The sequence below is a fragment of the Genypterus blacodes genome, unplaced genomic scaffold (genome assembly GCF_046128005.1).
Source record: "Genypterus blacodes isolate CSIRO-AG114 ecotype Tasmania unplaced genomic scaffold, CSIRO-AGI_Gbla_v1 ptg000070l_1, whole genome shotgun sequence".
Classification (NCBI taxonomy): Eukaryota; Metazoa; Chordata; class Actinopteri; order Ophidiiformes; family Ophidiidae; genus Genypterus; species Genypterus blacodes.
In genome coordinates, this window is record NW_027466880.1 from 5,842,862 (window position 1) to 6,131,219 (window position 288,358).

The window sequence follows — 288,358 nt, forward strand, 5'->3', positions numbered from 1 at the left end:
TGAAATTTTAGCTCTCTATCTCCTTCCTTGTCACAGACATGGGCTTTTCAAGTTTTCTCTAGTTACAAGAATTGATGACCCGCGGGTCAACATTTTTAGAAAATTTTCAATATTCCCCAATTTGTCCCAAATTTACACAAATTGATGGCATTTCTGTCTGGATGCTGCGTCTGAAACTTTAGCTCTCTATCTCCTTCCTTGTCACAGATATGGGCTTTTCAAGTTTTCTCCAGTTTCAAAAATTGATGACCCGGGTCAATTTTTTTTGAAAATTTTCAATATTCCCCAATTTGTCCCAAATTTACAAAAATTGATGGCATTTCTGTCTGGATGCTGCGTCTGAAATTGTAGCTCTCTATCTCCTTCCTTGTCACAGATATGGGCTTTTAAAGTTTTCTCCAGTTTCAAAAATTGATGACCCGGGTCAACATTTTTAGAAAATTTTCAATATTCCCCAATTTGCCCCAAATTTACACATATTGATGGCATTTCTGCCTGGATGCTGCGTCTGAAATTTTAGCTCTCTATCTCCTTCCTTGTCACAGACATGGGCTTTTCAAGTTTTCTCTAGTTACAAGAATTGATGACCCGCGGGTCAACATTTTTAGAAAATTTTCAATATTCCCCAATTTGTCCCAAATTTACACACATTGATGGCATTTCTGCCTGGATGCTGCGTCTGAAATTGTAGCTCTCTATCTCCTTCCTTGTCACAGATATGGGCTTTTAAAGTTTTCTCCAGTTTCAAAAATTGATGACCCGGGTCAACATTTTTAGAAAATTTTCAATATTCCCCAATTTGCCCCAAATTTACACACATTGATGGCATTTCTGCCTGGATGCTGCGTCTGAAATTGTAGCTCTCTATCTCCTTCCTTGTCACAGATATGGGCTTTTCAAGTTTTCTCCAGTTTCAAAAATTGATGACCCGGGTCAACATTTTTAGAAAATTTTCAATATTCCCCAATTTGCCCCAAATTTACACACATTGATGGCATTTCTGCCTGGATGCTGCGTCTGAAATTTTAGCTCTCTATCTCCTTCCTTGTCACAGACATGGGCTTTTCAAGTTTTCTCTAGTTACAAGAATCGATGCCCCGCGGGTCAACATTTTTAGAAAATTTTCAATATTCCCCAATTAGCCCCAAATTTACACACATTGATGGCATTTCTGCCTGGATGCTGCGCCTGAAATTGTAGCTCTCTATCTCCTTCCTTGTCACAGATATGGGCTTTTCAGGTTTTCTCTCGTTTCAAGAATCGATGACCCGCGGGTCAACATTTTTAGAAAATTTTCAATATTCCCCAATTTGTCCCAAATTTACAGAAATTGATGGCATTTCTGTCTGGATGCTGCGTCTGAAACTTTAGCTCTCTATCTCCTTCCTTGTCACAGATATGGGCTTTTCAAGTTTTCTCCAGTTTCAAAAATTGATGACCCGGTCTCAACATTTTAAGAAAATTTTCAATATTCCCCAATTTGCCCCAAATTTACACAAATTGATGGCATTTCTGCCTGGATGCTGCGCCTGAAATTGTAGCTCTCTATCTCCTTCCTTGTCACAGATATGGGCTTTTCAAGTTTTCTCTAGTTTCAAGAATCGATGACCCGCGGGTCAACATTTTTAGAAAATTTTCTATTTTCCCCAATTTGTCCCAAATTTACACAAATTGATGGCATTTCTGTCTGGATGCTGCGTCTGAAATTGTAGCTCTCTATCTCCTTCCTTGTCACAGATATGGGCTTTTCAAGTTTTCTCCAGTTTCAAAAATTGATGACCCGGGTCAACATTTTTAGAAAATTTTCAATATTCCCCAATTTGCCCCAATTTACACACATTGATGGCATTTCTGCCTGGATGCTGCGCCTGAAATTGTAGCTCTCTATCTCCTTCCTTGTCACAGATATGGGCTTTTCAGGTTTTCTCTCGTTTCAAGAATCGATGACCCGCGGGTCAACATTTTTAGAAAATTTTCAATATTCCCCAATTTGTCCCAAATTTACAGAAATTGATGGCATTTCTGTCTGGATGCTGCGTCTGAAACTTTAGCTCTCTATCTCCTTCCTTGTCACAGATATGGGCTTTTCAAGTTTTCTCCAGTTTCAAAAATTGATGACCCGGTCTCAACATTTTAAGAAAATTTTCAATATTCCCCAATTTGCCCCAAATTTACACAAATTGATGGCATTTCTGCCTGGATGCTGCGCCTGAAATTGTAGCTCTCTATCTCCTTCCTTGTCACAGATATGGGCTTTTCAAGTTTTCTATGGTTTCAAGAATCGATGACCCGCGGGTCAACATTTTTAGAAAATTTTCTATTTTCCCCAATTTGTCCCAAATTTACACAAATTGATGGCATTTCTGTCTGGATGCTGCGTCTGAAATTGTAGCTCTCTATCTCCTTCCTTGTCACAGATATGGGCTTTTCAAGTTTTCTCCAGTTTCAAAAATTGATGACCCGGGTCAACATTTTTAGAAAATTTTCAATATTCCCCAATTTGCCCCAATTTACACACATTGATCGCATTTCTGCCTGGATGCTGCGTCTGAAATTGTAGCTCTCTATCTCCTTCCTTGTCACAGATATGGGCTTTTAAAGTTTTCTCCAGTTTCAAAAATTGATGACCCGGGTCAACATTTTTAGAAAATTTTCAATATTCCCCAATTTGCCCCAAATTTACACACATTGATGGCATTTCTGCCTGGATGCTGCGTCTGAAATTTTAGCTCTCTATCTCCTTCCTTGTCACAGACATGGGCTTTTCAAGTTTTCTCTAGTTACAAGAATCGATGACTCGCGGGTCAACATTTTTAGAAAATTTTCAATATTCCCCAATTTGTTCCAAATTTACACAAATTGATGGCATTTCTGTCTGGATGCTGCGTCTGAAACTTTAGCTCTCTATCTCCTTCCTTGTCACAGATATGGGCTTTTCATGTTTTCTCCAGTTTCAAAAATTGATGACCCGGTCTCAACATTTTTAGAAAATTTTCAATATTCCCCAATTTGCCCCAAATTTACACACATTGATGGCATTTCTGCCTGGATGCTGCGTCTGAAATTGTAGCTCTCTATCTCCTTCCTTGTCACAGATATGGGCTTTTAAAGTTTTCTCCAGTTTCAAAAATTGATGACCCGGGTCAACATTTTTAGAAAATTTTCAATATTCCCCAATTTGCCCCAAATTTACACACATTGATGGCATTTCTGCCTGGATGCTGCGTCTGAAACTTTAGCTCTCTATCTCCTTCCTTGTCACAGACATGGGCTTTTCAAGTTTTCTCTAGTTACAAGAATCGATGACCCGCGGGTCAACATTTTTAGAAAATTTTCAATATTCCCCAATTTGTCCCAAATTTACACAAATTGATGGCATTTCTGTCTGGATGCTGCGTCTGAAACTTTAGCTCTCTATCTCCTTCCTTGTCACAGATATGGGCTTTTCATGTTTTCTCCAGTTTCAAAAATTGATGACCTGGTCTCAACATTTTTAGAAAATTTTCAATATTCCCCAATTTGCCCCAAATTTACACACATTGATGGCATTTCTGCCTGGATGCTGCGTCTGAAATTTGAGCTCTCTATCTCCTTCCTTGTCACAGAAATGGGCTTTTCAAGTTTTCTCTAGTTTCAAGAATCGATGACCCGCGGGTCAACATTTTTAGAAAATTTTCAATATTTCCCAATTTGTCCCAAATTTACACAAATTGATGGCATTTCTGTCTGGATGCTGCGTCTAAAACTTTAGCTCTCTATCTCCTTCCTTGTCACAGATATGGGCTTTTCAAGTTTTCTCCAGTTTCAAAAATTGATGACCCGGTCTCAACATTTTTAGAAAATTTTCAATATTCCCCAATTTGCCCTAAATTTACACACATTGATGGCATTTCTGCCTGGATGCTGCGCCTGAAATTGTAGCTCTCTATCTCCTTCCTTGTCACTGATATGGGCTTTTCAAGTTTTCTCTAGTTTCAAGAATCGATGACCCGCGGGTCAACATTTTTAGAAAATTTTCAATATTCCCCAATTTGTCCCAAATTTACACAAATTGATGGCATTTCGGTCTGGATGCTGCGTCTGAAATTGTAGCTCTCTATCTCCTTCCTTGTCACAGATATGGGCTTTTCAAGTTTTCTCCAGTTTCAAAAATTGATGACCCGGGTCAACATTTTTAGAAAATTTTCAATATTCCCCAATTTGCCCCAAATTTACACACATTGATGGCATTTCTGCCTGGATGCTGCGTCTGAAATTTTAGCTCTCTATCTCCTTCCTTGTCACAGACATGGGCTTTTCAAGTTTTCTCTAGTTACAAGAATTGATGACCCGCGGGTCAACATTTTTAGAAAATTTTCAATATTCCCCAATTTGTCCCAAATTTACACACATTGATGGCATTTCTGCCTGGATGCTGCGCCTGAAATTGTAGCTCTCTATCTCCTTCCTTGTCACTGATATGGGCTTTTCAAGTTTTCTCCAGTTTCAAAAATTGATGACCCGGGTCAACATTTTTAGAAAATTTTCAATATTCCCCAATTTGCCCCAAATTTACACACATTGATGGCATTTCTGCGTGGATGCTGCGTCTGAAATTTTAGCTCTCTATCTCCTTCCTTGTCACAGATATGGGCTTTTCAAGTTTTCTCTAGTTTCAAGAATCGATGACCCGCGGTCAACATTTTTAGAAAATTTTCAATATTCCCCAATTTGCCCCAAATTTACACACAGTGATGGCATTTCTGCCTGGATGCTGCGTCTGAAATTTTAGCTCTCTATCTCCTTCCTTGTCCCAGATATGGGCTTTTAAAGTTTTCTCCAGTTTCAAAAATTGATGACCCGGGTCAACATTTTTAGAAAATTTACAATATTCCCCAATTTGCCCCAAATTTACACACATTGATGGCATTTCTGCCTGGATGCTGCGTCTGAAATTGTAGCTCTCTATCTCCTTCCTAGTCACAGATATGGGCTTTTCAAGTTTTCTCTAGTTTCAAGAATCGATGACCCGCGGGTCAACATTTTTAGAAAATTTTCAATATTCCCCAATTTGTCCCAAATTTACACAAATTGATGGCATTTCTATCTGGATGCTGCGTCTGAAATTGTAGCTCTCTATCTCTTTCCTTGTCACAGATATGGGCTTTTCAAGTTTACTCCAGTTTAAAAAATCGATGACCCGGGTGTCAACTTTTTTCCAAAATTTTCAATATTCCCCAGTTTGCCCCAAATTTACACACATTGATGGCATTTCTGCCTGGATGCTGCGTCTGAAATTTTAGCTCTCTATCTCCTTCCTTGTCACAGATATGGGCTTTTAAAGTTTTCTCCAGTTTCAAAAATCGATGACCCGGGGGTCAACTTTTTTCCCAAATTTTCAATATTCCCCAATTTGCCCCAAATTTACACATATTGATGGCATTTCTGCCTGGATGCTGCGTCTGAAATTGTAGCTCTCTATCTCCTTCCTTGTCACAGATATGGGCTTTTCAAGTTTTCTCTAGTTTCAAGAATCGATGACCCGCGGGTCAACATTTTTAGAAAGTTTTCAATATTCCCCAATTTGCCCCAAATTTACACACAGTGATGGCATTTCTGCCTGGATGTTGCGTCTGAAATTTTAGCTCTATATCTCCTTCCTTGTCACAGATATGGCCTTTTCAAGTTTTCTCTAGTTTCCAGAATCGATGACCCGCGGGTCAACTTTTTTCCAAAATTTTCAATATTCCCCAATTTGCCCCAAATTTACACACATTGATGGCATTTCTGCCTGGATGCTGCGTCTGAAATTTTAGCTCTCTATCTCCTTCCTTGTCACAGATATGGGCTTTTCAAGTTTTCTCCAGTTTCAAAAATTGATGACCCGTGTCAACATTTTTAGAAAATTTTCAATATTCCCCAATTTGTCCGAAATTTACACACATTGATGGCATTTCTGCCTGGATGCTGCGTCTGAAATTTTAGCTCTCTATCTCCTTCCTTGTCACAGATATGGGCTTTTCAGGTTTTCTCCAGTTTCAAAAATCAATGACACGGGGGTCAACTTTTTTCCAAAATGTTCAATATTCCCCAATTTGCCCCAAATTTACACACACACACTGAAATTTTAGCTCTCTATCTCCTTCCTTGTCACAGATATGGGCTTTTCAAGTTTTCTCCAGTTTCAAAAATCGATGACCAGGGTCAACCTTTTTAGAAAATGTTCAATATTCCCCAATTTGCCCCAAATTTACACACATTGATGGCATTTCTGCCTGGATGCTGCGTCTGAAATTGTAGCTCTCTATCTCCTTTCTTGTCACAGATATGGGCTTTTCAAGTTTTCTCTAGTTTCAAGAATCGATGACCCGCGGGTCAACATTTTTAGAAAATTTTCAATATTCCCCAATTTGTCCTAAATTTACACAAATTGATGGCATTTCTGTCTGGATGCTGCGTCTGAAATTGTAGCTCTCTATCTCCTTCCTTGTCACAGATATGGGCTTTTCAAGTTTTCTCCAGTTTCAAAAATCGATGACCCGGGTCAAGATTTTTAGAAAATTTTCAATATTCCCCAATTTGTCCCAAATTTACACAAATTGATGGCATTTCTGTCTGGAAGCTGCGTCTGAAATTTTAGCTCTCTATCTCCTTCCTTGTCACAGTTATGGGCTTTTAAAGTTTTCTCCAGTTTCAAAAATTGATGACCCGGGCCAACATTTTTAGAAAATTTACAATATTCCCCAATTTGCCCCAAATTTACACACATTGATGGCATTTCTGCCTGGATGCTGCGTCTGAAATTGAAGCTCTCTATCTCCTTCCTAGTCACAGATATGGGCTTTTCAAGTTTTCTCTAGTTTCAAGAATCGATGACCCGCGGGTCAACATTTTAAGAAAATTTTCAATATTCCCCAATTTGTCCCAAATTTACACAAATTGATGGCATTTCTGTCTGGATGCTGCGTCTGAAATTTTAGCTCTCTATCTCCTTCCTTGTCACAGATATGGGCTTTTCAAGTTTTCTCCAGTTTCAAAAATTGATGACCCGGGTCAACAGTTTTAGAAAATTTTCAATATTCCCCAATTTGCCCCAAATTTACACACATTGATGGCATTTCTGCCTGGATGCTGCGTCTGAAATTGAAGCTCTCTATCTCCTTCCTAGTCACAGATATGGGCTTTTCAAGTTTTCTCTAGTTTCAAGAATCGATGACCCGCGGGTCACTATTTTTAGAAAATTTTCAATATTCCCCAATTTGTCCCAAATTTACACAAATTGATGGCATTTCTGTCTGGATGCTGCGTCTGAAATTTTAGCTCTCTATCTCCTTCCTTGTCACAGATATGGGCTTTTCAAGTTTTCTCCAGTTTCAAAAATTGATGACCCGGGTCAACAGTTTTAGAAAATTTTCAATATTCCCCAATTTGCCCCAAATTTACACACATTGATGGCATTTCTGCCTGGATGCTGCGTCTGAAATTTTAGCTCTCTATCTCCTTCCTTGTCACAGATATGGGCTTTTCAAGTTTTCTCCAGTTTCAAAAATTGATGACCCGGGTCAACAGTTTTAGAAAATTTTCAATATTCCCCAATTTGCCCCAAATTTACACACATTGATGGCATTTCTATCTGGATGCTGCGTCTGAAATTGTAGCTCTCTATCTCTTTCCTTGTCACAGATATGGGCTTTTAAAGTTTACTCCAGTTTAAAAAATCGATGACCCGGGGGTCAACTTTTTTCCAAAATTTTCAATATTCCCCAGTTTGCCCCAAATTTACACACATTGATGGCATTTCTGCCTGGATGCTGCGTCTGAAATTTTAGCTCTCTATCTCCTTCCTTGTCACAGATATGGGCTTTTAAAGTTTTCTCCAGTTTCAAAAATCGATGACCCGGGGGTCAACTTTTTTCCCAAATTTTCAATATTCCCCAATTTGCCCCAAATTTACACATATTGATGGCATTTCTGCCTGGATGCTGCGTCTGAAATTTTAGCTCTCTATCTCCTTCCTTGTCACAGATATGGGCTTTTCAAGTTTTCTCTAGTTTCAAGAATCGATGACCCGCGGGTCAACATTTTTAGAAAATTTTCAATATTCCCCAATTTGCCCCAAATTTACACACATTGATGGCATTTCTGCCTGGATGCTGCGTCTGAAATTGTAGCTCTCTATCTCCTTCCTTGTCACAGATATGGGCTTTTCAAGTTTTCTCCAGTTTAAAAAATCGATGACACGGGGGTCAACTTTTTTACAAAATTTTCAATATTCCCCAATTTGCCCCAAATTTACACACATTGATGGCATTTCTGCCTGGATGCTGCGTCTGAAATTGTAGCTCTCTATCTCCTTCCTTGTCACAGATATGGGCTTTTCAAGTTTTCTCCAGTTTCAAAAATTGATGCCCCGGGTCAACAGTTTTAGAAAATTTTCAATATTCCCCAATTTGCCCCAAATTTACACACATTGATGGCATTTCTATCTGGATGCTGCGTCTGAAATTGTAGCTCTCTATCTCTTTCCTTGTCACAGATATGGGCTTTTAAAGTTTACTCCAGTTTAAAAAATCGATGACCCGGGGGTCAACTTTTTTCCAAAATTTTCAATATTCCCCAATTTGCCCCAAATTTACACAAATTGATGGCATTTCTGTCTGGATGCTGTGTCTGAAATTTTAGCTCTCTATCTCCTTCCTTGTCACAGATATGGGCTTTTCAAGTTTTCTCCAGTTTCAAAAATTGATGACCCGGGTCAACAGTTTTAGAAAATTTTCAATATTCCCCAATTTGCCCCAAATTTACACACATTGATGGCATTTCTATCTGGATGCTGCGTCTGAAATTGTAGCTCTCTATCTCTTTCCTTGTCACAGATATGGGCTTTTAAAGTTTTCTCCAGTTTCAAAAATCGATGACCCGGGGGTCAACTTTTTTCCCACATTTTCAATATTCCCCAATTTGCCCCAAATTTACACATATTGATGGCATTTCTGCCTGGATGCTGCGTCTGAAATTGTAGCTCTCTATCTCCTTCCTTGTCACAGATATGGGCTTTTCAAGTTTTCTCTAGTTTCAAGAATCGATGACCCGCGGGTCAACATTTTTAGAAAATTTTCAATATTCCCCAATTTGCCCCAAATTTACACACAGTGATGGCATTTCTGCCTGGATGCTGCGTCTGAAATTTTAGCTCTCTATCTCCTTCCTTGTCACAGATATGGGCTTTTAAAGTTTTCTCCAGTTTCAAAAATCGATGACCCGGGGTTCAACTTTTTTCCAAAATTTTCAATATCCCCCAATTTGCCCAAAATTTACACACATTGATAGCATTTCTGTCTGGATGCTGCGTCTGAAATTGAAGCTCTCTATCTCCTTCCTTGTCACAGATATGGGCTTTTCAAGTTTTCTCCAGTTTCAAAAATCGATGACCAGGGTCAACCTTTTTACAAAATTTTCAATATTCCCCAATTTGCCCCAAATTTACACATATTGATGGCATTTCTGTCTGGATGCTGCGTCTGAAATTTTAGCTCTCTATCTCCTTCCTTGTCACAGATATGGGCTTTTCAAGTTTTCTCTAGTTTCAAGAATCGATGACCCGCGTGTCAACATTTTTAGAAAATTTTCAATATTCCCCAATTTGTCCTAAATTTACACAAATTGATGGCATTTCTGTCTGGATGCTGCGTCTGAAATTTTAGCTCTCTATCTCCTTCCTTGTCACAGATATGGGCTTTTCAAGTTTTCTCCAGTTTCAAAAATTGATGACCCGGGTCAACAGTTTTAGAAAATTTTCAATATTCCCCAATTTGCCCCAAATTTACACACATTGATGGCATTTCTATCTGGATGCTGCGTCTGAAATTGTAGCTCTCTATCTCTTTCCTTGTCACAGATATGGGCTTTTAAAGTTTACTCCAGTTTAAAAAATCGATGACCCGGGGGTCAACTTTTTTCCAAAATTTTCAATATTCCCCAGTTTGCCCCAAATTTACACACATTGATGGCATTTCTGCCTGGATGCTGCGTCTGAAATTTTAGCTCTCTATCTCCTTCCTTGTCACAGATATGGGCTTTTAAAGTTTTCTCCAGTTTCAAAAATCGATGACCCGGGGGTCAACTTTTTTCCAAAATTTTCAATATCCCCCAATTTGTCCTAAATTTACACAAATTGATGGCATTTCTGTCTGGATGCTGCGTCTGAAATTGTAGCTCTCTATCTCCTTCCTTGTCACAGATATGGGCTTTTCAAGTTTTCTCCAGTTTCAAAAATTGATGACCCGGGTCAACAGTTTTAGAAAATTTTCAATATTCCCCAATTTGCCCCAAATTTACACACATTGATGGCATTTCTATCTGGATGCTGCGTCTGAAATTGTAGCTCTCTATCTCTTTCCTTGTCACAGATATGGGCTTTTAAAGTTTACTCCAGTTTAAAAAATCGATGACCCGGGGGTCAACTTTTTTCCAAAATTTTCAATATTCCCCAGTTTGCCCCAAATTTACACACATTGATGGCATTTCTGCCTGGATGCTGTGTCTGAAATTTTAGCTCTCTATCTCCTTCCTTGTCACAGATATGGGCTTTTAAAGTTTTCTCCAGTTTCAAAAATCGATGACCCGGGGGTCAACTTTTTTCCAAAATTTTCAATATCCCCCAATTTGCCCAAAATTTACACATATTGATGGCATTTCTGCCTGGATGCTGCGTCTGAAATTGTAGCTCTCTATCTCCTTCCTTGTCACAGATATGGGCTTTTCAAGTTTTCTCTAGTTTCAAAAATCGATGACCCGGGTCAAGATTTTTAGAAAATTTTCAATATTCCCCAATTTGTCCCAAATTTACACAAATTGATGGCATTTCTGTCTGGATGCTGCGTCTGAAATTTTAGCTCTCTATCTCCTTCCTAGTCACAGATATGGGCTTTTCAAGTTTTCTCTAGTTTCAAGAATCGATGACCCGCGGGTCAACATTTTTAGAAAATTTTCAATATTCCCCAATTTGTCCCAAATTTACACAAATTGATGGCATTTCTGTCTGGATGCTGCGTCTGAAATTTTAGCTCTCTATCTCCTTCCTAGTCACAGATATGGGCTTTTCAAGTTTTCTCTAGTTTCAAGAATCGATGACCCGCGGGTCAACATTTTTAGAAAATTTTCAATATTCCCCAATTTGCCCCAAATTTACACACATTGATGGCATTTCTATCTGGATGCTGCGTCTGAAATTGTAGCTCTCTATCTCTTTCCTTGTCACAGATATGGGCTTTTAAAGTTTACTCCAGTTTAAAAAATCGATGACCCGGGGGTCAACTTTTTTCCCAAATTTTCAGTATTCCCCAATTTGCCCAAAATTTACACACATTGATGGCATTTCTGCCTGGATGCTGCGTCTGAAATTTTAGCTCTCTATCTCCTTCCTTGTCACAGATATGGGCTTTTAAAGTTTTCTCCAGTTTCAAAAATTGATGACCCGGGTCAACATTTTTAGAAAATTTACAATATTCCCCAATTTGCCCCAAATTTACACACATTGATGGCATTTCTGCCTGGATGCTGCGTCTGAAATTTTAGCTCTCTATCTCCTTCCTTGTCACAGATATGGGCTTTTCAAGTTTTCTCCAGTTTCAAAAATTGATGACCCGGGTCAACATTTTTAGAAAATTTCAATATTCCCCAATTTGTCCAAAATTTACACACATTGATGGCATTTCTGCCTGGATGCTGCGTCTGAAATTGTAGCTCTCTATCTCCTTCCTTGTCACAGATATGGGCTTTTCAAGTTTTCTCCAGTTTAAAAAATCGATGACACGGGGGTCAACTTTTTTACAAAATTTTCAATATTCCCCAATTTGCCCCAAATTTACACACATTGATGGCATTTCTGCCTGGATGCTGCGCCTGAAATTTTAGCTCTCTATCTCTTTCCTTGTCACAGATATGGGCTTTTCAAGTTTTCTCTAGTTTCCAGAATCGATGACCCGCGGGTCAACTTTTTTCCAAAATTTTCAATATTCCCCAATTTGCCCCAAATTTACACACATTGATGGCATTTCTGCCTGGATGCTGCGTCTGAAATTTTAGCTCTCTATCTCCTTCCTTGTCACAGATATGGGCTTTTCAGGTTTTCTCCAGTTTCAAAAATCGATGACCCGGGGCTCAACTTTTTTCCAAAATTTTCAATATTCCCCAATTTGCCCCAAATTTACACACACACACTGAAATTTTAGCTCTCTATCTCCTTCCTTGTCACAGATATGGGCTTTTCAAGTTTTCTCCAGTTTCAAAAATCGATGACCAGGGTCAACCTTTTTACAAAATTTTCAATATTCCCCAATTTGCCCCAAATTTACACATATTGATGGCATTTCTGCATGGATGCTGCGTCTGAAATTGTAGCTCTCTATCTCCTTCCTTGTCACAGATATGGGCTTTTCAAGTTTTCTCTAGTTTCAAGAATCGGTGACCCGCGGGTCAACATTTTTAGAAAATTTTCAATATTCCCCAATTTGTCCTAAATTTACACAAATTGATGGCATTTCTGTCTGGATGCTGCGTCTGAAATTTTAGCTCTCTATCTCCTTCCTTGTCACAGTTATGGGCTTTTAAAGTTTTCTCCAGTTTCAAAAATTGATGACCCGGGTCAACATTTTTAGAAAATTTACAATATTCCCCAATTTGCCCCAAATTTACACACATTGATGGCATTTCTGCCTGGATGCTGCGTCTGAAATTGAAGCTCTCTATCTTCTTCCTAGTCACAGATATGGGCTTTTCAAGTTTTCTCTAGTTTCAAGAATCGATGACCCGCGGGTCAACATTTTTAGAAAATTTTCAATATTCCCCAATTTGCCCCAAATTTACACACAGTGATGGCATTTCTGCCTAGATGCTGCGTCTGAAATTTTAGCTCTCTATCTCATTCCTTGTCACAGATATGGGCTTTTAAAGTTTTCTACAGTTTCAAAAATCGATGACCTGGGGGTCAACTTTTTTCCCAAATTTTCAATATTCCCCAATTTGCCCCAAATTTACACACATTGATGGCATTTCTGTCTGGATGCTGCGTCTGAAATTGTAGCCCTCTATCTCCTTCCCTGTCACAGATATTGGCTTTTCAAGTTTTCTCCAGTTTCAAAAATTGATGACCCGGGTCAACAGTTTTAGAAAATTTTCAATATTCCCCAATTTGCCCCAAATTTACACACATTGATGGCATTTCTGCCTGGATGCTGTGTCTGAAATTTTAGCTCTCTATCTCCTTCCTTGTCACAGATATGGGCTTTTCAAGTTTTCTCCAGTTTCAAAAATTGATGACCCGGGTCAACAGTTTTAGAAAATTTTCAATATTCCCCAATTTGCCCCAAATTTACACACATTGATGGCATTTCTATCTGGATGCTGCGTCTGAAATTGTAGCTCTCTATCTCTTTCCTTGTCACAGATATGGGCTTTTAAAGTTTACTCCAGTTTAAAAAATCGATGACCCGGGGTCAACTTTTTTCCAAAATTTTCAATATTCCCCAGTTTGCCCCAAATTTACACACATTGATGGCATTTCTGCCTGGATGCTGCGTCTGAAATTTTAGCTCTCTATCTCCTTCCTTGTCACAGATATGGGCTTTTAAAGTTTTCTCCAGTTTCAAAAATCGATGACCCGGGGTCAACTTTTTTCCCAAATTTTCAATATTCCCCAATTTGCCCCAAATTTACACATATTGATGGCATTTCTGCCTGGATGCTGCGTCTGAAATTTTAGCTCTCTATCTCCTTCCTTGTCACAGATATGGGCTTTTAAAGTTTTCTCCAGTTTCAAAAATTGATTACCCGGGTCAACATTTTTAGAAAATTTTCAATATTCCCAATTTGCCCCAAATTTACACACATTGATGGCATTTCTGCCTGGATGCTGCGTCTGAAATTTTAGCTCTCTATCTCCTTCCTTGTCACAGATATGGGCTTTTCAAGTTTTCTCCGGTTTCAAGAATCGATGACCCGCGGGTCAACATTTTTAGAAAATCTTCAATATTCCCCAATTTGCCCCAAAATTACACACATTGATGGCATTTCTGCCTGGATGCTCCGTCTGAAATTTTAGCTCTCTATCTCCTTCCTTGTCACAGATATGGGCTTTTCAAGTTTTCTCCAGTTTCAAAAATCGCTGAGCCGGGGGTCAACTTTTTTCCAAAATTTTCAATATTCCCCCATTTGCCCCAAATTTACACAAATTGATGGCATTTCTGCCTGGTTGCTGCGTCTGAAATTTTAGCTCTCTATCTCCTTCCTTGTCACAGATATGGGCTTTTCAAGTTTTCTCCAGTTTCAAAAATCGATGACCCGGGTCAAGATTTTTAGAAAATGTTCAATATTCCCCAATTTGCTCCAAATTCACGCAAATTGATGGCATTTCTGCCTGGATGCTGCGGCTGAAATTTTAGCTCTCTATCTCCTTCCTTGTCACAGATATGGGCTTTTCAAGTTTCCTCCAGTTTCAAAAATCGCTGAGCCTGGGGTCAACTTTTTTCAAAAATTTTCAATATCCCCAATTTGCCCCAAATTTACACACACACACTGAAATTTTAGCTCTCTATCTCCTTCCTTGTCACAGATATGGGCTTTTCAAGTTTTCTCCAGTTTCAAAAATCGATGACCAGGGTCAACCTTTTTACAAAATTTTCAATATTCCCCAATTTTCCCCAAATTTACACATATTGATGGCATTTCTGCCTGGATGCTGCGTCTGAAATTGTAGCTCTCTATCTCCTTCCTTGTCACAGATATGGGCTTTTCAAGTTTTCTCTAGTTTCAAGAATTGGTGACCCGCGGGTCAACATTTTTAGAAAATTTTCAATATTCCCCAATTTGTCCTAAATTTACACAAATTGATGGCATTTCTGTCTGGATGCTGCGTCTGAAATTGTAGCTCTCTATCTCCTTCCTTGTCACAGATATGGGCTTTTCAAGTTTTCTCCAGTTTCAAAAATCGATGACCCGGGTCAAGATTTTTAGAAAATTTTCAATATTCCCCAATTTGTCCCAAATTTACACAAATTGATGGCATTTCTGTCTGGATGCTGCGTCTGAAATTTTAGCTCTCTATCTCCTTCCTTGTCACAGATATGGGCTTTTAAAGTTTTCTCCAGTTTCAAAAATTGATGACCCGGGTCAACATTTTTAGAAAATTTTCAATATTCCCCAATTTGCCCCAAATTTACACACATTGATGGCATTTCTGTCTGGATGCTGCGTCTGAAATTGAAGCTCTCTATCTCCTTCCTTGTCACAGATATGGGCTTTTCAAGTTTTCTCCAGTTTCAAAAATTGATGACCCGGGTCAACATTTTTAGAAAATTTTCAATATTCCCCAATTTGCCCCAAATTTACACACAGTGATGGCATTTCTGCCTGGATGCTGCGTCTGAAATTTTAGCTCTATATCTCCTTCCTTGTCACAGATATGGGCTTTTCAAGTTTTCTCCAGTTTCAAAAATTGATGACCCGGGTCAACATTTTTAGAAAATTTTCAATATTCCCCAATTTGCCCCAAATTTACACACAGTGATGGCATTTCTGCCTGGATGCTGCATCTGAAATTTTAGCTCTATATCTCCTTCCTTGTCACAGATATGGGCTTTTCAAGTTTTCTCCAGTTTCAAGAATTGATGACCCGGGTCAACATTTTTAGAAAATTTTCAATATTCCCCAATTTGCCCCAAATTTACACACATTGATGGCATTTCTGCCTGGATGCTGCGTCTGAAATTGTAGCTCTCTATCTCCTTCCTTGTCACAGATATGGGCTTTTCAAGTTTTCTCCAGTTTCAAAAATTGATGACCCTGGTCAACATTTTTAGAAAATTTTCAATATTCCCCAATTTGCCCCAAATTCACATACATTGATGGCATTTCTGCCTGGATGCTGCGTCTGAAATTGTAGCTCTCTATCTCCTTCCTTGTCACAGATATGGGCTTTTCAAGTTTTCTCCAGTTTCAAAAATTGATGAAACGGGTCAACATTTTTAGAAAATTTTCAATATTCCCCAATTTGCCCCAAATTTACACACATTGATGGCATTTCTGCCTGGATGCTGCGTCTGAAATTGTAGCTCTCTATCTCCTTCCTTGTCACAGATATGGGCTTTTCAAGTTTTCTCCGGTTTCAAAAATTGATGAACCAGGTCAACATTTTTAGAAAATTTTCAATATTCCCCAATTTGCCCCAGATTTACACACATTGATGGCATTTCTGCCTGGATGCTGCGTCTGAAATTTTAGCTCTCTATCTCCTTCCTTGTCACAGATATGGGCTTTTCAAGTTTTCTCTAGTTTCAAGAATCGATGACCCGGGTCAACATTTTTAGAAAATCTTCAATATTCCCCAATTTGCCCCAAATTTACACACATTGATGGCATTTCTGCCTGGATGCTCCGTCTGAAATTTTAGCTCTCTATCTCCTTCCTTGTCACAGATATGGGCTTTTCAAGTTTTCTCCAGTTTCAAAAATCGCTGAGCCGGGGGTCAACTTTTTTCCAAAATTTTCAATATTCCCCCATTTTCCCCAAATTTACACAAATTGATGGCATTTCTGCCTGGTTGCTGCGTCTGAAATTTTAGCTCTCTATCTCCTTCCTTGTCACAGATATGGGCTTTTCAAGTTTTCTCCAGTTTCAAAAATCGATGACCCGGGTCAAGATTTTTAGAAAATTTTCAATATTCCCCAATTTGCTCCAAATTCACGCAAATTGATGGCATTTCTGCCTGGATGCTGCGGCTGAAATTTTAGCTCTCTATCTCCTTCCTTGTCACAGATATGGGCTTTTCAAGTTTCCTCCAGTTTCAAAAATCGCTGAGCCTGGGGTCAACTTTTTTCAAAAATTTTCAATATTCCCCAATTTGCCCCAAATTCACACACATTGATGGCACTTCTGCCTGGATGCTGCGTCTGAAATGCTGCGTCTGAAATTTAAGCTCTCTATCTCCTTCCTTGTCACAGATATGGGCTTTTCAAGTGTTCTCTAGTTGCAAAAATCGATCACCGGGGGTCAACTTTTTTCCAAAATTTTCAATATTCCCCAATTTGCCCCAAATTTACACACATTGATGGCATTTCTGCCTGGATGCTGCGTCTGAAATTTTAGCTCTCTATCTCCTTCCTTGTCACAGATATGGGCTTTTCAAGTTTTCTCCAGTTTCAAAAATTGATGACCCGGGTCAACAGTTTTAGAAAATTTTCAATATTCCCCAATTTGCCCCAAATTTACACACATTGATGGCATTTCTATCTGGATGCTGCGTCTGAAATTGTAGCTCTCTATCTCTTTCCTTGTCACAGATATGGGCTTTTAAAGTTTACTCCAGTTTAAAAAATCGATGACCCGGGGTCAACTTTTTTCCAAAATTTTCAATATTCCCCAGTTTGCCCCAAATTTACACACATTGATGGCATTTCTGCCTGGATGCTGCGTCTGAAATTTTAGCTCTCTATCTCCTTCCTTGTCACAGATATGGGCTTTTAAAGTTTTCTCCAGTTTCAAAAATTGATTACCCGGGTCAACATTTTTAGAAAATTTTCAATATTCCCAATTTGCCCCAAATTTACACACATTGATGGCATTTCTGCCTGGATGCTGCGTCTGAAATTTTAGCTCTCTATCTCCTTCCTTGTCACAGATATGGGCTTTTCAAGTTTTCTCCGGTTTCAAAAATTGATGAACCAGGTCAACATTTTTAGAAAATTTTCAATATTCCCCAATTTGCCCCAGATTTACACACATTGATGGCATTTCTGCCTGGATGCTGCGTCTGAAATTTTAGCTCTCTATCTCCTTCCTTGTCACAGATATGGGCTTTTCAAGTTTTCTCTAGTTTCAAGAATTGATGACCCGCGGGTCAACTTTTTTAGAAAATCTTCAATATTCCCCAATTTGCCCCAAATTTACACACATTGATGGCATTTCTGCCTGGATGCTCCGTCTGAAATTTTAGCTCTCTATCTCCTTCCTTGTCACAGATATGGGCTTTTCAAGTTTTCTCCAGTTTCAAAAATCGCTGAGCCGGGGGTCAACTTTTTTCCAAAATTTTCAATATTCCCCCATTTGCCCCAAATTTACACAAATTGATGGCATTTCTGCCTGGTTGCTGCGTCTGAAATTTTAGCTCTCTATCTCCTTCCTTGTCACAGATATGGGCTTTTCAAGTTTTCTCCAGTTTCAAAAATCGATGACCCGGGTCAAGATTTTTAGAAAATGTTCAATATTCCCCAATTTGCTCCAAATTCACGCAAATTGATGGCATTTCTGCCTGGATGCTGCGGCTGAAATTTTAGCTCTCTATCTCCTTCCTTGTCACAGATATGGGCTTTTCAAGTTTCCTCCAGTTTCAAAAATCGCTGAGCCTGGGGTCAACTTTTTTCAAAAATTTTCAATATTCCCCAATTTGCCCCAAATTTACACACACACACTGAAATTTTAGCTCTCTATCTCCTTTCTTGTCACAGATATGGGCTTTTCAAGTTTTCTCCAGTTTCAAAAATCGATGACCAGGGTCAACCTTTTTACAAAATTTTCAATATTCCCCAATTTTCCCCAAATTTACACATATTGATGGCATTTCTGCCTGGATGCTGCGTCTGAAATTGTAGCTCTCTATCTCCTTCCTTGTCACAGATATGGGCTTTTCAAGTTTTCTCTAGTTTCAAGAATCGGTGACCCGCGGGTCAACATTTTTAGAAAATTTTCAATATTCCCCAATTTGTCCTAAATTTACACAAATTGATGGCATTTCTGTCTGGATGCTGCGTCTGAAATTGTAGCTCTCTATCTCCTTCCTTGTCACAGATATGGGCTTTTCAAGTTTTCTCCAGTTTCAAAAATCGATGACCCGGGTCAAGATTTTTAGAAAATTTTCAATATTCCCCAATTTGTCCCAAATTTACACAAATTGATGGCATTTCTGTCTGGATGCTGCGTCTGAAATTTTAGCTCTCTATCTCCTTCCTTGTCACAGATATGGGCTTTTAAAGTTTTCTCCAGTTTCAAAAATTGATGACCCGGGTCAACATTTTTAGAAAATTTTCAATATTCCCCAATTTGCCCCAAATTTACACACATTGATGGCATTTCTGTCTGGATGCTGCGTCTGAAATTGAAGCTCTCTATCTCCTTCCTTGTCACAGATATGGGCTTTTCAAGTTTTCTCCAGTTTCAAAAATTGATGACCCGGGTCAACATTTTTAGAAAATTTTCAATATTCCCCAATTTGCCCCAAATTTACACACAGTGATGGCATTTCTGCCTGGATGCTGCGTCTGAAATTTTAGCTCTATATCTCCTTCCTTGTCACAGATATGGGCTTTTCAAGTTTTCTCCAGTTTCAAAAATTGATGACCCGGGTCAACATATTTAGAAAATTTTCAATATTCCCCAATTTGCCCCAAATTTACACACAGTGATGGCATTTCTGCCTGGATGCTGCATCTGAAATTTTAGCTCTATATCTCCTTCCTTGTCACAGATATGGGCTTTTCAAGTTTTCTCCAGTTTCAAGAATTGATGACCCGGGTCAACATTTTTAGAAAATTTTCAATATTCCCCAATTTGCCCCAAATTTACACACATTGATGGCATTTCTGCCTGGATGCTGCGTCTGAAATTGTAGCTCTCTATCTCCTTCCTTGTCACAGATATGGGCTTTTCAAGTTTTCTCCAGTTTCAAAAATTGATGACCCTGGTCAACATTTTTAGAAAATTTTCAATATTCCCCAATTTGCCCCAAATTCACATACATTGATGGCATTTCTGCCTGGATGCTGCGTCTGAAATTGTAGCTCTCTATCTCCTTCCTTGTCACAGATATGGGCTTTTCAAGTTTTCTCCAGTTTCAAAAATTGATGAAACGGGTCAACATTTTTAGAAAATTTTCAATATTCCCCAATTTGCCCCAAATTTACACACATTGATGGCATTTCTGCCTGGATGCTGCGTCTGAAATTGTAGCTCTCTATCTCCTTCCTTGTCACAGATATGGGCTTTTCAAGTTTTCTCTAGTTTCAAGAATCGATGACCCGCGGGTCAACATTTTTAGAAAATCTTCAATATTCCCCAATTTGCCCCAAATTTACACACATTGATGGCATTTCTGCCTGGATGCTCCGTCTGAAATTTTAGCTCTCTATCTCCTTCCTTGTCACAGATATGGGCTTTTCAAGTTTTCTCCAGTTTCAAAAATCGCTGAGCCGGGGGTCAACTTTTTTCCAAAATTTTCAATATTCCCCCATTTTCCCCAAATTTACACAAATTGATGGCATTTCTGCCTGGTTGCTGCGTCTGAAATTTTAGCTCTCTATCTCCTTCCTTGTCACAGATATGGGCTTTTCAAGTTTTCTCCAGTTTCAAAAATCGATGACCCGGGTCAAGATTTTTAGAAAATTTTCAATATTCCCCAATTTGCTCCAAATTCACGCAAATTGATGGCATTTCTGCCTGGATGCTGCGGCTGAAATTTTAGCTCTCTATCTCCTTCCTTGTCACAGATATGGGCTTTTCAAGTTTCCTCCAGTTTCAAAAATCGCTGAGCCTGGGGTCAACTTTTTTCAAAAATTTTCAATATTCCCCAATTTGCCCCAAATTCACACACATTGATGGCACTTCTGCCTGGATGCTGCGTCTGAAATGCTGCGTCTGAAATTTAAGCTCTCTATCTCCTTCCTTGTCACAGATATGGGCTTTTCAAGTGTTCTCTAGTTGCAAAAATCGATCACCGGGGGTCAACTTTTTTCCAAAATTTTCAATATTCCCCAATTTGCCCCAAATTTACACACATTGATGGCATTTCTGCCTGGATGCTGCGTCTGAAATTTAAGCTCTCTATCTCCTTCCTTGTCACAGATATGGGCTTTTCAAGTTTTCTCTAGTTTCAAGAATGGATGACCCACGGGTCAACATTTTTGGAAATTTTCAATATTCCCCAATTTGTCCCAAATTTACACAAATTGATGGCATTTCTGCCTGGATGCTGCGTCTGAAATTTTAGCTCTCTATCTCCTTCCTTGTCACAGATATGGGCTTTTCAAGTTTTCTCCAGTTTCAAAAATCGCTGAGAAGGGGGTCAACTTTTTTCCAAAATTTTCAATATTCCCCAATTTGCCCCAAATTTACACACACACACTGAAATTTTAGCTCTCTATCTCCTTCCTTGTCACAGATATGGGCTTTTCAAGTTTTCTCCAGTTTCAAAAATCGATGACCAGGGTCAACCTTTTTACAAAATTTTCAATATTCCCCAATTTTCCCCAAATTTACACATATTGATGGCATTTCTGCCTGGATGCTGCGTCTGAAATTGTAGCTCTCTATCTCCTTCCTTGTCACAGATATGGGCTTTTCAAGTTTTCTCTAGTTTCAAGAATCGGTGACCCGCGGGTCAACATTTTTAGAAAATTTTCAATATTCCCCAATTTGTCCCAAATTTACACAAATTGATGGCATTTCTGTCTGGATGCTGCGTCTGAAATTTTAGCTCTCTATCTCCTTCCTTGTCACAGATATGGGCTTTTCAAGTTTTCTCCAGTTTCAAAAATCGATGACCCGGGTCAAGATTTTTAGAAAATTTTCAATATTCCCCAATTTGTCCCAAATTTACACAAATTGATGGCATTTCTGTCTGGATGCTGCGTCTGAAATTTTAGCTCTCTATCTCCTTCCTTGTCACAGATATGGGCTTTTAAAGTTTTCTCCAGTTTCAAAAATTGATGACCCGGGTCAACATTTTTAGAAAATTTTCAATATTCCCCAATTTGCCCCAAATTTACACACATTGATGGCATTTCTGTCTGGATGCTGCGTCTGAAATTGAAGCTCTCTATCTCCTTCCTTGTCACAGATATGGGCTTTTCAAGTTTTCTCCAGTTTCAAAAATTGATGAAACGGGTCAACATTTTTAGAAAATTTTCAATATTCCCCAATTTGCCCCAAATTTACACACATTGATGGCATTTCTGCCTGGATGCTGCGTCTGAAATTGTAGCTCTCTATCTCCTTCCTTGTCACAGATATGGGCTTTTCAAGTTTTCTCCGGTTTCAAAAATTGATGAACCAGGTCAACATTTTTAGAAAATTTTCAATATTCCCCAATTTGCCCCAGATTTACACACATTGATGGCATTTCTGCCTGGATGCTGCGTCTGAAATTTTAGCTCTCTATCTCCTTCCTTGTCACAGATATGGGCTTTTCAAGTTTTCTCTAGTTTCAAGAATCGATGACCCGCGGGTCAACATTTTTAGAAAATCTTCAATATTCCCCAATTTGCCCCAAAATTACACACATTGATGGCATTTCTGCCTGGATGCTCCGTCTGAAATTTTAGCTCTCTATCTCCTTCCTTGTCACAGATATGGGCTTTTCAAGTTTTCTCCAGTTTCAAAAATCGCTGAGCCGGGGGTCAACTTTTTTCCAAAATTTTCAATATTCCCCCATTTTCCTCAAATTTACACAAATTGATGGCATTTCTGCCTGGTTGCTGCGTCTGAAATTTTAGCTCTCTATCTCCTTCCTTGTCACAGATATGGGCTTTTCAAGTTTTCTCCAGTTTCAAAAATCGATGACCCGGGTCAAGATTTTTAGAAAATTTTCAATATTCCCCAATTTGCTCCAAATTCACGCAAATTGATGGCATTTCTGCCTGGATGCTGCGGCTGAAATTTTAGCTCTCTATCTCCTTCCTTGTCACAGATATGGGCTTTTCAAGTTTCCTCCAGTTTCAAAAATCGCTGAGCCTGGGGTCAACTTTTTTCAAAAATTTTCAATATTCCCCAATTTGCCCCAAATTCACACACATTGATGGCACTTCTGCCTGGATGCTGCGTCTGAAATGCTGCGTCTGAAATTTAAGCTCTCTATCTCCTTCCTTGTCACAGATATGGGCTTTTCAAGTGTTCTCTAGTTGCAAAAATCGATCACCGGGGGTCAACTTTTTTCCAAAATCTTCAATATTCCCCAATTTGCCCCAAATTTACACACATTGATGGCATTTCTGCCTGGATGCTCCGTCTGAAATTTTAGCTCTCTATCTCCTTCCTTGTCACAGATATGGGCTTTTCAAGTTTTCTCCAGTTTCAAAAATCGCTGAGCCGGGGGTCAACTTTTTTCCAAAATTTTCAATATTCCCCCATTTTCCCCAAATTTACACAAATTGATGGCATTTCTGCCTGGTTGCTGCGTCTGAAATTTTAGCTCTCTATCTCCTTCCTTGTCACAGATATGGGCTTTTCAAGTTTTCTCCAGTTTCAAAAATCGATGACCCGGGTCAACATTTTTAGAAAATTTACAATATTCCCCAATTTGCCCCAAATTTACACACATTGATGGCATTTCTGCCTGGATGCTGCGTCTGAAATTGAAGCTCTCTATCTCCTTCCTAGTCACAGATATGGGCTTTTCAAGTTTTCTCTAGTTTCAAGAATCGATGACCCGCGGGTCAACATTTTTAGAAAATTGTCAATATTCCCCAATTTGTCCCAAATTTACACAAATTGATGGCATTTCTGTCTGGATGCTGCGTCTGAAATTTTAGCTCTCTATCTCCTTCCTTGTCACAGATATGGGCTTTTCAAGTTTTCTCCAGTTTCAAAAATCGCTGAGAAGGGGGTCAACTTTTTTCCAAAATTTTCAATATTCCCCAATTTGCCCCAAATTTACACACACACACTGAAATTTTAGCTCTCTATCTCCTTCCTTGTCACAGATATGGGCTTTTCAAGTTTTCTCCAGTTTCAAAAATCGATGACCAGGGTCAACCTTTTTACAAAATTTTCAATATTCCCCAATTTTCCCCAAATTTACACATATTGATGGCATTTCTGCCTGGATGCTGCGTCTGAAATTGTAGCTCTCTATCTCCTTCCTTGTCACAGATATGGGCTTTTCAAGTTTTCTCCAGTTTCAAAAATCGATGACCCGGGTCAAGATTTTTAGAAAATTTTCAATATTCCCCAATTTGTCCCAAATTTACACAAATTGATGGCATTTCTGTCTGGATGCTGCGTCTGAAATTTTAGCTCTCTATCTCCTTCCTTGTCACAGATATGGGCTTTTAAAGTTTTCTCCAGTTTCAAAAATTGATGACCCGGGTCAACATTTTTAGAAAATTTTCAATATTCCCCAATTTGCCCCAAATTTACACACATTGATGGCATTTCTGTCTGGATGCTGCGTCTGAAATTGAAGCTCTCTATCTCCTTCCTTGTCACAGATATGGGCTTTTCAAGTTTTCTCCAGTTTCAAAAATTGATGACCCGGGTCAACATTTTTAGAAAATTTTCAATATTCCCCAATTTGCCCCAAATTTACACACAGTGATGGCATTTCTGCCTGGATGCTGCGTCTGAAATTTTAGCTCTATATCTCCTTCCTTGTCACAGATATGGGCTTTTCAAGTTTTCTCCAGTTTCAAAAATTGATGACCCGGGTCAACATTTTTAGAAAATTTTCAATATTCCCCAATTTGCCCCAAATTTACACACAGTGATGGCATTTCTGCCTGGATGCTGCGTCTGAAATTTTAGCTCTATATCTCCTTCCTTGTCACAGATATGGGCTTTTCAAGTTTTCTCCAGTATCAGGAATTGATGACCCGGGTCAACATTTTTAGAAAATTTTCAATATTCCCCAATTTGCCCCAAATTTACACACATTGATGGCATTTCTGCCTGGATGCTGCGTCTGAAATTGTAGCTCTCTATCTCCTTCCTTGTCACAGATATGGGCTTTTCAAGTTTTCTCCAGTTTAAAAAATCGATGACACGGGGGTCAACTTTTTTACAAAATTTTCAATATTCCCCAATTTGCCCCAAATTTACACACATTGATGGCATTTCTGCCTGGATGCTGCGCCTGAAATTTTAGCTCTCTATCTCCTTCCTTGTCACAGATATGGGCTTTTCAAGTTTTCTCTAGTTTCAAGAATGGATGACCCACGGGTCAACATTTTTGGAAATTTTCAATATTCCCCAATTTGTCCCAAATTTACACAAATTGATGGCATTTCTGCCTGGATGCTGCGTCTGAAATTTTAGCTCTCTATCTCCTTCCTTGTCACAGATATGGGCTTTTCAAGTTTTCTCCAGTTTCAAAAATCGATTAACCAGGTCAACATTTTCAAAAAAATTTCAATATTCCCCAATTTGCCCCAAATTTACACACATTGATGGCATTTCTGCCTGGATGCTGCGTCTGAAATTTAAGCTCTCTATCTCCTTCCTTGTCACAGATATGGCCTTTTCAAGTTTTCTCCAGTTTCAAAAATCGATGACCCGGGTCAACATTTTTAGAAAATTTTCAATATTCCCCAATTTGCCCCAGATTTACACACATTGATGGCATTTCTGCCTAGATGCTGCGTCTGAAATTTTAGCTCTCTATCTCCTTCCTTGTCACAGATATGGGCATTTCAAGTTTTCTGTAGTTTCAAGAATCGATGACCCGCAGGTTAACATTTTTAGAAAATTTTCAATATTCCCCAATTTGTCCCAATTTTACACACATTGATTGCATTTCTGCCTGGATGCTGCGTCTGAAATTGTAGCTCTCTATCTCCTTCCTTGTCACAGATATGGGCTTTTCAAGTTTTCTCTAGTTTCAAGAATCGGTGACCCGCGGGTCAACATTTTTAGAAAATTTTCAATATTCCCCAATTTGTCCTAAATTTACACAAATTGATGGCATTTCTGTCTGGATGCTGCGTCTGAAATTGTAGCTCTCTATCTCCTTCCTTGTCACAGATATGGGCTTTTCAAGTTTTCTCCAGTTTCAAAAATCGATGACCCGGGTCAAGATTTTTTGAAAATTTTCAATATTCCCCAATTTGTCCCAAATTTACACAAATTGATGGCATTTCTGTCTGGATGCTGCGTCTGAAATTTTAGCTCTCTATCTCCTTCCTTGTCACAGTTATGGGCTTTTAAAGTTTTCTCCAGTTTCAAAAATTGATGACCCGGGTCAACATTTTTAGAAAATTTTCAATATTCCCCAATTTGCCCCAAATTTACACACATTGATGGCATTTCTGTCTGGATGCTGCGTCTGAAATTTTAGCTCTCTATCTCCTTCCTTGTCACAGTTATGGGCTTTTAAAGTTTTCTCCAGTTTCAAAAATCGATGACCCGGTCAAGATTTTTAGAAAATTTTCAATATTCCCCAATTTGCTCCAAATTCACGCAAATTGATGGCATTTCTGCCTGGATGCTGCGGCTAAAATTTTAGCTCTCTATCTCCTTCCTTGTCACAGATATGGGCTTTTCAAGTTTCCTCCAGTTTCAAAAATCGCTGAGCCTGGGGTCAACTTTTTTCAAAAATTTTCAATATTCCCCAATTTGCCCCAAATTCACACACATTGATGGCACTTCTGCCTGGATGCTGCGTCTGAAATGCTGCGTCTGAAATTTAAGCTCTCTATCTCCTTCCTTGTCACAGATATGGGCTTTTCAAGTTTTCTCCAGTTTCAAAAATTGATGACCCGGGTCAACATTTTTAGAAAATTTTCAATATTCCCCAATTTGCCCCAAATTTACACACATTGATGGCATTTCTGCCTGGATGCTGCGTCTGAAATTGTAGCTCTCTATCTCCTTCCTTGTCACAGATATGGGCTTTTCAAGTTTTCTCCAGTTTCAAAAATTGATGAAACGGGTCAACATTTTTAGAAAATTTTCAATATTCCCCAATTTGCCCCAAATTTACACACATTGATGGCATTTCTGCCTGGATGCTGCGTCTGAAAGTGTAGCTCTCTATCTCCTTCCTTGTCACAGATATGGGCTTTTCAAGTTTTGTCCGGTTTCAAAAATTGATGAACCAGGTCAACATTTTTAGAAAATTTTCAATATTCCCCAATTTGCCCCAGATTTACACACATTGATGGCATTTCTGCCTGGATGCTGCGTCTGAAATTTTAGCTCTCTATCTCCTTCCTTGTCACAGATATGGGCTTTTCAAGTTTTCTCTAGTTTCAAGAATCGATGACCCGCGGGTCAACATTTTTTAGAAAATCTTCAATATTCCCCAATTTGCCCCAAATTTACACACATTGATGGCATTTCTGCCTGGATGCTCCGTCTGAAATTTTAGCTCTCTATCTCCTTCCTTGTCACAGATATGGGCTTTTCAAGTTTTCTCCAGTTTCAAAAATCGCTGAGCCGGGGGTCAACTTTTTTCCAAAATTTTCAATATTCCCCCATTTGCCCCAAATTTACACAAATTGATGGCATTTCTGCCTGGTTGCTGCGTCTGAAATTTTAGCTCTCTATCTCCTTCCTTGTCACAGATATGGGCTTTTCAAGTTTTCTCCAGTTTCAAAAATCGATGACCCGGGTCAAGATTTTTAGAAAATTTTCAATATTCCCCAATTTGCTCCAAATTCACGCAAATTGATGGCATTTCTGCCTGGATGCTGCGGCTAAAATTTTAGCTCTCTATCTCCTTCCTTGTCACAGATATGGGCTTTTCAAGTTTTCTCTAGTTGCAAGATCGATCACCAGGGGTCAACCTTTTTACAAAATTTTCAATATTCCCCAATTTGCCCCAAATTTACACACATTGATGGCATTTCTGCCTGGATGCTGCGTCTGAAATTTAAGCTCTCTATCTCCTTCCTTGTCACAGATATGGGCTTTTCAAGTTTTCTCTAGTTTCAAGAATGGATGACCCACGGGTCAACATTTTTGGAAATTTTCAATATTCCCCAATTTGTCCCAAATTTACACAAATTGATGGCATTTCTGCCTGGATGCTGCGTCTGAAATTTTAGCTCTCTATCTCCTTCCTTGTCACAGATATGGGCTTTTCAAGTTTTCTCCAGTTTCAAAAATCGATTAACCAGGTCAACATTTTTAAAAAATTTTCAATATTCCCCAATTTGCCCCAAATTTACACACATTGATGGCATTTCTGCCTGGATGCTGCGTCTGAAATTTAAGCTCTCTATCTCCTTCCTTGTCACAGATATGGCCTTTTCAAGTTTTCTCCAGTTTCAAAAATCGATGACCCGGGTCAACATTTTTAGAAAATTTTCAATATTCCCCAATTTGTCCCAATTTTCCACACATTGATGGCATTTCTGCCTGGATGCTGCGTCTGAAATTTTAGCTCTCTATCTCCTTCCTTGTCACAGATATGGGCTTTTCAAGTTTTCTCCAGTTTCAAAAATCGCTGACCTGGGGGTCAACTTTTTCCCAAAATTTTCAATATTCCCCAATTTGCCCCAAATTCACACACATTGATGGCATTTCTGCCTGGATGCTGCGTCTGAAATTTAAGCTCTCTATCTCCTTCCTTGTCACAGATATGGGCTTTTCAAGTTTTCTCTAGTTTCAAGAATCGATGACCCGCGGGTCAACATTTTTTGAAAATTTTCAATATTCCCCAATTTGCCCCAAATTTACACACACACACTGAAATTGTAGCTCTCTATCTCCTTCCTTGTCACAGATATGGGCTTTTCAAGTTTTCTCCAGTTTCAAAAATCGATGACCTGGGGGTCAACTTTTACCCAAAATTTTCAATATTCCCCAATTTGCCCCAAATTCACACACATTGATGGCATTTCTGCCTGGATGCTGCGTCTGAAATTTAAGCTCTCTATCTCCTTCCTTGTCACAGATATGGGCTTTTCAAGTTTTCTCCAGTTTCAAAAATTGATGACCCGGGTCAACATTTTTACAAAATTTTCAATATTTCCCAATTTGCCCCAAATTTACACACATTGATGGCATTTCTGCCTGGATGCTGCGTCTGAAATTTTAGCTCTCTATCTCCTTCCTTGTCACAGATATGGGCTTTTCAAGTTTTCTCCAGTTTCAAAAATTGATGACCCTGTAGTCAACTTTTTTAGAAAATTTTCAATATTCCCCAATTTGCCCCAAATTCACACACATTGATGGCATTTCTGCCTGGATGCTGTGTCTGAAATTTAAGCTCTCTATCTCCTTCCTTGTTACAGATATGGGCTTTTCAAGTTTTCTCCAGTTTTAAAAATCGATGACCCGGGGGTCAACATTTTTAGAAAATTTTCAATATTCCCATAATTTGCCCCAAATTTACACACATTGATGGCATTTCTGCCTGGATGCTGCGTCTGAAATTTAAGCTCTCTATCTCCTTCCTTGTCACAGATATGGGCTTTTCAAGTATTCTCTAGTTTCAAGAATCGATGAATTGCGGGTCAACATTTTTTGAAAATTTTCAATATTCCCCAATTTGTCCCAAATTTACACAAATTGATGGCATTTCTGCCTGGATGCTGCGTCTGAAATTTTAGCTCTCTATCTCCTTCCTTGTCACAGATATGGGCTTTTAAAGTTTTCTCTAGTTTCAAAAATCGATCACCGGGGGTCAACTTTTTTCCGAAATTTTCAATATTCCCCAATTTGCCCCAAATTTACACACATTGACGACATTTCTGCATGGATGCTGCGTCTGAAATTTTAGCTCTCTATCTCCTTCCTTGTCACAGATATGGGCTTTTCAAGTTTTCTCCAGTTTCAAAAATCGCTGAGCCGGGGGTCAACTTTTTTCCAAAATTTTCAATATTCCCCCATTTGCCCCAAATTTACACAAATTGATGGCATTTCTGCCTGGTTGCTGCGTCTGAAATTTTAGCTCTCTATCTCCTTCCTTGTCACAGATATGGGCTTTTCAAGTTTTCTCCAGTTTCAAAAATCGATGACCCGGGTCAAGATTTTTAGAAAATTTTCAATATTCCCCAATTTGCTCCAAATTCACGCAAATTGATGGCATTTCTGCCTGGATGCTGCGGCTAAAATTTTAGCTCTCTATCTCCTTCCTTGTCACAGATATGGGCTTTTCAAGTTTCCTCCAGTTTCAAAAATCGCTGAGCCTGGGGTCAACTTTTTTCAAAAATTTTCAATTTTCCCCAATTTGCCCCAAATTCACACACATTGATGGCACTTCTGCCTGGATGCTGCGTCTGAAATGCTGCGTCTGAAATTTAAGCTCTCTATCTCCTTCCTTGTCACAGATATGGGCTTTTCAAGTTTTCTCTAGTTGCAAAAATCGATCACCGGGGGTCAACCTTTTTACAAAATTTTCAATATTCCCCAATTTGCCCCAAATTTACACACATTGATGGCATTTCTGCCTGGATGCTGCGTCTGAAATTTAAGCTCTCTATCTCCTTCCTTGTCACAGATATGGGCTTTTCAAGTTTTCTCTAGTTTCAAGAATGGATGACCCACGGGTCAACATTTTTGGAAATTTTCAATATTCCCCAATTTGTCCCAAATTTACACAAATTGATGGCATTTCTGCCTGGATGCTGCGTCTGAAATTTTAGCTCTCTATCTCCTTCCTTGTCACAGATATGGGCTTTTCAAGTTTTCTCTAGTTTCAAGAATCGATGACCCGCAGGTTAACATTTTTAGAAAATTTTCAATATTCCCCAATTTGTCCCAATTTTCCACACATTGATGGCATTTCTGCCTGGATGCTGCGTCTGAAATTTTAGCTCTCTATCTCCTTCCTTGTCACAGATATGGGCTTTTCAAGTTTTCTCCAGTTTCAAAAATCGCTGAGAAGGGGGTCAACTTTTTTCCAAAATTTTCAATATTCCCCAATTTGCCCCAAATTTACACACATTGATGGCATTTCTGCCTGGATGCTGCGTCTGAAATTGTAGCTCTCTATCTCCTTCCTTGTCACAGATATGGGCTTTTAAAGTTTTCTCCAGTTTCAAAAATCGATGACCCTGTAGTCAAGTTTTTTAGAAAATTTTCAATATTCCCCAATTTGCCCCAAATTCACACACATTGATGGCATTTCTGCCTGGATGCTGCGTCTGAAATTGTAGCTCTCTATCTCCTTCCTTGTCACAGATATGGGCTTTTAAAGTTTTCTCTAGTTTCAAAAATCGATCACCGGGGGTCAACTTTTTTCCAAAATTTTCAATATTCCCCAATTTGCCCCAAATTTACACACATTGATGGCATTTCTGCCTGGATGCTGCGTCTGAAATTTTAGCTCTCTATCTCCTTCCTTGTCACAGATATGGGCTTTTCAAGTTTTCTCTAGTTTCAAGAATCGATGACCCGCCGGTCAACATTTTTAGAAAATTTTCAATATTCCCCAATTTGTCCCAAATTTACACAAATTGATGGCATTTCTGTCTGGATGCTGCGTCTGAAATTTTAGCTCTCTATCTCCTTCCTTGTCACAGATATGGGCTTTTCAAGTTTTCTCCAGTTTCAAAAATTGATGACCCGGGTCAACATTTTAGAAAATTTTCAATATTCCCCAATTTCTCCCAAATTTACACACATTGATGGCATTTCTGCCTGGATGCTGCGTCTGAAATTTTAGCTCTCTATCTCCTTCCTTGTCACAGATATGGGCTTTTCAAGTTTTCTCCAGTTTCAAAAATTGATGACCCTGTAGTCAACTTTTTTAGAAAATTTTCAATATTCCCCAATTTGCCCCAAATTCACACACATTGATGGCATTTCTGCCTGGATGCTGTGTCTGAAATTTAAGCTCTCTATCTCCTTCCTTGTTACAGATATGGGCTTTTCAAGTTTTCTCCAGTTTTAAAAATCGATGACCCGGGGGTCAACATTTTTAGAAAATTTTCAATATTCCCATAATTTGCCCCAAATTTACACACATTGATGGCATTTCTGCCTGGATGCTGCGTCTGAAATTGTAGCTCTCTATCTCCTTCCTTGTCACATATATTGGCTTTTAAAGTTTTCTCCAGTTTCAAAAATCGATGACCCGGGGGTCAACTTTTTTCCAAAATTTTCAATATTCCCCAATTTGCCCCAAATTTACACACATTGATGGCATTTCTGCATGGATGCTGCGTCTGAAATTGTAGCTCTCTATCTCCTTCCTTGTCACAGATATGGGCTTTTCAAGTATTCTCTAGTTTCAAGAATCGATGAATTGCGGGTCAACATTTTTTGAAAATTTTCAATATTCCCCAATTTGTCCCAAATTTACACAAATTGATGGCATTTCTGCCTGGATGCTGCGTCTGAAATTTTAGCTCTCTATCTCCTTCCTTGTCACAGATATGGGCTTTTAAAGTTTTCTCTAGTTTCAAAAATCGATCACCGGGGGTCAACTTTTTTCCGAAATTTTCAATATTCCCCAATTTGCCCCAAATTTACACACATTGACGACATTTCTGCATGGATGCTGCGTCTGAAATTGTAGCTCTCTCTCTCCTTCCTTGTCACAGATATGGGCTTTTCAAGTATTCTCTAGTTTCAAGAATCGATGAATTGCGGGTCAACATTTTTTGAAAATTTTCAATATTCCCCAATTTGTCCCAAATTTACACAAATTGATGGCATTTCTGCCTGGATGCTGCGTCTGAAATTTTAGCTCTCTATCTCCTTCCTTGTCACAGATATGGGCTTTTAAAGTTTTCTCTAGTTTCAAAAATCGATCACCGGGGGTCAACTTTTTTCCGAAATTTTCAATATTCCCCAATTTGCCCCAAATTTACACACATTGACGACATTTCTGCATGGATGCTGCGTCTGAAATTTTAGCTCTCTATCTCCTTCCTTGTCACAGATATGGGCTTTTCAAGTTTTCTCCAGTTTCAAAAATCGATGACCCTGTAGTCAAGTTTTTTAGAAAATTTTCAATATTCCCCAATTTGCCCCAAATTCACACACATTGATGGCATTTCTGCCTGGATGCTGCGTCTGAAATTGTAGCTCTCTATCTCCTTCCTTGTCACAGATATGGGCTTTTAAAGTTTTCTCTAGTTTCAAAAATCGATCACCGGGGGTCAACTTTTTTCCAAAATTTTCAATATTCCCCAATTTGCCCCAAATTTACACACATTGATGGCATTTCTGCCTGGATGCTGCGTCTGAAATTTTAGCTCTCTATCTCCTTCCTTGTCACAGATATGGGCTTTTCAAGTTTTCTCCAGTTTCAAAAATTGATGACCCTGGTCAACATTTTTAGAAAATTTTCAATATTCCCCAATTTGCCCCAAATTCACATACATTGATGGCATTTCTGCCTGGATGCTGCGTCTGAAATTGTAGCTCTCTATCTCCTTCCTTGTCACAGATATGGGCTTTTCAAGTTTTCTCCAGTTTCAAAAATTGATGAAACTGGTCAACATTTTTAGAAAATTTTCAATATTCCCCAATTTGCCCCAAATTTACACACATTGATGGCATTTCTGCCTGGATGCTGCGTCTGAAATTTTAGCTCTCTATCTCCTTCCTTGTCACAGATATGGGCTTTTCAAGTTTTCTCCAGTTTCAAAAATCGCTGAGAAGGGGGTCAACTTTTTTCCAAAATTTTCAATATTCCCCAATTTGCCCCAAATTTACACACACACACTGAAATTTTAGCTCTCTATCTCCTTCCTTGTCACAGATATGGGCTTTTCAAGTTTTCTCTAGTTTCAAGAATCGATGACCCGCAGGTTAACATTTTTAGAAAATTTTCAATATTCCCCAATTTGTCCCAATTTTACACACATTGATGGCATTTCTGCCTGGATGCTGCGTCTGAAATTTTAGCTCTCTATCTCCTTCCTTGTCACAGATATGGGCTTTTCAAGTTTTCTCCAGTTTCAAAAATCGCTGAGAAGGGGGTCAACTTTTTCCAAAATTTTCAATATTCCCCAATTTGCCCCAAATTTACACACACACACTGAAATTTTAGCTCTCTATCTCCTTCCTTGTCACAGATATGGGCTTTTCAAGTTTTCTCCAGTTTCAAAAATCGATGACCAGGGTCAACCTTTTTACAAAATTTTCAATATTCCCCAATTTGCCCCAAATTTACACATATTGATGGCATTTCTGCCTGGATGCTGCGTCTGAAATTGTAGCCCTCTATCTCCTTCCTTGTCACAGATATGGGCTTTTCAAGTTTTCTCTAGTTTCAAGAATCGGTGACCCGCGGGTCAACATTTTTAGAAAATTTTCAATATTCCCCAATTTGCCCCAAATTCACATACATTGATGGCATTTCTGCCTGGATGCTGCGTCTGAAAGTGTAGCTCTCTATCTCCTTCCTTGTCACAGATATGGGCTTTTCAAGTTTTCTCCGGTTTCAAAAATCGATGACCCGCGGGTCAACATTTGTAGAAAATCTTCAATATTCCCCAATTTGCCCCAAATTTACACACATTGATGGCATTTCTGCCTGGATGCTCCGTCTGAAATTTTAGCTCTCTATCTCCTTCCTTGTCACAGATATGGGCTTTTCAAGTTTCCTCCAGTTTCAAAAATCGCTGAGCCTGGGGTCAACTTTTTTCAAAAATTTTCAATATTCCCCAATTTGCCCCAAATTCACACACATTGATGGCACTTCTGCCTGGATGCTGCGTCTGAAATGCTGCGTCTGAAATTTAAGCTCTCTATCTCCTTCCTTGTCACAGATATGGGCTTTTCAAGTTTTCTCTAGTTGCAAAAATCGATCACCGGGGGTCAACCTTTTTACAAAATTTTCAATATTCCCCAATTTGCCCCAAATTTACACACATTGATGGCATTTCTGCCTGGATGCTGCGTCTGAAATTTAAGCTCTCTATCTCCTTCCTTGTCACAGATATGGGCTTTTCAAGTTTTCTCTAGTTTCAAGAATGGATGACCCACGGGTCAACATTTTGGGAAATTTTCAATATTCCCCAATTTGTCCCAAATTTACACAAATTGATGGCATTTCTGCCTGGATGCTGTGTCTGAAATTTTAGCTCTCTATCTCCTTCCTTGTCACAGATATGGGCTTTTCAAGTTTTCTCCAGTTTCAGAAATCGATTAACCAGGTCAACATTTTTAAAAAATTTTCAATATTCCCCAATTTGCCCCAAATTTACACACATTGATGGCATTTCTGCCTGGATGCTGCGTCTGAAATTTAAGCTCTCTATCTCCTTCCTTGTCACAGATATGGCCTTTTCAAGTTTTCTCCAGTTTCAAAAATCGATGACCCGGGTCAACATTTTTAGAAAATTTTCAATATTCCCCAATTTGCCCCAGATTTACACAAATTGATGGCATTTCTGCCTGGATGCTGCGTCTGAAATTTTAGCTCTCTATCTCCTTCCTTGTCACAGATATGGGCTTTTCAAGTTTTCTCCAGTTTCAAAAATCGCTGAGAAGGGGGTCAACTTTTTTCCAAAATTTTCAATATTCCCCAATTTGCCCCAAATTTACACACACACACTGAAATTTTAGCTCTCTATCTCCTTCCTTGTCACAGATATGGGCTTTTCAAGTTTTCTCTAGTTTCAAGAATCGATGACCCGCAGGTTAACATTTTTAGAAAATTTTCAATATTCCCCAATTTGTCCCAATTTTACACACATTGATGGCATTTCTGCCTGGATGCTGCGTCTGAAATTTTAGCTCTCTATCTCCTTCCTTGTCACAGATATGGGCTTTTCAAGTTTTCTCCAGTTTCAAAAATCGCTGAGAAGGGGGTCAACTTTTTCCAAAATTTTCAATATTCCCCAATTTGCCCCAAATTTACACACACACACTGAAATTTTAGCTCTCTATCTCCTTCCTTGTCACAGATATGGGCTTTTCAAGTTTTCTCCAGTTTCAAAAATCGATGACCAGGGTCAACCTTTTTACAAAATTTTCAATATTCCCCAATTTGCCCCAAATTTACACATATTGATGGCATTTCTGCCTGGATGCTGCGTCTGAAATTGTAGCCCTCTATCTCCTTCCTTGTCACAGATATGGGCTTTTCAAGTTTTCTCTAGTTTCAAGAATCGGTGACCCGCGGGTCAACATTTTTAGAAAATTTTCAATATTCCCCAATTTGCCCCAAATTCACATACATTGATGGCATTTCTGCCTGGATGCTGCGTCTGAAAGTGTAGCTCTCTATCTCCTTCCTTGTCACAGATATGGGCTTTTCAAGTTTTCTCCGGTTTCAAAAATCGATGACCCGCGGGTCAACATTTGTAGAAAATCTTCAATATTCCCCAATTTGCCCCAAATTTACACACATTGATGGCATTTCTGCCTGGATGCTCCGTCTGAAATTTTAGCTCTCTATCTCCTTCCTTGTCACAGATATGGGCTTTTCAAGTTTCCTCCAGTTTCAAAAATCGCTGAGCCTGGGGTCAACTTTTTTCAAAAATTTTCAATATTCCCCAATTTGCCCCAAATTCACACACATTGATGGCACTTCTGCCTGGATGCTGCGTCTGAAATGCTGCGTCTGAAATTTAAGCTCTCTATCTCCTTCCTTGTCACAGATATGGGCTTTTCAAGTTTTCTCTAGTTGCAAAAATCGATCACCGGGGGTCAACCTTTTTACAAAATTTTCAATATTCCCCAATTTGCCCCAAATTTACACACATTGATGGCATTTCTGCCTGGATGCTGCGTCTGAAATTTAAGCTCTCTATCTCCTTCCTTGTCACAGATATGGGCTTTTCAAGTTTTCTCTAGTTTCAAGAATGGATGACCCACGGGTCAACATTTTGGGAAATTTTCAATATTCCCCAATTTGTCCCAAATTTACACAAATTGATGGCATTTCTGCCTGGATGCTGTGTCTGAAATTTTAGCTCTCTATCTCCTTCCTTGTCACAGATATGGGCTTTTCAAGTTTTCTCCAGTTTCAGAAATCGATTAACCAGGTCAACATTTTTAAAAAATTTTCAATATTCCCCAATTTGCCCCAAATTTACACACATTGATGGCATTTCTGCCTGGATGCTGCGTCTGAAATTTAAGCTCTCTATCTCCTTCCTTGTCACAGATATGGCCTTTTCAAGTTTTCTCCAGTTTCAAAAATCGATGACCCGGGTCAACATTTTTAGAAAATTTTCAATATTCCCCAATTTGCCCCAGATTTACACAAATTGATGGCATTTCTGCCTGGATGCTGCGTCTGAAATTTTAGCTCTCTATCTCCTTCCTTGTCACAGATATGGGCTTTTCAAGTTTTCTCTAGTTTCAAGAATCGATGACCCGCAGGTTAACATTTTTAGAAAATTTTCAATATTCCCCAATTTGTCCCAATTTTACACACATTGATGGCATTTCTGCCAGGATGCTGCGTCTGAAATTTTAGCTCTCTATCTCCTTCCTTGTCACAGATATGGGCTTTTCAAGTTTTCTCCAGTTTCAAAAATCGCTGAGAAGGGGGTCAACTTTTTTCCAAAATTTTCAATATTCCCCAATTTGCCCCAAATTTACACACACACACTGAAATTTTAGCTCTCTATCTCCTTCCTTGTCACAGATATGGGCTTTTCAAGTTTTCTCCAGTTTCAAAAATCGATGACCAGGGTCAACCTTTTTACAAAATTTTCAATATTCCCCAATTTGCCCCAAATTTACACATATTGATGGCATTTCTGCCTGGATGCTGCGTCTGAAATTGTAGCTCTCTATCTCCTTCCTTGTCACAGATATGGGCTTTTCAAGTTTTCTCCAGTTTCAAAAATCGATAACCCGGGTCAAGATTTTTAGAAAATTTTCAATATTCCCCAATTTGTCCCAAATTTACACAAATTGATGGCATTTCTGTCTGGATGCTGCGTCTGAAATTTTAGCTCTCTATCTCCTTCCTTGTCACAGTTATGGGCTTTTAAAGTTTTCTCCAGTTTCAAAAATTGATGACCCGGGTCAACATTTTTAGAAAATTTACAATATTCCCCAATTTGCCCCAAATTTACACACATTGATGGCATTTCTGCCTGGATGCTGCGTCTGAAATTGTAGCTCTCTATCTCCTTCCTTGTCACAGATATGGGCTTTTCAAGTTTTCTCTAGTTTCAAGAATCGATGACCCGCGGGTCAACATTTTTTGAAAATTTTCAATATTCCCGAATTTGTCCCAAATTTACACAAATTGATGGCATTTCTGCCTGGATGCTGCGTCTGAAATTTTAGCTCTCTATCTCCTTCCTTGTCACAGATATGGGCTTTTAAAGTTTTCTCCAGTTTCAAAAATCGATTACCCGGGGGTCAACTTTTTTCCAAAATTTTCAATATTCCCCAATTTGTCCCAAATTTACACACATTGATGGCATTTCTGCCTGGATGCTGCGTCGGAAATTTTAGCTCTCTATCTCCTTCCTTGTCACAGATATGGGCTTTTCAAGTTTTCTCCAGTTTCAAAAATCGATGACCCTGTAGTCAAGTTTTTTAGAAAATTTTCAATATTCCCCAATTTGCCCCAAATTCACACACATTGATGGCATTTCTGCCTGGATGCTGCGTCTGAAATTGTAGCTCTCTATCTCCTTCCTTGTCACAGATATGGGCTTTTAAAGTTTTCTCTAGTTTCAAAAATCGATCACCGGGGGTCAACTTTTTTCCAAAATTTTCAATATTCCCCAATTTGCCCCAAATTTACACACATTGATGGCATTTCTGCCTGGATGCTGCGTCTGAAATTTTAGCTCTCTATCTCCTTCCTTGTCACAGATATGGGCTTTTCAAGTTTTCTCTAGTTTCAAGAATCGATGACCCGGGTCAACATTTTTAGAAAATTTTCAATATTCCCCAATTTGTCCCAAATTTACACAAATTGATGGCATTTCTGTCTGGATGCTGCGTCTGAAATTTTAGCTCTCTATCTCCTTCCTTGTCACAGATATGGGCTTTTCAAGTTTTCTCCAGTTTCAAAAATCGATGACCCGGGTCAACATTTTAGAAAATTTTCAATATTCCCCAATTTGTCCCAAATTTACACACATTGATGGCATTTCTGCCTGGATGCTCGTCTGAAATTTTAGCTCTCTATCTCCTTCCTTGTCACTGATATGGGCTTTTAAAGTTTTCTCCAGTTTCAAAAATCGATGACCTGGGGGTCAACTTTTTTCAAAAATTTTCAATATTCCCCAATTTGCCCCAAATTCACACACATTGATGGCACTTCTGCCTGGATGCTGCGTCTGAAATGCTGCGTCTGAAATTTAAGCTCTCTATCTCCTTCCTTGTCACAGATATGGGCTTTTCAAGTTTTCTCTAGTTGCAAAAATCGATCACCGGGGGTCAACCTTTTTACAAAATTTTCAATATTCCCCAATTTGCCCCAAATTTACACACATTGATGGCATTTCTGCCTGGATGCTGCGTCTGAAATTTAAGCTCTCTATCTCCTTCCTTGTCACAGATATGGGCTTTTCAAGTTTTCTCTAGTTTCAAGAATGGATGACCCACGGGTCAACATTTTTGGAAATTTTCAATATTCCCCAATTTGTCCCAAATTTACACAAATTGATGGCATTTCTGCCTGGATGCTGCGTCTGAAATTTTAGCTCTCTATCTCCTTCCTTGTCACAGATATGGGCTTTTCAAGTTTTCTCTAGTTTCAAGAATCGATGACCCGCAGGTTAACATTTTTAGAAAATTTTCAATATTCCCCAATTTGTCCCAATTTTACACACATTGATGGCATTTCTGCCTGGATGCTGCGTCTGAAATTTTAGCTCTCTATCTCCTTCCTTGTCACAGATATGGGCTTTTCAAGTTTTCTCCAGTTTCAAAAATCGCTGAGAAGGGGGTCAACTTTTTTCCAAAATTTTCAATATTCCCCAATTTGCCCCAAATTTACACACACACACTGAAATTTTAGCTCTCTATCTCCTTCCTTGTCACAGATATGGGCTTTTCAAGTTTTCTCCAGTTTCAAAAATCGATGACCAGGGTCAACCTTTTTACAAAATTTTCAATATTCCCCAATTTGCCCCAAATTTACACACATTGATGGCATTTCTGCCTGGATGCTGCGTCTGAAATTGTAGCCCTCTATCTCCTTCCTTGTCACAGATATGGGCTTTTCAAGTTTTCTCTAGTTTCAAGAATCGGTGACCCGCGGGTCAACATTTTTAGAAAATTTTCAATATTCCCCAATTTGCCCCAAATTCACATACATTGATGGCATTTCTGCCTGGATGCTGCGTCTGAAAGTGTAGCTCTCTATCTCCTTCCTTGTCACAGATATGGGCTTTTCAAGTTTTCTCCGGTTTCAAAAATTGATGAACCAGGTCAACATTTTTAGAAAATTTTCAATATTCCCCAATTTGCCCCAGATTTACACACATTGATGGCATTTCTGCCTGGATGCTGCGTCTGAAATTTTAGCTCTCTATCTCCTTCCTTGTCACAGATATGGGCTTTTCAAGTTTTCTCTAGTTTCAAGAATCGATGACCCGCGGGTCAACATTTTTAGAAAATCTTCAATATTCCCCAATTTGCCCCAAATTTACACACATTGATGGCATTTCTGCCTGGATGCTCCGTCTGAAATTTTAGCTCTCTATCTCCTTCCTTGTCACAGATATGGGCTTTTCAAGTTTTCTCCAGTTTCAAAAATTGATGACCCTGGTCAACATTTTTAGAAAATTTTCAATATTCCCCAATTTGCCCCAAATTCACATACATTGATGGCATTTCTGCCTGGATGCTGCGTCTGAAATTGTAGCTCTCTATCTCCTTCCTTGTCACAGATATGGGCTTTTCAAGTTTTCTCCAGTTTCAAAAATTGATGAAACGGGTCAACATTTTTAGAAAATTTTCAATATTCCCCAATTTGCCCCAAATTTACACACATTGATGGCATTTCTGCCTGGATGCTGCGTCTGAAATGCTGCGTCTGAAATTTAAGCTCTCTATCTCCTTCCTTGTCACAGATATGGGCTTTTCAAGTTTTCTCTAGTTGCAAAAATCGATCACCGGGGGTCAACCTTTTTACAAAATTTTCAATATTCCCCAATTTGCCCCAAATTTACACACATTGATGGCATTTCTGCCTGGATGCTGCGTCTGAAATTTAAGCTCTCTATCTCCTTCCTTGTCACAGATATGGGCTTTTCAAGTTTTCTCTAGTTTCAAGAATGGATGACCCACGGGTCAACATTTTGGGAAATTTTCAATATTCCCCAATTTGTCCCAAATTTACACAAATTGATGGCATTTCTGCCTGGATGCTGTGTCTGAAATTTTAGCTCTCTATCTCCTTCCTTGTCACAGATATGGGCTTTTCAAGTTTTCTCCAGTTTCAGAAATCGATTAACCAGGTCAACATTTTTAAAAAATTTTCAATATTCCCCAATTTGCCCCAAATTTACACACATTGATGGCATTTCTGCCTGGATGCTGCGTCTGAAATTTAAGCTCTCTATCTCCTTCCTTGTCACAGATATGGCCTTTTCAAGTTTTCTCCAGTTTCAAAAATCGATGACCCGGGTCAACATTTTTAGAAAATTTTCAATATTCCCCAATTTGCCCCAGATTTACACAAATTGATGGCATTTCTGCCTGGATGCTGCGTCTGAAATTTTAGCTCTCTATCTCCTTCCTTGTCACAGATATTGGCTTTTCAAGTTTTCTCTAGTTTCAAGAATCGATGACCCGCAGGTTAACATTTTTAGAAAATTTTCAATATTCCCCAATTTGTCCCAATTTTACACACATTGATGGCATTTCTGCCAGGATGCTGCGTCTGAAATTTTAGCTCTCTATCTCCTTCCTTGTCACAGATATGGGCTTTTCAAGTTTTCTCCAGTTTCAAAAATCGCTGAGAAGGGGGTCAACTTTTTTCCAAAATTTTCAATATTCCCCAATTTGCCCCAAATTTACACACACACACTGAAATTTTAGCTCTCTATCTCCTTCCTTGTCACAGATATGGGCTTTTCAAGTTTTCTCCAGTTTCAAAAATCGATGACCAGGGTCAACCTTTTTACAAAATTTTCAATATTCCCCAATTTGCCCCAAATTTACACATATTGATGGCATTTCTGCCTGGATGCTGCGTCTGAAATTGTAGCTCTCTATCTCCTTCCTTGTCACAGATATGGGCTTTTCAAGTTTTCTCCAGTTTCAAAAATCGATAACCCGGGTCAAGATTTTTAGAAAATTTTCAATATTCCCCAATTTGTCCCAAATTTACACAAATTGATGGCATTTCTGTCTGGATGCTGCGTCTGAAATTTTAGCTCTCTATCTCCTTCCTTGTCACAGTTATGGGCTTTTAAAGTTTTCTCCAGTTTCAAAAATTGATGACCCGGGTCAACATTTTTAGAAAATTTACAATATTCCCCAATTTGCCCCAAATTTACACACATTGATGGCATTTCTGCCTGGATGCTGCGTCTGAAATTGTAGCTCTCTATCTCCTTCCTTGTCACAGATATGGGCTTTTCAAGTTTTCTCTAGTTTCAAGAATCGATGACCCGCGGGTCAACATTTTTTGAAAATTTTCAATATTCCCCAATTTGTCCCAAATTTACACAAATTGATGGCATTTCTGCCTGGATGCTGCGTCTGAAATTTTAGCTCTCTATCTCCTTCCTTGTCACAGATATGGGCTTTTAAAGTTTTCTCCAGTTTCAAAAATCGATTACCCGGGGGTCAACTTTTTTCCAAAATTTTCAATATTCCCCGATTTGCCCCAAATTTAGACACATTGATGGCATTTCTGCCTGGATGCTGCGTCGGAAATTTTAGCTCTCTATCTCCTTCCTTGTCACAGATATGGGCTTTTCAAGTTTTCTCCAGTTTCAAAAATCGATGACCCTGTAGTCAAGGTTTTTAGAAAATTTTCAATATTCCCCAATTTGCCCCAAATTCACACACATTGATGGCATTTCTGCCTGGATGCTGCGTCTGAAATTGTAGCTCTCTATCTCCTTCCTTGTCACAGATATGGGCTTTTAAAGTTTTCTCTAGTTTCAAAAATCGATCACCGGGGGTCAACTTTTTTCCAAAATTTTCAATATTCCCCAATTTGCCCCAAATTTACACACATTGATGGCATTTCTGCCTGGATGCTGCGTCTGAAATTTTAGCTCTCTATCTCCTTCCTTGTCACAGATATGGGCTTTTCAAGTTTTCTCTAGTTTCAAGAATCGATGACCCGGGTCAACATTTTTAGAAAATTTTCAATATTCCCCAATTTTTCCCAAATTTACACAAATTGATGGCATTTCTGTCTGGATGCTGCGTCTGAAATTTTAGCTCTCTATCTCCTTCCTTGTCACAGATATGGGCTTTTCAAGTTTTCTCCAGTTTCAAAAATTGATGACCCGGGTCAACATTTTAGAAAATTTTCAATATTCCCCAATTTGTCCCAAATTTACACACATTGATGGCATTTCTGCCTGGATGCTCGTCTGAAATTTTAGCTCTCTATCTCCTTCCTTGTCACAGATATGGGCTTTTCAAGTTTTCTCCAGTTTCAAAAATTGATGACCCTGTAGTCAACTTTTTTAGAAAATTTTCAATATTCCCCAATTTGCCCCAAATTCACACACATTGATGGCATTTCTGCCTGGATGCTGTGTCTGAAATTTAAGCTCTCTATCTCCTTCCTTGTTACAGATATGGGCTTTTCAAGTTTTCTCCAGTTTTAAAAATCGATGACCCGGGGGTCAACATTTTTACAAAATTTTCAATATTCCCCAATTTGCCCCAAATTTACACACATTGATGGCATTTCTGCCTGGATGCTGCGTCTGAAATTGTAGCTCTCTATCTCCTTCCTTGTCACAGATATGGGCTTTTCAAGTTTTCTCTAGTTTCAAGAATCGATGAATTGCGGGTCAACATTTTTTGAAAATTTTCAATATTCCCCAATTTGTCCCAAATTTACACAAATTGATGGCATTTCTGCCTGGATGCTGCGTCTGAAATTGTAGCTCTCTATCTCCTTCCTTGTCACAGATATGGGCTTTTCAAGTTTTCTCTAGTTTCAAGAATCGATGAATTGCGGGTCAACATTTTTTGAAAATTTTCAATATTCCCCAATTTGTCCCAAATTTACACAAATTGATGGCATTTCTGCCTGGATGCTGCGTCTGAAATTTTAGCCCTCTATCTCCTTCCTTGTCACAGATATGGGCTTTTAAAGTTTTCTCTAGTTTCAAAAATCGATCACCGGGGGTCAACTTTTTTCCGAAATTTTCAATATTCCCCAATTTGCCCCAAATTTACACACATTGACGACATTTCTGCATGGATGCTGCGTCTGAAATTGTAGCTCTCTATCTCCTTCCTTGTCACAGATATGGGCTTTTCAAGTTTTCTCCAGTTTCAAAAATTGATGACCCGGGTCAACATTTTTACAAAATTTTCAATATTCCCCAATTTGCCCCAAATTTACACAGATTGATGGCATTTCTGCCTGGATGCTGCGTCTGAAATTGGAGCTCTCTATCTCCTTCCTTGTCACAGATATGGGCTTTTCAAGTTTTCTCTAGTTTCAAGAATCGATGACCCGCGGGTCAACATTTTTAGAAAATTTTCAATATTCCCCAATTTGTCCCAAATTTACACAAATTGATGGCATTTCTGTCTGGATGCTGCGTCTGAAATTTTAGCTCTCTATCTCCTTCCTTGTCACAGATATGGGCTTTTCAAGTTTTCTCCAGTTTCAAAAATTGATGACCCGGGTCAACAATTTTAGAAAATTTTCAACATTCCCCAATTTGTCCCAAATTTACACAAATTGGTGGCATTTCTGTCTGGATGCTGCGTCTGAAATTTTAGCTCTCTATCTCCTTCCTTGTCACAGATATGGGCTTTTCAAGTTTTCTCCAATTTCAAAAATTGATGACCCTGGTTAACATTTTTAGAAAATTTTCAATATTCCCCAATTTGCCCCAAATTTACACACATTGATGGCATTTCTGCCTGGATGCTGCGTCTGAAATTGTAGCTCTCTATCTCCTTCCTTGTCACAGATATGGGCTTTTCAAGTTTTCTCCAGTTTCAAAAATCGATTACCCGGGGGTCAACTTTTTTCCAAAATTTTCAATATTCCCCAATTTGTCCCAAATTTACACAAATTGATGGCATTTCTGCCTGGATGCTGCGTCTGAAATTTTAGCTCTCTATCTCCTTCCTTGTCACAGATATGGGCTTTTCAAGTTTTCTCTAGTTTCAAGAATCGATGACCCGCCGGTCAACATTTTTCGAAAATTTTCAATATTCCCCAATTTGTCCCAAATTTACACAAATTGGTGGCATTTCTGTCTGGATGCTGCGTCTGAAATTTTAGCTCTCTATCTCCTTCCTTGTCACAGATATGGGCTTTTCAAGTTTTCTCCAATTTCAAAAATTGATGACCCTGGTTAACATTTTTAGAAAATTTTCAATATTCCCCAATTTGCCCCAAATTTACACACATTGATGGCATTTCTGCCTGGATGCTGCGTCTGAAATTGGAGCTCTCTATCTCCTTCCTTGTCACAGATATGGGCTTTTCAAGTTTTCTCTAGTTTCAAGAATCGATGACCCGCGGGTCAACATTTTTAGAAAATTTTCAATATTCCCCAATTTGTCCCAAATTTACACAAATAGATGGCATTTCTGTCTTGATGCTGCGTCTGAAATTTTAGCTCTCTATCTCCTTCCTTGTCACAGATATGGGCTTTTCAAGTTTTCTCCAGTTTCAAAAATCGATGACCCGGGGGTCAACTTTTTTCCAAAATTTTCAATATTCCCCAATTTGCCCCAAATTTACACACATTGATGGCATTTCTGCCTGGATGCTGCGTCTGAAATTGTAGTTCTCTATCTCCTTCCTTGTCACAGATATGGGCTTTTAAAGTTTTCTCCAGTTTCAAAAATCGATGACCCAGGGGTCAACTTTTTTCCAAAATTTTCAATATTCCCCAATTTGCCCCAAATTTACACACATTGATGGCATTTCTGCCTGGATCCTGCGTCTGAAATTGTAGCTCTCTATCTCCTTCCTTGTCACAGATATGGGCTTTTCAAGTTTTCTCCAGTTTCAAAAATTGATGACCCGGGTCAACATTTTTAGAAAATTTTCAATATTCCCCAATTTGCCCCAAGTTTACACACATTGATGGCATTTCTGCCTGGATGCTGCGCACTTTCATCATCATCATCATCATCATCATCATCATCATCATCGTCACACAGTGGCTGGTGTACTTCACTTCTCATGTGCATTCAATCTTCTCATATTATGCCCATGTGCAATACTCATTTTCTGAATGTATGCTTTCATATAAGATAAGATAAGATACAACTTTATTCTCCTGAGGGAAATTGGGTGTTGACAGAGGTAGTGAAACATGAGGGAGGAGGACCAGGTGAGGCCTGCTGCTCAGAGGGACAAAATGTTTACGGCACCGGGTATTCCCAGGCGGTCTCCCATCCAAGTACTAACCTGGCCCGACGCTGCTTAGCTTCCGAGATCAGACGAGATCAGGCGTGTTCAGAGTGGTATGGCCGTAAACGAGGAGAGCAGCCACACAGAGGCACTTTATAGGTGAGACAGACCAGGTTCAAGTCACCTTGTACACATGACTACACTCACGTTCATGTATATCACAATTTACATGATGCCTTCATCAGAAACACACATTTCTGGATAATGAAGTCTTACCTTAATGAAACTGATAATCATCACATAGAACATACAGAGGGACCACTTACATCACTGACGCATACTTTCATCATCATCATCATCATCATCCTCATCATCATCATTGTCAGACAGTGGCTCGTGTTCTTCACTTCTCATGTGCATTCAATCATCTCATATTGTGCCCATGTGCAATACTCATTTTCTGAATGTATGCTTTCATATAAGATAAGATAAGATACAACTTTATTCTCCCGAGGGACATTGGGTGTTGACAGAGGGAGTGAAACATGAGGGAGGAGGACCAGGTGAGGCCTGCTGCTCAGAGGGCCAAAATGCTTACGGCACCGGGTATTCCCAGGCGGTCTCCCATCCAAGTACTAACCTGGCCCGACGCTGCTTAGCTTCCGAGATCAGACGAGATCAGGCGTGTTCAGAGTGGTATGGCCGTAAACGAGGAGAGCAGCCACACAGAGGCTCTTTATAGGTGAGACAGACCCAGTTCAAGTCACCGTGTACGCATGACTACACTCAAGTTCATGTATATCACAATTTACATGATGCCTTCATCAGAAACACACATTTCTGGATAATGAAGTCTTACCTAATGAAACTGATAATCATCACATAGAACATACAGAGGGACTACTTACATCTCTGATGCTCACTTTCATCCTCATCATCATCATTGTCACACAGTGGCTCGTGTTCTTCACTTCTCATGTGCATTCAATCTTCTCATATTATGACCATGTGCAATACTCATTTTCTGAATGTATGCTTTCATATAAGATAAGATAAGATACAACTTTATTCTCCCGAGGGAAATTGCGTGTTTACAGAGGGAGTGAAACATGAGGAAGGAGGACCAGGTGAGGCCTGCTGCTCAGAGGGCCAAAATGCTAACGGCACCGGGTATTCCCAGGCGGTCTCCCATCCAAGTACTAACCTGGCCGGACGCTGCTTAGCTTCTGAGATCAGAAGAGATCGGGCGTGTTCAGAGTGGTATGGCCGTAAACGAGGAGAGCAGCCACACAGAGGCTCTTTATAGGTGAGACAGACCCAGTTCACGTCACCGTGTACACATGACTACACTCAAGTTCATGTATATCACAATTTACATGATGCCTTCATCAGAAGAACACTTACATTTCAGATAAGATAAGATACAACTTTATTCTCCAGAGGGAAATTGCGTATTGACAGAGGGAGTGAAACATGAGGGAGGAGGACCAGGTGAGGCCTGCTGCTCAGAGAGGCCAAAATGCTTACGGCACCGGGTATTCCCAGGCGGTCTCCCATCCAAGTACTAACCTGGCCGGACGCTGATTAGCTTCCGAGATCAGACGAGATCGGGCGTGTTCAGAGTGGTATGGCCGTAAACGAGGAGAGCAGCCACACAGAGGCTCTTTATAGGTGAGACAGACCCAGTTCATGTCACCGTGTACACATGACTACACTCAAGTTCATGTATATCACAATTTACATGATGCCTTCATCAGAAACACACATTTCTGGATAATGAAGTCTTACCTAATGAAACTGATAATCATCACATAGAATATACAGAGGGACCACTTACATCTCTGATGCTCACTTTCATCATCATCATCATCATCATCATCATCATCATCGTCACACAGTGGCTCGTGTACTTCACTCCTCATGTGCATTCAATCATCTCATATTATGCCCATGTGCAATACACATTTTCTGAATGTATGCTTTCATATAAGATAAGATAAGATACAACTTTATTCTCCCGAGGGAACTTGCATGTTCACAGAGTGAGTGAAACATGAGGGAGGAGGACCAGGTGAGGCCTGCTGCTCACAGGGCCAAAATGCTTACGGCACCGGGTATTCCTAGGCGGTCTCCCATCCAAGTACTAACCTGGCCCGACGCTGCTTAGCTTCTGAGATCAGACGAGATCGGGCGTGTTTTTTTTTTTCTCTTTTATTATCAAAAAATAATTATTTTTACAAATACATTTTACACAAGTAAATACAAGTCATTTCAAATCAATTCAAATTATTTCCAACAATCCATAACACCATTCATCACATTTTTTTTTTTTCTTTTTTTTTTTTTTCCTTCACCCATCACCCCTCACCCTTGACCTATTGACATTTGCACCCCACCCTGATTTCCACACACAAATAGACAGTTATCTTCCAGCACCTTTTGTTTGAAATTCTTGTCCCCACCATCCCACAGCAGACTCACATTCCTTTTCATAAAGTTACAGAAAAATCTCCAGATGTTCACTTTTTTGTCCTCGAAATGTGAATAGTTTCTCCGAAGTCTGATGACATGTTTGGCATAACTCAGAATGTAATTGATAAGCCATTTGTTCACCCCTGCTTTCCTTTCCTTATACCCAAATAGAAAAAACCTCTCCCATTTTTCCTTTTCCGTGATTGTGACTCTACATTTTTGAAAGCATTGGTCCAGTTTCTCAAAAAACACTTTTAACTCCTTACATTCAAAAATAAAGTGCCTAAATGTCTCCACTTCCACCTCACATATATCACAAACCTTGCTGTTGAGTCTATTTATCTGGTTTAGCACCAAATTGACAAATATTCTATTGTGTCTGAGCCTGAAATTTGTATCAAAGCACTCTGATGAAATGAACTTCACATTTAGATCTGACCAAATGTGCTCCCTCTTAAGCCCATGGAACTGCCTTAGCCATACTTCCTCAGCTGCCGCTTTCTTCTTTTCCTTTCCCAAAAACACTCTATATAGTATCTTGGAGTTAACTGATCGTATGTCATGCTCTTTCCCTCCTTGGATGAGGGAGAAACTGACCAACTCCAGAGCCTTCTCTGCCCTCCTCCCCTTCACCAGCGCCACCCAGCTACGAGGTAACCCCTCTAAAATTCTCTGGCATAGTCTTTTGATCTCTATTGGTCTCACTTTCCCTAATCTTCCCCTGACCTCCTGGATTACTTCCTCCTGCAGAAATCCACCACCTCTTTGGATAAAGTGCTTCACCTGATTTAAACCTAGTTCCTCCAAGTACCTCCCTGAAAATACCTTCCCCTGACACCTTATTGCCGGATTTCTGAAAACTGGTTGGTGTAACACCTGCTCCGCAGTCTCACATCTAAACTTTAAATCCCCCAGTAAAATATTCCACGCTTCAAGTATTTCCCCTGTAAATGCATTAACCTGTGCTCCTTCCCTTTGCTCCGTTTCCCTACATAGATTAAACACTCCTCTATTATCCCACCCCTGTAGGCAAGAGTCGAGGCACTTCTGCCACGCGTAAATCTTTGCGTTTCCCATAAATTTCCCTAACAGTCGAATCCGTGCACTAAGCTTTTTACTTTTCAGGTCCACCAATTTCAAACCGCCCTCCTTCTGCCCATTGATGAGCACCTTCCTGGCTATCAAATGCTGTTTTTTATTCCAGATGAAAGCACTCATCATGTCATTCAGCTTTCCTATTACCCTGTCCGGCATTTCACAGACTCTTAGCGCATACTGACACTTGGACAGGAGGAGGGCGTTAGTTACTATCACTTTACCCCTTAGATTCAATTTCCTCCCGGACCAGAAATCCAATCGCATTTTGATTTTTCCCTCTATTTCACCCCACGTTTGTTTTGTTGCTGCATCTCGATTCTTACCTACGTATACACCCAAAACCTTCACCATTTCATTTCTCTTTACAAAATTCCATTTATTTACACAATCGAAACCATCACCAAAGCCCATTAGCTCGGTTTTTTCCCCATTGATTTTGGCCCCAGATGCCCTCTCATAGCACTCTACATGCTGCAGCACCCTGTCTACACTCTTCTCATCCCTAACCGTAATACTTATGTCATCTGCGTACTGGTAGATTTTCGTGTCCGTTTTATCTTCCATTTCAATCCCCAAAATCCCTGGGTCCCTCCTAATGAGGGCAGACAAGGGTTCTGCCGCTATGGAGTATAACATAGCTGAAAGCGGGCATCCTTGCCTGATTGACCTCTCCAGAGCGAAGCTCTCAGTTAACCTCCCGTTTATTTTCACCCTACTGATGGCATTCCTATATATTAACCTAATCCATTTAGTGAAACCTTCCCCGAAACCCATCTTTTCCAGTGTTTTAAACAAAAAATCATGATCCACCCTATCAAACGCCTTCTCTAAATCAACCCCTATGTACAGCCCTCCCTTCTGATTCATTTTGTCAAAGATGTCCTGGATCGATAAGATGATGTCACTAATGTCTCTCCCTACCACACCATAACACTGACAGGGATTCACCACTGTGCCTATCACCTCCTTCAATCTGTTTGCCAGGATTTTAGCCAGTATTTTATAATCTGTATTTAGCAGACTAATTGGCCTATAATTCCCCAAATCACCTTTGTCACCCTTATTCTTATACACCACTCGGATTAGCCCCGTGAAGAAGTCCCCAGATGCTTTCCCCTCCCGCTCCATGCATTGAAAGATTCTCAGGAGAATTGGCTTCATCACCTGTTTAAAGGTGATGTAAAATTCCCCCGATAACCCATCCAGCCCTGGACTTTTGTTCTTATTCAAACCATTTATTGCTCTTTCCAATTCTTCCTCTGTTATGTTTTTATCACAGTCTGCTCTGTCATCTTCCCCTAATTTTTTTTCTATCCCTTCAAAAACACTGTGGTCTGTAGAGTTTACCTCCATCTTTGAAAAAAGTGTTTTAAAATGTTTATGAGCCACCTCCAGCATTTCCTCTGTCTTCTCCATTGTCTTACCCTCTTAATTTTTCAGGTTTTGCAGATGAGCTTTCTTTTGCTGTCTTTTTTCAAGCCCTAAAAAGAAACTTGTATTCTTTTCCCCTTCTAAAATATCCTTCATCCTCGATCTGATAGCTGCCCCTCTGCTCCGTTTCTTCTCAAGCTCATCTAATTGTTTTCTCAGCATGAGATATTTTAGATTGTTGAAGTTTTCCTCTGCAATCGACCTTTCCAGCTCTTTATTAATCTGGTCTCTTAAACTATACTCAGTCCTTCTTTCCTTCTCCATTTTATTTTTACAATAGTTTATTGTCACTTTTTTGATGTGCAATTTCACCTCCTCCCACCACTCCCCCATATTTATACAACCCTCACCCTGCAGTTCTCTTTTTCTTTCTTTCAGTAGATTTTCAACTTTCTCCCTATATTTTCCATCCAGCAAAACACTGTTATTTAAACACCATAACCCTCCACCTTTGTGCTCTTTCTCCCCCAGCTCCACCCATAACCTTGCATGATCGCTAAACCCTGTGAACTCATACCAGCATTTTGAAATCTTTTTTTCCAGCCCAGATGCTAATAGACATAAGTCAATCCTGGACTGTTTAAGTTTCCCCAGAACCGTCTGTCGTCTGGAAAAGCCCCTTTCTCCCATATTGCGCACCCTCCACAGATCTACCAGGTTGAAATAGTCAAAAAGCTCATTTAGCGATTTCCTACTTATATCACTTTTGTATGTATTGTTGCTTGATATATCCAATCTCGTAAGTGCACAGTTAAAATCCCCCACTACACAAATGTTCCCTCCCAAATGCGGTTTTAGTTGATCAAAGAAAATTCCACGCTTGTTGTCCTCATTCGGTGCATAAATATTCAAAAGTTTGTAAAGCACATTCCTGTAAATAAATTCAATACCGATCACCCTTCCCTCATCATCTGTTGAGAATATTTGCTCTGAGCACAGTACATGCACCTGGTGGGGCAGCACTGAGACACAAGCCAGAGCAACCCCGGGGTTTTCCTCTCACTTGTTTCATTTGTACCTTGCTGCAAATAAACATTTTACTTGGATCTGAAGACTGGTTTCCTCAACTGCTTTTAGACTATAGCTGAAGACAAGTTTTTTACTAGCCAGAACCTTTGAAGACTGATTAGAAGTGAACTATTGACGTACTATTGCCACGTCATTTGGCGAGCTAATAGCCAGGAGGGACGGTGCGGCCGAGGGACCAGTGGGGTCGTCAGAGGAGGTGGGACCAACCCAAGGGCCCAAAATCCACCAGAAAGGTGAGAAACAATTCCTTTTTCCAAATTTATTGGGTGGCGTCCCTGGCCTTTGTCTGATCCCACGGTCACAAGGTATTGTCACCTCTCCCAAAAAGACCTAGATTTAGAATTAATGAGATAAGTATTGACTAACAAATAAGAGTTGAAAACTGTCGTCAGATCCAAGATTAAGAATGACTGATTCTGACACGATGGGATGATGGATAAATGTCAAAGAGTGATATTTAATTGTTTGATCTGTATGTGGCTTTGTTTGTCATTGGTCTGTTGGGCTGGTATGATCTATGCGTTCGTGAAATATGCAGAGAAACTCTCAAAAGAATCAGTAAGAAGGAGTATGAATATGAGTGTGAATGGAATTTAAGCATTTATTGTTGTGAAGTTATTTAAGGGAAAAATCTATACCACAGGGATGGTATGAGATAAGAGTAAAAGTACCGCTGGAAGACGTCTGTCGCCGTGCCCTCTCAGGGGCGACTCCAAGCAGGGAAAAAGCAATGTCGCTGTGCCCTTTCAGGGACGACCAAAGCTAGATAAAAGAATAAGTTATTTAATGTAGAAGTACCGCTTGAAGACGTCTGTCGCCGTGCCCTCTCTGGGGCGACACAAGCAGGGAAAGAAGAAATCTGAAGAAAGTCGCCGTGCCCTCTCCGGGGCGACTCAGATGTAGAAGAGTACCGGGCAGGGAGCCCAGGGAAGTAACTGGCAGGAAGCCAGAAGAAGTACCGGGCAGAGAGCCCAGGGAAATAACTGGCAGAGAGCCAGGGGTAGTAACTGGCAGGAAGCCAGAGCATTTTGTTTTAAAAGGCCTTGTGTATATATGTGTAAATAGAGGATAAGGAAGGAGTAGTGGAGAAAGAAAAAGTGGATAGAACTATAAACAGTATACGCTACATTTGTGCATGCATATTATTTTTAATGTATATAGAAGTGGAAATGAAGTTTGAATAAGTTGCTGTGTTTGGAATTGTGAATAATGTCGCTGTGTTCTGATTTTAGAAGGTCAGCTTAGATAGCAATCTTGCATACGGGGTGCAAGTAGTTTAATATTTAGAAGAGTGTATGAGTAACCAATCTAGAAATTGATCCATTTAGCAAAAGTTACTCCGCGTATAGGTTTAAAATAAGGGCTGCGAGCCTGTCTCCGTGGTGGGCATTCGTTTTAACATATGAAGATTTAATTCAACACCTAAGGAAGAGTAATCGTCTCACGAAGACACCCCCTCACCCCGCTTTACAGTATTTGAGTGCTCTGTGGGACACTGAAGTTGTGTGTGTAGGCACCAACGAACACCACAGGGAAAGGTGGAGAGACGGAGAGTGGTGGGAAAAAGGAGTAGATCCCACCCAACTGCTAAACAGTGAATCACACACAGAAAACGTGGGAGCTATAACATGTGTAAGTGGGATTGATTGTATATCAGTGGACGCAACACACAGAGAAGGTTCCCCATTTCCAGAATATAGGGGATTTGTTGAGTGGCAAAAGATAATATTGGGACAGGACATTTTGTATGATAACCGACCAAAATACCCCGGACTCAGAGTAGAGAGAGTAGAGTGGGCAGATCATCATAGAAGGTGGTGTAGGGATACATACAAATACCCAGAGGTGAGTTGGTGAGCAAAGTGAAGTCGGAATTGGCTGGAGCTGGAGGATAGTTGGCACGAGGGAGTGCGTTTAAGATAAAGTAAACAGACCAAGGGCAAGGTCATGGGGGTCAAGCTGAGTAAACAATCTGAAGAATTGACACCCGCTGAGCTTATCATGCTGCGTCATCCCACACAAAAAAGGAAAATTCAAAAGTGTATGGGCAGATGGAACAGGATCACAGCAGGCCATAATAAGTGGCCCGTACAGGGAACCTTTGATCTAAAAAATTGTGACAATGTGGAAGAGGAGCTAAGACGTAAAGATAAAAGAAACGACCAAAAACATCAGAAGGAGAGACTGAAGAACGCGGAACAGAAGGATATTCTGCAGTACTTTAAAATGGAGGGTACACATAGACAGATGTTAATGCAGGAAGCATCAGCCCCTCCTCCCCCGTATGGAAAAGAACATGGAGGACAGTACCCACTAATGACTGGCGGAGTAGATGGTAAAGTAACAGGAACTTTAGTGGTAACAATGAAATCAGGAAAACAATCAGGTGGAAAAAGAAAGGTCCCCAAGGAAAAAAGGGAACTAAGGTATGATGAAGAAACAGAAGAGCAAGACAACAGGTCACTGAACTCAGACTCTAGTGATTCCGGGTCCAGTGAGGTGTTGAGATCAAGCAACCTGAGGGCAGGCATACACTCCAGTAAAGAGCCAGATCCAGAGCCAATACCGCGTGGCATGAGTCATGCTGCATCTGAGATGCTGCTGCCACTCGAAAGAGAGAGTTCAATAGGAGGAGCACACTCAAGAGGAGCCAGGGTCAGAGAGCCAGGAACATACCTGACACCCCAAGAGATACACCATAGGACCATTAGAAGGAGTAGTCTGCCAGAAGAGATGGCCTATAGGCAAATCCAGGAAGCAGGAGACAGACAACAAGAACAATTAGAAAAGACCAGAAGGGACCTGTTAATAGAATGGAGCCGTAGGGAACAGCAGAGGGTCAGAGAGGCTGCAAGCCTGACGAAGGAGGCGGAAAGATGCAGGACAGGACAAGAAAGGGTGGAACAAGACACGCGCCAGGTACAAAGGGAACAGTCACCCTACAGAGCCTGGGGGTCACCAGACATGAGATGTGCAGGGGAGTCGGCAAAAGAGACGGAAAGATTACGGAGAATGTTGGACGAGGTGGAGAGAGAAGTAGTGAATGAAATCCACAGAACACGTGAGTTAAACGAATCATTGCGGCAGGAAGAGCTCAACAAGGAACGTGAGCTCAACGAAGCACGTCGTATAGACGGATGGGATGATTGTAATAACAGAGAGGAATGCGAAATAGCGGAACACCAGTTTACAGTGGATGTAGAGTTAACGGAAGAAGCCACTGGTACAGGGGAAATGGACCTGAGGAGCGGGAAAATACCCTATGCGCGCAATCGGACCACAAGGAAAAGACCCTATGCACACAAAAGGCCCAAGAAAGCAACACTTTGTCCACTCAGGGGGGCAAACAAGAAAGCACCTGCAGCAGAATGCCAATCAGAGGATGAAACAGATGATGACGGGAGCCATGAACGTGTCATGGGTCCACTGCTGGTAAAAGGACCAGGTAACACAGAGAGGTATGTGCCATGGGGATTTATGGACATCACAGGATTAATAAACCGTCTTCCTGTACTAACAGAAGGAGCTGATAGATGGATAGCAGCATTTGAAGACAACACGGGCGGGATAAAACTGGCTGCCGGAGACATCAAAGCACTACTGATGAAGATCACGGGTCAACATGTGTCGGGAGAGATCTTTGTAGAAGCAGGGGTGGTAGGACTGACAAAGAGCCACAATTATGACCACACCCCTTTTAACGCTATTCGGGGACAGGTATGGAAAACCTTGAGAGACAAATATCCTTCTAAAATGGATCCTTCAAAATTAGAAAAGGAAAGCTTGAAGGATGAAGACAGCCCTCTACAGTTCCTGCATCAGTTCCAACGGAAATGGAAGACAGAGACAGGCAGTGAATGGAATGTAAATGAATCATCAAAAGCTCTGTTTAAGTTGTATGTAAAGAATGCCATGCCAAAGGAGATACAACATAAGCTGAATGGAGTTGTTGGACTGATGAAATTGGACTGGCCTGTGTTCACTGAACACCTCGTACACTACGTGGATGTCTACAGAAATGAGAAACGGGCTACTGAGGAGCAGAACAGAATGCTGGCTGGTAAGCTAACCCAGCTGCAGATAGGAGAACTGACGAAACAAAAGAAGGACCGTGAAAAGGTGAAAAACCAGGCGCCAGTGACGGTGGCTGCTCCTGAATTCAAGCCAGAGGGGACTACAGAAAAACAAACGGAAGTACAAGTGACACAAGCTCCAGTGTACACAACTACACTGGCCCCTGCCCAAGGACAGCAAATGATCCCCACTAACCCAGCAGGTTATCCTACAGGACAACAGCCTGTCCACACACCCATGCAGCAGGCCCCTCCAATTCATGTGCACCTTAATTCGGGAGGACAAGGCAACTATCCGCCGCCCGGAAGAGGGAGGCCAATGCAGAATATAGGACCACCCCAGCGTGGAAGATGGAGAGGACCTCCGCCAACACGATATCAACGAGGACCTGACCAGACGTTGCACGACCAACAGCAGACACAATACTCCCAAAATGGTCCACCAACACCGGTAGGTCGACAACAGCTACAGTGCTGGGGATGTGGAGTGACAGGACACGTACAGAGAGACTGTCCTACCAACCCATGGCCGGGAGCATCAAATCAGGGCCTGTGGATGGGACCTGCAGCTCAGTGGCAATAGGGGAGCCCAGAGGAACAAGAGGGGGAAGTGATAACGCCTGTACTCACGCAACAGCCACAAAGTGAACCTACCATAGACGTTATAATACAAAATCGGCAGCATAAATTTATGGTAGACACAGGTGCCACATACTCATGCATAGGCAGAGATGGAGCCGGACTTCCCCTTTCGGCATCGAAAATACGAACAGTTGGTTTCTCTGGGAAAACACAAATAATACCCCTGACTGAACCGGTTCCAATGAAAATAGGAGACAAAGTAGTATGTGCACCTATGCTATATTCAGCAGACACACCAATCAATTTACTAGGGCGTGATATACTGTGCCAGTTAAATGCCACAATAATGTGTTCACCTAATGGCATATACTTTGATGTCCCGAATAAAGTCAGCCCTCACACAAGCCCCATGATGTCCCAAGTGGCAACGACAGACTTTTCACAAAATACAGGCCAAAGGAAAGAAGCACGAGTGTTTTGGATCAGGCTAACCTCACCAGATGCGTTTCTGATACATGCATGGGAAACATGGAAGCCGCTGATAATCCATCAGTTTGAGAAGGCACGAGAGCCAAGTCTTCCTCTACATTGTACGATGCTGTATGACGGAGATCAAGACCACGATGACTATGAGACGTGCTGGTTTGAAGCAATGAATAACCATACGACAGTCCTCCAGTATGATGCCATCATTGTGGGACCCCAAGGAGCAGCTGCTGCGGTGATAGGCACGGAGGAGGTAAAAGAATGGTTCCAAGTACCGGAATCATCGCCACACATCACTTTGCTAATAGCAGAAAACTTTGAGTCACACGATTTAGGACCAATGATGAAGAAGGCACAACAGGTACAGGAATGGACACCTACAGACTGTAAAGCAATTTGCATTTCCTCTGACGGGCAGTTCCTCAAGATCAGCATAACAAAAGCAGACGAGGCCATAGCGGAAGAAGTGCAGTTACCCAGACATGATAGGAAACAGATGATGGTTGCAAAGGAGCATGAAGCTTTGTTGGAGCAAGTTCCGCCACAAGTATGGTCAGCACACAAGACAGATGTAGGTCTCGTAAAATCAGCGGAGCCCCTATATGTTCACATAAAACCAGAAGTTAGGTTACCGTGGCAAAAACAGTATCCTTTAAAACAAGAAGCTGTTGCAGGGATAAGGCCCATCATCTCAGGACTGGTAGAAGCAGGAGTTTTAGTGAAAACTAATAGTGCATGCAACACACCTATTTTTCCAATACGAAAGCCAAATGGAAATGACTATAGATTGGTGCATGATTTAAGGGCAGTTAATGCTGTTGTTGCAGAAGAAATACCTGTTGTTCCAGACCCACATACGTTACTGTCTAACATACCTCCAGGAACAAAGTGGTACACAGTGATTGATTTGTGCTCTGCCTTCTTCAGTGTTCCAGTTCATCCGCAGTCGCAGTTCCTATTTGCGTTTACCTATGAGGGGGAACAGTATACTTATACACGTCTCCCTCAGGGTTTTGTTCACTCCCCGTCAATATTTAACCGAGTTTTAGCGAATGATCTCAGCCATCTGGACATACAGTCTACCACCTTAATGTATGTGGATGACATTTTGATATGCTCTAGCAGCAAAGAACAGTGTGAAAAAGATTCACTCACAGTCCTAACAGTTTTAGCTGAAGGAGGACACAAAGTGAGCAAAAGTAAACTACAGTTTTGTCAAACATCTGTAGAATATTTGGGCAGACAGTTGAGTGAGGAAGGAAGGCACATTGCCCTTTCCCAGCTGATGGCCATAAGTCAAGCCCCTAAGCCTCAAACAGTAGGCCAGATGTTATCTTTCCTGGGAATGACAGGATATAGCAGACCATGGATATGTGACTATGCCATTAAAACAGCTCCATTAAGAGCTTTGATACGAGCAGCTGGACAAACCCCACAGTCAGCGCAGCTCCAATGGACTGAGGAAGCAGAAGGAGCGTTTCAACTCCTTAAAAAAGATATGCAGACTGCCCCAGTTTTAGCCAATCTCGACTATCGCAAGCCGTTTCACCTGTACGTAGCTGAAAGACAGGGACATGCATGTGCGGTATTGATGCAGGTGTCTCCTACCGGTAAGCAACCAATAGCGTACTATAGCACCAAATTAGATAGGGTAGAGGAAGGGCTGCCACCCTGCTACCAGGGATTAGCGGCGGCTGCATTTGCCTACAAAAAGGCGTCAGTGTTAACCATGGGACACCCTGTAATACTATATACGTCTCACCAACTGCATGCAATGCTTACTGGCCCACGTTTCGTAATAACCCAGGCTAGGCGAACAGGCTATGAGGTCCTGTTGTCAGGGTCAGAGCTAACAATACAGCGATGCACCACGATAAATCCAGCAACACGAATGGTTTTGCCTACTGAAGGGGAGCCTCATGACTGCCTTAAAGAAACAGATAGTTTTATGCAAGTACGCGACAACCTGTACAACCAGCCGATTCCGTCGGACATAGTTTTGTTTGTAGATGGATCTTGTGTACGAGGAGACACAGGAACAAAAGCTGGCTATGGCATAGTTCAGCTCAATTTGGACGACACATTTACCCAAATACAATCAGTGAGCCTCGACCAACCGTGTTCTGCACAATTGGCAGAGATTAAAGCTTTAACAGCAGCATGCAAACTGGCTTCGGGCAGACGTGCCACCATTTATACAGACAGTGCCTATGGATATGGCGTATGCCATATTAATGCCAGCATTTGGAAACAACGAGGATTTATTCGTGCAGATGGCACGCCGGTGGCGCATGGGCAAGCAGTGATAGAATTGATACAGGCCATGCAGCTTCCTACCCAATTGGCTATAGTCAAATGTGCAGCACATCAGCTGAATGATTCACCGGTGGCTAGAGGCAATAATCATGCAGATGCTGCAGCAAAAGCGGCAACGGGACAGGCCACTCAGGGTTCCATACTGTTTGAACAGGATTGTGCCCCTATAACCAACATGGCTTCATTGATACAGGCGCAAAACAGAGTTTCTGAAGCAGAACAAAGGTTATGGCTCCAAAGGGGGGCCATACGAACGGCCACTCCACACAATGGGTTATGGAGGAGTAGCCATGGGCATTTTGTGTTGCCTTTATCGTTATTGGTAATTGCAATCAAGACAGTACATGAACCTGACCACTGTTCCAGAGTTCAAGTGTTGAGAAAGTTGCAGGCTGTATGGTGGTCACCATACATGGCTGCAATGGTTGACAGAGAACTGTCCATATGCCAACATTGTCCAAAGTACAATGTTAGAAAAATGTTTACTCATCCATTGGCACATATTCCAGTGCCTGAAGGTCCGTTTAAACACCTGATGATGGATTTTGTGGACATGATTGACAGGGTACAGGGAAAAAGATACCTATTGGTGGTTGTGTGTCGATTTAGTAGGTGGGTTGAAGCTTGTGCGACAGCTAGAAATGACCATAAAGTAGTAGCTAAGTTTTTGTGCATGGAGGTCTTCCCCAGGTTTGGAATACCAGACACTATCTCATCAGATAGTGGACCACATTTTATCTCGCGGGTAATCAAAGAGATGTTCAATAGATTGGGCATCAAACAGAAATTTGGCTGTGTCTACCATCCGCAATCACAAGGCTCGGTGGAACGAGCAAATGGAGTTTTGAAAACTAAAATTGCTAAGATTGCTGCCGATAGCAACCATAAGCTCACGTGGGTGGATGCTTTACCAATTGCTTTAATGGCCATGCGCTCCCAAACTAACCGACTAACACATCTGACTCCCCATGAAATGCTTACAGGTCGCCCGATGCCCCTTCCACAACACAGAGGGCCGACGGAGGGGCCCCCATTGCAGCAGCTGGAACGAGAGCTGGGCGATTATCTGAAAGCTTTGTCTCAAATTCACAGGCTTGTGTTTCAACAGGTGAAAGAGGCCAACAGCAAAGACGACACACACATCCCAGTAGATGTCCGTGACATCCAGATGGGAGACCAAGTGTATATACGGGTTTTTAGACGTCAGTGGAACGAGCCTCGTAGAGACGGGCCTTTTAAAGTGGTGCTCACCACGCCCACTGCTTTGAAAGTTGAAGGTAAGCCATTTTGGTTCCATCGCAACCACTGCACCCGCCATCGACCGCCTGACCCGCCTGGTCACTTTCCTGACCAACTAGGCACCACTGACTCACGGCAGCATGCTGAAGGGGACGCGCAACGCGGCCCCCAGACCACGCCCGCTAACACTAGCCCTGCCCATAGTAGCTCAAGTGACTCAAGCTCCTCTCACGCACAGCGACGGTCGGCCAGACTGCGGGCTCACCGTGAACAAAGTAGTTCGAGCGGTTCTACTAGTAGCTCTGGCTCGACTGATGGACAGGTGTCGCCTGATCCTGCAGCAAGGGAAGTGCCTACAGGCAGCGGTGAAAGAGCAGTTGAGGACCATGCTGTGTCACGTACTGATGACGCTCCTGATGTGCAAGCAGGGCCATCAGGAATTCAGACGTCTGCCGGGTCGCCGCTATCCGCCTCACCCGCAGGGGAGGTGGACCCACCGACTCCAGACTACCCGCCAACGCCGGGCCACGATTGGTCTGATTCAAATTAGTTGGTTTGCCCTTATAGTGCTAACCTTGGGAGGGTTAGCAAGGGGGGAAGTTATATTAACCAACACACACCAATCAAACACTCAGCACCCACTAGATGGATGTGCCATGGCCATGATTACGTTAGCAACTAACAAGGGCATAGTGGATAAAGGGGTAGTCACACCAACAGTGTATATAAAAGCGGACATTTATGAACATGTGTTGGCAATAGCCTATGCCACAGCCGAACCAGTAGGGAAGGAATGGCTGGGTTATCCGCTCAACGCAGAATGCCGGGGAGAAGGGATGGTGATCATTCAGGTAAAATGCACAAACATCGCATGCCAACATCAGGAAACAGGACAGGAAATGACAATAGGGGAAGCAAGAGATAAAATACAATTAGCAAACAAACGACACAAGAGGGATCTGGAAAAACTACGATCTACACAATGGAGTAGTAACATGTTTCAGACATGGCTTAGATTCTCAGCTGAGGAAATGGCTGCAGCCAAGAAAGAGAAACGGGAATGCATCGCCTGCTATAATGCGAAAAAGAATTCCACAGTTCAAAATACTGCCAGGAAGCGCAATAGGAAGCTGCCCATATTTTAACGAGGGCAGGTGTTTCGCTCAGTGTGCAATGCATATGGCAGGGAAAACAAAGGGATGGAGCAAAGATGATGAAATTTGCCCACACCGGCTCCAATATACAGGATATGATGTTACCACGGTAATTCCCCCAGTAGTTCACAAACCAGATGGATTGATTTTTCCTTTCTGCATAGTAAGAGGGAGAGAATTAGAAAACGTCGTTAATACAACAACAAGGGCAATGACAGATGCAGCAGGACTAATACAATGCGGCATGGAAACATGGTATCCGATAATAGAGACAGGGAACACCACAACTACCACCAAGTCATGTACCACCAGGCCAAAAGCCCGCATTCAATGCAAGCAGGTGATACCCAATGGAGGTCGTGTAACTTACGAACAGAACTCCTCCTACATGGCTCAATACCGCCTGGCAGATTTTGGACAGGGTACAGAGCCACTAGGGGATATCTTCTGGATATGTGAGCACAATACTACACTATTGTCTAAATTACCACCCAATTGGACAGGTATGTGTGCACCATTAATGTTAACAGGTCAGCTATCTCTAATAACGCAACAAGACACTCTGGACCACCCCAGAAATAGGAGAGATACCGAGGACTTCAATGACAAAACCTATATGGACAGCAGTCAGGAGCACGGCTGGGACTGGAAAAGTACGGATGAAGTATACATTAGTTGGGACCAAGTCCCATACGGGATCCCTGAAGAACACACTGCTATAGGAACGGAATGGGTAAAAAGTGGACGAGCAGTAGGATCAGTTCCATTTGTAGGACCCATCAACAATGCCCAGTACATAGCACGGAATAGCCGATGGGTGAATTACCTATGGTATAATCAACAGAGATTTATCAACTTCACCATAGTAGGGATAGGTCTGATAAGAGAACAACTGCATGTTACATCCATTATGACCCTACAGAACAGATTTATCCTGGAAGCAAGAATGGCTGCAGACCAAGGCGTTTGTGATGTTATCGGAGAAGAATGTTGTACCCTGATCCCGTTACATACAGGACCAAAAGGCAATTTGACGCGGGTCCTGTCAGAAATGAAACGCATGCGACATGAACACGTTAAAAATTCTAATTGGAATACACAGTTGAAAGGCTTCTGGGATTGGCTGGGAAAATTGGGATGGCTGAAATGGCTAAAGACAATTGGAATAGCGCTAGGAGGAATAGTGCTGGTAGTACTAGTTGTAATTGGGTGTGTTATACCATTGCTGCGCGTCCTAATCCTCCGCATGATCACAGGAGTAACGGGACAATTTCCAGTTATCCAGATACAGGTAGACGCCGATCAGGTAGAACACATACACATGACAGGGTATGAGCCCACTGAACTGATGACAGGGGGTGTGCCCGATGAAAAATGCTACGCTTAAAGTGAATCACCATCCACTCTCCCAAACGGTATGTAGAAAAGTAGATAAAGTAGTTTTAGAAATATAGCAGTGTATAATTATATAAGCTGTACATAGTAATTGTAAATATTTTCATCACAGACGGTGCCCCAAAAATGGCGGAAGCATTCTATGCCAGCCAGCAGGCACCTCCAGATATGGACCCAGGGCAGAGTCACAGCCCAACTGGACCAAACAACACACCTATATATACAGAAACACCACACCCAGAGATAGATAGATATAGTTCACTTAGGCAACCAGGCCAAGACGGAGTGAGTCCGTGGCAGGAGGAGCAGCATGATTTTCCCATCCAGGTGCTGGAGAACCCCAGGAGAGTCCAGTACCTGATGCCCCCACCAGTGACACCATCGATGGGACCTCCTCCGAATCCATGGTCATCGCCCATCATGGAACCGGAACAACGCTTCAGCCCAGAAAGCCCTGAGGACCCAGACGATCAAAGCCTCTCACCAAGTCCAGGACAATCGAGCAGAGGCATCCCGCTGATACCCACTCAGAATCTACGCACCGCAAGGGTAACGCCCGAGGTCCGACAACATCCTGCCGCACCTCCACCTCCCGACGCCACCCCTCAACTTCCCAACTTCATGCCTCAACTACCAGATTTCACGATTGACGATCTCAGACACATAACTAGGTTTGTGCCACGCCCACTTAGCCTGCTTTCCACTCCGGGTGACCTCCGGGAGGACATTTTGAGTATGAGTAAAGATGTGTTCACCCAGCTGCAAGCAGGCCTGTCTGACAGAGCACGAAGGTTATTATGCGCCACCAGAAGGGCTCTATACGCTCGTCGAAAGAGTCAGCGGGTGAGACAACTAGAAGCTGATAATCTGCGTCTGAGGCAGGTCGAACGGCAGAGTCATGTATTACAAGAACAGGCGAACCATCTGCAAGACGAGAATGACCTGATGCAGTATACAGTATCACAACTACGCCGTGCCAATGCTTTACTGATCCACTTCTGTCAAGGGCGGCTGCGAGGTCAGACAGCAGCTCTCAGTGGACTGGAAGCCCAAATGAGGGGAAACACGATGGGAGGTGTTCCACCGCCGGCACGGGAGCAGGGCCAAGATTGGAGACGTGGACGAACATAAAGCCAATGGCAGATCAAGACATATTGAATGAAGCTGTACAGGCCGTTTTTGGCAATGACCAATTAGAGGAAGAAGACATGGTACTAGAAGACGATAATATACCCCACGAAGTAATGTACATAAACAGATGGGAGCAATGGAAAATGCTACGTGACCAAAATGTTTTAGCTGGAAGAACTGTAGGAGGATGGGACTATGGTGATTTTTTGACTCCCAAAATCCAGTTCATAAACGAGCATACAGACATTGAATCCCTGGCCCCTGGACCCAAGGTAATTAACACCCTGGTAGGAACAGTGTCAACCCTTATCGATGTAAAGACTGAATGGCATGCGCCATGGATGACAGCATCAGATCCCGTCACGCCACATCTATCCTGGGAAACGTTACCCAGCATCGAGCAAAAGCAAAAAGATGTCAGGGCAAGGCACCTACACGAACTGTTTCAACAGATATTAGAGCAGGGTGACATGCAGTATTGGGATGAAGGGTTTGGAGTGTTAACCGGATATGAGCGAAGGCAGCCTATCACAGCGGTTCATCCACAATTGTTTGTACAGAAGTTGACATACCATGTATTTGTGATATATTACTTGTTTTTGTGGAAACACCTGTATCCAGACCAGAGCAGAAGCCCTTTTACGGTGTACCCAGGGTCTAACGACACCAGATATCTGCTGGCTGCCTACAGCAAGAAAGTTGTGACAAACATTCTGGACGGAGGTCACAGAATCATTTGGTCTGACACAACACACAAAATGCGTCAGTGGCTGCATTTAATATCCCTCAAAGATAAAAGGGTGACAGACGTCATCCGGCCACATGGCCTCATGCGTCGTCTCTGTGCCAACGGAGAAGGGCTAGCGCCGTACAATGGGGAGTTCATCCGGAGAGCGGTGGAGTTCTATGATGCCGTAGAGGCAGAAAAGGCGGCGGAGTAGATAGAAACTTACAGTCAATGGCGAAGGTAAAGATAAATGTATGATCAAGACTGTAATAATAATAATAAAACTTTAAAAGGACTCAGTCCTACTGATAGTTGCCAGGGTTGTTTTACCTTGTGTATCAAAGGCATTATCTTCTTACAGGATGTGTTTAAGCTACAACTCAGGCATGAAAGTAATAGGAGATTGACCTGTGGTGAGAAGGGAGTAGGGACAGGCTGGGAGGAACCCCATATTATGGCTGCCCCAAGGCAGATATATTTTTTGTACTATGTTAAAACAAAAAGAAAATCCTTCTATAAACAAATCCTAAAGAGGCAGTGCTCCTCACAAGTCGCACCGAAAGGATTACTCCTTTCCGAACGCCCCACAGAGTCAACTGGTCAACAGTGGACATGGGATGATGCTTTTGGAATGGGTAAAGCTCCATATATACCTGCATATATATATATATATATATCGGTAGCAGTAGGTCACTAATCATAGAGCGCATGAGCACTTATGTTACCCAGATATATCATTGTGTTATTTTGTCATATGTTGCTCACATATACCATTGCGGTTACTTATGTCACTTCTGTTTATTTTTTTTATGACTGGTTTGTTTTTGTTATGAGAAATGTGTACAATGACTGCTGGCTGGCCACCTGGAGAGGGTTTTACCTTGGCCAGATGTAATGGGAGGATGTTTCCCTCTCCATGTCGCTAGATTCAGCTGGAGGGCCAGACAAGGACGATCACTGCGTAGCCTCACATGGATTTAGTCCAGGAGAATAAGGGATGACAGTCGGTTGTGTTTTGCAGCTGAGTTGTCATCTGCTGCAGTGAACCTCATTGTCAGGAATTAGAAGAATCGGAAGGTGTTTGTTTTCTTTATTATTCACATTGTATGTATTTTAGACTAGTCACTGTCACATTGCATGTATTTTAAGGTTTATCACCATCACTTTGCATGATTGCAGAAGGTATTTCCCATTTATCATTCATTGGGTGGTCCTTTCAGGACCAAAGGGGGGAATGTTGAGAATATTTGCTCTGAGCACAGTACATGCACCTGGTGGGGCAGCACTGAGACACAAGCCAGAGCAACCCCGGGGTTTTCCTCTCACTTGTTTCATTTGTACCTTGCTGCAAATAAACATTTTACTTGGATCTGAAGACTGGTTTCCTCAACTGCTTTTAGACTATAGCTGAAGACAAGTTTTTTACTAGCCAGAACCTTTGAAGACTGATTAGAAGTGAACTATTGACGTACTATTGCCACGTCACATCCTTCACTATTTCCTTAACATTTTTGATCTTATCTCCTTTAGCAAAAATAGCGACTCCGGCTCGTCCATTTACACCGTTGTTTGCCCACACTTTTCCAGCCCATGTATCCCTCAGATAGCTTCTCCACTCCCTTGTCCACTTAGTCTCTTGTACACAGAGGATGTCAAAAGTATCCACCCTTAAAACATCTCGCATCTTGTTAATACATCTTAAGCCGTTTGTGTTTTGCGATAGTATTTTTAACATTGTAAATACATAGAGATAAATCAGGCCCATCATCTTTATGCTACAGTTCACGTCTTACTTTTTCCTCTTTTTGATCCCCTTGTCTTCAGCATCCATTGCAGTCTTCTCTTCCCCAGCTCCTGGCTGTTTCCGAGGTCCATATCAGACTCCGAGTTCCCCGACTCTTGAGACCCCGTCAAGCATATCTCTGAGTCTGATTCTGGGGGCCGCTGAAGTTGAACAATTTTCACCTTCCTCTCCTTTCTCTCCGATGTATTCACACTCTGCCCCTCTGCTGCGTCTCCATGTCCCGGCACCTCAGCTGTCGATCCTCTCACCTCCATTCCTTGCTCTCCGTCCGACTCCAGTATGTCTCTTCCTTTCTCCGCTTGCCCCTCCGCACGATCCTTCTCGGTCTCCTCCCTCTCAGAGATATTCTCTCTCGATTCTTCCTGCTCCTCACGTTGCTTTCCTCCCGTCCCTGGAGCATGATCAACGTCCTCACAAACACATCTGCTGCTCTCCTTTTTGCAGCTCTGGCATTTGTTCCCTCTGCCCATGCACTCCCTTGCATAGTGCCCCTGCTCTCCACATTTTCTACAAAGGAAATCTGGACAGTCCCTCAGGATATGACCAGTCTGTATGCACTGTCTGCACACTTTCACCTGTTTGTCGTGCAAAACTCTGAAGAACTCTGCTCCAAAAGCCGTCTCAAACTTGGTCGAATATGGAAGTGATTGGACCGTCTCCGTGAATTTAACTTTCACGTATCTTGTTGATTTTCCCACAAGTGTCTTGTATTGCCTGGATCAGCTCCATTGCGGTCACTTTATCTTCTCCAATCAGCTCCAGGGCGAGCGTTAAATTTTGCTGAAACTCTTCAGCTTTATCCTTAATAATCCGTATCTCTTCCTCTCTGATGATTTCTCTCTCCTGCCCTCTTCCTCCTTCCGCATTTTCGGCTACGTCAGGAGCTGTCACCGCACGTGTGTCCTCCATTTCTCCCGTCATATTCTGACCGTCCACGGTCCTGTACGCCCGGTAGTCTTTCACCATCGGCTCGCTTGCCTCGGCCGTCCGGTCCGGGCCCGGTGCAGCGACTCTGGCTCCCTTTCCTCTGGTTCTCACCATACTTGGAGCACAGTATAAACTATTTTCCATCAGGAAAACACAAACCAAACAAACAAATAACTTAAAGTGTCCCCCAGACAGTCAAAACTGCTGGGGGTGGCTCCAAAAACCGAGCTATCAAAGAAACGGAAAATCTGGGCTTAAAGAAACGCCACAGTTCAAACTCAAAATCAAAATTGCCGCACAGGATCAGTCAAAATACACGCACGCCTGGAGCTCACACACACCTCCTCTTACTTCCGTGTTCAGAGTGGTATGGCCGTAAACAAGAAGAGCAGCCACACAGAGGCTCTTTATAGGTGAGACAGACCCAGTTCAAGTCACCGTGTACACATGACTACACTCAAGTTCATGTATATCACAATTTACATGATGCCTTCATCAGAAGAACACTAACATTTCAAATAAGATAAGACACAACTTTATTCTCCCGAGGGAAATTGCATGTTGACAGAGGGAGTGAAACATGAGGGAGGAGGACCAGGTGAGGCCTGCTGCTCAGAGGGCCAAAATGCTTACGGCACCGGGTATTCCCAGGCGGTCTCCCATCCAAGTACTAACCTGGCCGGACGCTGATTAGCTTCCGAGATCAGACGAGATCGGGCGTGTTCAGAGTGGTATGGCCGTAAACGAGGAGAGCAGCCACACAGAGGCTCTTTATAGGTGAGACAGACCCAGTTCAAGTCACCGTGTACACATGACTACACTCAAGTTCATGTATATCACAATTTACATGATGCCTTCATCAGAAACACACGTTTCTGGATAATGAAGTCTTACCTAATGAAACTGATAATCATCACATAGAACATTAAGAGGGACAACTAACATCTCTGACGCTCACTTTCATCATCATCATCATCATCATCATCATCATCATCATCATCATCATCATCGTCACACAGTGGCTCGTGTACTTCACTTCTCATGTGCATTCAATCTTCTCATATTATGCCCATGTGCAATACTCATGTTCTGAATGTATGCTTTCATATAAGATAAGATAAGATACAACTTTATTCTCCCGAGGGAACTTGCGTGTTCACAGAGGGAGTGAAACATGAGGGAGGAGGACCAGGTGAGGCCTGCTGCTCAGAGGGCCAAAATGCTTACGGCACCGGGTATTCCCAGGCGGTCGCCCATCCAAGTACTAACCTGGCCCGACGCTGCTTAGCTTCCAAGATCAGACGAGATCAGGCGTGTTCAGAGTGGTATGGCCGTAAACGAGGAGAGCAGCCACACAGAGGCTCTTTATAGGTGAGACAGACCCAGTTCAAGTCACCGTGTACACATGACTACACTCAAGTTCATGTATATCACAATTTACATGATGCCTTCATCAGAAACACACATTTCTGGATAATGAAGTCTTACCTAATGAAACTGATAATCATCACATAGAACATAAAGAGGGACCACTAACATCTCTGACGCTCACTTTCATCATCATCATCATCATCATCATCATCATCATTGTCACACAGTGGCTCGTGTACTTCACTTCTCATGTGCATTCAATCTTCTCATATTATGACCATGTGCAATACTCATTTTCTGAATGTATGCTTTCATATAAGATAAGATAAGATACAACTTTATTCTCCCGAGGGAACTTGCGTATTAGCAGAGGGAGTGAAACATGAGAGAAGAGGACCAGGTGAGGCCTGCTGCTCAGAGGGCCAAAATGCTTACGGCACCGGGTATTCCCAGGCGGTCTCCCATCCAAGTACTAACCTGGCCCGACACTGCTTAGCTTCAGAGATCAGACGAGATCGGGCGTGTTCAGAGTGGTATGGCCGTAAACGAGGAGAGCAGCCACACAGAGGCTCTTTATAGGTGAGACAGACCCAGTTCAAGTCACCGTGTACACATGACTACACTCAAGTTCATGTATATCACAATTTACATGATGCCTTCATCAGAAACACACATTTCTGGATAATGAAGTCTTACCTAATGAAACTGATAATCATTACATAGAACATACAGAGGGACCACTTACATCTCTGACGCTCACTTTCATCATCATCATCATCATCATCATCATCATCATCATCATCGTCACACAGTGGCTCGTGTACTTCACTTCTCATGTGCATTCAATCTTCTCATATTATGCCCATGGGCAATACTCATTTTCTGAATGTTTTCTTTCATATAAGATAAGATAGGATACAACTTTATTCTCCTGAGGGAAATTGCGTGTTCACAGAGGGAGTGAAACATGAGGGAGGAGGACCAGGTGAGGCCTGCTGCTCAGAGGGCCAAAATGCTTACTGCACCGGGTATTCCCAGGCGGTCTCCCATCCAAGTACTAACCTGGTCCAACGCTGCTTAGCTTCTGAGATCAGACGAGATCGGGCGTGTTCAGAGTGGTATGGCCGTAAAATAGGTGAGCAGCCACACAGAGGCTCTTTATAGGTGAGACAGACCCAGTTCAAGTCACCGTGTACACATGACTACACTCAAGTTCATGTATATCACAATTTACATGATGCCTTCATCAGAAACACACATTTCTGGATAATGAAGTCTTACCTAATGAAACTGATAATCATTACATAGAACATACAGAGGGACCACTTACATCTCTGACGCTCACTTTCATCATCATCATCATCATCATCATCATCATCATCATCATCGTCACACAGTGGCTCGTGTACTTCACTTCTCATGTGCATTCAATCTTCTCATATTATGCCCATGGGCAATACTCATTTTCTGAATGTTTTCTTTCATATAAGATAAGATAGGATACAACTTTATTCTCCTGAGGGAAATTGCGTGTTCACAGAGGGAGTGAAACATGAGGGAGGAGGACCAGGTGAGGCCTGCTGCTCAGAGGGCCAAAATGCTTACTGCACCGGGTATTCCCAGGCGGTCTCCCATCCAAGTACCAACTTGGCCCGACGCTGCTTAGCTTCCGAGATCAGACAAGATCGGGCGTGTTCAGAGTGGTATGGCCGTAAACGAAGAGAGCAGCCACACAGAGGCTCTTCATAGGTGAGACGGACCCAGTTCAAGTCACCGTGTACACATGACTACACTCAAGTTCATGTATATCACAATTTACATGATGCCTTCATCAGAAACACACATTTCTGGATAATGAAGTCTTACCTAATGAAACTGATAATCATCATATAGAACATAAAGAGGGACCACTAACATCTCTGACGCTCACTTTCATCATCATCATCATCGTCATCATCATCATCGTCACGCAGTGGCTCGTGTACTTCACTTCTCATGTGCATTCAATCTTCTCATATTATGACCATGTGCAATACTCATTTTCTGAATGTATGCTTTCATATAAGATAAGATAAAATACAACTTTATTCTCCCGAGGGAAATTGCGTGTTTACAGAGGGAGTGAAACATGAGGGAGGAGGACCCGGTGAGGCCTGCTGCTCAGAGGGCCAAAATGCTTACGGCACCGGGTATTCCCAGGCGGTCTCCCATCCAAGTACAAACCTGGTCCAACGCTGCTTAGCTTCTGAGATCAGACGAGATCGGGCGTGTTCAGAGTGGTATGGCCGTAAAATAGGAGAGCAGCCACACAGAGGCTCTTTATAGGTGAGACAGACCAAGTTCAAGTCACCGTGTACACATGACTACACTCAAGTTCGTGTATATCACAATTTACATGATGCCTTCATCAGAAGAACACTAACATTTCAGATAAGATAAGATACAACTTTATTCTCCCGAGGGAAATTGCGTGTTGACAGAGGGAGTGAAACATGAGGGAGGAGGATTAGGTGAGGCCTGCTGCTCAGAGGGCCAAAATGCTTACGGTGACGTGGCAATAGTACGTCAATAGTTCACTTCTAATCAGTCTTCAAGGTTCTGGCTAGTAAAAAACTTGTCTTCAGCTATAGTCTAAAAGCAGTTGAGGAAACCAGTCTTCAGATCCAAGTAAAATGTTTATTTGCAGCAAGGTACAAATGAAACAAGTGAGAGGAAAACCCCGGGGTTGCTCTGGCTTGTGTCTCCTTGTCTTCTCCTTATATACTATTCTGGACCTGGGTTTTCCACGCCCCAGGCCCTTCCCCTTTATCCTAAATTTATAGGTACTTGCCACTATTATGATTACTCGTTTGATCTTAATCGTGTAAAGCAGTCTTGCAAACCCTAAAAACAGCCTTCCTTCCCCTTGGCCCTGATTCGCTTTTCTTGGGACTCTTCCTATTGGTTGGTCTGGGGCTGAGTTTGCTAGTAATCTTCCCATCGCAGTGTTACTGTGTGCCTACTGGGGTGTGACAGCACAACCTCGAGCTATCCGTCAGCACCCATTCATTCTCACACAACAGGTGCAGCAGGCGTCTACATGACATCAGGCCGGGTGTTCTCAACACATGTAGTTACAACTTCACCCTCTCAGTGCTACCCCACCAGGTGCATGCACTGTGCTCAGAGCAATTATTCTCAACATTCCCCCCTTTGGTCCTGAAAGGACCACCCAATGAATGATAAATGGGAAATACCTTCTGCAATCATGCAAAGTGATGGTGATAAACCTTAAAATACATGCAATGTGACAGTGACTAGTCTAAAATACATACAATGTGAATAATAAAGAAATCAAACACCCTCTGATTCTTCTAATTCCTGACAATGAGGTTCACTGCAGCAGATGACAACTCAGCTGCAAAACACAACCGACTGTCATCCCTTATCCTCCTGGACTAAATCCATGTGAGACTACGCAGTGATCCTCCTTGTCTGGCCTTCCAGCTGAATCTAGCGACATGGAGAGGGAAACATCCTCCCATTACATCTGGCCAAGGTAAAACCCTCTCCAGGTGGCCAGCTAGCAGTCATTGTACACATTTCTCATAACAAAAACAAACCAGTCATAAAGAAATAAACAGAAGTAACATAAGTAACCGCAATGGTATATGTGAGCAACATATGACAAAATAACACAATGATATATCTGGGTAACATAAGTGCTCATGCGCTCTATGATTAGTGACCTACTGCTACCGATATATATATATATATATGCAGGTATATATGGAGCTTTACCCATTCCAAAAAGCATCATCCCATATCCACTGTTGACCAGTTGACTCTGTGGGGCGTTCGGAAAGGAGTAATCCTTTCGGTGCGACTTGTGAGGAGCACTGCCTCTTTAGGATTTGTTTATAGAAGGATTTTCTTTTTGTTTTAACATAGTACAAAAAATATATCTGCCTTGGGGCAGCCATAATATGGGGTTCCTCCCAGCCTGCTCCTACTCCCCTCTCACCACAGGTCAATCTCCTATTACTTTCATGCCTGGGTTGTAGCTTAAACACATCCTGTAAGAGGATAATGCCTTTGATTAACAAAGTAAAACAACTCTGGCGACTATCAGTAGGACTGAGTCCTTTTAAAGTCTTAGTATTATAACAATCTTGATCATACATTCATCTCCATCTCCGCCATTGACTGTAAGTTTCTATCTACTCCGCCGCCTTTTCTGCCTCTACGGCATCATAGAACTCCACCGCTCTCCGGATGAACTCCCCATTGTACGGCGCTAGCCCTTCTCCGTTGGCACAGAGCCGACGCATGGGGCCATGTGGCCTAATGACCTCTGTCACCCTTTTATCTTTGAGGGATATTAAATGCAGCCACTGACGCATTTCGTGTGTTGTGTCAGACCAAATGATTCTGTGACCTCCGTCCAGAATGTTTGTCACAACTTTCTTGCTGTAGGCAGCCAGCAGATATCGGGTGTCGTTAGACCCTGGGTACACCGTAAAGGGCTTCTGCTCTGATCTGGATACAGGTGTTTCCACAAAAACAAGTAATATATCACAAATACATGGTATGTCAACTTCTGTACAAACAATTGTGGATGAACCGCTGTGATAGGCTGCCTTCGCTCATATCCGGTTAACACTCCAAACCCTTCATCCCAATACTGCATGTCACCCTGCTCCAATATCTGTTGAAACAGTTCGTGCAGGTGCCTTGCCCTGACATCTTTTTGTTTTTGCTCGATGCTGGGTAACGTTTCCCAGGATAGATGTGGCGTGACGGGATCTGATGCTGTTATCCATGGCGCATGCCATTCAGTCTTTACATCAGTAAGGGTTGACACTGTTCCTACCAGGGTGTTAATTACCTTGGGTCCAGGGGCCAGGGATGCAATGTCTGTATGCTCGTTTATGAACTGGATTTTGGGAGTCAAAAAATCACCATAGTCCCATCCTCCTACAGTTCTTCCAGCTAAAACATTTTGGTCACGTAGCATTTTCCATTGCTCCCATCTGCTTATGTACATTACTTCGTAGGGTATATTATCGTCTTCTATTACCATGTCTTCTTCTTCTAATTGGTCATTGCCAAAAACGGCCTGTACAGCTTCATTCAGTATGTCTTAATCTGCCATTGGCTTTATGTTCGTCCACGTCTCCAATCTTGGCCCTGCTCCCGTGCCGGTGGTGGAACACCTCCCATTGTGTTTCCCCTCATTTGGACTTCCAGTCCACTGAGAGCTGCTGTCTGACCTCGCAGCCGCCCTTGACAGAAATGGATCAGTAAAGCATTGGCACGGCGCAGTTGTGATACTGTATACTGCATCAGGTCATTCTCGTCTTGCAGATGGTTCGCTTGTTCTTGTAATACATGGCTCTGCCTCTCTATCTGCCTTAGACGCAGATTGTCAGCTTCTAGTTGTCTAACCCGCTGACTTTTCCGACGAGCGTATAGAGCCCTTCTGGTGGCGCACAATAATCTTCGTGCTCTGTCAGACAGGCCTGCTTGCAGCTGGGTGAACACATCTTTACTCATACTCAAAATGTCCTCCCGGAGGTCACCTGGAGTGGTAAGCAGGCTGAGCGGGCGTGACACAAACCTAGTTATGTGTCTGAGATCGTCAATCGTGAAATCCGGTAGTTGAGGCGTGAAGTTGGGAAGTTGAGGGGTGGCGTCGGGAGATGGAGGTGCGGCAGGATGTTGTCGGACCTCAGGCGTTACCCTTGCGGTGCGTAGATTCTGAGTGGGTATCAGCGGGATGCCTCTGCTCGATTGTCCTGGACTTGGTGAGAGGCCTTGATCGTCTGGGTCCTCAGGGCTCTCTGGGCTGAAGCGTTGTTCCGGTTCCATGATGGGCGATGACCATGGATTCGGAGGAGGTCCCATCGATGGTGTCACTGGCGGGGGCATCAGGTACTGGACTCTCCTGGGGTTCTCCAGCACCTGGATGGGAAAATCATGCTGCTCCTCCTGCCACGGACTCACTCCGTCTTTGCCTGGTTGCCTAAGTGAACTATATCTATCTATCTCTGGGTGTGGTGTTCCTGTATATATTGGTGTGTTGTTTGGTCCATTTGGCCTGTGGCTCTGCCCTGGGTCCATATCTGGAGGTGCCTGCTGGCTGGCATAGAATGCCTCCGCCATTTTTGGGGCACCGTCTGTGATGAAAATATTTACAATTACTATGTACAGTTTATATAATTATACACTGCTATATTTCTAAAACTACTTTTATCTACTTTTCTACATACCGTTTGGGAGAGTGGATGGTGATTCACTGTAAGCGTAGCATTTTTCATCGGGCACACCCCCTGCCATCAGTTCAGTGGGCTCATACCCTGTCATGTGTATGTGTTCTACCTGATCGGCGTCTACCTGTATCTGGATTACTGGAAATTGTCCCGTTACTCCTTTAATCATGCGGAGGATTAGGACGCGCAGCAATGGTATAACACACCCAATTATAACTAGTACTATCAGCACTATTCCTCCTAATGCTATTCCAATTGTCTTTAGCCATTTCAGCCATCCCAATTTTCCCAGCCAATCCCAGAAACCTTTCAACTGTGTATTCCAATTAGAATTTTTAACGTGTTCATGTCGCATGCGTTTCATTTCTGACAGGACCCGCGTCAAATTGCCTTTTGGTCCTGTATGTAACGGGATCAGGGTACAACATTCTTCTCCGATAACATCACAAACGCCTTGGTCTGCAGCCATTCTTGCTTCCAGGATAAATCTGTTCTGTAGGGTCATAATGGATGTAGCATGCAGTTGTTCTCTTATCAGACCTATCCCTACTATAGTGAAGTTGATAAATCTCTGTTGATTATACCATAGGTAATTCACCCATCGGCTATTCCGTGCTATGTACTGGGCATTGTTGATGGGTCCTACAAATGGAACTGATCCTACTGCTCGTCCACTTTTTACCCATTCTGTTCCTATAGCAGTGTGTTCTTCAGGGATCCCGTATGGGACTTGGTCCCAACTAATGTACACTTCATCTGTATTTTTCCAATCCCAGCCATGCTCCTGACTGTCGTCCATATAGGTTTTGCCATTGGAGTTCTCGGTATCTCTCCTATTTCTGGGGTGGTCCAGAGTGTCTTGTTGCGTTATTAGAGATAGCTGACCTGTTAACATTAATGGTGCACACATACCTGTCCAATTGGGTGGTAATTTAGACAATAGTGTAGTATTGTGCTCACATATCCAGAAGATATCTCCTAGTGGCTCTGTACCCTGTCCAAAATCTGCCAGGCGGTATTGAGCCATGTAGGAGGAGTTCTGTTCGTAAGTTACACGACCTCCATTGGGTATCACCTGCTTGCATTGAATGCGGGCTTTTGGCCTGGTGGTACATGACTTGGTGGTAGTTGTGGTGTTCCCTGTCTCTATTATTGGATACCATGTTTCCATGCCGCATTGTATCAGTCCTGCTGCATCTGTCATTGCCCCTGTTTTTGCATTAGCGACGTTTTCTAGTTCTCTCCCTCTTACTATGCAGAAAGGAAAAATCAATCCATCTGGTTTGTGAACTACTGGGGGAATTACCGTGGTAACATCATATCCTGTATATTGGAGCCGGTGTGGGCAAATTTCATCATCTTTGCTCCATCCCTTTGTTTTCCCTGCCATATGCATTGCACACTGAGCGAAACACCTGCCCTCGTTAAAATATGGGCAGCTTCCTATTGCGCTTCCCGGCAGTATTTTGAACTGTGGAATTCTTTTCGCATTATAGCAGGCAATGCATTCCCGTTTCTCTTTCTTGGCTGCAGCCATTTCCTCCGCTGAGAATCTAAGCCATGTCTGAAACATGTTACTACTCCATTGTGTAGATCGTAGTTTTTCCAGATCCCTCTTGTGTCGTTTGTTTGCTAATTGTATTTTATCTCTTGCTTCCCCTATTGTCATTTCCTGTCCTGTTCCCTGATGTTGGCATGCGATGTTTGTGCATTTTACCTGAATGATCACCATCCCTTCTCCCCGGCATTCTGCGTTGAGCGGATAACCCAGCCATTCCTTCCCTACTGGTTCGGCTGTGGCATAGGCTATTGCCAACACATGTTCATAGATGTCCGCTTTTATATACACTGTTGGTGTGACTACCCCTTTATCCACTATGCCCTTGTTAGTTGCTAACGTAATCATGGCCATGGCACATCCATCTAGTGGGTGCTGAGTGTTTGATTGGTGTGTGTTGGTTAATATAACTTCCCCCCTTGCTAACCCTCCCAAGGTTAGCACTATAAGGGCAAACCAACTAATCTGAATCAGACCAATCGTGGCCCGGCGTTGGCGGGTAGTCTGGAGTCGGTGGGCCCACCTCCCCTGTGGGTGAGGCGGGTGGCGGCGACCCGGCAGACGTCTGAATTCCTGATGGCCCTGCTTGCACATCAGGAGCGTCATCAGTACGTGACACAGCATGGTCCTCAACTGCTCTTTCACCGCTGCCTGTAGGCACTTCCCCTGTTGCAGGATCAGGCGACACCTGTCCATCAGTCGAGCCAGAACTACTAGTAGAACCGCTCGAACTACTTTGTTGACGGTGAGCCCGTAGTCTGGCCGACCGTCGCTGTGCGTGAGAGGAGCTTGAGTCTCTTGAGCTACTATGGGCAGGGCTAGTGTTAGCGGGCGTGGTCTGGGGGCCGCGTTGCGCGTCCCCTTCAGCATGCTGCCGTGAGTCAGTGGTGCCTAGTTGGTCAGGAAAGTGACCAGGCGGGTCAGGCGGTCGATGGCGGGTGCAGTGGTTGCGATGGAACCAAAATGGCTTACCTTCAACTTTCAAAGCAGTGGGCGTAGTGAGCACCACTTTAAAAGGCCCGTCTCTACGAGGCTCGTTCCACTGACGTCTAAAAACCCGTATATACACTTGGTCTCCCACCTGGATGTCACGGACATCTACTGGGATGTGTGTGTCGTCTTTGCTGTTGGCCTCTTTCACCTGTTGAAACACAAGCCTGTGAATTTGAGACAAAGCTCTTAGATAATCGCCCAGCTCTCGTTCCAGCTGCTGCAATGGAGGCCCCTCCGTCGGCCCTCTGTGTTGTGGAAGGGGCATCGGGCGACCTGTAAGCATTTCATGGGGAGTTAGATGTGTTAGTCGGTTAGTTTGGGAGCGCATGGCCATTAAAGCAATTGGTAAAGCATCCACCCACGTGAGCTTATGGTTGCTATCGGCAGCAATCTTAGCGATTTTAGTTTTCAAAACCCCATTTGCTCGTTCCACCGAGCCTTGTGATTGCGGATGGTAGACACAGCCAAATTTCTGTTTGATGCCCAATCTACTGAACATCTCTTTGATTACCCGTGAGATAAAATGTGGTCCACTATCTGATGAGATAGTGTCTGGTATTCCAAACCTGGGGAAAACCTCCATACACAAAAACTTAGCTACTACTCTATGGTCATTTCTAGCTGTCGCACAAGCTTCAACCCACCTACTAAACCGACACACAACCACCAATAGGTATCTTTTTCCCTGTACCCTGTCAATCATGTCCACAAAATCCATCATCAGGTGCTTAAACGGACCTTCAGGCACTGGAATATGTGCCAATGGATGAGTAAACATTTTTCTAACATTATACTTTGGACAATGTTGGCATATGGATAGTTCTCTGTCAACCATCGCAGCCATGTATGGTGACCACCATACAGCCTGCAACTTTCTCAACACTTGAACTCTGGAACAGTGGTCAGGTTCATGTACTGTCTTGATTGCAATTACCAATAACGATAAAGGCAACACAAAATGCCCATGGCTACTCCTCCATAACCCATTGTGTGGAGTGGCCGTTCGTATGGCCCCCCTTTGGAGCCATAACCTTTGTTCTGCTTCAGAAACCCTGTTCTGCGCCTGTATCAATGAAGCCATGTTGGTTATGGGGGCACAATCCTGTTCAAACAGTATGGGCCCCTGAGTGGCCTGTCCCGTTGCCGCTTTTGCTGCAGCATCTGCATGATTATTACCTCTAGCCACTGATGAATCATTCAGCTGATGTGCTGCACATTTGACTATAGCCAATTGGGTGGGAAGCTGCATGGCCTGTATTAATTCTATCACTGCTTGCCCATGCGCCACCGGCGTGCCATCTGCACGAATAAATCCTCGTTGTTTCCAAATGCTGGCATTAATATGGCATACGCCATACCCATAGGCACTGTCTGTATAAATGGTGGCACGTTTGCCCGAAGCCAGTTTGCATGCTGCTGTTAAAGCTTTAATTTCTGCCAATTGTGCAGAACACGGTTGGTCGAGGCTCACTGATTGTATTTGGGTAAATGTGTCGTCAATATTGAGCTGAACTATGCCATAGCCAGCTTTTGTTCCTGTGTCTCCTCGTACACAAGATCCATCTACAAACAAAACTATGTCCGACGGAATCGGCTGGTTGTACAGGTTGTCGCGTACTTGCATAAAACTATCTGTTTCTTTAAGGCAGTCATGAGGCTCCCCTTCAGTAGGCAAAACCATTCGTGTTGCTGGATTTATCGTGGTGCATCGCTGTATTGTTAGCTCTGACCCTGACAACAGGACCTCATAGCCTGTTCGCCTGGCCTGGGTTATTACAAAACGTGGGCCGGTAAGCATTGCATGCAGTTGGTGAGACGTATATAGTATTACAGGGTGTCCCATGGTTAACACTGACGCCTTTTTGTAGGCAAATGCAGCCGCCGCTAATCCCTGGTAGCAGGGTGGCAGCCCTTCCTCTACCCTATCTAATTTGGTGCTATAGTACGCTATTGGTTGCTTACCGGTAGGAGACACCTGCATCAATACCGCACATGCATGTCCCTGTCTTTCAGCTACGTACAGGTGAAATGGCTTGCGATAGTCGAGATTGGCTAAAACTGGGGCAGTCTGCATATCTTTCTTAAGGAGCTGAAACGCTCCTTCTGCTTCCTCAGTCCATTGGAGTTGCGCTGACTGTGGGGTTTGTCCAGCTGCTCGTATCAAAGCTCTTAATGGAGCTGTTTTAATGGCATAGTCACATATCCATGGTCTGCTATATCCTGTCATTCCCAGGAAAGATAACATCTGGCCTACTGTTTGAGGCTTAGGGGCTTGACTTATGGCCATCAGCTGGGAGGGGGCAATATGCCTTCCTTCCTCACTCAACTGTCTGCCCAAATATTCTACAGATGTTTGACAAAACTGTAGTTTACTTTTGCTCACTTTGTGTCCTCCTTCAGCTAAAACTGTTAGGACTGTGAGTGAATCTTTTTCACACTGTTCTTTGCTGCTAGAGCATATCAAAATGTCATCCACATACATTAAGGTGGTAGACTGTATGTCCAGATGGCTGAGATCATTCGCTAAAACTCGGTTAAATATTGACGGGGAGTGAACAAAACCCTGAGGGAGACGTGTATAAGTATACTGTTCCCCCTCATAGGTAAACGCAAATAGGAACTGCGACTGCGGATGAACTGGAACACTGAAGAAGGCAGAGCACAAATCAATCACTGTGTACCACTTTGTTCCTGGAGGTATGTTAGACAGCAAAGTATGTGGGTCTGGGACAACAGGTATTTCTTCTGCAACAACAGCATTAACTGCCCTTAAATCATGCACCAATCTATAGTCATTTCCATTTGGCTTTCGTATTGGAAAAATAGGTGTGTTGCATGCACTATTAGTTTTCACTAAAACTCCTGCTTCTACCAGTCCTGAGATGATGGGCCTTATTCCTGCAACAGCTTCTTGTTTTAAAGGATACTGTTTCTGCCTCGGTAACCTAACTTCTGGTTTTATGTGAACATATAGGGGCTCCGCTGATTTTACGAGACCTACATCTGTCTTGTGTGCTGACCATACTTGTGGCGGAACTTGCTCCAACAAAGCTTCATGCTCTTTTGCAACCATCATTTGTTTCCTATCATGTCTGGGTAACTGCACCTCTTCTGCTATGGCCTCGTCTGCTGTTGTTATGCTGATCTTGAGGAACTGCCCGTCAGAGGAAATGCAAATGGCTTTACAGTCTGTAGGTGTCCATTCCTGTACTAGTTGTGCCTTCTTCATCATTGGTCCTAAATCATGTGACTCAAAGTTTTCTGCTATCAGCAAGGTGATGTGTGGCGATGATCCCGGTACTTGGAACCATTCTTTTACCTCCTCCGTACCTATCACCTCAGCAGCTGCTCCTTGGGGTCCCACAATGATGGCATCATACTGGAGGACTGTCGTATGGTTATTCATTGCTTCAACCCAGCACGTCTCATAGTCATCGTGGTCTTGATCTCCGTCATATAGCATCGTACAATGTAGCGGAAGACTTGGCTCCCGTGCCTTCTCAAACTGATGGATTATCAGCGGCTTCCATGTTTCCCATGCATGTATCAGAAATGCATCTGGTGAGGTTAGCCTGATCCAAAACACTCGTGCATCTCTCCTTTGGCCTGTATTTTGTGAAAAGTCTGTCGTTGCCACTTGGGACATCATGGGGCTTGTGTGAGGGCTGACCTTATTTGGGACATCAAAGTATATGCCATTAGGTGAACACATTATTGTGGCATTTAACTGGCACAGTATATCACGCCCTAGTAAATTGATTGGTGTGTCTGCTGAATATAACATAGGTGCACATACTACTTTGTCTCCTATTTTCATTGGAACCGGTTCAGTCAGGGGTATTATTTGTGTTTTCCCAGAGAAACCAACTGTTCGTATTTTCGATGCCGAAAGGGGAAGTCCGGCTCCATCTCTGCCTATGCATGAGTATGTGGCACCTGTATCTACCATAAATTTATGCTGCCGATTTTGTATTATAACGTCTATGGTAGGTTCACTTTGTGGCTGTTGCGTGAGTACAGGTGTTATCACTTCCCCTTCTTGTTTCTCTGGGCTCCCCTATTGCCACTGGGCTGCAGGTCCCATCCACAGGCCCTGATTTGATGCTCCAGGCCATGGGTTGGTAGGACAGTCTCTCTGTACGTGTCCCGTCACTCCACATCCCCAGCACTGCAGCTGTTGTCGACCTACCGGTGTTGGTGGACCATTTTGGGAGTATTGTGTCTGCTGTTGGTCGTGCAACGTCTGGTCAGGTCCTCGTTGATATCGTGTTGGTGGAGGTCCTCTCCATCTTCCACGCTGGGGTGGTCCTATATTCTGCATTGGCCTCCCTCTTCCGGGCGGCGGATAGTTGCCTTGTCCCCCCGAATTGAGGTGCACATGAATTGGAGGGGCCTGCTGCATGGGTGCGTGGACAGGCTGTTGTCCTGTAGGATAACCTGCTGGGTTAGTGGGGATCATTTGCTGTCCTTGGGCAGGGGCCACTGTTGCGGTATACACTGGAGCTTGTGTCACCTGTACTTCCGTTTGTTTTTCCGTGGTCCCCTCAGGCTTGAATTCAGGAGCAGCCACCGTCACTGGCGCCTGGTTTTTCGCCTTTTCACGGTCCTTCTTTTGTTTTGTCAGTTCTCCTATCTGTAGCTGGGTTAGCTTACCAGCCAGCATTCTGTTCTGCTCCTCAGAAGCCCGTTTCTCATTTCTGTAGACATCCACGTAGTGTACGAGGTGTTCAGTGAACACAGGCCAGTCCAACTTCATCAGCCCAACAACTCCATTCAGCTTATGTTGTATCTCCTTTGGCATGGCATTCTTTACATACAACTTAAACAGAGCCTTTGATGATTCATTCACATTCCATTCACTGCCTGTCTCTGTCTTCCATTTCCGTTGGAACTGATGCAGGAACTGCAGAGGGCTGTCTTCATCCTTCAAACTTTCCCTTTCTAATTTTGAAGGATCCATTTTAGAGGGATATTTGTCTCTCAAGGTTTTCCATACCTGTCCCCGAACAGCGTTAAAAGGGGTGTGGTCATAATTGTGGCTCTTTGTCAGTCCTACCACCCCTGCTTCTTCAAAGATCTCTCCAGACACATGTTGACCCGTGATCTTCATCAGTAGTGCTTTGATGTCTCCAGCAGCCAGTTTTATCCCGCCCGTGTTGTCTTCAAATGCTGCTATCCATCTATCAGCTCCTTCTGTTAGTGCGGGAAGACGGTTTATTAATCCTGTGATGTCCATAAATCCCCATGGCACATACCTCTCTGTGTTACCTGGTCCTTTTACCAGCAGTGGACCCATGGCATGTCCGTGGCTCCCGTCATCATCTCTTGTTCCATCCTTTGATTGGCATTCTGCTGCAGGTGCTTTCCTGTCTGCCCTACTTTGTAGACCGAGTGTTGTTCTTGTGGGCCTTTTGTATGCATAGGGTTTTTTCCTTGTGGTCTGATTGCGCGCATAGGGTATTTTTCCGCTCCTCAGGTCCATTTCCCCTGTTCCAGTTGCTTCTGATAACTCTATATCCACTGTAAGCTGTTGTTCAGTTATTTCGCATCCCTCTCTGTCATCATAATCATCAAAACCGCCTATACGACGTGCTTCGTTGAGCTCACGTTCCTTGTCGAGCTCTTCCTGCAGCAATGATTCGTTTAACTCACGTGTTCTGTTGATTTCATTCACTACTTCTCTCTCCACCTCGTCCAGCATTCTCCGTAATCTTTCCGTCTCTTTTGCCGTATCCCCTGCACATTTCATGTCTGGTGACCCCCAGGCTCTGTAGGGTGACTGTTCCCATTGTGCCTGGCGCTTGTCTTGTTCTACCTCCACTAGTCCTGTCCTGCGTCTTTCCGCCTCCTTCGTCAGGCTTGTAGCCTCTCTGACCTTCTGCTGTTCCATACGGCTCCATTCTATTAACAGGTCCCGATTGCATCTGTCTAAATATTCTTGTGGCCTGTCTCCTGTTTCCGGGAGTTGCCTATAGGCTAACTCTTCTGGCAGACTACTCCTTCTAGTGGTCCTATGGTGTATCCCTTGGGGTGTTAGGTATGTTCCTGCCTCTCTATCCCTAGCTCTTCTTGAGGGTGCTCCTCCTCTTGAGCTATCTCTTCCGATTGGCAGCTGTATCTCAGATGTAGCATGACACATGCCACGCGGTATTGGCTCTGGATCTGGTTCTTTACTGGAGTGTATGCCTGCCTTCAGGCTGCTTGCTCCCAACACCTCACTGGACCCGGAATCACTAGAGTCTGAGTTCAGTGACCTGTTGTCTTGCTCTTCTGTTTCTTCATCATACCTTAGTTCCCTTTTTTACCTGGGGACCTTTCTTTTTCCACCTGAATGTTTTCCTGATTTCATTGTTACCACTAATGTCCCTGTTACTTTACCATCTACTCCGCCAGTCCTTAGTGGGTACTGTCCTGCATGTTCTTTTCCATACGGGGGAGGAGGGGCTGATGCTTCCTGCATTAACATCTGCCTATGTGTACCCTCCATTTTAAAGTACTGCAGAATATCCTTCTGTTCTGCGTTCTTCAGTCTCTCCTTCTGATGTTTTTGGTCGTTTCTTTTATCTTTACGCCTTAGCTCCTCTTCCACATTGTCACAATTTTTTAGATCAAAGGTTTCCTGTACGGGCCACTTATTATGGCCTGCTGTGATCCTGTTCCATCTGCTCATACACTTTTGAATTTTCCTTTTCTGTGTAGGATGACGCAGCATGATAAGCTCAGCGGGTGTCAATTCGTCAGATTGTTTACTCAGCTTGACCCCCATGACCTTGCACTTTGGTCTGTTTACTTTGTCTTAAACGCACTCCCTTCTGGTGCCACCTATCCTCCAGCTTCAGCCAACTCCGACTTCACTTTGCTCACTGATTCACCTCTGGGTATTTGTATGTATCACTACATCACCTTCTATGATGATCTGCCCACTCTACTCTCTCTACTCTGAGTCCGGGGTATTTTGGTCGGTTATCATACAAAATGTCCTGTCCCAATATTATCTTTTGCCATTCAACAAATCCCCTATACTCTGGAAATGGGGAATCTTCTCTGTGTGTTGCGTCCACTGATATACAATCAATCCCACTTACACATGTTACAGCTCCCACGTTTTCTGTGTGTGACTCACTGTTTAGCAGTTGGGTAGGATCTATTCCTTCTTCCCACCACTCTCCGTCTCTCCACCTCTCTCTGTGGTGCTCGTTGCTGCCTACACACACAACTTCAGTGTCCCACAGAGCACTCAAATACTGTAAAGCGGGGTGAGGGGGTGTCTTTGTAAGACGATTACTCTTCCTCAGGTGTTGACATAAATCTTCATATGTTAAAACAAATGCCCACCACGGAGACAGGCTCGCAGCCCTTATTTTAAACCTATACGCGGAGTAACTTTTGCTAAATGGATCAATTTCTAGATTATTACTCATACACTCTTCCAAATATTAAACTACTTGCACACCGTATGCAAGATTGCTATCTAAGCTGACCTTCTAAGATCAGAACACAGCGACATTATTCACAATTCCAAGCATGGCAACTTATTCAAACTTCATTTCCACTTCTATTTACATTAAAAATAACATTTCATGCATAAATGTAGCGTATACTATTTATAGTCCTAATCACTTTTTCTTTCACCACTACTCCTTCCTTTATCCTCTATTTACACATATATACACAAGGCCTTTTAAAACAAAATGCTCTGGCTTCCTGCCAGTTACTACCCCTGGCTCTCTGCCAGTTATTTCCCTGGGCTCTCTGCCCGGTACTTCTTCTGGCTTCCTGCCAGTTACTTCCCTGGGCTCCCTGCCCGGTACTCTTCTACATCTGAGTCGCCCCAGAGAGGGCACGGCGACTTTTCTTCAGATTTCTTTTTTCCCTGCTTGTGTCGCCCCAGAGAGGGCACGGCGACAGACGTCTCAAGCGATACTTTTACTCTTATCTCATACCATCCCTGTGGTATAGATTTTTGCCTTAAATAACTTCACAACAATAAATGCTCTCCTACTTAAATTCCATTCACACTCATATTCATGCTCCTTCTTACTGATTCCTTTGAGAGTTTCTCTGCATATTTCACGAACGCATAGATCATACCAGCCCCACAGACCAATGACAAACAAAGCCACATACAGATCAAACAATTAAATATCACTCATTGACATTTGTCCATCATCCCATCATGCCACAACATTCATTCTTAGTCTTGGATCTGACGACAGTTGTCAACTCTTATTTGTTAGTCAATACTTATCCTATTAACTCTAAATCTAGGTCTTTTTGGGAGAGGTGACAATACCTTGTGACCGTGGGATCAGACAAAGGCCAGGGACGCCACCCAATAAATTTGGAAAAAGAAAAAAGGAATTGTTTCTCACCTTTCTGGTGGATTTTGGGCCCTTGGGTTGGTCCCACCTCCTCTGACGACCCCACTGGTCCCTCGGCCACACCGTCCCTCCTGGCTGTTAGCTCGCCAAATGACGTGGCAATAGTACGTCAATAGTTCACTTCTAATCAGTCTTCAAGGTTCTGGCTAGTAAAAAACTTGTCTTCAGCTATAGTCTAAAAGCAGTTGAGGAAACCAGTCTTCAGATCCAAGTAAAATGTTTATTTGCAGCAAGGTACAAATGAAACAAGTGAGAGGAAAACCCCGGGGTTGCTCTGGCTTGTGTCTTCTCCTTATATACTATTCTGGACCTGGGTTTTCCACGCCCCAGGCCCTTCCCCTTTATCCTAAATTTATAGGTACTTGCCACTATTATGATTACTCGTTTGATCTTAATCGTGTAAAGCAGTCTTGCAAACCCTAAAAACAGTAATGGCATCGCCTTCCTTCCCCTTGGCCCTGATTTGCCTTTCTTGGGACTCTTCCTATTGGTTGGTCTGGGGCTGAGTTTGCTAGTAATCTTCCCATCGCAGTGTTACTGTGTGCCTACTGGGGTGTGACAGCACAACCTCGAGCTATCCGTCAGCACCCATTCATTCTCACACAACAGGTGCAGCAGGCGTCTACATGACATCAGGCCGGGTGTTCTCAACACATGTAGTTACAACTTCACCCTCTCAGTGCTACCCCACCAGGTGCATGCACTGTGCTCAGAGCAATTATTCTCAACAACGGCACCGGGTATTCCCAGGCGGTCTCCCATCCAAGTACTAACCTGGCCCGACGCTGCTTAGCTTCCGAGATCAGACGAGATCGGGCGTGTTCAGAGTGGTATGGCTGTAAACGAGGAGAGCAGCCACACAGAGCACCACGTTGTCCTTTCCGGCGACGTGTCGGATGTCCGTGGTGTATTCCGATATGAAGGAGAGCTGACGCTGCTGGCGGGCCGACCAAGGCTCGGCCACCTTGGACATGCAGAACGTGAGCGGCTTATGGTCCACGAATGCCGTAAACTCTCGACCTTCAAGTAGGAACCTGAAATGGCGGACTGCCAACCAGAGGCCGAGGAGCTCTCTGTCAAACGCACTGTACTTGCGCTCCCTGGGGGTCAACTGGCGGCTGAAAAAGACGAGTGGCTGCCAGGCGCCGTCGACCCATTGCTCGTGCACCTCTCCCACAGCATAATCAGACGCGTCCGTGGTGATAGCGATGGGGGCCTTGTGCGACGGGTGGGCCAGCATGGTGGCTTGGCTCAGGGAGGCTTTGGTGGCATCGAACGCGGCATCCCTCTCAGCCGTCCAGTCGACGGCCTGACCGGGGGACTTACCCTTAAGAGCCTCGTGTAGCGGGCGCATAGTGTGGGCGGCCCGGCGGATGAACCGGTGATAAAAGGTTACCATCCCCAGAAACTCCCGGAGTGCACGAGCTGTGTGCGGTCTTGGAAAGGCGGACACGGCCTCCACCTTTGCAGGGAGGGGGGCAGCCCCCTCTTTGCTCACCAGATGTCCGAGGAATTGGATGGAGGGCAACCCGAACACGCACTTCGCAGGGTTGATAATCAAGCCGTGCTGGTCGAGCCTTTTGAAGAGATCCCGGAGGTGTACTTGGTGCTCTCCCTCCGAGGAGCTGGCAACGAGAATATCGTCTAGGTAAACGAAAATGAACGGCATGTCTCTTAGCGCCGAATCCATCAACCGCTGGAAAGACTGTGCAGCGTTCTTAAGTCCAAACGGCCTCCGCAGGAACTCAAACAGTCCGAACGGCGTGACCACCGCCGTTTTGGGGATGTCTGCAGGGTGCACCGGGACTTGGTGGTAGCCCCGCACCAGATCCACTTTGGAGAAAACCAGTTTGCCAGCCAGATGTGCGGAGAAATCCTGGATGTGGGGGACCGGGTAGCGGTCCGGTGTGGTAGCGTCGTTAAGGCGGCGGTAGTCTTCGCACGGACGACAACCACCATCTGGTTTAGGGACGATGTGGAGGGGTGAGGCCCATGGGCTGTCAGAGCGGTGGATAATGCCCAGGCACTCCATGTTGGCAAACTCTGACCTGGCGACTGCCAGCCTGACAGGATTGAGCCGCCGGGCCCTAGCGTAGACCGGGGGGCCCTTAGTGTCAATGTGGTGTTCAACCCCGTGCTTGATGGTAGTGGCGGAAAAGGTGGGCTTCGTCAGGCTGGGAAACTCACCAAGTAGGCGTTGATATCTGTCCCCCTCAGCAAGAGAGCTGGAGAGTCCGCCGTATGTTGCCTCACCGCGGACACAAGCAAGCGAGGAGAATGTCAATGCGTCTACCAAGCGGCTGTTCTTGACGTCCACTAGTAGTCCGTGAGCGCACAGGAAATCCGCACCGAGGATGGGGAAGGAAATGTCGGCCGTAACAAAATCCCACGTAAACTGCCGGCCCTCGAGACACAGGTTCACAGTCTTTGTGCCATAGGTGCGGATAGGGGTGTCGTTAGCAGACGTCAATGGGGGTCCGTAGCCTCTGCTGGCGGTGTCACTCCTCGTGGCCGGCAAAACGCTACTGTTAGCTCCGGTGTCGCAGAGGAAGTTACGCCTGGAGAGGGTGTCCTTAATGAATAGTAGTCTGCTTGTTGCACCCACGCTCACGGCTACAACTGAACGTGGGCCCTGTCGTTTCCCGCCGGTCCATAGTTGCAAGGGGGCCGGCATCTCTTAGCTTTAGCGCCGAAACGCGCATGGAAGTAGCACATGCCTGAATTTGTGCGGCCGTCAGCAGTCACAGGGTCTCCTGTAGTTAGCATTCCTCTGCTGGGGGGCATGTAGCTGCGCGTCGGGGCTAGCACCTCAGGGGCGAAACGCTGGGTAGCCAGGAAAAAGCGATCAGCCTCCTTGGCGAAAGCTCGTGGCTCCGTGATAGTTGTATTAGTTAAGGCTGTTTGCACGTGTGGCGGCATGTGCCGAAGGAACAGTTCCATGAACAGGAAATTTGGCTCTTCTTTACCTAGCAGGTTCAGCATCATCTCCATGTGCTCTGAGGGCTTACTGTCTCCGAGGCCGTGAATAGCGAACAGGCGTCGGGCTCGTTCCGGCCGTGACAGCTCGACGGTTTTGAGCAGGAGAGTCTTGAATGCTGCATATTTCTCCAGGGCAGGAAGAGAAGTAATAAACCCCACTGTCCGGGCCGCTGTAGAGCTCCCCAGTGCGGAGACGACGTGGAAATAGCGTGTGTCGTCATCCGTTATCCCGCAGAGGGCGAATTGAGCTTCCGTCTGTGCGAACCATGCCGCCGCGGACGTCTCCCAAAACTCCGGCAATTTGAGAAAAACGGCCATGTTCAGTCCAGTCTCGGAAACTTCGTCGAGACTCGCGTCAGGGTCACCAGTGTAGTGCCGAAGGACGGGAGTCGGAGGCGGCGTATTGAGTTTTAACGTCCACTTTATAGATGTGTATGTATGTATGCTTTCATATAAGATAAGATAAGATACAACTTATTCTCCCGAGGGACATTGGGTGTTGACAGAGGGAGTGAAACATGAGGGGGGAGGACCAGGTGAGGCCTGCTGCTCAGAGGGCCAAAATGCTTACGGCACCGGGTATTCCCAGGCGGTCTTCCATCCAAGTACTAACCTGGCCCGACGCTGATTAGCTTCCGAGATCAGACGAGATCGGGCGTGTTCAGAGTGGTATGGCCGTAAACGAGGAGAGCAGCCACACAGAGGCTCTTTATAGGTGAGACAGACCCAGTTCAAGTCACCGTGTACACATGACTACACTCAAGTTCATGTATATCACAATTTACATGATGCCTTCATCAGAAACACACATTTCTGGATAATGAAGTCTTACCTAATGAAACTGATAATCATCACATGGAACATACAGAGGGACCACTAACATCTCTGACGCTCACTATCATCATCATCATCATCATCATCATCATCATCATCATCATCGTCACACAGTGGCTGGTGTACTTCACTTCTCATGTGCATTCAATCTTCTCATATTATGCCCATGTGCAATACTCATTTTCTGAATGTATGCTTTCATATAAGATAAGATAAGATACAACTTTATTCCTCCAAGGGAACTTTAGTGTTCACAGAGTGAGTGAAACATGAGGGAGGAGGACCAGGTGAGGCCTGCTGCTCAGAGGGCCAAAATGCTTACGGCACCGGGTATTCCCATGCGGCCTCCCATCCAAGTACTAACCTGGCCCGACGCTGCTTAGCTTCTGAGATCAGACGAGATCGGGCGTGTTCAGAGTGGTATGGCCGTAAACTAGGAGAGCAGCCACACCCGCGGGTCAACATTTTTAGAAAATTTTCAATATTCCCCAATTTGCCCCAAATTTACACAAATTGATGGCATTTCTGTCTGGATGCTGCGTCTGAAATTTTAGCTCTCTATCTCCTTCCTTGTCACAGATATGGGCTTTTTAAGTTTTCTCCAGGTTCAAAAATCAATGACCCGGGTCAACATTTTTAGAAAATTTTCCATATTCCCCAATTTGCCACAAATTTACACAAATTGATGGCATTTCTGTCTGGATGCTGCGTCTGAAATTTTAGCTCTCTATCTCCTTCCTTGTCACAGATATGGGCTTTTAAAGTTTTCTCCAGTTTCAAAAATTGATGACCCGGGGGTCAACATTTTTCCAAAATTTTCAATATTCCCCAATTTGCCCCAAATGTACACAAATTGATGGCATCTCTGTCTGGATGCTGCGTCTGAAATTTTAGCTCTCTATCTCCTTCCTTGTCACAGATATGCGCTTTTCAAGTTTTCTCTAGTTTCAAGAATCGATGACCCGCAGCTCAACATTTTTAGAAAATGTTCAATATTCCCCAATTTGTCTCAAATTTACACACATTGATGGCATTTCTGCCTGGATGCTGCGTCTGAAATTGTAGCTCTCTATCTCCTTCCTTGTCACAGACATGGGCTTTTCAAGTTTTCTCTAGTTACAAGAATCGATGACCCGCGGGTCAACATTTTTAGAAAATTTTCAATATTCCCAAATTTGTCCCAAATTAACACAAATTGATGGCATTTCTGCCTGGATGCTGCGTCTGAAATTGTAGCTCTCTATCTCCTTCCTTGTCACAGATATGGGCTTTTTAAGTTTTCTCCAGTTTCAAAAATCGATGACCCGGGGGTCAACTTTTTTCCAAAATGTTCAATATTCCCCAATTTGTCCCAAATTTACACAAATTGATGGCATTTGTGTCTGGATGCTGTGTCTGAAATTTTAGCTCTCTATCTCCTTCCTTGTCACAGATATGGGCTTTTCAAGTTTTCTCCAGTTTCAAAAATTGATGACCCGCGGGTCAACATTTTTAGAAAATTTTCAATATTCCCCAATTTGCCCCAAATTTACACAAATTGATGGCATTTCTGTCTGGATGCTGCCTCTGAAATTTTAGCTCTCTATCTCCTTCCTTGTCACAGACATGGGCTTTTCAAGTTTTCTCTAGTTACAAGAATCGATGACCCGCGGGTCAACATTTTTAGAAAATTTTCAATATTCCCCAATTTGCCCCAAATTTACACAAATTGATGGCATTTCTGTCTGGATGCTGCGTCTGAAATGTTAGCTCTCTATCTCCTTCCTTGTCACAGATATGGGCTTTTTAAGTTTTCTCCAGGTTCAAAAATCAATGACCCGGGTCAACATTTTGAGAAAATTTTCAATATTCCCAAATTTGTCCCAAATTTACACAAATTGATGGCATTTCTGCCTGGATGCTGCGTCTGAAATTGTAGCTCTCTATCTCCTTCCTTGTCACAGATATGGGCTTTTCAAGTTTTCTCCAGTTTCAAAAATCGATGACCCGGGGGTCAACTTTTTTCAAAATGTTCAATATTCCCCAATTTGTCCCAAATTTACACAAATTGATGGCATTTGTGTCTGGATGCTGCGTCTGAAATTGTAGCTCTCTATCTCCTTCCTTGTCACAGATATGGGCTTTTCAAGTTTTCTCCAGTTTCAAAAATCGATGACCCAGGGGTCAACTTTTTTCAAAATGTTCAATATTCCCCAATTTGTCCCAAATTTACACAAATTGATGGCATTTGTGTCTGGATGCTGCGTCTGAAATTGTAGCTCTCTATCTCCTTCCTTGTCACAGATATGGGCTTTTCAAGTTTTCTCCAGTTTCAAAAATCGATGACCCAGGGGTCAACTTTTTTCAAAATTTCCAATATTCCCCAATTTGCCCCAAATTTACACAAATTGATGGCATTTGTGTCTGGATGCTGTGTCTGAAATTGTAGCTCTCTATCTCCTTCCTTGTCACAGACATGGGCTTTTCAAGTTTTCTCTAGTTACAAGAATCGATAACCCGCGGGTCAACATTTTTAGAAAATTTTCAATATTCCCCAATTTGTCCCAAATTTACACAAATTGATGGCATTTCTGCCTGGATGCTGCGTCTGAAATTGTAGCTCTCTATCTCCTTCCTTGTCACAGATATGGGCTTTTCAAGTTTTCTCCAGTTTCAAAAATTGATGACCCGGGTCAACATTTTTAGAAAATTTTCAATATTCCCCAATTTGCCCCAAATTTACACACATTGATGGCATTTCTGCCTGGATGCTGCGTCTGAAATTGTAGCTCTCTATCTCCTTCCTTGTCACAGACATGGGCTTTTCAAGTTTTCTCTAGTTACAAGAATCGATGACCTGCGGGTCAACATTTTTAGAAAATGTTCAATATTCCCCACTTTGTCTAAAATTTACACAAATTGATGGCATTTCTGTCTGGATGCTGCGTCTGAAATTTTAGCTCTCTATCTCCTTCCTTGTCACAGATATGGGCTTTTTAAGTTTTCTCCAGTTTCAAAAATCGATGACCCGGGGGTCAACTTTTTTCCAAAATTTTCAATATTCCCCAATTTGTCCCAAATTTACACAAATTGATGGCATTTCTGTCTGGATGCTGCGTCTGAAATGTTAGCTCTCTATCTCCTTCCTTGTCACAGATATGGGCTTTTTACGTTTTCTCCAGGTTCAAAAATCAATGACCCGGGTCAACATTTTTAGAAAATTTTCAATATTCCCCAATTTGTCCCAAATTTACACAAATTGATGGCATTTGTGTCTGGATGCTGTGTCTGAAATTTTAGCTCTCTATCTCCTTCCTTGTCACAGATATGGGCTTTTAAAGATTTCTCCAGTTTCAAAAATTGATGACCCGGGTCAACATTTTTAGAAAATTTTCAATATTCTCCAATTTGCCCCAAATTTACACACATTGATGGCATTTCTGCCTGGATGCTGCGTCTGAAATTGTAGCTCTCTATCTCCTTCCTTGTCACAGACATGGGCTTTTCAAGTTTTCTCTAGTTACAAGAATCGATGACCCGCGGGTCAACATTTTTAGAAAATTTTCAATATTCCCCAATTTGCCCCAAAGTTACACACATTGATGGCATTTCTGCCTGGATGCTGCGTCTGAAATTGTAGCTCTCTATCTCCTTCCTTGTCACAGACATGGGCTTTTCAAGTTTTCTCTAGTTACAAGAATCGATGACCCGCGGGTCAACATTTTTAGAAAATTTTCAATATTCCCCAATTTGCCCCAAATTTACACACATTGATGGCATTTCTGCCTGGATGCTGCGTCTGAAATTGTAGCTCTCTATCTCCTTCCTTGTCACAGACATGGGCTTTTCAAGTTTTCTCTAGTTACAAGAATCGATGACCCGCGGGTCAACATTTTTAGTAAATTTTCAATATTCCCCAATTTGCCCCAAATTTACACACATTGATGGCATTTCTGCCTGGATGCTGCGTCTGAAATTTTAGCTCTCTATCTCCTTCCTTGTCACAGATATGGGCTTTTCAAGTTTTCTCTAGTTTCAAGAATCGATGACCCGCGGGTTAACATTTTTAGAAAATGTTCAATATTCCCCAATTTGTCTCAAATTTACACAAATTGATGGCATTTCTGTCTGGATGCTGCGTCTGAAATTTTAGCTCTCTATCTCCTTCCTTGTCAAAAATATGGGCTTTTTAAGTTTTCTCCAGTTTCAAAAATCGATGACCCGGGGGTCAACTTTTTTCCAAAATGTTCAATATTCCCCAATTTGTCCCAAATTTACACAAATTGATGGCATTTGTGTCTGGATGCTGTGTCTGAAATTTTAGCTCTCTATCTCCTCCCTTGTCACAGATATGGGCTTTTCAAGTTTTCTCCAGTTTCAAAAATTGATGACCCGGGTCAACATTTTTGGAAAATTTTCCATATTCCCCAATTTGCCACAAATTTACACAAATTGATGGCATTTCTGTCTGGATGCTGCGTCTGAAATTGTAGCTCTCTATCTCCATCCTTGTCACAGACATGGGCTTTTCAAGTTTTCTCTAGTTACAAGAATCGATGACCCGCGGGTCAACATTTTTAGAAAATTTTCAATATTCCCCAATTTGCCCCAAATTTACACACATTGATGGCATTTCTGTCTGGATGCTGCGTCTGAAATTTTAGCTCTCTATCTCCTTCCTTGTCACTGATATGGGCTTTTAAAGTTTTCTCCAGTTTCAAAAATCGATGACCCGGGGTCAACTTTTTTCCAAAATTTTCAATATTCCCCAATTTGCCCCAAATTTACACACATTGATGGCATTTCTGCCTGGATGCTGCGCCTGCAATTTCAGCTCTCTATCTCCTTCCTTGTCACAGATATGGGCTTTTCAAGTTTTCTCCAGTTTCAAAAATCGATGACCCGGGGGTCAACTTTTTTCAAAATGTTCAATATTCCCCAATTTGTCCCAAATTTACACAAATTGATGGCATTTGTGTCTGGATGCTGTGTCTGAAATTGTAGCTCTCTATCTCCTTCCTTGTCACAGACATGGGCTTTTCAAGTTTTCTCTAGTTACAAGAATCGATAACCCGCGGGTCAACATTTTTAGAAAATTTTCAATATTCCCCAATTTGTCCCAAATTTACACAAATTGATGGCATTTCTGCCTGGATGCTGCGTCTGAAATTGTAGCTCTCTATCTCCTTCCTTGTCACAGATATGGGCTTTTCAAGTTTTCTCCAGTTTCAAAAATTGATGACCCGGGTCAACATTTTTAGAAAATTTTCAATATTCCCCAATTTGCCCCAAATTTACACACATTGATGGCATTTCTGCCTGGATGCTGCGTCTGAAATTGTAGCTCTCTATCTCCTTCCTTGTCACAGACATGGGCTTTTCAAGTTTTCTCTAGTTACAAGAATCGATGACCTGCGGGTCAACATTTTTAGAAAATGTTCAATATTCCCCACTTTGTCTAAAATTTACACAAATTGATGGCATTTCTGTCTGGATGCTGCGTCTGAAATTTTAGCTCTCTATCTCCTTCCTTGTCACAGATATGGGCTTTTTAAGTTTTCTCCAGTTTCAAAAATCGATGACCCGGGGGTCAACTTTTTTCCAAAATTTTCAATATTCCCCAATTTGTCCCAAATTTACACAAATTGATGGCATTTCTGTCTGGATGCTGCGTCTGAAATGTTAGCTCTCTATCTCCTTCCTTGTCACAGATATGGGCTTTTTACGTTTTCTCCAGGTTCAAAAATCAATGACCCGGGTCAACATTTTTAGAAAATTTTCAATATTCCCCAATTTGTCCCAAATTTACACAAATTGATGGCATTTGTGTCTGGATGCTGTGTCTGAAATTTTAGCTCTCTATCTCCTTCCTTGTCACAGATATGGGCTTTTAAAGATTTCTCCAGTTTCAAAAATTGATGACCCGGGTCAACATTTTTAGAAAATTTTCAATATTCTCCAATTTGCCCCAAATTTACACACATTGATGGCATTTCTGCCTGGATGCTGCGTCTGAAATTGTAGCTCTCTATCTCCTTCCTTGTCACAGACATGGGCTTTTCAAGTTTTCTCTAGTTACAAGAATCGATGACCCGCGGGTCAACATTTTTAGAAAATTTTCAATATTCCCCAATTTGCCCCAAAGTTACACACATTGATGGCATTTCTGCCTGGATGCTGCGTCTGAAATTGTAGCTCTCTATCTCCTTCCTTGTCACAGACATGGGCTTTTCAAGTTTTCTCTAGTTACAAGAATCGATGACCCGCGGGTCAACATTTTTAGAAAATTTTCAATATTCCCCAATTTGCCCCAAATTTACACACATTGATGGCATTTCTGCCTGGATGCTGCGTCTGAAATTGTAGCTCTCTATCTCCTTCCTTGTCACAGACATGGGCTTTTCAAGTTTTCTCTAGTTACAAGAATCGATGACCCGCGGGTCAACATTTTTAGTAAATTTTCAATATTCCCCAATTTGCCCCAAATTTACACACATTGATGGCATTTCTGCCTGGATGCTGCGTCTGAAATTTTAGCTCTCTATCTCCTTCCTTGTCACAGATATGGGCTTTTCAAGTTTTCTCTAGTTTCAAGAATCGATGACCCGCGGGTTAACATTTTTAGAAAATGTTCAATATTCCCCAATTTGTCTCAAATTTACACAAATTGATGGCATTTCTGTCTGGATGCTGCGTCTGAAATTTTAGCTCTCTATCTCCTTCCTTGTCAAAAATATGGGCTTTTTAAGTTTTCTCCAGTTTCAAAAATCGATGACCCGGGGGTCAACTTTTTTCCAAAATGTTCAATATTCCCCAATTTGTCCCAAATTTACACAAATTGATGGCATTTGTGTCTGGATGCTGTGTCTGAAATTTTAGCTCTCTATCTCCTCCCTTGTCACAGATATGGGCTTTTCAAGTTTTCTCCAGTTTCAAAAATTGATGACCCGGGTCAACATTTTTGGAAAATTTTCCATATTCCCCAATTTGCCACAAATTTACACAAATTGATGGCATTTCTGTCTGGATGCTGCGTCTGAAATTGTAGCTCTCTATCTCCATCCTTGTCACAGACATGGGCTTTTCAAGTTTTCTCTAGTTACAAGAATCGATGACCCGCGGGTCAACATTTTTAGAAAATTTTCAATATTCCCCAATTTGCCCCAAATTTACACACATTGATGGCATTTCTGTCTGGATGCTGCGTCTGAAATTTTAGCTCTCTATCTCCTTCCTTGTCACTGATATGGGCTTTTAAAGTTTTCTCCAGTTTCAAAAATCGATGACCCGGGGTCAACTTTTTTCCAAAATTTTCAATATTCCCCAATTTGCCCCAAATTTACACACATTGATGGCATTTCTGCCTGGATGCTGCGCCTGCAATTTCAGCTCTCTATCTCCTTCCTTGTCACAGATATGGGCTTTTCAAGTTTTCTCCAGTTTCAAAAATCGATGACCCGGGGGTCAACTTTTTTCAAAATGTTCAATATTCCCCAATTTGTCCCAAATTTACACAAATTGATGGCATTTGTGTCTGGATGCTGCGTCTGAAATTGTAGCTCTCTATCTCCTTCCTTGTCACAGATATGGGCTTTTCAAGTTTTCTCCAGTTTCAAAAATCGATGACCCAGGGGTCAACTTTTTTCAAAATGTTCAATATTCCCCAATTTGTCCCAAATTTACACAAATTGATGGCATTTGTGTCTGGATGCTGCGTCTGAAATTGTAGCTCTCTATCTCCTTCCTTGTCACAGATATGGGCTTTTCAAGTTTTCTCCAGTTTCAAAAATCGATGACCCAGGGGTCAACTTTTTTCAAAATTTCCAATATTCCCCAATTTGCCCCAAATTTACACAAATTGATGGCATTTGTGTCTGGATGCTGTGTCTGAAATTGTAGCTCTCTATCTCCTTCCTTGTCACAGACATGGGCTTTTCAAGTTTTCTCTAGTTACAAGAATCGATGACCTGCGGGTCAACATTTTTAGAAAATGTTCAATATTCCCCACTTTGTCTAAAATTTACACAAATTGATGGCATTTCTGTCTGGATGCTGCGTCTGAAATTTTAGCTCTCTATCTCCTTCCTTGTCACAGATATGGGCTTTTTAAGTTTTCTCCAGTTTCAAAAATCGATGACCCGGGGGTCAACTTTTTTCCAAAATTTTCAATATTCCCCAATTTGTCCCAAATTTACACAAATTGATGGCATTTCTGTCTGGATGCTGCGTCTGAAATGTTAGCTCTCTATCTCCTTCCTTGTCACAGATATGGGCTTTTTACGTTTTCTCCAGGTTCAAAAATCAATGACCCGGGTCAACATTTTTAGAAAATTTTCAATATTCCCCAATTTGTCCCAAATTTACACAAATTGATGGCATTTGTGTCTGGATGCTGTGTCTGAAATTTTAGCTCTCTATCTCCTTCCTTGTCACAGATATGGGCTTTTAAAGATTTCTCCAGTTTCAAAAATTGATGACCCGGGTCAACATTTTTAGAAAATTTTCAATATTCTCCAATTTGCCCCAAATTTACACACATTGATGGCATTTCTGCCTGGATGCTGCGTCTGAAATTGTAGCTCTCTATCTCCTTCCTTGTCACAGACATGGGCTTTTCAAGTTTTCTCTAGTTACAAGAATCGATGACCCGCGGGTCAACATTTTTAGAAAATTTTCAATATTCCCCAATTTGCCCCAAAGTTACACACATTGATGGCATTTCTGCCTGGATGCTGCGTCTGAAATTGTAGCTCTCTATCTCCTTCCTTGTCACAGACATGGGCTTTTCAAGTTTTCTCTAGTTACAAGAATCGATGACCCGCGGGTCAACATTTTTAGAAAATTTTCAATATTCCCCAATTTGCCCCAAATTTACACACATTGATGGCATTTCTGCCTGGATGCTGCGTCTGAAATTGTAGCTCTCTATCTCCTTCCTTGTCACAGACATGGGCTTTTCAAGTTTTCTCTAGTTACAAGAATCGATGACCCGCGGGTCAACATTTTTAGTAAATTTTCAATATTCCCCAATTTGCCCCAAATTTACACACATTGATGGCATTTCTGCCTGGATGCTGCGTCTGAAATTTTAGCTCTCTATCTCCTTCCTTGTCACAGATATGGGCTTTTCAAGTTTTCTCTAGTTTCAAGAATCGATGACCCGCGGGTTAACATTTTTAGAAAATGTTCAATATTCCCCAATTTGTCTCAAATTTACACAAATTGATGGCATTTCTGTCTGGATGCTGCGTCTGAAATTTTAGCTCTCTATCTCCTTCCTTGTCAAAAATATGGGCTTTTTAAGTTTTCTCCAGTTTCAAAAATCGATGACCCGGGGGTCAACTTTTTTCCAAAATGTTCAATATTCCCCAATTTGTCCCAAATTTACACAAATTGATGGCATTTGTGTCTGGATGCTGTGTCTGAAATTTTAGCTCTCTATCTCCTCCCTTGTCACAGATATGGGCTTTTCAAGTTTTCTCCAGTTTCAAAAATTGATGACCCGGGTCAACATTTTTGGAAAATTTTCCATATTCCCCAATTTGCCACAAATTTACACAAATTGATGGCATTTCTGTCTGGATGCTGCGTCTGAAATTGTAGCTCTCTATCTCCATCCTTGTCACAGACATGGGCTTTTCAAGTTTTCTCTAGTTACAAGAATCGATGACCCGCGGGTCAACATTTTTAGAAAATTTTCAATATTCCCCAATTTGCCCCAAATTTACACACATTGATGGCATTTCTGTCTGGATGCTGCGTCTGAAATTTTAGCTCTCTATCTCCTTCCTTGTCACTGATATGGGCTTTTAAAGTTTTCTCCAGTTTCAAAAATCGATGACCCGGGGTCAACTTTTTTCCAAAATTTTCAATATTCCCCAATTTGCCCCAAATTTACACACATTGATGGCATTTCTGCCTGGATGCTGCGCCTGCAATTTCAGCTCTCTATCTCCTTCCTTGTCACAGATATGGGCTTTTCAAGTTTTCTCCAGTTTCAAAAATTGATGACCCGGGTCAACATTTTTAGAAAATTTTCAATATTCCCCAATTTGCCCCAAAGTTACAAACATTGATGGCATTTCTGCCTGGATGCTGCGCCTGAAATTTCAGCTCTCTATCTCCTTCCTTGTCACAGATATGGGCTTTTCAAGTTTTCTCCAGTTTCAAAAATTGATGACCCGGGTCAACATTTTTAGAAAATTTTCAATATTCCCCAATTTGTCCCAAATTTACACAAATTGATGGCATTTCTGTCTGGATGCTGCGTCTGAAATTTTAGCTCTCTATCTCCTTCCTTGTCACAGATATGGGCTTTTCAAGTTTTTTCCATTTTCAGAAATCGATGACCCGCGGGTCAACATTTTTAGAAAATTTTCAATATTCCCCAATTTGCCCCAAATTTACACACATTGATGGCATTTCTGCCTGGATGCTGCGTCTAAAATTGTAGCTCTCTATCTCCTTCCTTGTCACAGATATTGGCTTTTAAAGTTTTCTCCAGTTTCAAAAATTGATGACCCGGGTCAACATTTTTAGAAAATTTTCAATATTCCCCAATTTGCCCCAAATTTACACACATTGATGGCATTTCTGCCTGGATGCTGCGTCTGAAATTTTAGCTCTCTATCTCCTTCCTTGTCACAGATATGGGCTTTTCAAGTTTTCTCCAGTTTCAAAAATTGATGACCCGGGTCAACATTTTTAGAAAATTTTCAATATTCCCCAATTTGCCCCAAGTTTACACACATTGATGGCATTTCTGCCTGGATGCTGCGCACTTTCATCATCATCATCATCATCATCATCATCATCGTCACACAGTGGCTCGTGTACTTCACTCCTCATGTGCATTCAATCATCTCATATTATGCCCATGTGCAATACTCATTTTCTGAATGTATGCTTTCTTATGAGATAAGATAAGATACAACTTTATTCTCCCGAGGGACATTGGGTGTTGACACAGGGAGTGAAACATGAGGGAGGAGGACCAGGTGAGGCCTGCTGCTCAGAGGGCCAAAATGCTTACTGCACCGGGTATTCCAAGGCGGTCTCCCATCCAAGTACTAACCTGGCCCGACGCTGCTTAGCTTCTGAGATCAGACGAGATCGGGCGTGTTCAGAGTGGTATGGCCGTAAACGAGGAAAGCAGCCACTCAGAGGCTCTTTATAGGTGAGACAGACCCAGTTCAAGTCACCGTGTACACATGACTACACTCAAGTTCATATATATCACAATTTACATGATGCCTTCATCAGAAACACACATTTCTGGATAATGAAGTCTTACCTAAAGAAACTGGTAATCATCACATAGAACATACAGAGGGACCACTTACATCTCTGACGCTCACTTTCATCCTCATCATCATCATTGTCACACAGTGGCTCGTGTACTTCACTCCTCATGTGCATTCAATCTTCTCATATTATGCCCATGTGCAATACTCATTTTCTGAATGTATGCTTTCATATAAGATAAGATAAGATACAACTTTGTTCTCCGAGGGAACTTGCGTGTTCACAGAGGGAGTTAAACATGAGGGAGGAGGACCAGGTGAGGCCTGCTGCTCAGAGGGCCAAAATGCTTACGGCACCGGGTATTCCTAGGCGGTCTCCCATCCAAGTACTAACCTGGCCGGACGCTGCTTAGCTTCCGAGATCAGACGAGATCAGGCGTGTTCAGAGTGGTATTGCCGTAAACGAGGAGAGCAGCCACACAGAGGCTCTTTATAGGTGAGACAGACCCAGTTCAAGTCACCGTGTACGCATGACTACGCTCAAGTTCATGTATATCACAGTTTACATGATGCCTTCATCAGAAGAACACTAACATTTCAGATAAGATAAGATACAACTTTATTCTCCCTAGGGAAATTGCGTGTTGACAGAGGGAGTGAAACATGAGGGAGGAAGACCAGGTGAGGCCTGCTGCTCAGAGGGCCAAAACGCTTACGGCACCGGGTATTCCCAGGAGGTCTCCCATCCAAGTACTAACCTGGCCCGACGCTGCTTAGCTTCCGAGATCAGACGAGATCGGGCGTGTTCAGAGTGGTATGGCCGTAAACGAGGACAGCAGCCACACAGAGGCTCTTCATAGGTGAGACAGACCCAGTTCAAGTCACCGTGTACACATGACTACACTCAAGTTCATGTATATCACAATTTACATGATGCCTTCATCAGAAACACACATTTCTGGATAATGAAGTCTTACCTAATGAAACTGATAATCATCACATAGAACATAAAGAGGGACCACTAACATCTCTGACGCTCACTTTCATCATCATCATCATCATCATCATCATCATCATCATGGTCACACAGTGGCTCGTGTACTTCACTTCTCATGTGCATTCAATCTTCTCATATTATGCCCATGTGCAATACTCATTTTCTGAATGTATGCTTTCATATAAGATAAGATAAGATACAACTTTATTCTCCCGAGGGAACTTGCATGTTCACAGAGTGAGTGAAACATGAGGGAGGAGGACCAGGTGAGGCCTGCTGCTCACAGGGCCAAAATGCTTACGGCACCGGTTATTCCTAGGCGGTCTCCCATCCAAGTACTAACCTGGCCCGACGCTGCTTAGCTTCTGAGATCAGACGAGATCGGGCGTGTTTTTTTTTTTTCTCTTTTATTATCAAAAAATAAATATTTTTACAAATACATTTTACACAAGTAAATACAAGTCATTTCAAATCAAATCAAATTATTTCCAACAATCCATAACACCATTCATCACATCTTTTTTTTTTCTTTTTTTTTTTTTTTCCTTCACCCATCACCCCTCACCCTTGACCTATTGACATTTGCACCCTATTGACATTGCAGACAGTTATCTTCCAGCACCTTTTGTTTGAAATTCTTGTCCCCACCATCCCACAGCAGACTCACATTCCTTTTCATAAAGTTACAGAAAAATCTCCAGATGTTCACTTTTTTGTCCTCGAAATGTGAATAGTTTCTCCGAAGTCTGATGACATGTTTGGCATAACTCAGAATGTAATTGATAAGCCATTTGTTCACCCCTGCTTTCCTTTCCTTATACCCAAATAGAAAAAACCTCTCCCATTTTTCCTTTTCCGTGATTGTGACTCTACATTTTTGAAAGCATTGGTCCAGTTTCTCAAAAAACACTTTTAACTCCTTACATTCAAAAATAAAGTGCCTAAATGTCTCCACTTCCACCTCACATATATCACAAACCTTGCTGTTGAGTCTATTTATCTGGTTTAGCACCAAATTGACAAATATTCTATTGTGTCTGAGCCTGAAATTTGTATCAAAGCACTCTGATGAAATGAACTTCACATTTAGATCTGACCAAATGTGCTCCCTCTTAAGCCCATGGAACTGCCTTAGCCATACTTCCTCAGCTGCCGCTTTCTTCTTTTCCTTTCCCAAAAACACTCTATATAGTATCTTGGAGTTAACTGATCGTATGTCATGCTCTTTCCCTCCTTGGATGAGGGAGAAACTGACCAACTCCAGAGCCTTCTCTGCCCTCCTCCCCTTCACCAGCGCCACCCAGCTACGAGGTAACCCCTCTAAAATTCTCTGGCATAGTCTTTTGATCTCTATTGGTCTCACTTTCCCTAATCTTCCCCTGACCTCCTGGATTACTTCCTCCTGCAGAAATCCACCACCTCTTTGGATAAAGTGCTTCACCTGATTTAAACCTAGTTCCTCCAAGTACCTCCCTGAAAATACCTTCCCCTGACACCTTATTGCCGGATTTCTGAAAACTGGTTGGTGTAACACCTGCTCCGCAGTCTCACATCTAAACTTTAAATCCCCCAGTAAAATATTCCACGCTTCAAGTATTTCCCCTGTAAATGCATTAACCTGTGCTCCTTCCCTTTGCTCCGTTTCCCTACATAGATTAAACACTCCTCTATTATCCCACCCCTGTAGGCAAGAGTCGAGGCACTTCTGCCACGCGTAAATCTTTGCGTTTCCCATAAATTTCCCTAACAGTCGAATCCGTGCACTAAGCTTTTTACTTTTCAGGTCCACCAATTTCAAACCGCCCTCCTTCTGCCCATTGATGAGCACCTTCCTGGCTATCAAATGCTGTTTTTTATTCCAGATGAAAGCACTCATCATGTCATTCAGCTTTCCTATTACCCTGTCCGGCATTTCACAGACTCTTAGCGCATACTGACACTTGGACAGGAGGAGGGCGTTAGTTACTATCACTTTACCCCTTAGATTCAATTTCCTCCCGGACCAGAAATCCAATCGCATTTTGATTTTTCCCTCTATTTCACCCCACGTTTGTTTTGTTGCTGCATCTCGATTCTTACCTACGTATACACCCAAAACCTTCACCATTTCATTTCTCTTTACAAAATTCCATTTATTTACACAATCGAAACCATCACCAAAGCCCATTAGCTCGGTTTTTTTCACCATTGATTTTGGCCCCAGATGCCCTCTCATAGCACTCTACATGCTGCAGCACCCTGTCTACACTCCTCTCATCCCTAACCGTAATACTTATGTCATCTGCGTACTGGTAGATTTTCGTGTCCGTTTTAGCTTCCATTTCAATCCCCAAAATCCCTGGGTCCCTCCTAATGAGGGCAGACAAGGGTTCTGCCGCTATGGAGTATAACATAGCTGAAAGCAGGCATCCATGCCTGATTGACCTCTCCAGAGCGAAGCTCTCAGTTAACCTCCCGTTTATTTTCACCCTACTGATGGCATTCCTATATATTAACCTAATCCATTTAGTGAAACCTTCCCCGAAACCCATCTTTTCCAGTGTTTTAAACAAAAAATCATGATCCACCCTATCAAACGCCTTCTCTAAATCAACCCCTATGTACAGCCCTCCCTTCTGATTCATTTTGTCAAAGATGTCCTGGATCGATAAGATGATGTCACTAATGACTCTCCCTACCACACCATAACACTGACAGGGATTCACCACTGTGCCTATCACCTCCTTCAATCTGTTTGCCAGGATTTTAGCCAGTATTTTATAATCTGTATTTAGCAGACTAATTGGCCTATAATTCCCCAAATCACCTTTGTCACCCTTATTCTTATACACCACTCGGATTAGCCCCGTGAAGAAGTCCCCAGATGCTTTCCCCTCCCGCTCCATGCATTGAAAGATTCTCAGGAGAATTGGCTTCATCACCTGTTTAAAGGTGATGTAAAATTCCCCCGATAACCCATCCAGCCCTGGACTTTTGTTCTTATTCAAACCATTTATTGCTCTTTTCAATTCTTCCTCTGTTATGTTTTTATCACAGTCTGCTCTGTCATCTTCCCCTAATTTTTTTTCTATCCCTTCAAAAACACTGTGGTCTGTAGAGTTTACCTCCATCTTTGAAAAAAGTGTTTTAAAATGTTTATGAGCCACCTCCAGCATTTCCTCTGTCTTCTCCATTGTCTTACCCTCTTCATTTTTCAGGTTTTGCAGATGAGCTTTCTTTTGCTGTCTTTTTTCAAGCCCTAAAAAGAAACTTGTATTCTTTTCCCCTTCTAAAATATCCTTCATCCTCGATCTGATAGCTGCCCCTCTGCTCCGTTTCTTCTCAAGCTCATCTAATTGTTTTCTCAGCATGAGATATTTTAGATTGTTGAAGTTTTCCTCTGCAATCGACCTTTCCAGCTCTTTATTAATCTGGTCTCTTAAACTATACTCAGTTCTTCTTTCCTTCTCCATTTTATTTTTACAATAGTTTATTGTCACTTTTTTGATGTGCAATTTCACCTCCTCCCACCACTCCCCCATATTTATACAACCCTCACCCTGCAGTTCTCTTTTTCTTTCTTTCAGTAGATTTTCAACTTTCTCCCTATATTTTCCATCCAGCAAAACACTGTTATTTAAACACCATAACCCTCCACCTTTGTGCTCTTTCTCCCCCAGCTCCACCCATAACCTTGCATGATCGCTAAACCCTGTGAACTCATACCAGCATTTTGAAATCTTTTTTTCCAGCCCAGATGCTAATAGACATAAGTCAATCCTGGACTGTTTAAGTTTCCCCAGAACCGTCTGTCGTCTGGAAAAGCCCCTTTCTCCCATATTGCGCACCCTCCACAGATCTACCAGGTTGAAATAGTCAAAAAGCTCATTTAGCGATTTCCTACTTATATCACTTTTGTATGTATTGTTGCTTGATATATCCAATCTCGTAAGTGCACAGTTAAAATCCCCCACTACACAAATGTTCCCTCCCAAATGCGGTCTTAGTTGATCAAAGAAAATTCCACGCTTGTTGTCCTCATTCGGTGCATAAATATTCAAAAGTTTGTAAAGCACATTCCTGTAAATAAATTCAATACCGATCACCCTTCCCTCATCATCCTTCACTATTTCCTTAACATTTTTGATCTTATCTCCTTTAGCAAAAATAGCGACTCCGGCTCGTCCATTTACACCGTTGTTTGCCCACACTTTTCCAGCCCATGTATCCCTCAGATAGCTTCTCCACTCCCTTGTCCACTTAGTCTCTTGTACACAGAGGATGTCAAAAGTATCCACCCTTAAAACATCTCGCATCTTGTTAATACATCTTAAGCCGTTTGTGTTTTGCGATAGTATTTTTAACATTGTAAATACATAGAGATAAATCAGGCCCATCATCTTTATGCTACAGTTCACGTCTTACTTTTTCCTCTTTTTGATCCCCTTGTCTTCAGCATCCATTGCAGTCTTCTCTTCCCCAGCTCCTGGCTGTTTCCGAGGTCCATATCAGACTCCGAGTTCCCCGACTCTTGAGACCCCGTCAAGCATATCTCTGAGTCTGATTCTGGGGGCCGCTGAAGTTGAACAATTTTCACCTTCCTCTCCTTTCTCTCCGATGTATTCACACTCTGCCCCTCTGCTGCGTCTCCATGTCCCGGCACCTCAGCTGTCGATCCTCTCACCTCCATTCCTTGCTCTCCGTCCGACTCCAGTATGTCTCTTCCTTTCTCCGCTTCCCCCTCCGCACGATCCTTCTCGGTCTCCTCCCTCTCAGAGATATTCTCTCTCGATTCTTCCTGCTCCTCACGTTGCTTTCCTCCCGTCCCTGGAGCATGATCAACGTCCTCACAAACACATCTGCTGCTCTCCTTTTTGCAGCTCTGGCATTTGTTCCCTCTGCCCATGCACTCCCTTGCATAGTGCCCCTGCTCTCCACATTTTCTACAAAGGAAATCTGGACAGTCCCTCAGGATATGACCAGTCTGTATGCACTGTCTGCACACTTTCACCTGTTTGTCGTGCAAAACTCTGAAGAACTCTGCTCCAAAAGCCGTCTCAAACTTGGTCGAATATGGAAGTGATTGGACCGTCTCCGTGAATTTAACTTTCACGTATCTTGTTCCGTCAGCAATTCTAGTTCCCGGCCACATTCTCCTGATGATCGGGGATACTGCACTCACTCCCCAGCTGTTCAGCTTGCCCAGAATGACGCTGTCCGTGATATACGCCGGCAGCCCCAGAAACGAGACCACCAGCTCATCATTACATAACTCCTTGGACATGATCGCGGTCTGTCCAATTTTTATGCCGTCCAATAGTCTTTCTTTCCCCTTCGGGTGATTCATTGTGATCTCATATTTATTTCTGCCCGTGTACCGGCAGGCGATGATTTTCCCAAAAGTGTCTTGTATTGCCTGGATCAGCTCCATTGCGGTCACTTTATCTTCTCCAATCAGCTCCAGGGCGAGCGTTAAATTTTGCTGAAACTCTTCAGCTTTATCCTTAATAATCCATATCTCTTCCTCTCTGATGATTTCTCTCTCCTGCCCTCTTCCTCCTTCCGCATTTTCGGCTACGTCAGGAGCTGTCACCGCACGTGTGTCCTCCATTTCTCCCGTCATATTCTGACCGTCCACGGTCCTGTACGCCCGATCGTCTTTCACCATCGGCTCGTTTGCCTCGGCTGTCCGGTCCGGGCCCGGTGCAGCGACTCTGGCTCCCTTTCCTCTGGTTCTCACCATACTTGGAGCACAGTATAAACTATTTTTCATCAGGAAAACACAAACCAAACAAACAAATAACTTAAAGTGTCCCCCAGACAGTCAAAACTGCTGGGGGTGGCTCCAAAAACCGAGCTATCAAAGAAACGAAAAATCTGGGCTTAAAGAAACGCCACAGTTCAAACTCAAAATCAAAATTGCCGCACAGGATCAGTCAAAATACACGCACGCCTAGAGCTCACACACACCTCCTCTTACTTCCGTGTTCAGAGTGGTATGGCCGTAAACGAGGAGAGCAGCCACACAGAGGCTCTTTATAGGTGAGACAGACCCAGTTCAAGTCACCGTGTACACATGACTACACTCAAGTTCATGTATATCACAATTTACATGATGCCTTCATCAGAAGAACACTAACATTTCAGATAAGATAAGATACATCTTTATTCTCCCGAGGGAAATTGCGTGTTGACAGAGGGAGTGAAACATGAGGGAGGAGGATTAGGTGAGGCCTGCTGCTCAGAGGGCCAAAATGCTTACGGCACCGGGTATTCCCAGGCAGTCTCCCATCCAAGTACTAACCTGTCCCGACGCTGCTTAGCTTCCGAGATCAGACGAGATCGGGCGTGTTCAGAGTGGTATGGCTGTAAACGAGGAGAGCAGCCACACAGGGCACCACGTTGTCCTTTCCGGCGACGTGTCAGATGTCCGTGGTGTATTCCGATATGAAGGAGAGCTGACGCTGCTGGCGGGCCGACCAAGGCTCGGCCACCTTGGACATGCAGAACGTGAGCGGCTTATGGTCCATGAATGCCGTAAACTCTCGACCTTCAAGCAGGAACCTGAAATGGCGGACTGCCAACCAGAGGCCGAGGAGCTCTCTGTCAAACGCACTGTACTTGCGCTCCCTGGGGGTCAACTGGCGGCTGAAAAAGACGAGTGGCTGCCAGGCGCCGTCGACCCATTGCTCGTGCACCTCTCCCACAGCATAATCAGACGCGTCCGTGGTGATAGCGATGGGGGCCTTGTGCGACGGGTGGGCCAGCATGGTGGCTTGGCTCAGGGAGGCTTTGGTGGCATCGAACGCGGCATCCCTCTCAGCCGTCCAGTCGACGGCCTGACCGGGGGACTTACCCTTAAGAGCCTCGTGTAGCGGGCGCATAGTGTGGGCGGCCCGGCGGATGAACCGGTGATAAAAGGTTACCATCCCCAGAAACTCCCGGAGTGCACGAGCTGTGTGCGGTCTTGGAAAGGCGGACACGGCCTCCACCTTTGCAGGGAGGGGGGCAGCCCCCTCTTTGCTCACCAGATGTCCGAGGAATTGGATGGAGGGCAACCCGAACACGCACTTCGCAGGGTTGATAATCAAGCCGTGCTGGTCGAGCCTATTGAAGAGATCCCGGAGGTGTACTTGGTGCTCTCCCTCCGAGGAGCTGGCAACGAGAATATCGTCTAGGTAAACGAAAATGAACGGCATGTCTCTTAGCGCCGAATCCATCAACCGCTGGAAAGACTGTGCAGCGTTCTTAAGTCCAAACGGCATCCGCAGGAACTCAAACAGTCCGAACGGCGTGACCACCGCCGTTTTGGGGATGTCTGCAGGGTGCACCGGGACTTGGTGGTAGCCCCGCACCAGATCCACTTTGGAGAAAACCAGTTTGCCAGCCAGATGTGCGGAGAAATCCTGGATGTGGGGGACCGGGTAGCGGTCCGGTGTGGTAGCGTCGTTAAGGCGGCGGTAGTCTCCGCACGGACGACAACCACCATCTGGTTTAGGGACGATGTGGAGGGGTGAGGCCCATGGGCTGTCAGAGCGGTGGATAATGCCCAGGCACTCCATGTTGGCAAACTCTGACCTGGCGACTGCCAGCCTGACAGGATTGAGCCGCCGGGCCCTAGCGTAGACCGGGGGGCCCTTAGTGTCAATGTGGTGTTCAACCCCGTGCTTGATGGTAGTGGCGGAAAAGGTGGGCTTCGTCAGGCTGGGAAACTCCCCAAGTAGGCGTTGATATCTGTCCCCCTCAGCAAGAGAGCTGGAGAGTCCGCCGTATGTTGCCTCACCGCGGACACAAGCAAGCGAGGAGAATGTCAATGCGTCTACCAAGCGGCTGTTCTTGACGTCCACTAGTAGTCCGTGAGCGCACAGGAAATCCGCACCGAGGATGGGGAAGGAAATGTCGGCCGTGACAAAATCCCACGTAAACATAATCATCACATAGAACATACAGAGGGACCACTTACATCTCTGACGCTCACTTTCATCATCATCATCGTCACACAGTGGCTCGTGTACTTCACTTCTCATGTGCATTCAATCTTCTCATATTATGCCCATGTGCAATACTCATTTTCTGAATGTATGCTTTCATATAAGATAAGATAAGATACAACTTTATTCTCCCGAGGGAAATTGCGTGTTGACAGAGGGAGTGAAACATGAGGGAGGAAGACCAGGTGAGGCCTGCTGCTCAGAGGGCCAAAATGCTTACGGCACCGGGTATTCCCAGGCGGTCTCCCATCCAAGTACTAACCTGGCCCGACGCTGCTTAGCTTCTGAGATCAGACGCGATCGGGCGTGTTCAGAGTGGTATGGCCGTAAACGAGGAGAGCAGCCACACAGAGGCTCTTCATAGGTGAGACAGACCCAGTTCAAGTCACTGTGTACACATGACTACACTCAAGTTCATGTATATCACAATTTACATGATGCCTTCATCAGAAGAACACTAACATTTCAGATAAGATAAGATACAACTTTATTCTCCCGAGGGAAATTGCGTGTTGACAGAGGGAGTGAAACATGAGGGAGGAGGACCAGGTGAGGCCTGCTGCTCAGAGGGCCAAAATGCTTACGGCACCGGGTATTCCAAGGCGGTCTCCCATCCAAGTACTAACCTGGCCCGACGCTGCTTAGCTTCCGAGATCAGACGAGATCGGGCGTGTTCAGAGTGGTATGGCCGTAAACGAAGAGAGCAGCCACACAGAGGCTCTTTATAGGTGAGACAGACCCAGTTCAAGTCACCGTGTACACATGACTACACTCAAGTTCATGTATATCACAATTTACATGATGCCTTCATCAGAAACACACATTTCTGGATAATGAAGTCTTACCTAATGAAACTGATAATCATCACATAGAACATAAAGAGGGACCACTAACATCTCTGACGCTCACTTTCATCATCATCATCATCATCATTATCATCATCGTCACACAGTGGCTCGTGTACTTCACTTCTCATGTGCATTCAATCTTCTCATATTATGCCCATGTGCAATACTCATTTTCTGAATGTATGCTTTCATATACGATAAGATAAGATACAACTTTATTCTCCCGAGGGGCATTGGGTGTTGACAGAGGGAGTGAAACATGAGGGAGGAGGACCAGGTGAGGCCTGCTGCTCAGAGGGCCAAAATGCTTACGGCACCGGGTTTTCCCAGGCGTAAACGAGGAGAGCAGCCACACAGAGGCTCTTTATAGGTGAGACAGACCCAGTTCACGTCACCGTGTACACATGACTACACTCAAGTTCATGTATATCACAATTTACATGATGCCTTCATCAGAAGAACACTTACATTTCAGATTAGATAAGATACAACTTTATTCTCCCGAGGGACATTGGGTGTTGACACAGGGAGTGAAACATGAGGGAGGAGGACCAGGTGAGGCCTGCTGCTCACAGGGCCAAAATGCTTACGGCACCGGGTATTCCTAGGCGGTCTCCCATCCAAGTACTAACCTGGCCCGACGCTGCTTAGCTTCTGAGATCAGATGAGATCGGGCGTGTTTTTTTTTTTCTCTTTTATTATCAAAAAATAAATATTTTTACAAATACATTTTACACAAGTAAATACAAGTCATTTCAAATCAAATCAAATTATTTCCAACAATCCATAACACCATTCATCACATCTTTTTTTTTTCTTTTTTTTTTTTTTTCCTTCACCCATCACCCCTCACCCTTGACCTATTGACATTTGCACCCCACCCTGATTTCCACACACAAATAGACAGTTATCTTCCAGCACCTTTTCTTTGAAATTCTTGTCCCCACCATCCCACAGCAGACTCACATTCCTTTTCATAAAGTTACAGAAAAATCTCCAGATGTTCACTTTTTTGTCCTCGAAATGTGAATAGTTTCTCCGAAGTCTGATGACATGTTTGGCATAACTCAGAATGTAATTGATAAGCCATTTGTTCACCCCTGCTTTCCTTTCCTTATACCCAAATAGAAAAAACCTCTCCCATTTTTCCTTTTCCGTGATTGTGACTCTACATTTTTGAAAGCATTGGTCCAGTTTCTCAAAAAACACTTTTAACTCCTTACATTCAAAAATAAAGTGCCTAAATGTCTCCACTTCCACCTCACATATATCACAAACCTTGCTGTTGAGTCTATTTATCTGGTTTAGCACCAAATTGACAAATATTCTATTGTGTCTGAGCCTGAAATTTGTATCAAAGCACTCTGATGAAATGAACTTCACATTTAGATCTGACCAAATGTGCTCCCTCTTAAGCCCATGGAACTGCCTTAGCCATACTTCCTCAGCTGCCGCTTTCTTCTTTTCCTTTCCCAAAAACACTCTATATAGTATCTTGGAGTTAACTGATCGTATGTCATGCTCTTTCCCTCCTTGGATGAGGGAGAAACTGACCAACTCCAGAGCCTTCTCTGCCCTCCTCCCCTTCACCAGCGCCACCCAGCTACGAGGTAACCCCTCTAAAATTCTCTGGCATAGTCTTTTGATCTCTATTGGTCTCACTTTCCCTAATCTTCCCCTGACCTCCTGGATTACTTCCTCCTGCAGAAATCCACCACCTCTTTGGATAAAGTGCTTCACCTGATTTAAACCTAGTTCCTCCAAGTACCTCCCTGAAAATACCTTCCCCTGACACCTTATTGCCGGATTTCTGAAAACTGGTTGGTGTAACACCTGCTCCGCAGTCTCACATCTAAACTTTAAATCCCCCAGTAAAATATTCCACGCTTCAAGTATTTCCCCTGTAAATGCATTAACCTGTGCTCTTTCCCTTTGCTCCGTTTCCCTACATAGATTAAACACTCCTCTATTATCCCACCCCTGTAGGCAAGAGTCGAGGCACTTCTGCCACGCGTAAATCTTTGCGTTTCCCATAAATTTCCCTAACAGTCGAATCCGTGCACTAAGCTTTTTACTTTTCAGGTCCACCAATTTCAAACCGCCCTCCTTCTGCCCAGCAGAGCACCTTCCTGGCTATCAAATGCTGTTTTTTATTCCAGATGAAAGCACTCATCATGTCATTCAGCTTTCCTATTACCCTGTCCGGCTTTTCACAGACTCTTAGCGCATACTGACACTTGGACAGGAGGAGGGCGTTAGTTACTATCACTTTACCCCTTAGATTCAATTTCCTCCCGGACCAGAAATCCAATCGCATTTTGATTTTTCCCTCTATTTCACCCCACGTTTGTTTTGTTGCTGCATCTCGATTCTTACCTACGTATACACCCAAAACCTTCACCATTTCATTTCTCTTTACAAAATTCCATTTATTTACACAATCGAAACCATCACCAAAGCCAATTAGCTCGGTTTTTTCCCCATTGATTTTGGCCCCAGATGCCCTCTCATAGCACTCTACATGCTGCAGCACCCTGTCTACACTCCTCTCATCCCTAACCGTAATACTTATGTCATCTGCGTACTGGTAGATTTTCGTGTCCGTTTTATCTTCCATTTCAATCCCCAAAATCCCTGGGTCCCTCCTAATGAGGGCAGACAAGGGTTCTGCCGCTATGGAGTATAACATAGCTGAAAGCGGGCATCCTTGCCTGATTGACCTCTCCAGAGCGAAGCTCTCAGTTAACCTCCCGTTTATTTTCACCCTACTGATGGCATTCCTATATATTAACCTAATCCATTTAGTGAAACCTTCCCCGAAACCCATCTTTTCCAGTGTTTTAAACAAAAAATCATGATCCACCCTATCAAACGCCTTCTCTAAATCAACCCCTATGTACAGCCCTCCCTTCTGATTCATTTTGTCAAAGATGTCCTGGATCGATAAGATGATGTCACTAATGACTCTCCCTACCACACCATAACACTGACAGGGATTCACCACTGTGCCTATCACCTCCTTCGATCTGTTTGCCAGGATTTTAGCCAGTATTTTATAATCTGTATTTAGCAGACTAATTGGCCTATAATTCCCCAAATCACCTTTGTCACCCTTATTCTTATACACCACTCGGATTAGCCCCGTGAAGAAGTCCCCAGATGCTTTCCCCTCCCGCTCCATGCATTGAAAGATTCTCAGGAGAATTGGCTTCATCACCTGTTTAAAGGTGATGTAAAATTCCCCCGATAACCCATCCAGCCCTGGACTTTTGTTCTTATTCAAACCATTTATTGCTCTTTCCAATTCTTCCTCTGTTATGTTTTTATCACAGTCTGCTCTGTCATCTTCCCCTAATTTTTTTTCTATCCCTTCAAAAACACTGTGGTCTGTAGAGTTTACCTCCATCTTTGAAAAAAGTGTTTTAAAATGTTTATGAGCCACCTCCAGCATTTCCTCTGTCTTCTCCATTGTCTTACCCTCTTCATTTTTCAGGTTTTGCAGATGAGCTTTCTTTTGCTGTCTTTTTTCAAGCCCTAAAAAGAAACTTGTATTCTTTTCCCCTTCTAAAATATCCTTCATCCTCGATCTGATAGCTGCCCCTCTGCTCCGTTTCTTCTCAAGCTCATCTAATTGTTTTCTCAGCATGAGATATTTTAGATTGTTGAAGTTTTCCTCTGCAATCGACCTTTCCAGCTCTTTATTAATCTGGTCTCTTAAACTATACTCAGTTCTTCTTTCCTTCTCCATTTTATTTTTACAATAGTTTATTGTCACTTTTTTGATGTGCAATTTCACCTCCTCCCACCACTCCCCCATATTTATACAACCCTCACCCTGCAGTTCTCTTTTTCTTTCTTTCAGTAGATTTTCAACTTTCTCCCTATATTTTCCATCCAGCAAAACACTGTTATTTAAACACCATAACCCTCCACCTTTGTGCTCTTTCTCCCCCAGCTCCACCCATAACCTTGCATGATCGCTAAACCCTGTGAACTCATACCAGCATTTTGAAATCTTTTTTTCCAGCCCAGATGCTAATAGACATAAGTCAATCCTGGACTGTTTAAGTTTCCCCAGAACCGTCTGTCGTCTGGAAAAGCCCCTTTCTCCCATATTGCGCACCCTCCACAGATCTACCAGGTTGAAATAGTCAAAAAGCTCATTTAGCGATTTCCTACTTATATCACTTTTGTATGTATTGTTGCTTGATATATCCAATCTCGTAAGTGCACAGTTAAAATCCCCCACTACACAAATGTTCCCTCCCAAATGCGGTCTTAGTTGATCAAAGAAAATTCCACGCTTGTTGTCCTCATTCGGTGCATAAATATTCAAAAGTTTGTAAAGCACATTCCTGTAAATAAATTCAATACCGATCACCCTTCCCTCATCATCCTTCACTATTTCCTTAACATTTTTGATCTTATCTCCTTTAGCAAAAATAGCGACTCCGGCTCGTCCATTTACACCGTTGTTTGCCCACACTTTTCCAGCCCATGTATCCCTCAGATAGCTTCTCCACTCCCTTGTCCACTTAGTCTCTTGTACACAGAGGATGTCAAAAGTATCCACCCTTAAAACATCTCGCATCTTGTTAATACATCTTAAGCCGTTTGTGTTTTGCGATAGTATTTTTAACATTGTAAATACATAGAGATAAATCAGGCCCATCATCTTTATGCTACAGTTCACGTCTTACTTTTTCCTCTTTTTGATCCCCTTGTCTTCAGCATCCATTGCAGTCTTCTCTTCCCCAGCTCCTGGCTGTTTCCGAGGTCCATATCAGACTCCGAGTTCCCCGACTCTTGAGACCCCGTCAAGCATATCTCTGAGTCTGATTCTGGGGGCCGCTGAAGTTGAACAATTTTCACCTTCCTCTCCTTTCTCTCCGATGTATTCACACTCTGCCCCTCTGCTGCGTCTCCATGTCCCGGCACCTCAGCTGTCGATCCTCTCACCTCCATTCCTTGCTCTCCGTCCGACTCCAGTATGTCTCTTCCTTTCTCCGCTTCCCCCTCCGCACGATCCTTCTCGGTCTCCTCCCTCTCAGAGATATTCTCTCTCGATTCTTCCTGCTCCTCACGTTGCTTTCCTCCCGTCCCTGGAGCATGATCAACGTCCTCACAAACACATCTGCTGCTCTCCTTTTTGCAGCTCTGGCATTTGTTCCCTCTGCCCATGCACTCCCTTGCATAGTGCCCCTGCTCTCCACATTTTCTACAAAGGAAATCTGGACAGTCCCTCAGGATATGACCAGTCTGTATGCACTGTCTGCACACTTTCACCTGTTTGTCGTGCAAAACTCTGAAGAACTCTGCTCCAAAAGCCGTCTCAAACTTGGTCGAATATGGAAGTGATTGGACCGTCTCCGTGAATTTAACTTTCACGTATCTTGTTCCGTCAGCAATTCTAGTTCCCGGCCACATTCTCCTGATGATCGGGGATACTGCACTCACTCCCCAGCTGTTCAGCTTGCCCAGAATGACGCTGTCCGTGATATACGCCGGCAGCCCCAGAAACGAGACCACCAGCTCATCATTACATAACTCCTTGGACATGATCGCGGTCTGTCCAATTTTTATGCCGTCCAATAGTCTTTCTTTCCCCTTCGGGTGATTCATTGTGATCTCATATTTATTTCTGCCCGTGTACCGGCAGGCGATGATTTTCCCACAAGTGTCTTGTATTGCCTGGATCAGCTCCATTGCGGTCACTTTATCTTCTCCAATCAGCTCCAGGGCAAGCGTTAAATTTTGCTGAAACGCTTCAGCTTTATCCTTAATAATCCGTATCTCTTCCTCTCTGATGATTTCTCTCTCCTGCCCTCTTCCTCCTTCCGCATTTTCGGCTACGTCAGGAGCTGTCACTGCACGTGTGTCCTCCATTTCTCCCGTCATATTCTGACCGTCCAGGGTCCTGTACGCCCGATCGTCTTTCACCATCGGCTCGCTTGCCTCGGCCGTCCGGTCCGGGCCCGGTGCAGCAACTCTGGCTCCCTTTCCTCTGGTTCTCACCATACTTGGAGCACAGTATAAACTATTTTCCATCAGGAAAACACAAACCAAACAAACAAATAACTTAAAGTGTCCCCCAGACAGTCAAAACAGCTGGGGGTGGATCCAAAAACCGAGCTATCAAAGAAACGAAAAATCTGGGCTTAAAGAAACGCCACAGTTCAAACTCAAAATCAAAATTGCCGCACAGGATCAGTCAAAATACACGCACGCCTGGAGCTCACACACACCTCCTCTGACTTCCGTGTTCAGAGTGGTATGGCCGTAAACAAGAAGAGCAGCCACACAGAGGCTCTTTATAGGTGAGACAGACCCAGTTCAAGTCACCGTGTACACATGACTACACTCAAGTTCATGTATATCACAATTTACATGATGCCTTCATCAGAAGAACACTAACATTTCAAATAAGATAAGACACAACTTTATTCTCCCGAGGGAAATTGCGTGTTGACAGAGGGAGTGAAACATGAGGGAGGAGGACCAGGTGAGGCCTGCTGCTCAGAGGGCCAAAATGCTTACGGCACCGGGTATTCCCAGGCGGTCTCCCATCCAAGTACTAACCTGGCCCGACGCTGCTTAGCTTCCGAGATTGTGCGTGTTCAGAGTGGTACGGCCTTAAACTAGGAGAGCAGCCACACAGAGGCTCTTTATAGGTGAGACAGACCCAGTTCAAGTCACCGTGTACACATGACTACACTCAAGTTCATGTATATCACAATTTACATGATGCCTTCATCAGAAACACACATTTCTGGATAATGAAGTCTTACCTAATGAAACTGATAATCATCACATAGAACATTAAGAGGGACCACTAACATCTCTGACGCTCACTTTCATCATCATCATCATCATCATCATCATCATCGTCACACAGTGGCTCGTGTACTTCACTTCTCATGTGCATTCAATCTTCTCATATTATGCCCATGTGCAATACTCATGTTCTGAATGTATGCTTTCATATAAGATAAGATAAGATACAACTTTATTCTCCCGAGGGAACTTGCGTGTTCACAGAGGGAGTGAAACATGAGGGAGGAGGACCAGGTGAGGCCTGCTGCTCAGAGGGCCAAAATGCTTACGGCACTGGGTATTCCCAGGCGGTCTCCCATCCAAGTACTAACCTGGCCCGACACTGCTTAGCTTCCGAGATCAGACGAGATCAGGCGTGTTCAGAGTGGTATGGCCGTAAACGAGGAGAGCAGCCACACAGAGGCTCTTTATAGGTGAGACAGACCCAGTTCAAGTCACCGTGTACACATGACTACACTCAAGTTCATGTATATCACAATTTACATGATGCCTTCATCAGAAACACACATTTCTGGATAATGAAGTCTTACCTAATGAAACTGATAATCATCACATAGAACATAAAGAGGGACCACTAACATCTCTGACGCTCACTTTCATCATCATTATCATCATCATCATCATCATCATCATCATCATCTCACACAGTGGCTCGTGTACTTCACTTCTCATGTGCATTCAATCTTCTCATATTATGATCGTGTGCAATACTCATTTTCTGAATGTATGCTTTCATATAAGATAAGATAAGATACAACTTTATTCTCCCCAGGGGAATTGCGTGTTCACAGAGGGAGTGAAACATGAGGGAGGAGGACCAGGTGAGGCCTGCTGCTCAGAGGGCCAAAATGCTTACGGCACCGGGTATTCCCAGGCGGTCTCCCATCCAAGTACTAACCTGGCCCGACGCTAATTAGCTTCCGAGATCAGACGAGATCAGGCGTGTTCAGAGTGGTATGGCCGTAAACGAGGAGAGCAGCCACACAGAGGCTCTTTATAAGTGAGACAGACCCAGTTCAAGTCACCGTGTACACATGACTACACTCAAGTTCATGTATATCACAATTTACATGATGCCTTCATCAGAAACACACATTTCTGGATAATGAAGTCTTACCTAATGAAACTGATAATCATCATATAGAACATAAAGAGGGACCACTAACATCTCTGACGCTCACTTTCATCATCATCATCATCATCATTGTCACACAGTGGCTCGTGTACTTCACTTCTCATGTGCATTCAATCTTCTCATATTATGCCCATGTGCAATACTCATTTTCTGAATGTATGCTTTCATATAAGATAAGATAAGATACAACTTTATTCTCCCGAGGGACATTGGGTGTTGACAGAGGGAGTGAAACATGAGGGAGGAGGACCAGGTGAGGCCTGCTGCTCAGAGGGCCAAAATGCTAACGGCACCGGGTATTCCCAGGCGGTCTCCCATCCAAGTACTAACCTGGCCCGACGCTGCTTAGCTTCTGAGATCAGAAGAGATCGGGCGTGTTCAGAGAGGTATGGCCGTGAACAAGGAGAGCAGCCACACAGAGGCTCTTTATAGGTGAGACAGACCCAGTTCAAGTCACCGTGTACACATGACTACACTCAAGTTCATGTATATCACAATTTACATGATGCCTTCATCAGAAACACACATTTCTGGATAATGAAGTCTTACCTAATGAAACTGATAATCATCACATAGAACATAAAGAGGGACCACTAACATCTCTGACGCTCACTTTCATCATCATTATCATCATCATCATCATCATCGTCACACAGTGGCTCCTGTACTTCACTCCTCATGTGCATTCAATCATCTCATATTATGCCCATGTGCAATACTCATTTTCTGAATGTATGCTTTCATATAAGATAAGATAAGATACAACTTTATTCTCCCGAGGGACATTGGGTGTTGACAGAGGGAGTGAAACATGAGGGAGGAGGACCAGGTGAGGCCTGCTGCTCAGAGGGCCAAAATGCTTACGGCACTGGGTATTCCCAGGCGGTCTCCCATCCAAGTACTAACCTGGCCCGATGCTGCTTAGCTTCCGAGATCAGACGAGATCAGGCGTGTTCAGAGTGGTATGGCCGTAAACGAGGAGAGCAGCCACACAGAGGCTCTTTATAGGTGAGACAGACCCAGTTCAAGTCACCGTGTACACATGACTACACTCAAGTTCATGTATATCACAATTTACATGATGCCTTCATCAGAAGAACACTAACATTTCAGATAAGATAAGATACAACTTTATACTCCCGAGGGAAATTGCGTGTTCACAGAGGGAGTGAAACATGAGGGAGGAGGACCAGGTGAGGCCTGCTGCTCAGAGGGCCAAAATGCTTACTGCACCGGGTATTCCCAGGCGGTCTCCCATCCAAGTACTAACCTGGCCCGACGCTGCTTAGCTTCCGAGATCAGACGAGATCGGGTGTGTTCAGAGTGGTATGGCCGTAAACGAGGAGAGCAGCCACCAAGAGGCTCTTTATCGGTGAGACAGACCCAGTTCAAGTCACCGTGTACACATGACTACACTCAAGTTCATGTATATCACAATTTACATGATGCCTTCATCAGAAACACACATTTCTGGATAATGAAGTCTTACCTAATGAAACTGATAATCATCACATAGAACATACAGAGGGACCACTTACATCTCTGACGCTCACTTTCATCCTCATCATCATCATTGTCACACAGTGACTCGTGTTCTTCACTTCTCATGTGCATTCAATCTTCTCATATTATGACCATGTGCAATACTCATTTTCTGAATGTATGCTTTCATATAAGATAAGATAAGATACAACTTTATTCTCCTGAGGGAAATTGCGTGTTTACAGAGGGAGTGAAACATGAGGAAGGAGGACCAGGTGAGGCCTGCTGCTCAGAGGGCCAAAATGCTAACGGCACCGGGTATTCCCAGGCGGTCTCCCATCCAAGTACTAACCTGGCCGGACGCTGCTTAGCTTCTGAGATCAGAAGAGATCGGGCGTGTTCAGAGTGGTATGGCCGTAAACGAGGAGAGCAGCCACACAGAGGCTCTTTATAGGTGAGACAGACCCAGTTCAAGTCACCGTGTACACATGACTACACTCAAGTTCATGTATATCACAATTTACATGATGCCTTCATCGGAAGAACACAGAAGCCTCTATCTCCTTCCTTGTCACAGATATTGTCTTTTAAAGTTTTCTCCAGTTTCAAAAATCGATGACCCGCGGGTCAACATTTTTAGAAAATTTTCAATATTCCCCAATTTGCCCCACATTTACACAAATTGATGGCATTTCTGTCTGGATGCTGCGTCTGAAATTTTAGCTCTCTATCTCCTTCCTTGTCACAGATATGGGCTTTTCAAGTTTTCTCCAGTTTCAAAAATCGATGACCCGCGGGTCAACATTTTTAGAAAATTTCCAATATTCCCCAATTTGCCCCACATTTACACACATTGATGGCATTTCTGCCTGGATGCTGCGTCTGAAATTTTAGCTCTCTATCTCCTTCCTTGTCACAGATATTGGCTTTTAAAGTTTTCTCCAGTTTCAAAAATTGATGACCCGGGTCAACAGTTTTAGAAAATTTTCAATATTCCCCAATTTGCCCCAAATTTACACAAATTGATGGCATTTCTGTCAGGATGCTGCGTCTGAAATTTTAGCTCTCTATCTCCTTCCTTGTCACAGATATGGGCTTTTTAAGTTTTCTCCAGTTTCAAAAATCGATGACCCGGGGGTCAACTTTTTTCCAAAATTTTCAATATTCCCCAATTTGTCCCAAATTTACACAATTTGATGGCATTTCTGTCTGGATGCTGCGTCTGAAATTTTAGCTCTCTATCTCCTTCCCTGTCACAGATATGGGCTTTTAAAGTTTTCTCCAGTTTCAAAAATCGATGACCCGGGGGTCAACTTTTTTCCAAAATTTTCAATATTCCCCAATTTGTCCCAAATTTACACAAATTGATGGCATTTCTGTCTGGATGCTGCGTCTGAAATTTTAGCTCTCTATCTCCTTCCTTGTCACAGACATGGACTTTTCAAGTTTTCTCCAGTTTCAAAAATCGATGACCCGGGTCAACATTTTTAGAAAATTTTCAATATTCCCCAATTTTGTCCCAAATTTACACACATTGATGGCATTTCTGCCTGGATGCTGCGTCTGAAATTTTAGCTCTCTATCTCCTTCCTTGTCACAGATATGGGCTTTTCAAGTTTTCTCTAGTTTCAAGAATCGATGACCCGCGGGTCAACATTTTCAGAAAATGTTCAATATTCCCCAATTTGTCTCAAATTTACACAAATTGATGGCATTTCTGTCTGGATGCTGCGTCTGAAATTTTAGCTCTCTATCTCCTTCCTTGTCACAGATATGGGCTTTTTAAGTTTTCTCCAGTTTCAAAAATCGATGACCCAAGGGTCAACTTTTTTCCCAAATTTTCAATATTCCCCAATTTGTCCCAAATTTACACAAATTGATGGCATTTCTGTCTGGATGCTGCGTCTGAAATTTAGGTCTCTATCTCCTTCCTTGTCACAGTTATGGGCTTTTAAAGTTTTCTACAGTTCCAGAAATTGATGACCCGGGTCAACATTTTTAGAAAATTTTCAATATTTCTCAAATTTGCCACAAATTTACACACATTGATGGCATTTCTGCCTGGATGCTGCGTCTGAAATTTTAGCTCTCTATCTCCTTCCTTGTCACAGATATTGGCTTTTAAAGTTTTCTCCAGTTTCAAAAATTGATGACCCGGGTCAACATTTTTAGAAAATTTTCAATATTCCCCAATTTGCCCCAAATTTACACAAATTGATGGCATTTCTGTCTGGATGCTGCGTCTGAAATTTTAGCTCTCTATCTCCTTCCTTGTCACAGATATGGGCTTTTTAAGATTTCTCCAGTTTCAAAAATCGATGACCCGGGGGTCAACTTTTTTCCAAAATTTTCAATATTCCCCAATTTGTCCCAAATTTACACAAATTGATGGCATTTCTGTCTGGATGCTGCGTCTGAAATTTTAGCTCTCTATCTCCTTCCTTGTCACAGACATGGGCTTTTCAAGTTTTCTCCAGTTTCAAAAATCGATGACCCGGGTCAACATTTTTAGAAAATTTTCAATATTCCCCAATTTGCCCCAAATTTACACACATTGATGGCATTTCTGCCTGGATGCTGCGTCTGAAATTTTAGCTCTCTATCTCCTTCCTTGTCACAGATATGGGCTTTTCAAGTTTTCTCTAGTTTCAAGAATCGATGACCCGCGGGTCAACATTTTCAGAAAATGTTCAATATTCCCCAATTTGTCTCAAATTTACACAAATTGATGGCATTTCTGTCTGGATGCTGCGTCTGAAATTTAGGTCTCTATCTCCTTCCTTGTCACAGTTATGGGCTTTTAAAGTTTTCTCCAGTTTCAAAAATCAATGACCCGCGGGTCAACATTTTTAGAAAATTTTCAATATTCCCCAATTTGTCCCAAATTTACACAAATTGATGGCATTTCTGTCTGGATGCTGCGTCTGAAATGTTAGCTCTCTATCTCCTTCCTTGTAACAGATATGGGCTTTTTAAGTTTTCTCCAGGTTCAAAAATCGATGACCCGGGTCAACATTTTTACAAAATTTTCAATATTCCCCAATTTGCCCCAAATTTACACAAATTGATGGCATTTCTGTCTGGATGCTGCGTCTGAAATTTTAGCTCTTTATCTCCTTCCTTGTCACAGATATGGGCTTTTAAAGTTTTCTCCAGTTTCAAAAATCGATGACCCGCGGGTCAACATTTTTAGAAAATTTTCAATATTCCCCAATTTGCCCCAAATTTACACTCATTGATGGCATTTCTGCCTGGATGCTGCGTCTGAAATTTTAGCTCTCTATCTCCTTCCTTGTCACAGATATGGGCTTTTCAAGTTTTCTCTAGTTTCAAGAATCGATGACTCGCGGGTCAACATTTTTAGAAAATGTTCAATATTCCCCAATTTGTCTCAAATTTACACAAATTGATGGCATTTCTGTCTGGATGCTGCGTCTGAAATTTTAGCTCTCTATCTCCTTCCTTGTCACAAACATGGGCTTTTCAAGTTTTCTCCAGTTTCAAAAAACGATGACCCGGGTCAACATTTTTAGAAAATTTTCAATATCCCCCAATTTGCCCCAAATTTACACACATTGATGGCATTTCTGCCTGGATGCTGCGTCTGAAATTTTAGCTCTCTATCTCCTTCCTTGTCACAGATATGGGCTTTTAAAGTTTTCTCCAGTTTCAAAAATCAATGACCCGCGGGTCAACATTTTTAGAAAATTTTCAATATTCCCCAATTTGTCCCAAATTTACACAAATTGATGGCATTTCTGCCTGGATGCTGCGTCTGAAATTGTAGCTCTCTATCTCCTTCCTTGTCACAGATATGGGCTTTTCAAGTTTTCTCAAGTTTCAAGAATCGATGACCCGCGGGTCAACATTTTTAGAAAATTTTCAATATTCCCCAATTTGCCCCAAATTTACACACATTGATGGCATTTCTGCCTGGATGCTGCGTCTGAAATTTTAGCTCTCTATCTCCTTCCTTGTCACAGATATGGGCTTTTCAAGTTTTCTCCAGTTTCAAAAATTGATGACCCGCGGGTCAACATTTTTAGAAAATTTTCAATATTCCCCAATTTGTCTCAAATTTACACAAATTGATGGCATTTCTGTCTGGATGCTGCGTCTGAAATTTTAGCTCTCTATCTCCTTCCTTGTCACAGACATGGGCTTTTCAAGTTTTCTCCAGTTTCAAAAATCGATGACCCGGGTCAACATTTTTAGAAAATTTTCAATATCCCCCAATTTGCCCCAAATTTACACAAATTGATGGCATTTCTGTCTGGATGCTGCGTCTGAAATTTTAGCTCTCTATCTCCTTCCTTGTCACAGATATGGGCTTTTCAAGTTTTCTCCAGTGTCAAAAATCGATGACCCGGGGGTCAACTTTTTACCAAAATTTTCAATATTCCCCAATTTGTCCCAAATTTACACAAATTGATAGCATTTCTGTCTGGATGCTGCGTCTGAAATTGTAGCTCTCTATCTCCTTCCTTGTCACAGATATGGGCTTTTCAAGTTTTCTCCAGTTTCAAAAATTGATGACCCGGGTCAACATTTTTTGAAAATTTTCAATATTCCCCAATTTGCCCCAAATTTACACAAATTGATGGCATTTCTGTCTGGATGCTGCGTCTGAAATTTTAGCTCTCTATCTCCTTCCTTGTCACAGATATGGGCTTTTCAAGTTTTCTCCAGTTTCAAAAATTGATGACCCGGGTCAACATTTTTAGAAAATTTTCAATATTCCCCAATTTGCCCCAAATTTACACACATTGATGGCATTTCTGCCTGGATGCTGCGTCTGAAATGTTAGCTCTCTATCTCCTTCCTTGTCACAGATATGGGCTTTTCAAGTTTTCTCTAGTTTCAAGAATCGATGACCAACGGGTCAACATTTTTAGAAAATGTTCAATATTCCCCAATTTGTCTAAAATTTACACAAATTGATGGCATTTCTGTCTGGATGCTGCGTCTGAAATTTTAGCTCTCTATCTCCTTCCTTCTCACAGATATGGGCTTTTAAAGTTTTCTCCAGTTTCAAAAATCGATGACCCGCGGGTCAACATTTTTAGAAAATTTTCAATATTCCCCAATTTGCCCCAAATTTACACTCATTGATGGCATTTCTGCCTGGATGCTGCGTCTGAAATTTTAGCTCTCTATCTCCTTCCTTGTCACAGATATGGGCTTTTCAAGTTTTCTCTAGTTTCAAGAATCGATGACTCGCGGGTCAACATTTTTAGAAAATGTTCAATATTCCCCAATTTGTCTCAAATTTACACAAATTGATGGCATTTCTGTCTGGATGCTGCGTCTGAAATTTTAGCTCTCTATCTCCTTCCTTGTCACAGACATGGGCTTTTCAAGTTTTCTCCAGTTTCAAAAAACGATGACCCGGGTCAACATTTTTAGAAAATTTTCAATATCCCCCAATTTGCCCCAAATTTACACACATTGATGGCATTTCTGCCTGGATGCTGCGTCTGAAATTTTAGCTCTCTATCTCCTTCCTTGTCACAGATATGGGCTTTTAAAGTTTTCTCCAGTTTCAAAAATCAATGACCCGCGGGTCAACATTTTTGGAAAATTTTCAATATTCCCCAATTTGTCCCAAATTTACACAAATTGATGGCATTTCTGTCTGGATGCTGCGTCTGAAATTTTAGCTCTCTATCTCCTTCCTTGTCACACACATGGGCTTTTCAAGTTTTCTCTAGTTACAAGAATCGATGACCCGCGGGTCAACATTTTTAGAAAATTTTCAATATTCCCAAATTTGTCCCAAATTTACACAAATTGATGGCATTTCTGCCTGGATGCTGCGTCTGAAATTGTAGCTCTCTATCTCCTTCCTTGTCACAGATATGGGCTTTTCAAGTTTTCTCAAGTTTCAAGAATCGATGACCCGCGGGTCAACATTTTTAGAAAATTTTCAATATTCCCCAATTTGCCCCAAATTTACACACATTGATGGCATTTCTGCCTGGATGCTGCGTCTGAAATTGTAGCTCTCTATCTCCTTCCTTGTCACAGATATGGGCTTTTCAAGTTTTCTCAAGTTTCAAAAATCGATGACCCGCGGGTCAACATTTTTAGAAAATTTTCAATATTCCCCAATTTGCCCCAAATTTACACACATTGATGGCATTTCTGCCTGGATGCTGCGTCTGAAATTTTAGCTCTCTATCTCCTTCCTTGTCACAGATATGGGCTTTTCAAGTTTTCTCCAGTTTCAAAAATTGATGACCCGCGGGTCAACATTTTTAGAAAATTTTCAATATTCCCCAATTTGTCTCAAATTTACACAAATTGATGGCATTTCTGTCTGGATGCTGCGTCTGAAATTTTAGCTCTCTATCTCCTTCCTTGTCACAGACATGGGCTTTTCAAGTTTTCTCCAGTTTCAAAAATCGATGACCCGGGTCAACATTTTTAGAAAATTTTCAATATCCCCCAATTTGCCCCAAATTTACACAAATTGATGGCATTTCTGTCTGGATGCTGCGTCTGAAATTTTAGCTCTCTATCTCCTTCCTTGTCACAGATATGGGCTTTTCAAGTTTTCTCCAGTGTCAAAAATCGATGACCCGGGGGTCAACTTTTTACCAAAATTTTCAATATTCCCCAATTTGTCCCAAATTTACACAAATTGATAGCATTTCTGTCTGGATGCTGCGTCTGAAATTGTAGCTCTCTATCTCCTTCCTTGTCACAGATATGGGCTTTTCAAGTTTTCTCCAGTTTCAAAAATTGATGACCCGGGTCAACATTTTTTGAAAATTTTCAATATTCCCCAATTTGCCCCAAATTTACACAAATTGATGGCATTTCTGTCTGGATGCTGCGTCTGAAATTTTAGCTCTCTATCTCCTTCCTTGTCACAGATATGGGCTTTTCAAGTTTTCTCCAGTTTCAAAAATTGATGACCCGGGTCAACATTTTTAGAAAATTTTCAATATTCCCCAATTTGCCCCAAATTTACACACATTGATGGCATTTCTGCCTGGATGCTGCGTCTGAAATGTTAGCTCTCTATCTCCTTCCTTGTCACAGATATGGGCTTTTCAAGTTTTCTCTAGTTTCAAGAATCGATGACCAACGGGTCAACATTTTTAGAAAATGTTCAATATTCCCCAATTTGTCTAAAATTTACACAAATTGATGGCATTTCTGTCTGGATGCTGCGTCTGAAATTTTAGCTCTCTATCTCCTTCCTTCTCACAGATATGGGCTTTTTAAGTTTTCTCCAGTTTCAAAAATCGATGACCCGGGGGTCTTCTTTTTTCCAAAATTTTCAATATTCCCCAATTTGTCCCAAATTTACACAAATTGATGGCATTTCTGTCTGGATGCTGCGTCTGAAATGTTAGCTCTCTATCTCCTTCCTTGTAACAGATATGGGCTTTTTAAGTTTTCTCCAGGTTCAAAAATCGATGACCCGGGTCAACATTTTTACAAAATTTTCAATATTCCCCAATTTGCCCCAAATTTACACAAATTGATGGCATTTCTGTCTGGATGCTGCGTCTGAAATTTTAGCTCTTTATCTCCTTCCTTGTCACAGATATGGGCTTTTAAAGTTTTCTCCAGTTTCAAAAATCGATGACCCGCGGGTCAACATTTTTAGAAAATTTTCAATATTCCCCAATTTGCCCCAAATTTACACTCATTGATGGCATTTCTGCCTGGATGCTGCGTCTGAAATTTTAGCTCTCTATCTCCTTCCTTGTCACAGATATGGGCTTTTCAAGTTTTCTCCAGTTTCAAAAATTGATGACCCGCGGGTCAACATTTTTAGAAAATTTTCAATATCCCCCAATTTGCCCCAAATTTACACAAATTGATGGCATTTCTGTCTGGATGCTGCGTCTGAAATTTTAGCTCTCTATCTCCTTCCTTGTCACAGATATGGGCTTTTCAAGTTTTCTCCAGTGTCAAAAATCGATGACCCGGGGGTCAACTTTTTACCAAAATTTTCAATATTCCCCAATTTGTCCCAAATTTACACAAATTGATAGCATTTCTGTCTGGATGCTGCGTCTGAAATTGTAGCTCTCTATCTCCTTCCTTGTCACAGATATGGGCTTTTCAAGTTTTCTCCAGTTTCAAAAATTGATGACCCGGGTCAACATTTTTTGAAAATTTTCAATATTCCCCAATTTGCCCCAAATTTACACAAATTGATGGCATTTCTGTCTGGATGCTGCGTCTGAAATTTTAGCTCTCTATCTCCTTCCTTGTCACAGATATGGGCTTTTCAAGTTTTCTCCAGTTTCAAAAATTGATGACCCGGGTCAACATTTTTAGAAAATTTTCAATATTCCCCAATTTGCCCCAAATTTACACACATTGATGGCATTTCTGCCTGGATGCTGCGTCAGAAATCGTAGCTCTCTATCTCCTTCCTTGTCACAGACATGGGCTTTTCAAGTTTTCTCTAGTTACAAGAATCGATGACCCGCGGGTCAACATTTTTAGAAAATTTTCAATATTCCCCAATTTGTCCCAAATTGACACACATTGATGGCATTTCTGCCTGGATGCTGCGTCTGAAATTGTAGCTCTTTATCTCCTTCCTTGTCACAGACATGGGCTTTTCAAGTTTTCTCTAGTTACAAGAATCGATAACCCGCGGGTCAACATTTTTAGAAAATTTTCAATATTCCCCAATTTGTCCCAAATTTACACAAATTGATGGCATTTCTGCCTGGATGCTGCGTCTGAAATTGTAGCTCTCTATCTCCTTCCTTGTCACAGATATTGGCTTTTCAAGTTTTCTCCAGTTTCAAAAATTGATGACCCGGGTCAACATTTTTAGAAAATTTTCAATATTCCCCAATTTGCCCCAAATTTACACACATTGATGGCATTTCTGCCTGGATGCTGCGTCTGAAATTGTAGCTCTCTATCTCCTTCCTTGTCAAAGATATGGGCTTTTCAAGTTTTCTCTAGTTTCAAGAATCGATGACCCGCGGGTCAACATTTTTAGAAAATGTTCAATATTCCCCAATTTGTCTCAAATTTACACAAATTGATGGCATTTCTGTCTGGATGCTGCGTCTGAAATTTTAGCTCTCTATCTCCTTCCTTGTCACAGATATGGGCTTTTCAAGTTTTCTCCAGTTTCAAAAATCGATGACCCGGGGGTCGACTTTTTTCCAAAATGTTCAATATTCCCCAATTCGTCTCAAATTTACACACATTGATGGCATTTCTGCCTGGATGCTGCGTCTGAAATTGTAGCTCTCTATCTCCTTCCTTGTCACAGACATGGGCTTTTCAAGTTTTCTCTAGTTACAAGAATCGATGACCCGCGGGTCAACATTTTTAGAAAATTTTCAATATTCCCCAATTTGTCCCAAATTTACACAAATTGATGGCATTTCTGCCTGGATGCTGCGCCTGAAATTTCAGCTCTCTATCTCCTTCCTTGTCACAGACATGGGCTTTTCAAGTTTTCTCTAGTTACAAGAATCGATGACCCGCGGGTCAACATTTTTAGAAAATTTTCAATATTCCCCAATTTGTCCCAAATTTACACAAATTGATGGCATTTCTGCCTGGATGCTGCGCCTGAAATTTCAGCTCTCTATCTCCTTCCTTGTCACAGATATGGGCTTTTCAAGTTTTCTCCAGTTTCAAAAATTGATGACCCGGGTCAACATTTTTAGAAAATTTTCAATATTCCCCAATTTGTCCCAAATTTACACAAATTGATGGCATTTCTGCCTGGATGCTGCGTCTGAAATTGTAGCTCTCTATCTCCATCCTTGTCACAGACATGGGCTTTTCAAGTTTTCTCTAGTTACAAGAATCGATGACCCGGGGGTCAACTTTTTTAGAAAATTTTCAATATTCCCCAATTTGCCCCAAATTTACACACATTGATGGCATTTCTGTCTGGATGCTGCGTCTGAAATTTTAGCTCTCTATCTCCTTCCTTGTCACTGATATGGGCTTTTAAAGTTTTCTCCAGTTTCAAAAATCGATGACCCGGGGGTCAACTTTTTTCCAAAATTTTCAATATTCCCCAATTTGCCCCAAATTTACACACATTGATGGCATTTCTGCCTGGATGCTGCGTCTGAAATTGTAGCTCTCTATCTCCTTCCTTGTCACAGATATGGGCTTTTCAAGTTTTCTCCAGTTTCAAAAATTTATGACCTGGGTCAACATTTTTAGAAAATTTTCAATATTCCCCAATTTGTCCCAAATTTACACACATTGATGGCATTTCTGTCTGGATGCTGCGTCTGAAATTGTAGCTCTCTATCTCCATCCTTGTCACAGACATGGGCTTTTCAAGTTTTCTCTAGTTACAAGAATCGATGACCCGCGGGTCAACATTTTTAGAAAATTTTCAATATTCCCCAATTTGTCCTAAATTTACACAAATTGATGGCATTTCTGCCTGGATGCTGCGCCTGAAATTTCAGCTCTTTATCTCCTTCCTTGTCACAGATATGGGCTTTTCAAGTTTTCTCCAGTTTCAAAAATTGATGACCCGGGTCAACCTTTTTAGAAAATTTTCAATATTCCCCAATTTGTCCCAAATTTACAAACATTGATGGCATTTCTGCCTGGATGCTGCGTCTGAAATTGTAGCTCTCTATCTCCTTCCTTGTCACAGATATGGGCTTTTCAAGTTTTCTCTAGTTTCAAGAATCGATGACCCGCGGGTCAACATTTTTAGAAAATTTTCAATATTCCCCAATTTGTCCCAAATTTACACAAATTGATGGCATTTCTGTCTGGATGCTGCGTCTGAAATTTTAGCTCTCTATCTCCTTCCTTGTCACAGATATGGGCTTTTAAAGTTTTCTCCAGTTCCAAAAATAAATGACCCGCGGGTCAACATTTTTAGAAAATTTTCAATATTCCCCAATTTGCCACAAATTTACACACATTGATGGCATTTCTGCCTGAATGCTGCGTCTGAAATTTTAGCTCTCTATCTCCTTCCTTGTCACAGATATGGGCTTTTCAAGTTTTCTCCAGTTTCAAAAATTGATGACCCGGGTCAACATTTTTAGAAAATTTTCAATATTCCCCAATTTGTCCCACATTTACACACATTGATGGCATTTCTGCCTGGATGCTGCGCCTGAAATTTTAGCTCTCTATCTCCTTCCTTGTCACAGATATGGGCTTTTCAAGTTTTCTCCAGTTTCAAAAATTGATGACCCGGGTCAACATTTTTAGAAAATTTGCAATATTCCCCAATTTGCCCCAAATTTACACACATTGATGGCATTTCTGCCTGGATGCTGCGTCTGAAATTGTAGCTCTCTATCTCCTTCCTTGTCACAGACATGGGCTTTTCAAGTTTTCTCTAGTTACAAGAATCGATGACCCGCGGGTCAACTTTTTTCCAAAATTTTCAATATTCCCCAATTTGCCCCAAATTTACACACATTGATGGCATTTCTGCCTGGATGCTGCGCCTGAAATTTCAGCTCTCTATCTCCTTCCTTGTCACAGATATTGGCTTTTCAAGTTTTCTCTAGTTACAAGAATCGATGACCCGGGGGTCAACTTTTTTAGAAAATTTGCAATATTCCCCAATTTGCCCCAAATTTACCCACATTGATGGCATTTCTGCCTGGATGCTGCGTCTGAAATTGTAGCTCTCTATCTCCTTCCTTGTCACAGACATGGGCTTTTCAAGTTTTCTCTAGTTACAAGAATCGATGACCCGCGGGTCAACATTTTTAGAAAATTTTCAATATTCCCCAATTTGTCCCAAATTTACACAAATTGATGGCATTTCTGCCTGGATGCTGCGCCTAAAATTTCAGCTCTCTATCTCCTTCCTTGTCACAGATATGGGCTTTTCAAGTTTTCTCTAGTTACAAGAATCGATGACCCGCAGGTCAACATTTTTAGAAAATTTTCAATATTCCCCAATTTGTCCCAAATTTACACAAATTGATGGCATTTCTGCCTGGATGCTGCGCCTGAAATTTCAGCTCTCTATCTCCTTCCTTGTCACAGATATGGGCTTTTCAAGTTTTCTCCAGTTTCAAAAATTGATGACCCGGGTCAACATTTTTAGAAAATTTTCAATATTCCCCAATTTGTCCCAAATTTACACAAATTGATGGCATTTCTGTCTGGATGCTGCGTCTGAAATTTTAGCTCTCTATCTCCTTCCTTGTCACAGATATGGGCTTTTCAAGTTTTCTCCAGTTTCAAAAATCGATGACCCGGGGGTCAACTTTTTTCCAAAATTTTCAATATTCCCCAATTTGCCCCAAATTTACACACATTGATGGCATTTCTGCCTGGATGCTGCGTCTGAAATTTCAGCTCTTTATCTCCTTCCTTGTCACAGATATGGGCTTTTCAAGTTTTCTCCAGTTTCAAAAATTGATGACCCTGGTCAACATTTTTAGAAAATTTTCAATATTCCCCAATTTGCCCCAAATTTACACACATTGATGGCATTTCTGCCTGGATGCGGTGCCTGAAATTTAAGCTCTCTATCTCCTTCCTTGTCACAGATATGGGCTTTTCAAGTTTTCTCCAGTTTCAAAAATCGATGACCCGGGGGTCAACTTTTTTACAAAATTTTCAATATTCCCCAATTTGCACCAAATTTACACACATTGATGGCATTTCTGCCTGGATGCTGCGCCTGAAATTTTAGCTCTCTATCTCCTTCCTTGTCACAGATATGGGCTTTTCAAGTTTTCTCCAGTTTCAAAAATTGATGACCCGGGTCAACATTTTTAGAAAATTTTCAATATTCCCCAATCTGCCCCAAATTTACACACATTGATGGCATTTGTGCCTGGATGCTGCGTCTGAAATTGTAGCTCTCTATCTCCTTCCTTGTCACAGACATGGGCTTTTCAAGTTTTCTCTAGTTACAAGAATCGATGACCCGGGGGTCAACTTTTTTAGAAAATTTTCAATATTCCCCAATTTGCCCCAAATTTACACACATTGATGGCATTTCTGTCTGGATGCTGCGTCTGAAATTTTAGCTCTCTATCTCCTTCCTTGTCACTGATATGGGCTTTTAAAGTTTTCTCCAGTTTCAAAAATCGATGACCCGTGGGTAAACTTTTTTCCAAAATTTTCAATATTCCCCAATTTGCCCCAAATTTACACACATTGATGGCATTTCTGCCTGGATGCTGCGTCTGAAATTGTAGCTCTCTATCTCCTTCCTTTTCACAGATATGGGCTTTTCAAGTTTTCTCCAGTTTCAAAAATTTATGACCCGGGTCAACATTTTTAGAAAATTTTCAATATTCCCCAATTTGTCCCAAATTTACACACATTGATGGCATTTCTGTCTGGATGCTGCGTCTGAAATTTTAGCTCTCTATCTCCTTCCTTGTCACAGATATGGGCTTTTCAAGTTTTCTCCAGTTTCAAAAATTGATTACCCGGGTCAACATTTTTAGAAAATTTTCAATATTCCCCAATCTGCCCCAAATTTACACACATTGATGGCATTTGTGCCTGGATGCTGCGTCTGAAATTGTAGCTCTCTATCTCCTTCCTTGTCACAGACATGGGCTTTTCAAGTTTTCTCTAGTTACAAGAATCGATGACCCGGGGGTCAACTTTTTTAGAAAATTTTCAATATTCCCCAATTTGCCCCAAATTTACACACATTGATGGCATTTCTGTCTGGATGCTGCGTCTGAAATTTTAGCTCTCTATCTCCTTCCTTGTCACTGATATGGGCTTTTAAAGTTTTCTCCAGTTCCAAAAATCGATGACCCGGGGGTCAACTTTTTTCCAAAATTTTCAATATTCCCCAATTTGCCCCAAATTTACACACATTGATGGCATTTCTGCCTGGATGCTGCGTCTGAAATTGTAGCTCTCTATCTCCTTCCTTGTCACAGATATGGGCTTTTCAAGTTTTCTCCAGTTTCAAAAATTTATGACCCGGGTCAACATTTTTAGAAAATTTTCAATATTCCCCAATTTGTCCCAAATTTACACACATTGATGGCATTTCTGTCTGGATGTTGCGTCTGAAATTGTAGCTCTCTATCTCCATCCTTGTCACAGACATGGGCTTTTCAAGTTTTCTCTAGTTACAAGAATCGATGACCCGCGGGTCAACATTTTTAGAAAATTTTCAATATTCCCCAATTTGTCCTAAATTTACACAAATTGATGGCATTTCTGCCTGGATGCTGCGCCTGAAATTTCAGCTCTTTATCTCCTTCCTTGTCACAGATATGGGCTTTTCAAGTTTTCTCCAGTTTCAAAAATTGATGACCCGGGTCAACATTTTTAGAAAATTTTCAATATTCCCCAATTTGCCCCAAATTTACACACATTGATGTCATTTCTGCCTTGATGCGGTGCCTGAAATTTAAGCTCTCTATCTCCTTCCTTGTCACAGATATGGGCTTTTCAAGGTTTCTCCAGTTTCAAAAATTGATGACCCGGGTCAACATTTTTAGAAAGTTTTCAATATTCCCCAATTTGTCCCAAATTTACACACATTGATGGCATTTCTGCCTGGATGCGGTGCCTGAAATTTTAGCTCTCCTTCTCCTTCCTTGTCACAGATATGGGCTTTTCAAGTTTTCTCCAGTTTCAAAAATTGATGACCCGGGTCAACATTTATTGAAAATTTTCAATATTCCCCAATTTGTCCCAAATTTACACAAATTGATGGCATTTCTGTCTGGATGCTGCGCCTGAAATTTTAGCTCTCTATCTCCTTCCTTGTCACAGATATGGGCTTTTCAAGTTTTCTCCAGTTTCAAAAATCGATGACCGGGGGGTCAACTTTTTTACAAAATTTTCAATATTCCCCAATTTGCACCAAATTTACACACATTGATGGCATTTCTGCCTGGATGCTGCGCCTGAAATTTTAGCTCTCTATCTCCTTCCTTGTCACAGATATGGGCTTTTCAAGTTTTCTCCAGTTTCAAAAATTGATGACCCGGGTCAACATTTTTAGAAAATTTTCAATATTCCCCAATCTGCCCCAAATTTACACACATTGATGGCATTTGTGCCTGGATGCTGCGTCTGAAATTGTAGCTCTCTATCTCCTTCCTTGTCACAGACATGGGCTTTTCAAGTTTTCTCTAGTTACAAGAATCGATGACCCGGGTGTCAACTTTTTTAGAAAATTTTCAATATTCCCCAATTTGCCCCAAATTTACACACATTGATGGCATTTCTGCCTGGATGCTGCGCCTGAAATTTTAGCTCTCTATCTCCTTCCTTGTCACAGATATGGGCTTTTCAACTTTTCTCCAGTTTCAAAAATTGATGACCCGGGTCAACATTTTTAGAAAATTTTCAATATTCCCCAATCTTCCCCAAATTTACACACATTGATGGCATTTGTGCCTGGATGCTGCGTCTGAAATTGTAGCTCTCTATCTCCTTCCTTGTCACAGACATGGGCTTTTCAAGTTTTCTCTAGTTACAAGAATCGATGACCCGGGGGTCAACTTTTTTAGAAAATTTTCAATATTCCCCAATTTGCCCCAAATTTACACACATTGATGGCATTTCTGTCTGGATGCTGCGTCTGAAATTTTAGCTCTCTATCTCCTTCCTTGTCACTGATATGGGCTTTTAAAGTTTTCTCCAGTTTCAAAAATTGATGACCCGGGTCAACATTTATTGAAAATTTTCGATATTCCCCTATTTGTCCCAAATTTACACAAATTGATGGCATTTCTGTCTGGATGCTGCGTCTGAAATTTTAGCTCTCTATCTCCTTCCTTGTCACAGATATGGGCTTTTCAAGTTTTCTCCAGTTTCAAAAATCGATGACCCGGGGGTCAACTTTTTTAGAAAATTTTCAATATTCCCCAATTTGCCCCAAATTTACACACATTGATGGCATTTCTGCCTGGATGCGGTGCCTGAAATTTTAGCTCTCTATCTCCTTCCTTGTCACAGATATGGGCTTTTCAAGTTTTCTCCAGTTTCAAAAATTGATGACCCGGGTCAACATTTATTGAAAATTTTCAATATTCCCCAATTTGTCCCAAATTTACACAAATTGATGGCATTTCTGTCTGGATGCTGCGTCTGAAATTTTAGCTCTCTATCTCCTTCCTTGTCACAGATATGGGCTTTTCAAGTTTTCTCCAGTTTCAAAAATTGATTACCCGGGTCAACATTTTTAGAAAATTTTCAATATTCCCCAATCTGCCCCAAATTTACACACATTGATGGCATTTGTGCCTGGATGCTGCGTCTGAAATTGTAGCTCTCTATCTCCTTCCTTGTCACAGACATGGGCTTTTCAAGTTTTCTCTAGTTACAAGAATCGATGACCCGGGGGTCAACTTTTTTAGAAAATTTTCAATATTCCCCAATTTGCCCCAAATTTACACACATTGATGGCATTTCTGCCTGGATGCTGCGTCTGAAATTGTAGCTCTCTATCTCCTTCCTTGTCACAGATATGGGCTTTTCAAGTTTTGTCCAGTTTCAAAAATTTATGACCCGGGTCAACATTTTTAGAAAATTTTCAATATTCCCCAATTTGTCCCAAATTTACACACATTGATGGCATTTCTGTCTGGATGTTGCGTCTGAAATTGTAGCTCTCTATCTCCATCCTTGTCACAGACATGGGCTTTTCAAGTTTTCTCTAGTTACAAGAATCGATGACCCGCGGGTCAACATTTTTAGAAAATTTTCAATATTCCCCAATCTGCCCCAAATTTACACACATTGATGGCATTTGTGCCTGGATGCTGCGTCTGAAATTGTAGCTCTCTATCTCCTTCCTTGTCACAGACATGGGCTTTTCAAGTTTTCTCTAGTTACAAGAATCGATGACCCGGGTGTCAACTTTTTTAGAAAATTTTCAATATTCCCCAATTTGCCCCAAATTTACACACATTGATGGCATTTCTGCCTGGATGCTGCGCCTGAAATTTTAGCTCTCTATCTCCTTCCTTGTCACAGATATGGGCTTTTCAAGTTTTCTCCAGTTTCAAAAATTGATGACCCGGGTCAACATTTTTAGAAAATTTTCAATATTCCCCAATCTTCCCCAAATTTACACACATTGATGGCATTTGTGCCTGGATGCTGCGTCTGAAATTGTAGCTCTCTATCTCCTTCCTTGTCACAGACATGGGCTTTTCAAGTTTTCTCTAGTTACAAGAATCGATGACCCGGGGGTCAACTTTTTTAGAAAATTTTCAATATTCCCCAATTTGCCCCAAATTTACACACATTGATGGCATTTCTGTCTGGATGCTGCGTCTGAAATTTTAGCTCTCTATCTCCTTCCTTGTCACTGATATGGGCTTTTAAAGTTTTCTCCAGTTTCAAAAATTGATGACCCGGGTCAACATTTATTGAAAATTTTCGATATTCCCCTATTTGTCCCAAATTTACACAAATTGATGGCATTTCTGTCTGGATGCTGCGTCTGAAATTTTAGCTCTCTATCTCCTTCCTTGTCACAGATATGGGCTTTTCAAGTTTTCTCCAGTTTCAAAAATCGATGACCCGGGGGTCAACTTTTTTAGAAAATTTTCAATATTCCCCAATTTGCCCCAAATTTACACACATTGATGGCATTTCTGCCTGGATGCGGTGCCTGAAATTTTAGCTCTCTATCTCCTTCCTTGTCACAGATATGGGCTTTTCAAGTTTTCTCCAGTTTCAAAAATTGATGACCCGGGTCAACATTTATTGAAAATTTTCAATATTCCCCAATTTGTCCCAAATTTACACAAATTGATGGCATTTCTGTCTGGATGCTGCGTCTGAAATTTTAGCTCTCTATCTCCTTCCTTGTCACAGATATGGGCTTTTCAAGTTTTCTCCAGTTTCAAAAATTGATTACCCGGGTCAACATTTTTAGAAAATTTTCAATATTCCCCAATCTGCCCCAAATTTACACACATTGATGGCATTTGTGCCTGGATGCTGCGTCTGAAATTGTAGCTCTCTATCTCCTTCCTTGTCACAGACATGGGCTTTTCAAGTTTTCTCTAGTTACAAGAATCGATGACCCGGGGGTCAACTTTTTTAGAAAATTTTCAATATTCCCCAATTTGCCCCAAATTTACACACATTGATGGCATTTCTGCCTGGATGCTGCGTCTGAAATTGTAGCTCTCTATCTCCTTCCTTGTCACAGATATGGGCTTTTCAAGTTTTGTCCAGTTTCAAAAATTTATGACCCGGGTCAACATTTTTAGAAAATTTTCAATATTCCCCAATTTGTCCCAAATTTACACACATTGATGGCATTTCTGTCTGGATGTTGCGTCTGAAATTGTAGCTCTCTATCTCCATCCTTGTCACAGACATGGGCTTTTCAAGTTTTCTCTAGTTACAAGAATCGATGACCCGCGGGTCAACATTTTTAGAAAATTTTCAATATTCCCCAATTTGTCCTAAATTTACACAAATTGATGGCATTTCTGCCTGGATGCTGCGCCTGAAATTTCAGCTCTTTATCTCCTTCCTTGTCACAGATATGGGCTTTTCAAGGTTTCTCCAGTTTCAAAAATTGATGACCCGGGTCAACATTTTTAGAAAGTTTTCAATATTCCCCAATTTGTCCCAAATTTACACACATTGATGGCATTTCTGCTTGGATGCTGTGTCTGAAATTGTAGCTCTCTATCTCCTTCCTTGTCACAGATACGGGCTTTTAAAGTTCTCTCCAGTTTCAAAAATCGATAACCCGGGGGTCAACTTTTTTACAAAATTTTCAATATTCCCCAATTTGTCCCAAATTTACACACATTGATGGCATTTCTGCCTGGATGCGGTGCCTGAAATTTTAGCTCTCTATCTCCTTCCTTGTCACAGATATGGGCTTTTCAAGTTTTCTCCAGTTTCAAAAATTGATGACCCGGGTCAACATTTATTGAAAATTTTCAATATTCCCCAATTTGCCCCAAATTTACACAAATTGATGGCATTTCTGTCTGGATGCTGCGTCTGAAATTTTAGCTCTCTATCTCCTTCCTTGTCACAGATATGGGCTTTTCAAGTTTTCTCCAGTTTCAAAAATCGATGACCCGGGGGTCAACTTTTTTACAAAATTTTCAATATTCCCCAATTTGCCCCAAATTTACACACATTGATGGCATTTCTGCCTGGATGCTGCGCCTGAAATTTTAGCTCTCTATCTCCTTCCTTGTCACAGATATGGGCTTTTCAAGTTTTCTCCAGTTTCAAAAATTGATTACCCGGGTCAACATTTTTAGAAAATTTTCAATATTCCCCAATTTGTCCCAAATTTACACAAATTGATGGCATTTCTGCCTGGATGCTGCGCCTGAAATTTCAGCTCTCTATCTCCTTCCTTGTCACAGATATGGGCTTTTCAAGTTTTCTCCAGTTTCAAAAATCGATGACCCGGGGGTCAACTTTTTTCCAAAATTTTCAATATTCCCCAATTTGCCCCAAATTTACACACATTGATGGCATTTCTGCCTGGATGCTGCGTCTCAAATTGTAGCTCTCTATCTCCTTCCTTGTCACAGATATGGGCTTTTCAAGTTTTCTCTAGTTACAAGAATCGATGACCCGGGGGTCAACTTTTTTAGAAAATTTGCAATATTCCCCAATTTGCCCCAAATTTACCCACATTGATGGCATTTCTGCCTGGATGCTGCGCCTGAAATTTTAGCTCTCTATCTCCTTCCTTGTCACAGATATGGGCTTTTCAAGTTTTCTCCAGTTTCAAAAATTGATGACCCGGGTCAACATTTTTAGAAAATTTGCAATATTCCCCAATTTGCCCCAAATTTACACACATTGATGGCATTTCTGCCTGGATGCTGCGTCTGAAATTGTAGCTCTCTATCTCCTTCCTTGTCACAGACATGGGCTTTTCAAGTTTTCTCTAGTTACAAGAATCGATGACCCGCGGGTCAACATTTTTAGAAAATTTTCAATATTCCCCAATTTGTCCCAAATTTACACAAATTGATGGCATTTCTGCCTGGATGCTGCGCCTGAAATTTCAGCTCTCTATCTCCTTCCTTGTCACAGATATGGGCTTTTCAAGTTTTCTCCAGTTTCAAAAATCGATGACCCGGGGGTCAACTTTTTTCCAAAATTTTCAATATTCCCCAATTTGCCCCAAATTTACACACATTGATGGCATTTCTGCCTGGATGCTGCGTCTGAAATTGTAGCTCTCTATCTCCTTCCTTGTCACAGATATGGGCTTTTAAAGTTTTCTCCAGTTCCAAAAATAAATGACCCGCGGGTCAACATTTTTAGAAAATTTTCAATATTCCCCAATTTGCCACAAATTTACACACATTGATGGCATTTCTGCCTGAATGCTGCGTCTGAAATTTTAGCTCTCTATCTCCTTCCTTGTCACAGATATGGGCTTTTCAAGTTTTCTCCAGTTTCAAAAATTGATGACCCGGGTCAACATTTTTAGAAAATTTTCAATATTCCCCAATTTGTCCCAAATTTACACACATTGATGGCATTTCTGCCTGGATGCTGCGCCTGAAATTTTAGCTCTCTATCTCCTTCCTTGTCACAGATATGGGCTTTTCAAGTTTTCTCCAGTTTCAAAAATTGATGACCCGGGTCAACATTTTTAGAAAATTTGCAATATTCCCCAATTTGCCCCAAATTTACACACATTGATGGCATTTCTGCCTGGATGCTGCGTCTGAAATTGTAGCTCTCTATCTCCTTCCTTGTCACAGACAGGGGCTTTTCAAGTTTTCTCTAGTTACAAGAATCGATGACCCGCGGGTCAACATTTTTAGAAAATTTTCAATATTCCCCAATTTGTCCCAAATTTACACAAATTGATGGCATTTCTGCCTGGATGCTGCGCCTGAAATTTCAGCTCTCTATCTCCTTCCTTGTCACAGATATGGGCTTTTCAAGTTTTCTCCAGTTTCAAAAATTGATGACCCGGGTCAACATTTTTAGAAAATTTTCAATATTCCCCAATTTGTCCCAAATTTACACAAATTGATGGCATTTCTGCCTGGATGCTGCGTCTGAAATTGTAGCTCTCTATCTCCATCCTTGTCACAGACATGGGCTTTTCAAGTTTTCTCTAGTTACAAGAATCGATGACCCGGGGGTCAACTTTTTTAGAAAATTTTCAATATTCCCCAATTTGCCCCAAATTTACACACATTGATGGCATTTCTGTCTGGATGCTGCGTCTGAAATTTTAGCTCTCTATCTCCTTCCTTGTCACTGATATGGGCTTTTAAAGTTTTCTCCAGTTTCAAAAATCGATGACCCGGGGGTCAACTTTTTTCCAAAATTTTCAATATTCCCCAATTTGCCCCAAATTTACACACATTGATGGCATTTCTGCCTGGATGCTGCGTCTGAAATTGTAGCTCTCTATCTCCTTCCTTGTCACAGATATGGGCTTTTCAAGTTTTCTCCAGTTTCAAAAATTTATGACCCGGGTCAACATTTTTAGAAAATTTTCAAAATTCCCCAATTTGTCCCAAATTTACACACATTGATGGCATTTCTGTCTGGATGCTGCGTCTGAAATTGTAGCTCTCTATCTCCATCCTTGTCACAGACATAGGCTTTTCAAGTTTTCTCTAGTTACAAGAATCGATGACCCGCGGGTCAACATTTTTAGAAAATTTTCAATATTCCCCAATTTGTCCCAAATTTACACACATTGATGGCATTTCTGTCTGGATGTTGCGTCTGAAATTGTAGCTCTCTATCTCCATCCTTGTCACAGACATGGGCTTTTCAAGTTTTCTCTAGTTACAAGAATCGATGACCCGCGGGTCAACATTTTTAGAAAATTTTCAATATTCCCCAATTTGTCCTAAATTTACACAAATTGATGGCATTTCTGCCTGGATGCTGCGCCTGAAATTTCAGCTCTTTATCTCCTTCCTTGTCACAGATATGGGCTTTTCAAGGTTTCTCCAGTTTCAAAAATTGATGACCCGGGTCAACATTTTTAGAAAGTTTTCAATATTCCCCAATTTGTCCCAAATTTACACACATTGATGGCATTTCTGCTTGGATGCTGTGTCTGAAATTGTAGCTCTCTATCTCCTTCCTTGTCACAGATACGGGCTTTTAAAGTTCTCTCCAGTTTCAAAAATCGATAACCCGGGGGTCAACTTTTTTACAAAATTTTCAATATTCCCCAATTTGTCCCAAATTTACACACATTGATGGCATTTCTGCCTGGATGCGGTGCCTGAAATTTTAGCTCTCTATCTCCTTCCTTGTCACAGATATGGGCTTTTCAAGTTTTCTCCAGTTTCAAAAATTGATGACCCGGGTCAACATTTATTGAAAATTTTCAATATTCCCCAATTTGCCCCAAATTTACACAAATTGATGGCATTTCTGTCTGGATGCTGCGTCTGAAATTTTAGCTCTCTATCTCCTTCCTTGTCACAGATATGGGCTTTTCAAGTTTTCTCCAGTTTCAAAAATCGATGACCCGGGGGTCAACTTTTTTCCAAAATTTTCAATATTCCCCAATTTGCCCCAAATTTACACACATTGATGGCATTTCTGCCTGGATGCTGCGCCTGAAATTTTAGCTCTCTATCTCCTTCCTTGTCACAGATATGGGCTTTTCAAGTTTTCGACAGTTTCAAAAATTGATTACCCGGGTCAACATTTTTAGAAAATTTTCAATATTCCCCAATTTGTCCCAAATTTACACAAATTGATGGCATTTCTGCCTGGATGCTGCGCCTGAAATTTCAGCTCTCTATCTCCTTCCTTGTCACAGATATGGGCTTTTCAAGTTTTCTCCAGTTTCAAAAATCGATGACCCGGGGGTCAACTTTTTTCCAAAATTTTCAATATTCCCCAATTTGCCCCAAATTTACACACATTGATGGCATTTCTGCCTGGATGCTGCGTCTCAAATTGTAGCTCTCTATCTCCTTCCTTGTCACAGATATGGGCTTTTCAAGTTTTCTCTAGTTACAAGAATCGATGACCCGGGGGTCAACTTTTTTAGAAAATTTGCAATATTCCCCAATTTGCCCCAAATTTACCCACATTGATGGCATTTCTGCCTGGATGCTGCGCCTGAAATTTTAGCTCTCTATCTCCTTCCTTGTCACAGATATGGGCTTTTCAAGTTTTCTCCAGTTTCAAAAATTGATGACCCGGGTCAACATTTTTAGAAAATTTGCAATATTCCCCAATTTGCCCCAAATTTACACACATTGATGGCATTTCTGCCTGGATGCTGCGTCTGAAATTGTAGCTCTCTATCTCCTTCCTTGTCACAGACATGGGCTTTTCAAGTTTTCTCTAGTTACAAGAATCGATGACCCGCGGGTCAACATTTTTAGAAAATTTTCAATATTCCCCAATTTGTCCCAAATTTACACAAATTGATGGCATTTCTGCCTGGATGCTGCGCCTGAAATTTCAGCTCTCTATCTCCTTCCTTGTCACAGATATGGGCTTTTCAAGTTTTCTCCAGTTTCAAAAATCGATGACCCGGGGGTCAACTTTTTTCCAAAATTTTCAATATTCCCCAATTTGCCCCAAATTTACACACATTGATGGCATTTCTGCCTGGATGCTGCGTCTGAAATTGTAGCTCTCTATCTCCTTCCTTGTCACAGATATGGGCTTTTAAAGTTTTCTCCAGTTCCAAAAATAAATGACCCGCGGGTCAACATTTTTAGAAAATTTTCAATATTCCCCAATTTGCCACAAATTTACACACATTGATGGCATTTCTGCCTGAATGCTGCGTCTGAAATTTTAGCTCTCTATCTCCTTCCTTGTCACAGATATGGGCTTTTCAAGTTTTCTCCAGTTTCAAAAATTGATGACCCGGGTCAACATTTTTAGAAAATTTGCAATATTCCCCAATTTGCCCCAAATTTACACACATTGATGGCATTTCTGCCTGGATGCTGCGTCTGAAATTGTAGCTCTCTATCTCCTTCCTTGTCACAGACAGGGGCTTTTCAAGTTTTCTCTAGTTACAAGAATCGATGACCCGCGGGTCAACATTTTTAGAAAATTTTCAATATTCCCCAATTTGTCCCAAATTTACACAAATTGATGGCATTTCTGCCTGGATGCTGCGCCTGAAATTTCAGCTCTCTATCTCCTTCCTTGTCACAGATATGGGCTTTTCAAGTTTTCTCCAGTTTCAAAAATTGATGACCCGGGTCAACATTTTTAGAAAATTTTCAATATTCCCCAATTTGTCCCAAATTTACACAAATTGATGGCATTTCTGCCTGGATGCTGCGTCTGAAATTGTAGCTCTCTATCTCCATCCTTGTCACAGACATGGGCTTTTCAAGTTTTCTCTAGTTACAAGAATCGATGACCCGGGGGTCAACTTTTTTAGAAAATTTTCAATATTCCCCAATTTGCCCCAAATTTACACACATTGATGGCATTTCTGTCTGGATGCTGCGTCTGAAATTTTAGCTCTCTATCTCCTTCCTTGTCACTGATATGGGCTTTTAAAGTTTTCTCCAGTTTCAAAAATCGATGACCCGGGGGTCAACTTTTTTCCAAAATTTTCAATATTCCCCAATTTGCCCCAAATTTACACACATTGATGGCATTTCTGCCTGGATGCTGCGTCTGAAATTGTAGCTCTCTATCTCCTTCCTTGTCACAGATATGGGCTTTTCAAGTTTTCTCCAGTTTCAAAAATTTATGACCCGGGTCAACATTTTTAGAAAATTTTCAAAATTCCCCAATTTGTCCCAAATTTACACACATTGATGGCATTTCTGTCTGGATGCTGCGTCTGAAATTGTAGCTCTCTATCTCCATCCTTGTCACAGACATGGGCTTTTCAAGTTTTCTCTAGTTACAAGAATCGATGACCCGCGGGTCAACATTTTTAGAAAATTTTCAATATTCCCCAATTTGTCCCAAATTTACACACATTGATGGCATTTCTGCCTGGATGCGGTGCCTGAAATTTTAGCTCTCTATCTCCTTCCTTGTCACAGATATGGGCTTTTCAAGTTTTCTCCAGTTTCAAAAATTGATGACCCGGGTCAACATTTATTGAAAATTTTCAATATTCCCCAATTTGTCCCAAATTTACACAAATTGATGGCATTTCTGTCTGGATGCTGCGTCTGAAATTTTAGCTCTCTATCTCCTTCCTTGTCACAGATATGGGCTTTTCAAGTTTTCTCCAGTTTCAAAAATCGATGACCCGGGGGTCAACTTTTTTACAAAATTTTCCATATTCCCCAATTTGCCCCAAATTTACACACATTGATGGCATTTCTGCCTGGATGCTGCGTCTGAAATTGTAGCTCTCTATCTCCTTCCTTGTCACAGATATGGGCTTTTCAAGTTTTCTCCAGTTTCAAAAATTTATGACCCGGGTCAACATTTTTAGAAAATTTTCAATATTCCCCAATTTGTCCCAAATTTACACACATTGATGGCATTTCTGTCTGGATGCTGCGTCTGAAATTGTAGCTCTCTATCTCCATCCTTGTCACAGACATGGGCTTTTCAAGTTTTCTCTAGTTACAAGAATCGATGACCCGCGGGTCAACATTTTTAGAAAATTTTCAATATTCCCCAATTTGTCCTAAATTTACACAAATTGATGGCATTTCTGCCTGGATGCTGCGCCTGAAATTTCAGCTCTTTATCTCCTTCCTTGTCACAGATATGGGCTTTTCAAGTTTTCTCCAGTTTCAAAAATTGATGACCCTGGTCAACATTTTTAGAAAATTTTCAATATTCCCCAATTTGCCCCAAATTTACACACATTGATGGCATTTCTGCCTGGATGCTGCGCCTGAAATTTTAGCTCTCTATCTCCTTCCTTGTCACAGATATGGGCTTTTCAAGTTTTCTCCAGTTTCAAAAATTGATTACCCGGGTCAACATTTTTAGAAAATTTTCAATATTCCCCAATCTGCCCCAAATTTACACACATTGATGGCATTTGTGCCTGGATGCTGCGTCTGAAATTGTAGCTCTCTATCTCCTTCCTTGTCACAGACATGGGCTTTTCAAGTTTTCTCTAGTTACAAGAATCGATTACCCGGGGGTCAACTTTTTTCCAAAATTTTCCATATTCCCCAATTTGCCCCAAATTTACACACATTGATGGCATTTCTGCCTGGATGCTGCGTCTGAAATTGTAGCTCTCTATCTCCTTCCTTGTCACAGATATGGGCTTTTCAAGTTTTCTCCAGTTTCAAAAATTTATGACCCGGGTCAACATTTTTAGAAAATTTTCAATATTCCCCAATTTGTCCCAAATTTACACACATTGATGGCATTTCTGTCTGGATGCTGCGTCTGAAATTGTAGCTCTCTATCTCCATCCTTGTCACAGACATGGGCTTTTCAAGTTTTCTCTAGTTACAAGAATCGATGACCCGCGGGTCAACATTTTTTAGAAAATTTTCAATATTCCCCAATTTGTCCTAAATTTACACAAATTGATGGCATTTCTGCCTGGATGCTGCGCCTGAAATTTCAGCTCTTTATCTCCTTCCTTGTCACAGATATGGGCTTTTCAAGTTTTCTCCAGTTTCAAAAATTGATGACCCTGGTCAACATTTTTAGAAAATTTTCAATATTCCCCAATTTGCCCCAAATTTACACACATTGATGGCATTTCTGCCTGGATGCGGTGCCTGAAATTTAAGCTCTCTATCTCCTTCCTTGTCACAGATATGGGCTTTTAAAGTTCTCTCCAGTTTCAAAAATCGATGACCCGGGGGTCAACTTTTTTACAAAATTTTCAATATTCCCAAATTTGTCCCAAATTTACACACATTGATGGCATTTCTGCTTGGATGCTGTGTCTGAAATTTTAGCTCTCTATCTCCTTCCTTGTCAGAGATATGGGCTTTTCAAGTTTTCTCCAGTTTCAAAAATTGATGACCCGGGTCAACATTTATTGAAAATTTTCAATATTCCCCAATTTGTCCCAAATTTACACAAATTGATGGCATTTCTGTCTGGATGCTGCGTCTGAAATTTTAGCTCTCTATCTCCTTCCTTGTCACAGATATGGGCTTTTCAAGTTTTCTCCAGTTTCAAAAATCGATAACCCGGGGGTCAACTTTTTTACAAAATTTTCAATATTCCCCAATTTGCCCCAAATTTACACACATTGATGGCATTTCTGCCTGGATGCTGCGCCTGAAATTTTAGCTCTCTATCTCCTTCCTTGTCACAGATATGGGCTTTTCAAGTTTTCTCCAGTTTCAAAAATTGATTACCCGGGTCAACATTTTTAGAAAATTTTCAATATTCCCCAATCTGCCCCAAATTTACACACATTGATGGCATTTGTGCCTGGATGCTGCGTCTGAAATTGTAGCTCTCTATCTCCTTCCTTGTCACAGACATGGGCTTTTCAAGTTTTCTCTAGTTACAAGAATCGATGACCCGGGGGTCAACTTTTTTAGAAAATGTTCAATATTCCCCAATTTGCCCCAAATTTACACAAATTGATGGCATTTCTGTCTGGATGCTGCGTCTGAAATTTTAGCTCTCTATCTCCTTCCTTGTCACTGATATGGGCTTGTAAAATTTTCTCCAGTTTCAAAAATCGATGACCCGGGGGCTAACTTTTTTCCAAAATTTTCAATATTCCCCAATTTGCCCCAAATTTACACACATTGATGGCATTTCTGTCTGGATGCTGCGTCTGAAATTGTAGCTCTCTATCTCCATCCTTGTCACAGACATGGGCTTTTCAAGTTTTCTCTAGTTACAAGAATCGATGACCCGCGGGTCAACATTTTTAGAAAATTTTCAATATTCCCCAATTTGTCCTAAATTTACACAAATTGATGGCATTTCTGCCTGGATGCTGCGCCTGAAATTTCAGCTCTTTATCTCCTTCCTTGTCACAGATATGGGCTTTTCAAGTTTTCTCCAGTTTCAAAAATTGATGACCCTGGTCAACATTTTTAGAAAATTTTCAATATTCCCCAATTTGCCCCAAATTTACACACATTGATGGCATTTCTGCCTGGATGCGGTGCCTGAAATTTAAGCTCTCTATCTCCTTCCTTGTCACAGATATGGGCTTTTAAAGTTCTCTCCAGTTTCAAAAATCGATGACCCGGGGGTCAACTTTTTTACAAAATTTTCAATATTCCCCAATTTGTCCCAAATTTACACACATTGATGGCATTTCTGCTTGGATGCTGTGTCTGAAATTTTAGCTCTCTATCTCCTTCCTTGTCAGAGATATGGGCTTTTCAAGTTTTCTCCAGTTTCAAAAATTGATGACCCGGGTCAACATTTATTGAAAATTTTCAATATTCCCCAATTTGTCCCAAATTTACACAAATTGATGGCATTTCTGTCTGGATGCTGCGTCTGAAATTTTAGCTCTCTATCTCCTTCCTTGTCACAGATATGGGCTTTTCAAGTTTTCTCCAGTTTCAAAAATCGATAACCCGGGGGTCAACTTTTTTACAAAATTTTCAATATTCCCCAATTTGCCCCAAATTTACACACATTGATGGCATTTCTGCCTGGATGCTGCGCCTGAAATTTTAGCTCTCTATCTCCTTCCTTGTCACAGATATGGGCTTTTCAAGTTTTCTCCAGTTTCAAAAATTGATTACCCGGGTCAACATTTTTAGAAAATTTTCAATATTCCCCAATCTGCCCCAAATTTACACACATTGATGGCATTTGTGCCTGGATGCTGCGTCTGAAATTGTAGCTCTCTATCTCCTTCCTTGTCACAGACATGGGCTTTTCAAGTTTTCTCTAGTTACAAGAATCGATGACCCGGGGGTCAACTTTTTTAGAAAATGTTCAATATTCCCCAATTTGCCCCAAATTTACACAAATTGATGGCATTTCTGTCTGGATGCTGCGTCTGAAATTTTAGCTCTCTATCTCCTTCCTTGTCACTGATATGGGCTTGTAAAGTTTTCTCCAGTTTCAAAAATCGATGACCCGGGGGCTAACTTTTTTCCAAAATTTTCAATATTCCCCAATTTGCCCCAAATTTACACACATTGATGGCATTTCTGTCTGGATGCTGCGTCTGAAATTGTAGCTCTCTATCTCCATCCTTGTCACAGACATGGGCTTTTCAAGTTTTCTCTAGTTACAAGAATCGATGACCCGCGGGTCAACATTTTTAGAAAATTTTCAATATTCCCCAATTTGTCCTAAATTTACACAAATTGATGGCATTTCTGCCTGGATGCTGCGCCTGAAATTTCAGCTCTTTATCTCCTTCCTTGTCACAGATATGGGCTTTTCAAGTTTTCTCCAGTTTCAAAAATTGATGACCCTGGTCAACATTTTTAGAAAATTTTCAATATTCCCCAATTTGCCCCAAATTTACACACATTGATGGCATTTCTGTCTGGATGTTGCGTCTGAAATTGTAGCTCTCTATCTCCATCCTTGTCACAGACATGGGCTTTTCAAGTTTTCTCTAGTTACAAGAATCGATGACCCGCGGGTCAACATTTTTAGAAAATTTTCAATATTCCCCAATTTGTCCTAAATTTACACAAATTGATGGCATTTCTGCCTGGATGCTGCGCCTGAAATTTCAGCTCTTTATCTCCTTCCTTGTCACAGATATGGGCTTTTCAAGTTTTCTCCAGTTTCAAAAATTGATGACCCTGGTCAACATTTTTAGAAAATTTTCAATATTCCCCAATTTGCCCCAAATTTACACACATTGATGGCATTTCTGCCTGGATGCGGTGCCTGAAATTTAAGCTCTCTATCTCCTTCCTTGTCACAGATATGGGCTTTTCAAGGTTTCTCCAGTTTCAAAAATTGATGACCCGGGTCAACATTTTTAGAAAGTTTTCAATATTCCCCAATTTGTCCCAAATTTACACACATTGATGGCATTTCTGCTTGGATGCTGTGTCTGAAATTGTAGCTCTCTATCTCCTTCCTTGTCACAGATACGGGCTTTTAAAGTTCTCTCCAGTTTCAAAAATCGATGACCCGGGGGTCAACTTTTTTACAAAATTTTCAATATTCCCCAATTTGTCCCAAATTTACACACATTGATGGCATTTCTGCCTGGATGCGGTGCCTGAAATTTTAGCTCTCTATCTCCTTCCTTGGCACAGATATGGGCTTTTCAAGTTTTCTCCAGTTTCAAAAATTGATGACCCGGGTCAACATTTATTGAAAATTTTCAATATTCCCCAATTTGTCCCAAATTTACACAAATTGATGGCATTTCTGCCTGGATGCTGCGCCTGAAATTTTAGCTCTCTATCTCCTTCCTTGTCACAGATATGGGCTTTTCAAGTTTTCTCCAGTTTCAAAAATTGATTACCCGGGTCAACATTTTTAGAAAATTTTCAATATTCCCCAATCTGCCCCAAATTTACACACATTGATGGCATTTGTGCCTGGATGCTGCGTCTGAAATTGTAGCTCTCTATCTCCTTCCTTGTCACAGACATGGGCTTTTCAAGTTTTCTCTAGTTACAAGAATCGATGACCCGGGGGTCAACTTTTTTAGAAAATGTTCAATATTCCCCAATTTGCCCCAAATTTACACACATTGATGGCATTTCTGCCTGGATGCGGTGCCTGAAATTTTAGCTCTCTATCTCCTTCCTTGTCACAGATATGGGCTTTTCAAGTTTTCTCCAGTTTCAAAAATTGATGACCCGGGTCAACATTTATTGAAAATTTTCAATATTCCCCAATTTGCCCCAAATTTACACACATTGATGGCATTTCTGCCTGGATGCTGCGTCTGAAATTGTAGCTCTCTATCTCCTTCCTTGTCACAGATATGGGCTTTTCAAGTTTTCTCCAGTTTCAAAAATTTATGACCCGGGTCAACATTTTTAGAAAATTTTCAATATTCCCCAATTTGTCCCAAATTTACACACATTGATGGCATTTCTGTCTGGATGCTGCGTCTGAAATTGTAGCTCTCTATCTCCATCCTTGTCACAGACATGGGCTTTTCAAGTTTTCTCTAGTTACAAGAATCGATGACCCGCGGGTCAACATTTTTAGAAAATTTTCAATATTCCCCAATTTGTCCTAAATTTACACAAATTGATGGCATTTCTGCCTGGATGCTGCGCCTGAAATTTCAGCTCTTTATCTCCTTCCTTGTCACAGATATGGGCTTTTCAAGTTTTCTCCAGTTTCAAAAATTGATGACCCTGGTCAACATTTTTAGAAAATTTTCAATATTCCCCAATTTGCCCCAAATTTACACACATTGATGGCATTTCTGCCTGGATGCGGTGCCTGAAATTTAAGCTCTCTATCTCCTTCCTTGTCACAGATATGGGCTTTTCAAGGTTTCTCCAGTTTCAAAAATTGATGACCCGGGTCAACATTTTTAGAAAGTTTTCAATATTCCCCAATTTGTCCCAAATTTACACACATTGATGGCATTTCTGCTTGGATGCTGTGTCTGAAATTGTAGCTCTCTATCTCCTTCCTTGTCACAGATACGGGCTTTTAAAGTTCTCTCCAGTTTCAAAAATCGATGACCCGGGGGTCAACTTTTTTACAAAATTTTCAATATTCCCCAATTTGTCCCAAATTTACACACATTGATGGCATTTCTGCCTGGATGCGGTGCCTGAAATTTTTGCTCTCTATCTCCTTCCTTGTCACAGATATGGGCTTTTCAAGTTTTCTCCAGTTTCAAAAATTGATGACCCGGGTCAACATTTATTGAAAATTTTCAATATTCCCCAATTTGTCCCAAATTTACACAAATTGATGGCATTTCTGTCTGGATGCTGCATCTGAAATTTTAGCTCTCTATCTCCTTCCTTGTCACAGATATGGGCTTTTCAAGTTTTCTCCAGTTTCAAAAATCGATGACCCGGGGGTCAACTTTTTTACAAAATTTTCAATATTCCCCAATTTGCCCCAAATTTACACACATTGATGGCATTTCTGCCTGGATGCTGCGCCTGAAATTTTAGCTCTCTATCTCCTTCCTTGTCACAGATATGGGCTTTTCAAGTTTTCTCCAGTTTCAAAAATTGATTACCCGGGTCAACATTTTTAGAAAATTTTCAATATTCCCCAATCTGCCCCAAATTTACACACATTGATGGCATTTGTGCCTGGATGCTGCGTCTGAAATTGTAGCTCTCTATCTCCTTCCTTGTCACAGACATGGGCTTTTCAAGTTTTCTCTAGTTACAAGAATCGATGACCCGCGGGTCAACATTTTTAGAAAATTTTCAATATTCCCCAATTCGCCCCAAATTTACACACATTGATGGCATTTCTGCCTGGATGCTGCGCCTGAAATTTCAGCTCTCTATCTCCTTCGTTGTCACAGATATGGGCTTTTCAAGTTTTCTCCAGTTTCAAAAATTGATGACCCGGGTCAACATTTTTAGAAAATTTTCAATATTCCCCAATTTGCCCCAAAGTTACAAACATTGATGGCATTTCTGCCTGGATGCTGCGCCTGAAATTTCAGCTCTCTATCTCCTTCCTTGTCACAGATATGGGCTTTTCAAGTTTTCTCCAGTTTCAAAAATTGATGACCCGGGTCAACATTTTTAGAAAATTTTCAATAATCCCCAATTTGCCCCAAATTTACACACATTGATGGCATTTCTGCCTGGATGCTGCGCCTGAAATTTCAGCTCTCTATCTCCTTCCTTGTCACAGATATGGGCTTTTCAAGTTTTCTCCAGTTTCAAAAATTGATTACCCGGGTCAACATTTTTAGAAAATTTTCAATATTCCCCAATCTGCCCCAAATTTACACACATTGATGGCATTTGTGCCTGGATGCTGCGTCTGAAATTGTAGCTCTCTATCTCCTTCCTTGTCACAGACATGGGCTTTTCAAGTTTTCTCTAGTTACAAGAATCGATGACCCGCGGGTCAACATTTTTAGAAAATTTTCAATATTCCCCAATTTGTCCCAAATTTACACAAATTGATGGGATTTCTGTCTGGATGCTGCGTCTGAAATTTTAGCTCTCTATCTCCTTCCTTGTCACAGATATGGGCTTTTCAAGTTTTCTCTAGTTTCAAGAATCGATGACCCGCGGGTCAACATTTTTAGAAAATTTTCAATAATCCCCAATTTGCCCCAAATTTACACACATTGATGGCATTTCTGCCTGGATGCTGCGCCTGAAATTTCAGCTCTCTATCTCCTTCCTTGTCACAGATATGGGCTTTTAAAGTTTTCTCCAGTTTCAAAAATTGATGACCCGGGTCAACATTTTTAGAAAATTTTCAATATTCCCCAATCTGCCCCAAAATTACACACATTGATGGCATTTGTGCCTGGATGCTGCGTCTGAAATTGTAGCTCTCTATCTCCTTCCTTGTCACAGACATGGGCTTTTCAAGTTTTCTCTAGTTACAAGAATCGATGACCCGCGGGTCAACATTTTTAGAAAATTTTCAATATTCCCCAATTTGTCCCAAATTTACACAAATTGATGGGATTTCTGTCTGGATGCTGCGTCTGAAATTTTAGCTCTCTATCTCCTTCCTTGTCACAGATATGGGCTTTTCAAGTTTTCTCTAGTTTCAAGAATCGATGACCCGCGGGTCAACATTTTTAGAAAATTTTCAATATTCCCCAATTTGTCCCAAATTTACACACATTGATGGCATTTCTGTCTGGATGCTGCGTCTGAAATTTTAGCTCTCTATCTCCTTCCTTGTCACAGATATGGGCTTTTCAAGTTTTTTCCAGTTTCAGAAATCGATGACCCGCAGGTCAACATTTTTAGAAAATTTTCAATATTCCCCAATTTGCCCCAAATTTACACACATTGATGGCATTTCTGCCTGGATGCTGCGTCTAAAATTGTAGCTCTCTATCTCCTTCCTTGTAACAGATATTGGCTTTTAAAGTTTTCTCCAGTTTCAAAAATTGATGACCCGGGTCAACATTTTTAGAAAATTTTCAATATTCCCCAATTTGCCCCAAATTTACACACATTGATGGCATTTCTGCCTGGATGCTGCGTCTGAAATTTTAGCTCTCTATCTCCTTCCTTGTCACAGATATGGGCTTTTCAAGTTTTCTCCAGTTTCAAAAATTGATGACCCGGGTCAACATTTTTAGAAAATTTTCAATATTCCCCAATTTGCCCCAAAGTTACAAACATTGATGGCATTTCTGCCTGGATGATGCGCCTGAAATTTCAGCTCTCTATCTCCTTCCTTGTCACAGATATGGGCTTTTCAAGTTTTCTCCAGTTTCAAAAATTGATGACCCGGGTCAACATTTTTAGAAAATTTTCAATATTCCCCAATTTGCCCCAAGTTTACACACATTGATGGCATTTCTGCCTGGATGCTGCGCACTTTCATCATCATCATCATCATCATCATCATCATCGTCACACAGTGGCTCGTGTACTTCACTCCTCATGTGCATTCAATCATCTCATATTATGCCCATGTGCAATACTCATTTTCTGAATGTATGCTTTCTTATAAGACAAGATAAGATACAACTTTATTCTCCCGAGGGACATTGGGTGTTGACACAGGGAGTGAAACATGAGGGAGGAGGACCAGGTGAGGCCTGCTGCTCAGAGGGCCAAAATGCTTACTGCACCGGGTATTCCAAGGCGGTCTCCCATCCAAGTACTAACCTGGCCCGACACTGCTTAGCTTCCGAGATCAGACGAGATCGGGCGTGTTCAGAGTGGTATGGCCGTAAACGAGGAAAGCAGCCACTCAGAGGCTCTTTGTAGGTGACACAGACCCAGTTCAAGTCACCGTGTACACATGACTACACTCAAGTTCATATATATCACAATTTACATGATGCCTTCATCAGAAACACACATTTCTGGATAATGAAGTCTTACCTAAAGAAACTGGTAATCATCACATAGAACATACAGAGGGACCACTTACATCACTGACGCTCACTTTCATCCTCATCATCATCATTGTCACACAGTGGCTCGTGTACTTCACTCCTCATGTGCATTCAATCTTCTCATATTATGCCCATGTGCAATACTCATTTTCTGAATGTATGCTTTCATATAAGATAAGATAAGATACAACTTTATTCTCCCGAGGGAACTTGCGTGTTCACAGAGGGAGTTAAACATGAGGGAGGAGGACCAGGTGAGGCCTGCTGCTCAGAGGGCCAAAATGCTTACGGCACCGGGTATTCCTAGGCGGTCTCCCATCCAAGTACTAACCTGGCCCGACCCTGCTTAGCTTCCGAGATCAGACGAGATCAGGCGTGTTCAGAGTGGTATGGCCGTAAACGAGGAGAGCAGCCACACAGAGGCTCTTTATAGGTGAGACAGACCCAGTTCAAGTCACCGTGTACGCATGACTACACTCAAGTTCATGTATATCACAGTTTACATGATGCCTTCATCAGAAGAACACTAACATTTCAGATAAGATAAGATACAACTTTATTCTCCCTAGGGAAATTGCGTGTTGACAGAGGGAGTGAAACATGAGGGAGGAAGACCAGGTGAGGCCTGCTGCTCAGAGGGCCAAAATGCTTACGGCACCGGGTATTCCCAGGAGGTCTCCCATCCAAGCACTAACCTGGCCCGACGCTGCTTAGCTTCCGAGATCAGACGAGATCGGGCGTGTTCAGAGTGGTATGGCCGTAAACGAGGACAGCAGCCACACAGAGGCTCTTCATAGGTGAGACAGACCCAGTTCAAGTCACCGTGTACACATGACTACACTCAAGTTCATGTATATCACAATTTACATGATGCCTTCATCAGAAACACACATTTCTGGATAATGAAGTCTTACCTAATGAAACTGATAATCATCACATAGAACATAAAGAGGGACCACTAACATCTCTGACGCTCACTTTCATCATCATCATCATCATCATCATCATCATCATCATCATCATCATCATCGTCACACAGTGGCTCGTGTACTTCACTTCTCATGTGCATTCAATCTTCTCATATTATGCCCATGTGCAATACTCATTTTCTGAATGTATGCTTTCATATAAGATAAGATAAGATACAACTTTATTCTCCCGAGGGAACTTGCATGTTCACAGAGTGAGTGAAACATGAGGGAGGAGGACCAGGTGAGGGCTGCTGCTCACAGGGCCAAAATGCTTACGGCACTGGTTATTCCTAGGCGGTCTCCCATCCAAGTACTTACCTGGCCCGACGCTGCTTAGCTTCTGAGATCAGACGAGATCGGGCGTGTTTTTTTTTTTTCTCTTTTATTATCAAAAAATAAATATTTTTACAAATACATTTTACACAAGTAAATACAAGTCATTTCAAATCAAATCAAATTATTTCCAACAATCCATAACACCATTCATCACATCTTTTTTTTTTTTTTTTTTTTTTTCCTTCACCCATCACCCCTCACCCTTGACCTATTGACATTTGCACCCCACCCTGATTTCCACACACAAATAGACAGTTATCTTCCAGCACCTTTTGTTTGAAATTCTTGTCCCCACCATCCCACAGCAGACTCACATTCCTTTTCATAAAGTTACAGAAAAATCTCCAGATGTTCACTTTTTTGTCCTCGAAATGTGAATAGTTTCTCCGAAGTCTGATGACATGTTTGGCATAACTCAGAATGTAATTGATAAGCCATTTGTTCACCCCTGCTTTCCTTTCCTTATACCCAAATAGAAAAAACCTCTCCCATTTTTCCTTTTCCGTGATTGTGACTCTACATTTTTGAAAGCATTGGTCCAGTTTCTCAAAAAACACTTTTAACTCCTTACATTCAAAAATAAAGTGCCTAAATGTCTCCACTTCCACCTCACATATATCACAAACCTTGCTGTTGAGTCTATTTATCTGGTTTAGCACCAAATTGACAAATATTCTATTGTGTCTGAGCCTGAAATTTGTATCAAAGCACTCTGATGAAATGAACTTCACATTTAGATCTGACCAAATGTGCTCCCTCTTAAGCCCATGGAACTGCCTTAGCCATACTTCCTCAGCTGCCGCTTTCTTCTTTTCCTTTCCCAAAAACACTCTATATAGTATCTTGGAGTTAACCGATCGTATGTCATGCTCTTTCCCTCCTTGGATAAGGGAGAAACTGACCAACTCCAGAGCCTTCTCTGCCCTCCTCCCCTTCACCAGCGCCACCCAGCTACGAGGTAACCCCTCTAAAATTCTCTGGCATAGTCTTTTGATCTCTATTGGTCTCACTTTCCTTAATTTTCCCCTGACCTCCTGGATTACTTCCTCCTGCAGAAATCCACCACCTCTTTGGATAAAGTGCTTCACCTGATTTAAACCTAGTTCCTCCAAGTACCTCCCTGAAAATACCTTCCCCTGACACCTTATTGCCGGATTTCTGAAAACTGGTTGGTGTAACACCTGCTCCGCAGTCTCACATCTAAACTTTAAATCCCCCAGTAAAATATTCCACGCTTCAAGTATTTCCCCTGTAAATGCATTAACCTGTGCTCCTTCCCTTTGCTCCGTTTCCCTACATAGATTAAACACTCCTCTATTATCCCACCCCTGTAGGCAAGAGTCGAGGCACTTCTGCCACGCGTAAATCTTTGCGTTTCCCCTAAATTTCCCTAACAGTCGAATCCGTGCACTAAGCTTTTTACTTTTCAGGTCCACCAATTTCAAACCGCCCTCCTTCTGCCCATTGATGAGCACCTTCCTGGCTATCAAATGCTGTTTTTTATTCCAGGTGAAAGCACTCATCATGTCATTCAGCTTTCCTATTACCCTGTCCGGCATTTCACAGACTCTTAGCGCATACTGACACTTGGACAGGAGGAGGGCGTTAGTTACTATCACTTTACCCCTTAGATTCAATTTCCTCCCGGACCAGAAATCCAATCGCATTTTGATTTTTCCCTCTATTTCACCCCACGTTTGTTTTGTTGCTGCATCTCGATTCTTACCTACGTATACACCCAAAACCTTCACCATTTCATTTCTCTTTACAAAATTCCATTTATTTACACAATCGAAACCATCACCAAAGCCAATTAGCTCGGTTTTTTCCCCATTGATTTTGGCCCCAGATGCCCTCTCATAGCACTCTACATGCTGCAGCACCCTGTCTACACTCCTCTCATCCCTAACCGTAATACTTATGTCATCTGCGTACTGGTAGATTTTCGTGTCCGTTTTATCTTCCATTTCAATCCCCAAAATCCCTGGGTCCCTCCTAATGAGGGCAGACAAGGGTTCTGCCGCTATGGAGTATAACATAGCTGAAAGCGGGCATCCTTGCCTGATTGACCTCTCCAGAGCGAAGCTCTCAGTTAACCTCCCGTTTATTTTCACCCTACTGATGGCATTCCTATATATTAACCTAATCCATTTAGTGAAACCTTCCCCGAAACCCATCTTTTCCAGTGTTTTAAACAAAAAATCATGATCCACCCTATCAAACGCCTTCTCTAAATCAACCCCTATGTACAGCCCTCCCTTCTGATTCATTTTGTCAAAGATGTCCTGGATCGATAAGATGATGTCACTAATGACTCTCCCTACCACACCATAACACTGACAGGGATTCACCACTGTGCCTATCACCTCCTTCGATCTGTTTGCCAGGATTTTAGCCAGTATTTTATAATCTGTATTTAGCAGACTAATTGGCCTATAATTCCCCAAATCACCTTTGTCACCCTTATTCTTATACACCACTCGGATTAGCCCCGTGAAGAAGTCCCCAGATGCTTTCCCCTCCCGCTCCATGCATTGAAAGATTCTCAGGAGAATTGGCTTCATCACCTGTTTAAAGGTGATGTAAAATTCCCCCGATAACCCATCCAGCCCTGGACTTTTGTTCTTATTCAAACCATTTATTGCTCTTTCCAATTCTTCCTCTGTTATGTTTTTATCACAGTCTGCTCTGTCATCTTCCCCTAATTTTTTTTCTATCCCTTCAAAAACACTGTGGTCTGTAGAGTTTACCTCCATCTTTGAAAAAAGTGTTTTAAAATGTTTATGAGCCACCTCCAGCATTTCCTCTGTCTTCTCCATTGTCTTACCCTCTTCATTTTTCAGGTTTTGCAGATGAGCTTTCTTTTGCTGTCTTTTTTCAAGCCCTAAAAAGAAACTTGTATTCTTTTCCCCTTCTAAAATATCCTTCATCCTCGATCTGATAGCTGCCCCTCTGCTCCGTTTCTTCTCAAGCTCATCTAATTGTTTTCTCAGCATGAGATATTTTAGATTGTTGAAGTTTTCCTCTGCAATCGACCTTTCCAGCTCTTTATTAATCTGGTCTCTTAAACTATACTCAGTTCTTCTTTCCTTCTCCATTTTATTTTTACAATAGTTTATTGTCACTTTTTTGATGTGCAATTTCACCTCCTCCCACCACTCCCCCATATTTATACAACCCTCACCCTGCAGTTCTCTTTTTCTTTCTTTCAGTAGATTTTCAACTTTCTCCCTATATTTTCCATCCAGCAAAACACTGTTATTTAAACACCATAACCCTCCACCTTTGTGCTCTTTCTCCCCCAGCTCCACCCATAACCTTGCATGATCGCTAAACCCTGTGAACTCATACCAGCATTTTGAAATCTTTTTTTCCAGCCCAGATGCTAATAGACATAAGTCAATCCTGGACTGTTTAAGTTTCCCCAGAACCGTCTGTCGTCTGGAAAAGCCCCTTTCTCCCATATTGCGCACCCTCCACAGATCTACCAGGTTGAAATAGTCAAAAAGCTCATTTAGCGATTTCCTACTTATATCACTTTTGTATGTATTGTTGCTTGATATATCCAATCTCGTAAGTGCACAGTTAAAATCCCCCACTACACAAATGTTCCCTCCCAAATGCGGTTTTAGTTGATCAAAGAAAATTCCACGCTTGTTGTCCTCATTCGGTGCATAAATATTCAAAAGTTTGTAAAGCACATTCCTGTAAATAAATTCAATACCGATCACCCTTCCCTAATCACCTTCACTATTTCCTTAACATTTTTGATCTTATCTCCTTTAGCAAAAATAGCGACTCCGGCTCGTCCATTTACACCGTTGTTTGCCCACACTTTTCCAGCCCATGTATCCCTCAGATAGCTTCTCCACTCCCTTGTCCACTTAGTCTCTTGTACACAGAGGATGTCAAAAGTATCCACCCTTAAAACATCTCGCATCTTGTTAATACATCTTAAGCCGTTTGTGTTTTGCGATAGTATTTTTAACATTGTAAATACATAGAGATAAATCAGGCCCATCATCTTTATGCTACAGTTCACGTCTTACTTTTTCCTCTTTTTGATCCCCTTGACTTCAGCATCCATTGCAGTCTTCTCTTCCCCAGCTCCTGGCTGTTTCCGAGGTCCATATCAGACTCCGAGTTCCCCGACTCTTGAGACCCCGTCAAGCATATCTCTGAGTCTGATTCTGGGGGCCGCTGAAGTTGAACAATTTTCACCTTCCTCTCCTTTCTCTCCGATGTATTCACACTCTGCCCCTCTGCTGCGTCTCCATGTCCCGGCACCTCAGCTGTCGATCCTCTCACCTCCATTCCTTGCTCTCCGTCCGACTCCAGTATGTCTCTTCCTTTCTCCGCTTGCCCCTCCGCACGATCCTTCTCGGTCTCCTCCCTCTCAGAGATATTCTCTCTCGATTCTTCCTGCTCCTCACGTTGCTTTCCTCCCGTCCCTGGAGCATGATCAACGTCCTCACAAACACATCTGCTGCTCTCCTTTTTGCAGCTCTGGCATTTGTTCCCTCTGCCCATGCACTCCCTTGCATAGTGCCCCTGCTCTCCACATTTTCTACAAAGGAAATCTGGACAGTCCCTCAGGATATGACCAGTCTGTATGCACTGTCTGCACACTTTCACCTGTTTGTCGTGCAAAACTCTGAAGAACTCTGCTCCAAAAGCCGTCTCAAACTTGGTCGAATATGGAAGTGATTGGACCGTCTCCGTGAATTTAACTTTCACGTATCTTGTTCCGTCAGCAATTCTAGTTCCCGGCCACATTCTCCTGATGATCGGGGATACTGCACTCACTCCCCAGCTGTTCAGCTTGCCCAGAATGACGCTGTCCGTGATATACGCCGGCAGCCCCAGAAACGAGACCACCAGCTCATCATTACATAACTCCTTGGACATGATCGCGGTCTGTCCAATTTTTATGCCGTCCAATAGTCTTTCTTTCCCCTTCGGGTGATTCATTGTGATCTCATATTTATTTCTGCCCGTGTACCGGCAGGCGATGATTTTCCCACAAGTGTCTTGTATTGCCTGGATCAGCTCCATTGCGGTCACTTTATCTTCTCCAATCAGCTCCAGGGCGAGCGTTAAATTTTGCTGAAACTCTTCAGCTTTATCCTTAATAATCCGTATCTCTTCCTCTCTCCATCTCTCTCCTGCCCTCTTCCTCCTTCCGCATTTTCGGCTACGTCAGGAGCTGTCACCGCACGTGTGTCTCCCGTCATATTCTGACCGTCCACGGTCCTGTACGCCCGATCGTCTTTCACCATCGGCTCGTTTGCCTCGGCCGTCCGGTCCGGGCCCGGTGCAGCGACTCTGGCTCCCTTTCCTCTGGTTCTCACCATACTTGGAGCACAGTATAAACTATTTTTCATCAGGAAAACACAAACCAAACAAACAAATAACTTAAAGTGTCCCCCAGACAGTCAAAACTGCTGGGGGTGGCTCCAAAAACCGAGCTATCAAAGAAACGAAAAATCTGGGCTTAAAGAAACGCCACAGTTCAAACTCAAAATCAAAATTGCCGCACAGGATCAGTCAAAATACACGCACGCCTGGAGCTCACACACACCTCCTCTTACTTCCGTGTTCAGAGTGGTATGGCCGTAAACGAGGAGAGCAGCCACACAGAGGCTCTTTATAGGTGAGACAGACCCAGTTCAAGTCACCGTGTACACATGACTACACTCAAGTTCATGTATATCACAATTTACATGATGCCTTCATCAGAAGAACACTAACATTTCAGATAAGATAAGATACATCTTTATTCTCCCGAGGGAAATTGCGTGTTGACAGAGGGAGTGAAACATGAGGGAGGAGGATTAGGTGAGGCCTGCTGCTCAGAGGGCCAAAATGCTTACGGCACCGGGTATTCCCAGGCAGTCTCCCATCCAAGTACTAACCTGTCCCGACGCTGCTTAGCTTCCGAGATCAGACGAGATCGGGCGTGTTCAGAGTGGTATGGCTGTAAACGAGGAGAGCAGCCACACAGGGCACCACGTTGTCCTTTCCGGCGACGTGTCAGATGTCCGTGGTGTATTCCGATATGAAGGAGAGCTGACGCTGCTGGCGGGCCGACCAAGGCTCGGCCACCTTGGACATGCAGAACGTGAGCGGCTTATGGTCCATGAATGCCGTAAACTCTCGACCTTCAAGCAGGAACCTGAAATGGCGGACTGCCAACCAGAGGCCGAGGAGCTCTCTGTCAAACGCACTGTACTTGCGCTCCCTGGGGGTCAACTGGCGGCTGAAAAAGACGAGTGGCTGCCAGGCGCCGTCGACCCATTGCTCGTGCACCTCTCCCACAGCATAATCAGACGCGTCCGTGGTGATAGCGATGGGGGCCTTGTGCGACGGGTGGGCCAGCCTGGTGGCTTGGCTCAGGGAGGCTTTGGTGGCATCGAACGCGGCATCCCTCTCAGCCGTCCAGTCGACGGCCTGACCGGGGGACTTACCCTTAAGAGCCTCGTGTAGCGGGCGCATAGTGTGGGCGGCCCGGCGGATGAACCGGTGATAAAAGGTTACCATCCCCAGAAACTCCCGGAGTGCACGAGCTGTGTGCGGTCTTGGAAAGGCGGACACGGCCTCCACCTTTGCAGGGAGGGGGGCAGCCCCCTCTTTGCTCACCAGATGTCCGAGGAATTGGATGGAGGGCAACCCGAACACGCACTTCGCAGGGTTGATAATCAAGCCGTGCTGGTCGAGCCTATTGAAGAGATCCCGGAGGTGTACTTGGTGCTCTCCCTCCGAGGAGCTGGCAACGAGAATATCGTCTAGGTAAACGAAAATGAACGGCATGTCTCTTAGCGCCGAATCCATCAACCGCTGGAAAGACTGTGCAGCGTTCTTAAGTCCAAACGGCATCCGCAGGAACTCAAACAGTCCGAACGGCGTGACCACCGCCGTTTTGGGGATGTCTGCAGGGTGCACCGGGACTTGGTGGTAGCCCCGCACCAGATCCACTTTGGAGAAAACCAGTTTGCCAGCCAGATGTGCGGAGAAATCCTGGATGTGGGGGACCGGGTAGCGGTCCGGTGTGGTAGCGTCGTTAAGGCGGCGGTAGTCTCCGCACGGACGACAACCACCATCTGGTTTAGGGACGATGTGGAGGGGTGAGGCCCATGGGCTGTCAGAGCGGTGGATAATGCCCAGGCACTCCATGTTGGCAAACTCTGACCTGGCGACTGCCAGCCTGACAGGATTGAGCCGCCGGGCCCTAGCGTAGACCGGGGGGCCCTTAGTGTCAATGTGGTGTTCAACCCCGTGCTTGATGGTAGTGGCGGAAAAGGTGGGCTTCGTCAGGCTGGGAAACTCCCCAAGTAGGCGTTGATATCTGTCCCCCTCAGCAAGAGAGCTGGAGAGTCCGCCGTATGTTGCCTCACCGCGGACACAAGCAAGCGAGGAGAATGTCAATGCGTCTACCAAGCGGCTGTTCTTGACGTCCACTAGTAGTCCGTGAGCGCACAGGAAATCCGCACCGAGGATGGGGAAGGAAATGTCGGCCGTGACAAAATCCCACGTAAACTGCCGGCCCTCGAGACACAGGTTCACAGTCTTTGTGCCATAGGTGCGGATAGGGGTGTCGTTAGCAGACGTCAATGGGGGGCCGTAGCCTCCGCTGGCGGTGTCACTCCTCGTGTCCGGCAAAACGCTCCTGTTAGCTCCGGTGTCGCAGAGGAAGTTACGCCTGGAGAGGGTGTCCTTAATGAATAGTAGTCTGCTTGTTGCACCCACGCTCACGGTACAACTGAACGTGGGCCCTGTCGTTTCCCGCCGGTCCATAGTTGCAAGGGGGCCGACATCTCTTAGCTTTAGCGCCGAAACGCGCATGGAAGTAGCACATGCCTGAATTTGTGCGGCCGTCAGCAGTCACAGGGTCTCCTGTAGTTAGCATTCCTCTGCTGGGGGGCATGTAGCTGCGCGTCGGGGCTAGCACCTCAGGGGCGAAACGCTGGGTAGCCAGGAAAAAGCGATCAGCCTCCTTGGCGAAAGCTCGTGGCTCCGTGATAGTTGTATTAGTTTAGGCTGTTTGCACGTGTGGCGGCATGTGCCGAAGGAACAGTTCCATGAACAGGAAATTTGGCTCTTCTTTACCTAGCAGGTTCAGCATCATCTCCATGTGCTCTGAGGGCTTACTGTCTCCGAGGCCGTGAATAGCGAACAGGCGTCGGGCTCGTTCCGGCCGTGACAGCTCGAAGGTTTTGAGCAGGAGAGTCTTGAATGCTGCATATTTCTCCAGGGCAGGAAGAGAAGTAATAAACCCCACTGTCCGGGCCGCTGTAGAGCTCCCCAGTGCGGAGACGACGTGGAAATAGCGCGTGTCGTCATCCGTTATCCCGCGGAGGGCGAATTGAGCTTCCGTCTGTGCGAACCATGCCGCCGCGGACGTCTCCCAAAACTCCGGCAATTTGAGAAAAACGGCCATGTTCAGTCCAGTCTCGGAAACTTCGTCGAGACTCGCGTCAGGGTCACCAGTGTAGTGCCGAAGGACGGGAGTCGGAGGCGGCGTATTGAGTTTTAACGTCCACTTTATAGACATGCGGATTCACTCGTCTCGTACAATCAATACAGCAGAACAACAACACCTACGGACCGGAAGTCCTCGCCCTTTTAACCACCGTGGGGAACACACCTACCCACACCATAGTCCGAGGGGGAATTATGTATAATCACCACAATATCACAATTTACATGATGCCTTCATCAGAAACACACATTTCTGGATAATGAAGTCTTACCTAATGAAACTGATAATCATCACATAGAACATACAGAGGGACCACTTACATCTCTGACGCTCACTTTCATCATCATCATCGTCACACAGTGGTTGTGTACTTCACTTCTCATGTGCATTCAATCTTCTCATATTATGCCCATGTGCAATACTCATTTTCTGAATGTATGCTTTCATATAAGATAAGATAAGATACAACTTTATTCTCCCGAGGGAAATTGCGTGTTGACAGAGGGAGTGAAACATGAGGGAGGAAGACCAGGTGAGGCCTGCTGCTCAGAGGGCCAAAATGCTTACGGCACCGCGTATTCCCAGGCGGTCTCCCATCCAAGTACTAACCTGGCCCGACGCTGCTTAGCTTCTGAGATCAGACGCGATCGGGCGTGTTCAGAGTGGTATGGCCGTAAACGAGGAGAGCAGCCACACAGAGGCTCTTCATAGGTGAGACAGACCCAGTTCAAGTCACTGTGTACACATGACTACACTCAAGTTCATGTATATCACAATTTACATGATGCCTTCATCAGAAGAACACTAACATTTCAGATAAGATAAGATACAACTTTATTCTCCCGAGGGAAATTGCGTGTTGACAGAGGGAGTGAAACATGAGGGAGGAGGACCAGGTGAGGCCTGCTGCTCAGAGGGCCAAAATGCTTACGGCACCGGGTATTCCAAGGCGGTCTCCCATCCAAGTACTAACCTGGCCCGACGCTGCTTAGCTTCCGAGATCAGACGAGATCGGGCGTGTTCAGAGTGGTATGGCCGTAAACGAAGAGAGCAGCCACACAGAGGCTCTTTATAGGTGAGACAGACCCAGTTCAAGTCACCGTGTACACATGACTACACTCAAGTTCATGTATATCACAATTTACATGATGCCTTCATCAGAAACACACATTTCTGGATAATGAAGTCTTACCTAATGAAACTGATAATCATCACATAGAACATAAAGAGGGACCACTAACATCTCTGACGCTCACTTTCATCATCATCATCATCATCATTATCATCATCGTCACACAGTGGCTCGTGTACTTCACTTCTCATGTGCATTCAATCTTCTCATATTATGCCCATGTGCAATACTCATTTTCTGAATGTATGCTTTCATATACGATAAGATAAGATACAACTTTATTCTCCCGAGGGGCATTGGGTGTTGACAGAGGGAGTGAAACATGAGGGAGGAGGACCAGGTGAGGCCTGCTGCTCAGAGGGCCAAAATGCTTACGGCACCGGGTTTTCCCAGGCGTAAACGAGGAGAGCAGCCACACAGAGGCTCTTTATAGGTGAGACAGACCCAGTTCACGTCACCGTGTACACATGACTACACTCAAGTTCATGTATATCACAATTTACATGATGCCTTCATCAGAAGAACACTTACATTTCAGATTAGATAAGATACAACTTTATTCTCCCGAGGGACATTGGGTGTTGACACAGGGAGTGAAACATGAGGGAGGAGGACCAGGTGAGGCCTGCTGCTCACAGGGCCAAAATGCTTACGGCACCGGGTATTCCTAGGCGGTCTCCCATCCAAGTACTAACCTGGCCCGACGCTGCTTAGCTTCTGAGATCAGATGAGATCGGGCGTGTTTTTTTTTTTCTCTTTTATTATCAAAAAATAAATATTTTTACAAATACATTTTACACAAGTAAATACAAGTCATTTCAAATCAAATCAAATTATTTCCAACAATCCATAACACCATTCATCACATCTTTTTTTTTTCTTTTTTTTTTTTTTTCCTTCACCCATCACCCCTCACCCTTGACCTATTGACATTTGCACCCCACCCTGATTTCCACACACAAATAGACAGTTATCTTCCAGCACCTTTTCTTTGAAATTCTTGTCCCCACCATCCCACAGCCGACTCACATTCCTTTTCATAAAGTTACAGAAAAATCTCCAGATGTTCACTTTTTTGTCCTCGAAATGTGAATAGTTTCTCCGAAGTCTGATGACATGTTTGGCATAACTCAGAATGTAATTGATAAGCCATTTGTTCACCCCTGCTTTCCTTTCCTTATACCCAAATAGAAAAAACCTCTCCCATTTTTCCTTTTCCGTGATTGTGACTCTACATTTTTGAAAGCATTGGTCCAGTTTCTCAAAAAACACTTTTAACTCCTTACATTCAAAAATAAAGTGCCTAAATGTCTCCACTTCCACCTCACATATATCACAAACCTTGCTGTTGAGTCTATTTATCTGGTTTAGCACCAAATTGACAAATATTCTATTGTGTCTGAGCCTGAAATTTGTATCAAAGCACTCTGATGAAATGAACTTCACATTTAGATCTGACCAAATGTGCTCCCTCTTAAGCCCATGGAACTGCCTTAGCCATACTTCCTCAGCTGCCGCTTTCTTCTTTTCCTTTCCCAAAAACACTCTATATAGTATCTTGGAGTTAACTGATCGTATGTCATGCTCTTTCCCTCCTTGGATGAGGGAGAAACTGACCAACTCCAGAGCCTTCTCTGCCCTCCTCCCCTTCACCAGCGCCACCCAGCTACGAGGTAACCCCTCTAAAATTCTCTGGCATAGTCTTTTGATCTCTATTGGTCTCACTTTCCCTAATCTTCCCCTGACCTCCTGGATTACTTCCTCCTGCAGAAATCCACCACCTCTTTGGATAAAGTGCTTCACCTGATTTAAACCTAGTTCCTCCAAGTACCTCCCTGAAAATACCTTCCCCTGACACCTTATTGCCGGATTTCTGAAAACTGGTTGGTGTAACACCTGCTCCGCAGTCTCACATCTAAACTTTAAATCCCCCAGTAAAATATTCCACGCTTCAAGTATTTCCCCTGTAAATGCATTAACCTGTGCTCTTTCCCTTTGCTCCGTTTCCCTACATAGATTAAACACTCCTCTATTATCCCACCCCTGTAGGCAAGAGTCGAGGCACTTCTGCCACGCGTAAATCTTTGCGTTTCCCATAAATTTCCCTAACAGTCGAATCCGTGCACTAAGCTTTTTACTTTTCAGGTCCACCAATTTCAAACCGCCCTCCTTCTGCCCATTGATGAGCACCTTCCTGGCTATCAAATGCTGTTTTTTATTCCAGATGAAAGCACTCATCATGTCATTCAGCTTTCCTATTACCCTGTCCGGCTTTTCACAGACTCTTAGCGCATACTGACACTTGGACAGGAGGAGGGCGTTAGTTACTATCACTTTACCCCTTAGATTCAATTTCCTCCCGGACCAGAAATCCAATCGCATTTTGATTTTTCCCTCTATTTCACCCCACGTTTGTTTTGTTGCTGCATCTCGATTCTTACCTACGTATACACCCAAAACCTTCACCATTTCATTTCTCTTTACAAAATTCCATTTATTTACACAATCGAAACCATCACCAAAGCCAATTAGCTCGGTTTTTTCCCCATTGATTTTGGCCCCAGATGCCCTCTCATAGCACTCTACATGCTGCAGCACCCTGTCTACACTCCTCTCATCCCTAACCGTAATACTTATGTCATCTGCGTACTGGTAGATTTTCGTGTCCGTTTTATCTTCCATTTCAATCCCCAAAATCCCTGGGTCCCTCCTAATGAGGGCAGACAAGGGTTCTGCCGCTATGGAGTATAACATAGCTGAAAGCGGGCATCCTTGCCTGATTGACCTCTCCAGAGCGAAGCTCTCAGTTAACCTCCCGTTTATTTTCACCCTACTGATGGCATTCCTATATATTAACCTAATCCATTTAGTGAAACCTTCCCCGAAACCCATCTTTTCCAGTGTTTTAAACAAAAAATCATGATCCACCCTATCAAACGCCTTCTCTAAATCAACCCCTATGTACAGCCCTCCCTTCTGATTCATTTTGTCAAAGATGTCCTGGATCGATAAGATGATGTCACTAATGACTCTCCCTACCACACCATAACACTGACAGGGATTCACCACTGTGCCTATCACCTCCTTCGATCTGTTTGCCAGGATTTTAGCCAGTATTTTATAATCTGTATTTAGCAGACTAATTGGCCTATAATTCCCCAAATCACCTTTGTCACCCTTATTCTTATACACCACTCGGATTAGCCCCGTGAAGAAGTCCCCAGATGCTTTCCCCTCCCGCTCCATGCATTGAAAGATTCTCAGGAGAATTGGCTTCATCACCTGTTTAAAGGTGATGTAAAATTCCCCCGATAACCCATCCAGCCCTGGACTTTTGTTCTTATTCAAACCATTTATTGCTCTTTCCAATTCTTCCTCTGTTATGTTTTTATCACAGTCTGCTCTGTCATCTTCCCCTAATTTTTTTTCTATCCCTTCAAAAACACTGTGGTCTGTAGAGTTTACCTCCATCTTTGAAAAAAGTGTTTTAAAATGTTTATGAGCCACCTCCAGCATTTCCTCTGTCTTCTCCATTGTCTTACCCTCTTCATTTTTCAGGTTTTGCAGATGAGCTTTCTTTTGCTGTCTTTTTTCAAGCCCTAAAAAGAAACTTGTATTCTTTTCCCCTTCTAAAATATCCTTCATCCTCGATCTGATAGCTGCCCCTCTGCTCCGTTTCTTCTCAAGCTCATCTAATTGTTTTCTCAGCATGAGATATTTTAGATTGTTGAAGTTTTCCTCTGCAATCGACCTTTCCAGCTCTTTATTAATCTGGTCTCTTAAACTATACTCAGTTCTTCTTTCCTTCTCCATTTTATTTTTACAATAGTTTATTGTCACTTTTTTGATGTGCAATTTCACCTCCTCCCACCACTCCCCCATATTTATACAACCCTCACCCTGCAGTTCTCTTTTTCTTTCTTTCAGTAGATTTTCAACTTTCTCCCTATATTTTCCATCCAGCAAAACACTGTTATTTAAACACCATAACCCTCCACCTTTGTGCTCTTTCTCCCCCAGCTCCACCCATAACCTTGCATGATCGCTAAACCCTGTGAACTCATACCAGCATTTTGAAATCTTTTTTTCCAGCCCAGATGCTAATAGACATAAGTCAATCCTGGACTGTTTAAGTTTCCCCAGAACCGTCTGTCGTCTGGAAAAGCCCCTTTCTCCCATATTGCGCACCCTCCACAGATCTACCAGGTTGAAATAGTCAAAAAGCTCATTTAGCGATTTCCTACTTATATCACTTTTGTATGTATTGTTGCTTGATATATCCAATCTCGTAAGTGCACAGTTAAAATCCCCCACTACACAAATGTTCCCTCCCAAATGCGGTTTTAGTTGATCAAAGAAAATTCCACGCTTGTTGTCCTCATTCGGTGCATAAATATTCAAAAGTTTGTAAAGCACATTCCTGTAAATAAATTCAATACCGATCACCCTTCCCTCATCATCCTTCACTATTTCCTTAACATTTTTGATCTTATCTCCTTTAGCAAAAATAGCGACTCCGGCTCGTCCATTTACACCGTTGTTTGCCCACACTTTTCCAGCCCATGTATCCCTCAGATAGCTTCTCCACTCCCTTGTCCACTTAGTCTCTTGTACACAGAGGATGTCAAAAGTATCCACCCTTAAAACATCTCGCATCTTGTTAATACATCTTAAGCCGTTTGTGTTTTGCGATAGTATTTTTAACATTGTAAATACATAGAGATAAATCAGGCCCATCATCTTTATGCTACAGTTCACGTCTTACTTTTTCCTCTTTTTGATCCCCTTGTCTTCAGCATCCATTGCAGTCTTCTCTTCCCCAGCTCCTGGCTGTTTCCGAGGTCCATATCAGACTCCGAGTTCCCCGACTCTTGAGACCCCGTCAAGCATATCTCTGAGTCTGATTCTGGGGGCCGCTGAAGTTGAACAATTTTCACCTTCCTCTCCTTTCTCTCCGATGTATTCACACTCTGCCCCTCTGCTGCGTCTCCATGTCCCGGCACCTCAGCTGTCGATCCTCTCACCTCCATTCCTTGCTCTCCGTCCGACTCCAGTATGTCTCTTCCTTTCTCCGCTTGCCCCTCCGCACGATCCTTCTCGGTCTCCTCCCTCTCAGAGATATTCTCTCTCGATTCTTCCTGCTCCTCACGTTGCTTTCCTCCCGTCCCTGGAGCATGATCAACGTCCTCACAAACACATCTGCTGCTCTCCTTTTTGCAGCTCTGGCATTTGTTCCCTCTGCCCATGCACTCCCTTGCATAGTGCCCCTGCTCTCCACATTTTCTACAAAGGAAATCTGGACAGTCCCTCAGGATATGACCAGTCTGTATGCACTGTCTGCACACTTTCACCTGTTTGTCGTGCAAAACTCTGAAGAACTCTGCTCCAAAAGCCGTCTCAAACTTGGTCGAATATGGAAGTGATTGGACCGTCTCCGTGAATTTAACTTTCACGTATCTTGTTCCGTCAGCAATTCTAGTTCCCGGCCACATTCTCCTGATGATCGGGGATACTGCACTCACTCCCCAGCTGTTCAGCTTGCCCAGAATGACGCTGTCCGTGATATACGCCGGCAGCCCCAGAAACGAGACCACCAGCTCATCATTACATAACTCCTTGGACATGATCGCGGTCTGTCCAATTTTTATGCCGTCCAATAGTCTTACTTTCCCCTTCGGGTGATTCATTGTGATCTCATATTTATTTCTGCCCGTGTACCGGCAGGCGATGATTTTCCCACAAGTGTCTTGTATTGCCTGGATCAGCTCCATTGCGGTCACTTTATCTTCTCCAATCAGCTCCAGGGCGAGCGTTAAATTTTGCTGAAACTCTTCAGCTTTATCCTTAATAATCCGTATCTCTTCCTCTCTGATGATTTCTCTCTCCTGCCCTCTTCCTCCTTACGCATTTTCGGCTACGTCAGGAGCTGTCACCGCACGTGTGTCCTCCATTTCTCCCGTCATATTCTGACCGTCCACGGTCCTGTACGCCCGATCGTCTTTCACCATCGGCTCGCTTGCCTCGGCCGTCCGGTCCGGGCCCGGTGCAGCAACTCTGGCTCCCTTTCCTCTGGTTCTCACCATACTTGGAGCACAGTATAAACTATTTTCCATCAGGAAAACACAAACCAAACAAACAAATAACTTAAAGTGTCCCCCAGACAGTCAAAACTGCTGGGGGTGGCTCCAAAAACCGAGCTATCAAAGAAACGAAAAATCTGGGCTTAAAGAAACGCCACAGTTCAAACTCAAAATCAAAATTGCCGCACAGGATCAGTCAAAATACACGCACGCCTGGAGCTCACACACACCTCCTCTGACTTCCGTGTTCAGAGTGGTATGGCCGTAAACAAGAAGAGCAGCCACACAGAGGCTCTTTATAGGTGAGACAGACCCAGTTCAAGTCACCGTGTACACATGACTACACTCAAGTTCATGTATATCACAATTTACATGATGCCTTCATCAGAAGAACACTAACATTTCAAATAAGATAAGACACAACTTTATTCTCCCGAGGGAAATTGCGTGTTGACAGAGGGAGTGAAACATGAGGGAGGAGGACCAGGTGAGGCCTGCTGCTCAGAGGGCCAAAATGCTTACGGCACCGGGTATTCCCAGGCGGTCTCCCATCCAAGTACTAACCTGGCCCGACGCTGCTTAGCTTCCGAGATTGTGCGTGTTCAGAGTGGTACGGCCTTAAACTAGGAGAGCAGCCACACAGAGGCTCTTTATAGGTGAGACAGACGCAGTTCAAGTCAACGTGTACACATGACTACACTCAAGTTCATGTATATCACAATTTACATGATGCCTTCATCAGAAACACACATTTCTGGATAATGAAGTCTTACCTAATGAAACTGATAATCATCACATAGAACATTAAGAGGGACCACTAACATCTCTGACGCTCACTTTCATCATCATCATCATCATCATCATCATCATCATCATCATCGTCACACAGTGGCTCGTGTACTTCACTTCTCATGTGCATTCAATCTTCTCATATTATGCCCATGTGCAATACTCATGTTCTGAATGTATGCTTTCATATAAGATAAGATAAGATACAACTTTATTCTCCCGAGGGAACTTGCGTGTTCACAGAGGGAGTGAAACATGAGGGAGGAGGACCAGGTGAGGCCTGCTGCTCAGAGGGCCAAAATGCTTACTGCACCGGGTATTCCCAGGCGGTCTCCCATCCAAGTACTAACCTGGCCCGACGCTGCTTAGCTTCCGAGATCAGACGAGATCGGGTGTGTTCAGAGTGGTATGGCCGTAAACGAGGAGAGCAGCCACCAAGAGGCTCTTTATCGGTGAGACAGACCCAGTTCAAGTCACCGTGTACACATGACTACACTCAAGTTCATGTATATCACAATTTACATGATGCCTTCATCAGAAACACACATTTCTGGATAATGAAGTCTTACCTAATGAAACTGATAATCATCACATAGAACATACAGAGGGACCACTTACATCTCTGACGCTCACTTTCATCCTCATCATCATCATTGTCACACAGTGGCTCGTGTTCTTCACTTCTCATGTGCATTCAATCTTCTCATATTATGACCATGTGCAATACTCATTTTCTGAATGTATGCTTTCATATAAGATAAGATAAGATACAACTTTATTCTCCCGAGGGAAATTGCGTGTTTACAGAGGGAGTGAAACATGAGGAAGGAGGACCAGGTGAGGCCTGCTGCTCAGAGGGCCAAAATGCTAACGGCACCGGGTATTCCCAGGCGGTCTCCCATCCAAGTACTAACCTGGCCGGACGCTGCTTAGCTTCTGAGATCAGAAGAGATCGGGCGTGTTCAGAGTGGTATGGCTGTAAACGAGGAGAGGAGCCACACAGAGGCTCTTTATAGGTGAGACAGACCCAGTTCAAGTCACCGTGTACACATGACTACACTCAAGTTCATGTATATCACAATTTACATGATGCCTTTGTGACATACCCCCCATTTTGTCTTTTCTTTGGTCCCTTTTCCATTAAGTTGTGGCCTTTTATTTTCTTTTGTTACGATGTTGTTGCATGTTTTGGCCAGAAGTGGCGCTGTAGTACTGGGATATAATGCAGTTGCATAACGGTGAGAGAGAGAAGAAGTAGCCACTGAGAACGGAAGGCGGGAGATGTAAATGGTGAAGTGAGCTGTATTGTGGAAACTTTGGATTAAACGAAAAACTTTTTCCCAGCACGCCGTTGAGAGTATTACTTTCTTCAAGTGTGCAACAAAATTGGCGCCCGAACAGGGACTCAACGTGATACAAAAAAGAAGTCTGAAGAAAAAAAAAAAGAACGAACGTTGGAACACGCAAAATGGAGCTGGAGCAGTTACAGGATCAGCTAACGGAGCTACTGTGTCGGCTAAACGTGGAACAGCTAAAAGAAGTGTGTATCCGAGCTAAAGTTTCATCAGACAAGGAGAAGAAACACACGTTGATCCGAGCAATTAATGAGTCAGTAGAGAATGCTTTTGAAGAGGAGGAACAAGATGTAGCAGAGACATTTGGGCAAGAGTTGTTAGCTACAGCTAAGCGATTGAGAGAAAACGCGCCCAAACCAGAGAGGTATGATAAAAATGAAGAGGAGCTACAAAAGCTACAAAAACAGTATGCTGAAATGCAGTTGACATTCCAGACGTCGACCAAAATGCTCGAGGAGGAAATGAGTCGGCTTCGGGAAAAAATGAACAGGACGGCTAGCCCGCCAGAACTCCCATTCTCCAGAGCCCCTGAAGTGGTTATCAGACGCGAGTTTCGGATTAATGGCCAGATAGGTGAATTGGGGCAGAAAGACAAGTTATCATACACTAACCTCATGTACCAAATAGACTCTGAAAAACGTAAAGGCCACAGCGATGTAGAAATTGTTGAAGCCGTAGTAAAAGCTGCTACACCAGGGCTCAGTTTACGTGATATGCTGGAAGCCAAAAATAATTTGACACTCGTGCAGTTGAAGACGATTCTTAAAGCCCATTTCAAAGAAAACAACACTACAGATATGTTCCACAGACTCATTAACATAACTCAAGATGCAAAAGAATCCCCTCAGAATTTTCTTTTTCGTGCAGTTGAACTCAAAGAGAAGCTACTGGCGGCTGCAGAATATGCCAGCTCAGATGTACAGTATAGCCCAGACCTCATTCAGAAAAAGGTTCTTAGGTCAGTCAGTACAGGACTACTGAGTGATAATGTTAAAATGCAGCTGAAACCTCACCTAGATGATCTAGGAGTGACTGACGAGATATTGATAGAGAAAATGAATGATGCTGCTGCTGTTGATTGGGAGACACAGCAGAAATTGAAGAAAAGTATCCCAAATAAGCCAGCCAGAATAAATGAGCTAAAAACAGAAACAACTACTTACCAGCTGTATAGTGACAGGGAAACAGACAATGACCAGCCATCTGAACACAGCACTTCAGTCAAGGCCAGTGTTAAAAGTCAGAAGATAAAAACTCCAAAAAGCTCTTCAGAAACTGAACTGATGGATGCAGTGAAACAGCTGAGAGAGGAAGTGGCTGAGCTGAGGAAGAATGTTCAGTACTCAGCACGACCATCTCACCAGTTCCAAAACAGAGGGAAGAGGGCATGCAGAGGATGTCAAGACCGGGGTGAAGAGGAACAGTGTGACCACTGCTTCAAATGTGGCCTGAGTGGACACCTCTCAAGAGGATGCAGAGGCCAAAGGAACTCAAGAGGCAACACTGATTCAGCTAATATCAAAGGACAGACTGTAGAATGTACCTCCCCTGACACTCAAGAACAGCATAGCAGGTCACTCAACACCCCTACTATTCTTAGAGAAAGCATTGTACAATTAGAAGAGAGACTGCGAGCAGAAAGGTGTTCCCCAGGTGGAAGATTGGCAGGTTCTGCTTATATTAGCCACATCTCCCCTCGTCACCATTCACAGCTGCTGAGACTTATTGGAAAGAAGTGCATGGTGAGTTGCTACCTAGATGGGGTGAAGACTCAAGCCTTATGGGACACTGGATCGCAAGTCTGCCTTATCAATGAGACCTGGAGGAAGAACTGCATCCCAGAGGTGAAGGTACGGAGCACTGAAGAACTCCTCGGCCCTGGTCCTTTTGTGGGGAAAGCTGTCAACCAGACCGACATCCCTTTCCTAGGCTGGGTGGAGGTCACGTTCCACCTAGACCCATCACATGCTCCAGAGTTCACGCTTCAGGTGCCCATGCTCGTGACGGGTGAGAAAGGAGCAGCAGAAGAGCCAATCATTGGTTACAATGTAATTGAACTGTTGTTAAAGAATGGTGTGGAGGGTCCACATGAAGTAATAACACAGGCTGTGAGCACAGCTTTCTCTTTTAGCTGTAAAAAGACTGAAATGTTAGTGAAAATTATTCAAAACAGTGACCCTGAGTGCAGTGACGGCCTAGTGAGAGTGGGCAGGCAGAAGGAAGTGATCCCAGCAGGTCAGGTGAGAACTATAAAATGTGCTGTGAGAACAGGTCCTCTACTGTCCAGTCAAGAAGCCCTTTTTCTGCCTGATGAACATGCCCCCTGGCCAGATGGCCTGAGTATGTCAGAGAGCATGATGACTCTTAGCGAAGGGACATATTCTCGCATAGCATTGCCCATCACCAATTACACCTGTCATGATGTCACCCTGAGCCCACGCACAGTGTTGGGGCAGGTTCAACTGGTCAAAGCTGTCTATCCAGTGGACGCCAAGCCAGTCACTCCCCGACCAGCTTCTCCAGTCGAACGTCCAGAGGTCAGCAGGGAGGATGAGCCTGAGCCTGATGGAAGGACAGCGGTGGACGAGGAAAGGTGGGACCCACCAATCACACTGATTCACCTCCCCCTTGCTCAGCAGCGACAAGTGAAGCAGATGTTGAGGGAGGAATGCAGAGCGTTCGCCAGAGACGATGATGATGTGGGATACATCCCTTCCCTACAACTGAAAATCAGACTCACAGATACAACACCGGTAAGACGTACCTATGTGTCTGTGCCTAAGCCACTTCACAAAGAAGTAAAACAGTACTTAGAAGACTTGTTAAATAGGGGCTGGATCCAAAAATCTAGGTCACATTACTCATCTCCCATTGTCTGTGTGCGGAAAAAAGATGGGAACCTCCGTCTGTGCTGTGACTACAGAGAACTCAACCGTAAGTCTCTGCCAGATCGCCACCCTATTCCCCGCATTCAAGATATGCTAGATAGTTTACATGGGAGTGCATGGTTTTCAGTGTTAGATCAAGGCAAGGCCTACCATCAGGGGTTCGTGGAAGAAAGTAGTAGACCACTCACAGCTTTTATAACACCCTGGGGCCTATATGAGTGGATCTGAATCCCTTTTGGCTTGTCTACAGCACCCTCCGAATTCCACCGCAGCATGGAGGAGTGTCTATCTGGACTCAGAGATGAAATTTGCGAGCCATATCTAGACGATAATCTGGTTCATAGCCAAACATTTGATAATCACCTGAAAGATGTGAGAAAAGTGCTTCAGCGCTACCAACAGCACGGGATGAAATTGACTGCAAAGAAATGTGAGCTCTTTAAGAACCAGGTCAGATTTCTGGGAAAGATCGTATCGAAGGAAGGCTACACAATGGATCCTGCAGAAGTAGCCCCAGTGCAAGAGATGAAGCAGAGGAAGCCAGCGACAGTGGGTGAGGTGCGGAAAGTGCTAGGATTCATCTCATACTACCGAGCCTATATCCCAAACTTCTCTCGCATAGCTAAGCCTCTCTATGCACTGCTGTGCGCTGAGATACCAGGCAGTGAGACCCCTAAAGGCACAAAGAAGCAGAAGGCTGGGGTGAGAAAGACAAAGCAAAGCCAGGTACCCTCACATCAACGTATCAGGTGGACAGAAGAACACAGTACAGTTCTCAGTCAGCTGATAGATTACCTCTCCAGTCCTCCTGTGCTGGGCTACCCAAACTTTGAAGAACCGTTCATTATGCATTGTGATGCGTCCCAGGATGGACTTGGAGCGGTGCTCTATCAAAAACAGGAGGGAAGGTTAAAGGTCATTGCGTATGGCTCCCGCACACTCTCTGCTCCAGAGAAGAATTACCATCTACATTCTGGTAAGCTAGAGTTTTTAGCAATGAAATGGGCTATATGCGAGAGGTTTAGGGATTATTTGTATTACACTCCATCGTTTGTAGTATATACAGATAATAACCCTCTGACATATGTGCTGACAACAGCTAAATTGAATGCCACGTTGCTGAGATGGGTGGCTGAATTGGCAGACTTCCGATTTTCAATTTAGTACAGGCCAGGGAAGTCTAACTCTGACGCAGACGGGCTATCGAGAATGCCCCTTGACATAGAGAAGTATATGCTAACCTGTTCACAAAAGATACAGTCTGAGATCTTGGCCAGTGTCTCCAAAGGGTTGTCAGTTCACCAGGTGGAGAGAGAGCAGTTGCTGTGTCCAGTGACCATCACCACAGCCATCGCAGAGCTGAGCAGTGAGCCGCGGATGAACGCAGCAAAGCAGATCGCCCCTCAAGCACTGAGAGCCGCTCAAGACGAGGATCTACTGCTGAAGCAGGTGAAACAGCAGGTCGCACAACAGCAGTGGCCGAGGGTGAAAGACACTCACAGTGAGTTGGCAGTGTTTGCAAGGGAGAAAGCGAAGTTGGTGATTGATGCTGAGGATGTTCTCCGGCGACAGACAGCAACACGCACACAACTGGTTGTGCCTCCAAAGTTCCGTCCCCTCATCCTGAGAGAGCTGCATGAAGAGATGGGACACTTGGGCGTTGAACGGACACTCCATCTGATCCGTGAGCGTTTCTTTTGGCCTCATATGCAGAGAGACGTTGAGCATCACATCAACAAGGTCTGTAGCTGTGTGAAACGGAAAAGACCACAGAAAGCAGTAAGAGCACCACTTACCAGTATTGTGACAACATACCCCTTTGAGCTGGTCTCAATTGACTTCATGCACCTAGAGAAGTGTTAAGGAGGATATGAGTACATTCTGGTGGTCATGGACCATTTTACACGATTCGCTCAGGCGTATGCATGTACTAACAACAGTGCTCGAACTGCAGCTGAGAAGATATTCGGTGACTTTGTCCTCAAATTCGGCTTCCCCACGAAATTACACCATGATCAGGGTAGAGAATTTGAGAATAAGTTGTTTGCAGAGCTCCAAAAATACTCTGGCATCCAAGGTTCTCGCACCACCCCGTACCACCCCCAGGGGAACGGTCAAGTGGAACGCTTCAACCGCACCCTGCTGGCCATGTTGCGTAACCTAGATGACCAAGCTAAAGCAGATTGGAAGAATTCTCTTGCCAAAGTAATACACGCCTACAATTGCACGCGCAATGAGTCCACTGGATACGCACCATATTACCTGCTCTTTGGTCGTAACCCCAGATTGCCTATTGACATCATGTTCAGTATCCCCCACAGTGATGGCAGTGCATCTCATGATGACTATGCCAAGAAATGGAAACAGAGGATGGAGGAGGCGTACCAGTTAGCCTCCAAGGCTGCGAAGGCAAGCGGAGAGAGGGGGAAAAACCTGTATGACCGGAAGGTTCAAGGTGCAGAGCTGTATCCTGGCTGCAGAGTTCTCATTAGGAACTTGACTGAAAGAGGTGGACCCGGAAAACTCAGGTCATTCTGGGAAGACAAAGTCCATGTAGTGGTCAAGAGAAAACACCCAGAAAGTCCAGTTTATGAAGTACAACCAGAGGATGGCCAGGGCCGCACCAGAGTGCTTCATCGAAATCTGCTGCTCCCCTGTGACTTCCTGCCAGTTGAGTCACACAAGCCTGAAAAGAAAAGAGGTGAGAGACCACACAAAGAGAAAAAGACACCGACAAAACAGAATGCAGAACCCGAGTGTTCATCTGACTCTGAAGAGGATGACTGGCGATGCATGTCCAGATGGCCCCAAGGAGACTCCGCAGCACAAACCAGAAGGAACCTCAGACCAGAGGCTACAGAGTTTCAGCCACGGGCTGCAACACCAGCACCTGAGGGAGACGATGTGATGGGAGAACAGACCCTGTGGACATCAGACACGGACAGAGAGCAAGAAGAACAGATCGAGACTGGACTGGAAAATGAAGTGACTGTGACAGCAGGCCTGAGTGAGGATATAGAAGAGGCTGAGCTGGAGACCGCAAGCAATGAGGGAGAAGAGTATCCATCATCTTCACCACCTGCGAGACGATATCCTTTCAGAAATAGACCTGCACCCAAAACACTCGCATATGATAGGTTGGGGCAGCCCACAGTTAATTGAATTAAAGTTATGAGATTATATGATGCACTTTAAAGTTGTAAGTTCAAGCCATCCAGTTTTAAGATGAATACAATTTGTTAGTTCATGTCAAAGTCATATGATGGATGGAAAATGTTAATGTGTTGTTTAAAAGAAAAAAAATACTTTTAGTTTATATAGGCCCACACAAAGTCAGTTCTCACATTTAGAATCGCACAAATATAACTGAAGAGGAAATGGTGGTTGTAAGATATTGTATTTACAGGAGTATGGTTGAAAAGACTAAATGTAAAGAGACTCTTATAACGAAATGATATGAAGAAAAGAGTTATTAGAATAAATGAAGTGTGAGATTCTATGTGATTTCGCTACAGGTCAAAGGTCACGCCTATTCCAGTCAAGACAAGCTGCCCGTGAACACAGCGGAGTAAATAGATAGTTGTCATAGTGCACAATGACTTCCTCTGTTTAACACATGACATTAAGGGGAGATAAGTGTGATGTGAAATCTGTCATTAGATATGTGTCTTGAATAATGGACTCTAACCTGGAAGTGATCAAATTGTCTTAAACAGGATGAACTGAGACGGGAAATGTCGGGACGACATTTAGTTAAGCAGGGGAGAGTGTGACAGCTGATTAGCTTCCGAGATCAGACGAGATCGGGCGTGTTCAGAGTGGTATGGCCGTAAACGAGGAGAGCAGCCACACAGAGGCTCTTTATAGGTGAGACAGACCCAGTTCAAGTCACCGTGTACACATGACTACACTCACGTTCATGTATATCACAATTTACATGATGCCTTCATCAGAAACACACATTTCTGGATAATGAAGTCTTACCTAATGAAACTGATAATCATCACATAGAACATTAAGAGGGACCACTAACATCTCTGACGCTCACTTTCATCATCATCATCATCATCATCATCGTCACACAGTGGCTCGTGTACTTCACTTCTCATGTGCATGCAATCTTCTCATATTATGCCCATGTGCAATACTCATTTTCTGAATGTATGCTTTCATATAAGATAAGATAAGATACAACTTTATTCTCCCGAGGGAACTTGCATATTAGCAGAGGGAGTGAAACATGAGGGAGGAGGACCAAGTGAGGCCTGCTGCTCAGAGGGCCAAAATGCTTACGGCACCGGGTATTCCTAGGCGGTCTCCCATCGAAGTACTAACCTGGCCTGACGCTGCTTAGCTTCCGAGATCAGACGAGATCAGGCGTGTTCAGAGTGGTATGGCCGTAAACGAGGAGAGCAGCCACACAGAGGCTCTTTATAGGTGAGACAGACCCAGTTCAAGTCACCGTGTACGCATGACTACACTCAAGTTCATGTATATCACAATTTACATGATGCCTTCATCAGAAGAACACTAACATTTTAGGTAAGATAGGATACAACTTTATTCTCCCGAGGGAAATTGCGTGTTTACAGAGGGAGTGAAACATGAGGGAGGAGGACCAGGTGAGGCCTGCTGCTCAGAGGGCCAAAATGCTAACGGCACCGGGTATTCCCAGGCGGTCTCCCATCCAAGTACAAACCTGGCCCAACGCTGCTTAGCTTCTGAGATCAGACGAGATCGGGCGTGTTCAGAGTGGTATGGCCGTAAAATAGGAGAGCAGCCACACAGAGGCTCTTTATAGGTGAGACAGACCCAGTTCAAGTCACCGTGTACACATGACTACACTCAAGTTCATGTATATCACAATTTACATGATGCCTTCATCAGAAGAACACAGAAGCCTCTATCTCCTTCCTTGTCACAGATATGGGCTTTTAAAGTTTTCTCCAGTTTCAAAAATCGATGACCCGCGGGTCAACATTTTTAGAAAATTTTCAATATTCCCCAATTTGCCCCAAATTTACACAAATTGATGGCATTTCTGTCTGGATGCTGCGTCTGAAATTTTAGCTCTCTATCTCCTTCCTTGTCACAGATATGGGCTTTTCAAGTTTTCTCCAGTTTCAAAAATCGATGACCCGCGGGTCAACATTTTTAGAAAATTTTCAATATTCCCCAATTTGCCCCAAATTTACACACATTGATGGCATTTCTGCCTGGATGCTGCGTCTGAAATTTTAGCTCTCTATCTCCTTCCTTGTCACAGATATTGGCTTTTAAAGTTTTCTCCAGTTTAAAAAATTGATGACCCGGGTCAACATTTTTAGAAAATTTTCAATATTCCCCAATTTGCCCCAAATTTACACACATTGATAGCATTTCTGCCTGGATGCTGCGTCTGAAATTGTAGCTCTCTATCTCCTTCCTTGTCACAGATATGGGCTTTTCAAGTTTTCTCTAGTTTCAAGAATCGATGACCAACATTTTTAGAAAATTTTCAATATTCCCCAATTTGTCTCAAATTTACACAAATTGATGGCATTTCTGTCTGGATGCTGCGTCTGAAATTTTAGCTCTCTATCTCCTTCCTTGTCACAGATATGGGCTTTTTAAGTTTTCTCCAGTTTCAAACATCGATGACCCGGGGGTCAACTTTTTTCCAAAATTTTCAATATTCCCCAATTTGTCCCAAATTTACACAATTTGATGGCATTTCTGTCTGGATGCTGCGTCTGAAATTTTAGCTCTCTATCTCCTTCCTTGTCACAGATATGGGCTTTTTAAGTTTTCTCCAGTTTCAAAAATCGATGACCCAGGGGTCAACTTTTTTCCCAAATTTTCAATATTCCCCAATTTGTCCCAAAATTTCCACAAATTGATGGCATTTCTGTCTGGATGCTGCGTCTGAAATTTAGGTCTCTATCTCCTTCCTTGTCACAGTTATGGGCTTTTAAAGTTTTCTACAGTTCCAGAAATTGATGACCCGGGTCAACATTTTTAGAAAATTTTCAATATTTCTCAAATTTGCCACAAATTTACACACATTGATGGCATTTCTGCCTGGATGCTGCGTCTGAAATTTTAGCTCTCTATCTCCTTCCTTGTCACAGATATGGGCTTTTCAAGTTTTCTCCAGTTTCAAAAATCAATGACCCGCGGGTCAACATTTTTAGAAAATTTTCAATATTCCCCAATTTGTCCCAAATTTACACAAATTGATGGCATTTCTGTCTGGATGCTGCGTCTGAAATTTTAGCTCTCTATCTCCTTCCTTGTCACAGACATGGGCTTTTCAAGTTTTCTCTAGTTACAAAAAATTGATGACCCGCGGGTCAACATTTTTAGAAAATTTTCAATATTCCCCAATAAGTCCCAAATTTACACAAATTGATGGCATCTCTGTCTGGATGCTGCGTCTGAAATTTAAGCTCTCTATCTCCTTCCTTGTCACAGATATGGGCTTTTCAAGTGTTCTCCAGTTTCAAAAATCGATGACCCGGGTCAACATTTTTAGAAAATTTTCAATATTCCCCAATTTGCCCCAAATTTACACACATTGATGGCATTTCTGCCTGGATGCTGCGTCTGAAATGTTAGCTCTCTATCTCCTTCCTTGTCACAGATATGGGCTTTTCAAGTTTTCTCTAGTTTCAAGAATCGATGACCCGCGGGTCAACATTTTTAGAAAATGTTCAATATTCCCCAATTTGTCTAAAATTTACACAAATTGATGGCATTTCTGTCTGGATGCTGCGTCTGAAATTTTAGCTCTCTATCTCCTTCCTTCTCACAGATATGGGCTTTTTAAGTTTTCTCCAGTTTCAAAAATCGATGACCCGGGGGTCAACGTTTTTCCAAAATTTTCAATATTCCCCAATTTGTCCCAAATTTACACAAATTGATGGCATTTCTGTCTGGATGCTGCGTCTGAAATGTTAGCTCTCTATCTCCTTCCTTGTAACAGATATGGGCTTTTTAAGTTTTCTCCAGGTTCAAAAATCGATGACCCGGGTCAACATTTTTACAAAATTTTCAATATTCCCCAATTTGCCCCAAATTTACACAAATTGATGGCATTTCTGTCTGGATGCTGCGTCTGAAATTTTAGCTCTTTATCTCCTTCCTTGTCACAGATATGGGCTTTTAAAGTTTTCTCCAGTTTCAAAAATCGATGACCCGGGGGTCAACATTTTTCCAAAATTTTCAATATTTCCCAATTTGCCCCAAATTTACACAATTTGATGGCATTTCTACCTGGATGCTGTGTCTGAAATTGTAGCTCTCTATCTCCTTCCTTGTCACAGACATGGGCTTTTCAAGTTTTCTCCAGTTTAAAAAATTGATGACCCGGGTCAACATTTTTAGAAAATTTTCAATATTCCCCAATTTGCCCCAAATTTACACACATTGGTAGCATTTCTGCCCGGATGCTGCGTCTGAAATTGTAGCTCTCTATCTCCTTCCTTGTCACAGATATGGGCTTTTCAAGTTTTCTCTAGTTTCAAGAATCGATGACCCGCGGGTCAACATTTTTAGAAAATTTTCAATATTCCCCAATTTGTCTCAAATTTACACAAATTGATGGCATTTCTGTCTGGATGCTGCGTCTGAAATTTTAGCTCTCTATCTCCTTCCTTGTCACAGATATGGGCTTTTTAAGTTTTCTCCAGTTTCAAAAATCGATGACCCGGGGGTCAACTTTTTTCCAAAATTTTCAATATTCCCCAATTTGTCCCAAATTTACACAATTTGATGGCATTTCTGTCTGGATGCTGCGTCTGAAATTTTAGCTCTCTATCTCCTTCCTTGTCACAGATATGGGCTTTTAAAGTTTTCTCCAGTTTCAAAAATCAATTACCCGCGGGTCAACATTTTTCCAAAATTTTCAATATTCCCCAATTTGTCCCAAATTTACACAAATTGATGGCATTTCTGTCTGGATGCTGCGTCTGAAATTTTAGCTCTTTATCTCCTTCCTTGTCACAGATATGGGCTTTTAAAGTTTTCTCCAGTTTCAAAAATCGATGACCCGGGGGTCAACATTTTTCCAAAATTTTCAATATTCCCCAATTTGCCCCAAATTTACACAATTTGATGGCATTTCTACCTGGATGCTGTGTCTGAAATTGTAGCTCTCTATCTCCTTCCTTGTCACAGACATGGGCTTTTCAAGTTTTCTCCAGTTTAAAAAATTGATGACCCGGGTCAACATTTTTAGAAAATTTTCAATATTCCCCAATTTGCCCCAAATTTACACACATTGATGGCATTTCTGCCTGGATGCTGCGTCTGAAATTGTAGCTCTCTATCTCCTTCCTTGTCACAGATATGGGCTTTTCAAGTTTTCTCCAGTTTCAAAAATCAATGACCCGCGGGTCAACATTTTTAGAAAATTTTCAATATTCCCCAATTTGTCCCAAATTTACACAAATTGATGGCATTTCTGTCTGGATGCTGCGTCTGAAATTTTAGCTCTCTATCTCCTTCCTTGTCACAGACATGGGCTTTTCAAGTTTTCTCTAGTTACAAGAATTGATGACCCGCGGGTCAACATTTTTAGAAAATTTTCAATATTCCCCAATAAGTCCCAAATTTACACAAATTGATGGCATTTCTGTCTGGATGCTGCGTCTGAAATTTAGGTCTCTATCTCCTTCCTTCTCACAGATATGGGCTTTTTAAGTTTTCTCCAGTTTCAAAAATCGATGACCCGGGGGTCAACTTTTTTCCAAAATTTTCAATATTCCGCAATTTGTCCCAAATTTACACAAATTGATGGCATTTCTGTCTGGATGCTGCGTCTGAAATTTTAGCTCTCTATCTCCTTCCTTGTCACAGATATGGGCTTTTTAAGTTTTCTCCAGTTTCAAAAATCGATGACCCGGGGGTCAACTTTTTTCCAAAATTTTCAATATTCCCCAATTTGTCCCAAATTTACACAATTTGATGGCATTTCTGTCTGGATGCTGCGTCTGAAATTTTAGCTCTCTATCTCCTTCCTTGTCACAGATATGGGCTTTTTAAGTTTTCTCCAGTTTCAAAAATCGATGACCCGGGGGTCAACTTTTTTCCAAAATTTTCAATATTCCCCAATTTGTCCCAAATTTACACAATTTGATGGCATTTCTGTCTGGATGCTGCGTCTGAAATTTTAGCTCTCTATCTCCTTCCTTGTCACAGATATGGGCTTTTTAAGTTTTCTCCAGTTTCAAAAATCGATGACCCGGGGGTCAACATTTTTCCAAAATTTTCAATATTCCCCAATTTGCCCCAAATTTACACAAATTGATGGCATTTCTGTCTGGATGCTGCGTCTGAAATTTTAGCTCTCTATCTCCTTCCTTGTCACAGACATGGGCTTTTCAAGTTTTCTCCAGTTTCAAAAATCGATGACCCGGGTCAACATTTTTAGAAAATTTTCAATATTCCCCAATTTCCCCCAAATTTACACACATTGATGGCATTTCTGCCTGGATGCTGCGTCTGAAATTGTAGCTCTCTATCTCCTTCCTTGTCACAGATATGGGCTTTTCAAGTTTTCTCTAGTTTCAAGAATCGATGACCCGCGGGTCAACATTTTCAGAAAATGTTCAATATTCCCCAATTTGTCTCAAATTTACACAAATTGATGGCATTTCTGTCTGGATGCTGCGTCTGAAATTTTAGCTCTCTATCTCCTTCCTTGTCACAGATATGGGCTTTTTAAGTTTTCTCCAGTTTCAAAAATCGATGACCCAGGGGTCAACTTTTTTCCCAAATTTTCAATATTCCCCAATTTGTCCCAAATTTACACAAATTGATGGCATTTCTGTCTGGATGCTGCGTCTGAAATTTAGGTCTCTATCTCCTTCCTTGTCACAGTTATGGGCTTTTAAAGTTTTCTACAGTTCCAGAAATTGATGACCCGGGTCAACATTTTTAGAAAATTTTCAATATTTCTCAAATTTGCCACAAATTTACACACATTGATGGCATTTCTGCCTGGATGCTGCGTCTGAAATTTTAGCTCTCTATCTCCTTCCTTGTCACAGATATGGGCTTTTAAAGTTTTCTCCAGTTTCAAAAATCAATGACCCGCGGGTCAACATTTTTAGAAAATTTTCAATATTCCCCAATTTGTCCCAAATTTACACAAATTGATGGCATTTCTGTCTGGATGCTGCGTCTGAAATTTTAGCTCTCTATCTCCTTCCTTGTCACAGACATGGGCTTTTCAAGTTTTCTCTAGTTACAAGAATTGATGACCCGCGGGTCAACATTTTTAGAAAATTTTCAATATTCCCCAATAAGTCCCAAATTTACACAAATTGATGGCATTTCTGTCTGGATGCTGCGTCTGAAATTTAGGTCTCTATCTCCTTCCTTGTCACAGTTATGGGCTTTTAAAGTTTTCTACAGTTTCAAAAATCGATGACCCAGGTCAACATTTTTAGAAAATTTTCAATATTCCCCAATTTGCCCCAAATTTACACACATTGATGGCATTTCTGCCTGGATGCTGCGTCTGAAATGTTAGCTCTCTATCTCCTTCCTTGTCACAGATATGGGCTTTTCAAGTTTTCTCTAGTTTCAAGAATCGATGACCCGCGGGTCAACATTTTTAGAAAATGTTCAATATTCCCTAATTTGTCTAAAATTTACACAAATTGATGGCATTTCTGTCTGGATGCTGCGTCTGAAATTTTAGCTCTCTATCTCCTTCCTTCTCACAGATATGGGCTTTTTAAGTTTTCTCCAGTTTCAAAAATCGATGACCCGGGGGTCAACTTTTTTCCAAAATTTTCAATATTCCCCAATTTGTCCCAAATTTACACAAATTGATGGCATTTCTGTCTGGATGCTGCGTCTGAAATTTTAGCTCTCTATCTCCTTCCTTGTCACAGACATGGGCTTTTCAAGTTTTCTCCAGTTAAAAAAATCGATGACCCGGGTCAACATTTTTAGAAAATTTACAATATTCCCCAATTTGCCCCAAATTTACACAAATTGATGGCATTTCTGCCTGGATGCTGCGTCTGAAATTTTAGCTCTCTATCTCCTTCCTTGTCACAGATATGGGCTTTTCAAGTTTTCTCTAGTTTCAAGAATCGATGACCCGCGGGTCAACATTTTCAGAAAATGTTCAATATTCCCCAATTTGTCTCAAATTTACACAAATTGATGGCATTTCTGTCTGGATGCTGCGTCTGAAATTTTAGCTCTCTATCTCCTTCCTTGTCACAGATATGGGCTTTTTAAGTTTTCTCCAGTTTCAAAAATCGATGACCCAGGGGTCAACTTTTTTCCCAAAAATTCAATATTCCCCAATTTGCCCCAAAATAACACAAATTGATGCCATTGCAGCCTGGATGCTGCGTCTTAAATGTGAGCTCTCTCACTCCTTCCTTATCCAAGATATGGGCGTTTCAAGTTATCTCCTCAGCTGAAAAAAACATTGACCGCGGGGTCAACTTTTTCACCAAAAATTCAATATTCCCCAATTTGCCCCAAAATAACACAAATTGATGCCATTGCAGCCTGGATGCTGTGTCTGAAATGTGAGCTCTCTCACTCCTTCCTTATCCAAGATATGGGCGTTTCAAGTTTTCTCCAGATGAAAAAAAACGTTGACCGCGGGGTCAACATTTTCACCAAAAATTCAATATTCCCCAATTTGCCCCAAAATAACACAAATTGATGCCATTGCAGCCTGGATGCTGTGTCTGAAATGTGAGCTCTCTCACTCCTTCCTTATCCAAGATATGGGCGTTTCAAGTTATCTCCTCAGCTGAAAAAAACATTGACCGCGGGGTCAACTTTTTCACCACAAAATCAATATTCCCCAATTTGCCCCAAAATAACACAAATTGAAGCCATTGCAGCCTGGATGCTGTGTCTGAAATGTGAGCTCTCTCACTCCTTCCTTATCCAAGATATGGGCGTTTCAAGTTCTCCTCGGCTGAATAAAACGTTGACCGCGGGGTCAACATTTTCACCAAAAATTCAATATTCCCCAATTTGCCCCAAAATAACACAAATTGATGCCATTGCAGCCTGGATGCTGTGTCTGAAATGTGAGCTCTCTCACTCCTTCCTTATCCAAGATATGGGCGTTTCAAGTTCTCCTCGGCTGAATAAAACGTTGACCGCGGGGTCAACATTTTCACCAAAAATTCAATATTCCCCAATTTGCCCCAAAATAACACAAATTGATGCCATTGCAGCCTGGATGCTGTGTCTGAAATGTGAGCTCTCTCACTCCTTCCTTATCCAAGATATGGGCGTTTCAAGTTTTCTCCAGTTGAATAAAACATTGACCGCGGGGTCAACATTTTCACCAAAAATTCAATATTCCCCAATTTGCCCCAAAATAACACAAATTGAAGCCATTGCAGCCTGGATGCTGTGTCTGAAATGTGAGCTCTCTCACTCCTTCCTTATCCAAGATATGGGCGTTTCAAGTTATCTCCTCAGCTGAAAAAAACATTGACCGCGGGGTCAACATTTTCACCAAAAATTCAATATTTCCCAATTTGCCCCAAAATAACACAAATTGATGCCATTGCAGCCTGGATGCTGCGTCTAAAAATTTTAACACTCTAACTCCTTCCTTGCCCAAGATATGGGTGTTTCAAGTTATCTCCTCAGCTGAAAAAAACATTGACCGCGGGGTCAACATTTTCACCAAAAATTCAATATTCCCCAATTTGCCCCAAAATAACACAAACTGATGCCATTGCAGCCTGGATGCTGTGTCTGAAATGTGAGCTCTCTCACTCCTTCCTTATCCAAGATATGGGCGTTTCAAGTTCTCCTCAGCTGAAAAAAACATTGACTGCGGGGTCAACATTTTCACCAAAAATTCAATATTCCCCAATTTGCCCCAAAATAACACAAACTGATGCCATTGCAGCCTGGATGCTGTGTCTGAAATGTGAGCTCTCTCACTCCTTCCTTGCCCAAGATACGGGCGTTTCAAGTTATCTCCTCAGCTGAAAAAAACATTGACCGCGGGGTCAACTTTTTCACCTAAAATTCAATATTCCCCAATTTGCCCCAAAATAACACAAATTGATGCCATTGCAGCCTGGATGCTGCGTCTTAAATGTGAGCTCTCTCACTCCTTCCTTATCCAAGATATGGGCGTTTCAAGTTATCTCCTCAGCTGAAAAAAACATTGACCGCGGGGTCAACTTTTTCACCACAAAATCAATATTCCCCAATTTGCCCCAAAATAACACAAATTGAAGCCATTGCAGCCTGGATGCTGTGTCTGAAATGTGAGCTCTCTCACTCCTTCCTTATCCAAGATATGGGCGTTTCAAGTTATCTCCTCAGCTGAAAAAAACATTGACCGCGGGGTCAACATTTTCACCAAAAATTCAATATTTCCCAATTTGCCCCAAAATAACACAAATTGATGCCATTGCAGCCTGGATGCTGCGTCTAAAAATTTAACACTCTAACTCCTTCCTTGCCCAAGATATGGGCGTTTCAACTTCTCCTCAGCTGAAAAAAACATTGACCGCGGGGTCAACATTTTCACCAAAAATTCAATATTTCCCAATTTGCCACAAAATAATACAAATTGATGCCATTGCAGCCTGGATGCTGTGTCTGAAATGTGAGCTCTCTCACTCCTTCCTTATCCAAGATATGGGCGTTTCAAGTTTTCTCCAGTTGAAAAAAAACGTTGACCGCGGGGTCAACATTTTCACCAAAAATTCAATATTCCCCAATTTGCCCCAAAATAACACAAATTGAAGCCATTGCAGCCTGGATGCTGTGTCTGAAATGTGAGCTCTCTCACTCCTTCCTTATCCAAGATATGGGCGTTTCAAGTTCTCCTCAGCTGAAAAAAACATTGACCGCGGGGTCAACTTTTTCACAAAAAAATCAATATTCCCCAATTTGCCCCGAAATAACACAAATTGAAGCCATTGCAGCCTGGATGCTGTGTCTAAAAATTTTAACACTCTAACTCCTTCCTTGCCCAAGATATGGGCGTTTCAAGTTATCTCCTCAGCTGAAAAAAACATTGACCGCGGGGTCAACTTTTTCACCAAAAAATCAATATTCCCCAATTTGCCCCCAAATAACACAAATTGAAGCCATTGCAGCCTGGATGCTGCGTCTGAAATGTGAGCTTTCTCACTCCTTCCTTGTCCAAGATATGGCCGTTTCAAGTTCTCCTCAGCTGAAAAAAACATTGACCGCGGGGTCAACTTTTTCACCAAAAATTCAATATTCCCCAATTTGCCCCAAAATAACACAAATTGAAGCCATTGCAGCCTGGATGCTGCGTCTAAAAATTTGAACACTCTAACTCCTTCCTTGCCCAAGATATGGGCGTTTCAAGTTCTCCTCAGCTGAAAAAAACATTGACCGCGTGGTCAACATTTTCACCAAAAATTCAATATTCCCCAATTTGCCCCGAAATAACACAAATTGAAGCCATTGCAGCCTGGATGCTGTGTCTGAAATGTGAGCTCTCTCACTCCTTCCTTATCCAAGATATGGGCGTTTCAAGTTCTCCTCAGCTGAAAAAAACATTGACCACGGGGTCAACATTTTCACCAAAAATTCAATATTCCCCAATTTGCCCCAAAATAACACAAATTGATGCCATTGCAGCCTGGATGCTGTGTCTGAAATGTGAGCTCTCTCACTCCTTCCTTATCCAAGATATGGGCGTTTCAAGTTCTCCTCAGCTGAAAAAAACATTGGCCGCGGGGTCAACTTTTTCACCAAAAATTCAATATTCCCCAATTTGCCCCAAAATAACACAAATTGAAGCCATTGCAGCCTGGATGCTGTGTCTGAAATGTGAGCTCTCTCACTCCTTCCTTATCCAAGATATGGGCGTTTCAAGTTTTCTCCAGTTGAAAAAACACGTTCACCGCGGGGTCAACATTTTCACCAAAAATTCAATATTCCCCAATTTGCCCCGAAATAACACAAATTGAAGCTATTGCAGCCTGGATGCTGTGTCTGAAATGTGAGCTCTCTAACTCCTTCCTTGCCCAAGATATGGGCGTTTCAAGTTCTCCTCAGCTGAAAAAAACATTGACCGCGGGGTCAACTTTTTCACCAAAAATTCAATATTCCCCAATTTGCCCCAAAATAACACAAATTGATGCCATTTCTGCCTGGATGCTGCGTCTGAAATTTAAGCTCTCTCACTCCTTCCTTGCCCAAGATATGGGCGTTTCAAGTTCTCCTCAGCTGAAAAACACATTGACTGCGGGGTCAACATTTTCACCAAAAATTCAATATTCCCCAATTTGCCCCAAAATAACACAAATTGAAGCCATTGCAGCCTGGATGCTGTGTCTGAAATGTGAGCTCTCTCACTCCTTCCTTATCCAAGATATGGGCATTTCAAGTTCTCCTCAGCTGAAAAAAACATTGACCGCGGGGTCAACATTTTCACCAAAAATTCGATATTCCCCAATTTGCCCGAAAAAAACACAAATTGAAGCCATTGCAGCCTGGATGCTGCGTCTGAAATGTGAGCTCTCTCACTCCTTCCTTATCCAAGATATGGGCGTTTCAAGTTCTCCTCAGCTGAAAAAAACATTGACCGCGGGGTCAACTTTTTCACCAAAAATTCAATATTCCCCAATTTGCCCCGAAATAACACAAATTCATCCCATTGCAGCCTGGATGCTGTGTCTGAAATGTGAGCTCTCTCACTCCTTCCTTATCCAAGATATGGGCGTTTCAAGTTCTCCTCAGCTGAAAAAAACATTGGCCGCGGGGTCAACTTTTTCACCAAAAATTCAATATTCCCCAATTTGCCCCAAAATAACACAAATTGAAGCCATTGCAGCCTGGATGCTGTGTCTGAAATGTGAGCTCTCTCACTCCTTCCTTATCCAAGATATGGGCGTTTCAAGTTTTCTCCAGTTGAAAAAACACGTTCACCGCGGGGTCAACATTTTCACCAAAAATTCAATATTCCCCAATTTGCCCCGAAATAACACAAATTGAAGCTATTGCAGCCTGGATGCTGTGTCTGAAATGTGAGCTCTCTAACTCCTTCCTTGCCCAAGATATGGGCGTTTCAAGTTATTTCCTCAGCTGAAAAAAACATTGACCGCGAGGTCAACATTTTCACAACAAATTCAATATTCCCCAATTTGCCCCGAAATAACACAAATTGAAGCCATTGCAGCCTGGATGCTGCGTCTAAAAATTTTAACACTCTAACTCCTTCCTTGCCCAAGATATGGGCGTTTCAAGTTCTCCTCAGCTGAAAAAAACATTGACCGCGTGGTCAACATTTTCACCAAAAATTCAATATTCCCCAATTTGCCCCGAAATAACACAAATTGAAGCCATTGCAGCCTGGATGCTGTGTCTGAAATGTGAGCTCTCTCACTCCTTCCTTATCCAAGATATGGGCGTTTCAAGTTCTCCTCAGCTGAAAAAAACATTGACCACGGGGTCAACTTTTTCACCAAAAATTCAATATTCCCCAATTTGCCCCGAAATAACACAAATTGAAGCCATTGCAGCCTGGATGCTGTGTCTGAAATGTGAGCTCTCTCACTCCTTCCTTATCCAAGATATGGGCGTTTCAAGTTCTCCTCAGCTGAAAAAAACATTGACCGCGGGGTCAACTTTTTCACAAAAAATTCAATATTCCCCAATTTGCCCCGAAATAACACAAATTGAAGCCATTGCAGCCTGGATGCTGTGTCTGAAATGTGAGCTCTCTCACTCCTTCCTTATCCAAGATATGGGCGTTTCAAGTTATCTCCTCAGCTGAAAAAAACATTGACCGCGGGGTCAACATTTTCACCAAAAATTCAATATTTCCCAATTTGCCCCAAAATAACACAAATTGATGCCATTGCAGCCTGGATGCTGCGTCTAAAAATTTTAACACTCTAACTCCTTCCTTGCCCAAGATATGGGCGTTTCAAGTTCTCCTCGGCTGAAAAAAACATTGACCGCGGGGTCAACATTTTCACCAAAAATTCAATATTCCCCAATTTGCCCCAAAATAACACAAATTGATGCCATTGCAGCCTGGATGCTGTGTCTGAAATGTGAGCTCTCTCACTCCTTCCTTATCCAAGATATGGGCGTTTCAAGTTTTCTCCAGTTGAAAAAAAACGTTGACCGCGGGGTCAACATTTTCACCAAAAATTCAATATTCCCCAATTTGCCCCAAAATAACACAAATTGAAGCCATTGCAGCCTGGATGCTGTGTCTGAAATGTGAGCTCTCTCACTCCTTCCTTATCCAAGATATGGGCGTTTCAAGTTCTCCTCAGCTGAAAAAAACATTGACCGCGGGGTCAACTTTTTCACAAAAAATTCAATATTCCCCAATTTGCCCCGAAATAACACAAATTGAAGCCATTGCAGCCTGGATGCTGTGTCTGAAATGTGAGCTCTCTCACTCCTTCCTTATCCAAGATATGGGCGTTTCAAGTTATCTCCTCAGCTGAAAAAAACATTGACCGCGGGGTCAACATTTTCACCAAAAATTCAATATTCCCCAATTTGCCAAAAAATAATACAAATTGATGCCATTGCAGCCTGGATGCTGCGTCTAAAAATTTTAACACTCTAACTCCTTCCTTGCCCAAGATATGGCCGTTTCAAGTTCTCCTCAGCTGAAAAAAACATTGACCGCGGGGTCAACTTTTTCACCAAAAATTCAATATTCCCCAATTTGCCCCAAAATAACACAAATTGATGCCATTGCAGCCTGGATGCTGCGTCTTAAATGTGAGCTCTCTCACTCCTTCCTTATCCAAGATATGGGCGTTTCAAGTTATCTCCTCAGCTGAAAAAAACATTGACCGCGGGGTCAACTTTTTCACCAAAAATTCAATATTCCCCAATTTGCCCCAAAATAACACAAATTGAAGCCATTGCAGCCTGGATGCTGTGTCTGAAATGTGAGCTCTCTCACTCCTTCCTTATCCAAGATATGGGCGTTTCAAGTTCTCCTCGGCTGAATAAAACGTTGACCGCGGGGTCAACATTTTCACCAAAAATTCAATATTCCCCAATTTGCCCCAAAATAACACAAACTGATGCCATTGCAGCCTGGATGCTGCGTCTTAAATGTGAGCTCTCTCACTCCTTCCTTATCCAAGATATGGGCGTTTCAAGTTATCTCCTCAGCTGAAAAAAACATTGACCGCGGGGTCAACTTTTTCACCAAAAATTCAATATTCCCCAATTTGCCCCAAAATAACACAAATTGATGCCATTGCAGCCTGGATGCTGTGTCTGAAATGTGAGCTCTCTCACTCCTTCCTTATCCAAGATATGGGCGTTTCAAGTTTTCTCCAGTTGAAAAAAAACGTTGACCGCGGGGTCAACATTTTCACCAAAAATTCAATATTCCCCAATTTGCCCCAAAATAACACAAATTGATGCCATTGCAGCCTGGATGCTGTGTCTGAAATGTGAGCTCTCTCACTCCTTCCTTATCCAAGATATGGGCGTTTCAAGTTCTCCTCGGCTGAATAAAACGTTGACCGCGGGGTCAACATTTTCACCAAAAATTCAATATTCCCCAATTTGCCCCAAAATAACACAAATTGAAGCCATTGCAGCCTGGATGCTGTGTCTGAAATGTGAGCTCTCTCACTCCTTCCTTATCCAAGATATGGGCGTTTCAAGTTATCTCCTCAGCTGAAAAAAACATTGACCGCGGGGTCAACATTTTCACCAAAAATTCAATATTTCCCAATTTGCCCCAAAATAACACAAATTGATGCCATTGCAGCCTGGATGCTGCGTCTAAAAATTTAACACTCTAACTCCTTCCTTGCCCAAGATATGGGCGTTTCAACTTCTCCTCAGCTGAAAAAAACATTGACCGCGGGGTCAACATTTTCACCAAAAATTCAATATTCCCCAATTTGCCCCAAAATAACACAAATTGAAGCCATTGCAGCCTGGATGCTGTGTCTGAAATGTGAGCTCTCTCACTCCTTCCTTGTCCAAGATATGGGCGTTTCAAGTTCTCCTCAGCTGAAAAAAACATTGACCGCGGGGTCAACTTTTTCACCAAAAATTCAATATTCCCCAATTTGCCCCAAAATAACACAAATTGAAGCCATTGCAGCCTGGATGCTGTGTCTGAAATGTGAGCTCTCTCACTCCTTCCTTATCCAAGATATGGGCGTTTCAAGTTTTCTCCAGTTGAAAAAACACGTTCACCGCGGGGTCAACATTTTCACCAAAAATTCAATATTCCCCAATTTGCCCCGAAATAACACAAATTGAAGCTATTGCAGCCTGGATGCTGTGTCTGAAATGTGAGCTCTCTAACTCCTTCCTTGCCCAAGATATGGGCGTTTCAAGTTCTCCTCAGCTGAAAAAAACATTGACCGCGGGGTCAACTTTTTCACCAAAAATTCAATATTCCCCAATTTGCCCCAAAATAACACAAATTGATGCCATTTCTGCCTGGATGCTGCGTCTGAAATTTAAGCTCTCTCACTCCTTCCTTGCCCAAGATATGGGCGTTTCAAGTTCTCCTCAGCTGAAAAACACATTGACTGCGGGGTCAACATTTTCACCAAAAATTCAATATTCCCCAATTTGCCCCAAAATAACACAAATTGAAGCCATTGCAGCCTGGATGCTGTGTCTGAAATGTGAGCTCTCTCACTCCTTCCTTATCCAAGATATGGGCATTTCAAGTTCTCCTCAGCTGAAAAAAACATTGACCGCGGGGTCAACATTTTCACCAAAAATTCGATATTCCCCAATTTGCCCGAAAAAAACACAAATTGAAGCCATTGCAGCCTGGATGCTGCGTCTGAAATGTGAGCTCTCTCACTCCTTCCTTATCCAAGATATGGGCGTTTCAAGTTCTCCTCAGCTGAAAAAAACATTGACCGCGGGGTCAACTTTTTCACCAAAAATTCAATATTCCCCAATTTGCCCCGAAATAACACAAATTCATCCCATTGCAGCCTGGATGCTGTGTCTGAAATGTGAGCTCTCTCACTCCTTCCTTATCCAAGATATGGGCGTTTCAAGTTCTCCTCAGCTGAAAAAAACATTGGCCGCGGGGTCAACTTTTTCACCAAAAATTCAATATTCCCCAATTTGCCCCAAAATAACACAAATTGAAGCCATTGCAGCCTGGATGCTGTGTCTGAAATGTGAGCTCTCTCACTCCTTCCTTATCCAAGATATGGGCGTTTCAAGTTTTCTCCAGTTGAAAAAACACGTTCACCGCGGGGTCAACATTTTCACCAAAAATTCAATATTCCCCAATTTGCCCCGAAATAACACAAATTGAAGCCATTGCAGCCTGGATGCTGCGTCTAAAAATTTTAACACTCTAACTCCTTCCTTGCCCAAGATATGGGCGTTTCAAGTTCTCCTCAGCTGAAAAAAACATTGACCGCGTGGTCAACATTTTCACCAAAAATTCAATATTCCCCAATTTGCCCCGAAATAACACAAATTGAAGCCATTGCAGCCTGGATGCTGTGTCTGAAATGTGAGCTCTCTCACTCCTTCCTTATCCAAGATATGGGCGTTTCAAGTTCTCCTCAGCTGAAAAAAACATTGACCACGGGGTCAACTTTTTCACCAAAAATTCAATATTCCCCAATTTGCCCCGAAATAACACAAATTGAAGCCATTGCAGCCTGGATGCTGTGTCTGAAATGTGAGCTCTCTCACTCCTTCCTTATCCAAGATATGGGCGTTTCAAGTTCTCCTCAGCTGAAAAAAACATTGACCGCGGGGTCAACTTTTTCACAAAAAATTCAATATTCCCCAATTTGCCCCGAAATAACACAAATTGAAGCCATTGCAGCCTGGATGCTGTGTCTGAAATGTGAGCTCTCTCACTCCTTCCTTATCCAAGATATGGGCGTTTCAAGTTATCTCCTCAGCTGAAAAAAACATTGACCGCGGGGTCAACATTTTCACCAAAAATTCAATATTTCCCAATTTGCCCCAAAATAACACAAATTGATGCCATTGCAGCCTGGATGCTGCGTCTAAAAATTTTAACACTCTAACTCCTTCCTTGCCCAAGATATGGGCGTTTCAAGTTCTCCTCGGCTGAAAAAAACATTGACCGCGGGGTCAACATTTTCACCAAAAATTCAATATTCCCCAATTTGCCCCAAAATAACACAAATTGATGCCATTGCAGCCTGGATGCTGTGTCTGAAATGTGAGCTCTCTCACTCCTTCCTTATCCAAGATATGGGCGTTTCAAGTTTTCTCCAGTTGAAAAAAAACGTTGACCGCGGGGTCAACATTTTCACCAAAAATTCAATATTCCCCAATTTGCCCCAAAATAACACAAATTGAAGCCATTGCAGCCTGGATGCTGTGTCTGAAATGTGAGCTCTCTCACTCCTTCCTTATCCAAGATATGGGCGTTTCAAGTTCTCCTCAGCTGAAAAAAACATTGACCGCGGGGTCAACTTTTTCACAAAAAATTCAATATTCCCCAATTTGCCCCGAAATAACACAAATTGAAGCCATTGCAGCCTGGATGCTGTGTCTGAAATGTGAGCTCTCTCACTCCTTCCTTATCCAAGATATGGGCGTTTCAAGTTATCTCCTCAGCTGAAAAAAACATTGACCGCGGGGTCAACATTTTCACCAAAAATTCAATATTCCCCAATTTGCCAAAAAATAATACAAATTGATGCCATTGCAGCCTGGATGCTGCGTCTAAAAATTTTAACACTCTAACTCCTTCCTTGCCCAAGATATGGCCGTTTCAAGTTCTCCTCAGCTGAAAAAAACATTGACTGCGGGGTCAACATTTTCACCAAAAATTCAATATTCCCCAATTTGCCCCAAAATAACACAAATTGAAGCCATTGCAGCCTGGATGCTGTGTCTGAAATGTGAGCTCTCTCACTCCTTCCTTATCCAAGATATGGCCGTTTCAAGTTCTCCTCAGCTGAAAAAAACATTGACCGCGGGGTCAACATTTTCACCAAAAATTCAATATTTCCCAATTTGCCACAAAATAATACAAATTGATGCCATTGCAGCCTGGGTGCTGCGTCTAAAAATTTTAACACTCTAACTCCTTCTTTGCCCAAGATATGGGCGTTTCAACTTCTCCTCAGCTGAAAAAAACATTGACCGCGGGGTCAACATTTTCACCAAAAATTCAATATTCCCCAATTTGCCCCAAAATAACACAAATTGAAGCCATTGCAGCCTGGATGCTGTGTCTGAAATGTGAGCTCTCTCACTCCTTCCTTGTCCAAGATATGGGCGTTTCAAGTTCTCCTCAGCTGAAAAAAACATTGACCGCGGGGTCAACTTTTTCACCAAAAATTCAATATTCCCCAATTTGCCCCAAAATAACACAAATTGAAGCCATTGCAGCCTGGATGCTGTGTCTGAAATGTGAGCTCTCTCACTCCTTCCTTATCCAAGATATGGGCGTTTCAAGTTTTCTCCAGTTGAAAAAACACGTTCACCGCGGGGTCAACATTTTCACCAAAAATTCAATATTCCCCAATTTGCCCCGAAATAACACAAATTGAAGCTATTGCAGCCTGGATGCTGTGTCTGAAATGTGAGCTCTCTAACTCCTTCCTTGCCCAAGATATGGGCGTTTCAAGTTCTCCTCAGCTGAAAAAAACATTGACCGCGGGGTCAACTTTTTCACCAAAAATTCAATATTCCCCAATTTGCCCCAAAATAACACAAATTGATGCCATTTCTGCCTGGATGCTGCGTCTGAAATTTAAGCTCTCTCACTCCTTCCTTGCCCAAGATATGGGCGTTTCAAGTTCTCCTCAGCTGAAAAACACATTGACTGCGGGGTCAACATTTTCACCAAAAATTCAATATTCCCCAATTTGCCCCAAAATAACACAAATTGAAGCCATTGCAGCCTGGATGCTGTGTCTGAAATGTGAGCTCTCTCACTCCTTCCTTATCCAAGATATGGGCATTTCAAGTTCTCCTCAGCTGAAAAAAACATTGACCGCGGGGTCAACATTTTCACCAAAAATTCGATATTCCCCAATTTGCCCGAAAAAAACACAAATTGAAGCCATTGCAGCCTGGATGCTGCGTCTGAAATGTGAGCTCTCTCACTCCTTCCTTATCCAAGATATGGGCGTTTCAAGTTCTCCTCAGCTGAAAAAAACATTGACCGCGGGGTCAACTTTTTCACCAAAAATTCAATATTCCCCAATTTGCCCCGAAATAACACAAATTCATCCCATTGCAGCCTGGATGCTGTGTCTGAAATGTGAGCTCTCTCACTCCTTCCTTATCCAAGATATGGGCGTTTCAAGTTCTCCTCAGCTGAAAAAAACATTGACCGCGGGGTCAACTTTTTCACCAAAAATTCAATATTCCCCAATTTGCCCCAAAATAACACAAATTGAAGCCATTGCAGCCTGGATGCTGCGTCTGAAATGTGAGCTCTCTCACTCCTTCCTTATCCAAGATATGGGCGTTTCAAGTTCTCCTCAGCTGAAAAAAACATTGACCGCGGGGTCAACTTTTTCACCAAAAATTCAATATTCCCCAATTTGCCCCAAAATAACACAAACTGATGCCATTGCAGCCTGGATGCTGCGTCTGAAATGTGAGCTCTCTCACTCCTTCCTTGTCCAAGATATGGGCGTTTCAAGTTTTCTCCAGTTGAAAAAACACGTTCACCGCGGGGTCAACATTTTCACCAAAAATTCAATATTCCCCAATTTGCCCCGAAATAACACAAATTGAAGCTATTGCAGCCTGGATGCTGTGTCTGAAATGTGAGCTCTCTCACTCCTTCCTTATCCAAGATATGGGCGTTTCAAGTTATCTCCTCAGCTGAAAAAAACATTGACCGCGGGGTCAACATTTTCACCAAAAATTCAATATTCCCCAATTTGCCAAAAAATAATACAAATTGATGCCATTGCAGCCTGGATGCTGCGTCTAAAAATTTTAACACTCTAACTCCTTCCTTGCCCAAGATATGGCCGTTTCAAGTTCTCCTCAGCTGAAAAAAACATTGACTGCGGGGTCAACATTTTCACCAAAAATTCAATATTCCCCAATTTGCCCCAAAATAACACAAATTGAAGCCATTGCAGCCTGGATGCTGTGTCTGAAATGTGAGCTCTCTCACTCCTTCCTTATCCAAGATATGGCCGTTTCAAGTTCTCCTCAGCTGAAAAAAACATTGACCGCGGGGTCAACATTTTCACCAAAAATTCAATATTTCCCAATTTGCCACAAAATAATACAAATTGATGCCATTGCAGCCTGGGTGCTGCGTCTAAAAATTTTAACACTCTAACTCCTTCTTTGCCCAAGATATGGGCGTTTCAACTTCTCCTCAGCTGAAAAAAACATTGACCGCGGGGTCAACATTTTCACCAAAAATTCAATATTCCCCAATTTGCCCCAAAATAACACAAATTGAAGCCATTGCAGCCTGGATGCTGTGTCTGAAATGTGAGCTCTCTCACTCCTTCCTTGTCCAAGATATGGGCGTTTCAAGTTCTCCTCAGCTGAAAAAAACATTGACCGCGGGGTCAACTTTTTCACCAAAAATTCAATATTCCCCAATTTGCCCCAAAATAACACAAATTGAAGCCATTGCAGCCTGGATGCTGTGTCTGAAATGTGAGCTCTCTCACTCCTTCCTTATCCAAGATATGGGCGTTTCAAGTTTTCTCCAGTTGAAAAAACACGTTCACCGCGGGGTCAACATTTTCACCAAAAATTCAATATTCCCCAATTTGCCCCGAAATAACACAAATTGAAGCTATTGCAGCCTGGATGCTGTGTCTGAAATGTGAGCTCTCTAACTCCTTCCTTGCCCAAGATATGGGCGTTTCAAGTTCTCCTCAGCTGAAAAAAACATTGACCGCGGGGTCAACTTTTTCACCAAAAATTCAATATTCCCCAATTTGCCCCAAAATAACACAAATTGATGCCATTTCTGCCTGGATGCTGCGTCTGAAATTTAAGCTCTCTCACTCCTTCCTTGCCCAAGATATGGGCGTTTCAAGTTCTCCTCAGCTGAAAAACACATTGACTGCGGGGTCAACATTTTCACCAAAAATTCAATATTCCCCAATTTGCCCCAAAATAACACAAATTGAAGCCATTGCAGCCTGGATGCTGTGTCTGAAATGTGAGCTCTCTCACTCCTTCCTTATCCAAGATATGGGCATTTCAAGTTCTCCTCAGCTGAAAAAAACATTGACCGCGGGGTCAACTTTTTCACCAAAAATTCAATATTCCCCAATTTGCCCCAAAATAACACAAACTGATGCCATTGCAGCCTGGATGCTGCGTCTGAAATGTGAGCTCTCTCACTCCTTCCTTGTCCAAGATATGGGCGTTTCAAGTTTTCTCCAGTTGAAAAAACACGTTCACCGCGGGGTCAACATTTTCACCAAAAATTCAATATTCCCCAATTTGCCCCGAAATAACACAAATTGAAGCTATTGCAGCCTGGATGCTGTGTCTGAAATGTGAGCTCTCTCACTCCTTCCTTATCCAAGATATGGGCGTTTCAAGTTCTCCTCAGCTGAAAAAAACATTGACCGCGAGGTCAACTTTTTCTCCAAAAATTCAATATTCCCCAATTTGCCCCAAAATAACACAAATTGATGCCATTTCTGCCTGGATGCTGCGTCTGAAATTTAAGCTCTCTCACTCCTTCCTTGCCCAAGATATGGGCGTTTCAAGTTCTCCTCAGCTGAAAAAAACATTGACTGCGGGGTCAACATTTTCACCAAAAATTCAATATTCCCCAATTTGCCCCAAAATAACACAAATTGAAGCCATTGCAGCCTGGATGCTGCGTCTAAAAATTTTAACACTCTAACTCCTTCCTTGCCCAAGATATGGGCGTTTCAAGTTCTCCTCAGCTGAAAAAAACATTGACCGCGAGGTCAACTTTTTCACCAAAAATTCAATATTCCCCAATTTGTCCCGAAATAACACAAATTCATCCCATTGCAGCCTGGATGCTGTGTCTGAAATGTGAGCTCTCTCACTCCTTCCTTATCCAAGATATGGGCGTTTCAAGTTTTCCTCAGCTGAAAAAACACGTTGACCGCGGGGTCAACATTTTCACCAAAAATTCAATATTCCCCAATTTGCCCCAAAATAACACAAATTGAAGCCATTGCAGCCTGGATGCTGTGTCTGAAATGTGAGCTCTCTCACTCCTTCCTTATCCAAGATATGGGCATTTCAAGTTCTCCTCAGCTGAAAAAAACAATGACCGCGGGGTCAACATTTTCACCAAAAATTCAATATTCCCCAATTTGCCCCAAAATAACACAAATTGAAGCCATTGCAGCCTGGATGCTGTGTCTGAAATGTGAGCTCTCTCACTCCTTCCTTATCCAAGATATGGGCGTTTCAAGTTCTCCTCAGCTGAAAAAAACATTGACCGCGGGGTCAACATTTTCACCAAAAATTCAATATTCCCCAATTTGCCCCAAAATAACACAAATTGAAGCCATTGCAGCCTGGATGCTGTGTCTGAAATGTGAGCTCTCTCACTCCTTCCTTATCCAAGATATGGGCGTTTCAAGTTCTCCTGGGCTGAAAAAAACATTGACCGCGGGGTCAACATTTTCACCAAAAATTCAATATTCCCCAATTTGCCCCAAAATAACACAAATTGATGCCATTGCAGCCTGGATGCTTCGTCTAAAAAATTTTAACACTCTAACTCCTTCCTTGCCCAAGATATGGGCGTTTCAAGTTCTCCTCAGCTGAAAAAAACATTGACCGCGGGGTCAACATTTTCACCAAAAATTCAATATTCCCCAATTTGCCCCAAAATAACACAAATTGAAGCCATTGCAGTCTGGATGCTGTGTCTGAAATGTGAGCTCTCTCCCTCTTTCCTTATCCAAGATATGGGCGTTTCAAGTTCTCCTCAGCTGAAAAAAACATTGACCGCGGGGTCAACATTTTCACAAAAAATTCAATATTCCCCAATTTGCCCCGAAATAACACAAATTGAAGCCATTGCAGCCTGGATGCTGTGTCTGAAATGTGAGCTCTCTCACTCCTTCCTTATCCAAGATATGGGCGTTTCAAGTTCTCCTCAGCTGAAAAAAACATTGACCGCGGGGTCAACTTTTTCACAAAAAAATCAATATTCCCCAATTTGCCCCGAAATAACACAAATTGAAGCCATTGCAGCCTGGATGCTGTGTCTAAAAATTTTAACACTCTAACTCCTTCCTTGCCCAAGATATGGGCGTTTCAAGTTATCTCCTCAGCTGAAAAAAACATTGACCGCGGGGTCAACTTTTTCACCAAAAAATCAATATTCCCCAATTTGCCCCCAAATAACACAAATTGAAGCCATTGCAGCCTGGATGCTGCGTCTGAAATGTGAGCTCTCTCACTCCTTCCTTGTCCAAGATATGGGCGTTTCAAGTTTTCTCCAGTTGAAAAAACACGTTCACCGCGGGGTCAACATTTTCACCAAAAATTCAATATTCCCCAATTTGCCCCGAAATAACACAAATTGAAGCTATTGCAGCCTGGATGCTGTGTCTGAAATGTGAGCTCTCTCACTCCTTCCTTATCCAAGATATGGGCGTTTCAAGTTCTCCTCAGCTGAAAAAAACATTGACCGCGAGGTCAACTTTTTCTCCAAAAATTCAATATTCCCCAATTTGCCCCAAAATAACACAAATTGATGCCATTTCTGCCTGGATGCTGCGTCTGAAATTTAAGCTCTCTCACTCCTTCCTTGCCCAAGATATGGGCGTTTCAAGTTCTCCTCAGCTGAAAAAAACATTGACTGCGGGGTCAACATTTTCACCAAAAATTCAATATTCCCCAATTTGCCCCAAAATAACACAAATTGAAGCCATTGCAGCCTGGATGCTGCGTCTAAAAATTTTAACACTCTAACTCCTTCCTTGCCCAAGATATGGGCGTTTCAAGTTCTCCTCAGCTGAAAAAAACATTGACCGCGAGGTCAACTTTTTCACCAAAAATTCAATATTCCCCAATTTGTCCCGAAATAACACAAATTCATCCCATTGCAGCCTGGATGCTGTGTCTGAAATGTGAGCTCTCTCACTCCTTCCTTATCCAAGATATGGGCGTTTCAAGTTTTCCTCAGCTGAAAAAACACGTTGACCGCGGGGTCAACATTTTCACCAAAAATTCAATATTCCCCAATTTGCCCCAAAATAACACAAATTGAAGCCATTGCAGCCTGGATGCTGTGTCTGAAATGTGAGCTCTCTCACTCCTTCCTTATCCAAGATATGGGCATTTCAAGTTCTCCTCAGCTGAAAAAAACAATGACCGCGGGGTCAACATTTTCACCAAAAATTCAATATTCCCCAATTTGCCCCAAAATAACACAAATTGAAGCCATTGCAGCCTGGATGCTGTGTCTGAAATGTGAGCTCTCTCACTCCTTCCTTATCCAAGATATGGGCGTTTCAAGTTCTCCTCAGCTGAAAAAAACATTGACCGCGGGGTCAACATTTTCACCAAAAATTCAATATTCCCCAATTTGCCCCAAAATAACACAAATTGAAGCCATTGCAGCCTGGATGCTGTGTCTGAAATGTGAGCTCTCTCACTCCTTCCTTATCCAAGATATGGGCGTTTCAAGTTCTCCTGGGCTGAAAAAAACATTGACCGCGGGGTCAACATTTTCACCAAAAATTCAATATTCCCCAATTTGCCCCAAAATAACACAAATTGATGCCATTGCAGCCTGGATGCTTCGTCTAAAAAATTTTAACACTCTAACTCCTTCCTTGCCCAAGATATGGGCGTTTCAAGTTCTCCTCAGCTGAAAAAAACATTGACCGCGGGGTCAACATTTTCACCAAAAATTCAATATTCCCCAATTTGCCCCAAAATAACACAAATTGAAGCCATTGCAGTCTGGATGCTGTGTCTGAAATGTGAGCTCTCTCCCTCTTTCCTTATCCAAGATATGGGCGTTTCAAGTTCTCCTCAGCTGAAAAAAACATTGACCGCGGGGTCAACATTTTCACAAAAAATTCAATATTCCCCAATTTGCCCCGAAATAACACAAATTGAAGCCATTGCAGCCTGGATGCTGTGTCTGAAATGTGAGCTCTCTCACTCCTTCCTTATCCAAGATATGGGCGTTTCAAGTTCTCCTCAGCTGAAAAAAACATTGACCGCGGGGTCAACTTTTTCACAAAAAAATCAATATTCCCCAATTTGCCCCGAAATAACACAAATTGAAGCCATTGCAGCCTGGATGCTGTGTCTAAAAATTTTAACACTCTAACTCCTTCCTTGCCCAAGATATGGGCGTTTCAAGTTATCTCCTCAGCTGAAAAAAACATTGACCGCGGGGTCAACTTTTTCACCAAAAAATCAATATTCCCCAATTTGCCCCCAAATAACACAAATTGAAGCCATTGCAGCCTGGATGCTGCGTCTGAAATGTGAGCTCTCTCACTCCTTCCTTGTCCAAGATATGGGCGTTTCAAGTTCTCCTCAGCTGAAAAAAACATTGACCGCGAGGTCAACTTTTTCTCCAAAAATTCAATATTCCCCAATTTGCCCCAAAATAACACAAATTGATGCCATTTCTGCCTGGATGCTGCGTCTGAAATTTAAGCTCTCTCACTCCTTCCTTGCCCAAGATATGGGCGTTTCAAGTTCTCCTCAGCTGAAAAAAACATTGACTGCGGGGTCAACATTTTCACCAAAAATTCAATATTCCCCAATTTGCCCCAAAATAACACAAATTGAAGCCATTGCAGCCTGGATGCTGCGTCTAAAAATTTTAACACTCTAACTCCTTCCTTGCCCAAGATATGGGCGTTTCAAGTTCTCCTCAGCTGAAAAAAACATTGACCGCGAGGTCAACTTTTTCACCAAAAATTCAATATTCCCCAATTTGTCCCGAAATAACACAAATTCATCCCATTGCAGCCTGGATGCTGTGTCTGAAATGTGAGCTCTCTCACTCCTTCCTTATCCAAGATATGGGCGTTTCAAGTTTTCTCCAGTTGAAAAAACACGTTGACCGCGGGGTCAACATTTTCACCAAAAATTCAATATTCCCCAATTTGCCCCGAAATAACACAATTGAAGCTATTGCAGCCTGGATGCTGTGTCTGAAATGTGAGCTCTCTAACTCCTTCCTTGCCCAAGATATGGGCGTTTCAAGTTATTTCCTCAGCTGAAAAAAACATTGACCGCGAGGTCAACATTTTCACAACAAATTCAATATTCCCCAATTTGCCCCGAAATAACACAAATTGAAGCCATTGCAGCCTGGATGCTGCGTCTAAAAATTTTAACACTCTAACTCCTTCCTTGCCCAAGATATGGGCGTTTCAAGTTCTCCTCAGCTGAAAAAAACATTGACCGCGTGGTCAACATTTTCACCAAAAATTCAATATTCCCCAATTTGCCCCGAAATAACACAAATTGAAGCCATTGCAGCCTGGATGCTGTGTCTGAAATGTGAGCTCTCTCACTCCTTCCTTATCCAAGATATGGGCGTTTCAAGTTCTCCTCAGCTGAAAAAAACATTGACCACGGGGTCAACATTTTCACCAAAAATTCAATATTCCCCAATTTGCCCCAAAATAACACAAATTGATGCCATTGCAGCCTGGATGCTGTGTCTGAAATGTGAGCTCTCTCACTCCTTCCTTATCCAAGATATGGGCGTTTCAAGTTCTCCTCAGCTGAAAAAAACATTGGCCGCGGGGTCAACTTTTTCACCAAAAATTCAATATTCCCCAATTTGCCCCAAAATAACACAAATTGAAGCCATTGCAGCCTGGATGCTGTGTCTGAAATGTGAGCTCTCTCACTCCTTCCTTATCCAAGATATGGGCGTTTCAAGTTTTCTCCAGTTGAAAAAACACGTTCACCGCGGGGTCAACATTTTCACCAAAAATTCAATATTCCCCAATTTGCCCCGAAATAACACAAATTGAAGCTATTGCAGCCTGGATGCTGTGTCTGAAATGTGAGCTCTCTAACTCCTTCCTTGCCCAAGATATGGGCGTTTCAAGTTCTCCTCAGCTGAAAAAAACATTGACCGCGGGGTCAACTTTTTCACCAAAAATTCAATATTCCCCAATTTGCCCCAAAATAACACAAATTGATGCCATTTCTGCCTGGATGCTGCGTCTGAAATTTAAGCTCTCTCACTCCTTCCTTGCCCAAGATATGGGCGTTTCAAGTTCTCCTCAGCTGAAAAACACATTGACTGCGGGGTCAACATTTTCACCAAAAATTCAATATTCCCCAATTTGCCCCAAAATAACACAAATTGAAGCCATTGCAGCCTGGATGCTGTGTCTGAAATGTGAGCTCTCTCACTCCTTCCTTATCCAAGATATGGGCATTTCAAGTTCTCCTCAGCTGAAAAAAACATTGACCGCGGGGTCAACATTTTCACCAAAAATTCGATATTCCCCAATTTGCCCGAAAAAAACACAAATTGAAGCCATTGCAGCCTGGATGCTGCGTCTGAAATGTGAGCTCTCTCACTCCTTCCTTATCCAAGATATGGGCGTTTCAAGTTCTCCTCAGCTGAAAAAAACATTGACCGCGGGGTCAACTTTTTCACCAAAAATTCAATATTCCCCAATTTGCCCCGAAATAACACAAATTCATCCCATTGCAGCCTGGATGCTGTGTCTGAAATGTGAGCTCTCTCACTCCTTCCTTATCCAAGATATGGGCGTTTCAAGTTCTCCTCAGCTGAAAAAAACATTGGCCGCGGGGTCAACTTTTTCACCAAAAATTCAATATTCCCCAATTTGCCCCAAAATAACACAAATTGAAGCCATTGCAGCCTGGATGCTGTGTCTGAAATGTGAGCTCTCTCACTCCTTCCTTATCCAAGATATGGGCGTTTCAAGTTTTCTCCAGTTGAAAAAACACGTTCACCGCGGGGTCAACATTTTCACCAAAAATTCAATATTCCCCAATTTGCCCCGAAATAACACAAATTGAAGCTATTGCAGCCTGGATGCTGTGTCTGAAATGTGAGCTCTCTAACTCCTTCCTTGCCCAAGATATGGGCGTTTCAAGTTATTTCCTCAGCTGAAAAAAACATTGACCGCGAGGTCAACATTTTCACAACAAATTCAATATTCCCCAATTTGCCCCGAAATAACACAAATTGAAGCCATTGCAGCCTGGATGCTGCGTCTAAAAATTTTAACACTCTAACTCCTTCCTTGCCCAAGATATGGGCGTTTCAAGTTCTCCTCAGCTGAAAAAAACATTGACCGCGTGGTCAACATTTTCACCAAAAATTCAATATTCCCCAATTTGCCCCGAAATAACACAAATTGAAGCCATTGCAGCCTGGATGCTGTGTCTGAAATGTGAGCTCTCTCACTCCTTCCTTATCCAAGATATGGGCGTTTCAAGTTCTCCTCAGCTGAAAAAAACATTGACCACGGGGTCAACTTTTTCACCAAAAATTCAATATTCCCCAATTTGCCCCGAAATAACACAAATTGAAGCCATTGCAGCCTGGATGCTGTGTCTGAAATGTGAGCTCTCTCACTCCTTCCTTATCCAAGATATGGGCGTTTCAAGTTCTCCTCAGCTGAAAAAAACATTGACCGCGGGGTCAACTTTTTCACAAAAAATTCAATATTCCCCAATTTGCCCCGAAATAACACAAATTGAAGCCATTGCAGCCTGGATGCTGTGTCTGAAATGTGAGCTCTCTCACTCCTTCCTTATCCAAGATATGGGCGTTTCAAGTTATCTCCTCAGCTGAAAAAAACATTGACCGCGGGGTCAACATTTTCACCAAAAATTCAATATTTCCCAATTTGCCCCAAAATAACACAAATTGATGCCATTGCAGCCTGGATGCTGCGTCTAAAAATTTTAACACTCTAACTCCTTCCTTGCCCAAGATATGGGCGTTTCAAGTTCTCCTCGGCTGAAAAAAACATTGACCGCGGGGTCAACATTTTCACCAAAAATTCAATATTCCCCAATTTGCCCCAAAATAACACAAATTGATGCCATTGCAGCCTGGATGCTGTGTCTGAAATGTGAGCTCTCTCACTCCTTCCTTATCCAAGATATGGGCGTTTCAAGTTTTCTCCAGTTGAAAAAAAACGTTGACCGCGGGGTCAACATTTTCACCAAAAATTCAATATTCCCCAATTTGCCCCAAAATAACACAAATTGAAGCCATTGCAGCCTGGATGCTGTGTCTGAAATGTGAGCTCTCTCACTCCTTCCTTATCCAAGATATGGGCGTTTCAAGTTCTCCTCAGCTGAAAAAAACATTGACCGCGGGGTCAACTTTTTCACAAAAAATTCAATATTCCCCAATTTGCCCCGAAATAACACAAATTGAAGCCATTGCAGCCTGGATGCTGTGTCTGAAATGTGAGCTCTCTCACTCCTTCCTTATCCAAGATATGGGCGTTTCAAGTTATCTCCTCAGCTGAAAAAAACATTGACCGCGGGGTCAACATTTTCACCAAAAATTCAATATTCCCCAATTTGCCAAAAAATAATACAAATTGATGCCATTGCAGCCTGGATGCTGCGTCTAAAAATTTTAACACTCTAACTCCTTCCTTGCCCAAGATATGGCCGTTTCAAGTTCTCCTCAGCTGAAAAAAACATTGACTGCGGGGTCAACATTTTCACCAAAAATTCAATATTCCCCAATTTGCCCCAAAATAACACAAATTGAAGCCATTGCAGCCTGGATGCTGTGTCTGAAATGTGAGCTCTCTCACTCCTTCCTTATCCAAGATATGGCCGTTTCAAGTTCTCCTCAGCTGAAAAAAACATTGACCGCGGGGTCAACATTTTCACCAAAAATTCAATATTTCCCAATTTGCCACAAAATAATACAAATTGATGCCATTGCAGCCTGGGTGCTGCGTCTAAAAATTTTAACACTCTAACTCCTTCTTTGCCCAAGATATGGGCGTTTCAAGTTCTCCTCAGCTGAAAAAAACATTGACCGCGGGGTCAACTTTTTCACCAAAAATTCAATATTCCCCAATTTGCCCCAAAATAACACAAATTGATGCCATTGCAGCCTGGATGCTGCGTCTTAAATGTGAGCTCTCTCACTCCTTCCTTATCCAAGATATGGGCGTTTCAAGTTATCTCCTCAGCTGAAAAAAACATTGACCGCGGGGTCAACTTTTTCACCAAAAATTCAATATTCCCCAATTTGCCCCAAAATAACACAAATTGAAGCCATTGCAGCCTGGATGCTGTGTCTGAAATGTGAGCTCTCTCACTCCTTCCTTATCCAAGATATGGGCGTTTCAAGTTCTCCTCGGCTGAATAAAACGTTGACCGCGGGGTCAACATTTTCACCAAAAATTCAATATTCCCCAATTTGCCCCAAAATAACACAAACTGATGCCATTGCAGCCTGGATGCTGCGTCTTAAATGTGAGCTCTCTCACTCCTTCCTTATCCAAGATATGGGCGTTTCAAGTTATCTCCTCAGCTGAAAAAAACATTGACCGCGGGGTCAACTTTTTCACCAAAAATTCAATATTCCCCAATTTGCCCCAAAATAACACAAATTGATGCCATTGCAGCCTGGATGCTGTGTCTGAAATGTGAGCTCTCTCACTCCTTCCTTAGCCAAGATATGGGCGTTTCAAGTTTTCTCCAGTTGAAAAAAAACGTTGACCGCGGGGTCAACATTTTCACCAAAAATTCAATATTCCCCAATTTGCCCCAAAATAACACAAATTGATGCCATTGCAGCCTGGATGCTGTGTCTGAAATGTGAGCTCTCTCACTCCTTCCTTATCCAAGATATGGGCGTTTCAAGTTCTCCTCGGCTGAATAAAACGTTGACCGCGGGGTCAACATTTTCACCAAAAATTCAATATTCCCCAATTTGCCCCAAAATAACACAAATTGAAGCCATTGCAGCCTGGATGCTGTGTCTGAAATGTGAGCTCTCTCACTCCTTCCTTATCCAAGATATGGGCGTTTCAAGTTATCTCCTCAGCTGAAAAAAACATTGACCGCGGGGTCAACATTTTCACCAAAAATTCAATATTTCCCAATTTGCCCCAAAATAACACAAATTGATGCCATTGCAGCCTGGATGCTGCGTCTAAAAATTTAACACTCTAACTCCTTCCTTGCCCAAGATATGGGCGTTTCAACTTCTCCTCAGCTGAAAAAAACATTGACCGCGGGGTCAACATTTTCACCAAAAATTCAATATTCCCCAATTTGCCCCAAAATAACACAAATTGAAGCCATTGCAGCCTGGATGCTGTGTCTGAAATGTGAGCTCTCTCACTCCTTCCTTGTCCAAGATATGGGCGTTTCAAGTTCTCCTCAGCTGAAAAAAACATTGACCGCGGGGTCAACTTTTTCACCAAAAATTCAATATTCCCCAATTTGCCCCAAAATAACACAAATTGAAGCCATTGCAGCCTGGATGCTGTGTCTGAAATGTGAGCTCTCTCACTCCTTCCTTATCCAAGATATGGGCGTTTCAAGTTTTCTCCAGTTGAAAAAACACGTTCACCGCGGGGTCAACATTTTCACCAAAAATTCAATATTCCCCAATTTGCCCCGAAATAACACAAATTGAAGCTATTGCAGCCTGGATGCTGTGTCTGAAATGTGAGCTCTCTAACTCCTTCCTTGCCCAAGATATGGGCGTTTCAAGTTCTCCTCAGCTGAAAAAAACATTGACCGCGGGGTCAACTTTTTCACCAAAAATTCAATATTCCCCAATTTGCCCCAAAATAACACAAATTGAAGCCATTGCAGCCTGGATGCTGTGTCTGAAATGTGAGCTCTCTCACTCCTTCCTTATCCAAGATATGGGCATTTCAAGTTCTCCTCAGCTGAAAAAAACATTGACCGCGGGGTCAACATTTTCACCAAAAATTCGATATTCCCCAATTTGCCCGAAAAAAACACAAATTGAAGCCATTGCAGCCTGGATGCTGCGTCTGAAATGTGAGCTCTCTCACTCCTTCCTTATCCAAGATATGGGCGTTTCAAGTTCTCCTCAGCTGAAAAAAACATTGACCGCGGGGTCAACTTTTTCACCAAAAATTCAATATTCCCCAATTTGCCCCGAAATAACACAAATTCATCCCATTGCAGCCTGGATGCTGTGTCTGAAATGTGAGCTCTCTCACTCCTTCCTTATCCAAGATATGGGCGTTTCAAGTTCTCCTCAGCTGAAAAAAACATTGGCCGCGGGGTCAACTTTTTCACCAAAAATTCAATATTCCCCAATTTGCCCCAAAATAACACAAATTGAAGCCATTGCAGCCTGGATGCTGTGTCTGAAATGTGAGCTCTCTCACTCCTTCCTTATCCAAGATATGGGCGTTTCAAGTTTTCTCCAGTTGAAAAAACACGTTCACCGCGGGGTCAACATTTTCACCAAAAATTCAATATTCCCCAATTTGCCCCGAAATAACACAAATTGAAGCTATTGCAGCCTGGATGCTGTGTCTGAAATGTGAGCTCTCTAACTCCTTCCTTGCCCAAGATATGGGCGTTTCAAGTTATTTCCTCAGCTGAAAAAAACATTGACCGCGAGGTCAACATTTTCACAACAAATTCAATATTCCCCAATTTGCCCCGAAATAACACAAATTGAAGCCATTGCAGCCTGGATGCTGCGTCTAAAAATTTTAACACTCTAACTCCTTCCTTGCCCAAGATATGGGCGTTTCAAGTTCTCCTCAGCTGAAAAAAACATTGACCGCGTGGTCAACATTTTCACCAAAAATTCAATATTCCCCAATTTGCCCCGAAATAACACAAATTGAAGCCATTGCAGCCTGGATGCTGTGTCTGAAATGTGAGCTCTCTCACTCCTTCCTTATCCAAGATATGGGCGTTTCAAGTTCTCCTCAGCTGAAAAAAACATTGACCACGGGGTCAACTTTTTCACCAAAAATTCAATATTCCCCAATTTGCCCCGAAATAACACAAATTGAAGCCATTGCAGCCTGGATGCTGTGTCTGAAATGTGAGCTCTCTCACTCCTTCCTTATCCAAGATATGGGCGTTTCAAGTTCTCCTCAGCTGAAAAAAACATTGACCGCGGGGTCAACTTTTTCACAAAAAATTCAATATTCCCCAATTTGCCCCGAAATAACACAAATTGAAGCCATTGCAGCCTGGATGCTGTGTCTGAAATGTGAGCTCTCTCACTCCTTCCTTATCCAAGAATTGGGCGTTTCAAGTTATCTCCTCAGCTGAAAAAAACATTGACCGCGGGGTCAACATTTTCACCAAAAATTCAATATTTCCCAATTTGCCCCAAAATAACACAAATTGATGCCATTGCAGCCTGGATGCTGCGTCTAAAAATTTTAACACTCTAACTCCTTCCTTGCCCAAGATATGGGCGTTTCAAGTTCTCCTCGGCTGAAAAAAACATTGACCGCGGGGTCAACATTTTCACCAAAAATTCAATATTCCCCAATTTGCCCCAAAATAACACAAATTGATGCCATTGCAGCCTGGATGCTGTGTCTGAAATGTGAGCTCTCTCACTCCTTCCTTATCCAAGATATGGGCGTTTCAAGTTTTCTCCAGTTGAAAAAAAACGTTGACCGCGGGGTCAACATTTTCACCAAAAATTCAATATTCCCCAATTTGCCCCAAAATAACACAAATTGAAGCCATTGCAGCCTGGATGCTGTGTCTGAAATGTGAGCTCTCTCACTCCTTCCTTATCCAAGATATGGGCGTTTCAAGTTCTCCTCAGCTGAAAAAAACATTGACCGCGGGGTCAACTTTTTCACAAAAAATTCAATATTCCCCAATGTGCCCCGAAATAACACAAATTGAAGCCATTGCAGCCTGGATGCTGTGTCTGAAATGTGAGCTCTCTCACTCCTTCCTTATCCAAGATATGGGCATTTCAAGTTCTCCTCAGCTGAAAAAAACATTGACCGCGGGGTCAACATTTTCACCAAAAATTCGATATTCCCCAATTTGCCCGAAAAAAACACAAATTGAAGCCATTGCAGCCTGGATGCTGCGTCTGAAATGTGAGCTCTCTCACTCCTTCCTTATCCAAGATATGGGCGTTTCAAGTTCTCCTCAGCTGAAAAAAACATTGACCGCGGGGTCAACTTTTTCACCAAAAATTCAATATTCCCCAATTTGCCCCGAAATAACACAAATTCATCCCATTGCAGCCTGGATGCTGTGTCTGAAATGTGAGCTCTCTCACTCCTTCCTTATCCAAGATATGGGCGTTTCAAGTTCTCCTCAGCTGAAAAAAACATTGACCGCGGGGTCAACTTTTTCACCAAAAATTCAATATTCCCCAATTTGCCCCAAAATAACACAAATTGAAGCCATTGCAGCCTGGATGCTGCGTCTGAAATGTGAGCTCTCTCACTCCTTCCTTATCCAAGATATGGGCGTTTCAAGTTCTCCTCGGCTGAATAAAACGTTGACCGCGGGGTCAACATTTTCACCAAAAATTCAATATTCCCCAATTTGCCCCGAAATAACACAAATTGAAGCCATTGCAGCCTGGATGCTGTGTCTGAAATGTGAGCTCTCTCACTCCTTCCTTATCCAAGATATGGGCGTTTCAAGTTCTCCTCAGCTGAAAAAAACATTGACCGCAGGGTCAACTTTTTCACAAAAAAATCAATATTCCCCAATTTGCCCCGAAATAACACAAATTGAAGCCATTGCAGCCTGGATGCTGTGTCTAAAAATTTTAACACTCTAACTCCTTCCTTGCCCAAGATATGGGCGTTTCAAGTTATCTCCTCAGCTGAAAAAAACCAAGACCGCGGGGTCAACTTTTTCACCAAAAAATCAATATTCCCCAATTTGCCCCCAAATAACACAAATTGAAGCCATTGCAGCCTGGATGCTGCGTCTGAAATGTGAGCTCTCTCACTCCTTCCTTGTCCAAGATATGGGCGTTTCAAGTTTTCTCCAGTTGAAAAAACACGTTCACCGCGGGGTCAACATTTTCACCAAAAATTCAATATTCCCCAATTTGCCCCGAAATAACACAAATTGAAGCTATTGCAGCCTGGATGCTGTGTCTGAAATGTGAGCTCTCTCACTCCTTCCTTATCCAAGATATGGGCGTTTCAAGTTCTCCTCAGCTGAAAAAAACATTGACCGCGAGGTCAACTTTTTCTCCAAAAATTCAATATTCCCCAATTTGCCCCAAAATAACACAAATTGATGCCATTTCTGCCTGGATGCTGCGTCTGAAATTTAAGCTCTCTCACTCCTTCCTTGCCCAAGATATGGGCGTTTCAAGTTCTCCTCAGCTGAAAAAAACATTGACTGCGGGGTCAACATTTTCACCAAAAATTCAATATTCCCCAATTTGCCCCAAAATAACACAAATTGATGCCATTTCTGCCTGGATGCTGCGTCTGAAATTTAAGCTCTCTCACTCCTTCCTTGCCCAAGATATGGGCGTTTCAAGTTCTCCTCAGCTGAAAAAAACATTGACTGCGGGGTCAACATTTTCACCAAAAATTCAATATTCCCCAATTTGCCCCAAAATAACACAAATTGAAGCCATTGCAGCCTGGATGCTGCGTCTAAAAATTTTAACACTCTAACTCCTTCCTTGCCCAAGATATGGGCGTTTCAAGTTCTCCTCAGCTGAAAAAAACATTGACCGCGAGGTCAACTTTTTCACCAAAAATTCAATATTCCCCAATTTGTCCCGAAATAACACAAATTCATCCCATTGCAGCCTGGATGCTGTGTCTGAAATGTGAGCTCTCTCACTCCTTCCTTATCCAAGATATGGGCATTTCAAGTTCTCCTCAGCTGAAAAAAACAATGACCGCGGGGTCAACATTTTCACCAAAAATTCAATATTCCCCAATTTGCCCCAAAATAACACAAATTGAAGCCATTGCAGCCTGGATGCTGTGTCTGAAATGTGAGCTCTCTCACTCCTTCCTTATCCAAGATATGGGCGTTTCAAGTTCTCCTCAGCTGAAAAAAACATTGACCGCGGGGTCAACATTTTCACCAAAAATTCAATATTCCCCAATTTGCCCCAAAATAACACAAATTGAAGCCATTGCAGCCTGGATGCTGTGTCTGAAATGTGAGCTCTCTCACTCCTTCCTTATCCAAGATATGGGCGTTTCAAGTTCTCCTGGGCTGAAAAAAACATTGACCGCGGGGTCAACATTTTCACCAAAAATTCAATATTCCCCAATTTGCCCCAAAATAACACAAATTGATGCCATTGCAGCCTGGATGCTTCGTCTAAAAAATTTTAACACTCTAACTCCTTCCTTGCCCAAGATATGGGCGTTTCAAGTTCTCCTCAGCTGAAAAAAACATTGACCGCGGGGTCAACATTTTCACCAAAAATTCAATATTCCCCAATTTGCCCCAAAATAACACAAATTGAAGCCATTGCAGTCTGGATGCTGTGTCTGAAATGTGAGCTCTCTCCCTCTTTCCTTATCCAAGATATGGGCGTTTCAAGTTCTCCTCAGCTGAAAAAAACATTGACCGCGGGGTCAACATTTTCACAAAAAATTCAATATTCCCCAATTTGCCCCGAAATAACACAAATTGAAGCCATTGCAGCCTGGATGCTGTGTCTGAAATGTGAGCTCTCTCACTCCTTCCTTATCCAAGATATGGGCGTTTCAAGTTCTCCTCAGCTGAAAAAAACATTGACCGCGGGGTCAACTTTTTCACAAAAAAATCAATATTCCCCAATTTGCCCCGAAATAACACAAATTGAAGCCATTGCAGCCTGGATGCTGTGTCTAAAAATTTTAACACTCTAACTCCTTCCTTGCCCAAGATATGGGCGTTTCAAGTTATCTCCTCAGCTGAAAAAAACATTGACCGCGGGGTCAACTTTTTCACCAAAAAATCAATATTCCCCAATTTGCCCCCAAATAACACAAATTGAAGCCATTGCAGCCTGGATGCTGCGTCTGAAATGTGAGCTCTCTCACTCCTTCCTTGTCCAAGATATGGGCGTTTCAAGTTTTCTCCAGTTGAAAAAACACGTTCACCGCGGGGTCAACATTTTCACCAAAAATTCAATATTCCCCAATTTGCCCCGAAATAACACAAATTGAAGCTATTGCAGCCTGGATGCTGTGTCTGAAATGTGAGCTCTCTCACTCCTTCCTTATCCAAGATATGGGCGTTTCAAGTTCTCCTCAGCTGAAAAAAACATTGACCGCGAGGTCAACTTTTTCTCCAAAAATTCAATATTCCCCAATTTGCCCCAAAATAACACAAATTGATGCCATTTCTGCCTGGATGCTGCGTCTGAAATTTAAGCTCTCTCACTCCTTCCTTGCCCAAGATATGGGCGTTTCAAGTTCTCCTCAGCTGAAAAAAACATTGACTGCGGGGTCAACATTTTCACCAAAAATTCAATATTCCCCAATTTGACCCAAAATAACACAAATTGAAGCCATTGCAGCCTGGATGCTGCGTCTAAAAATTTTAACACTCTAACTCCTTCCTTGCCCAAGATATGGGCGTTTCAAGTTCTCCTCAGCTGAAAAAAACATTGACCGCGAGGTCAACTTTTTCACCAAAAATTCAATATTCCCCAATTTGTCCCGAAATAACACAAATTCATCCCATTGCAGCCTGGATGCTGTGTCTGAAATGTGAGCTCTCTCACTCCTTCCTTATCCAAGATATGGGCGTTTCAAGTTTTCTCCAGTTGAAAAAACACGTTGACCGCGGGGTCAACATTTTCACCAAAAATTCAATATTCCCCAATTTGCCCCAAAATAACACAAATTGAAGCCATTGCAGCCTGGATGCTGTGTCTGAAATGTGAGCTCTCTCACTCCTTCCTTATCCAAGATATGGGCATTTCAAGTTCTCCTCAGCTGAAAAAAACAATGACCGCGGGGTCAACATTTTCACCAAAAATTCAATATTCCCCAATTTGCCCCAAAATAACACAAATTGAAGCCATTGCAGCCTGGATGCTGTGTCTGAAATGTGAGCTCTCTCACTCCTTCCTTATCCAAGATATGGGCGTTTCAAGTTCTCCTCAGCTGAAAAAAACATTGACCGCGGGGTCAACATTTTCACCAAAAATTCAATATTCCCCAATTTGCCCCAAAATAACACAAATTGAAGCCATTGCAGCCTGGATGCTGTGTCTGAAATGTGAGCTCTCTCACTCCTTCCTTATCCAAGATATGGGCGTTTCAAGTTCTCCTGGGCTGAAAAAAACATTGACCGCGGGGTCAACATTTTCACCAAAAATTCAATATTCCCCAATTTGCCCCAAAATAACACAAATTGATGCCATTGCAGCCTGGATGCTTCGTCTAAAAAATTTTAACACTCTAACTCCTTCCTTGCCCAAGATATGGGCGTTTCAAGTTCTCCTCAGCTGAAAAAAACATTGACCGCGAGGTCAACTTTTTCACCAAAAATTCAATATTCCCCAATTTGTCCCGAAATAACACAAATTCATCCCATTGCAGCCTGGATGCTGTGTCTGAAATGTGAGCTCTCTCACTCCTTCCTTATCCAAGATATGGGCATTTCAAGTTCTCCTCAGCTGAAAAAAACAATGACCGCGGGGTCAACATTTTCACCAAAAATTCAATATTCCCCAATTTGCCCCAAAATAACACAAATTGAAGCCATTGCAGCCTGGATGCTGTGTCTGAAATGTGAGCTCTCTCACTCCTTCCTTATCCAAGATATGGGCGTTTCAAGTTCTCCTCAGCTGAAAAAAACATTGACCGCGGGGTCAACATTTTCACCAAAAATTCAATATTCCCCAATTTGCCCCAAAATAACACAAATTGAAGCCATTGCAGCCTGGATGCTGTGTCTGAAATGTGAGCTCTCTCACTCCTTCCTTATCCAAGATATGGGCGTTTCAAGTTCTCCTGGGCTGAAAAAAACATTGACCGCGGGGTCAACATTTTCACCAAAAATTCAATATTCCCCAATTTGCCCCAAAATAACACAAATTGATGCCATTGCAGCCTGGATGCTTCGTCTAAAAAATTTTAACACTCTAACTCCTTCCTTGCCCAAGATATGGACGTTTCAAGTTCTCCTCAGCTGAAAAAAACATTGACCGCGGGGTCAACATTTTCACCAAAAATTCAATATTCCCCAATTTGCCCCAAAATAACACAAATTGAAGCCATTGCAGTCTGGATGCTGTGTCTGAAATGTGAGCTCTCTCCCTCTTTCCTTATCCAAGATATGGGCGTTTCAAGTTCTCCTCAGCTGAAAAAAACATTGACCGCGGGGTCAACATTTTCACAAAAAATTCAATATTCCCCAATTTGCCCCGAAATAACACAAATTGAAGCCATTGCAGCCTGGATGCTGTGTCTGAAATGTGAGCTCTCTCACTCCTTCCTTATCCAAGATATGGGCGTTTCAAGTTCTCCTCAGCTGAAAAAAACATTGACCGCGGGGTCAACTTTTTCACAAAAAAATCAATATTCCCCAATTTGCCCCGAAATAACACAAATTGAAGCCATTGCAGCCTGGATGCTGTGTCTGAAATGTGAGCTCTCTCACTCCTTCCTTATCCAAGATATGGGCGTTTCAAGTTCTCCTCAGCTGAAAAAAACATTGACCGCGGGGTCAACTTTTTCACAAAAAAATCAATATTCCCCAATTTGCCCCGAAATAACACAAATTGAAGCCATTGCAGCCTGGATGCTGTGTCTAAAAATTTTAACACTCTAACTCCTTCCTTGCCCAAGATATGGGCGTTTCAAGTTATCTCCTCAGCTGAAAAAAACATTGACCGCGGGGTCAACTTTTTCACCAAAAAATCAATATTCCCCAATTTGCCCCCAAATAACACAAATTGAAGCCATTGCAGCCTGGATGCTGCGTCTGAAATGTGAGCTCTCTCACTCCTTCCTTGTCCAAGATATGGGCGTTTCAAGTTTTCTCCAGTTGAAAAAACACGTTCACCGCGGGGTCAACATTTTCACCAAAAATTCAATATTCCCCAATTTGCCCCGAAATAACACAAATTGAAGCTATTGCAGCCTGGATGCTGTGTCTGAAATGTGAGCTCTCTCACTCCTTCCTTATCCAAGATATGGGCGTTTCAAGTTCTCCTCAGCTGAAAAAAACATTGACCGCGAGGTCAACTTTTTCTCCAAAAATTCAATATTCCCCAATTTGCCCCAAAATAACACAAATTGATGCCATTTCTGCCTGGATGCTGCGTCTGAAATTTAAGCTCTCTCACTCCTTCCTTGCCCAAGATATGGGCGTTTCAAGTTCTCCTCAGCTGAAAAAAACATTGACTGCGGGGTCAACATTTTCACCAAAAATTCAATATTCCCCAATTTGACCCAAAATAACACAAATTGAAGCCATTGCAGCCTGGATGCTGCGTCTAAAAATTTTAACACTCTAACTCCTTCCTTGCCCAAGATATGGGCGTTTCAAGTTCTCCTCAGCTGAAAAAAACATTGACCGCGAGGTCAACTTTTTCACCAAAAATTCAATATTCCCCAATTTGTCCCGAAATAACACAAATTCATCCCATTGCAGCCTGGATGCTGTGTCTGAAATGTGAGCTCTCTCACTCCTTCCTTATCCAAGATATGGGCGTTTCAAGTTTTCTCCAGTTGAAAAAACACGTTGACCGCGGGGTCAACATTTTCACCAAAAATTCAATATTCCCCAATTTGCCCCAAAATAACACAAATTGAAGCCATTGCAGCCTGGATGCTGTGTCTGAAATGTGAGCTCTCTCACTCCTTCCTTATCCAAGATATGGGCATTTCAAGTTCTCCTCAGCTGAAAAAAACAATGACCGCGGGGTCAACATTTTCACCAAAAATTCAATATTCCCCAATTTGCCCCAAAATAACACAAATTGAAGCCATTGCAGCCTGGATGCTGTGTCTGAAATGTGAGCTCTCTCACTCCTTCCTTATCCAAGATATGGGCGTTTCAAGTTCTCCTCAGCTGAAAAAAACATTGACCGCGGGGTCAACATTTTCACCAAAAATTCAATATTCCCCAATTTGCCCCAAAATAACACAAATTGAAGCCATTGCAGCCTGGATGCTGTGTCTGAAATGTGAGCTCTCTCACTCCTTCCTTATCCAAGATATGGGCGTTTCAAGTTCTCCTGGGCTGAAAAAAACATTGACCGCGGGGTCAACATTTTCACCAAAAATTCAATATTCCCCAATTTGCCCCAAAATAACACAAATTGATGCCATTGCAGCCTGGATGCTTCGTCTAAAAAATTTTAACACTCTAACTCCTTCCTTGCCCAAGATATGGGCGTTTCAAGTTCTCCTCAGCTGAAAAAAACATTGACCGCGGGGTCAACATTTTCACCAAAAATTCAATATTCCCCAATTTGCCCCAAAATAACACAAATTGAAGCCATTGCAGTCTGGATGCTGTGTCTGAAATGTGAGCTCTCTCCCTCTTTCCTTATCCAAGATATGGGCGTTTCAAGTTCTCCTCAGCTGAAAAAAACATTGACCGCGGGGTCAACATTTTCACAAAAAATTCAATATTCCCCAATTTGCCCCGAAATAACACAAATTGAAGCCATTGCAGCCTGGATGCTGTGTCTGAAATGTGAGCTCTCTCACTCCTTCCTTATCCAAGATATGGGCGTTTCAAGTTCTCCTCAGCTGGAAACAACATTGACCGCGAGGTCAACTTTTTCACCAAAAAATCAATATTCCCCAATTTGCCCCGAAATAACACAAATTGAAGCCATTGCAGCCTGGATGCTGCGTCTAAAAATTTGAACACTCTAACTCCTTCCTTGCCCAAGATATGGGCGTTTCAAGTTATCTCCTCAGCTGAAAAAAACTTTGACTGCGGGGTCAACTTTTTTACCAAAAAATCAATATTCCCCAATTTGCCCCGAACTAACACAAATTGAAGCCATTGCAGCCTGGATGCTGTGTCTGAAATGTGAGCTCTCTAACTCCTTCCTTTGCCCCAAAATAACACAAATTGAAGCCATTGCAGCCTGGATGCTGTGTCTGAAATGTGAGCTCTCTCACTCCTTCCTTATCCAAGATATGGGCGTTTCAAGTTCTCCTCGGCTGAAAAAAACATTGACCGCGGATCAACATTTTCACCAAAAATTCAATATTCCCCAATTTGCCCCAAAATAACACAAATTGATGCCATTGCAGCCTGGATGCTGCGTCTAAAAATTTTAACACTCTAACTCCTTCCTTGCCCAAGATATGGGCGTTTCAAGTTCTCCTCAGCTGAAAAAAACATTGACCGCGGGGTCAACTTTTTCACCAAAAATTCAATATTCCCCAATTTGTCCCGAAATAACACAAATTCATCCCATTGCAGCCTGGATGCTGTGTCTGAAATGTGAGCTCTCTCACTCCTTCCTTATCCAAGATATGGGCGTTTCAAGTTCTCCTCAGCTGAAAAAAACATTGACCGCGGGGTCAACATTTTCACCAAAAATTCAATATTCCCCAATTTGCCCCAAAATAACACAAATTGAAGCCATTGCAGCCTGGATGCTGTGTCTGAAATGTGAGCTCTCTCACTCCTTCCTTATCCAAGATATGGGCGTTTCAAGTTCTCCTCAGCTGAAAAAAACGTTGACCGCGGGGTCAACTTTTTCACCAAAAATTCAATATTCCCCAATTTGCCCCAAAATAACACAAATTGAAGCCATTGCAGCCTGGATGCTGTGTCTGAAATGTGAGCTCTCTAACTCCTTCCTTATCCAAGATATGGGCGTTTCAAGTTTTCTCCAGTTGAAAAAAAACGTTGACCGCGGGGTCAACTTTTTAACGAAAAATTCAATATTCCCCAATTTGCCCCAAAATAACACAAATTGAAGCCATTGCAGCCTGGATGCTGCGTCTAAAAATTTGAACACTCTAACTCCTTCCTTGCCCAAGATATGGGCGTTTCAAGTTATCTCCTCAGCTGAAAATAACATTGACCGCGGGGTCAACTTTTTCACAAAAAAATCAATATTCCCCAATTTGCCCCAAAATAACACAAATTGAAGCCATTGCAGCCTGGATGCTGCGTCTGAAATTTAAGCTCTCTCACTCCTTCCTTATCCAAGATATGGGCGTTTCAAGTTCTCCTCAGCTGAAAAAAACATTGACCGCGGGGTCAACATTTTCACCAAAAATTCAATATTCCCCAATTTGCCCCGAAATAACACAAATTGAAGCCATTTCTGCATGGATGCTGTGTCTGAAATGTGAGCTCTCTCACTCCTTCCTTATCCAAGATATGGGCGTTTCAAGTTTTCTCCAGTTGAAAAAACACGTTGACCGCGGGGTCAACATTTTCACCAAAAATTCAATATTCCCCAATTTGCCCCGAAATAACACAAATTGAAGCCATTGCAGCCTGGATGCTGTGTCTAAAAATTTTAACACTCTATCTCCTTCCTTGCCCAAGATATGGGCGTTTCAAGTTATCTCCTCAGCTGAAAAAAACATTGACCGCGGGGTCAACTTTTTCACCAAAAATTCAATATTCCCCAATTTGCCCCAAAATAACACAAATTGAAGCCATTGCAGCCTGGATGCTGTGTCTGAAATGTGAGCTCTCTCACTCCTTCCTTATCCAAGATATGGGCGTTTCAAGTTTTCTCCAGTTGAAAAAACACGTTGACCACGAGGTCAACTTTTTCACCAAAAATTCAATATTCCCCAATTTGCCCCGAAATAACACAAATTGAAGCCATTGCAGCCTGGATGCTGTGTCTGAAATGTGAGCTCTCTCACTCCTTCCTTATCCAAGATATGGGCGTTTCAAGTTTTCTCCAGTTGAAAAAACACGTTGACCGCGGGGTCAACATTTTCACAAAAAATTCAATATTCCCCAATTTGCCCCGAAATGACACAAATTGAAGCCATTGCAGCCTGGATGCTGTGTCTGAAATGTGAGCTCTCTCACTCCTTCCTTATCCAAGATATGGGCGTTTCAAGTTTTCTCCAGTTGAAAAAACACGTTGACCGCGAGGTCAACTTTTTCACCAAAAATTCAATATTCCCCAATTTGCCCCGAAATAACACAAATTGAAGCCATTGCAGCCTGGATGCTGTGTCTGAAATGTGAGCTCTCTAACTCCTTCCTTGCTCAAGATATGGGCGTTTCAAGTTCTCCTCAGCTGAAAAAAACATTGACCGCGGGGTCAACATTTTCACAAAAAATTCAATATTCCCCAATTTGCCCCGAAATGACACAAATTGAAGCCATTGCAGCCTGGATGCTGCGTCTAAAAATTTTAACACTCTAACTCCTTCCTTGCCCAAGATATGGGCGTTTCAAGTTATCTCCTCAGCTGAAAAAAACATTGACCGCGGGGTCAACTTTTTCACCAAAAAATCAATATTCCCTATTTGCCCCAAAATAACACAAATTCATCCCATTGCAGCCTGGATGCTGTGTCTGAAATGTAAGCTCTCTCACTCCTTCCTTAAACAAGATATGGGCGTTTCAAGTTCTCCTCAGCTGAAAAAAACATTGACTGCGGGGTCAACATTTTCACCAAAAATTCAATATTCCCCAATTTGCCCCGAAATAACACAAATTGAAGCCATTGCAGCCTGGATGCTGTGTCTGAAATGTGAGCTCTCTCACTCCTTCCTTATCCAAGATACGGGCGTTTCAAGTTCTCCTCAGCTGAAAAAAACATTTACCGCGGGGTCAACTTTTTCACCAAAAATTCAATATTCCCCAATTTGCCCCGAACTAACACAAATTGAAGCCATTGCAGCCTGGATGCTGTGTCTGAAATGTGAGCTCTCTCACTCCTTCCATGCCCAAGATATGGGCATTTCAAGTTATCTCCTCAGCTGAAAAAAACATTGACAGCGGGGTCAACTTTTTCACCAAAAAATCAATATTCCCCAATTTGCCCCAAAATAACACAAATTGAAGCCATTGCAGCCTGGATGCTGTGTCTGAAATGTGAGCTCTCTAACTCCTTCCTTGCCCAAGATATGGGCTGAAAAAAACATTGACCGTGAGGTCAACTTTTTCACCAAAAATTCAATATTTCCCAATTTGCCCCAAAATACCACAAATTGAAGCCATTGCAGCCTGGATGCTGTGTCTGAAATGTGAGCTCTCTCACTCCTTCCTTATCCAAGATATGGGCGTTTCAAGTTTTCTCCAGTTGAAAAAACACGTTGACTGCGGGGTCAACATTTTCACCAAAAATTCAATATTCCCCAATTTGCCCCGAAATAACACAAATTGAAGCCATTGCAGCCTGGATGCTGTGTCTGAAATGTGAGCTCTCTCACTCCTTCCTTATCCAAGATATGGGCATTTCAAGTTCTCCTCAGCTGAAAAAAACATTGACCGCGGGGTCAACTTTTTCACCAAAAATTCAATATTCCCCAATTTGCCCCGAAATAACACAAATTGAAGCCATTGCAGCCTGGATGCTGTGTCTGAAATGTGAGCTCTCTAACTCCTTCCTTGCTCAAGATATGGGCGTTTCAAGTTCTCCTCAGCTGAAAAAAACATTGACCGCGGGGTCAACATTTTCACAAAAAATTCAATATTCCCCAATTTGCCCCGAAATGACACAAATTGAAGCCATTGCAGCCTGGATGCTGCGTCTAAAAATTTTAACACTCTAACTCCTTCCTTGCCCAAGATATGGGCGTTTCAAGTTATCTCCTCAGCTGAAAAAAACATTGACCGCGGGGTCAACTTTTTCACCAAAAAATCAATATTCCCTATTTGCCCCAAAATAACACAAATTCATCCCATTGCAGCCTGGATGCTGTGTCTGAAATGTAAGCTCTCTCACTCCTTCCTTAAACAAGATATGGGCGTTTCAAGTTCTCCTCAGCTGAAAAAAACATTGACCGCGGGGTCAACTTTTTCACCAAAAATTCAATATTCCCCAATTTGCCCCGAAATAACACAAATTGAAGCCATTGCAGCCTGGATGCTGTGTCTGAAATGTGAGCTCTCTCACTCCTTCCTTATCCAAGATACGGGCGTTTCAAGTTCTCCTCAGCTGAAAAAAACATTTACCGCGGGGTCAACTTTTTCACCAAAAATTCAATATTCCCCAATTTGCCCCGAACTAACACAAATTGAAGCCATTGCAGCCTGGATGCTGTGTCTGAAATGTGAGCTCTCTCACTCCTTCCATGCCCAAGATATGGGCATTTCAAGTTATCTCCTCAGCTGAAAAAAACATTGACAGCGGGGTCAACTTTTTCACCAAAAAATCAATATTCCCCAATTTGCCCCAAAATAACACAAATTGAAGCCATTGCAGCCTGGATGCTGTGTCTGAAATGTGAGCTCTCTCACTCCTTCCTTATCCAAGATATGGGCGTTTCAAGTTTTCTCCAGTTGAAAAAACACGTTGACCGCGAGGTCAACTTTTTCACCAAAAATTCAATATTCCCCAATTTGCCCCGAAATAACACAAATTGAAGCCATTGCAGCCTGGATGCTGTGTCTGAAATGTGAGCTCTCTAACTCCTTCCTTGCTCAAGATATGGGCGTTTCAAGTTCTCCTCAGCTGAAAAAAACATTGACCGCGGGGTCAACATTTTCACAAAAAATTCAATATTCCCCAATTTGCCCCGAAATGACACAAATTGAAGCCATTGCAGCCTGGATGCTGCGTCTAAAAATTTTAACACTCTAACTCCTTCCTTGCCCAAGATATGGGCGTTTCAAGTTATCTCCTCAGCTGAAAAAAACATTGACCGCGGGGTCAACTTTTTCACCAAAAAATCAATATTCCCTATTTGCCCCAAAATAACACAAATTCATCCCATTGCAGCCTGGATGCTGTGTCTGAAATGTAAGCTCTCTCACTCCTTCCTTATCCAAGATATGGGCGTTTCAAGTTCTCCTCAGCTGAAAAAAACATTGACTGCGGGGTCAACATTTTCACCAAAAATTCAATATTCCCCAATTTGCCCCGAAATAACACAAATTGAAGCCATTGCAGCCTGGATGCTGTGTCTGAAATGTGAGCTCTCTCACTCCTTCCTTATCCAAGATACGGGCGTTTCAAGTTCTCCTCAGCTGAAAAAAACATTTACCGCGGGGTCAACTTTTTCACCAAAAATTCAATATTCCCCAATTTGCCCCGAACTAACACAAATTGAAGCCATTGCAGCCTGGATGCTGTGTCTGAAATGTGAGCTCTCTCACTCCTTCCATGCCCAAGATATGGGCATTTCAAGTTTTCTCCTCAGCTGAAAAAAACATTGACAGCGGGGTCAACTTTTTCACCAAAAAATCAATATTCCCCAATTTGCCCCAAAATAACACAAATTGAAGCCATTGCAGCCTGGATGCTGTGTCTGAAATGTGAGCTCTCTCACTCCTTCCTTATCCAAGATATGGGCGTTTCAAGTTTTCTCCAGTTGAAAAAACACGTTGACTGCGGGGTCAACATTTTCACCAAAAATTCAATATTCCCCAATTTGCCCCGAAATAACACAAATTGAAGCCATTGCAGCCAGGATGCTGTGTCTGAAATGTGAGCTCTCTCACTCCTTCCTTATCCAAGATATGGGCATTTCAAGTTCTCCTCAGCTGAAAAAAACATTGACCGCGGGGTCAACTTTTTCACCAAAAATTCATTATTCCCCAATTTGCCCCGAAATAACACAAATTGAAGCCATTGCAGCCTGGATGCTGTGTCTGAAATGTGAGCTCTCTCACTCCTTCCTTATCCAAGATATGGGCGTTTCAAGTTTTCTCCAGTTGAAAAAACACGTTGACCGCGGGGTCAACATTTTCACCAAAAATTCAATATTCCCCAATTTGCCCCGAAATAACACAAATTGAAGCCATTGCAGCCTGGATGCTGTGTCTGAAATGTGAGCTCTCTCACTCCTTCCTTATCCAAGATATGGGCATTTCAAGTTCTCCTCAGCTGAAAAAAACATTGACCGCGGGGTCAACATTTTCACCAAAAATTCAATATTCCCCAATTTGCCCCGAACTAACACAAATTGAAGCCATTGCAGCCTGGATGCTGTGTCTGAAATGTGAGCTCTCTCACTCCTTCCATGCCCAAGATATGGGCATTTCAAGTTATCTCCTCAGCTGAAAAAAACATTGACAGCGGGGTCAACTTTTTCACCAAAAAATCAATATTCCCCAATTTGCCCCAAAATAACACAAATTGAAGCCATTGCAGCCTGGATGCTGTGTCTGAAATGTGAGCTCTCTCACTCCTTCCTTATCCAAGATATGGGCGTTTCAAGTTCTCCTCAGCTAAAAAAAAATTGACCGCGGGTAAACTTTTTCTCCAAAAAATCAATATTCCCCAATTTGCCCCAAAATAACACAAATTGAAGCCAATGCAGCCTGGATGCTGTGTCTGAAATGTGAGCTCTCTAACTCCTTCCTTGCCCAAGATATGGGCGTTTCAAGTTATCTCCTCAGCTGAAAAAAACATTGACCGCGGGGTCAACATTTTCACCAAAAATTCAATCCTCCAATTTGCCCCGAAATAACACAAATTGAAGCCATTGCAGCCTGGATGCTGCGTCTAAAAATTTTAACACTCTAACTCCTTCCTTGCCCAAGATATGGGCGTTTCAAGTTATCTCCTCAGCTGAAAAAAACAATGACCGCGAGGTCAACTTTTTCACCAAAAATTCAATATTCCCCAATTTGCCCCAAAATAACACAAATTGAAGCCATTGCAGCCTGGATGCTGTGTCTGAAATGTGAGCTCTCTAACTCCTTCCTTGCCCAAGATATGGGCGTTTCAAGTTCTCCTCAGCTAAAAAAAACATTGACCGCGGGTATACTTTTTCTCCAAAAAATCAATATTCCCCAATTTGCCCCAAAATAACACAAATTGAAGCCATTGCAGCCTGGATGCTGTGTCTGAAATGTGAGCTCTCTAACTCCTTCCTTGCCCAAGATATGGGCGTTTCAAGTTATCTCCTCAGCTGAAAAAAACATTGACCGCGAGGTCAACATTTTCACAAAAAATTCAATATTCCCCAATTTGCCCCGAAATAACACAAATTGAAGCCATTGCAGCCTGGATGCTGTGTCTGAAATGTGAGCTCTCTCACTCCTTCCTTGCCCAAGATATGGGCGTTTCAAGTTCTCCTCGGCTGAAAAAAACATTGACCGCGGGGTCAACATTTTCACCAAAAAATCAATATTCCCCAATTTGCCCCAAAATATCACAAATTGAAGCCATTGCAGCCTGGATGCTGCGTCTAAAAATTTAAACACTGTAACTCCTTCCTTGCCCAAGATATGGGCGTTTCAAGTTTTCTCCAGTTGAAAAAAAACGTTGACCGCGGGGTCAACTTTTTCACCAAAAATTCAATATTCCCCAATTTGCCCCAAAATAACACAAATTGAAGCCATTGCAGCCTGGATGCTGTGTCTGAAATGTGAGCTCTCTAACTCCTTCCTTGCCCAAGATATGAGCGTTTCAAGTTATCTCCTCAGCTGAAAAAAACATTGACCGCGAGGTCAACTTTTTCACCAAAAATTCAATATTCCCCAATTTGCCCAAAAATAACACAAATTGAAGCCATTGCAGCCTGGATGCTGCGTCTAAAAATTTCAACACTCTAACTCCTTCCTTGCCCAAGATATGGGCGTTTCAAGTTCTCCTCAGCTGCAAAAAACATTGACCGCGGGGTCAACATTTTCACAAAAAATTCAATATTCCCCAATTTGCCCCGAAATAACACAAATTGAAGCCATTGCAGCCTGGATGCTGCGTCTGAAATGTGAGCTCTCTCACTCCTTCCTTATCCAAGATATGGGCGTTTCAAATTCTCCTCAGCTGAAAAAAACATTGACCGCGGGGTCAACTTTTTCACCAAAAATTCAATATTCCCCAATTTGCCCCGAAATAACACTAATTGAAGCCATTGCAGCCTGGATGCTGTGTCTGAAATGTGAGCTCTCTAACTCCTTCCTTGCCCAAGATATGGGTGTTTCAAGTTATCTCCTCAGCTGAAAAAAACATTGACTGCGGGGTCAACATTTTCACCAAAAATTCAACATTCCCCAATTTGCCCCAAAATAACACAAATTGAAGCCATTGCAGCCTGGATGCTGTGTCTGAAATGTGAGCTCTCTCACTCCTTCCTTGCCCAAGATACGGGCGTTTCAAGTTATCTCCTCAGCTGAAAAAAACATTGACTGCGGGGTCAACATTTTCACCAACAATTCAATATTCCCCAATTTGCCCCAAAATAACACAAATTGAAGCCATTGCAGCCTGGATGCTGTGTCTGAAATGTGAGCTCTCTCACTCCTTCCTTGCCCAAGATATGGGCGTTTCAAGTTCTCCTCGGCTGAAAAAAACATTGACCGCGGATCAACATTTTCACCAAAAATTCAATATTCCCCAATTTGCCCCAAAATATCACAAATTGATGCCATTGCAGCCTGGATGCTGCGTCTAAAAATTTTAACACTCTAACTCCTTCCTTGCCCAAGATATGGGCGTTTCAAGTTTTCTCCAGTTGAAAAAAAACGTTGACCGCGGGGTCAACTTTTTCACCAAAACATCAATATTCCCCAATTTGCCCCAAAATAACACAAATTGAAGCCATTGCAGCCTGGATGCTGTGTCTGAAATGTGAGCTCTCTAACTCCTTCCTTGCCCAAGATATGAGCGTTTCAAGTTATCTCCTCAGCTGAAAAAAACATTGACCGCGAGGTCAACTTTTTCACCAAAAATTCAATATTCCCCAATTTGCCCAAAAATAACACAAATTGAAGCCATTGCAGCCTGGATGCTGCGTCTAAAAATTTCAACACTCTAACTCCTTCCTTGCCCAAGATATGGGCGTTTCAAGTTCTCCTCAGCTGCAAAAAACATTGACCGCGGGGTCAACATTTTCACAAAAAATTCAATATTCCCCAATTTGCCCCAAAATAACACAAATTGAAGCCATTGCAGCCTGGATGCTGTGTCTGAAATGTGAGCTCTCTAACTCCTTCCTTGCCCAAGATATGGGCGTTTCAAGTTATCTCCTCAGCTGAAAAAAACATTGACCGCGAGGTCAACATTTTCACAAAAAATTCAATATTCCCCAATTTGCCCCGAAATAACACAAATTGAAGTCATTGCAGCCTGGATGCTGTGTCTGAAATGTGAGCTCTCTCACTCCTTCCTTGCCCAAGATATGGGCGTTTCAAGTTCTCCTCGGCTGAAAAAAACATTGACCGCGGGGTCAACATTTTCACCAAAAAATCAATATTCCCCAATTTGCCCCAAAATATCACAAATTGAAGCCATTGCAGCCTGGATGCTGCGTCTAAAAATTTAAACACTGTAACTCCTTCCTTGCCCAAGATATGGGCGTTTCAAGTTTTCTCCAGTTGAAAAAAAACGTTGACCGCGGGGTCAACTTTTTCACCAAAAATTCAACATTCCCCAATTTGCCCCAAAATAACACAAATTGAAGCCATTGCAGCCTGGATGCTGTGTCTGAAATGTGAGCTCTCTCACTCCTTCCTTGCCCAAGATACGGGCGTTTCAAGTTATCTCCTCAGCTGAAAAAAACATTGACTGCGGGGTCAACATTTTCACCAACAATTCAATATTCCCCAATTTGCCCCAAAATAACACAAATTGAAGCCATTGCAGCCTGGATGCTGTGTCTGAAATGTGAGCTCTCTCACTCCTTCCTTGCCCAAGATATGGGCGTTTCAAGTTCTCCTCGGCTGAAAAAAACATTGACCGCGGGGTCAACATTTTCACCAAAAAATCAATATTCCCCAATTTGCCCCAAAATATCACAAATTGAAGCCATTGCAGCCTGGATGCTGCGTCTAAAAATTTAAACACTGTAACTCCTTCCTTGCCCAAGATATGGGCGTTTCAAGTTTTCTCCAGTTGAAAAAAAACGTTGACCGCGGGGTCAACTTTTTCACCAAAACATCAATATTCCCCAATTTGCCCCAAAATAACACAAATTGAAGCCATTGCAGCCTGGATGCTGTGTCTGAAATGTGAGCTCTCTAACTCCTTCCTTGCCCAAGATATGAGCGTTTCAAGTTATCTCCTCAGCTGAAAAAAACATTGACCGCGAGGTCAACTTTTTCACCAAAAATTCAATATTCCCCAATTTGCCCAAAAATAACACAAATTGAAGCCATTGCAGCCTGGATGCTGCGTCTAAAAATTTCAACACTCTAACTCCTTCCTTGCCCAAGATATGGGCGTTTCAAGTTCTCCTCAGCTGCAAAAAACATTGACCGCGGGGTCAACATTTTCACAAAAAATTCAATATTCCCCAATTTGCCCCGAAATAACACAAATTGAAGCCATTGCAGCCTGGATGCTGCGTCTGAAATGTGAGCTCTCTCACTCCTTCCTTATCCAAGATATGGGCGTTTCAAATTCTCCTCAGCTGAAAAAAACATTGACCGCGGGGTCAACTTTTTCACCAAAAATTCAATATTCCCCAATTTGCCCCGAAATAACACAAATTGAAGCCATTGCAGCCTGGATGCTGTGTCTGAAATGTGAGCTCTCTCACTCCTTCCTTGCCCAAGATACGGGCGTTTCAAGTTATCTCCTCAGCTGAAAAAAACATTGACTGCGGGGTCAACATTTTCACCAACAATTCAATATTCCCCAATTTGCCCCAAAATAACACAAATTGAAGCCATTGCAGCCTGGATGCTGTGTCTGAAATGTGAGCTCTCTCACTCCTTCCTTGCCCAAGATATGGGCGTTTCAAGTTCTCCTCGGCTGAAAAAAACATTGACCGCGGGGTCAACATTTTCACCAAAAAATCAATATTCCCCAATTTGCCCCAAAATATCACAAATTGAAGCCATTGCAGCCTGGATGCTGCGTCTAAAAATTTAAACACTGTAACTCCTTCCTTGCCCAAGATATGGGCGTTTCAAGTTTTCTCCAGTTGAAAAAAAACGTTGACCGCGGGGTCAACTTTTTCACCAAAACATCAATATTCCCCAATTTGCCCCAAAATAACACAAATTGAAGCCATTGCAGCCTGGATGCTGTGTCTGAAATGTGAGCTCTCTAACTCCTTCCTTGCCCAAGATATGAGCGTTTCAAGTTATCTCCTCAGCTGAAAAAAACATTGACCGCGAGGTCAACTTTTTCACCAAAAATTCAATATTCCCCAATTTGCCCAAAAATAACACAAATTGAAGCCATTGCAGCCTGGATGCTGCGTCTAAAAATTTCAACACTCTAACTCCTTCCTTGCCCAAGATATGGGCGTTTCAAGTTCTCCTCAGCTGCAAAAAACATTGACCGCGGGGTCAACATTTTCACAAAAAATTCAATATTCCCCAATTTGCCCCGAAATAACACAAATTGAAGCCATTGCAGCCTGGATGCTGCGTCTGAAATGTGAGCTCTCTCACTCCTTCCTTGCCCAAGATATGGGCGTTTCAAGTTCTCCTCAGCTGAAAAAAACATTGGCCGCGGGGTCAACTTTTTCACCAAAAATTCAATATTCCCCAATTTGCCCCAAAATATCACAAATTGAAGCCATTGCAGCCTGGATGCTGCGTCTAAAAATTTAAACACTGTAACTCCTTCCTTGCCCAAGATATGGGCGTTTCAAGTTTTCCTCAGCCGCAAAAAACATTGACCGCGGGGTCAACATTTTCACAAAAAATTCAATATTCCCCAATTTGCCCCGAAATAACACAAATTGAAGCCATTGCAGCCTGGATGCTGCGTCTGAAATGTGAGCTCTCTCACTCCTTCCTTATCCAAGATATGGGCGTTTCAAGTTCTCCTCAGCTGAAAAAAACATTGACCGCGGGGTCAACTTTTTCACCAAAAATTCAATATTCCCCAATTTGCCCCGAAATAACACAAATTGAAGCCATTGCAGCCTGGATGCTGTGTCTGAAATGTGAGCTCTCTAACTCCTTCCTTGCCCAAGATATGGGCGTTTCAAGTTCTCCTCAGCTGAAAAAAACATTGACCGCGGGGTCAACATTTTCAAAAAAAATTCAATATTCCCCAATTTGCCCCGAAATAACACAAATTGAAGCCATTGCAGCCTGGATGCTGCGTCTGAAATGTGAGCTCTCTCACTCCTTCCTTATCCAAGATATGGGCGTTTCAAGTTCTCCTCAGCTGAAAAAAACATTGACCGCGGGGTCAACTTTTTCACCAAAAATTCAATATTCCCCAATTTGCCCCGAAATAACACTAATTGAAGCCATTGCAGCCTGGATGCTGTGTCTGAAATGTGAGCTCTCTAACTCCTTCCTTGCCCAAGATATGGGCGTTTCAAGTTCTCCTCAGCTGAAAAAAACATTGGCCGCGGGGTCAACTTTTTCACCAAAAATTCAATATTCCCCAATTTGCCCCAAAATAACACAAATAGAAGCCATTGCAGCCTGGATGCTGCGTCTAAAAATTTGAACACTCTAACTCCTTCCTTGCCCAAGATATGGGCGTTTCAAGTTATCTCCTCAGCTGAAAAAAACATTGACCGCGAGGTCAACTTTTTCACCAAAAATTCAATATTCCCCAATTTGCCCCAAAGTAACACAAATTGAAGCCATTGCAGCCTGGATGCTGTGTCTGAAATGTGAGCTCTCTCACTCCTTCCTTATCCAAGATATGGGCGTTTCAAGTTTTCTCCAGTTCAAAAAACACGTTGACCGCGGGGTCAACATTTTCACAAAAAATTCAATATTCCCCAATTTGTCCCGAAATAACACTAATTGAAGCCATTGCAGACTGGATGCTGTGTCTGAAATGTGAGCTCTCTCACTCCTTCCTTATCCAAGATATGGGCGTTTCAAGTTTTCTCCAGTTCAAAAAACACGTTGACCGCGGGGTCAACATTTTCACCAAAAATTCAATATTCCCCAATTTGCCCCGAATTAACACTAATTGAAGCCATTGCAGCCTGGATGCTGTGTCTGAAATGTGAGCTCTCTAACTCCTTCCTTGCCCAAGATATGGGCGTTTCAAGTTATCTCCTCAGCTGAAAAAAACATTGACCGTTTATCCAAGATATGGGCGTTTCAAGTTTTCTCCAGTTGAAAAAACACGTTTACCGCGGGGTCAACATTTTCACCAAAAATTCAATATTCCCCAATTTGCCCCGAAATAACACAAATTGAAGCCATTGCAGCCTGGATGCTGTGTCTGAAATGTGAGCTCTCTAACTCCGTCCTTGCCCAAGATATGGGCGTTTCAAGTTATCTCCTCAGCTGAAAAAAACATTGACCGCGGGGTCAACATTTTCACCAAAAAATCAATATTCCCCAATTTGCCCCAAAATAACACAAATTGAAGCCAATGCAGCCTGGATGCTGTGTCTGAAATGTGAGCTCTCTAACTCCGTCCTTGCCCAAGATATGGGCGTTTCAAGTTATCTCCTCAGCTGAAAAAAACATTGACCGCGAGGTCAACATTTTCACAAAAAATTCAATATTCCCCAATTTGCCCCGAAATAACACAAATTGAAGCCATTGCAGCCTGGATGCTGTGTCTGAAATGTGAGCTCTCTCACTCCTTCCTTATCCAAGATATGGGCGTTTCAAGTTATCTCCAGTTGAAAAAACACGTTGACCGCGGGGTCAACATTTTCACCAAAAATTCAATATTCCCCAATTTGCCCCAAAATAACACAAATTGAAGCCATTGCAGCCTGGATGCTGTGTCTGAAATGTGAGCTCTCTCACTCCTTCCTTATCCAAGATATGGGCATTTCAAGTTCTCCTCAGCTGAAAAAAACATTGACCGCGGGGTCAACATTTTCACCAAAAATTCAATATTCCCCAATTTGCCCCAAAATAACACAAATTTAAGCCATTGCAGCCTGGATGCTGTGTCTGAAATGTGAGCTCTCTCACTCCTTCCTTATCCAAGATATGGGCATTTCAAGTTCTCCTCAGCTGAAAAAAACATTGACCGCGGGGTCAACATTTTCACAAAAAATTCAATATTCCCCAATTTGCCCCGAAATAACACAAATTGAAGCCATTGCAGCCTGGATGCTGCGTCTAAAAATTTTAACACTCTAACTCCTTCCTTGCCCAAGATATGGGCGTTTCAAGTTATCTCCTCAGCTGAAAAAAACAATGACCGCGAGGTCAACTTTTTCACCAAAAATTTAATATTCCCCAATTTGCCCCAAAATAACACAAATTGAAGCCATTGCAGCCTGGATGCTGTGTCTGAAATGTGAGCTCTCTCACTCCTTCCTTATCCAAGATATGGGCATTTCAAGTTCTCCTCAGCTGAAAAAAACATTGACCGCGGGGTCAACTTTTTCACCAAAAATTCAATATTCCCCAATTTGCCCCAAAATAACACAAATTGATGCCATTTCTGCCTGGATGCTGCGTCTGCAATTTAAGCTCTCTCACTCCTTCCTTGCCCAAGATATGGGCGTTTCAAGTTCTCCTCAGCTGAAAAAAACATTGACCGCGGGGTCAACATTTTCAAAAAAAAATTCAATATTCCCCAATTTGCCCCGAAATAACACAAATTGAAGCCATTGCAGCCTGGATGCTGCGTCTGAAATGTGAGCTCTCTAACTCCTTCCTTGCCCAAGATATGGGCGTTTCAAGTTCTCCTCAGCTGAAAAAAACATTGGCCGCGGGGTCAACTTTTTCACCAAAAATTCAATATTCCCCAATTTGCCCCAAAATAACACAAATAGAAGCCATTGCAGCCTGGATGCTGCGTCTAAAAATTTGAACACTCTAACTCCTTCCTTGCCCAAGATATGGGCGTTTCAAGTTATCTCCTCAGCTGAAAAAAACATTGACCGCGAGGTCAACTTTTTCACCAAAAATTCAATATTCCCCAATTTGCCCCAAAGTAACACAAATTGAAGCCATTGCAGCCTGGATGCTGTGTCTGAAATGTGAGCTCTCTCACTCCTTCCTTATCCAAGATATGGGCGTTTCAAGTTTTCTCCAGTTCAAAAAACACGTTGACCGCGGGGTCAACATTTTCACAAAAAATTCAATATTCCCCAATTTGCCCCGAAATAACACTAATTGAAGCCATTGCAGCCTGGATGCTGTGTCTGAAATGTGAGCTCTCTAACTCCTTCCTTGCCCAAGATATGGGCGTTTCAAGTTATCTCCTCAGCTGAAAAAAACATTGACCGTTTATCCAAGATATGGGCGTTTCAAGTTTTCTCCAGTTGAAAAAACACGTTTACCGCGGGGTCAACATTTTCACCAAAAATTCAATATTCCCCAATTTGCCCCGAAATAACACAAATTGAAGCCATTGCAGCCTGGATGCTGTGTCTGAAATGTGAGCTCTCTAACTCCGTCCTTGCCCAAGATATGGGCGTTTCAAGTTATCTCCTCAGCTGAAAAAAACATTGACCGCGAGGTCAACATTTTCACAAAAAATTCAATATTCCCCAATTTGCCCCGAAATAACACAAATTGAAGCCATTGCAGCCTGGATGCTGTGTCTGAAATGTGAGCTCTCTCACTCCTTCCTTATCCAAGATATGGGCATTTCAAGTTCTCCTCAGCTGAAAAAAACATTGACCGCGGGGTCAACATTTTCACCAAAAATTCAATATTCCCCAATTTGCCCCAAAATAACACAAATTGAAGCCATTGCAGCCTGGATGCTGTGTCTGAAATGTGAGCTCTCTCACTCCTTCCTTATCCAAGATATGGGCATTTCAAGTTCTCCTCAGCTGAAAAAAACATTGACCGCGGGGTCAACATTTTCACAAAAAATTCAATATTCCCCAATTTGCCCCGAAATAACACAAATTGAAGCCATTGCAGCCTGGATGCTGCGTCTAAAAATTTTAACACTCTAACTCCTTCCTTGCCCAAGATATGGGCGTTTCAAGTTATCTCCTCAGCTGAAAAAAACAATGACCGCGAGGTCAACTTTTTCACCAAAAATTCAATATTTCCCAATTTGCCCCAAAATAACACAAATTGAAGCCATTGCAGCCTGGATGCTGTGTCTGAAATGTGAGCTCTCTCACTCCTTCCTTATCCAAGATATGGGCATTTCAAGTTATCCTCAGCTGAAAAAAACATTGACCGCGGGGTCAACTTTTTCACCAAAAATTCAATATTCCCCAATTTGCCCCAAAATAACACAAATTGAAGCCATTGCAGCCTGGATGCTGCGTCTAAAAATTTTAACACTCTAACTACTTCCTTGCCCAAGATATGGGCGTTTCAAGTTATCTCCTCAGCTGAAAAAAACATTGACCGCGGGGTCAACTTTTTCACAAAAAAATCAATATTCCCCAATTTGCCCGAAAAAAACACAAATTGAAGCCATTGCAGCCTGGATGCTGTGTCTGAAATGTGAGCTCTCTCACTCCTTCCTTATCCAAGATATGGGCGTTTCAAGTTTTCTCCAGTTGAAAAAACACGTTGACCGCGGGGTCAACATTTTCACCAAAAAATCAATATTCTCCATTTGCCCCAAAATAACACAAATTGAAGCCATTGCAGCCTGGATGCTGTGTCTGAAATGTGAGCTCTCTCACTCCTTCCATGCCCAAGATATGGGCATTTCAAGTTATCTCCTCGGCTGAAAAAAACATTGACCGCGGGGTCAACTTTTCACAAAAAAATCAATATTCCCCAATTTGCCCGAAAAAACCACAAATTGAAGCCATTGCAGCCTGGATGCTGTGTCTGAAATGTGAGCTCTCTAACTCCTTCCTTGCCCAAGATATGGGCGTTTCAAGTTATCTCCTCAGCTGAAAAAAACATTGACCGCGGGGTCAACATTTTCACCAAAATTTCAATATTCCCCAATTTGCCCCAAAATAACACAAATTGAAGCCATTGCAGCCTGGATGCTGTGTCTGAAATGTGAGCTCTCTCACTCCTTCCTTATCCAAGATATGGGCATTTCAAGTTATCCTCAGCTGAAAAAAACATTGACCGCGGGGTCAACTTTTTCACCAAAAATTCAATATTCCCCAATTTGCCCCAAAATAACACAGATTGAAGCCATTGCAGCCTGGATGCTGTGTCTAAAAATTTTAAAACTCTAACTACTTCCTTACCCAAGATATGGGCGTTTCAAGTTATCTCCTCAGCTGAAAAAAACATTGACCGCGGGGTCAACATTTTCACCAAAAATTCAATATTCCCCAATTTGCCCCAAAATAACACAAATTGAAGCCATTGCAGCCTGGATGCTGTGTCTGAAATGTGAGCTCTCTCACTCCTTCCTTATCCAAGATATGGGCATTTCAAGTTCTCCTCAGCTGAAAAAAACATTGACCGCGGGGTCAACATTTTCACCAAAAATTCAATATTCCCCAATTTGCCCCAAAATAACACAAATTGAAGCCATTGCAGCCTGGATGCTGTGTCTGAAATGTGAGCTCTCTTACTCCTTCCTTATCCAAGATATGGGCATTTCAAGTTCTCCTCAGCTGAAAAAAACATTGACCGCGGGGTCAACATTTTCACCAAAAATTCAATATTCCCCAATTTGCCCCAAAATAACACAAATTGAAGCCATTGCAGCCTGGATGCTGTGTCTAAAAATTTTAAAACTCTAACTACTTCCTTACCCAAGATATGGGCGTTTCAAGTTATCTCCTCAGCTGAAAAAAACATTGACCGCGGGGTCAACATTTTCACCAAAAATTCAATATTCCCCAATTTGCCCCAAAATAACACAAACTGATGCCATTGCAGCCTGGATGCTGTGTCTGAAATGTGAGCTCTCTCACTCCTTCCTTATCCAAGATATGGGCGTTTCAAGTTTTCTCCAGTTGAAAAAAAACGTTGACCGCGGGGTCAACATTTTCACCAAAAATTCAATATTCCCCAATTTGCCCCAAAATAACACAAATTGATGCCATTGCAGCCTGGATGCTGTGTCTTAAATGTGAGCTCTCTCACTCCTTCCTTGCCCAAGATACGGGCGTTTCAAGTTATCTCCTCAGCTGAAAAAAACATTGACCGCGGGGTCAACATTTTCACCAAAAATTCAATATTCCCCAATTTGCCAAAAAATAATACAAATTGATGCCATTGCAGCCTGGATGCTGCGTCTAAAAATTTTAACACTCTAACTCCTTCCTTGCCCAAGATATGGCCGTTTCAAGTTCTCCTCAGCTGAAAAAAACATTGACTGCGGGGTCAACATTTTCACCAAAAATTCAATATTCCCCAATTTGCCCCAAAATAACACAAATTGAAGCCATTGCAGCCTGGATGCTGTGTCTGAAATGTGAGCTCTCTCACTCCTTCCTTATCCAAGATATGGCCGTTTCAAGTTCTCCTCAGCTGAAAAAAACATTGACCGCGGGGTCAACTTTTTCACCAAAAATTCAATATTCCCCAATTTGCCCCAAAATAACACAAATTGATGCCATTGCAACCTGGATGCTGTGTCTGAAATGTGAGCTCTCTCACTCCTTCCTTATCCAAGATATGGGCGTTTCAAGTTTTCTCCAGTTGAATAAAACATTGACCGCGGGGTCAACATTTTCACCAAAAATTCAATATTCCCCAATTTGCCCCAAAATAACACAAATTGAAGCCATTGCAGCCTGGATGCTGCGTCTTAAATGTGAGCTCTCTCACTCCTTCCTTATCCAAGATATGGCCGTTTCAAGTTATCTCCTCAGCTGAAAAAAACATTGACCGCGGGGTCAACTTTTTCACCAAAAATTCAATATTCCCCAATTTGCCCCAAAATAACACAAATTGATGCCATTGCAACCTGGATGCTGTGTCTGAAATGTGAGCTCTCTCACTCCTTCCTTATCCAAGATATGGCCGTTTCAAGTTCTCCTCAGCTGAAAAAAACATTGACCGCGGGGTCAACATTTTCACCAAAAATTCAATATTTCCCAATTTGCCACAAAATAATACAAATTGATGCCATTGCAGCCTGGGTGCTGCGTCTAAAAAATTTAACACTCTAACTCCTTCCTTGCCCAAGATATGGGCGTTTCAAGTTCTCCTCAGCTGAAAAAAACATTGACTGCGGGGTCAACATTTTCACCAAAAATTCAATATTCCCCAATTTGCCCCAAAATAACACAAATTGAAGCCATTGCAGCCTGGATGCTGCGTCTTAAATGTGAGCTCTCTCACTCCTTCCTTATCCAAGATATGGGCGTTTCAAGTTATCTCCTCAGCTGAAAAAACATTGACCGCGGGGTCAACTTTTTCACCAAAAATTCAATATTCCCCAATTTGCCCCAAAATAACACAAATTGAAGCCATTGCAGCCTGGATGCTGTGTCTGAAATGTGAGCTCTCTCACTCCTTCCTTATCCAAGATATGGGCGTTTCAAGTTCTCCTCGGCTGAATAAAACGTTGACCGCGGGGTCAACATTTTCACCAAAAATTCAATATTCCCCAATTTGCCCCAAAATAACACAAATTGATGCCATTGCAGCCTGGATGCTGTGTCTGAAATGTGAGCTCTCTCACTCCTTCCTTATCCAAGATATGGGCGTTTCAAGTTTTCTCCAGTTGAATAAAACATTGACCGCGGGGTCAACATTTTCACCAAAAATTCAATATTCCCCAATTTGCCCCAAAATAACACAAATTGAAGCCATTGCAGCCTGGATGCTGTGTCTGAAATGTGAGCTCTCTCACTCCTTCCTTATCCAAGATATGGGTCGTTCAAGTTCTCCTCGGCTGAATAAAACGTTGACCGCGGGGTCAACATTTTCACCAAAAATTCAATATTCCCCAATTTGCCCCAAAATAACACAAATTGATGCCATTGCAGCCTGGATGCTGTGTCTGAAATGTGAGCTCTCTCACTCCTTCCTTATCCAAGATATGGGCGTTTCAAGTTTTCTCCAGTTGAATAAAACATTGACCGCGGGGTCAACATTTTCACCAAAAATTCAATATTCCCCAATTTGCCCCAAAATAACACAAATTGAAGCCATTGCAGCCTGGATGCTGTGTCTGAAATGTGAGCTCTCTCACTCCTTCCTTATCCAAGATATGGGCGTTTCAAGTTCTCCTCGGCTGAAAAAAACATTGACCTCGGGGTCAACATTTTCACCAAAAATTCAATATTCCCCAATTTGCCCCAAAATAACACAAATTGATGCCATTGCAGCCTGGATGCTGTGTCTGAAATGTGAGCTCTCTCACTCCTTCCTTATCCAAGATATGGGCGTTTCAAGTTATCTCCTCAGCTGAAAAAAACATTGACCGCGGGGTCAACATTTTCACCAAAAATTCATTATTTCCTAATTTGCCCCAAAATAACACAAATTGATGCCATTGCAGCCTGGATGCTGCGTCTAAAAATTTTAACACTCTAACTCCTTCCTTGCCCAAGATATGGGCGTTTCAAGTTCTCCTCGGCTGAAAAAAACATTGACTGCGGGGTCAATATTTTCACCAAAAATTCAATATTCCCCAATTTGCCCCAAAATAACACAAATTGAAGCCATTGCAGCCTGGATGCTGTGTCTGAAATGTGAGCTCTCTCACTCCTTCCTTATCCAAGATATGGGCGTTTCAAGTTCTCCTCGGCTGAAAAAAACATTGACCTCGGGGTCAACATTTTCACCAAAAATTCAATATTCCCCAATTTGCCCCAAAATAACACAAATTGATGCCATTGCAGCCTGGATGCTGTGTCTGAAATGTGAGCTCTCTCACTCCTTCCTTATCCAAGATATGGGCGTTTCAAGTTATCTCCTCAGCTGAAAAAAACATTGACCGCGGGGTCAACATTTTCACCAAAAATTCAATATTTCCCAATTTGCCACAAAATAATACAAATTGATGCCATTGCAGCCTGGGTGCTGCGTCTAAAAATTTTAACACTCTAACTCCTTCCTTGCCCAAGATATGGGCGTTTCAAGTTCTCCTCAGCTGAAAAAAACATTGACTGCGGGGTCAACATTTTCACCAAAAATTCAATATTCCCCAATTTGCCCCAAAATAACACAAATTGAAGCCATTGCAGCCTGGATGCTGTGTCTGAAATGTGAGCTCTCTCACTCCTTCCTTGCCCAAGATACGGGCGTTTCAAGTTATCTCCTCAGCTGAAAAAAACATTGACCGCGGGGTCAACTTTTTCACCAAATATTCAATATTCCCCAATTTGCCCCAAAATAACACAAATTGATGCCATTGCAGCCTGGATGCTGCGTCTTAAATGTGAGCTCTCTCACTCCTTCCTTATCCAAGATATGGGCGTTTCAAGTTTTCTCCAGTTGAAAAAAAACGTTGACCGCGGGGTCAACATTTTCACCAAAAATTCAATATTCCCCAATTTGCCCCAAAATAACACAAATTGATGCCATTGCAGCCTGGATGCTGTGTCTGAAATGTGAGCTCTCTCACTCCTTCCTTATCCAAGATATGGGCGTTTCAAGTTCTCCTCGGCTGAATAAAACGTTGACCGCGGGGTCAACATTTTCACCAAAAATTCAATATTCCCCAATTTGCCCCAAAATAACACAAATTGAAGCCATTGCAGCCTGGATGCTGTGTCTGAAATGTGAGCTCTCTCACTCCTTCCTTATCCAAGATATGGGCGTTTCAAGTTATCTCCTCAGCTGAAAAAAACATTGACCGCGGGGTCAACATTTTCACCAAAAATTCAATATTTCCCAATTTGCCCCAAAATAACACAAATTGATGCCATTGCAGCCTGGATGCTGCGTCTAAAAATTTAACACTCTAACTCCTTCCTTGCCCAAGATATGGGCGTTTCAACTTCTCCTCAGCTGAAAAAAACATTGACCGCGGGGTCAACATTTTCACCAAAAATTCAATATTCCCCAATTTGCCCCAAAATAACACAAACTGATGCCATTGCAGCCTGGATGCTGTGTCTGAAATGTCAGCTCTCTCACTCCTTCCTTATCCAAGATATGGGCGTTTCAAGTTTTCTCCAGTTGAAAAAAAACGTTGACCGCGGGGTCAACATTTTCACCAAAAATTCAATATTCCCCAATTTGCCCCAAAATAACACAAATTGAAGCCATTGCAGCCTGGATGCTGTGTCTGAAATGTGAGCTCTCTCACTCCTTCCTTATCCAAGATATGGGCGTTTCAAGTTCTCCTCGGCTGAATAAAACGTTGACCGCGGGGTCAACATTTTCACCAAAAATTCAATATTCCCCAATTTGCCCCGAAATAACACAAATTGAAGCCATTGCAGCCTGGATGCTGTGTCTGAAATGTGAGCTCTCTCACTCCTTCCTTATCCAAGATATGGGCGTTTCAAGTTCTCCTCAGCTGAAAAAAACATTGACCGCGGGGTCAACATTTTCACCAAAAATTCAATATTCCCCAATTTGCCCCGAAATAACACAAATTGAAGCCATTGCAGCCTGGATGCTGTGTCTGAAATGTGAGCTCTCTCACTCCTTCCTTATCCAAGATATGGGCGTTTCAAGTTCTCCTCAGCTGAAAAAAACATTGACCGCGGGGTCAACATTTTCACCAAAAATTCAATATTCCCCAATTTGCCCCGAAATAACACAAATTGAAGCCATTGCAGCCTGGATGCTGTGTCTGAAATGTGAGCTCTCTCACTCCTTCCTTATCCAAGATATGGGCGTTTCAAGTTCTCCTCAGCTGAAAAAAACATTGACCGCGGGGTCAACTTTTTCACAAAAAAATCAATATTCCCCAATTTGCCCCGAAATAACACAAATTGAAGCCATTGCAGCCTGGATGCTGCGTCTGAAATGTGAGCTCTCTCACTCCTTCCTTGTCCAAGATATGGGCGTTTCAAGTTCTCCTCAGCTGAAAAAAACATTGACCGCGGGGTCAACTTTTTCACCAAAAATTCAATATTCCCCAATTTGCCCCAAAATAACACAAATTGAAGCCATTGCAGCCTGGATGCTGTGTCTGAAATGTGAGCTCTCTCACTCCTTCCTTATCCAAGATATGGGCGTTTCAAGTTTTCTCCAGTTGAAAAAACACGTTCACCGCGGGGTCAACATTTTCAACAAAAATTCAATATTCCCCAATTTGCCCCGAAATAACACAAATTGAAGCTATTGCAGCCTGGATGCTGTGTCTGAAATGTGAGCTCTCTAACTCCTTCCTTGCCCAAGATATGGGCGTTTCAAGTTCTCCTCAGCTGAAAAAAACATTGACCGCGGGGTCAACTTTTTCACCAAAAATTCAATATTCCCCAATTTGCCCCGAAATAACACAAATTCATCCCATTGCAGCCTGGATGCTTTGTCTGAAATGTGAGCTCTCTCACTCCTTCCTTATCCAAGATATGGGCGTTTCAAGTTCTCCTCAGCTGAAAAAAACATTGACCGCGGGGTCAACTTTTTCACCAAAAATTCAATATTCCCCAATTTGCCCCGAAATAACACAAATTCATCCCATTGCAGCCTGGATGCTTTGTCTGAAATGTGAGCTCTCTCACTCCTTCCTTATCCAAGATATGGGAGTTTCAAGTTCTCCTCAGCTGAAAAAAACATTGACCGCGGGGTCAACTTTTTCACCAAAAATTCAATATTCCCCAATTTGCCCCAAAATAACACAAATTGAAGCCATTGCAGCCTGGATGCTGCGTCTGAAATGTGAGCTCTCTCACTCCTTCCTTATCCAAGATATGGGCGTTTCAAGTTCTCCTCAGCTGAAAAAAACATTGACCGCGGGGTCAACTTTTTCACAAAAAATTCAATATTCCCCAATTTGCCCCAAAATAACACAAATTGAAGCCATTGCAGCCTGGGTGCTGTGTCTGAAATGTGAGCTCTCTCACTCCTTCCTTATCCAAGATATGGGCGTTTCAAGTTCTCCTCAGCTGAAAAAAACATTGACCGCGGGGTCAACTTTTTCACCAAAAATTCAATATTCCCCAATTTGCCCCAAAATAACACAAATTGAAGCCATTGCAGCCTGGATGCTGTGTCTGAAATGTGAGCTCTCTAACTCCTTCCTTGCCCAAGATATGGGCGTTTCAAGTTCTCCTCAGCTGAAAAAAACATTGACCGCGGGGTCAACATTTTCACCAAAAATTCAATATTCCCCAATTTGCCCCGAAATAACACAAATTGAAGCCATTGCAGCCTGGATGCTGTGTCTGAAATGTGAGCTCTCTAACTCCTTCCTTGCCCAAGATATGGGCGTTTCAAGTTCTCCTCAGCTGAAAAAAACATTGACCGCGGGGTCAACATTTTCACCAAAAATTCAATATTCCCCAATTTGCCCCAAAATAACACAAATTGAAGCCATTGCAGCCTGGATGCTGTGTCTGAAATGTGAGCTCTCTAACTCCTTCCTTGCCCAAGATATGGGCGTTTCAAGTTATCTCCTCAGCTGAAAAAAACATTGACGGCGGTGTCAACTTTTTCACCAAAAATTCAATATTCCCCAATTTGCCCCAAAATAACACAAATTGAAACCATTGCAGCCGCGATGCTGCGTCTGAAATGTGAGCTCTCTCACTCCTTCCATGCCCAAGATATGGGCGTTTCAAGTTATCTCCTCAGCTGAAAATAACATTGACCGCGAGGTCAACTTTTTCACCAAAAATTCAATATTCTCCAATTTGCCCCAAAATAACACAAATTGAAGCCATTGCAGCCTGGATGCTGCGTCTGAAATGTGAGCTCTCTCACTCCTTCCTTGCCCAAGATATGGGCGTTTAAAGTTCTCCTCAGCTGAAAAAAACATTGACTATGGGGTCAACTTTTTCACCAAAAATTCAATATTCCCCAATTTGCCCCGAAAATAACACAAATTGAAGCCATTGCAGCCTGGATGCTGTGTCTGAAATGTGAGCTCTCTAACTCCTTCCTTATCCAAGATATGGGCGTTTCAAGTTTTCTCCAGTTGAAAAAAAACGTTGACCGCGGGGTCAACTTTTTAACCAAAAATTCAATATTCCCCAATTTGCCCCAAAATAACACAAATTGAAGCCATTGCAGCCTGGATGCTGCGTCTAAAAATTTTAACACTCTAACTCCTTCCTTGCCCAAGATATGGGCGTTTCAAGTTATCTCCTCAGCTGAAAAAAACATTGACGGCGTTGTCAACTTTTTCACCAAAAATTCAATATTCCCCAATTTGCCCCAAAATAACACAAATTGAAACCATTGCAGCCGCGATGCTGTGTCTGAAATGTGAGCTCTCTCACTCCTTCCATGCCCAAGATATGGGCATTTCAAGTTATCTCCTCAGCTGAAAAAAACATTGACCGCGGGGTCAACATTTTCACCAAAAATTCAATATTCCCCAATTTGCCCCAAAATAACACAAATTGAAGCCATTGCAGCCTGGATGCTGTGTCTGCAATGTGAGCTCTCTAACTCCTTCCTTGCCCAAGATATGGGCTGAAAAAAACATTGACCGTGAGGTCAACTTTTTCACCAAAAATTCAATATTCCCCAATTTGCCCCGAAATAACACAAATTGAAGCCATTGCAGCCTGGATGCTGTGTCTGAAATGTGAGCTCTCTAACTCCTTCCTTGCCCAAGATATGGGCGTTTCAAGTTCTCCTCAGCTGAAAAAAACATTGACCGCGGGGTCAACATTTTCACCAAAAATTCAATATTCCCCAATTTGCCCCGAAATAACACAAATTGAAGCCATTGCAGCCTGGATGCTGTGTCTGAAATGTGAGCTCTCTAACTCCTTCCTTGCCCAAGATATGGGCGTTTCAAGTTCTCCTCAGCTGAAAAAAACATTGACCGCGGGGTCAACTTTTTCACCAAAAATTCAATATTCCCCAATTTGCCCCGAACTAACACAAATTGAAGCCATTGCAGCCTGGATGCTGTGTCTGAAATGTGAGCTCTCTCACTCCTTCCATGCCCAAGATATGGGCATTTCAAGTTATCTCCTCAGCTGAAAAAAACATTGACAGCGGGGTCAACTTTTTCACCAAAAAATCAATATTCCCCAATTTGCCCCAAAATAACACAAATTGAAGCCATTGCAGCCTGGATGCTGTGTCTGAAATGTGAGCTCTCTCACTCCTTCCTTATCCAAGATATGGGCATTTCAAGTTCTTCTCAGCTAAAAAAAAACATTGACTGCGGGGTCAACTTTTTCACCAAAAAATCAATATTCCCCAATTTGCCCCAAAATAACACAAATTGAAGCCATTGCAGCCTGGATGCTGTGTCTGAAATGTGAGCTCTCTCACTCCTTCCTTATCCAAGATACGGGCGTTTCAAGTTCTCCTCAGCTGAAAAAAACATTTACCGCGGGGTCAACTTTTTCACCAAAAATTCAATATTCCCCAATTTGCCCCGAACTAACACAAATTGAAGCCATTGCAGCCTGGATGCTGTGTCTGAAATGTGAGCTCTCTCACTCCTTCCATGCCCAAGATATGGGCATTTCAAGTTATCTCCTCAGCTGAAAAAAACATTGACAGCGGGGTCAACTTTTTCACCAAAAAATCAATATTCCCCAATTTGCCCCAAAATAACACAAATTGAAGCCATTGCAGCCTGGATGCTGTGTCTGAAATGTGAGCTCTCTCACTCCTTCCTTATCCAAGATATGGGCATTTCAAGTTCTTCTCAGCTAAAAAAAAACATTGACTGCGGGGTCAACTTTTTCACCAAAAAATCAATATTCCCCAATTTGCCCCAAAATAACACAAATTGAAGCCATTGCAGCCTGGATGCTGTGTCTGAAATGTGAGCTCTCTCACTCCTTCCTTATCCAAGATATGGGCGTTTCAAGTTTTCTCCAGTTGAAAAAACACGTTGACTGCGGGGTCAACATTTTCACCAAAAATTCAATATTCCCCAATTTGCCCCGAAATAACACAAATTGAAGCCATTGCAGCCTGGATGCTGTGTCTGAAATGTGAGCTCTCTCACTCCTTCCTTATCCAAGATATGGGCATTTCAAGTTCTCCTCAGCTGAAAAAAACATTGACCGCGGGGTCAACTTTTTCACCAAAAATTCAATATTCCCCAATTTGCCCCGAAATAACACAAATTGAAGCCATTGCAGCCTGGATGCTGTGTCTGAAATGTGAGCTCTCTCACTCCTTCCTTATCCAAGATATGGGCGTTTCAAGTTTTCTCCAGTTGAAAAAACACGTTGACCGCGGGGTCAACATTTTCACCAAAAATTCAATATTCCCCAATTTGCCCCGAAATAACACAAATTGAAGCCATTGCAGCCTGGATGCTGTGTCTGAAATGTGAGCTCTCTCACTCCTTCCTTATCCAAGATATGGGCATTTCAAGTTCTCCTCAGCTGAAAAAAACATTGACCGCGGGGTCAACTTTTTCACCAAAAATTCAAAATTCCCCAATTTACCCAAAAATAACACAAATTGAAGCCATTGCAGCCTGGATGCTGTGTCTGAAATGTGAGCTCTCTCACTCCTTCCTTATCCAAGATATGGGCGTTTCAAGTTTTCTCCAGTTGAAAAAACACGTTGACCGCGGGGTCAACATTTTCACCAAAAATTCAATATTCCCCAATTTGCCCCAAAATAACACAAATTGAAGCCATTGCAGCCTGGATGCTGCGTCTAAAAATTTTAACACTCTAACTCCTTCCTTGCCCAAGATATGGGCGTTTCAAGTTATCTCCTCAGCTGAAAAAAACATTGACCGCGGGGTCAACTTTTTCACCAAAAAATCAATATTCCCCATTTGCCCCAAAATAACACAAATTGAAGCCATTGCAGCCTGGATGTTGTGTCTGAAATGTGAGCTCTCTCACTCCTTCCTTATCCAAGATATGGGCGTTTCAAGTTCTCCTCAGCTGAAAAAAACATTTACCGCGGGGTCAACTTTTTCACCAAAAATTCAATATTCCCCAATTTGCCCCAAAATAACACAAATTCATCCCATTGCAACCTGGATGCTGTGTCTGAAATGTGAGCTCTCTCACTCCTTCCTTAAACAAGATATGGGCGTTTCAAGTTCTCCTCAGCTGAAAAAAACATTGACCGCGGGGTCAACATTTTCACAAAAAATTCAATATTCCCCAATTTGCCCCGAAATAACACAAATTGAAGCCATTGCAGCCTGGATGCTGTGTCTGAAATGTGAGCTCTCTCACTCCTTCCTTATCCAAGATATGGGCGTTTCAAGTTTTCTCCAGTTCAAAAAACACGTTGACCGCGGGGTCAACATTTTCACAAAAAATTCAATATTCCCCAATTTGTCCCGAAATAACACTAATTGAAGCCATTGCAGCCTGGATGCTGTGTCTGAAATGTGAGCTCTCTCACTCCTTCCTTATCCAAGATATGGGCGTTTCAAGTTTTCTCCAGTTCAAAAAACACGTTGACCGCGGGGTCAACATTTTCACAAAAAATTCAATATTCCCCAATTTGCCCCGAAATAACACTAATTGAAGCCATTGCAGCCTGGATGCTGTGTCTGAAATGTGAGCTCTCTAACTCCTTCCTTGCCCAAGATATGGGCGTTTCAAGTTATCTCCTCAGCTGAAAAAAACATTGACCGCGGGGTCAACTTTTTCACCAAAAATTCAATATTCCCCAATTTGCCCCAAAATAACACAAATTGATGCCATTCCTGCCTGGATGCTGCGTCTGAAATGTGAGCTCTCTCACTCCTTCCTTATCCAAGATATGGGCGTTTCAAGTTTTCTCCAGTTGAAAAAACAAGTTGACCGCGGGGTCAACTTTTTCACCAAAAAATCAATATTCCCTATTTGCCCCAAAATAACACAAATTGAAGCCATTGCAGCCTGGATGTTGTGTCTGAAATGTGAGCTCTCTCACTCCTTCCTTATCCAAGATATGGGCGTTTCAAGTTCTCCTCAGCTGAAAAAAACATTTACCGCGGGGTCAACTTTTTCACCAAAAATTCAATATTCCCCAATTTGCCCCAAAATAACACAAATTCATCCCATTGCAACCTGGATGCTGTGTCTGAAATGTGAGCTCTCTCACTCCTTCCTTAAACAAGATATGGGCGTTTCAAGTTCTCCTCAGCTGAAAAAAACATTGACCGCGGGGTCAACATTTTCACAAAAAATTCAATATTCCCCAATTTGCCCCGAAATAACACAAATTGAAGCCATTGCAGCCTGGATGCTGTGTCCGAAATGTGAGCTCTCTAACTCCTTCCTTGCTTAAGATATGGGCGTTTCAAGTTATCTCCTCAGCTGAAAAAAACATTGACCGCGGGGTCAACTTTTTCACCAAAAATTAAATATTCCCCAATTTGCCCCAAAATAACACAAATTGAAGCCATTGCAGCCTGGATGCTGTGTCTGAAATGTGAGCTCTCTCACTCCTTCCTTATCCAAGATATGGGCGTTTCAAGTTTTCTCCAGTTGAAAAAACACGTTGACCGCGGGGTCAACATTTTCACCAAAAATTCAATATTCCCCAATTTGCCCCAAAATAACACAAATTGAAGCCATTGCAGCCTGGATGCTGTGTCTGAAATGTGAGCTCTCTCACTCCTTCCATGCCCAAGATATGGGCATTTCAAGTTATCTCCTCAGCTGAAAAAAACATTGACCGCGGGGTCAACTTTTTCACCAAAAAATCAATATTCCCCAATTTGCCCCAAAATAACACAAATTGAAGCCATTGCAGCCTGGATGCTGTGTCTGAAATGTGAGCTCTCTAACTCCTTCCTTGCCCAAGATATGGGCGTTTCAAGTTCTCCTCAGCTGAAAAAAACATTGACCGCGGGGTCAACATTTTCACAAAAAATTCAATATTCCCCAATTTGCCCCGAAATAACACAAATTGAAGCCATTGCAGCCTGGATGCTGTGTCTGAAATGTGAGCTCTCTAACTCCTGTGGTATATTTTGCTTGTATATCTAGTATCTCAATAAGAACATATATTCATTCTACTAGGGAAGGCCTTACAGCTGACAATGGACAAAGGAAAAGTGAACTGAACCGGACAAGGAATGTAAATTGCACCTGAGGTCAGCAGTTTAAGTCTTGGGCTTAAACAGCTGGCATATAGATAACAGTTTATGGCCGTTATAAAAGTGAACTATTACCAAATATGGTAATGTAGTGTTTACAGAGGTTCCAGGTGGTTTGTCAATATCCACTGAAACGGGTCTTTTCTTGAGTGACAATCAACTGTATAAATACCTCTGAAAGTCAGAGTTCGGGAGCGACTCATTCCGGCTGCAGAGTCCCTCACAAGCGTTCCATGGTGCTTGTTATGATGCTGTACTTTGTATAATAAAACCCCATTATACAAACAAAGACAGTGTCAGCAGAGATCCTTCCTTCCGTCATCTTCACATCATCGCAACCCAAGAATTACATTAAACTCCTTCCTTGCCCAAGATATGGGCGTTTCAAGTTCTCCTCAACTGAAAAAAACATTGACCGCGGGGTCAACATTTTCACAAAAAATTCAATATTCCCCAATTTGACCCAAAATAACACAAATTGAAGCCATTGCAGCCTGGATGCTGTGTCTGAAATGTGAGCTCTCTCACTCCTTCCTTATCCAAGATATGGGCGTTTCAAGTTTTCTCCAGTTCAAAAAACACGTTGACCGCGGGGTCAACATTTTCACAAAAAATTCAATATTCCCCAATTTGTCCCGAAATAACACTAATTGAAGCCATTGCAGCCTGGATGCTGTGTCTGAAATGTGAGCTCTCTCACTCCTTCCTTATCCAAGATATGGGCGTTTCAAGTTTTCTCCAGTTCAAAAAACACGTTGACCGCGGGGTCAACATTTTCACAAAAAATTCAATATTCCCCAATTTGCCCCGAAATAACACTAATTGAAGCCATTGCAGCCTGGATGCTGTGTCTGAAATGTGAGCTCTCTAACTCCTTCCTTGCCCAAGATATGGGCGTTTCAAGTTATCTCCTCAGCTGAAAAAAACATTGACCGCGGGGTCAACTTTTTCACCAAAAATTCAATATTCCCCAATTTGCCCCAAAATAACACAAATTGATGCCATTCCTGCCTGGATGCTGCGTCTGAAATGTGAGCTCTCTCACTCCTTCCTTATCCAAGATATGGGCGTTTCAAGTTTTCTCCAGTTGAAAAAACAAGTTGACCGCGGGGTCAACTTTTTCACCAAAAAATCAATATTCCCTATTTGCCCCAAAATAACACAAATTGAAGCCATTGCAGCCTGGATGTTGTGTCTGAAATGTGAGCTCTCTCACTCCTTCCTTATCCAAGATATGGGCGTTTCAAGTTCTCCTCAGCTGAAAAAAACATTTACCGCGGGGTCAACTTTTTCACCAAAAATTCAATATTCCCCAATTTGCCCCAAAATAACACAAATTCATCCCATTGCAACCTGGATGCTGTGTCTGAAATGTGAGCTCTCTCACTCCTTCCTTAAACAAGATATGGGCGTTTCAAGTTCTCCTCAGCTGAAAAAAACATTGACCGCGGGGTCAACATTTTCACAAAAAATTCAATATTCCCCAATTTGCCCCGAAATAACACAAATTGAAGCCATTGCAGCCTGGATGCTGTGTCCGAAATGTGAGCTCTCTAACTCCTTCCTTGCTTAAGATATGGGCGTTTCAAGTTATCTCCTCAGCTGAAAAAAACATTGACCGCGGGGTCAACTTTTTCACCAAAAATTAAATATTCCCCAATTTGCCCCAAAATAACACAAATTGAAGCCATTGCAGCCTGGATGCTGTGTCTGAAATGTGAGCTCTCTCACTCCTTCCTTATCCAAGATATGGGCGTTTCAAGTTTTCTCCAGTTGAAAAAACACGTTGACCGCGGGGTCAACATTTTCACCAAAAATTCAATATTCCCCAATTTGCCCCAAAATAACACAAATTGAAGCCATTGCAGCCTGGATGCTGTGTCTGAAATGTGAGCTCTCTCACTCCTTCCATGCCCAAGATATGGGCATTTCAAGTTATCTCCTCAGCTGAAAAAAACATTGACCGCGGGGTCAACTTTTTCACCAAAAAATCAATATTCCCCAATTTGCCCCAAAATAACACAAATTGAAGCCATTGCAGCCTGGATGCTGTGTCTGAAATGTGAGCTCTCTAACTCCTTCCTTGCCCAAGATATGGGCGTTTCAAGTTCTCCTCAGCTGAAAAAAACATTGACCGCGGGGTCAACATTTTCACAAAAAATTCAATATTCCCCAATTTGCCCCGAAATAACACAAATTGAAGCCATTGCAGCCTGGATGCTGTGTCTGAAATGTGAGCTCTCTAACTCCTGTGGTATATTTTGCTTGTATATCTAGTATCTCAATAAGAACATATATTCATTCTACTAGGGAAGGCCTTACAGCTGACAATGGACAAAGGAAAAGTGAACTGAACCGGACAAGGAATGTAAATTGCACCTGAGGTCAGCAGTTTAAGTCTTGGGCTTAAACAGCTGGCATATAGATAACAGTTTATGGCCGTTATAAAAGTGAACTATTACCAAATATGGTAATGTAGTGTTTACAGAGGTTCCAGGTGGTTTGTCAATATCCACTGAAACGGGTCTTTTCTTGAGTGACAATCAACTGTATAAATACCTCTGAAAGTCAGAGTTCGGGAGCGACTCATTCCGGCTGCAGAGTCCCTCACAAGCGTTCCATGGTGCTTGTTATGATGCTGTACTTTGTATAATAAAACCCCATTATACAAACAAAGACAGTGTCAGCAGAGATCCTTCCTTCCGTCATCTTCACATCATCGCAACCCAAGAATTACATTAAACTCCTTCCTTGCCCAAGATATGGGCGTTTCAAGTTCTCCTCAACTGAAAAAAACATTGACCGCGGGGTCAACATTTTCACAAAAAATTCAATATTCCCCAATTTGCCCCAAAATAACACAAATTGAAGCCATTGCAGCCTGGATGCTGTGTCTGAAATGTGAGCTCTCTCACTCCTTCCTTATCCAAGATATGGGCGTTTCAAGTTTTCTCCAGTTCAAAAAACACGTTGACCGCGGGGTCAACATTTTCACAAAAAATTCAATATTCCCCCAATTTGTCCCGAAATAACACTAATTGAAGCCATTGCAGCCTGGATGCTGTGTCTGAAATGTGAGCTCTCTCACTCCTTCCTTATCCAAGATATGGGCGTTTCAAGTTTTCTCCAGTTCAAAAAACACGTTGACCGCGGGGTCAACATTTTCACAAAAAATTCAATATTCCCCAATTTGCCCCGAAATAACACTAATTGAAGCCATTGCAGCCTGGATGCTGTGTCTGAAATGTGAGCTCTCTAACTCCTTCCTTGCCCAAGATATGGGCGTTTCAAGTTATCTCCTCAGCTGAAAAAAACATTGACCGCGGGGTCAACTTTTTCACCAAAAATTCAATATTCCCCAATTTGCCCCAAAATAACACAAATTGATGCCATTCCTGCCTGGATGCTGCGTCTGAAATGTGAGCTCTCTCACTCCTTCCTTATCCAAGATATGGGCGTTTCAAGTTTTCTCCAGTTGAAAAAACAAGTTGACCGCAGGGTCAACTTTTTCACCAAAAAATCAATATTCCCTATTTGCCCCAAAATAACACAAATTGAAGCCATTGCAGCCTGGATGTTGTGTCTGAAATGTGAGCTCTCTCACTCCTTCCTTATCCAAGATATGGGCGTTTCAAGTTCTCCTCAGCTGAAAAAAACATTTACCGCGGGGTCAACTTTTTCACCAAAAATTCAATATTCCCCAATTTGCCCCAAAATAACACAAATTCATCCCATTGCAACCTGGATGCTGTGTCTGAAATGTGAGCTCTCTCACTCCTTCCTTAAACAAGATATGGGCGTTTCAAGTTCTCCTCAGCTGAAAAAAACATTGACCGCGGGGTCAACATTTTCACAAAAAATTCAATATTCCCCAATTTGCCCCGAAATAACACAAATTGAAGCCATTGCAGCCTGGATGCTGTGTCCGAAATGTGAGCTCTCTAACTCCTTCCTTGCTTAAGATATGGGCGTTTCAAGTTATCTCCTCAGCTGAAAAAAACATTGACCGCGGGGTCAACTTTTTCACCAAAAATTAAATATTCCCCAATTTGCCCCAAAATAACACAAATTGAAGCCATTGCAGCCTGGATGCTGTGTCTGAAATGTGAGCTCTCTCACTCCTTCCTTATCCAAGATATGGGCGTTTCAAGTTTTCTCCAGTTGAAAAAACACGTTGACCGCGGGGTCAACATTTTCACCAAAAATTCAATATTCCCCAATTTGCCCCAAAATAACACAAATTGAAGCCATTGCAGCCTGGATGCTGTGTCTGAAATGTGAGCTCTCTCACTCCTTCCATGCCCAAGATATGGGCATTTCAAGTTATCTCCTCAGCTGAAAAAAACATTGACCGCGGGGTCAACTTTTTCACCAAAAAATCAATATTCCCCAATTTGCCCCAAAATAACACAAATTGAAGCCATTGCAGCCTGGATGCTGTGTCTGAAATGTGAGCTCTCTAACTCCTTCCTTGCCCAAGATATGGGCGTTTCAAGTTCTCCTCAGCTGAAAAAAACATTGACCGCGGGGTCAACATTTTCACAAAAAATTCAATATTCCCCAATTTGCCCCGAAATAACACAAATTGAAGCCATTGCAGCCTGGATGCTGTGTCTGAAATGTGAGCTCTCTAACTCCTGTGGTATATCTTGCTTGTATATCTAGTATCTCAATAAGAACATATATTCATTCTACTAGGGAAGGCCTTACAGCTGACAATGGACAAAGGAAAAGTGAACTGAACCGGACAAGGAATGTAAATTGCACCTGAGGTCAGCAGTTTAAGTCTTGGGCTTAAACAGCTGGCATATAGATAACAGTTTATGGCCGTTATAAAAGTGAACTATTACCAAATATGGTAATGTAGTGTTTACAGAGGTTCCAGGTGGTTTGTCAATATCCACTGAAACGGGTCTTTTCTTGAGTGACAATCAACTGTATAAATACCTCTGAAAGTCAGAGTTCGGGAGCGACTCATTCCGGCTGCAGAGTCCCTCACAAGCGTTCCATGGTGCTTGTTATGATGCTGTACTTTGTATAATAAAACCCCATTATACAAACAAAGACAGTGTCAGCAGAGATCCTTCCTTCCGTCATCTTCACATCATCGCAACCCAAGAATTACATTAAACTCCTTCCTTGCCCAAGATATGGGCGTTTCAAGTTCTCCTCAACTGAAAAAAACATTGACCGCGGGGTCAACATTTTCACAAAAAATTCAATATTCCCCAATTTGACCCAAAATAACACAAATTGAAGCCATTGCAGCCTGGATGCTGTGTCTGAAATGTGAGCTCTCTCACTCCTTCCTTATCCAAGATATGGGCGTTTCAAGTTTTCTCCAGTTCAAAAAACACGTTGACCGCGGGGTCAACATTTTCACAAAAAATTCAATATTCCCCAATTTGTCCCGAAATAACACTAATTGAAGCCATTGCAGCCTGGATGCTGTGTCTGAAATGTGAGCTCTCTCACTCCTTCCTTATCCAAGATATGGGCGTTTCAAGTTTTCTCCAGTTCAAAAAACACGTTGACCGCGGGGTCAACATTTTCACAAAAAATTCAATATTCCCCAATTTGCCCCGAAATAACACTAATTGAAGCCATTGCAGCCTGGATGCTGTGTCTGAAATGTGAGCTCTCTAACTCCTTCCTTGCCCAAGATATGGGCGTTTCAAGTTATCTCCTCAGCTGAAAAAAACATTGACCGCGGGGTCAACTTTTTCACCAAAAATTCAATATTCCCCAATTTGCCCCAAAATAACACAAATTGATGCCATTCCTGCCTGGATGCTGCGTCTGAAATGTGAGCTCTCTCACTCCTTCCTTATCCAAGATATGGGCGTTTCAAGTTTTCTCCAGTTGAAAAAACAAGTTGACCGCGGGGTCAACTTTTTCACCAAAAAATCAATATTCCCTATTTGCCCCAAAATAACACAAATTGAAGCCATTGCAGCCTGGATGTTGTGTCTGAAATGTGAGCTCTCTCACTCCTTCCTTATCCAAGATATGGGCGTTTCAAGTTCTCCTCAGCTGAAAAAAACATTTACCGCGGGGTCAACTTTTTCACCAAAAATTCAATATTCCCCAATTTGCCCCAAAATAACACAAATTCATCCCATTGCAACCTGGATGCTGTGTCTGAAATGTGAGCTCTCTCACTCCTTCCTTAAACAAGATATGGGCGTTTCAAGTTCTCCTCAGCTGAAAAAAACATTGACCGCGGGGTCAACATTTTCACAAAAAATTCAATATTCCCCAATTTGCCCCGAAATAACACAAATTGAAGCCATTGCAGCCTGGATGCTGTGTCCGAAATGTGAGCTCTCTAACTCCTTCCTTGCTTAAGATATGGGCGTTTCAAGTTATCTCCTCAGCTGAAAAAAACATTGACCGCGGGGTCAACTTTTTCACCAAAAATTAAATATTCCCCAATTTGCCCCAAAATAACACAAATTGAAGCCATTGCAGCCTGGATGCTGTGTCTGAAATGTGAGCTCTCTCACTCCTTCCTTATCCAAGATATGGGCGTTTCAAGTTTTCTCCAGTTGAAAAAACACGTTGACCGCGGGGTCAACATTTTCACCAAAAATTCAATATTCCCCAATTTGCCCCAAAATAACACAAATTGAAGCCATTGCAGCCTGGATGCTGTGTCTGAAATGTGAGCTCTCTCACTCCTTCCATGCCCAAGATATGGGCATTTCAAGTTATCTCCTCAGCTGAAAAAAACATTGACCGCGGGGTCAACTTTTTCACCAAAAAATCAATATTCCCCAATTTGCCCCAAAATAACACAAATTGAAGCCATTGCAGCCTGGATGCTGTGTCTGAAATGTGAGCTCTCTAACTCCTTCCTTGCCCAAGATATGGGCGTTTCAAGTTCTCCTCAGCTGAAAAAAACATTGACCGCGGGGTCAACATTTTCACAAAAAATTCAATATTCCCCAATTTGCCCCGAAATAACACAAATTGAAGCCATTGCAGCCTGGATGCTGTGTCTGAAATGTGAGCTCTCTAACTCCTGTGGTATATCTTGCTTGTATATCTAGTATCTCAATAAGAACATATATTCATTCTACTAGGGAAGGCCTTACAGCTGACAATGGACAAAGGAAAAGTGAACTGAACCGGACAAGGAATGTAAATTGCACCTGAGGTCAGCAGTTTAAGTCTTGGGCTTAAACAGCTGGCATATAGATAACAGTTTATGGCCGTTATAAAAGTGAACTATTACCAAATATGGTAATGTAGTGTTTACAGAGGTTCCAGGTGGTTTGTCAATATCCACTGAAACGGGTCTTTTCTTGAGTGACAATCAACTGTATAAATACCTCTGAAAGTCAGAGTTCGGGAGCGACTCATTCCGGCTGCAGAGTCCCTCACAAGCGTTCCATGGTGCTTGTTATGATGCTGTACTTTGTATAATAAAACCCCATTATACAAGCAAAGACAGTGTCAGCGGAGATCCTTCCTTCCTTCATCTTCACATCATCGCAACCCAAGAATTACACTAAAGATTTGGCGTCACGAATCCGGCCGTGTTGTGATCAGCTGCATCGCCGACAACTTCCAGCACCGAGTCATCACTGGGTGAGCATTCTCTCATTTAAAACGGAGCGCTGACTCGTTCGTTGGGGCTGTTGTGTATTGCTGTCTGGTCACACCGTAAAAAGAATTACTTGTGTGGGTGTTCTATGATGTGTTGATGGAAAAATAAGACTCCGTTCCAAATTGGGGATTATTTGCGTTGTAAACAGCGCAAAAAGGGGGGAGTAGTATAGAATTAAGAAATAGGAGAAACAAAAAGAGAGAGCGTAGTAAGGATAAATACAGGATAAAGAGTTAAAAAGGAAAAGTGTAGAATAGTCTAAATTAGTAACGATAAGGTGAACTAAACAACATCATGCAAGATTAAAGAAGACTAGGCCCGGCTGTTAAACAGTAAGACATGTGTAGATTAGACACTGCGTGAAAGTTGACTTTGAGGAATAGTCATTTTTGGTTAAAAGTAAAGTGAAGAAGAGATGAGTAAAGAATAAGAGTAATAAAGAGATAAGAAGTACAGAATAACAGAGAAGAAGATTTAAAGGAAAGCCGCAGATTTGGACAAAAGCCCTCTGGGAGGCGATGTTAGATGGGCCATAAAACCTGGAAAAGCTCACTAGGACAATTTCAGGTCAGCCTGGGAACTGGAGGTTGTAAAAAGAAATTCAATTGCAAATTCCAATCGAACACTGGTTGACGAATAGGTGTCTGAAGAAGCCTCTCATTGAATATTTTTAGCCTCAAAAGGTAGCACAAATTAAACAGAGTAAATAAAAGGATAACAGGAGCGGCAGATAAAAGCATGCTATAGGGAAATGTATGAATGAAACTCGAGAATTGTTGCATTTGCTATGCGTTTTGTAAGATTGTTTTGTGTTTTGACTGTGAGTGATTGATCTCAGGGGCAAATAGAGCTGGTCTCTCTCTGCCGCTGCTGCGTGTGTCACTCTGGTGCGTGTGTGTGTCTCTGTGTGTTAGCTGTGTGAGAAAGGAACTGTTTGGTTAAAGTGATTAATGTTGATGTGGGAGATTTTGTGTTAAAAGGACATATATAGGTTGTGATAAAGAGTAGGAGACTTAGCAATAGATATAGGGAAAGATAATTTGTGTCAACTATTGATGAAAGAAGAAATGAAGGGGACTTTTTACTTGATAGAAGAATGAGCCTCGAATAAGAGGACAGTTATTTGATTTGGTTAAATATATGAGCCCCTATATAGGACAGTGTTCACTTGATAAAATAAATGAGCCATCTTTGGACATTTTAATGATAAAATCATGAGCTTCTCTCCATCAGAGGAGACTTTTTAACTTGATAAAACAAATGAGCCTTCTTGGACGTTTTGTGTTTGAAGAGAAGTGGAGAGATAGGCACATTTGTACACATAAGCATGAATAAAGAAAAATAATTCACTAAGAAAAGAGTACAAAACAATACAATTGTGGGTAATAATAAAGTATCATTGGAGTATTATATGTGATTGTAACTTGGGATATGATAGAAGAAGAAAAGATGTGTGTAATAAATATAAATTGCATTGACTATTATGCAATCTAAAATGTTTAGTAGGCTTGTATAGGATACCAGCATTGTACTCTGTTTCTCTCTTTGTTCTCCTATGGTGTGTGAGAGCTAAGGGGGAGAAAAGGAGGGGAAAGCATAGCCAGGAGGCGGCTGGCCAGCACGTCACACGGATTGAGGATCGCTGACGACAGAGTGTGCAGCTCCTGAATCCAGTCTGATAAAGGCCAGTCTATAGTTTTATTTACAAACTCCTTCAACAAATACCTGCTTTCCAAAAATGTTTCTATGGTTTATACATACTTATGACTATAATTGGTTTGTTTTCACATATAATGTTATAAGAAAATCTCTAAATTTTGGTTTAAAAGATTGCATTTATGACATATACCTGCTGAATTACTTAGAAAAAGCTTGGCAACGGACTGACCAATTAGAGTGTTATTATTTGTGTTAACCTCTGTGGAGAGTTGCAAATGTGTGTTGTTGTATTGGTTCCTTGTGTGATTTTTTGAGCTTTATAGAGGTTTGAACTTCTTATTGTATGATATTTGAGGAATTTACTTACAATTTGGTGGATTTTTAGTGTGTTTAATCAATATTGGATGTGGATGTGGTGTTGTGGTAGTTAAAGTTGTGGAGTTTTCTGAAGTTGGCAAATTCTCTTTCATTCTCTTTTGTATTGACTGTGGTAAAACTGTGGCAGATTGACTTATTAATTAATTAATTAAGAGAAGTAATCTAAATAGTTTTAAAAAGTTTCATTAATCATCGTAAAAATGACAAAAGGGAACGTCAAAAAGGCAAAAGTGACTACTTCGGTAGATTTAGTACAAAAGAACAATTCTTTAATCAAAGACATTGCAAAGACATCTGAGAAATGGCAGAAGCGTTGGCCTGCAATTGATCAACCATGGCCAGCAGGAGGAACCCTGAACCCAGATGTGATCAAGACAATGCAGGTGCTTGTGTCCACCTATAAGGCGGAGCAAAAGAAGGGTAAAAAGGGGAAACAACGTCAAGAGAAGAGACAAACAGAGCTTGGCATTCTCAAATTGTTTGAAATTGAAGGAGAGAAGCTGTTAAAAGCTACAAAGGAGAAGAACGACAATGCCACCGAAGAAATACGAAAAAATGGAGAAGAAATTAAAAAACTGATGATGGAAATTAATACACCATTCTCACATGTGGACCCAGTCAAGAATCCCCCACCTTATGAGAAGAAGATGATGAAGATCAAAGAAGTTTATCCCCAGCTACCAATGCTCAGCCAGGAGGGTAGATATCATATTCAAGATGATGATAACCAAATAATAGAAACGGGAATAGCAGAAACAACTATTAAGATATATTCAAGTACCAAAAGCAAGAAAAAGACTCAACGACAAACCAAGGGTACCCAGAAGACCAGGAGAAAGGAGTCTGATGATAGTGATCAGAGTGATCAAGAGAGATCCATGGGTGGATATGATTCTGCGGTCAGGCGGATCCTGGCTGCAGCAGAAAGGAGAGGAGATAAACCACGGAGAAAAGAAGAAGAAGACGATGGCACCAGCCAGAGTGAGAGTGGAGACAGTGATGATGAATCAGAGAGAGAAGGTCCTTGCAGGTCCAGAAGATTTCCTCCTGAGGCATCCAATACAGAAGCAGAAAAGCAAAAACGAAGAGAGGCTCGAAGAGAGGCTCGAAAAGAGGCTCGAAGAGAGGCCGAAAGAAATGCCGAAAGAAATGCTGACCAATATGTATCACACAGGGATACATCTTCTGGACCAGAGAGCCAAGAAGAGATGGAAGACTGCTTAGAAAAGCTACAAATAGAGAAAAAGAAAAAAAGTCTCTTAAAATCAAGCGTGGGTTTGTGCTCAAGAAAAGAGAAGTCATCCAAGGAGATATGCCCAGTGATCATCCGAGGACGGAAGCTGGAGTATAATCCTTGGCAGAGTACAGATATGTCAAGCATAATGGAGAAGTTACCTGCTCTTCAAGATGGAGCACATCCTTGGACTTCAAAGATGGATGAGATCATGGTAGGAACACAATATGCCATGGGAGATATCAAGAGACTGCTGGCTAACCTCCTGGGGGTTCCAGCTATGGAAGAGATTCTACAGAGAACTGGACTTAATCGATACGTGGGAACTGCCGTGAATGATCCAGAGCTGTTTTCTGCAAATAGAGCTCGAGTGTGGAGAGCATTGAAAGATACATTTCCAACAAATGTACATCCTGATAATGTTCTTATTGAGCCACTTGGACAGGAAGAAAACCCAAGGGCCTATGTGTCAAGAGCCCATCAAATGTGGAGAAATATCACAGGAAATGACCCGGACTTGAGCCAAATGGAGCAGTCAATTTTGCGAGGCAAAGTACAGAAGGGGCTGCCTCTACCAGTGAGGAGTAAACTGGTCGAAGTGGTTGGGCTTGGAAGCATGACGAAGAGTGTATATACGGACCATATAGCCCATCAAGTGGAGCTATATAGGAAAAAAGAACATGACCAGAAAGAGCAGGACCAAGAGACCCTCAGGAAACTCAATCAAGTACAACTTGTGGATAACAAGAAGGAGAAGAAGCAGGCTCTAGTTATGCAGAATCAGCCTCCGCCGCATCAACCACTACCTCAACTACAGCCAAATCAGGTTCAGTTTCAATCATCTCAGCCATCATCGTTGATTCCAGTCGTTTCCTACCCACAGCCTGTTTTTAGTCAGGCGCAGACCTGGAGTGGAAGAGGAAGAGGAGGAAGATTTGATCAACAATCTTCAGAAGTATGTTATAATTGTGGAAAGTATGGCCATTTTGCCCGTGAGTGCAACAGATCAGGTGGATTTGGAAGACAAAATTACGGCGAGGGATGTAATTTTGATGCAGGAAGCTGCTCCTGCAATGGATAAACAGTTGTGGCAAGATCGAGGTGCCACACAAGATTCTACGGGTCTTTGGAGAAATCATGAGGGGCTGATAATAGCACCTCAGGACCTGTTAGGTCTGATGATTCAGGAAGCACATGGGTTAGCTCATGTTGCAAGGGGAGAAGTTAGAAGAAAGATCACAAAGGAATATAGATTTTGGGCACCATGTTTGCTTGAACAGATTGATTACGTCATAGGCAGATGTACTATTTGTCTGAAAAATAATGTTCGGAAGGGTGTGATGGTTCCTCCGGGGTACATTCCAACTCCGAGGGGGCCTATGCGAGAACTAGTTATAGACTTTGTCGACATGATAAAACCAGTTGAAGGAAAGAGATATATGACGCTCAGTCAGATGCCAAGCTTTTATGTAGAGAGGTCATAAGCAGGTGGGGACTTCCAGATCGGATATCCTCAGACAATGGGAAGGAGTTTGTTGATAAGATTGTAGAATTGATTTTGAGTTTTAGTAGTTCTACGAGAGGGTGATGTAATTAAAGGGGGGAAATAGAAAAAAGTGACCCTAATAAATCTGAAATAATTACATGTATTCATTTGTATTTGATGTTTTGATTTACATCTGTTGTTTTTGCAAAAGATACTTGGTGTTTTTTCTTTCCTTCCAGAAGAAGATTGGGGGAATGATAGGCTGAAAGAATTCAGATACACAAATAAGGACAATAAGAATGGACTGAAGGACTCTGAACAAGGACACGATGATCAGATGTTCAGATTCAACACATCATCAACACTACGTTGAAGAGTCGATGATGCTTACAAGAATGCAGTGTGTTATGTTTTTAGGTTTTGTCTTATATGAAATTGCGTGATTAATACTTGAATTGCATATTATTTTCTTGATGCTAGTGTGAAGAGTGATGTTTTCAGTTATGGGGTTAAGTATATTGGAACCTCAGATGTTTTGTTTCTTTCCTCGATGTTTAGGGAAATAGGGACTAGGCAGGGAAAGGTCCATCTGAAGGTTCAATGGGTCGACCAGCCTGAATTTGGACATTGTTTTGATTTTATTTTCTGAGGCTTCCATATGTATTTGCCTAAAATATACTTTACATAGATTGTTAAATTTCCTTTAATTGGTCTGGAGTACTATATGTGGTCGCCTAGGCAGAGGGGCCGCGAGAGAATTTTCCTGTCTAGATTGTATGATGAATATTTCAAGAAAGATGGCTGCCTGACAGGTTTTTCGATCTCGCACTCCATAAAGAAGAATTACGAATTTAGAATTGATGAAATTGATAAAGTTATGATGTAAGAAACACATGTAGGAGGAATTGTTATCTCTGTTATAATTGTATTCATGTATGCTATACTCTTTTGTTTTTCGAGACTCTGACAGAGTCCCGAAGGGGGGAATATGAGGTATATTTTGCTTGTATATCTAGTATCTCAATAAGAACATATATTCATTCTACTAGGGAAGGCCTTACAGCTGACAATGGACAAAGGAAAAGTGAACTGAACCGGACAAGGAATGTAAATTGCACCTGAGGTCAGCAGTTTAAGTCTTGGGCTTAAACAGCTGGCATATAGATAACAGTTTATGGCCGTTATAAAAGTGAACTATTACCAAATATGGTAATGTAGTGTTTACAGAGGTTCCAGGTGGTTTGTCAATATCCACTGAAACGGGTCTTTTCTTGAGTGACAATCAACTGTATAAATACCTCTGAAAGTCAGAGTTCGGGAGCGACTCATTCCGGCTGCAGAGTCCCTCACAAGCGTTCCATGGTGCTTGTTATGATGCTGTACTTTGTATAATAAAACCCCATTATACAAACAAAGACAGTGTCAGCAGAGATCCTTCCTTCCGTCATCTTCACATCATCGCAACCCAAGAATTACATTAAACTCCTTCCTTGCCCAAGATATGGGCGTTTCAAGTTCTCCTCAACTGAAAAAAACATTGACCGCGGGGTCAACATTTTCACAAAAAATTCAATATTCCCCAATTTGCCCCAAAATAACGCAAATTGAAGCCATTGCAGTCTGGATGCTGTGTCTGAAATGTGAGCTCTCTCACTCCTTCCTTATCCAAGATATGGGCGTTTCAAGTTCTCCTCAACTGAAAAAAACATTGACCGTGGGGTCAACTTTTTCACCAAAAATTCACTATTCCCCAATTTGCCCCAAAATAACACAAATTGAAGCCATTGCAGCCTGGATGCTGCGTCTAAAATGTGAGCTCTCTAACTCCTTCCTTGCCCAAGATATGGGCGTTTCAAGTTATCTCCTCAGCTGAAAAAAACATTGACCGCGGGGTCAACTTTTTCACCAAAAATTCAATATTCCCCAATTTGCCCCGAAATAACACAAATTGAAGCCATTGCAGCCTGGATGCTGTGTCTGAAATGTGAGCTCTCTAACTCCTTCCTTGCCCAAGATATGGGCGTTTCAAGTTCTCCTCAGCTGAAAAAAACATTGACCGCGGGGTCAACTTTTTCACAAAAAATTCAATATTCCCCAATTTGCCCCGAAATAACACAAATTCATCCCATTGCAGCCTGGATGCTGTGTCTGAAATGTGAGCTCTCTAACTCCTTCCTTATCCAAGATATGGGCATTTCAAGTTCTTCTCAGCTGAAAAAAACATTGACCGCGAGGTCAACTTTTTCACCAAAAAATCAGTATTCCCCAATCTGCCCCGAAATAACACAAATTGAAGCCAATGCAGCCTGGATGCTGTGTCTGAAATGTGAGCTCTCTCACTCCTTCCTTATCCAAGATATGGGCGTTTCAAGTTCTCCTCAGCTGAAAAATACATTGACCGCGGGGTCAACTTTTTCACCAAAAATTCAATATTCCCCAATTTGCCCCGAAATAACACAAATTGAAGCCAATGCAGCCTGGATGCTGTGTCTGAAATGTGAGCTCTCTAACTCCTTCCTTATCCAAGATATGGGCATTTCAAGTTCTTCTCAGCTGAAAAAAACATTGACCGCGAGGTCAACTTTTTCACCAAAAAATCAGTATTCCCCAATCTGCCCCGAAATAACACAAATTGAAGCCAATGCAGCCTGGATGCTGTGTCTGAAATGTGAGCTCTCTCACTCCTTCCTTATCCAAGATATGGGCGTTTCAAGTTCTCCTCAGCTGAAAAATACATTGACCGCGGGGTCAACTTTTTCACCAAAAATTCAATATTCCCCAATTTGCCCCGAAATAACACAAATTGAAGCCATTGCAGCCTGGATGCTGCGTCTAAAAATTTTAACACTCTAACTCCTTCCTTGCCCAAGATATGGGCGTTTCAAGTTATCTCCTCAGCTGAAAAAAACAATGACCGCGAGGTCAACTTTTTCACCAAAAATTCAATATTCCCCAATTTGCCCCAAAATAACACAAATTGAAGCCATTGCAGCCTGGATGCTGTGTCTGAAATGTGAGCTCTCTCACTCCTTCCTTATCCAAGATATGGGCATTTCAAGTTATCCTCAGCTGAAAAAAACATTGACCGCGGGGTCAACTTTTTCACCAAAAATTCAATATTCCCCAATTTGCCCCAAAATAACACAAATTGAAGCCATTGCAGCCTGGATTCTGCGTCTAAAAATTTTAACACTCTAACTACTTCCTTGCCCAAGATATGGGCGTTTCAAGTTATCTCCTCAGCTGAAAAAAACATTGACCGCGGGGTCAACTTTTTCACCAAAAATTCAATATTCCCCAATTTGTCCCGAAATAACACAAATTCATCCCATTGCAGCCTGGATGCTGTGTCTGAAATGTGAGCTCTCTCACTCCTTCCTTATCCAAGATATGGGCGTTTCAAGTTATCTCCTCAGCTGAAAAAAACATTGACCGCGGTGTCAACATTTTCACAAAAAATTCAATATTCCCCAATTTGCCCCGAAATAACACAAATTGAAGCCATTGCAGCCTGGATGCTGCGTCTAAAAATTTTAACACTCTAACTCCTTCCTTGCCCAAGATATGGGCGTTTCAAGTTCTCCTCAGCTGAAAAAAACATTGACCGCGGTGTCAACATTTTCACAAAAAATTCAATATTCCCCAATTTGCCCGAAAAAAACACAAATTGAAGCCATTGCAGCCTGGATGCTGTGTCTAAAATGTGAGCTCTCTCACTCCTTCCTTATCCAAGATATGGGCATTTCAAGTTCTCCTCAGCTGAAAAAAACATTGACCGCGGGGTCAACATTTTCACAAAAAATTCAATATTCCCCAATTTGCCCCGAAATAACACAAATTGAAGCCATTGCAGCCTGGATGCTGTGTCTAAAATGTGAGCTCTCTCACTCCTTCCTTATCCAAGATATGGGCATTTCAAGTTCTCCTCAGCTGAAAAAAACATTGACCGCGGGGTCAACTTTTTCACCAAAAATTCAATATTCCCCAATTTGCCCCAAAATAACACAAATTGAAGCCATTGCAGCCTGGATGCTGTGTCTGAAATGTGAGCTCTCTAACTCCTTCCTTGCCCAAGATATGAGCGTTTCAAGTTATCTCCTCAGCTGAAAAAAACATTGACCGCGAGGTCAACTTTTTCACCAAAAATTCAATATTCCCCAATTTGCCCAAAAATAACACAAATTGAAGCCATTGCAGCCTGGATGCTGCGTCTAAAAATTTCAACACTCTAACTCCTTCCTTGCCCAAGATATGGGCGTTTCAAGTTCTCCTCAGCTGCAAAAAACATTGACCGCGGGGTCAACTTTTTCACCAAACATTCAATATTCCCCAATTTGCCCCAAAATAACACAAATTGAAGCCATTGCAGCCTGGATGCTGTGTCTGAAATGTGAGCTCTCTAACTCCTTCCTTGCCCAAGATATGAGCGTTTCAAGTTATCTCCTCAGCTGAAAAAAACATTGACCGCGAGGTCAACTTTTTCACCAAAAATTCAATATTCCCCAATTTGCCCAAAAATAACACAAATTGAAGCCATTGCAGCCTGGATGCTGCGTCTAAAAATTTCAACACTCTAACTCCTTCCTTGCCCAAGATATGGGCGTTTCAAGTTCTCCTCAGCTGCAAAAAACATTGACCGCGGGGTCAACATTTTCACAAAAAATTCAATATTCCCCAATTTGCCCCGAAATAACACAAATTGAAGCCATTGCAGCCTGGATGCTGCGTCTGAAATGTGAGCTCTCTCACTCCTTCCTTATCCAAGATATGGGCGTTTCAAATTCTCCTCAGCTGAAAAAAACATTGACCGCGGGGTCAACTTTTTCACCAAAAATTCAATATTCCCCAATTTGCCCCGAAATAACACTAATTGAAGCCATTGCAGCCTGGATGCTGTGTCTGAAATGTGAGCTCTCTAACTCCTTCCTTGCCCAAGATATGGGTGTTTCAAATTCTCCTCAGCTGAAAAAAACATTGACCGCGGGGTCAACTTTTTCACCAAAAATTCAATATTCCCCAATTTGCCCCGAAATAACACTAATTGAAGCCATTGCAGCCTGGATGCTGTGTCTGAAATGTGAGCTCTCTAACTCCTTCCTTGCCCAAGATATGGGTGTTTCAAGTTATCTCCTCAGCTGAAAAAAACATTGACTGCGGGGTCAACATTTTCACCAACAATTCAATATTCCCCAATTTGCCCCAAAATATCACAAATTGAAGCCATTGCAGCCTGGATGCTGTGTCTAAAAATTTAAACACTGTAACTCCTTCCTTGCCCAAGATATGAGCGTTTCAAGTTATCTCCTCAGCTGAAAAAAACATTGACCGCGAGGTCAACTTTTTCACCAAAAATTCAATATTCCCCAATTTGCCCAAAAATAACACAAATTGAAGCCATTGCAGCCTGGATGCTGCGTCTAAAAATTTCAACACTCTAACTCCTTCCTTGCCCAAGATATGGGCGTTTCAAGTTCTCCTCAGCTGCAAAAAACATTGACCGCGGGGTCAACATTTTCACAAAAAATTCAATATTCCCCAATTTGCCCCGAAATAACACAAATTGAAGCCATTGCAGCCTGGATGCTGCGTCTGAAATGTGAGCTCTCTCACTCCTTCCTTATCCAAGATATGGGCGTTTCAAGTTCTCCTCAGCTGAAAAAAACATTGACCGCGGGGTCAACTTTTTCACCAAAAATTCAATATTCCCCAATTTGCCCCGAAATAACACTAATTGAAGCCATTGCAGCCTGGATGCTGTGTCTGAAATGTGAGCTCTCTAACTCCTTCCTTGCCCAAGATATGGGCGTTTCAAGTTTTCTCCAGTTGAAAAAAAACGTTGACCGCGGGGTCAACATTTTCACCAAAAATTCAATATTCCCCAATTTGCCCCAAAATAACACAAATTGAAGCCATTGCAGCCTGGATGCTGCGTCTAAAAATTTCAACACTCTAACTCCTTCCTTGCCCAAGATATGGGCGTTTCAAGTTATCTCCTCAGCTCAAAAAAACATTGACCGCGAGGTCAACTTTTTCACCAAAAATTCAATATTCCCCAATTTGCCCCAAAATAACACAAATAGAAGCCATTGCAGCCTGGATGCTGCGTCTAAAAATTTCAACACTCTCACTCCTTCCTTGCCCAAGATATGGGCGTTTCAAGTTATCTCCTCAGCTGAAAAAAACATTGACCGCGAGGTCAACTTTTTCACCAAAAATTCAATATTCCCCAATTTGCCCCAAAATAACACAAATTGAAGCCATTGCAGCCTGGATGCTGTGTCTGAAATGTGAGCTCTCTAACTCCTTCCTTGCCCAAGATATGAGCGTTTCAAGTTATCTCCTCAGCTGAAAAAAACATTGACCGCGAGGTCAACTTTTTCACCAAAAATTCAATATTCCCCAATTTGCCCAAAAATAACACAAATTGAAGCCATTGCAGCCTGGATGCTGCGTCTAAAAATTTCAACACTCTAACTCCTTCCTTGCCAAAGATATGGGCGTTTCAAGTTCTCCTCAGCTGCAAAAAACATTGACCGCGGGGTCAACATTTTCACAAAAAATTCAATATTCCCCAATTTGCCCACGAAATAACACAAATTGAAGCCATTGCAGCCTGGATGCTGCGTCTGAAATGTGAGCTCTCTCACTCCTTCCTTATCCAAGATATGGGCGTTTCAAGTTCTCCTCAGCTGAAAAAAACATTGACCGCGGGGTCAACTTTTTCACCAAAAATTCAATATTCCCCAATTTGCCCCAAAATAACACAAATTGATGCCATTTCTGCCTGGATGCTGCGTCTGAAATTTAAGCTCTCTCACTCCTTCCTTGCCCAAGATATGGGCGTTTCAAGTTCTCCTCAGCTGAAAAAAACATTGACCGCGGGGTCAACATTTTCAAAAAAAATTCAATATTCCCCAATTTGCCCCGAAATAACACAAATTGAAGCCATTGCAGCCTGGATGCTGCGTCTGAAATGTGAGCTCTCTCACTCCTTCCTTATCCAAGATATGGGCGTTTCAAGTTCTCCTCAGCTGAAAAAAACATTGACCGCGGGGTCAACTTTTTCACCAAAAATTCAATATTCCCCAATTTGCCCCGAAATAACACAAATTGAAGCCATTGCAGCCTGGATGCTGCGTCTAAAAATTTTAACACTCTAACTCCTTCCTTGCCCAAGATATGGGCGTTTCAAGTTCTCCTCAGCTGAAAAAAACATTGACCGCGGTGTCAACATTTTCACAAAAAATTCAATATTCCCCAATTTGCCCGAAAAAAACACAAATTGAAGCCATTGCAGCCTGGATGCTGTGTCTAAAATGTGAGCTCTCTCACTCCTTCCTTATCCAAGATATGGGCATTTCAAGTTCTCCTCAGCTGAAAAAAACATTGACCGCGGGGTCAACTTTTTCACCAAAAATTCAATATTCCCCAATTTGCCCCGAAATAACACAAATTGAAGCCATTGCAGCCTGGATGCTGTGTCTGAAATGTGAGCTCTCTCACTCCTTCCTTATCCAAGATATGGGCATTTCAAGTTCTCCTCAGCTGAAAAAAACATTGACCGCGGGGTCAACTTTTTCACCAAAAATTCAATATTCCCCAATTTGCCCCAAAATAACACAAATTGAAGCCATTGCAGCCTGGATGCTGTGTCTGAAATGTGAGCTCTCTAACTCCTTCCTTGCCCAAGATATGAGCGTTTCAAGTTATCTCCTCAGCTGAAAAAAACATTGACCGCGAGGTCAACTTTTTCACCAAAAATTCAATATTCCCCAATTTGCCCAAAAATAACACAAATTGAAGCCATTGCAGCCTGGATGCTGCGTCTAAAAATTTCAACACTCTAACTCCTTCCTTGCCCAAGATATGGGCGTTTCAAGTTCTCCTCAGCTGCAAAAAACATTGACCGCGGGGTCAACATTTTCACAAAAAATTCAATATTCCCCAATTTGCCCCGAAATAACACAAATTGAAGCCATTGCAGCCTGGATGCTGTGTCTGAAATGTGAGCTCTCTAACTCCTTCCTTGCCCAAGATATGGGTGTTTCAAGTTATCTCCTCAGCTGAAAAAAACATTGACTGCGGGGTCAACATTTTCACCAAAAATTCAACATTCCCCAATTTGCCCCAAAATAACACAAATTGAAGCCATTGCAGCCTGGATGCTGTGTCTGAAATGTGAGCTCTCTCACTCCTTCCTTGCCCAAGATACGGGCGTTTCAAGTTATCTCCTCAGCTGAAAAAAACATTGACAGCGGGGTCAACATTTTCACCAACAATTCAATATTCCCCAATTTGCCCCAAAATAACACAAATTGAAGCCATTGCAGCCTGGATGCTGTGTCTGAAATGTGAGCTCTCTCACTCCTTCCTTGCCCAAGATATGGGCGTTTCAAGTTCTCCTCGGCTGAAAAAAACATTGACCGCGGGGTCAACATTTTCACCAAAAAATCAATATTCCCCAATTTGCCCCAAAATATCACAAATTGAAGCCATTGCAGCCTGGATGCTGCGTCTAAAAATTTAAACACTGTAACTCCTTCCTTGCCCAAGATATGGGCGTTTCAAGTTTTCTCCAGTTGAAAAAAAACGTTGACCGCGGGGTCAACTTTTTCACCAAAAATTCAATATTCCCCAATTTGCCCCAAAATAACACAAATTGAAGCCATTGCAGCCTGGATGCTGTGTCTGAAATGTGAGCTCTCTAACTCCTTCCTTGCCCAAGATATGAGCGTTTCAAGTTATCTCCTCAGCTGAAAAAAACATTGACCGCGAGGTCAACTTTTTCACCAAAAATTCAATATTCCCCAATTTGCCCAAAAATAACACAAATTGAAGCCATTGCAGCCTGGATGCTGCGTCTAAAAATTTCAACACTCTAACTCCTTCCTTGCCCAAGATATGGGCGTTTCAAGTTCTCCTCAGCTGCAAAAAACATTGACCGCGGGGTCAACATTTTCACAAAAAATTCAATATTCCCCAATTTGCCCCGAAATAACACAAATTGAAGCCATTGCAGCCTGGATGCTGCGTCTGAAATGTGAGCTCTCTCACTCCTTCCTTATCCAAGATATGGGCGTTTCAAATTCTCCTCAGCTGAAAAAAACATTGACCGCGGGGTCAACTTTTTCACCAAAAATTCAATATTCCCCAATTTGCCCCGAAATAACACGAATTGAAGCCATTGCAGCCTGGATGCTGTGTCTGAAATGTGAGCTCTCTAACTCCTTCCTTGCCCAAGATATGGGCGTTTCAAGTTTGCTCCAGTTGAAAAAAAACGTTGACCGCGGGGTCAACTTTTTCACCAAAAATTCAATATTCCCCAATTTGCCCCAAAATAACACAAATTGAAGCCATTGCAGCCTGGATGCTGCGTCTAAAAATTTCAACACTCTAACTCCTTCCTTGCCCAAGATATGGGCGTTTCAAGTTATCTCCTCAGCTGAAAAAAACATTGACCGCGAGGTCAACTTTTTCACCAAAAATTCAATATTCCCCAATTTGCCCCAAAATAACACAAATTGAAGCCATTGCAGCCTGGATGCTGTGTCTGAAATGTGAGCTCTCTAACTCCTTCCTTGCCCAAGATATGGGCGTTTCAAGTTCTCCTCAGCTGAAAAAAACATTGACCGCGGGGTCAAAATTTTCAAAAAAAATTCAATATTCCCCAATTTGCCCCGAAATAACACAAATTGAAGCCATTGCAGCCTGGATGCTGCGTCTGAAATGTGAGCTCTCTCACTCCTTCCTTATCCAAGATATGGGCGTTTCAAGTTCTCCTCAGCTGAAAAAAACATTGACCGCGGGGTCAACTTTTTCACCAAAAATTCAATATTCCCCAATTTGCCCCAAAATAACACAAATTGAAGCCATTGCAGCCTGGATGCTGCGTCTAAAAATTTGAACACTCTAACTCCTTCCTTGCCCAAGATATGGGCGTTTCAAGTTATCTCCTCAGCTGAAAAAAACATTGACCGCGAGGTCAACTTTTTCACCAAAAATTCAATATTCCCCAATTTGCCCCAAAGTAACACAAATTGAAGCCATTGCAGCCTGGATGCTGTGTCTGAAATGTGAGCTCTCTCACTCCTTCCTTATCCAAGATATGGGCGTTTCAAGTTTTCTCCAGTTCAAAAAACACGTTGACCGCGGGGTCAACATTTTCACAAAAAATTCAATATTCCCCAATTTGTCCCAAAATAACACTAATTGAAGCCATTGCAGCCTGGATGCTGTGTCTGAAATGTGAGCTCTCTCACTCCTTCCTTATCCAAGATATGGGCGTTTCAAGTTTTCTCCAGTTCAAAAAACACGTTGACCGCGGGGTCAACATTTTCACAAAAAATTCAATATTCCCCAATTTGCCCCGAAATAACACTAATTGAAGCCATTGCAGCCTGGATGCTGTGTCTGAAATGTGAGCTCTCTAACTCCTTCCTTGCCCAAGATATGGGCGTTTCAAGTTATCTCCTCAGCTGAAAAAAACATTGACCGCGGGGTCAACTTTTTCACCAAAAATTCAATATTCCCCAATTTGCCCCAAAATAACACAAATTGATGCCATTCCTGCCTGGATGCTGCGTCTGAAATGTGAGCTCTCTCACTCCTTCCTTAGCCAAGATATGGGCGTTTCAAGTTCTCCTCAGCTGAAAAAAACATTGACCGCGGGGTCAACATTTTCACAAAAAATTCAATAGTCCCCAATTTGCCCCAAAATGACACAAATTGAAGCCATTGCAGCCTGGATGCTGCGTCTAAAAATTTTAACACTCTAACTCCTTCCTTGCCCAAGATACGGGCGTTTCAAGTTATCTCCTCTGCTGAAAAAAACATTGACCGCGAGGTCAACTTTTTCACCAAAAATTCAATATTCCCCAATTTGCCCCAAAATAACACAAATTGATGCCATTCCTGCCTGGATGCTGCGTCTGAAATTTAAGCCCTCTCACTCCTTCCTTGCCCAAGATATGGGCGTTTCAAGTTCTCCTCAGCTGAAAATAACATTGACCGCGAGGTCAACTTTTTCACCAAAAATTCAATATTCCCCAATTTGCCCCAAAGTAACACAAATTGAAGCCATTGCAGCCTGGATGCTGTGTCTGAAATGTGAGCTCTCTCACTCCTTCCTTATCCAAGATATGGGCGTTTCAAGTTATCTCCTTAGCTGAAAAAAACATTGACCGCGAGGTCAACTTTTTCACCAAAAATTCAATATTCCCCAATTTGCCCCAAAGTAACACTAATTGAAGCCATTGCAGCCTGGATGCTGTGTCTGAAATGTGAGCTCTCTCACTCCTTCCTTATCCAAGATATGGGCGTTTCAAGTTTTCTCCAGTTCAAAAAACACGTTGACCGCGGGGTCAACATTTTCACAAAAAATTCAATATTCCCCAATTTGCCCCGAAATAACACAAATTGAAGCCATTGCAGAATGGATGCTGTGTCTGAAATGTGAGCTCTCTAACTCCTTCCTTGCCCAAGATATGGGCGTTTCAAGTTATCTCCTCAGCTGAAAAAAACATTGACCGCGGGGTCAACTTTTTCACCAAAAATTCAATATTCCACAATTTGCCCCAAAGTAACACAAATTGATGCCATTCCTGCCTGGATGCTGCGTCTGAAATGTGAGCTCTCTCACTCCTTCCTTATCCAAGATATGGGCGTTTCAAGTTTTCTCCAGTTGAAAAAACAAGTTGACCGCGGGGTCAACATTTTCACCAAAAATTCAATATTCCCCAATTTGCCCCGAAATAACACAAATTGAAGCCATTGCAGCCTGGATGCTGTGTCTGAAATGTGAGCTCTCTAACTCCTTCCTTGCCCAAGATATGGGCGTTTCAAGTTCTCCTCAGCTGAAAAAAACATTGACCGCGGGGTCAACATTTTCACAAAAAATTCAATATTCCCCAATTTGCCCCGAAATAACACAAATTGAAGCCATTGCAGCCTGGATGCTGTGTCTGAAACGTGAGCTCTCTCACTCCTTCCTTATCCAAGATATGGGCGTTTCAAGTTCTCCTCAGCTGAAAAAAACATTGACCGCGGGGTCAACATTTTCACAAAAAATTCAATATTCCCCAATTTGCCCCAAAATGACACAAATTGAAGCCATTGCAGCCTGGATGCTGCGTCTAAAAATTTTAACACTCTAACTCCTTCCTTGCCCAAGATACAGGCGTTTCAAGTTATCTCCTCTGCTGAAAAAAACATTGACCGCGAGGTCAACTTTTTCACCAAAAATTTAATATTCCCCAATTTGCCCCAAAATAACACAAATTGATGCCATTCCTGCCTGGATGCTGCGTCTGAAATTTAAGCCCTCTCACTCCTTCCTTGCCCAAGATATGGGCGTTTCAAGTTCTCCTCAGCTGAAAAAAACATTGACCGCGGGGTCAACATTTTCACCAAAAATTCAATATTCCCCAATTTGCCCCAAAATAACACAAATTCATCCCATTGCAGCCTGGATGCTGTGTCTGAAATGTGACCTCTCTCACTCCTTCCTTATCCAAGATATGGGCGTTTCAAGTTTTCTCCAGTTGAAAAAACAAGTTGACCGCGGGGTCAACATTTTCACCAAAAATTCAATATTCCCCAATTTGCCCCGAAATAACACAAATTGAAGCCATTGCAGCCTGGATGCTGTGTCTGAAATGTGAGCTCTCTAACTCCTTCCATGCCCAAGATATGGGCGTTTCAAGTTCTCCTCAGCTGAAAAAAACATTGACCGCGGGGTCAACTTTTTCACCAGAAATTCAATATTCCCCAATTTGCCCCAAAATAACACAAATTGATGCCATTCCTGCCTGGATGCTGCGTCTGAAATGTGAGCTCTCTCACTCCTTCCTTATCCAAGATATGGGCGTTTCAAGTTTTCTCCAGTTGAAAAAACAAGTTGACCGCGGGGTCAACATTTTCACCAAAAATTCAATATTCCCCAATTTGCCCCGAAATAACACAAATTGAAGCCATTGCAGCCTGGATGCTGTTTCTGAAATGTGAGCTCTCTAACTCCTTCCTTGCCCAAGATATGGGCGTTTCAAGTTCTCCTCAGCTGAAAAAAACATTGACCGCGGGGTCAACATTTTCACAAAAAATTCAATATTCCCCAATTTGCCCCGAAATAACACAAATTGAAGCCATTGCAGCCTGGATGCTGCGTCTAAAAATTTTAACACTCTAACTCCTTCCTTGCCCAAGATACGGGCGTTTCAAGTTATCTCCTCTGCTGAAAAAAACATTGACCGCGAGGTCAACTTTTTCACCAAAAATTCAATATTCCCCAATTTGCCCCAAAATAACACAAATTGATGCCATTCCTGCCTGGATGCTGCGTCTGAAATTTAAGCCCTCTCACTCCTTCCTTGCCCAAGATATGGGCGTTTCAAGTTCTCCTCAGCTGAAAAAAACATTGACCGCGGGGTCAACATTTTCACCAAAAATTCAATATTCCCCAATTTGCCCCAAAATAACACAAATTCATCCCATTGCAGCCTGGATGCTGTGTCTGAAATGTGAGCTCTCTAACTCCTTCCATGCCCAAGATATGGGCGTTTCAAGTTCTCCTCAGCTGAAAAAAACATTGACCGCGGGGTCAACTTATTCACCAAAAATTCAATATTCCCCAATTTGCCCCGAAATAACACAAATTGAAGCCATTGCAGCCTGGATGCTGTGTCTGAAATGTGAGCTCTCTAACTCCTTCCATGCCCAAGATATGGGCGTTTCAAGTTCTCCTCAGCTGAAAAAAACATTGACCGCGGGGTCAACTTTTTCACCAGAAATTCAATATTCCCCAATTTGCCCCAAAATAACACAAATTGATGCCATTCCTGCCTGGATGCTGCGTCTGAAATGTGAGCTCTCTCACTCCTTCCTTATCCAAGATATGGGCGTTTCAAGTTTTCTCCAGTTGAAAAAACAAGTTGACCGCGGGGTCAACATTTTCACCAAAAATTCAATATTCCCCAATTTGCCCCGAAATAACACAAATTGAAGCCATTGCAGCCTGGATGCTGTGTCTGAAATGTGAGCTCTCTAACTCCTTCCTTGCCCAAGATATGGGCGTTTCAAGTTCTCCTCAGCTGAAAAAAACATTGACCGCGGGGTCAACTTATTCACCAAAAAAACAATATTCCCCAATTTGCCCCAAAATAACACAAATTAAAGCCATTGCAGCCTGGATGCTGCGTCTAACAATTTGAACACTCTAACTCCTTCCTTGCCCAAGATATGGGCGTTTCAAGTTCTCCTCAGCTGAAAAAAACATTGACCGCGGGGTCAACATTTTCACCAAAATTTCAATATTCCCCAATTTGCCCCAAAATAACACAAATTGAAGCCATTGCAGCCTGGATGCTGTGTCTGAAACGTGAGCTCTCTCACTCCTTCCTTATCCAAGATATGGGCGTTTCAAGTTTTCTCCAGTTGAAAAAACACGTTGACCGCGGGGCCAACATTTTCACCAAAAATTCAATATTCCCCAATTTGCCCCAAAATAACACAAATTGAAGCCATTGCAGCCTGGATGCTGTGTCTGAAATGTGAGCTCTCTCACTCCTTCCTTGTCCAAGATATGGGCGTTTCAAGTTTTCTCCAGTTGAAAAAACACGTTGACCGCAGGGTCAACATTTTCACAAAAAATTCAATATTCCCCACTTTGCCCCAAAATAACACAAATTGAAGCCATTGCAGCCTGGATGCTGCGTCTGAAATTTAAGCTCTCTCACTCCTTCCTTGCCCAAGATATGGGCGTTTCAAGTTCTCTTCAGCTGAAAAAAACATTGACCGCGGGGTCAACATTTTCACCAAAAATTCAATATTCCCCAATTTGCCCCAAAATAACACAAATTCATCCCATTGCAGCCTGGATGCTGTGTCTGAAATGTGAGCTCTCTCACTCCTTCCTTGTCCAAGATATGGGCGTTTCAAGTTTTCTCCAGTTGAAAAAACACGTTGACCGCGGGGTCAACATTTTCACCAAAAATTCAATATTCCCCAATTTGCCCCAAAATAACACAAATTGAAGCCATTGCAGCCTGGATGCTGTGTCTGAAATGTGAGCTCTCTCACTCCTTCCTTATCCAAGATATGGGCATTTCAAGTTCTCCTCAGCTGAAAAAAACATTGACCGCGGGGTCAACATTTTCACCAAAAATTCAATATTCCCCAATTTGCCCCAAAATAACACAAATTGAAGCCATTGCAGCCTGGATGCTGTGTCTGAAATGTGAGCTCTCTCACTCCTTCCTTATCCAAGATATGGGCATTTCAAGTTCTCCTCAGCTGAAAAAAACATTGACCGCGGGGTCAACATTTTCACCAAAAATTCAATATTCCCCAATTTGCCCCGAAATAACACAAATTGAAGCCATTGCAGCCTGGATGCTGTGTCTGAAATGTGAGCTCTCTAACTCCTTCCTTATCCAAGATATGGGCGTTTCAAGTTCTCCTCAGCTGAAAAAAACATTGACCGCGGGGTCAACTTTTTCACAAAAAATTCAATATTTTCCAATTTGCCCCAAAATAACACAAATTGAAGCCATTGCAGCCTGGATGCGAAATGTGAGCTCTCTCACTCCTTCCTTATCCAAGATATGGGCGTTTCAAGTTCTCCTCAGCTGAAAAAAACATTGACCGCGGGGTCAACTTTTTCACAAAAAAATCAATATTCCCCAATTTGCCCCGAAATAACACAAATTGAAGCCATTGCAGCCTGGATGCTGTGTCTGAAATGTGAGCTCTCTCACTCCTTCCTTATCCAAGATATGGGCGTTTCAAGTTTTCTCCAGTTGAAAAAACACGTTGACCGCGGGGTCAACATTTTCACCAAAAATTCAATATTCCCCAATTTGCCCCGAAATAACACAAATTGAAGCCATTGCAGCCTGGATGCTGTGTCTGAAATGTGAGCTCTCTAACTCCTTCCTTGCCCAAGATATGGGCGTTTCAATTTATCTCCTCAGCTGAAAAAAACATTGACCGCGAGGTCAACATTTTCACAAAAAATTCAATATTCCCCAATTTGCCCCGAAATAACACAAATTGAAGCCATTGCAGCCTGGATGCTGCGTCTAAAAATTTTAACACTCTAACTCCTTCCTTGCCCAAGATATGGGCGTTTCAAGTTCTCCTCAGCTGAAAAAAACATTGACCGCGGGGTCAACTTTTTCACAAAAAATTTAATATTCCCCAATTTGCCCCGAAATAACACAAATTGAAGCCATTGCAGCCTGGATGCTGCGTCTAAAAATTTTAACACTCTAACTCCTTCCTTGCCCAAGATATGGGCGTTTCAAGTTCTCCTCAGCTGAAAAAAACATTGACCGCGAGGTCAACTTTTTCACAAAAAATTTAATATTCCCCAATTTGCCCCGAAATAACACAAATTCATCCCATTGCAGCCTGGATGCTGTGTCTGAAATGTGAGCTCTCTAACTCCTTCCTTATCCAAGATATGGGCATTTCAAGTTCTCCTCAGCTGAAAAAAACATTGACCGCGGGGTCAAGTTTTTCACCAAAAAATCAATATTCCCCAATCTGCCCCGAAATAACACAAATTGAAGCCAATGCAGCCTGGATGCTGTGTCTGAAATGTGAGCTCTCTCACTCCTTCCTTATCCAAGATATGGGCGTTTCAAGTTTTCTCCAGTTGAAAAAACACGTTGACCGCGAGGTCAACTTTTTCACCAAAAATTCAATATTCCCCAATTTGCCCCGAAATAACACAAATTCATCCCATTGCAGCCTGGATGCTGTGTCTGAAATGTGAGCTCTCTCACTCCTTCCTTATCCAAGATATGGGCGTTTCAAGTTCTCCTCAGCTGAAAAATACATTGACCGCGGGGTCAACTTTTTCACCAAAAATTCAATATTCCCCAATTTGCCCCGAAATAACACAATTTGAAGCCAATGCAGCCTGGATGCTGCCTCTAAAAATTTTAACACTCTAACTCCTTCCTTGCCCAAGATATGGGCGTTTCAAGTTCTCCTCAGCTGAAAAAAACATTGACCGCGAGGTCAACTTTTTCACCAAAAATTCAATATTCCCCAATTTGCCCCAAAATAACACAAATTGATGCCATTCCTGCCTGGATGCTGCGTCTGAAATTTAAGCCCTCTCACTCCTTCCTTGCCCAAGATATGGGCGTTTCAAGTTCTCCTCAGCTGAAAAAAACATTGACCGCGGGGTCAACATTTTCACCAAAAATTCAATATTCCCCAATTTGCCCCAAAATAACACAAATTCATCCCATTGCAGCCTGGATGCTGTGTCTGAAATGTGAGCTCTCTAACTCCTTCCATGCCCAAGATATGGGCGTTTCAAGTTCTCCTCAGCTGAAAAAAACATTGACCGCGGGGTCAACTTATTCACCAAAAATTCAATATTCCCCAATTTGCCCCGAAATAACACAAATTGAAGCCATTGCAGCCTGGATGCTGTGTCTGAAATGTGAGCTCTCTAACTCCTTCCATGCCCAAGATATGGGCGTTTCAAGTTCTCCTCAGCTGAAAAAAACATTGACCGCGGGGTCAACTTTTTCACCAGAAATTCAATATTCCCCAATTTGCCCCAAAATAACACAAATTGATGCCTTTCCTGCCTGGATGCTGCGTCTGAAATGTGAGCTCTCTCACTCCTTCCTTATCCAAGATATGGGCGTTTCAAGTTTTCTCCAGTTGAAAAAACAAGTTGACCGCGGGGTCAACATTTTCACCAAAAATTCAATATTCCCCAATTTGCCCCGAAATAACACAAATTGAAGCCATTGCAGCCTGGATGCTGTGTCTGAAATGTGAGCTCTCTAACTCCTTCCTTGCCCAAGATATGGGCGTTTCAAGTTCTCCTCAGCTGAAAAAAACATTGACCGCGGGGTCAACATTTTCACAAAAAATTCAATATTCCCCAATTTGCCCCAAAATAACACAAATTCATCCCATTGCAGCCTGGATGCTGTGTCTGAAATGTGAGCTCTCTAACTCCTTCCATGCCCAAGATATGGGCGTTTCAAGTTCTCCTCAGCTGAAAAAAACATTGACCGCGGGGTCAACATTTTCACAAAAAATTCAATATTCCCCAATTTGCCCCGAAATAACACAAATTGAAGCCATTGCAGCCTGGATGCTGCGTCTAAAAATTTGAACACTCTAACTCCTTCCTTGCCCAAGATATGGGCGTTTCAAGTTCTCCTCAGCTGAAAAAAACATTGACCGCGGGGTCAACTTATTCACCAAAAAAACAATATTCCCCAATTTGCCCCAAAATAACACAAATTGATGCCATTGCAGCCTGGATGCTGCGTCTAACAATTTGAACACTCTAACTCCTTCCTTGCCCAAGATATGGGCGTTTCAAGTTCTCCTCAGCTGAAAAAAACATTGACCGCGGGGTCAACATTTTCACCAAAATTTCAATATTCCCCAATTTGCCCCAAAATAACACAAATTGAAGCCATTGCAGCCTGGATGCTGTGTCTGAAACGTGAGCTCTCTCACTCCTTCCTTATCCAAGATATGGGCGTTTCAAGTTTTCTCCAGTTGAAAAAACACGTTGACCGCGGGGCCAACATTTTCACCAAAAATTCAATATTCCCCAATTTGCCCCAAAATAACACAAATTGAAGCCATTGCAGCCTGGATGCTGTGTCTGAAATGTGAGCTCTCTCACTCCTTCCTTGTCCAAGATATGGGCGTTTCAAGTTTTCTCCAGTTGAAAAAACACGTTGACCGCAGGGTCAACATTTTCACAAAAAATTCAATATTCCCCACTTTGCCCCAAAATAACACAAATTGAAGCCATTGCAGCCTGGATGCTGCGTCTGAAATTTAAGCTCTCTCACTCCTTCCTTGCCCAAGATATGGGCGTTTCAAGTTCTCTTCAGCTGAAAAAAACATTGACCGCGGGGTCAACATTTTCACCAAAAATTCAATATTCCCCAATTTGCCCCAAAATAACACAAATTCATCCCATTGCAGCCTGGATGCTGTGTCTGAAATGTGAGCTCTCTCACTCCTTCCTTGTCCAAGATATGGGCGTTTCAAGTTTTCTCCAGTTGAAAAAACACGTTGACCGCGGGGTCAACATTTTCACCAAAAATTCAATATTCCCCAATTTGCCCCAAAATAACACAAATTGAAGCCATTGCAGCCTGGATGCTGTGTCTGAAATGTGAGCTCTCTCACTCCTTCCTTATCCAAGATATGGGCATTTCAAGTTCTCCTCAGCTGAAAAAAACATTGACCGCGGGGTCAACATTTTCACCAAAAATTCAATATTCCCCAATTTGCCCCAAAATAACACAAATTGAAGCCATTGCAGCCTGGATGCTGTGTCTGAAATGTGAGCTCTCTCACTCCTTCCTTATCCAAGATATGGGCATTTCAAGTTCTCCTCAGCTGAAAAAAACATTGACCGCGGGGTCAACATTTTCACCAAAAATTCAATATTCCCCAATTTGCCCCGAAATAACACAAATTGAAGCCATTGCAGCCTGGATGCTGTGTCTGAAATGTGAGCTCTCTAACTCCTTCCTTATCCAAGATATGGGCGTTTCAAGTTCTCCTCAGCTGAAAAAAACATTGACCGCGGGGTCAACTTTTTCACAAAAAATTCAATATTTTCCAATTTGCCCCAAAATAACACAAATTGAAGCCATTGCAGCCTGGATGCGAAATGTGAGCTCTCTCACTCCTTCCTTATCCAAGATATGGGCGTTTCAAGTTCTCCTCAGCTGAAAAAAACATTGACCGCGGGGTCAACTTTTTCACAAAAAAATCAATATTCCCCAATTTGCCCCGAAATAACACAAATTGAAGCCATTGCAGCCTGGATGCTGTGTCTGAAATGTGAGCTCTCTCACTCCTTCCTTATCCAAGATATGGGCGTTTCAAGTTTTCTCCAGTTGAAAAAACACGTTGACCGCGGGGTCAACATTTTCACCAAAAATTCAATATTCCCCAATTTGCCCCGAAATAACACAAATTGAAGCCATTGCAGCCTGGATGCTGTGTCTGAAATGTGAGCTCTCTAACTCCTTCCTTGCCCAAGATATGGGCGTTTCAATTTATCTCCTCAGCTGAAAAAAACATTGACCGCGAGGTCAACATTTTCACAAAAAATTCAATATTCCCCAATTTGCCCCGAAATAACACAAATTGAAGCCATTGCAGCCTGGATGCTGCGTCTAAAAATTTTAACACTCTAACTCCTTCCTTGCCCAAGATATGGGCGTTTCAAGTTCTCCTCAGCTGAAAAAAACATTGACCGCGGGGTCAACTTTTTCACAAAAAATTTAATATTCCCCAATTTGCCCCGAAATAACACAAATTGAAGCCATTGCAGCCTGGATGCTGCGTCTAAAAATTTTAACACTCTAACTCCTTCCTTGCCCAAGATATGGGCGTTTCAAGTTCTCCTCAGCTGAAAAAAACATTGACCGCGAGGTCAACTTTTTCACAAAAAATTTAATATTCCCCAATTTGCCCCGAAATAACACAAATTCATCCCATTGCAGCCTGGATGCTGTGTCTGAAATGTGAGCTCTCTAACTCCTTCCTTATCCAAGATATGGGCATTTCAAGTTCTCCTCAGCTGAAAAAAACATTGACCGCGGGGTCAAGTTTTTCACCAAAAAATCAATATTCCCCAATCTGCCCCGAAATAACACAAATTGAAGCCAATGCAGCCTGGATGCTGTGTCTGAAATGTGAGCTCTCTCACTCCTTCCTTATCCAAGATATGGGCGTTTCAAGTTTTCTCCAGTTGAAAAAACACGTTGACCGCGAGGTCAACTTTTTCACCAAAAATTCAATATTCCCCAATTTGCCCCGAAATAACACAAATTCATCCCATTGCAGCCTGGATGCTGTGTCTGAAATGTGAGCTCTCTCACTCCTTCCTTATCCAAGATATGGGCGTTTCAAGTTCTCCTCAGCTGAAAAATACATTGACCGCGGGGTCAACTTTTTCACCAAAAATTCAATATTCCCCAATTTGCCCCGAAATAACACAATTTGAAGCCAATGCAGCCTGGATGCTGCCTCTAAAAATTTTAACACTCTAACTCCTTCCTTGCCCAAGATATGGGCGTTTCAAGTTCTCCTCAGCTGAAAAAAACATTGACCGCGAGGTCAACTTTTTCACCAAAAATTCAATATTCCCCAATTTGCCCCAAAATAACACAAATTGATGCCATTCCTGCCTGGATGCTGCGTCTGAAATTTAAGCCCTCTCACTCCTTCCTTGCCCAAGATATGGGCGTTTCAAGTTCTCCTCAGCTGAAAAAAACATTGACCGCGGGGTCAACATTTTCACCAAAAATTCAATATTCCCCAATTTGCCCCAAAATAACACAAATTCATCCCATTGCAGCCTGGATGCTGTGTCTGAAATGTGAGCTCTCTAACTCCTTCCATGCCCAAGATATGGGCGTTTCAAGTTCTCCTCAGCTGAAAAAAACATTGACCGCGGGGTCAACTTATTCACCAAAAATTCAATATTCCCCAATTTGCCCCGAAATAACACAAATTGAAGCCATTGCAGCCTGGATGCTGTGTCTGAAATGTGAGCTCTCTAACTCCTTCCATGCCCAAGATATGGGCGTTTCAAGTTCTCCTCAGCTGAAAAAAACATTGACCGCGGGGTCAACTTTTTCACCAGAAATTCAATATTCCCCAATTTGCCCCAAAATAACACAAATTGATGCCATTCCTGCCTGGATGCTGCGTCTGAAATGTGAGCTCTCTCACTCCTTCCTTATCCAAGATATGGGCGTTTCAAGTTTTCTCCAGTTGAAAAAACAAGTTGACCGCGGGGTCAACATTTTCACCAAAAATTCAATATTCCCCAATTTGCCCCGAAATAACACAAATTGAAGCCATTGCAGCCTGGATGCTGTGTCTGAAATGTGAGCTCTCTAACTCCTTCCTTGCCCAAGATATGGGCGTTTCAAGTTCTCCTCAGCTGAAAAAAACATTGACCGCGGGGTCAACATTTTCACAAAAAATTCAATATTCCCCAATTTGCCCCGAAATAACACAAATTGAAGCCATTGCAGCCTGGATGCTGTGTCTGAAACGTGAGCTCTCTCACTCCTTCCTTATCCAAGATATGGGCGTTTCAAGTTCTCCTCAGCTGAAAAAAACATTGACCGCGGGGTCAACATTTTCACAAAAAATTCAATATTCCCCAATTTGCCCCGAAATAACACAAATTGAAGCCATTGCAGCCTGGATGCTGTGTCTGAAACGTGAGCTCTCTCACTCCTTCCTTATCCAAGATATGGGCGTTTCAAGTTCTCCTCAGCTGAAAAAAACATTGACCGCGGGGTCAACTTTTTCACCAAAAATTCAATATTCCCCAATTTGCCCCAAAATAACACAAATTGATGCCATTCCTGCCTGGATGCTGCGTCTGAAATTTAAGCCCTCTCACTCCTTCCTTGCCCAAGATATGGGCGTTTCAAGTTCTCCTCAGCTGAAAAAAACATTGACCGCGGGGTCAACATTTTCACCAAAAATTCAATATTCCCCAATTTGCCCCAAAATAACACAAATTCATCCCATTGCAGCCTGGATGCTGTGTCTGAAATGTGAGCTCTCTAACTCCTTCCATGCCCAAGATATGGGCGTTTCAAGTTCTCCTCAGCTGAAAAAAA

The 288,358-nt window shown here is 42.4% G+C and overlaps 29 non-coding genes and 8 pseudogenes across 29 annotated transcripts; all 37 read right to left on the minus strand.

Moving 5' to 3' along the window:
• Nucleotides 1-46,098: 46,098 nt before the first annotated feature.
• LOC143005546 (5S ribosomal RNA) lies at nt 46,099-46,217 on the minus strand. The gene has a single exon (XR_012964052.1). It is a non-coding gene; the product is annotated as a 5S ribosomal RNA (ribosomal RNA).
• A 464-nt stretch (nt 46,218-46,681) lies between these two features.
• On the minus strand, nt 46,682-46,800 carry LOC143005558 (5S ribosomal RNA). Its single transcript, XR_012964063.1, has one exon. It is a non-coding gene; the product is annotated as a 5S ribosomal RNA (ribosomal RNA).
• A 445-nt stretch (nt 46,801-47,245) lies between these two features.
• LOC143005567 (5S ribosomal RNA) lies at nt 47,246-47,364 on the minus strand (annotated as a pseudogene).
• Nucleotides 47,365-47,610: 246 nt separating this feature from the next.
• On the minus strand, nt 47,611-47,729 carry LOC143005550 (5S ribosomal RNA). Its single transcript, XR_012964055.1, has one exon. It is a non-coding gene; the product is annotated as a 5S ribosomal RNA (ribosomal RNA).
• Nucleotides 47,730-68,580: 20,851 nt separating this feature from the next.
• LOC143005551 (5S ribosomal RNA) lies at nt 68,581-68,699 on the minus strand. Its single transcript, XR_012964056.1, has one exon. It is a non-coding gene; the product is annotated as a 5S ribosomal RNA (ribosomal RNA).
• Nucleotides 68,700-69,174: 475 nt separating this feature from the next.
• LOC143005544 (5S ribosomal RNA) lies at nt 69,175-69,293 on the minus strand. Its single transcript, XR_012964050.1, has one exon. It is a non-coding gene; the product is annotated as a 5S ribosomal RNA (ribosomal RNA).
• A 460-nt stretch (nt 69,294-69,753) lies between these two features.
• Nucleotides 69,754-69,872, minus strand: LOC143005539 (5S ribosomal RNA). Its single transcript, XR_012964045.1, has one exon. It is a non-coding gene; the product is annotated as a 5S ribosomal RNA (ribosomal RNA).
• A 466-nt stretch (nt 69,873-70,338) lies between these two features.
• Nucleotides 70,339-70,457, minus strand: LOC143005562 (5S ribosomal RNA). Its single transcript, XR_012964066.1, has one exon. It is a non-coding gene; the product is annotated as a 5S ribosomal RNA (ribosomal RNA).
• A 466-nt stretch (nt 70,458-70,923) lies between these two features.
• LOC143005569 (5S ribosomal RNA) lies at nt 70,924-71,042 on the minus strand (annotated as a pseudogene).
• Nucleotides 71,043-71,499: 457 nt separating this feature from the next.
• On the minus strand, nt 71,500-71,618 carry LOC143005553 (5S ribosomal RNA). The gene has a single exon (XR_012964058.1). It is a non-coding gene; the product is annotated as a 5S ribosomal RNA (ribosomal RNA).
• Nucleotides 71,619-87,233: 15,615 nt separating this feature from the next.
• LOC143005561 (5S ribosomal RNA) lies at nt 87,234-87,352 on the minus strand. Its single transcript, XR_012964065.1, has one exon. It is a non-coding gene; the product is annotated as a 5S ribosomal RNA (ribosomal RNA).
• Nucleotides 87,353-90,051: 2,699 nt separating this feature from the next.
• LOC143005542 (5S ribosomal RNA) lies at nt 90,052-90,170 on the minus strand. Its single transcript, XR_012964048.1, has one exon. It is a non-coding gene; the product is annotated as a 5S ribosomal RNA (ribosomal RNA).
• Nucleotides 90,171-90,636: 466 nt separating this feature from the next.
• Nucleotides 90,637-90,755, minus strand: LOC143005547 (5S ribosomal RNA). Its single transcript, XR_012964053.1, has one exon. It is a non-coding gene; the product is annotated as a 5S ribosomal RNA (ribosomal RNA).
• Nucleotides 90,756-101,325: 10,570 nt separating this feature from the next.
• Nucleotides 101,326-101,444, minus strand: LOC143005560 (5S ribosomal RNA). Its single transcript, XR_012964064.1, has one exon. It is a non-coding gene; the product is annotated as a 5S ribosomal RNA (ribosomal RNA).
• Nucleotides 101,445-101,888: 444 nt separating this feature from the next.
• On the minus strand, nt 101,889-102,007 carry LOC143005563 (5S ribosomal RNA). The gene has a single exon (XR_012964067.1). It is a non-coding gene; the product is annotated as a 5S ribosomal RNA (ribosomal RNA).
• Nucleotides 102,008-102,252: 245 nt separating this feature from the next.
• Nucleotides 102,253-102,371, minus strand: LOC143005531 (5S ribosomal RNA). The gene has a single exon (XR_012964038.1). It is a non-coding gene; the product is annotated as a 5S ribosomal RNA (ribosomal RNA).
• Nucleotides 102,372-108,774: 6,403 nt separating this feature from the next.
• On the minus strand, nt 108,775-108,893 carry LOC143005564 (5S ribosomal RNA; annotated as a pseudogene).
• A 1,830-nt stretch (nt 108,894-110,723) lies between these two features.
• LOC143005543 (5S ribosomal RNA) lies at nt 110,724-110,842 on the minus strand. The gene has a single exon (XR_012964049.1). It is a non-coding gene; the product is annotated as a 5S ribosomal RNA (ribosomal RNA).
• A 245-nt stretch (nt 110,843-111,087) lies between these two features.
• Nucleotides 111,088-111,206, minus strand: LOC143005577 (5S ribosomal RNA). The gene has a single exon (XR_012964072.1). It is a non-coding gene; the product is annotated as a 5S ribosomal RNA (ribosomal RNA).
• Nucleotides 111,207-117,888: 6,682 nt separating this feature from the next.
• On the minus strand, nt 117,889-117,997 carry LOC143005572 (5S ribosomal RNA; annotated as a pseudogene).
• Nucleotides 117,998-118,454: 457 nt separating this feature from the next.
• On the minus strand, nt 118,455-118,573 carry LOC143005541 (5S ribosomal RNA). Its single transcript, XR_012964047.1, has one exon. It is a non-coding gene; the product is annotated as a 5S ribosomal RNA (ribosomal RNA).
• A 468-nt stretch (nt 118,574-119,041) lies between these two features.
• LOC143005549 (5S ribosomal RNA) lies at nt 119,042-119,160 on the minus strand. The gene has a single exon (XR_012964054.1). It is a non-coding gene; the product is annotated as a 5S ribosomal RNA (ribosomal RNA).
• Nucleotides 119,161-119,608: 448 nt separating this feature from the next.
• On the minus strand, nt 119,609-119,727 carry LOC143005555 (5S ribosomal RNA). Its single transcript, XR_012964060.1, has one exon. It is a non-coding gene; the product is annotated as a 5S ribosomal RNA (ribosomal RNA).
• A 457-nt stretch (nt 119,728-120,184) lies between these two features.
• LOC143005554 (5S ribosomal RNA) lies at nt 120,185-120,303 on the minus strand. The gene has a single exon (XR_012964059.1). It is a non-coding gene; the product is annotated as a 5S ribosomal RNA (ribosomal RNA).
• Nucleotides 120,304-120,548: 245 nt separating this feature from the next.
• LOC143005537 (5S ribosomal RNA) lies at nt 120,549-120,667 on the minus strand. The gene has a single exon (XR_012964043.1). It is a non-coding gene; the product is annotated as a 5S ribosomal RNA (ribosomal RNA).
• Nucleotides 120,668-121,112: 445 nt separating this feature from the next.
• Nucleotides 121,113-121,231, minus strand: LOC143005568 (5S ribosomal RNA; annotated as a pseudogene).
• Nucleotides 121,232-155,280: 34,049 nt separating this feature from the next.
• On the minus strand, nt 155,281-155,399 carry LOC143005545 (5S ribosomal RNA). The gene has a single exon (XR_012964051.1). It is a non-coding gene; the product is annotated as a 5S ribosomal RNA (ribosomal RNA).
• Nucleotides 155,400-155,844: 445 nt separating this feature from the next.
• On the minus strand, nt 155,845-155,963 carry LOC143005571 (5S ribosomal RNA). Its single transcript, XR_012964068.1, has one exon. It is a non-coding gene; the product is annotated as a 5S ribosomal RNA (ribosomal RNA).
• Nucleotides 155,964-156,208: 245 nt separating this feature from the next.
• On the minus strand, nt 156,209-156,327 carry LOC143005540 (5S ribosomal RNA). Its single transcript, XR_012964046.1, has one exon. It is a non-coding gene; the product is annotated as a 5S ribosomal RNA (ribosomal RNA).
• A 6,408-nt stretch (nt 156,328-162,735) lies between these two features.
• LOC143005566 (5S ribosomal RNA) lies at nt 162,736-162,854 on the minus strand (annotated as a pseudogene).
• A 3,054-nt stretch (nt 162,855-165,908) lies between these two features.
• LOC143005556 (5S ribosomal RNA) lies at nt 165,909-166,027 on the minus strand. The gene has a single exon (XR_012964061.1). It is a non-coding gene; the product is annotated as a 5S ribosomal RNA (ribosomal RNA).
• A 245-nt stretch (nt 166,028-166,272) lies between these two features.
• LOC143005536 (5S ribosomal RNA) lies at nt 166,273-166,391 on the minus strand. The gene has a single exon (XR_012964042.1). It is a non-coding gene; the product is annotated as a 5S ribosomal RNA (ribosomal RNA).
• A 6,684-nt stretch (nt 166,392-173,075) lies between these two features.
• LOC143005573 (5S ribosomal RNA) lies at nt 173,076-173,184 on the minus strand (annotated as a pseudogene).
• Nucleotides 173,185-173,650: 466 nt separating this feature from the next.
• On the minus strand, nt 173,651-173,769 carry LOC143005538 (5S ribosomal RNA). The gene has a single exon (XR_012964044.1). It is a non-coding gene; the product is annotated as a 5S ribosomal RNA (ribosomal RNA).
• A 445-nt stretch (nt 173,770-174,214) lies between these two features.
• Nucleotides 174,215-174,333, minus strand: LOC143005570 (5S ribosomal RNA; annotated as a pseudogene).
• Nucleotides 174,334-181,878: 7,545 nt separating this feature from the next.
• On the minus strand, nt 181,879-181,997 carry LOC143005552 (5S ribosomal RNA). The gene has a single exon (XR_012964057.1). It is a non-coding gene; the product is annotated as a 5S ribosomal RNA (ribosomal RNA).
• Nucleotides 181,998-182,242: 245 nt separating this feature from the next.
• LOC143005557 (5S ribosomal RNA) lies at nt 182,243-182,361 on the minus strand. Its single transcript, XR_012964062.1, has one exon. It is a non-coding gene; the product is annotated as a 5S ribosomal RNA (ribosomal RNA).
• Between the last annotated feature and the right edge of the window lie 105,997 nt (nt 182,362-288,358).